The 288,358-nt window shown below is 45.7% G+C and overlaps 2 protein-coding genes, 1 non-coding gene and 1 pseudogene across 6 annotated transcripts; 3 read left to right on the forward strand and 1 right to left on the reverse strand.

Moving 5' to 3' along the window:
* The first annotated feature begins 29,858 nt into the window (after positions 1 to 29,858).
* Positions 29,859 to 30,017, forward strand: LOC147527360 (small Cajal body-specific RNA 16). Its single transcript, XR_015222754.1, has one exon.
* A 19,517-nt stretch (positions 30,018 to 49,534) lies between these two features.
* SEC14L1 (SEC14 like lipid binding 1) lies at positions 49,535 to 90,108 on the forward strand. The gene is given in 17 exon segments (XM_086624025.1): positions 49,535 to 49,597; positions 51,212 to 51,302; positions 74,185 to 74,334; positions 74,423 to 74,554; positions 76,350 to 76,401; positions 76,404 to 76,477; positions 76,731 to 76,965; positions 77,667 to 77,776; positions 78,535 to 78,724; positions 81,743 to 81,831; positions 82,785 to 82,855; positions 84,409 to 84,580; positions 84,901 to 85,035; positions 86,804 to 86,938; positions 87,399 to 87,650; positions 88,660 to 88,838; positions 89,380 to 90,108. Coding segments are annotated over 16 exon segments (2,145 nt in total). The 5' UTR covers positions 49,535 to 49,597; positions 51,212 to 51,239; the 3' UTR covers positions 89,486 to 90,108.
* A 20,373-nt stretch (positions 90,109 to 110,481) lies between these two features.
* LOC104384495 (GTP-binding protein Rhes pseudogene) lies at positions 110,482 to 111,108 on the forward strand (annotated as a pseudogene).
* A 14,682-nt stretch (positions 111,109 to 125,790) lies between these two features.
* TNRC6C (trinucleotide repeat containing adaptor 6C) lies at positions 125,791 to 234,013 on the reverse strand. Of its 4 annotated transcripts, XM_086623878.1 has the most exons (24): positions 233,064 to 234,013; positions 213,144 to 213,243; positions 212,210 to 212,231; positions 182,663 to 182,989; positions 162,370 to 164,961; positions 154,412 to 154,621; positions 153,051 to 153,217; positions 152,285 to 152,389; positions 151,756 to 151,836; positions 151,127 to 151,184; positions 150,770 to 150,915; positions 143,929 to 144,078; positions 142,746 to 142,892; positions 142,161 to 142,283; positions 140,708 to 140,791; positions 140,153 to 140,384; positions 137,701 to 137,868; positions 136,403 to 136,594; positions 136,112 to 136,255; positions 133,135 to 133,251; positions 130,598 to 130,792; positions 129,144 to 129,214; positions 128,231 to 128,370; positions 125,791 to 126,506 (listed from the first exon to the last, which is right to left on the reverse strand). In XM_086623878.1, the coding sequence occupies exons 2-24, from the start codon at positions 213,204 to 213,206 to the stop codon at positions 126,146 to 126,148; spliced, it is 5,895 nt and encodes a 1,964-aa protein (XP_086480004.1). In that variant the 5' UTR covers positions 213,207 to 213,243; positions 233,064 to 234,013; the 3' UTR covers positions 125,791 to 126,145. The 4 variants fall into 4 exon arrangements, with proteins under 4 accessions (XP_086480004.1, XP_086480007.1, XP_086480005.1 ...); XM_086623881.1 differs by lacking the exon at positions 152,285 to 152,389 and having other exon boundaries at positions 154,412 to 154,618; XM_086623879.1 differs by lacking the exon at positions 152,285 to 152,389.
* Positions 234,014 to 288,358: the final 54,345 nt, after the last annotated feature.

The following is a 288,358-nucleotide window of genomic DNA, read 5'->3' on the forward strand; positions in this document are numbered from 1 at the left end:
CAATGCTGCTCTAATAAAAAATAACGAATTCTTAGCGTCGTGCTAATAAAAATGTCCCCTAGGTGGGTAACCTTTAATCTTTTTGGAGAAGCTGGACCAGTTTTCAAGGCACATCCTGTAGCTTTGCCCTAAAGGGCAGCGATGCTGGAAGGGAGCTCCCGGTGCCACGTCCGCGTCGGGCACTTCGGGGCAAAAAAATTATTTGGCGTTTCCAGGGACCACGACTTCTATGAGCTCAGGGATGCCGGAGGACCAGCCCCAGTCCCCATCTCAACTTGGGGATGTTTTGGGAGATCCTTGTGGGTCTGGCTGCAGATGCACCATCTGCCTTCATCCCTGGGCATCGCTCACACTGCAAAAATTGAATAATAAATACAGGGAAAAGACAGAAAACACGAAAACAAGGCACTTCTGTGCCTTCAATTCTCCAGCAATTGGCAACAGTTTAATGTGTATATATCACTAACGCTGTTTTATGAGCTCCAGTCCCACTGGCATAATTTTTAAAAAATCTCTTTTCCAGTGTAATTGCTGTTTGTTTTGTCATTTCTCAGTGGACAATTACAGTTCAAAAACGAGAGTGCCTTTGAAGATCGCAAGCGGCGTACACAGGCTTCATTAATAAACTATTAATACACTATCGAAACGCACTTGAACTCTACCTGCCCGAGGCCTGAGGCATAAAAATCTGGCTTTGCAAAGCAATCGTTATTTGATCTATTTAAAATACTCCCAGTATTAGTCTGGTCTCCTGGATACATTTCAACGTCAGCAGTTGGGGAGGCTGATATGTCTCCCGTAGGTTTGTTCCATTACTTGGTCATTCAAAAAAAAACCCCTAATCCCAATCCTGCAAATATTAATCCTATTTTTTTCTGGAGGAGGGAAAGGGAGAGATAAACCTGATCGTGGTGTGGGACACCTTGTCTGGCTTGTCCCGGGATGGAGTGCTTTTCCTGCATCTGATTGTGGGAATAAAGTCATAGGAAGAACAGAAGGATATTTTGATTCAAACAAGAAGCTCTCAGGCCAAGAGCAGCAGGGGTCACCCCACTGAGCCCATCAGGCTTCGTGTTTGTACCAGGAGACTTTCCAAGCCCTGAAGGCACAGTGATGTCAAAAGTAAGAGCTGCTAGAACAAAGAGAAAAAAAAAAAAGTGAGTGTCCTAGCTAGCTCTGTTTTACCATTTCTCCTCTAAGACAGTGTTTCCTGTGGTAAATCAGGTGATTTGTGGTGCTCAGCACCCTCCCACCCATCCCTCCACCCATGCATCCATGCATCCATGCATCCATGCATCCATCCATCCATCCATCCACCTGTCCATCCATCCGTCCATCCATCCATCCATCCATCCATCCATCCATCCATCCATCCATCCATCCATCCATCCATCCACCCACCTGAGGCTTACTTAGGTGTTTTATTGCTCCTCAGGGAATGTTCTTCTTTAACGAACAGGAATTTGTCATTATGAATACACCTGTTTGCTGAGAGCTTGGGGCTGCTGCACGAGCTGGGCCCTGCTCCTGAGACAGCTCCCAGCAGGGCTGGGGAGGCACCTGCAGGCACTCGGCCTCTCTGCTGCACCATGGCTCGCTGCACCCTGTCCCCTGCATCCCATCCTGCTGCATCCCATCCCATTTCATCCTGTTCTGCTGTGTCATGTTCTGCTACATCCCATCCCACTGCGTCCCATCCCACTGTGTCCCATCCCTCTGACCCCATCCCACTGCATCCCACTCTGCTGTATCCCATCCTGCTGCACCTGTCCCATCCCACCACCCAGGCTGCTGGGGACTCGGCATGGAGCCTGGGTGCCCCGGGGCTGGGAGGAAGAGGAGGTGCTGGGAGCGAGGAGTGGGTGGCAGGACAGCCCCGGGGCACTCTGCTGTCTTTTTTTCCACTTCTGCAGGTTGAGACGTTTAAAAATGCATGAGATGCCCCAGGCACAGGGAACTCTGCATTAACAGCTTTAGCCCCAAGTTCTCTGCTTGTTGCTGCTGTGTTCTTTAATAAAAAAGAAACGCGTTTTTGGGGAGTAAATTTCTGGCAGTGTTTGCACAGGTTGGCAGGCAGAGGAGCTGCTGGTGCTCCTGAAAAGAGACGATGCTTCCAGGTACATTGTCTCCCCTTGGCCTCCAGCCCCTGAGGGAAGCAGCGTTACTGCCTGTGCTTGGGCGTGTTGGGAGCACAAGGGCTGGCTCAGCCTGTTGGCAAAATTTTGGTGCTTTTTCCTTCAGTTTTAGAGCACTCATTTCTCGCAACTGCAGCACTTCCCTCCAACCCGTGCCACCATCATGGCAGACAAGAGCTGGGCTCAACTCCAGCTCCATGCAAGCTCCAAGCTCTTCAAGCTTTGGCTTGAAGAATCATAGAATCATGGAATGGTTCGTGTTGCAAGGGACCTTCAAGACCATCTAGTTCTAACGCTCCTGCCATGGGCAGGGACACCTTCCACTCAAAGGTGGCAACCTTCCTTTGAGGTTGCTCAAAGCCTCATCCAACCTGGCCTTGAACACTTCCAGGGATGGGGCAGCCACAGCTTCTCTGGGCAACCTGTGCCAGTGCCTCACCACCGTCGGAGGGAAGAAGCACCTACTACTTTTGTATCTCATTAGGAGGGGAAAATGGGCATTTCTTGGGAACGTTTTGTTCAAACAGCTCCAAATGCAGTCCCAACATCACCCATTACTCCCTTGAGATCTAGAAAAGCTCAAGACATGCTGATACTCCCCCAAAAATGAAGTTTAAAGACAAAACCACTAGTCAAGCCTCCACTGCTGCCAGACCAAGCTCTGACCTCGACTAGGAGCTTGAAGCACAATAATCGCTTGTATTAAAGATGCAAACATGGCTTCAGACTTGTGTCCCAGGGCAAAGAGCTTTTCCCAATGGGAAGAGAGGACTTTTCTTCCTGCTTTGCAAATAGGGGAGACAGCCCTAGAGCAGGAAGGAGTTTGCCCGAGGCCATCGGAGCATGCAGTGATGGAGGTACCAAGCCGGCAAGGTGGGAGCAGGGACAGCAATGGGCTGCATCCTTGGGAGATGCTGGGCTGGGACACACACCAGCCCCCCAGGAGAGCTTGGGCATAACAGGGCAGCAGTGTCGTGGTTTAATGCAGGTATAAGTACAAGATTTTGGCCACTTTTATTTTCAATATAATCCTGTTGCAAGTGCGACCCTGGAGCCCGGACCCCCAGCAACCCCCTCCATCACCACCCGGCACTGCTGGGCAGGGCGAGGAAATTGCGGCGGGCGGCCGAGAAGGCTGGATGGAAAAGGAGAAGAAAAAAAAAGAGAGCTGCTCGAAACAGCTGCCATTAAGCCGTTCTTTTAAAACTAAAAAAGCTTCCTCCAGCCAACCTGACGAGGCTTAAGAGACTGTGTGTAGCAGGGAGGCGAGCAGCCCTGGAATTACGGCTTAGTAATTGCTCGGTACTTAAAGTCCAGGTCTAGAAGATCTCCAAGTAATAACTCATTGGAAAGATATCGAGCTCTCATCACAAAGAGGAAATATGGTCCCTAAACAGGCAGCTAATGGCATGCCATTTATCTGATGGCAAATCACCCACGTTCATTACTCTCTGCAGCACAGCCAGAAAGAGAAATACAAAATTAGCTGAAGGAGAGAGGGAAGGAGGGAAGGAGATGTTTCCTTCCAGTGCTCCTTCAAGGGTGGCTTCTGAAATCTGGGGAGCATCTATTTGCACCCAGGGCTGCTGCCAGCATGACCCAGCCAGGAACAACCACTTTATGTGCATCTTCCTCCCTGGAGACAACAGAAATGTTTTCTGTTATTATTTTCCCACTGGTCAGAGTTCTTGTTGAGACAATCCTTAATGTTCATCAAGGAAAACCTAGGACTGGTAGAAATTTTATTGTTCTTGCTCATCTTTGCTGGAGTCGTGGCTCCAGGGGTGAACAAAGACCAGATACTCTTTTATTCCTTTCCAGCTCCTCAGCGTCGCCGTACTGAGGTTTTGAATGCCTTACAGCTTCCTCTGCTTTATGGCTTCCTTTCTCCCCGCTTCTTTTGCTCTTTTCCAGGTATTTTTGGTAGAGGAAATGGCTTTCTGGCTGCCCAGCCTTTTTCTAAGTGATGGGCAGTGTTTTCCAAATAAAGAGTGAGCTGGTGGTACCAGTCTGCAGGAATGCTGGACTGAGCCCAGGCAAGGAACACCCCAGCTGAGCACCCCAAGAGAATTACCATGGTCTTTCTATCCATCATCCTTGATATAAACATAAATCTCATTTCCCACCTGCGTTTTATAGGAACTGTGGTTTTCCTTTGCAGTCCCGAGTCGTGGTGAGGTGTCCAAAGCAGATGAGGAGGATGGGGAACCTGCAGGGCGTTTAAAAGCCACCAGGGACGGGGACAGCAGGACTGACAGACCATGGACACATCTCCTGCTGCCTCAAGGTGATGCTTTGAGTTGAAACGCAGCTAAACTCTCTGGCTGAGACTGAAAAATCTTCGTTTGTGCCACCAGCTGCCGTTGAAACGCCTGCAGAGCTGACCCTGCTCAACGCCCAGGAACGATCCATCCTCCGGCGCAGCAGCCGCCCAGGACTGCTGAGCGTTTGCAGGTTGTGCGCGCTGAAAGAAGAAAACCCTGCTAATTATAGTCTGCATTTCTTTGCAAAGTAGAGTAAGTGCCTTCATAGAAAGAGGCTCCTTCATCAATTAATTATCCTTCATCTTGGAGTTAGGGAGGAAGACTGGAAAAAAGCAGTAGCATTTTTTAACACTTAATTTGCCTTTTCTAGGAGATCAGAGGGACACAGTGAGTTGGGGTATGTTCAGTTGAGGCTGCTGTTGATTTTGCCTCCTATTTTCTGATGGTCAACAGGAAGTTATAAAGCCTTGAAATAACCTCCATTTTTTGGGGGGAAATGCTTTGCTTCAAAGAGTACTGTTTCCTTTCAACATGACTACAAGAATGATCTAGAACCAATGTGAAACCTTATTTCCTGTTAGTCATGGACAAACCACATCCAAGTCATCATTTTGTGCTTGCCACAGGTTGGAAATTTGTCACTTTAATGTGACTGGAGATCCTGTCACAGTCCTGAGCCGTCGCAGAGCCAGGGCCAAATCCCCCGTGGGACATTTCCCCCGTGGTGGCTCAGCCCTGGGCCTCTCTGTGACCCCGTGATTCATTGAATTGTGTGCCTGGAAAAAACCCAAACAGCTCAAGGCAGGGAGGGGAGACACCTTTTTCTTCCTTTGCTTGGCCACCATCTATTTTTGGAAGGTGGCTCAGCCGCATTGCCAGTATTTTCTGCTTTTCATCACCTTTTCTCAGCTTCCTGAACAACTGCCACCTCCTTCCCCTGGGACAGATGCATTTTCGTGATGGACAAATGTCCTTGGAGTCCAGGGATGGGAATTAATGAATCAGGTTAAATTTGGGGGCAGTTTCAACAGTCTTGTTCTTGAGGACCTTCCTAACAGGGCTGGTCGCTGCCAGACTTGGGTCACCACCAAATGTGGCCACGAAGATCCACATGACACCAGCCAAGATGCCCCAAAGGTTTCATCAACCCACAGCAGAGACCTCCAAGTTTCATCCCAATGTTGATGCTTCCTGCAACAATTTTTAATCATCTAGAGCTGGCCATGGCTGGAGCTTAATAGAGATCAGCAAGGGGTGATGACCCAGCCCCGTACCTGGGCAGCAGGACAGCCCAGGTCCCTGGGGACCGCCAGGAAAGGCAGAGGGATGGTGGCACCTGCGGTGGCTGTGTCCCCTCCGCCCGGCTGTCGAGCCGGGCTGGATTCACAATGGGAGCAATAATTTGCAGTGTATGCCAAGCCAGGAACATCACGGATAAATCACTCATAACTGGGAAGATGATAATAACAGAAGCCTCCAGGGAAATCTGTACAGCTGAATAGTGGATTTTTATTTTTTTTTCTCTTTTTCACTTGAAGTCACTTAATGAACCCTCCTGTTGAAATCTTCAGAAAGATTCACCTTGGGGGGTATTGGGAAATATTGATAAATAGTGCTTGGCTCCTCTGAAGCTCTCGGCGGGTGGCACAAACATTGTCACACCAGTTGGACTGGATGCCTCCATGTTTCACACCCCCTCCCCACGGCTCTTCCAACCTGCAAGGTGCAGGCACGGTCCGGCAAGAAGTCAGCATCCCCCTGCCCAGCCCTCCGCTCCGCATCCCCCAGCACCCCTAACCAGAGCCCCATCCCTGGGGAAAAGGCTGTTAGCTCAGCAGAAAGACTCATTTAATCCAAAACTTTCCCAAGAAGCAATATATTAGCTGTAAAGCAGCTTCCACACTTTATTTGCTGGTAATTTACAGCCCACACTGCGAGACAGCGTAATATTTGCAAGCAATTAAACTGAGGATGACTCAACAGCAGCCACCTCGGGTCAGATTTTCAAGTGTTCATCGTTCATAATTAAGAAGGGATTTGGGAAGGCAGCGCCTGCCCCCCCGCTCCCCCGGCACCTCCGTGCCCCAGCGGCTCCTGCCGTCGGGCCGCGGGGGCTGCGCCCGCGCAGGCGGGTTTGCGGATGGAGGAAGAGGAGGTGTTTAGTCAAGAGAGGAGGAATAGTCCCAGGGAGCTGTAAGCACAGATGCTGCTCAGGAGCAGGGAGGTGTTCTGGGGCTCTCCGGGGCAGTTTGAGCCAAGCCCCGCACGCCGCAGCCCCTCGCGTTAGGGATAACAGCCCGTGCTGGGGCTGCCAAGGGGGTGGCTGGTGCAGAGGAAGGTTTTCCTGAAATCCTTCGGGCAGGTGACCTCTTCCAGCAGCCTGTCACCTCCGACTGTCCCCGATGACCCGGCCAGGCTTGGCTGCAGGCGATGCGGAGAAGCGAGGAGGTTTTTTTAAGCCCAATTAAGCACTGAGCAGACTCCCTCCATGAGAACCTCTGGCTTTTTCAAGCCCCACCGTGGATGAACCTGGGATGCTCCGGCACGAGGCAGGAGCGGGGAGCCGGCTCTGAGCAAGCAGCACCTGGCGCTTGCGAGCCGGACCGTGCTCCTGCCCTGCTGCCAGCTGGGGTCCTGCTGTCAGAGCTAATCCATGTCTGACCTCCCCAGGAGATATGAAGAAGTGTTTGACTTGGATTTACATCTCCCGGCAGAGATTCTCACTGTACTTTGGCCATGTGACGTGTCACTACCTACACTGCTGATAACTGAGCTTAGTCGCAGGGTGTGAGTCGGGAAACTGAGGCACAGTGCTTAAGTGGTCACTCAGCGTGATGGAGCAGAGCCCGCGGCAGTCGGGGCAGCACCCCTGGGTGTCACACGGGCTGGGGCCAGCCCAGACCTCCGGACACAACACCTTTGCCTGTCGGATGATCTCACGTTGGCCGGGGGGAGCGATCCCAGATCACTCTCCTGAGGGCATATTGCACCTTCCTTCCCTGCCCATCATGTCGCCCCCTGACTCCTTGATCTTTCAAACAGCTCCGTTCTATTCCCCCTCTGCCGCTTATTCTCCAGGTCGACCTTGCTTTGGAAAATGAGTCTATTTACCATCTGCTTTTTCTCATCACTGCTGGTAGCAGTCGAGCAATACCCTGGGTAGTGATGGGGGGCTGGAGAGGGAAGAAATGGGATGGAAATGGGATGGAACCAGCATGGAGGTGCCAGCCCTCTCCCCATGCCACCCACTTGCTGCCAGGCCTGGGGCGCAGCTGGGTTACAGCCAAGGGCCTGTGGGCAGGGAAGGGTTAACGGTCCAACCCTCAGGGTGCTATAAAAGGGAGGGAAGGAGATAAAGAGGGCTTGCATCTCCTTTCTAGCTTGAGGAGGTTAAAGACAGGTGCAGCTCCTTGACAGCATAGGGCTTCCTCTGTCCCACGGCTTCCCCCAACCCCACGCTGCAGAGGAGCTGCGATGCTGCTGGAGGTGTCCTGGTGCCTTCTGTCCAGAGCCACCGCTGTCCCCAGAGCTTGGAGGTATGTGGCACATGTCTGTATCTAGAAACGTGGGAAGATGGGAGGATCAGGGGTTACGTCCACTTCTTGGATCTGATGGAGCCACTTTCTCTCTTCTTGGCTGCTGAAACTGCCCTTTAGCACGGGCTGAGTCCAAGCCAGGCTGCCGGTGGCCAAAAGTGGAGCTGGTTTGGGAGCAGAGATGGGATGGTGTGAGCACCCTGTCACCTCTGCCATGGGGCGGGCAGGGGGGCTGTGTGGCAGGAGGTGTTTGCCAGCTGATGGCAACACCTAATGGGATTGCAGCAGCTGCAGCTGATGGCAGCCTTTGCCAATGTAGATAACAATAGGAGAGATGTGCCCAGCATCCTTGAGCTTTTAGGAGGGGGAAAGCCCTTCCCTGCTCTCCAGGGCAGGACTGGGATCCCCTCCCCTGGGTGGCAGGGGGTGGGGTATCCCAAGGGATGTGCGCCTCCGGATCCGGCAGAGCAGCCAGTGGTGCCGGGCAAGATGAGGCTCCTGCCTGTGGCTTGAGCTCTGCTGCCCTGTCCTGCACCGCACACGGGAGAAAGCAAACACACACCGAAATAAAATCACTTTGCTCTACCTTTGGGCCCCCATTGTAAATAAAGTGGTATTTCACAGCCAGGGATAAAATGCTGGAATAAATCACAACCAGCGGGTACAGCTCCCTGGCCACAGTGGCTGGGCAGGGACGTGGTGGCTGGCAAGGGTCGCTCAGGCTGTCACCCCTCGAGGTGACCTTGTGCCAGTCCCTTCCTGGGGACCCCTGCTTTCCAGCTAGCCCATGGTCCACGGCACCCTGCCCACCAGTTTCCAATGACTAAAGGAAACCACAGGGCCAGTCCATATAATAGCTGCTGAATTATCAGTTTTGCCATAAACCATTATTCATTATCTGTGTTTCGCTGGATAACCTGGACCCTGTTGAAAAAGTGCTATTTCTTCTGCAGTCAGCTGTATTTTAATAAGTTACATTACGGGTAAAATATCCCCAGAGAAAATCCAAGCATCGTTCCATTTATCAGCCATGCAAAGTTCAGAATAAAAATATTCCAAGGTGAGGTAATGTACTGTGACATTGTGTGAGTTAATTTATAAAAGAATTAACTGTGTTTAGAACAGTAGGAGAAAGGAAGAAACTGCTTTCTTCAGCCAGCTTTGGAGCAGCCCTGAAATAAAATGTACTGGCAGAAAAACATTTCTTCCTTAAAAGATGGTTTGTTAGTTGTTTGGTTTTTTTTACAGTTTCAGGTGCTAAAAGTGCAATGAGTAAAACCAGAGTCAAAGTGGAATTGCAGCTCCCTGGGCAGGTCAACCCAGGGAACTTTTGGTGATGGGTAATTCCCATCAGCTGGAGCACTGCCACACTGCCTGGGGTCCTTGTGACTGTTAAGTAATGTTAACGAGAGCTCTGGGATGATAGAGGCTACCAGAGGCTTGTCTGTGCCATGGCATCCCTGCGGGACTGCCCTGGGAGACTCGGAGCAGCCCCAGGGGCAGGAGGGGTCCCCAGCACCGTGATCTCTGGGGGTTTCGGGCTTCTTCCAGCCACAGCTCACAGCTCTGTGGCCACCATGAGCATCTCACCTGCTTCAGGATCCCCAAGAGGGGAGAGGACACGAGCACTGCTGTGTGTCCTCTGCTAGCGAAGGGGGGTGCAAGCTGTGGCTGCCAGCTGCAAAAGGCCTGGAATGCAATTATCCCGGGAGATTTCCGAGCCATTTTCTGTCCTGATGTTCCCCCCGTGCTTCAGGTCCGGCCCTGAGCTGCAGTGATGCATGGATCCTGCTCACCTGGGCTGCCACCGGCAACAACGGATGGAGCTGGGAGAGACCCTCCAGGGCTTTTATTCCAATGAATGTTTTGCAAATCATTTCTTTCCTTTATCTGGTGGCTTCCGCCTCTGCTGTGCAGAAGCAGAGAGGAGTCTCTATTTAGCAGCTATTTTTCAATATAATGATTTATAATAGAGCAAGAAAATGAAACTGCTGGAGGAAGAGAGGACCACTCTGGGCGCTCGGGTGGCCTAATGAAGTCCCATCCAAGTTCACGTTTGTTGTCAGCTATTAATTGTCTCTCCGATTCGGTCCCCAAATTACTTTTCCTAGAACTGAATCTAAATATGAAAATCAATTAAGAAGGGAACGAGTAGCTACATCTGGGAGAGGGGAGAGGAGGCAAATATAATGACAAATCATCCAGTTCCTTTCGAGCATGCAAATTAACATTTAGAGTGTATTTTGAGGAAGGGGAGCTTGGAAATGCTGCTTCACAGAAACCACTAGATCAATTTTCCGAGGCTGAGTGCTAGAGATTCTTCAAAGTTACCGAGGGCTCTGTCTTGGGATAAAAATATTGAAAAAGACAAGAAATCAATGCTGATAATTAATTTAACAGAATCTATTCGTCCTTTCTCCTTTCCAGTCAATGCAAAGAGAAAATCATGCAGTAGCTGAATTTTACATTTCCACAGAGATTGTGCTGGGACAAAATGAATAAATGCTCATAAGTTACTTCAAAAGCTCTGCTGCGTTGTTGGAGCGGGGCTTTTTAATTAACCGGAGGCATTTGTCATCACTTTCCCTGCTTGCAAGGGAAAGCGATTCCCGTCCAACGTGCTTGGGCAGCCCAGCCCTTCTGACACGATGCAACTACAGAGCAGAACGTGGAAGAAGTTTAAGCTGGAAAACATCAGTGCCTGTTTCCGAGCTCCTTCTTTAGGGATGTGTTTTTAAAGCACTGGTTTCACCTGGTGCCTGGTTTGACTGCAAAGCCCAGCTCCCGCACCTTTGTGGGGTTACTCTACTGGGAACAGGCTGTTCACATGGGCGTGTAGCTATAGGACAAGGGGTAAGGGTTTTAAACTGAAAGAGGGGAGATTCAGACGAGATATAAAGAAGAAATTTTTTATGATGAGGGTGGTGAAACACTGGCCCAGGCTGCCCAGAGAGGTGGTAGATGCCCTGTCCCTGGAAACATTCAAAGTCAGGTTGGATGGGGCTCTGAGCGACCTGATCTAGTTGAAGATGTCCCTGCGCGTGGCAGGGGGTTGGACTAGATGACCTTTAAAGGTCCCTTCCAACCCAAACCATTCTGTGATTCTATAAATAGGTTGAGGGTTTTGTAGGGTGAGTAAATAGCTTGAGGGTTTTGTAGGGTGAGTAAATAGTTTGAGGGTTTTGTAGGGTGAGTAAATAGTTTGAGGGTTTTGTAGGGTTAGTAAATAGTTTGGGGATTTGTAGGGTAACTAAATAGTTTGGGGGTTTGTAGGGTTAGTAAATAGTGCTGGGGTCAGATCCTGGAGCAGGGGCAAGCAGTCAGAGCAGAGGCACAACCTTTGCTCGGTCCAGTGGCAAGCAGGCAGAGAGGAGCTGGCTTTTAATTATTCAAAACTCATCTTCCCTCCCATTAGAAACAAATGGGAAGCGGATGGATTTTGGTAATGAATCCCCAGGAGGGTACTTAGGTTTAAAGCAAAACCTGTCCAGTTAAATGTATCCTGTGGAAATGGATTTGATTGCTCTAATCTTCCAGCTTCAATTTGGTGGCAGTGTTAGCATATCGCCAGGCAGAAGGGCTGCACAAAGAATATGAAAGATAAAAAACAAGAAAGAAAAATCGTCTCAGGCAGGTTGGTCTCGGCTTCAGCAGCGAGGTGGGGGCTGGGGGCATGTTTTTCCTATTGTTTGTATACCAACACAGGGATTTTTCCCCCCCAGGGCAAAACATTTTACTTCTCATTGCAGCCAGGGATGTGGGATTGTGCTTCTGGATCCTGGCTCATTGGTTACCTTGATAACATCAAGGAAGAATTAATGCACAACATCAAAACCTAAAGCATCTTGAGCCAAACCCAGGGAATGCCACTTGAAAACACACAAACCTTTCTAAATCCCCCAAAAAGAGTGATGGGAGCAGTTCATTCTAAGCCTTGATGGCCTCGTGAGGAGTGGCAGCCGTCTGCCCCTTGTGCTCACAAATCTCCATCTTTCATGAGGATCTGGCCCCTGAGATCAGACCCAGATGCTTTGCTCCAAGCTGGAAAAAAAAAACTCCCCCATGTCAGGCAGCCAAATCTGCTCCGTATTGAGAGGGAGAAGAAAATTCACCCGGCCCTTTAGAGTAAGGGATGGCCTCTGGAAGAGGAAGTGCAGCCAAGTTGCATTTGTTATGCTTGTCGTGTCTTTTATTACTAAAGTTATATTATGGGCATTTTTCTCTTTCTGTTTTCTCGTTGTTTCTCCTTAGGAGCAGCTGGGCTGTTCCCTGCTGGTCGGGTAAGGGGGTGCAGGGTGCGAACCCCTTTAATTAGAGCTGGAGGACAGGCACTGAGATACTGCCTTAACCGGCTTCTTATAAAACCTCAGTGCTCTGTGATCCCAGAACAAGCCTCCATCTCCAGTGCAGCAGGAGCCCAAGCCTTCCTGAGATGGGTTCAGGTGCCCCCGACTCCTTGGTGCAAACCCACGCGAGCTCCATCCGGGGCTGTGCTTTGCAGCAGCATCCAGCATCGCTCGGCGCAGAACTGAGCCTTGCACAGGGTTTTTTTTCCCCACACCTCTCATTAACAAATAAATCTCTTGGCGGATGAGGTTTATGTGACGGATATTGGCCATGATCCCAGTAGGGCAGCTGATCATGTTCAATTATTTTATTAGCAAGACAGGGCTCAGGGCCGTGACTCCATGCACCAGCTCTGGGCTGGGTGCAGCAGGTCGGCGCTGCCAGTGGTTTCAGATGCTGCCTGCTCCGATGGAGCATCCAGTCCGGTCCTGTCCTCTCTCCCCAGGGCTTCTGAACTGTATTTGCCCTGGCTATTGGCCTGAGCCATGTGGCAGCTGCTTAAAATGAAGGAATTTCTATTTTCTCTGTCTTTAAAAAAAAATTAATGATATATAAGAACAGAGGATTATCAAGGGTTAAATAGGTTTTTTTTGGATTGTTCAGTTGCTATATCTGTATTTGGAGGCTTTGTTGAGTTCCTGCCCCAGTTTTATTAGCATCAAACCCCAGCATGTTTGTCATGGGGCAGGAGAACATCAACTGACAGTTTCAGGCCAGGGCCAAATGCATCACTTGTCAGGCAGCTCCACAGCCGCCTCCGTGCGTTTGCTGGGGAGGATGGAGGGGATGCTCCCAACCCAGGTCTGCCTGTCCCCACGGCCAGTGAGGGTGGTGGGGAACACCTGCCAGGGTCCCCATCCCATCTGCCACCACCCTTTCATCCTGTTTAAGGGCATCTTGCCCAGATAAACCCCCAGCCAGAGCCCGCAGGAGCCATCACACCAGCTACTGAGCACAAATTTCTCCAACCAAGGGCAGATGTGGTCCATCCTTCGGGGGATGCTGCTGGACTCTGTGGGGACAAGGCACATGCCAAGGAGCTCAGAGGCTTTGCATGGTCTATACGGCCCCAGCAGTGATGGAAACGAGTGTCTGAAGATAAAGAGAGCTCATGCTTTGCTTTCTTTGCACACAAAGCCAAGGCAAAACCAAAACCCATGCAGGGCTGTGTCACTGGAGCTGGCTGGACCCACTGGGACATCTCGGAGGAGACAGGACTCCCCACCAGCCTTGGTTTGTCCTTTTTTCCTGCACTATCCATCCCAGAGAGCTCATTCAAAACAACTTTGGTCTATTGCCACCCTTGAATAAACCCAGATACCGCTGAGCCCCCTCGGAGGCCCTGCTACCCCTGTCTAGCAGCCAAGGAGAGGAAAAACATCTATGGAGTGTGTGGATTCAAGCAGGGAAGGGAGCATGCAAAGTCCTGAATATTGCTCAGAGGCAAGCGGCACGGAGTAAGGGAAGGCGGAAATGAAGCACTCCGTTAACGGTGTAAGTGTTACATGCCAGGCTGTGCAGCACCCGGAAAGCCGGAGAATTTAATCAAAAAGACATTGTCAGGCTGAATAGCATCAGCAGGAGAGGTACCCAGGCTTGGCATCTCCGTGGCAGCGAAGCCTTTCCAGCTGCTATTGTCCCAACTCGTGTTTTGGCGGGTGGGATCCCATGGATTTGGGGTCAGTCTGGGGTGTTTTATCCTGGGATGCTGGGGGGGGAAGCAAACCCTGCAGCCCAGCTGTGCCAGCTTCTTTCTCGTGCGGTAGAAGATGGCAGCTCTGGGATTTGTCCCCAAAGCGTGTGACGTGTCCACCCTCTGCGGTGACAGCATGGAGATGGGGAGCGTTATTTGCACGCAAGGCAGCAGCCATGTGGAGCAGAAGAAAGGTGGCCAGGCTTGGCCAGAGGTCAGCCATGGGCTGATGCTCCTGGGGCAGCCAGCCCTGGCCTGGGCTGGGCATGATCCTGTCCTGGGGCTGCCTGTGCTCCCCTCCCTGGGTGTTATCAGCAGCAATCACGGCATTTTTTGGTGCCAGGCATGCTCCAAGGGGGACCTGCCTCCCCCTTTGCTCTGCCACCCTTGCCCCTTGCCAGCCCTGAGGTTGAATTACTCATCCCTCCCCTCGCCTCCAGGCTCCATAGGAGGAAAATTGGTCGGTAGCTTTGCCCTCAGCTCGAGTAAGGTAGTGCTAATGGCGCAGACGGGTTTATTTGCCACCAGGACGTGGGGTTGGGGTGGGGAGCACTGACCCGTGTGGATCATTATCTGTGCATAAAGATGCTGCTTGTGTGACCTTTTTGGAGAGCGAGGCTCAGTGTCTCCCTCCTTTTCTGCTTCATTTGAGTTTTGCTCTTGACTCTTCCACTGTCCAATGTCCCATCATGGCCAGGAAAACCAGCAGCACTCCCATCTGCCAACCTCCAGGTGCTGGGAGGCATTCGGGCAGCACCAGCACCCAGCCCAGACCGCGCCACAGGGTGCTACCTGCCACACCAACCTTTCGCAGGGGCTGGTCTAAAAGCCCGCCCTGGTGTGCTTGAGCTCCCTGAGCTCCTTCTCCTCCCTTGGGAAGACCTGTCCTGCAGGGGATGAGGCAACAAGTCATCGCTCCGCTGGGACACTCAGGCATGTCGATGCTTCCCTGTTCTCCTTGTCCTGCTGCAACCCACCCCTTCGCCCCCATCCCCAACCTTAGTTTTGGCCCGAGATCCCCATTTGGGAGCGGGAAGCTGGCTATCAGCAGGGATCAGGTGATGGTTCCCATTTCAGGTAGGGGGTTTGGCTCTACGGAGAAGCTGGATTGGGACTAGAGATGGGTAAACCTGATGCCCCACCAGCACCGCAGCTTTACAAGCGCTGGGGGGGTTCAAGGCTCTGCTTAACGCTTCTAACTTCAGTAAAACCCCTCTCAAGGAAACCATAAAAATCCCAGCTAAAGTGGCCCCAGTTGGTGTCCAGCACTTTACTGCCTGTGCACGAGTGGCACAGAAATGCAGCATGTGTCAACATGCTGCAGAACATCTGCTCCCAGCCAACAGAAACGCCCTGGGATCCGCTGGACTCTGCTCGGATCCAACACTCGGCCTCCGCTCGAGCCACTTCGTCCTGCCTTCTGCTGGGGTTTAACTCGGGAAATGCAGCTGCAGGCTGTGACACTGTGACCCCCCAGGCATGTCCTGCAGGGATGGGGGGGATGCCCTGCATCTTAGCCAGAAATTCCTCTTTGTCTCACTATAAATAGTATATGTGCGTGTATATATATACGTATGCAAGTTGATATGCACCCATGCACTGTAGAAAAGAGAATTTACAATTGGGGAAACTGAGGCACAAACTAGCTGGCTTGTACCTGGAGTGACCGGGTGAAGAAACGAAGGTTCCCCACACTTATCCAATTACCCCCCTCCAGCCGCCTTCGTGCCAGTCCCTCCTGCTCCATCAGCCAGGCTGGGCTGTTCGCAAACATTTTCAGGTCCCACAGCCACACCAGGCACGGGATGGTGCCCAGGGGGTCACTCCTCTCTCGAGGTGTGTGTCGGTACCATCGGCCAAGGATTCGCTCGTTAAGCCCATCGAATCTTTACTTCCACATCCGTTCGCAGGCGGTGGTTATTCGATGGTTTATCCTCTGCCCGGGCTCATCTCTCTCGCCGGGTGCGGCGCGAGTTCAATGCACAGAGCAAAGCGCACGCAGGTGGGGAGAGCGTGGCTCTTTGTTTGCCAGGTGTGCGGCTTTATCCAATATTTTATGGTAAACGAGGTCTGCGTTGGGCTCTCGTGGGGATAAAAGGTACCAGTGTGAATTGGGATTAAGGTTTGGGTTCGTTGGGTTTTTTTTTTTGCTTCTTCCTTTATTTCCATGAGGAATGAAAGCAATAGCATCATGGCTGTGAAAGCAGAGCTCTCTTGGAGGAGATCTGGGCTGTTTGATGCTCTAGTGCCCTGAATGACAAGGATCGGGGAGAGAAAAAAAAAAAAAGGAAAAAATAAAAAAAGGAAATCCAGAAAGAAAGAGATTCCAGCAGCCACCGCTTCTGCTCCGGCATTGCTAATCCAACAGCTGAAGGTTTATTTGCACTGACTAAGCTGAAGTGAGCAACTTAATTCTCTTTTAATTCTCTTCAGAAAGCGTAATAGCTGTTTTCTTGCATGCAATTAACTGGGAGGCCGCCCCCCGCCTTCCCTGGCTCAGCGGGCTTTTACCACCCCATCCCAGTAACAGGCACGACTCGAGCCCAGGCACAGGACTGACGGAGCTGCTGAAGGTGAAGCTGTTATTCCGTGGGTGCTATATGTGTTATTCCGGCAGTGACAGCACGGTGGCTGCCCATGGTGGCCTTGTTCTGTCCCCCACAGGGCAGTGGTGTCACCCACCACATGCCACGGGGCCACCCTGAAATTTGTCAGCCAGAGCTTGGCCAAACGTGCCTCTTTGGAGCCTTCTCCAGCCCCTGTGGCTCCAAAAGGCATCTCAGGGGGGTTTAACATGCTTCAAATCCCACTTGGTATTTACAGCATCTCCATGAGCATCGCTGTGCTTGCCGTGAACGTGGCAAAGCTGCTCAGTGCTGATTTTTCCATGACAGCCAGGACTGCAGATGCACGGAGACCATCACATCCCCAAGCATGCTGGCTAAAATCTTGGGAAATCTGGCAGAGCATCTCAGCTCACACTGCCTTGGATCATTATGGATTATTCTAGCTCATCAAACCAATCTCCATCCCGCCCCAGTGCGTGCAAGGCAATGTTTTTCTACAAGAACGCCTTCAGCAAACAGACCAGTTAAAAATAACCCAAAAAAAACAAAGCAAAAGAAAAAAAAGCCAACCCCAAACCTCATACTATTTTCTAGTAAAACTCAAGTATCTTTTAATCTGTGTGGGCTTTCGGGTTGATTCCTGGGTGAGGACCCTGCAGAGCAGGGCCTGAGTCTTGCAAGACATTTGTAAAACTAGAAATGGGATTGGAAATTGCGCTCTTTGTATTTGAGGGATGGGGCACATAGTGTCTGAGTATTGGGACTGGAAACTGGGAAGACAAAGGGAGCCCCCAGATATGCACTGAGGAAGGTTGACAGGAGAATGGGGGTTTTACCCTTCAGTAGCATTTAGTATCTGTGAACCTCCAGCCCACAACTAGAGGTAGATGAGAATTTGATGTATAATGTTTTTTTTTTTTTTCTTTTTTACTAGAAAATGGTAATTCCAGGGGATATGTAAGGGGAAAAGGGTTGGTCTTGATGGGTTTTGGTGGGGGAAGCTGGGGAGTTATTTCAAACTCTGCCTAAATAATCTTCCATTGGTGGTGGGAAACCACTTCTCACTGGGAGGTTGAAGCCAACGTGTCATAATGCAAGAAGTACAAAATCAAATTGCTTGGCTTGGTAACATCACTATTCCTCACTTTCCACAGGAATAAGACATTTGTTATTTATTTGTTACATTTTGTTGCTGTAAGTGAGCCCAGCTTGCTGGAGAGGCCAGCTACTCCCATGTGGATGTTGCAGTTGAAGGGCAGCAGCAAAGCGCCTGGTCTGGACCTCTGGAGATGGAGGATACAGGTTCAGCTCTGTTGGAGGAGCTGGCTAGGGGCATGCAACAAGTTCAACAAAGCCAAGTGCAAGGTCCTGCACATGGGTCAGGGCAATTCCAAACACAACTACAGGCTGAGCAGAGAATGGATGGAGAGCAGCCCTGAGGAGAAGGACTTGGGGGTGTTGGTTGACGAGAAGCTCAACATAAGCCGGCACCGTGCACTGGCAGCCCAGAAAGCCAACCGTGTCCTGGGCTGCATCCAAAGCAGCGTGGGCAGCAGGTCGAGGGAGGTGATTCTGCCCAGAGAAGCTGTGGCTGCCCCATCCCTGGAAATGTTCAAGGCCAGGTTGGATGAGGCTTTGAGCAACCTGGTGTAGTGGAAAGTGTCCCTGCCCATGGCAGGGGGGTTGCAATTAGATGATACTAGCTGGATCCTCGGGAGATGCAGGGGAAACCTCCGAACGCATACCTGGATGTGGCAGGTCACACTGAGTGTCTCCAAGGGGGTACAATCCATACCCAAGGATCCCCAGCACTGTTACCAGAATCAGCCCTTCCCAAGCAAAGCCCCAGCTCCAGTCTTCACTGACATCTAGTGGCAATGGGGACACTTCGAACTGGCAGAGGGGCGGCTGCTTGAAGGCTGAAAAAAAAAATCGAGGTGCAACCTTCCCTGCAGGTCCCCATCCTTGGCGGGATGTCAATCCATGCCCTTGGGGAAAACCACCTCCTTGCTACACACACAAGGAAGGGACTGTGCTGGTAAGGCACTGGAACAGGTTACCCAGAGAAGCTGTGGCTGCCTCATCCCTGGAAGTGTTCAAGGCCAGGTTGGATGAGGCTTTGAGCAGCCTGATGTAGTGGAAGGTGTCCCTGCCCATGGCAGGGGGATTGGAACTAGATGGTCATGAAGGTCCCTTCCAACCTAAACCCTTCTATGATTCCATGAAATAGTGTCCCTGCCACTACCTTGGCTCTGCAGATGGGGACATTGAGGTGGGACAGGCCTTGAGCCCCTTGCCCCTCTGATTTGGTCCTTTTAACCTAAAACTATAGAGAGGAGTTGGGGGAAGCCTTTTCCTTCCTTGTGCTAAGGGAAAAATGAGCACATTTGCTAATCTGAGGTATATGGCAGGACTCATTAAATAGTCCAGGGTGAAAAGGCTTTTTAAAGATACAGTCCAGGGTGAAAAGGCTTGCTCCAGTGCTTTCTAAATATAACAGCAAACCTTCGCTGGCTGCAGGTTACCTGCTCCATCACCCTTCTTCCCGCTGCTCCATCACCCTTCGGCGTGGCTGCCCTCCCAAGCAAGGATGGGGTTTGAAACATGCTACTGGAGGCATTAGACATGAGGGTTTCTCACGTCTTTCCCATCTAAAGGAATGAAAGTTCTGGCAGGAGGGACTAGCCTGGGTCGGCCTCAGTCTGCTCAAATTGAGCTAAAAGCTGTGAAAGGGGAGAAAAAAAAAGAAGCAGCTGTGGAGAGTGGAGGGTGCTGATGCCAGAGGGGCTGGGATGTGCCCAGCTCCACAGGGATGTATTTCTCTTGATGGAGATGGGTGAGATGCCGCCTGGTCTTGTCACCCCACCGAGGACAACGGATGATGATGTTCTGCACCCACGAATCCGGTTTGCAAACCCTGAAGCGGTGCGGCCACCCAGCACTGCCCATCCCTCAGCACTGCCTGCCGGTGGAGCGGCTCTCGGGGCTGGAGCTGACCCGTGGTACCTGCACTAATTTTACCTCTTCCACCAAAAAACCCAAACCTGGTTCACTTTGTTGTAGGGCAAACACAGTTTTACGTCTTTTTTAACCTCCACAGTTCTGAACTTCCCTCTCAAAGCACCACAGAGCCCAACTCAGCCTCTACGCTGCTGAGAATCGCTTTTATGGGAAGGCATTATTTGATAGGAATCTGCCTGGGTGGTTTTTTTTTCCGATTGAACATCCTTATCGCTGCCCCGGTTGTGTGTGCGCACGCAGGAAAGCGGTTCCTTCCCATTCATCTGCCGGAGATTCGGTCGATTCACTGCCCTCGGAGGACTATCAGAGCACAATGGTCCAGCCATCCTTTTTCTGCAGAACTAGGATAGCAATTACCAGCTCGAAAGCCCCATTCCCAACTCCACAGCAGGAGGAGCAGAGCGAGGGGACCCTGACCTGATTCCAGAGGTGAAGATGAAGCCCTTGAAGAGCTGGGACCCTCCTCCGTGCCCTGAGCAGATCTAATTTGCTGATTTTCAAGCAATTTAAATCTTGGGCAGGTCTGACGCCAAGTGGTTCTGCTAAAAAAAATTCTGCACGAAGAGAAGAGGGAATGGTTTGCCAGGGAGGCAGGAGCCAACAGCAGCTGGCAGACATATATTCCCATTGCTCATCGCAGTCAGAGCCTGGCATCCTAAGGCCCAAGGTGCTCAAAGCTCGAAGCTAAATGCTTTTTTAATGGGATAATGTAGCTGTGGTATTTATTTGAGGCTCATGTTTTGCATGCAGGATGGGTTTTTTCCCTATTTCTCTTTTTTTTTTTTTCCCTTGCCCCTGGGAAGAAGAAAATAAAAGCCTGTAATCTTCAACTGGCAGGCACGGAGGAGATAAGCTCCAGGTGCCTCCCAATGCTCATGGAGGAGTTTTGTTCTCCCACCTTATCTCCACCTCCAGGTCAGACCATCTCAGGGCTTAGCGCAGCCCTGGGGGAGCGCAAAGTGCTGCCCCCATCCCCGCCCTGGGCAGGGGGTCCGAGGGCACGCTGCCTTCCCGAGCCACTCCGGCGGCAGTGTGCTTCCCAAGGATAACCCTTATCCCAGCCCGACGTGGCTCGGCCGCGCCGCGCAGACGCTGCCGGCGATGACGCAAGCACCTGGACCATAAACCCAGCCTGGCACAGGCATCCCTGGAAGGACTTGATGAGCACGAAGAAACCAGTTTTCCACATCTCTTCAGGTACTGTGGCTTTCAGTGCTAATTATTTCGTGTTTTAATTCATCCATAACTGATATTATCTTCAAAGCTTAAATGTCTTGCTCTAACGCTTCCAGATTTTTATTCCTTTTTTCCTTTGAACTCCTACGACGGAGCCCCTGGGACCCCAGAGCTCTTGCTTTATGTTTGCTTTTAATCAGCTTGCTTTTCTTCCCAAAACCAAAGACAAACAGTACTGCAACGGTTTCTCCTTGGAAATTTTTCCACATTGAGAAGAAGAGAGTGGGAAAGTGGGACTTGTTAAAGGCTGAATTTCCCGATGTCTTTCTTCGTTTTTATCTGGTTCACTGCAAGACAAACGACTCTCTTAATTTAGCTAAGAAATTGAAGAGCGCCAGTATAATTCAGCAGCGGTCCAGTCAGAGGCTGCCGGGAGAATGGTGGCGAGCGAGTACGGTGAAAATAAGGTGATGGGGTGTCGCATCCCGTCGGATGCCACAGGATCGCCAGGCTGGGGAGTTCGATTCTTGTGGCAGGACGTAGGGCAGTATCGCAGCAAGAGCAAAAGGTCCTGGCATGGTGACACCACGGTCGCTGGCGCGGTGAAACACTGCTGGTAGATGCTGGGAGGTTGGTTTGTGCTGCTCCAACGTGGAGATGGCCATGTGGGTTGAGGTGGTGGTTAGATAGGGGGCTGTAGTGCCCATAAGCGCCGTTCCCAGCCAGCAGCATTTCGGGTAGTGCTGAGTTTCCTGGGATTATTCCAGAAGACGGATTTGTTGGCCAAAAGCACTAATCCTGCCCTGGTGGAGGCCTCGGACATGAGGACTTGCTGTGCAGAAGCCTCGTTTTACTGCTGAGCATAAGGAGTGGGTGGTAAGTGCAGCCCTGCCGCCACCCAGACACGCCGCACAGCTCCCGGGGCACAGCCCCCATCCCCCCCCAGCTCAGGGGTGCAAAACCTCATACTCTGCAGCCCAGGTGGGCTCCAGAAGGACAGGCGGCTCATGTGGGCATGGACAAAGGCGATGTAGGAAGTGCTAGAGGCAGCGTGGTGGCTGTCCAGGCAGCTGCGGTTCAGGTGCGGTGCCTGTCGGCAGGGAGGGCTCAGAACCCCTGGCACAGCCCAGAACCCCTGGCACAGCCCGTCACCCATACGGGCCAGCCGGGACATCTGCAGGGCCCTTTCACTCTCCCCCTTCCAGAGAAGCCAAGTGGAAAGTTCAGGGTCGTTTTTCTGCTTTTCTCATCTTTGCTCCACGCTGGAGCTGATTTATCCCTGCGGCTTGCAGAGCTCCGTCCGAGAGGGACACGTTTTGCCTTTGTAACACGCACGATTGCTATAAATTATTAGCTGCTTTGTGTCAAACGGAGCCCGACACAGCCCATAAAACTTGCTGACCATGAACGTGGCACCAGGAGAGCTGGCCCAGACCCAAAGGGAGGGCTTGCTGGCTCAAAGGATGTATTTTTCTCCAAGGCCAGACACCCACCCTTGTTCCTAGTATCACCCATGGAATTCAGGAGTCTGTGGAGCCGCAGTGGGAAGAGCTCTGGCCCCGCTGTTGGTCACGTCTCCAGATACCCACCGCTTGCTCCAGCTCTGCGGGTACCGTGGGCACCTGTCCACCGCGAATGGGTGTGCAAAGCACCCCACAGTGTGTGTTTAAGAGGCTTGCAGCTGGAATTATTATTAATAATAATAATAATTGTGAACCCTGAGCATAGAACCAGTGAGATTAAAAATCAGTGGTCTCAAGGCAAGATCGCAGCATATTCAATATATTACCCGTAAGTGACGTGCGCGGGAGGGCAGAGTGGGAAGCAAAGGGGATCTCACGAGAGCCACAAAAAACTGGACTTTTAATTTAAACTATCCTTCACTGACTTGAGCGTCTTTCCTGCAAGTCCATTTTTTATTTCCCCCTGTGCAGCAGTAATCAGGAGGTAACAAGGGAGAAGGGGAAACGGATTGTCTCGCAGCTCTATCTGGGTGATTTCAGTGCTGTAAATTATAGATATATATGGTAGAAAGGAGTGCTGGGATATTAATTTCTGTTGTTGAAAATCACAGACCCTCTGCTTTAATTTACTGCTAAATAATAAATGACTTCGTAAGATACTCAGCAAAGATAAAGACGCCCTGGTAAATCAAACAGCTCATAAGCACTTATGGCTCAGTCTATCTTGTATGTGTACTTAAGTGGTTTATATTGTTCTCACAAAGCAGAAATAAGCAGGCGTTTAACTGATGCTATCTGCCAAAATAAAGGATGAACCCGTGAATCAAATGGTTTCCTGCAAATCCTCATTTGCATTTGCAGAATTAAGCGAAAAGTAGTGCTTTAGGGGTTCTGAAACGTTTAGATACAAGCCAGAAACGTGCCCCACAGGAGGCAACAGATGCAGTCAGTGGGGCTGTCACGGAGAGCAGCAGGTGGGTTTATATGGAGTTTATATAGGGTTTATATGGGGTTTATCCACAGCTCAGCAGGAAGAGGAAGGGAGCGCACAGATGAGTCTGGAAGAGACCAGGGTTTGGAGCCATCTCTTCTCACCCCTCCCCCTGCATCTGCAAAACCACCCTGAACGTGAGGGTTCTCGTGGCACTTCACAAGAAATTGTTCCCACCAAAGTAAGAGAAGGGTGGCACCGGGAACCCAGACCTGCAGCATGGATCTGCAATGAGCAGCCAGATCCCCAGCTGCTTCTGCCTCACTTTCCCGCTTGGCATGCAGAAGAGGCCATCTGCCTCCCCGGGCTGCCATGCAGGTCTGTCTCCTGGCTCAACATGTGTTTTTCTCTCCTCTCTGGGTCTATTTGTGCTGGGCAGCAGTCGCAGAGCCGCTAATTGCATCTGCAGGAAAGGCAGGAGCTCTCGGGCAGCTGTAAGTAAGATGGATGTTGGGCTCTCGGAGCACAGTCCCAGGGATCCGGGAAGGCGACGTCCCCGGCGTGCCAGGCTCCGGCTATTTGCAAAGGTAAGTTACAGTCAAAATGATGCAATTAGAGTCTGAAGTGAAAATAAGATATGGATGTGGTGGATTTTGACGTTTATACCGCGTGTTTGTTATGCAAATTGGCCAAACGCTACAGGAATGCAACAGAAGGAGATTGCAAAGGGCACCAACTCATCCGAGGCGCCTGCATTGGCTGCGTGTCTCCTGCATGGCTGCAGTCATGTAAAACAGCTTGAGGGGTGGTGGGGAGGCAGCCGGGGGCACAGGGGGCTCTGCGAGCGGTGGTGGTGCCCACCTGCGGATGGGGGATGTTTAGGGCTGTGGGATTTGCAGAGTAAGAGGGTGTCAGTGCTGGTCCCCAGAATGCAATATCGAGAAATATCCTTGGGATAATTTCAGCAACCGGAGCTCTGGCTCTGCCTCCGGCTGCATGTTTGCTGCCATGACCTGACCTCGCTCGCAAAGGTACAGGAAGCTCCCGAGTAGAAAAGGACCAAGTGCTCTGGAGTATTTCAAAGGCATTTGAGAGCACAGTGACCTGAGCACAGAATAAAAGGGACTGTCGCTGTCCTTGCAGGGCTGCCCCCGCCACCACCCTTCTCTGCGCTGCCCAGCCTTCCTCCTGCCTGGCTGGGCAGTTTGGGGAGGACTCACCGTCCCACCTTGGGGTCTATTTCAGCTCTGTGAAGAGGTCCAAGGATGCTGTTCCACAGGTGTTAATTCCCACACACAATGCTGAGCCACCAGGCAGCAGAGAGGAGCTCGGGGCTGGGCAGAGTTATTCTGTGCCTGAGAAGTTAGTCAAGCTCCATGACAAACTGCTTGGCAGCTTGATGCTGTCTGCTGGAGGATAAACAATACCTGGTCCAGCTAACAGGAGGGAAGCACAGCCATACGATACGATACCATCCCATCCCATCCCATCCCATCCCAATTTTGCCACAATGAGTTATTTTTCCAAAAAGCCCCCGGTAGGTGGTAGGCAGCAGCATGGATGCGCTGTGATCAGCAGCGTGCCTGGCCACCGCAGCGCTTCTCATCGGGTCGCCTGCTCTCAGATTTATCACCTTCAGTGTGGAGGACATCAGCCCAGCTGGCTCTGTCTGAATTGTGCACACAAACCATGCTGCTGGCAGCTTGATGGGAGAGAATCCTCCAGCTGGGACAGTGACAAGTGCCTGAGAGAGAAAACATCTTTCCCCAGCACAGCTGGATTGGGTCGAGGATGTTTCTCTACTAACAAGTGGGTTTGAATAGCAATTCATTAGACACACGAACCTCTGCAACCTTCTCTGCAGCAGGGGATCGGGAACAGAGGAGATGCTGATGGGAATAATTCTAGAAATGACTGAGCTCTGTGGAGCAGGAAATTTTCACTTTGCTTTTCAGGTTAAGCCAGAGACCCCCAAGCTTTCAGCTCAGAAGTACTGCAGCCCCGTGGCGGGATGGACATAAATGCTCCGAGCACCTCGGGCTCAGGCGTCCAGGTGACACAACCTGCCATGCCACCAGCCGTGACGCTCTCCATCCAAGGAGGACACACATTTTGATGTCTGCTGGCCGCATTGTCCAAGCACGAGATGGACCAGGGTAGCCCCGCTCACAGCCCGTTTCCAAGGTGGCACATCGATGGTCCTGCTCACAAGGGCAGAGGAAGTCCCTCAGTGTGAGCAGCCCCGGGAGTGGCAGGAGTTTGTGTGTGGCGGGTGCAGGCTGGGAGCACGTACAGAGCCAGGCTTTCACATCAGAGATACCCAAAGTACAAACCGAGGCACGGGACAAGGGTTCAGCTTTGTTTCAAACTCTCTGAGAAGCGCTTTTACCCATTTAACTCAATGCCTGGATGTGTAAGACCAACCTTCTGGCAAAACTGCCCACCAGCACCTGGCAGAGCTGGGTACCACCCTCAGCGTTTCTGATCTTGCCAACAGGAGAACACACGAGAGGCCAAAAGGGACTTTAAAGTACTCTCAGGACTTTGTGCACCGAAATGTTTTTCCCCTTTGCAGATAATTCGGAAAAGCTCTGGCAGCAGCAAACCCTCCGGTCTGCGCGTTCTCCCTGCGTGTTTGCTGACCCGAGCTGCAATCCCTCAAGCTGACGGCGCTTCCCACCCAAAAGAGGTGGAAAAGAGGCTCCCAAAGAGACAAAAAGCCCCGACTCCCTGCTCTGGGGTGCCATGTCCTCCCCACGGCGGAGCCACAGGACGTTCTGCACGGGGGCGATGGCCCCACCAAGAGGGATCACAGCACCGTGGTCTGCCGCGCTGCGCACCGCTGCAGCGCTGACTCCGAACGCAGCAGGATCCAACTCCGGCACAATCAGGCTCCTGAAGACACACACTATTTTGTTTCACTAAAGCTGTCGAAAGACGGGGCAGCTCCAATTTGCCCAGAGCTGCTCCATTATAACACGGCACCACGGGGAAGGGCTGTACAGAAAACCACATTTGACAGTGAAAGCATTTTGGTGGAGCGCAGCATGAGAAAAACAAATTACTACGGTCTAAATGAGCAAATCCATCATCAGAGGGAAGAGGAGGAGAGAATTGGTTTAAGGATCCACGTACGAGACTGTGACAGTAATCATATAACGGCCCTTTAAATGTCAAGGAGGATGAGCATGGTTTGATAGCAACAGAAATGCTGCCAAGCTGGGCGACGTGTAACAAAGCAGACGGATGGATGGATCTACCTATTATCTGCTCCCTGGAAAAAAAAAGGAGAGGGAGATAATTCAGGTTTATGCTTGATCTAGTGTGTAAATCTCAGACAGGTAATGTTTTATTCTCTCCAAAAGGAAAAAAAAAAGATAACCAAACCCAATTTATTTGTTTTCAGAGCTGTCCCTGCCATCAGCCAGACAGCACAGGTTCAGCTGTACAAATGAGATCCATAACATTTAAAGCCGGCTGCAGCCCTGGCAGTATGGCACCAACACAAAATGAAAGCACGGGGGGGGTTGGAAGTCGATCGGTCGGTGCTGGGAGGCTACGTGGTCCCGTGGCTCCTTTCAGCAGCGCCAAGATGAAGAGGAGAGACAAAAGAAAAGCAGGTGTGTGAGGGCAGGGGGCCACAGCAAAGGCGTGCAGCAGGTTACACTGTTTGCAGCATCGGTTGTGAAATGCTTTTGCTTCCAGGCTCCACACACGCATGCCCTCGTGCCACCCTGGTGCGCTGTCCTGGAGAGAAGGGGGTGTCTGTCCAGAGCGGGGTGTCCAGCTGCTTCCTGCATCTCCCTGCCAGGCTGGTGTTAAATAATATCGTGAGGGTGTCGGAACCCCTCTAACCTGTCTGGAAAAGCCCATCTCTTCTGTGAGGGTGCTCGGGGTGCCTGTGCAGCCTGACTGGCTCATCCTGCCCTGCAAGGAGCCTTGTGTGGCCACTGCACACGAGGTCCCAGGGTCCAGCCTTGGGCAGACTGGCTGCAGGGCGTTTCCACCATGCTCTGGGCACCTTCTGGCACCATTAAAGGACTTGACTCTAAGGAAAAAAACTACTGAGCATTACCACATCCAGCATTAAACCAGCAACACGTGAAAATCTGGGCTACGTTCGGAGAGAGGTGAATATCCTTCGGCTTGTGACCCCTGGTCAAGGGGCAGAAGGAAAAGGCTTTGTACCCTGAAAACCACAGAAGCAGGTTTTGCAAAGCAAGCTCCTCAAATCTCTGGGCGTTTGTGTTTTAATTCATCCTTTTGTATCACAACTCCGCGTGCGCAAAACGGGGATCACGACCTCCGATTTCACAGGGACTGGGAAGACGTTCCTCAGTATGTGTAAAACACTCTGCCTGTAGATTTACAAGCACCAGAAGAAAAATCACAAGAAAATGAACGGTTTAGTATTCCGAGCAGACTCCAAGCAGCGCACAGGCGGCACAGTGTGGGCTGCGCAGGGACTAATGGGAACCCAGAGTATTGAATTACCTGCTCAGCTGGCAGATCCAATCTGCCCTCGCACGGTGTGGGGCCGGGCTGGTGGGACAACTGAGGCACCGAGAAGCCACGTTAAGATTTTATGAGCAACCAGAAAGCGAGCTGTTGTTAGCAGTGCAGAGCGTGGCTTTAGAAGCTGCTTTTCCCATCCAGGTTTTGCATGTATGATTTAGATCTGGATGTGTATTTTATAAAAGGTCTGCTACAATGTGTGACTGCAGAAATAAAACTAAGTGCTTATTCCTTTTTAATGAGCCATCAAGGAGAAAGCATTGCATGTGTGTTGCAGCGTTTTTCTTCTGTTGGGCTATTTTGTAGAATCATAGAACGGTTTGGGTTGGAAGGGACCTCAATGATCATCTCATTCCAACCCCTCTGCCATGGGCAGGGACACCTTCCACTACACCAGGCTGCGCAAAGCCTCATTCAGCCTGGCCTTGAACACTTCCAGGGATGGGGCAGCCACAACTTCTCTGGGCAACCTGTCCCAGTGCTTCACCACCCTCAGAGGGAAGAGTTTCTTCTTTCTATCTCATCAAAATCTCCCCTCTTTCCGTTTAAAGCCATTGCCCCGTGTCCTGTCACCACCTGCCCTCGAAGAAAGTCCATCTCCAGCTTTGCTGCAGGCCCCCTTTAAGTATTGACGCCACACTGTCTTGGAGGGAAGTTCGTGGTTCAATTACACGACCGAGATCCCTTCGCTCACGCCGAGAAGCGCTTCCCGCTCCGCCAGCGCCGCTACCGCCACGCACAGCTCCGCGTCCGCGGGCGGCCTCGAAACCCAACGCAGGGAATGGGCCGAAATACCGATTCGCCCCCGGTCAGCGCGGGTGCGGCTGCAGCCCGGGGCAGGAGCGGCCCCTGCACGCTCCCCGCGCAGGGATTCTGTCTTTTGGGGACACGGCACCGAGCCGGGCGCGTGCCGGAGCCGGACGGGGTCACGTTTTCTGCCTCTCCCGAGAGCCCGCCCGGCCTCGGCTCTCGTCCCGGCACGTTCGCGGAGGAGCCCGCGCGGTGCCGCTGAGCCCCGGCCCCCCGTGCCGCCCCGGGCCCGGCCCCTGCGGAGCCACGGCCCGGCGCCCAGGCCGGCACTGCCCTGCCCTGCCCCCGGGGCACTCGCCATCCGGCTGCCGGCCCGCACCGCCGCCCTCGGGCCCGCCGTGTGCCCCGCCGGTTGCCGCAGCGACGCCGGTCACGCCTCCGCGGCACGTCGCTGGCCCTTTAAGGCAGTGCTTGGAGGACCGCGGAAGGCCGGAAGGGCCTTGCGAGGCGCTCTGGCCTTGGTTTCATCTCGGTGGGCTTCCGGCTCCTCTGCTTCCGGCCGCGCCGGGCCTCGTGGCGGGCGGTGGGCGGCAGGTCCGGGGGGGCTCGGGGAGGGGCTGGCGGGACTGGGGGCAGTGGAGGGGTGCGTTAGGGAGTGAGAGGCAGGATATGGGGCTCGGGGAGTGGCGGGGGCTTGTTGGAGGCTGAGGGGCAGTGGGGGCGGGGGGAGACAGGGTGTGGGGGAGTCAGGGTCTGGGGGGGACGGGGGCTGGAGCGCTGGGGGGTACGGGGGGCTGGGGATGCAGCATGGACGTGTAGTGAGGGCCTGAGGGGCACGATATGGGGTTCGGGGGGGGTTGCAGTGGAGGCTGGGGGGCAGCGGGGTATGGGGTGCTGTGGGGGGGCAGTGGGAGCTGGGGGAGAGACAGGGGCTGGGGGGCTGGAGCGCTGGGGTGGCAAGAGGGGGCTGGGGATGCAGCGTGGGCGTGTAGTGAGCGCCTGGGAGCAGGATATGGGGTTCGGGGGGGGGGGGGGGGGGAGTGTTGCCGTGGAGGGTGGGGGGCAGCGGGGGGGGGCGGCAGGAGCGCTGGGGTGCGGGGCAGGGAGTGAGCCCGACCGACGGTGTTTCGTGGGGAAGGTGTTGCAGCTCGCCCGGGGGGGTGTGGGGTGGGCAGTACTGGGGGGCAGGTGGCTGCTGGGGGTGGGGGGGGTAGGGGGAAGGTGAGTTGGGCCGCGGCAGGGAAGGGGCTGCGGGGCCGGGGCAGGTGGGTTTTCCTTGTGAGTTTTCCCAGAACTTGGTGTGTTGCAGGATTTCCTGCCAGGGCTCAGCCCCAGAGGAGCCCCAGCCCCGAGTGGTGCCTGCGGGTGGTTACATGGGGCCTCCGCTTCCTTTTGCCAGGTGAGAACCGGGTGAGCCCCGGGGTCAGGGGCACGAGGGGTCTGCGGGCACTGCCATGGCACAGGGCTGGGGAAGGGCTGCTGGTACCTCGTGCCAGCCAGCCTCACCCGTGCCCGAGATCAACGCCCCGGCGGGCTCCATGCGGGGCCCATCCTGTGCAGTAACAGGTGTGAGCATTCATGCAGCGTTTTGATGGTCATGTATGATACTGCACACACCAGGCCTCTCCCTGGGCTCTTAGGTTGGCTCCTTCAGCACTTACTGAATCCTCTTTTGGAAATGTTCTAGCAAAATTACACTGGCGTTGCACTTCCTTTGCAGCCAAGTGTCACAGACATGGAAAGCAGAACTTTAACACATGATAGAATCATAGAACGGTTGGGTTGGAAGGGACCTCAAAGATCATACGGTTCCAACCCCCCTGCTATGGGCAGGGACACCCTCCACTACACCAGGTTGCCCAAAGCCCCATCCAACCTGGCCTTGAACACTTCAGGGATGGGGCAATAATATGTCACTTGTATTATTTTTTCACTTGATTTATTTATCACTGGTGCTATCTGAATTCGAAAACTTTGTTCTCCATGTGGTAGGGAATACCGATAAGGTGGTTTCTTTACTTGAGCAAATGGGAAGGCCTTGTTGCAAGTCGTGTACTTTGCTCTCTCGTTACGTCTGTGATTTTCTTTACTGTTTGGTTTTTCTCCTGCAGTTGGGGAGTTCAGCTGGGGTCACAGCTCAGGCGAGCACGTGCTCTCACAAGCATGGGAATGGGAACAGGAGAGGCCTGTGCTGTGATCCTGGCTTCTGACAAAAATTCTTTGCCAAAAAAAAAAGGTGCTTTTCCTGTTTGTTGTTGGTGTCAGTTGGGTGATGTGGCTCACAGCAAGGTCACCCCAGATGGTTGCTCCTGTGCAACTGAGGAGCTGTCAGACAGTGGGAGGAAAAAGATGCTCCTTAAACCAGCTTTACCATCAGCCTGTGTTTTGTGTGTGGCTGCAGCTGAGCTGCTGGTGGCTGGCGAGCTCTCCCAGTGCAGTTTGGGATAAAATGAATTAATATTTCATTGCTTCTGAAATGGGAGACCCTCCCTGCCCCAGGTCTCTGCAAAATGCTTCCTTTGCTCACCTTGACCTGACACTGGGATTTGTGGGGCCCATCTGTGAGCCGATTTAACATAATAAAGCAGCAAAAACAAGCTGAGGAGAGAAAAATAATTAGCTTTCTAGTAAGTTAATGAAGTTATGGGAAAGCTAACAGTGTCAAAGGTTGGGAGGGAGAGGAAAGACCGTGTAGCCTGGGGGAGGGAAAAACACCTTTTCTGCTCTCCGTTGCTCCCCATCACAGTGGCTTTGGTTTGTGGGGAGCTCTGCTGGGCTGTAAAGACTGCAGCGCGCTTAGTGGCGGTGCAGAAGCTGCCAGGTGCTGTATTTCCAGTCAGACTGTAAAAACAGGGGCACTGCACACCAGCAGCACCTGAGCTAGAAGGATGTGATTGGTGTGGCTGTCTTAGGAGCTCTAATATGCTGTTGCTTTATCCAGTTTCATGCCATTTTAACCAGATGTGTGAACTGTCCCTGGTGATTTTAGTGGGGTGTTAAATTTGGGAGCCTGATGGTTTAACAAGCTCACGGTTAATTCTTTGTGTTGCACCTGCTCGTCCCTCAGGTGGTGAGTTTTTTCCACTGTAGCTTTTATCCAACCGGTTCTGCCAGGGTAACCGCAACAGGACAAAGTTTGAAGAAACACTGTTGGTACTGTGCCACTTCAGCAGAAATGAAGCAGTGTCTCTGGCTCGGGGCTTTCTAGTGCCAGACCCTGAGTGCTGCGTCCTTGTGACACAACACTGATCCAGTATTTGTCACTTTGCCGGCTGTGCTGGCAGGCTTTCCCCTGGCCACACATCTGACCTGCTGCTGTGAGCATCAACAACGTAAGCTCTGGGCCACGTGTTACGGCTGTTTCAGCAGAAATGCAGTCACGTTCCCATGCCTCGTATGATCAGGTGTGTGCTTGGGTTGATCTGGCAGCCGGATTTTACCGTGACACTGATGGCTTGACAGTGGCTTCCCCCCAGCTGGAAAGGAGATGGTGCCAAAAGTGGTGGTTGGCACTGGTGTGCTGTTGGAAATCTTCATGGTAGAAATGCTATTGGGAAGGATTTTAAGGAGAGCAGGGGGTGGGATGCTGCTTCTCTTAGATGCTTCAGTTGATGCTGATCTGGAGAAGATGGGTCAGTGTAGGACCGTGGTCTCTAGCTTTAGCTGGATTTCTGGCTAACATCCTGACTGGGTAATGTCTCCTGTGCAAAGTCACATGCTCTGAATTTGCAATTCTCCCTTTCTGCTTTGTCTCCTGATGTTGAACTGGCCTGGGCAGAGCTGTCTGACGGTCTCAGTTTAGAAGACATTTCACTTGTGTACTGCTGTAGACTGACATCATTTGTTCAGCTTATTATTCAAACAAGCATTTCCCTTTCCTTTCATTGATGTCACTCTTGCCTGGGTTACAAATTGGTATTTTCAGCCACATGGACTGTCAGAACAAAGTGTATGGAGCCCTAGATAGGGTGATTGCAAATATCCTGATCTTAGTTGCACCTGGAAAATAAGCTGTCTTTATCCTTTAAATCAAAAATTTGTAAATGTGGCTGTGTTTAAAACTTGTCAGGTTTCCAATAAAGGAGGGAAAAGTTGGATATAAGTCAGGGAGGTATCTTCTAAGACTGAAAAACTGTCATTTTAAAAACAAGATTATTTGTCTGACTGAGGATTTTCCTGTCAATTAACTTCTAAACAACAAAGTTTTTTCTCATTTCAGTTTACATGTAACCATTTGCAGGGGGACCCTGGATCACGAGCTGTTTGTGACTGCCTGTGGGGTCTGACTGCCTGGTGCACACGCAGAGCAGCTCTGACGCCTGTGCCCAGCTTTCCCTGCAGCGTGCTTGCTGTGGCTCAGCGTCCTGCTTGTTTCTTTTCAGGTGGTGGGACTGGAAGATCATTCTGCAGGATGGTGAGAGTGCTGCCTTTGCAGTTTGGTTATACCCGTGTGGTCTTTTTATGTTGTAGAAAGTAGTTTTGCCTAACTGGATGGTAAACGTGAATAAAATCTGGTTCTCAAAGTTGACTTCCTTCATGTCTTCATATTTAATACTTGCTGTTGCGCATGGACAAAGTAAAAGATTTTTAACATGCTGCAAGTGTGGATACGGGCAAGCAGGCATGTAAAACTACTTCTGCACTGACACTTGTGGCTTGCACCCGGGGCAGTCCCATGCTGGAGATGGGTGGTGCTCCGGGGATCTGTATGGGTAATTCCATCTTGAATTCAGCAGTGCTGTAGGATTTGAGAGCATCTCCTCAGCGTGCCAAGCTCCCATCTCCACTAGAGGGTGTGAAACTCCACGGAATGGTTGCATTTCACCGAGACTTTCTTGTTTAATCGGATGCGCGGGCAGCAAGGCTGCCACAGGATTACGTTCCCGTTGAAGATTCCCGGCTCTGCACGTTGGCGGCAGCCCACGTTGCTCACACGTTATATAACCGTCAGCTGGGCTCGCCGTGCGCTCCACGTGATGATCCTCGGCCCCGGACAGTGGAATTACTGGTCATCGATGTGCCCATGAGCCCGGGGGGAGGCAGCTCTGCCATAGGTTTGGTACAGTTGGTGACCACCTCCAGTGCTGGTACGTGGAAGAGGTTGCTTGGAGGGTTCACTTGCACGTGCCAAATTCCCTTTCCTTCCACCTGGGTAGTAAAATGTACCCTTGCTGACAACAAGTAGTAACTTTCCACTTGCACTGCAAAGAGCCTGGCTCCTAGATTTCCTTTCATAAGTAGAGAGAATTTCCACTCGATCCGCCACGCTCCCAGGCCGAGCCTGAGGCCAGTGTGCTGTGGAGCGCAGTGAACTCGCGCTGGTTGCTGGGCTCGCGCAGGCTGTGTCTGTGTCCGCTGTGCTTGGGGCTTGTAGGAGGTGCTGCACAAGCCGCTGAGCTCGGCGTGGCCACGTTGGCTTCTTGGCCGAGTACAGGATTTTTTCCTCGCTAAATTTTGCCTCCAAGTGTCACGTTGAGAATGAATTCCTGAGCAGAACTGAACCTGGCCCTGCTCCTGAGCAATGCTGGCTTTGCTCCAGCGCTCGCAGTGCTCGAGCAGGCGTATCCAAAGAAGAGATGGGCATCTTGGTGAGGACATGACTGCTGCAGCTGGAGACACGGGGGAGCATACGCTGCTCTGGCTGCTGTTACTGGGTGGGGACTGTGGACATACTGGAGCTCCATCTCTACATCTGAGAGGGAAGCAGTTGGCTGAAGGATGGTGTCTGCAAGTCACTGCTCCTACCGCAGCCGGTTGGGTGTTGGGGTGGAGGCTGGCTGGAGAGCAAAGGGGAGGCAGCCGAGATGGGGTGGTGCTCGTGGGGCTGAGGAGTGTGAGTGCTGAGGGTGGGGAGGCAGGCGGTGTCTGGGAAGGGCTGTCCTGCAACAGCTTTTCTGCCTTTGCTTTGTTTTTCAAGGAAATTTTACATCCTTTTGGCTTCTGCAGAAATAATGCCGATGTTCTCTTTGAAGGTTTTAATTCAGAATAGGTCAGCAAGGAGTTGGTCATTGTGTACGTTAAAAAACGCGCTTTTCCCCAGCCTCTCCTGGAGGATGCTGTCCCTTGCTACGGTCATATGCACATGACTGCCAAGCGTGGTCCCAGCCTGTCCCGGAGCCTCTCCTGGGGTCTTGCTGTGAAAACAGTCCAGCAGCTTAAGTCATTAGTTGCACTAGAAGTGCTGTTACAGTAAAAGCCTCTTTGGGCTGATGGATAGAGGCAGGACGCAGCCTCCGCCGGCTCGGCGTGCTGAGGTCTCTGCTTAAGCAACGTGCAAAGTGGATTAGAGATTGTAACCAGCCTCCGTTTGAGGAAAGCGCAGCTGATCTGCGGGAAATGGGTCAGTTGGATATTTGGGGCTGTGTAACTTGCAAATCATGCTTAAGGATCTTAATTGTTTATCAGCTGAAGTGACTCAGATGGCACTGTAGAAGAGGCTTGTGCCTGTCTGGAGCAGGGTGATGCATTCCCTTTCCCTGCTTGCTTGCTCCGGAGCTTCTTATGGCCCCAGGAAGGTGGATGCTCCTGGGTTTGCTTATCAGTTACCCATTTAGTTTTTCTACAACTCAGAGCTGCTGTGAGCCTCTTAAATAGCAACTGAGGATTTATTGCCAAGGCAAAGAGAGTAGGCAAACACCCTGGCCCGTGAGTGTTGGTATCACGTGGATATGTTTTCAATCCTGTGCTGTTCTACTAGTTTTGCTCACTAACGGGGCAAAATTAATCCCTATGGTGTTTATCTTCAGGCTCTCCCAGAAGGGAAATTGTTTTTAACCCTATGATCAACAAGGTGCTTGTCCCTCTCACCCTTGCTGCTCCCTCTTGCCTGTGGGAAAGTGGGTAGTGTCAAACAGCATGTCTTTTCCGAGGATTTTGTCCCACACGATCTTGTGTCCCCAACACAAGGACATGGAGCTGTTGGAGCGGGTCCAGAGGAGGCCATCAAGATAATCTGAGGGCTGGAACACCTCTGCTACAGAGACAGGCTGAGAGAGTTGGGTCTGTTCAGCCGGGAGAAGAGAAGGGTCCGGGGAGACCTTCTAGCTGCCTTCTAGTACCTAAGGGGGCTACAGGAAAGCTGGAGAGGGACTTTTGATAAGGGCGTGTAGTGATAGGACATGGGGCAATGTCTTTAAACTGAAAGAGGGCAGATTTCAATTAGATCTAAGGAATAAATTTTTCACTCAGAGAGTGGTGAGGCACTGGAACAGGTTGCCCAGAGAAGCTGTGGCTGCCCCATCCCTGGAAGTGTTCAAGGCCAGGTTGGATGAGGCTTTGAGCGACCTGATCTAGTGGAAGGTGTCCCTGCCCATGGCAGAGGGGTTGGAACTAGATGATCTTGAAGGTCCCTTCCAACCCAAACTATTCTATGATTCTGTGATTTCACATATCCCCAGCAGGCTGGTGCTGGGCAGGGCGCTGGGCAACATGAGGGTGGCTGAGCGCCCTGCGTGACTTGCAGAGGGACCCAGAATAGGTTCTGAGGATGCTGGTGGGGATGGTGGGCGTCCATGTGTGACCTGCACCCAAACGCAGCCTGACCCCTGAAGCAGTGCTTGCCTCAGCTGTCCAAGCATGTGCCGTTTACTTTCCTTCCCTGACTGTGGAGTAGGTTGGGTGCAAAGTGCTTCGCCCACCACTGTGGCTCCGTGTTTTTGCAAACACAACCCCACCATCAAAGCATGAGTAGTTGTTTGGAGAAGCCTCGTCCATCGTTTGCACCCTGCGTGCCATGATAAGGTCGAGCCATGCACTTGTTTGTGCTGTTTGCAAGCTGTTCCTGCCTGAGCGGGCAAGAATAGCTCATCTCACGAGTACATGAGTCTCCAGAGCAATGAGTTGTCTGCTTGGACGTGCTCCCTGTGCTGACGGCGAGCCGAGAGGAAGCGTGCTTTGTTGGAGCAAGGCCTCTGCTTGCTGGAGCCAGTCCTTTGCTTGCTGGAGGGAACGTTGCTCTTTGGCAGGTCACAGGGCTGGTGGCCCTCCAAGTGCTGCTTTACCCTGCCCTGGGGCAGCACAGTGCCTTTCCTCCCCACATGGCTTCTGGGTCTCTGCAGCTTCTGATCCGTCTCCAGCTCTATCAGCCTCCTTGAAAACAGCTCCGTGGATGGGAGCCGCTCTAATCCTCTGCACGGGTGGGTGGACAGTCCTGCTGCAGCATTGGACCTGTTCTTCCAGTCCCAGGCAGCTCAGCTCCCCTCTGCTCTTCCCTTATGCTCTTGGGTCCCTGTTTTCCAGCACGTGGGATTTCTCTGCTGGGTTTTACCTTGCACCCTAATGTGGTTCCTCTGCCCGCTCTGGGTTTGCAGGGGATGGGAGCTGCTCCAGCAGCCCAGCACCGCAGGCAGGGAGCTGCGGTGCTGATTGTGCCCAGCTTGGGTTGGCTCTTCTTACTCCTTGCAGGGAGCTGATGCGACTCACTCACTCGCCTGGCAGAAAAGCATTTTATTGTTGCTGGATTAAGGAGCTGAGCTGGCCCCCAGAAGGTCCCAGTGGATGCTGGGTGAGCCAGAACTCTGCCTTTTGGCAGCATCAAGCCCTTACATCAGCTCTGCGGGTCGGGGAGATACAGCCTCGCTGGCTCTGCTTGTCCCAGCCTGCTGCCCGTGCACAGCTTTCTCAATTCCTCCATTTCTGACTGGTGAGGTCATGTTCTGCACGCCCCGTGGCTTTTTGGAAAAAATTCTGCCCATTGTGTTTTTGTGGGGGAGATTGGGATCCATCCTCAGCTCTCCTGCAACGTAAACCCAGGGCACTGAGCACAGGCACTGCTTGTAATCATCTCTCCTGCTTCTAACCACAGAACTGGGTTTTTTAATGACTTCTCAGTAGTTGTTCTTACTGCAGGGGAAAATCCTGCTGGAGTGGAGGCCCTGGAGATCTCACTGCTGAAGGTGAGGCCAGCCCCAAGCTCGGCCGCCCAGCAGCATCTTGTCACTGCTGGAGCTGCCCAGGAGAGCAGGCAGCTCTGTGGTGACCCAGCCAGATCTTCATCACAAAAATGAGTATATATGCACTGAATTCCGGATGGTAGAGTCAGGGCACTTGGGTTTCTTTCCGACACGCAGCTGTTTCCTTTTCCGTGGCATGAAAGTGCCCATGCAGGGCTGCGATGCCATCGCTGTACGTGAGGGTGAGCCGTGGCACGGCAGCATCCATGGGCAATCTCTTGGCTTTTCAACTCATTTGGGTGTCAAACTTCTTTTGGGAGAAGTAAAACTCCAGATCAGGACTCCTGGACTAGAATGCAAATTTTCTACAATAACTTTTTTTCTTCCATAACAGAAACAGGGATAAAAATCCCTCTCAACTGGAAGGCTCTGGTTGCAGGTGCAGTAAAAGCAGTCCGTGCCTTCTCGGCTGTGCTCCAGACACTGGTGATAACAGATAGTGCCACACGCGGCTCTGCCACCCGCCAGCGTGGCCTGATAAGGAGGTTTGTGCTGGAGAAAGTCTGTATAACCTGCTGGGCTGGAGCAGCCACGTTTGTTGTCTTTTCAGACTAATCAGGATCTGCTCAATGGAGAAAGAGGACAATCGGTCTTGGAGAAGGTGCTGTGGGCTGTCAAGCTTCTCTCTGCAAAGCCGAGCCTGAAGCTGATGGCTTTTGTGTGGCTGGAGCGGGCGCTGCAGGTCCCCTGGGCTTTCCAAAAGCTGCCATTGGAAATGTCTTCCGAACTGGAGGCCCAGCTGGAATTAGAGGGCAAACCGCTCCCTCCTTGCTGGCCTCCAGCACAAGGCATGGAGGACAAGGCAGAGCCAGCCTCCTCCCCTCATTTTACACATCAAATTAGTCCTCCAGGCTGAATAATTATTCTCTCTCCAAGGCAGGGTTTAAGGGGGTTGTTTTTATTGATGGAATGAGAGTTCTCCTCTTGGATAATGAATCCTGGTCACAGAGCCCTGCTCTGGCCATCTTCTGTGTACCCCCAGGCTGGAGGCTGCTGCCTGGGTACAGAAAGGTTGGGACGTCGTGATGCTGTGATTGTTTCTTCTTACAGTCCTTGATCCCGAATCCAGTGCTCTAGGATTACAGATTCTTCCTTTTTCTTTAAAGTTTCTGGAAAAAAAAAAAAACCAACAAAACACAAACCCAACCAAAACTTTCTGAATTTGGCCTGATTTGGGTTTTTTGGTGTTGGAATTTCCTGTGGAATAGGAAACTTGGGACTGGCCAAGAAGTCATAAAAGATATGTGAAAGTAAAGCTTTCAGCGAGGCACCCTGCTCTGCTGGACAACCTTGATTTTGTCGGAATGTTTTGTGCTCTCAGCTGTTTTTTTTTGTATTTTAACTGGTCTGTACGTGATATTCTGGATTTGAAATATGTGCCCCGTTCCCCAAGCGAGAGGGCAGCCCCTTGGGACGGAGGGGAAGAAGGACCTGCTGCTTCCTGCAGCCAGTGGCACCGGAGAGGGGTGTGGAGCGTGAAACCCTGTGGGTGCCCAGGAATAGAGGATGGATGGAAGCACCCTTCCCTGGCCATGGGGTGGGATAGTGTCTGATCCCTCTCACAGGACGTCTGACACTGAGAGTTCTTCCTCCTCGCTGAAATGCAGAAGAGCAGTCGGTGCCTCTGGCCACTGCGGGAGCCTGGCTTACTCCCATTTTACAGATGGGAAAAGCGAGATTTGCGTGGCCCGGCGGTGAGTCCCTTTTGTGCAGACACAGAGCAACTGGCTGCCATTTCTGGTGCTCTCCCCTCCCGGATCTGCGGGCAGGAGGCCTGAGGCAGGGTGAGGGGAGGCAGCTCCGCAGGGTCATGCAAGGGACGGTCCCAGCTCTGGGCCAAGGAGGCTGGTGGGACACCAGTGCCCAGCTCCATCCAAGGGCATTGCTGCCAACACTGCGACCGGCTGAACGGGCTCCAGTTGGAATTAGTCAAGGGCAAACACACAAACACTTGCAGCCTGAGGGCTGAGCAGAGCCAGGGCTGCAGCTGAGCCATGCGGAGGAGGCTGGCACACAGCGCCAACGAGAGAGGAAAGGGAGGCCTGTGGAGCTGGGCAGGGATGGTATTTTCCTCTGCATCACTGGTACCTCCTCGTCCATCTTTGTGCACAGCCTTTGCCGTGCCCTGACAGCATCTCGCAGGGCAGCACGGAGGGAAAGGAGCGCCAGGTCCATGGTGGATGTATGTGTGCAGCAGTGATGCCCAGCAGCCACGTCCTGGTGTGCCTGTCCAAGCCCCAGAGGAACGATGGAAGATAGGTAAGAGACCGACTGGGTCCTGCAGTGCCGGATTCTGGTACAAAGCCAACTGCAGTGCAGCAGCCAGGTTCATAACCCAGCCGAGCAAATCCTCCATCAGCTGAGCATGAAATGGGTATTTATGTGCACAAGCACCAAATCAGTCAAAAAAAAATATTCAGTCAAGCAAATCAGTCAGCTGGGCTGGGAGGAAAGCCAGACCCCAGGGAAGGGGAGGAGGTCCCACATGGGAAGGGGAGATGTCCCAGCTGCAGCGGATGGAGGCAGGGCAAGTTGGTGAGCGACATGGAAAACTGCTTTGACCTCCAGAGCACGTCCCAGCAAGTGCCTTGCTGTGGAGGTGGCTTCTCCCCTAGCACTGAGCCCTCAGCCCCCATAGCCACTGGGTCAGTCCTCCGGAGCTGGCCAGGAACCGGCACACGGCAGGAGCCTGGCCGTGCTCCAAGGCCGCCTTCTGCTGTCCCCTCCTCTGCTCCTGCTTCGTGCTTAGGCTGGACAAGCTTTGAGGTCTGTGCGTGGCAGGCTGGACCTTGACCTGAGACAGGGACTGGTTCACGCTGTCAGCGCTTTATGCAAAGTGTTGAACTGTGCGTTATTGGAAGAGGAAATGTCTGTACTTTTGCTCTCATTTGTACAGGAATTGAGAGCATGGAAATTTGGGGCCGTAGCCACTTCTGCTGGGTAAACAACCAGAGAACTGCCTGGTTTTCACCTTTCCTCCCTCTCCACCACCCCTTGAAGAGGCTCTGACATCTGGGAACAGTGCTAGCAACCACCAGTCTAGCCCAGATCCTTCCACTTGGCATCACGCAGCCTTTCGTGAAGGCTCCCCTCTGCTGAGAGGCTGCTTTCAGCTGCTCCCTTAAGAGCCGTTTTCAGGTCTGGCTGTAGTATTGGTCTTCCTTCAGCAGCAGATAAAGTTCAGCGTTCACTGCTGGAGGCTGCAGGAAGGTCACGCCGGGGTGTCCCGGGGCTGAGTACAGCCTCAGCATCACTTGGGCTCTTAGTTCCCACCCACGCCTGGATTGTGTGGCAGGAGTTGATTTCAATCGCTGTGCTGTGATGATGAAGGGAGAAGGCAATCAAAGAAAGCTTAAAAATTGATATTTTTTTTAATCTGTAGCTAAAAAATCTGCAATGGCTCCAAGTTGGACCTTCCAGCCAGAGGTGAGCAGGCTTAATTTGACAGCTATTGCTTAAATATTTAAAAAGCTGCCTGGAATAAACTGAATGCTTCCGAGTAGTGACCTAAATTCCACTTGCTGTAAATTTCATTAGAAAGTGGATTTGTGTGCCTGCCAGGAGCAGGCCACTTTGCAGCTTCATTGATCTGCCCAAACCATGTGCTGTGCAAGTGCCTTCCTCAGCAGATTTTTAAAGAGCTTGCTACTGCATGCTACCATCCTAAAATGGGGCTTGCTTCCTTGCTTTTCTCCTCTCTTCCTCTCTTTTTTTTTTTTTTAATTCATGGTGCAAATGCATCATTTGTTTACTAATCACATCGCATCGTTAGCTGCACGGAGTCATCTCACCGGCTGTGTGGGCAAGGACTTAGCAGCTGGGAAGGAAAATGTCACTATCTTTCAGCTCGCTTGATGTGCTTTGCTTTCAAATCCCCATCCCGTGCTGTGGAGGCCAAAGACTTTTGCAACCCTGGGGGCTGCCCGCAGCCCTCTGCTCTCCAGGAAGGTCACCTGTGGTTCCGACACCCCTCGAAGAAGTTTTTCCCTCCTGCTGTCCCAAAGCACTGTTTATCCCTGTGCAACCACGACTTCGGATCTTGTGGAGAGCTGTGATGGCAGCACAGATGGCATGTACTGCATCTCACTAGGGAAAAAAGCCCGAGGAGATGCGGTACTGCCAGACCTCGGGATGCACGAGCAACATGCATCTCCCCGAGCCTGGGTAGGGTCCTGCAGCTGATGCTGAACTCCCTTCCCATGGCAGCGTGGTTGCAGCCCACCCGCCTGGGTTAAAGGTAGTGTAGTGGGTTCCGTGCAGCCACCATGGGGCCATAGGGCCTGTGCAAAACCACAGCAGCTCCCGTGGTGTCAGACATGGAGCAGTTGCCTGGTTGAGCTGGATTAATGGGTGAGGGGAAAGGCCATGTGTCCCTGTAGCCCCACAGTTGGTACCTGGCCCTGCCTTCCCCACGGGAACCGTGTTCTGGGGCTGGGGGGAGCATGACTCCCCCCTGCCACTTCCACCTTTGTCTCTGCATGAAGCCGATGGTCCCGTGGGGACCTCTGGCCTGCAGATAGGCCACATCACAGCACATAAACCTGACGTGCTTTGGAAGCCCCATGGCCTCGCCGCGGCTTGGGGAGGGTTGTGCACCCTGGGCGCTGCCAGGCTGGTGCAGAAAGCAGACAGTCCTGCAAGCAGCAGGGGTGGGCTTGGACTGATGGACGCACGCTTCTATTAAAGGTATGTCTAAGGGAATTGGTTGCACCTCAAAGAAGTGGTGTCCAAAGGGTGAGATTACAAAACATGGGTTTTCCCCAGCAGCCTCCAGAGACGGAGCCTGTGCAGTTGGGAGCACAGGGATTGAAAATACCCCAAACCCAAGCCGGAGGGGTGGCTAGCATCAGGGGTGGAGGCTGGAGAGAAATACCCGCCTCTTAAATACCTCCCTCTTCCAACCATTGTCTATGTGTCTTGCTTATGGCTCAATATTGGGAAAAGACATTTGGGAGGGCTCTGGTGCTCCTCTTGCTGTAAAGCTGACGAAAGCGTGACAAAATCCCCACGCTGGAGCTGCGGAACACCGGGCTGTCCTGCCTGCTGGTGAGCACTGCCGCAGAGGGGGCTTCCTTGGGCCGAGTTTTGGCACGGCGTTGGCAAGGTTAGTCCAAAGCAGCAACCGCCTTTCCGGTGCCTCTCCCTGCCCTTTGGCTGCCAGCACAGACGATGCCCAGGCATGGTGAACCCAGCTGTCCTCAACTCTGGGAGAGATGCTGCTTCGCCTCCACTGTATGTCTGTGATTTATTTTTGGAAGTTAAACCTAAGGCTTGAACGAAAAGGCTACAGCCTGGGCCAGCAATACGGGGACAGGGCTTTGCTGGCTGTCAGCAGCCAGACAAGGGCTAAATTCAATTCCCGTAAATCTGCAATGCTCTGCCGGTTTCCTGGCTTCTCAGCGTCTCTGCCGGAGTCGCTCATTATTTATTTGCCCGAGGTCTAAGGAAATGCGCCGTAGGTTTTGCCGAGGCAATGGTCTGGGTCCTGCTCCCTTCTGCTGCCAGCACCCTGAGCTTTTCCTTACTCTGGCCACTGATGCAGGGTTTCTCTCCTGTCTCCAAGCCTCGTCTGTCCCCCTGCCCGCTGCGGTGATGCTGCTCAGCAGCCCAGAGTCTGGCCTTGGTGGCCGGACCAAACGCAGCTGTGGTTGACAGTTCCAAGGAAAGGGGTGGTCAGGTGTAGCTGCCAGAGGAATCTGGTTTTAAGTGTCAGGAGTGTCACCAAAGCAGCAGTTTCTCTCTGCAGCCCATGAGGGGGTTAAGTGGAAAATGAAATTTCTCTCTATCTCCTTCCTTGTGCCTTCTCATCTCCGCCAACGGAGCTGAAGATGGGGGAGGATTTTTTTTTCTATATTTAGCTTTGGAGAAATTGCTATAACTAATCGGCTTTAGGATTCTGGGCTCTCTCTTTTATTTTATCTTTTTCTGTCGCTAAGACCTTGTCATGTGGCTGAGGACTGTGGCGCTCTCTGTTTGCTGGGCTTAGTTTTTTTCATGGAGTCAATTAATAACCCATAAAAATAACACCTCCAGCTGTTCCACTTGCAGCTGCTGGGCTGGAGTCTAATTACCGGGCCTTGGATCCCAAATCCTGCTTTGCATGTCAAAGTGCCAGTGAATAGGAGCAGGCGAGGAGATGGCAATGCAAAAAAGGAATGAGGTTTGGGGTGCTATTTTTAGCCTTTTCAAGTCAAATGCAAAAAGACCCTTAGGCTGCTTGTGTCCTGTTGAATCTGATCCTACACACAATATTGTTCCCATGGCACAGCACAGCAGCCAGGGTAGGCTGGGGTTTATTTTTGGCAGTGAGCTTGCCTACCTCTAAAACCTCCTTCTGGGTTAGTTGGAGCAGCGCTGTGTCGATGTGGCTCACATCCATGTACTAATGGCTTTTTTGCCATCACCTGTTGTTCTCTGTGCGTTGCTGAGTGTGGCAGGGCTGGATGTGGTCCCAGCAGTGACGGGGAGTGAAGGCACATGGTCGCTCACCCAGTGCAGAGCTTACATCTCACCGAGCAGTGGGAAAGGGGTGTCCGAGACCCCTCGAAAACTCCTTTCCTACTGATTGAGACACAAAATGAATTTAGCTGGAGCTCTGATGGATATGCAATGACCTTCCACTGCTCTCCCTTCTCTGTCATCCTGTCTGCACCCTCTTCTGCTTCCCAAGCTGGATGTTACCTCTGGGAGAACCTGCTGGGCAGACTTCTCCTCTTCTGCTCTGGAGGCCGGGGGTCCTGCCTCTGCTTGTCTGGTGCTGCCTCGACTCCCACCACTGCCATATTCATCTGACCTCTTGCTACCTCCTGGGGGCTCAAGCCCCCTCTCCTTTCTTGCTCCCCATAGAAGTGGTGCAGCAGCAGCAAAGGCCTGGGAAGTCCCAGGTGAACACGGTCTGTTGAGGATGGGGCACTAAGAAAACATCAGGCTTGTTTCTAGTCTCTGTCCAGAGAGTTGTACTGGGATATATTGGTTCTTCTCATCACTGGGCTCTTGTTTAATTCAGATTTGGGCTGGTTATGACCGAAAGCAAATAAAACCAACAGCTGTTAATTAGCTAATTTGAAATACTTAGTGGTCACACATTAGTCTGTAGCTGCCAGCTTGAAGCCACAACTGCAAATAGGCTTCCTGTGCTGAAGATCATCCCCTTCATTAAACCAAGTTATTTTGAGACTGCTATTTGGAAACTGTCCTCTGAAAAAAAACCCTACACATCCCACTTGCACTGGGGTTGCAGAGCCAGTGCTTGGCTCAAAAGGTAAGTCCACCTCTTCCTTCCCTGCTCAGGCTCCCCCTGCCCGATGCTGGCAGCTGCAAGAGCCACGAGATGTTAAATACATCATCTCTCATCCCTAGAGAGATGAAGCCAAATTCCCAGTGGGTATCACTTCAGCAGAGCTCCGCTACCAGTTCACTTACGCAGGGACAGAGGATGCTATCAATTTCTGTTCAATCTTATCTAGCAAAGAGATTGCAAACGTGGCTTTCCATCACACGGTACATTAGCCAAATTAATTCCAGGACAGAGGGTCAGCCAGTGGTTCCCGAGGCCGAGACAGATTAATACTGCAGCCATGTCAAAACCAGCAGAGCCGCTGCCCGCAGCGTGCCAGCTCCCTGGCTGCAGCCAGCCTTCTGCTCGGCAATGCCCTCTGTCTCACACTTTTTGGGAGCGTGGAACTCGCTGGAATCACTGACACAGACAATTCCATTGGAAGGAACATCTGTCTCTAAATTGCACTCCCCGTTCAGGCTGCTGCCGCTGCAAGTGGGTGACATTTTCTCCGTGCCTCGCTTGCTGCCTTTAATCTCCCAAACACAGGCACGCCTGCGGAGCACAGGAAGAGTCCTCCCCCATGACAAGGAAAAAGAAATTAGCAAGCAGATTGAGCGTGTAGAGCAAATAATGAGATTGCCTTGGATACAGGACTGGAATTCAGGCAAAGAATTCTGCTGATCAGAGAAGATAAGCAGCATTTCTATGGCCTGCAAGTAGTGTCGTGAGACTTATGTTTCTCAAGTGTTTCCTAAGAGATCCTTGGATGAAGGCTGCCAGCACAGGCTTGATCCACAGACAAGTGCGTTTAAAAAATAAACCCTGGAATAGCTATACTGGTAGTTATTTTGGTGTGCGAGTGTCTTGTAATGATACACCTCGTTTTCCTTCAGGATGGGAATAAACTATACAGATATCGGCAGTGTCATGCTGGCAGAGCAGCAGCCACAGAGAAGGCTTATCCCAACGGAGCCCCAGTGAAAGGGTGCAGTGTCCGTGCTCAGGGTGCAATCCCAGCACCAGTGGAGTCAGTGTGTACTTTAAAAAGAGCTGGATTTATGGGATACTTTTAATAAGTAGTTGTTTCTTATTACTCCTCTGGTATTAAAAAAAAAAGGAAAAATTATCAACATTTTACAGGCAAACAGGGACAAAATCTATACCTGGTGAGTGACCCAACAGTTCGATCCAACACCTGTTGAAGCAGGTGAGAGTATTTGTACTGTCAGACTCATTAAAAAGAGTGATAGTAAACAGCTTTCGTTTTTATTTTTATTGGAAATTTACTCATCCTTACATTTGCTGGGCTGAGACATATTTTTCTAAGGATTGAAAGGTGTTGTTAATGAACTGATCAGATGCAGGCAGTCCTTTAAGTCACTTAAAGAGACAACTGGTAAAAGTCTGCGCACTGTGAGGCAGGTACCAGGCAGTAGCACATGGGCAGGAGCAGTGTTTCCAAAGGCATTTAGGACACTTAGACATCCCCTAAGCCCAGTAAACCCTTTCTTGCTTCCAACTCCAGCTCGCTGTATTATGAGCATGACATCTTCAGCAGCAGTAAAATACCCCAGCAGATAAGTTATCATCCCAGTGGTTTTCCCTTTATACTGGAAAAAAAGTGGTGGTGGGAATTCCCTTTGATGTTTTGGCCACCTCTGTGCCACCTCCTGATGTCTGAAGGATAAAATAATCTTGTGGGAGCCCCAGAGGGTGTCTCCCACTCCTCACGCTCCCCCAGGAAGACTGTGCTATAAAGGGTATTACAAATGTCTTACACAGGTATTGGAACGAGTGTTGGATTTGATGCTTCATCCGGAATATGCACTCTGCCAGCTCCTCACGCTTTAATTATTTCTGTACCAGCAGGCCCCCTGCACCACCTGCTCCCTTTTGCTGCAGCATCGCACTGCTTACAAGCGGTGACACTGAATCCGACGCAGGAAGCCTCAGATGGTTACGGGCTTTGCAATGAGAGGATGTGAATAAGGGCTGGGATGCTTTCTGCATGCTCATCCTGATTCATCTATTTTATGAATCAGGACTTAGTCCTATTTGCTAATGTTCGTCTACGTAACCTTTGCTATGTCAATGGTGCCTGTGCTCTGATGTCAGCGGCTGGAGTCCAAGCACTGGCAGCTGGTGTCTCTGGCCAGCTCCCAGCCTACAATTCAATTTTCCTATCAGTCACTTGAGAAAAAGGAAAAAACATGTTTCTGACTGTTTGTGGCATCAAACCAGAAAGGGCTCCAGGGTACAAGGTCATTTAGGGCTTTTCTGCACCCTGACACATGGGAAAGTTCAGATAAATCAAATAATGGTATAAAGTTAATACACCTTCACTTACACTGCACTAAACTATGGCCAGTTTAATCCTGAATAAAAATCTCAGCTGAAGAGTTTAATGCTTTCTAGGTTTTGTACAGTAACATCGCTTCTCTGGAGATGGCCAGTCTCAAGATGTTTCACCCTGTTCCCAATCTTGCCAATGGTGGAGAACTACGGCAGTGCTAAAAGGCAGTGGTGTTTGGGAAAAAGGGGATCACCTTGGGAATGAAGAGCTTTCTCATACTGACTTACTGCGTGACTTTTCGTATAGCATTTTGTGAGCCTCAATATGTATATCTGCATATTGGGATTATTAATGTCTTCCCTGCCATTACGAAGGGCCCTAAGATTTCCAGAGATACGTGGAGAAATTTCTCCTCCTGTGTACCATTTCCCTGGCATGGGCTATACAGGGAGCTTACAAATACAGCTGTTGCAGATGAGCGCATCCAGGTGTCTGGAGGACTCAACTTGGCTGTCACATTTGCTTTAGTTTTAAGAATAAAGGAGTGAAAGAATTCACACCACCTCATACCAAGCACCACCAGGTACTGGCTCCCTGGGCTGACAAGGGAAAGAAAATACTGTGACAGCCAGTTATGTACTTATAATGCATTTAATAAGAACTCTGTGTAAATCAGAACGCCATGTCCCCAGGGCACAACTCTCTCCCAGTAGCTGTTTGTCAGTCATCATGTGTATTTTAGCTGGAAATGTTACCATTTGAGATCTTTTTTATGGTTTTAAAGGTTTAGGAAGCAGGCATTTGTTTCAATGTACCCGGCAGTACATAAAAAATTCCACTGACTCAGATGGAACTGATTTATTAGGGAATGGCTCTTGAAGAACTTCAGTGTATCTGAACTCAGTATCTCATCCCTCTTTCACGTACTTTTAATAAACATCCATCTCAGAAGCAAGACAAACGAATGCATGTTCTCTCTTGTTGAGAACTCCTGTCTCTTCTCTTTAGTACAAAAGCTGCACTAAAAGCTCTCCAGACCTGCTGGACAGAGAGAAGCCAGGACCACTTTGCTTTTATTCACTCTCTGGGATACAAACAAAAGGAACCAGAGCAAGTTCCTGCCTGCTGAAATTCCAGGCACTTGCACTGAATTACAGCAAGGCCTGGAGGTGTTTTGAATCTTTTTTTGTATACATCAGCCCTGCACTGCTCCCAGGCAAATGTACTTTAAATTCGTTGTTATTAATAATAAAGGATTGATTACCAATAGTTCTCATTAATTTCCATGGCAATATTGTCTGGAACAAGATAAATGACTGGGCTTTGAGTTGTGTAACCAAAGTTCGTAACGTGAAGGAATGCGATCAGGAAAAGTGTTCAGATGGTGGGGAGTGACCGACCTTGCATAACCTCCCCAAGGCCCAACTTCCCTTCATATCTAGCAAGCTGCATTCCTGATTTTCTGAAAAATGTCCCCTGGGCTTCAGTCTTCGGCACGCCTCACAGCTTTCCTTAAACATTTCACCTCCCCGTTTATTAATTTATATTCCTTCTAATGATGCACTGCTGGAGCTCCTGTAAGAGAAAATGTAACAGGAATATAAACAATAATAGAAAACATTTTAAACATATTATTTTTCTCTTCCGTGTCTTATCTTGTTAAGATTATTGTTTCTGCAGAAAACAGGCAAGTCATCTACCATGATTAATTTAGACATTAAATTATGGATTTTCACTTTAAAGATTTCACTCTATCAATAAACTCCAGATACATTTAAAAGTTCAGAATCTAAAGAGAGAAAGTTACGAGCCAACAGGAATCTGAGTGGGCGTGAATTCCTCGCCCTGTTATGCCGGTCAGATCGTATCTCAGGCTTTCAGAGCAGGAAAAGGATGTTACAGGCATAATCGCAGGGAATATCAATCAGATAACTAAATCTAATTACAGTTACTAGATTAACTAGTTAACTTCAGCTACATGAAGGCAACTGGCCAAGTGCCACAACAGAAACAAGATTTAGGGAACAATTTCTCGACGCATTATAAAGACTGGTTTCGTATCAGACAACGGACTATTCTTTACTGGCTTTAAAAGGCACATGGTTTGTGTAGGAAAGAATTGTAGCTGAATCTCTCAGTAATAGTGACCACAAATTCAGCCTTCTTAGAGAAAGTATCGCGCCAAAACGACAGGATAACGACCCTAAATTTAAGTAATTTATTTTCCGAGGGAGTAAGGCAGCAGTAAAACACGCTCTGGGTGAAAAAAACGCCTTAATAGAGTCATTGAAGGGAACCGTGTCGTTCACTCCCAATTTCCAAGTCCTTATTTCGGCGCAGTTCTACTACCCGCAGCGCAATTCCATCTTTCTCTCTCCGCCCCCCTCTCCCGCGCACGCGCCCCGCGCTGCCCCGCCCCGCGCCGCCGCCCGGCGCCAGCGCGCAGGCGCAGAGGCCGGAACGCGGCCGGCGCCCGCAGCCCGCCCCCGCCCCCCCGCCGCGCATGCGCAGCGCCTGGCCGGGGGCCAAGCCCCGCCCCTGCCCCGTCACTAGTAACAACAGGCGGCGGCGCCCGCCCGCCTGCTCCCCCCCCCCCGCCTTCCCCCGCCGGAACCGGCGGCGCTGCCCCGCGCCGGCATGAGGCCAGAGCGCGGCCGGCCGTTGTGACGGGAGGCGGTAAGGGTCGTCGCGCCGGTGCCTGCCCCCTGCGTTCCTCTCCCCGGACCCGCCGCTCGCGTTCCCCCGCGCCGCCCCCTCCCCTCAGCCCCGCCGTCGCTGTTCCCCCCCCGCGGCAAGTTTCCCGCCCCCCGCCCTCTCTCTGCCGGCTCCCCTCAGCGTTAGCGGCGGGTCGGGACGTCGCGGTGAGCCCCGAGGAGCGGTCGGCTCTCCCCGTGTGGTGGTGGGAGCGGGGCTGGGGGGTGGCGGGTCACGGCGGCGCCGCCGCCGTTGGGCTCTCGCCGCCCCGGGGCGGGCGGGCGAGCGGCCCCGTCCGGAGCCCCTCAGAGGCAGCGCGGGGCTGTCCCGGCGCGGAGCAGCTCGGGGGCGGCTGTCACAGGTGTCCGCCGGCGCTCGCCCCCTCCCCGGAGCGTCCCCGCGGTGGCCCAGCCCGGAGGGGGCACGGCGGGGCGAGGGCAGCGCTGTCCGGGCGAGCGGTGCGGAGAAACGTTGAGTTTCTTTGTTGTGTAACTCTTTTTGTCCGAGGCTTGGAGAGGGTTTGTGGCTTTTTTTGCTGATTCAGGTGGTTTGTGGGTTGTTTTTTTTTTAAATGCGGAGAAGTCATGGGTAAATTCCTCTCTTGAATAGGATGTCGCGTGAACTTTCTTGTGACTCTTGAATTTATTGCTGGCAGCTTCTCGTGTCTGAGACGCTGCCGTGCCCGTCTGCCCTGCTCCGGAGCTGGAGTCGGTAACGCTTTCCGGAAGCCCTGTAGATAACGTGAGAACACGTTGGGAAAGAAAACTTGAACTAACTTATTGTGAGAAAACCGTTTCTCGCTAAAACGAGCCTGGCTAGTAGCCCGTGGGTTCATCTGCAAATGCTGCTGCCAGTATTTTTCAATAAATGTGATTGCATTCAGGAGAGTTTGGCCAAACAGTTTGCTGGGGAAAGCAGAGACAAAGCTGTTGGAATAGCTCCTGTCTGTTTTGCTAGTGATTTTTTTTTTTTTTTTGCCTGTATATTGGAATGTTTGTAGTTTCTGTAAAGTTTGTTTTCTCCCCAGATATCTCTTTTAAGTTTCTCTCTCAAAAGTCGTAATTTGATTTGGAAATGATGAAGGAATGCCTTTCGTCAGTTTGGTGTAGTGGTCCATTTTTTTCTCTTTCTTTTTCTTTTAAAACGAGGGGTTTTAACACTTGCAATGTTTTTGAACCTTTTTTTTTTAACCCAGTCCCGATTCAGAATGACTTATAAGGACGGCAGCCCACTTACCATGCTGGGAGGCTGGGCGCTGGGCGATGTTTTTCTGCCTTTAGCTGGTATGTGTCAGTGTTTGGTTCCCAGCAGCAGCACAGGAAGTCTCACCACCCTGATGAAGAGTCATAAAGTGTGTTAAAGACTTGTTACTAAAACTGGAATGGAAACGTGCTAATTTTCTGTCACTTTTGGAAAAAAATAAGTCGTTTCTGACAAAAATAGATACAGCTTTTCAGGGCCCCATTGTGTCTTCCAAAAACTAAAGTCAGTCATCAAGGAATTGTGAAGAATTTCCTATAGAATTGCTGGCATGTAAGAGAGGATTGAAAATGGCTTCCTACATTTGACAGATGGTTTTTAAAATTTCTTTTTCAGGTTTGACTTGATCTTACTAACTGCAGCTATGGTGCAGAAGTATCAATCCCCCGTACGGGTGTATAAGCACCCTTTCGAGTTAATTATGGCTGTAAGTATTAATTTTTGCTGTAATTTTCTTCCTTGACAGTTCCTTGTGTTGCTAAGTAGTTACTGGGCTCTGTTTGTTAGGTACTGTGGAACATACAGATTTGAAACTGTATACAAAATGAGAAGTATGTGTTTTGATGGCTTCTTCTCTACCCAGAGTGGTTTTTACATACTATGTTCTCTTTTTTTCCTAATGTTTAGCTATAGTTCATAGATCTGTTTTGAAGCTAGAGCAAGAGTGGGCTTGAAGCGTACTTCGTAGTTGATTATTGGGAGCAATCTGTTCTAGCATGGGAGAAAGCATCAAGTACATTGATTAAAAGGTTGTTGTGGTTGCATCTTCATCAGTATAGAGTTTACAGGACTAGAGAGCACTGAGAAAGCTGTGAAACCAAGGATAAGCCTGGACGAAACAGGAGAAAGTGTTCTGAGTAATACTTTGGAGGGAGTTAAAAAAACGATTGCTACAGAGGCCAGAGGGATGAACAAAAAGTCTTTTGGGTGCATCGTTGCTAATTTGTGCACAAATTTTACAAATAGCAACCAGAAAAACAGAAAAAAAAATCCTAATTAGATTCCCTCTTCTTTCTCTTTCTCTCCTCCTCTCTCTCCCTTTTTTCGTTTAGAAAACAGAAAGGAAGTGTGTCTTTGACATTTTTAAGTATATTCAGCCAAAACCACAGCTGTGTGGCTCTCATGAGTTACAAAGAGCAGTTGAGGAGAGCAGTCAGGTCAGCTTCTATCTGATAAGAACAGTTAAAACTAAATAATAATCTCAATAGTAATTGTTTTGTTTCACTTGCTTAAAATACTATGTTTAATGGCTTCAGAGGAGAGTTTTAATAGTGTTCATAGTGTAAATATTTAGATGGATCACATGATTTGAAGTGCAGAGTTCCTTACAGAAGTGATCCTTCACAATCACAGAGCAAAAAAGAGTTAGATCACTCTAAGGAGAATACTTCAGTTTCTTTTTATCTTATTCATCAAACTGCCTCCAGTGTTACACATGCAGGTCTTGCTCTTGCAAACACTCCAAGGCAGAGAGTGGTTATTTTCATGAGGGGTGAAAAATCTGACTGTGATATGCTGAAGGTCTTTTAGGACCTTGCTACACTTACTGACAGGTAGGCTTCAGATGGTTTCTAATTTAAATTTGATTGTCTGTGTAACTTTGGCCTTCAGTGAAGTGTCCTGGTTCTTGTTCTTAGATCAGTCAACATAAATGAGTTTCCTAGTCAAAATTCTCTGGCTGTTTACTGAACTGACAAGTCTTTACTGTGCTGTTGAATTGAAGGCAAATATTCTTCTAAGTTGTTTCTTCAAGGATATTTTTAGTTAAAATGCTGACATCAGGATTTTTCACAATGCTCAATTAAGTGTAATAAACTTCTGACTATTAATGTTACCTTTGAGTTCTCAAGCTGTTCTGTAGCTTGGGGATAACATTTGAAGGATAATCTGTAACAAACATTAAGCCTTTTCTTACACAAAAGCTTTTTTTCTCCTGTGGAAAGAAAGAAGCTGTACTACATATGCAACTAGGAGAAAACAATAGTTGAAAAATTAAAACCTAGTGATAATACGTATGATTTATTTTGTCTATCAGGGCAGCAAGTTATCACTTGAACTTGTTCAGAAAGCAATCACTGAATGAACATCCTTCTCCTGCCATGTTGCTTCTGTTATGTTATTGTTTTTTAAAACGTGTAAAATTCCCAGTGGTGATCTATCAAAGCTGGTCATGCGTTTTCTGAATTATGTAGAGGACTGCCTCTGCGAGCCACATTCTTTAAAGAATATAAACAGTATATGGTAGCTTCACGCCTCTTCTTACTGTTCTCACTTGGTTGAGTAGTGATTGCATAAGTTGATGAAGTATTTCTGGAAGGAATATTCCTGTCAAATTTGTGCTTGCTAAAGTGGAATTACTATGTTGCATATTCTCGACAACAAAAAAATGCTGTAATGTTATTTTAACTGTATCAATGGCTCTTCTGAAACGAGGAACACATCCTGGTATGTACCAAGCTTGAATTTAAGGCACTCAGCAAGCAACTTTAACATCGTGGGTTTTATGTTTGAGTTTTTTCTGTTCCTCTCTTGCATAGGCGCCCGGCCTTTGAGAGAACATGTTCTCTCAGAGGTTTAAACCCACACACCAGAGACACTCAGCTGTCAGTAAAGCCTCTTGAAGAAACCTTTGGTCAGTGTGACAGCAGTGTTCTTTATGCTGAGTTGTCTAACAAAAATCACTGTTTCTATCTTGAGTCGTCTTGTGTGGGATCTCATCTTTGTCTTAAGGTGCTGAGTACTTCCAAAAATTTTGTTTGAAAATCATCCTCCATTTCCTGACGTTTTCATGGAACTGAAGAGATAATTTGTTCTATAGAGTAGTGATGAAGACCACCAGTGCCAATGGAGCCTGTATGGACTGTAAAGATTTCCTGGATTATATGTGTTCCAACTACAAATCAGAGCTCATTAAGTCAAACTAATGTTTAGGTTTCAGATAGAGAAATCAGCATCAAATTCTTTTCTACAAGCAACCAAGTGAATGCCACTTGCAGAATGGGTCATTTACACTACAAACTTCCTATTTGCCTGCTTTTCCTTTCCCGGGTTTCAAAGAGGTACTTGAGGGAGGATAAAGTACAATCAGCATTCCATTTATGCAGTTCTAGTGTGCTTTGTGAGAACTTTGTTCTCTCTATGAAAGGCGAGTGCAGCTATATTAAGACAAAAAAACTGAATTTAATTCCACTTTGATCTAAACCAAGATTGACAAGACAAGTGTTTTGCAGACAATTATGATATAAAGACTTTTAAAATAGATGCAGTGAAAATTATTTTTCTTCCTAAGTTGAACTGGTGTTGAAAGTAAGTTTCTCTCTTATGCTTCTCCACTGAAATCCAAAAATGATCTGTTGAACCCCAATGTATCTCTATGACAGTATACTTCAAGGCACAGCCCCTTATTTCTCAAGCCTGCAAGAGATTTGGTGAAGCAGGTTGCAGGTGGAAAGTTGGGAGATCCATTGCTGCATGCTTCTTGCCTGCCTTTATCATTAAAGGCAAGCTGTGTAAAATCCAATATAAGCTAGTTCCCCTGAAGACTTCCTTTTACTGGTGAATTTTGCGATTCCAGATAATGTCTAAGTTGCTTTGAAAACAGTAAGGACTAGATGCAAATCTTTTAATGAACTCTCTCCTGAACTTGAAAAGATTCAAGAATCATAGGCTGGAAATGATCACATTTAAGTCTGACACGCCTAGCATAGGCAGTATGATTTCCCCCAGTGGCTACTAATGCTGACATGATGGCTTTTGGCTGCCCTGTGGCATGTCTGTCATACTCTTGAAAACTCTGTATGTGTGTGTATATATATATGTGTATATATATATTTTTAAAGAAACCCAAGCAACCAACTTGTACAGCTGTTCATCAGACTGAATAGAACCTCTCCTCATTTTTCCTTCTGTTCATGTTGAAGTTTACGTAATGCTGGAAGCAGCCGAAACGTGGAAAAATGACTGTTTACTGAGACTCACTTGTCAAGTTACCAAGGTTAAATATATTGGAGAAAAACTGAGAAGCTGCTTTTATAAAACTTCTAAAGATTATAGGTTCAATTTTTTATATTAGCTTAATGAGGTTTACATTTAAAGTAACATAGGGACTTTGAATAAGTAGTTCTTAATGTTAAAAGGCAGTTAAGAACTTGAAGCTTTTTTAACACACACAAGGCTAAAATTAACCTTGGAGATTCACAGCTCATTTTCAGTCTGGCATGCATGAGATAATTCCCCTTGAGTTTTATTTCCAAAGTAAATTTAAATAATGAATAATTAGCTACTATGGGATTCCAATGGTGGAATTTATGCAAATGGAAAATAAGTAAGATTTTTGAAAGAACCACATTGAATTGAATGATTGACCAGAGAGTTGTGGGGTTTTTTTTTAGTTTCTAGAAGCTCTATGGAAAATGTATTGCTCTTCAGCCCATTTAGGAAATGTCCTAGTTCCTAGGCCATGGATTACTTAGTTTCAGAAATAAGTATGAATAGTAACATGACTGAAAACAGTAAGTGTGTTCTAAACCTGTCCTATTATGTTTAATCAAATTAATGTAGATTTAAGAACTTGTGGTGCTGTGAAAAATAAGATTTTAAAATCTGCCTGTGACAGGAGACAGACTTTCAAAGGTATTTTGCAGTCTTTTGAATGCCTAAAACACTGTTTTCACTTTGTTAAAGTTCCTGGCATTCGTCAGCTTCCACTGGTGCCAAACAATGAAGAGAAGTCTGTAGGTAAACTAGTCATTGATGTGAACTAGCTTGCAGTTGTGGAAATAATGCATTTAATTTTGATTTTAAAATAAAAATAGCAATTAATCTTGCACTGCCTTGAGGCTGAAAACTACTTCCTTCCAAACTACATATGCTCATCAAAATCTTAAAAAAAAAAAAGTCTTATGTTTTTCCTTTGTTCTGATAGAATATCTAAAGCAGGAATCTTTAAGTATAATGTGTAGTGCCTTTTGATTATATTGTAAATTTAATCATTCAAATTTGCTGCTTTTGGACAACAGGCTGACTGGCTTTCTTTGGTTTTACAGATCTGAAAAAAACCCCAGTGTTTAAGGTAAATCTCCATGAATTAAAAGTATCCCTAAATTACGGGAAAATAATAAAATTGTAGATGGCATTAATACACCTCAGTGATAGAGTAGATTAGAAAAAAATATCTATTTTTTTCAAGTTGACAAATCAAAGTGTAATCCCTTGATCTAGATTGTAGAGAGTTTCCTGATCAGGCAGTACATCATCTTTTCGTTTTAAAGGTTATTACTTTAAAGTGTCATTAAAAAAATCCCTACAAACTATATATCAAGTAAAGTGCCACACCTGCACATAAATTCCATCTAGCCTCATTTTCTTTTTCTTGGAAAATTACATTCCACGCATCATGCGGAATCTCCGGGGTGACCTTATAGCGGTCTTCCAGTACCTCAAGGGGGCCTACAAGAAAGATGGGGAGAGGCTGTTCAGGAGGGCCAGTTGTGATAGGACAAGGGGTAATGGTTTTAAAATAGAGGGAGGTAGATTCAGGTTGGATATTAGGAAAAAATTTTTTACCATGAGAGTTGTAGAACACTGGAACAGGTTGCCCAGAGAGGTGGTGGATGCTCCATCCCTGGAGACGTTCAAGGCCCGGTTGGATGAGGCCCTGAGCAACCTGATCTAGTTGGAGATATCCCTGTTCCTTGCAGGGGGGTTGGACTAGATGGCCTTTGAAGGTCCCTTCCAGCCCTAACGATTCTATGATTCTATGTGAAGAGGGACTTAGAGGCCGATGAGAAAAAGGAAGCAGCTCTCCAAGTGCTTTTGTAAGCAAAAAGTAGGCTTTAAATGCATAGAGAGTTAATGTATTCCCCTTGTGGGGTGAACCTTGCCGAGGATTTGTCTTGGATAGTTAAAACCTGGGGAAGGGAGAAACTGAGGGTCCAGTCCTGAAACTGCTCAGTGGTTTTTCCTGCTGTTGCACAACTCCCAGGCTGTCATCTATGTTGCGTCTTGGTTTTGTTGAAAATTCAGGCTTATTTGTTGTTGGAAATGCATCGGTAAAACTGTGATGGAACAGTGCCTTGTATGGATTTTCTTATTTTCCAAATAGTGTCTGCAGTTTAACTGCTGGTTGATGGTCTCTTGTGTTATTAGCACATGTAAGAACAAATGAGTTTTTGGTCACTTGGTCGGCTTGAGCCGTGGTGAACAAACATAAGGTTAAGTTGAGCACTAGGGAAAAATATTGACTTAGAAGCCTGCTTACTGCGCAATTTACATGTTATTTCATGGTGTGCTTAGATATTTCCATGGCTAGCTGTTTCCTGTTTTTTGTGGGCAAACACATGACCTGACTGTAGCTGACAGCTGCAGTTCTCTTGTTCACCAAATGCTTTGTCAGTTTTTTTAACAAGTCTTTTACATTTTAAAAGCTAAACCACCACTACTGTCAAGCTCTGAGAGGTGTCAATAGAAGAAAAATATGTATCAAAACAGTTCTTGTTGCTTTGTTCTGAAAGCACTCCAAGCTTTTCACACTTTGCAGGTGTTTTAGCTCCAAGACTGGTGTGAAGTGCTGTTCTAGGATCTGTTGATCAGCCAAGTGATGTTACCTTTGAGTTAAAAATCTCAAAGTTAAACGCGTGGGAACCTGGCAGAAAGGAAGTGGTTAACACATCCTGCAGAGTCCTGGACACCCACAATACTACAGTTATGATCTGGAAAAGGTGTAGCGTCATGCTTGTAATTTGACATGTGATTCATTAAGAAGCATGTGTAAAAACCTTCAAAACCTCATGGGGAAGAGAGATGGTGTGGTTTTTTTTTTAATTGTTAATTCTAAAAATGTGTCCAGTGAGGAGCCAGAGGTTGCTTAGAGATCAGAGACGTCGGCTGCAGACGTAGAATATGGTGTTCCTCTGTGGTATGGCCAGTTAGGTGCACCTCCAGCGCAAGCAATCTGTGCTTCCTGTTCCTGTGGAGCTCTTACTGCTGTCTTACAGCAGAACATAGCAGCTGCTGTGCTTTCAGGAAACAAGCACACCATGAAAGAGGGAGTAGGAGGAGAGCCTGAGGGATTGGAAGCAACCCCTGAGGGCTTTCCATAAAGCACATTCAATCAGAGCCCAGATATTGGAGCGGAGAATTGAGGGGTATTCATTGTGATTCTTGTAACTGAGATTGGTTTTGCTTTGCGCTTAATTTGAGTTCAGTTTCTGGAAGGAGGGCGGTGATGTGTTCTTAAAACTGTTGTGTTCTGAATATAGAATGAATCTCCTGAGAATTTGCAAGGAAATCTGTTAATTAGCTTAAGTTAAAATTAATTACAGGTTAGTCTTAAATAGTCTATTTTCTTTTCTCCCAAGTGAATTTGTCTTCAAATTTTTCATGTAGTTTAAAAGTACACTGCGTATGTATTCTAAATGAACTAGGCTGTTAAAGTGAATTATTAAGTCTTTTTATCTCATTTTTATGATGTAGTTAAGACAGGTCAAGTTAGCAGCTCAGGTAAAATGTGAAGTAGGGCCTATTACAGGCAATTTGATAATTTGGCTTTCTTACAGTCAGTTCGCATGCAGCTTGCTTCACCTATAATCAGTGATGTTTGAGGTGAGAGTCATGCTGGGAACTTATGCTGGTGGAAGATACGGTGGCAGCATGGCTGGAAGGGCTGTTCGGCATCATCTGGGCTCCGCTGCAGTGTGGGCAGCGTTGCCAAAAGAGTACAAGCAAGCAATGAGCCATCAAAATTTGAGATCGGGTCCCAGCATCCTGGCTTTACTCTGCTTTGCTTTTGCTCAAGCAATACTGGTTTCAGCGCGGTCCGCAGAGGCTTTCAACTTGTGGTTCGTGGGCTCCCTTTTCTAAGGGTCAGAGAGACATAACCGAGTGTGTGGTTTCCCATTATAGCTAAATTGATGTTCCAGCTTGCTCTTGTTGCTTCCTTGCAAAGACACGTTCATCAGCCAGCCAGTTTAAGGAGATAAGCTGGTCAAAAGCTGTCTTGGAAAAAAGGAAAATAAATACCTTGTCAGCCTGGTTTCCTCAACAGGCTCACTTAAGGCTGATGAGCACCCATGTGGGAGCAGGTGCTTGTCCCCTCCTGCACGGTTAGTGAGCTGATGGCAGCTGGCCACAAGAAAGAAAAAGCAAGTCAGCAGAGCATTTGTCAATACACGTTGTGCTGTGGGAGCCCTTGATTCCACGGCGAAATAATTAGGGATCTGCAGTTTGGAAAATGCTGGAGCCTGTTGCTGTTACAGTAAATGAAGAGGCCATTAGAAACTTGATTCAGCAGTCTTCAGGTCTGGTATTCTTTAGTGATGCAAAGTATTTGCAAATTGTGCTTAATGGCTTGGAGTTGTGGATTCTGTGAGTTGCTTTGGCAGAAAGGGGAATCTGTCTTTACCTTAGAAAAATGAAAATTTTTTAAAAAAGGGTATTTTGTATGATCTAATGGGGCAGCATGCAAGCTGACTGGTTGGCTTTCTTGCTTTGTATTCATGTATGAAACTTCAGATTTGAACATTTTCTGTCCTTGATTACTCTTTGGTTTTACTTCATGATAATTGAGTTTGGGGACTATATGTCAGTAAATTTGAAAATAAAAATATCACAGGGCTGTTGGAACCTAACAGCTTTAACTCTGGTGACAGCAGAGGGATTGTGGGAGGGAGCAAAGAGAAGCTACTCTTTCGTATTATAAATGCATTTTTATTTGAACTGTTTGAATTCTTAATTACCTATGTTTGGGTTCTTTTAAATTAGCATTTGAAGACTTCATCATAGTCGGGTTTATGAAGTAAATAAAAAATATCTAAACCTGTAGGGTCACATACACTTTGGATTACTTGTTGGATGATTGTGACTGTTTTCATCCTGATGTTATTCGTATTCTCAAAACTTGAGTATAGATGTTTTTTCTGTATTATCTATGCAGATCAATCTGTGTAACAGTTGAAAACTATGTTGCAAACCTCTTAATGTTTCAGCCTGTCTGTGACTGATAACCTTCTGCCTTGCCTACTGCTGCTGTAATGTTATATCATATTGCTTTGACAATAGTAGATCTCATTTTGTGAAAATGAATATTTCTGTGGTGATGGTGAGGATGGCAATGTGTCGTTTCTATTTGTTTATGCCACAACAGAAGGGGAACAGTTAGTTTCCTGATGAGAGCAGATCCTTTCTCGAGTGCATTGTGTCTCTTCATTTAGTGTAAAATATGAATGCCGTAGACATTAAATCCAGTTCAGGAACATCAGTCAGTGGAATCCTTTCCAGAGGACATTTTTCTGGCTATTTCATTCAGTGTGTAAATTATATTACTTAATTTGCAAAACTCTTTGCTGTGCAATTCATTGGCCTGTGGAGAAATTCTTCATTGCTGAATTCATGGTTCTATGAAATTACTTATTTCTATTGAAGTGTTTCATGGTCGGCATGGTGCAGCCACTGACATTGTAATGAACAGGATTTAAAGCAATTTCACTTAACTTGTTTGTTCTGTGTTGACTGAACCAATTCTTGCTTTTGTTTGTCTGCCTTCCTTTGCTGTAAAGAAGGGTGAAGAACAAAGAGATGGTCTATAATCTGATTTCAATTGATTTTTAGAAAAGAATCAAAGCAGTCTTGACTGCTGTTTTTTAATTGGCTTATCTTTTGAAGCAAGGTGGTATCTTTCTCTTTGAATTTTATTGGGGAGCAGATTCAGAGGTGCAGAAGTTGTACCACCTTAACCTGCCAGTGATGCATCTCGCAGTGGTGTTACCTGGTTATTGACATCTAAATGATGTGTTTGGGTGTGGGGAAAAGGATTGGGTTATGTTTCTTAATGAGAACCCAAGTACTGAGTTGCACCATAAGGCTTATCTCACTCGTGTGCTATCTATCTGGCAGTGGCCAAGGGCAGCATCTGCCTCTAGGGAAGAGGATAAGAACGAGCAAGACGTATGGTAACACTCTCTTGGGCTGTGCTTTCATCGTACAGCGATGTGTCTTGACAGCCCTTCTGGTCCAGAATGTGCCCGTTGTCTATAATAGCACTGCAGGTGGTTTCTTTCTTATGCCTGCCCAGTTCCTTTCTGGAGCCAAGCGAACTCTCTATTGTGACACCCTCCAGCAGGAGTTTGTGCTTTGTGACATGGTCTGTCAGGAGATGTATCCTTTATCTAGAGCCTGGCTCCTGCTTGCTAAGCTTCGCACCACCTGCTCCTTGTGTTGGAAGAGGCAGTAAAACCCTACTCACATTCTTCCTGCTGCCTGCCTTGTTAGGTCTGTAGGATCTCTCTCTCAATTTTTAAATTATTATTTTTCATGGAGATGAGTCTTAGTCTGTTTAATAGTTTGTGTTTTGATGTGAGGAACCACTGTTGTTCTGTACTGTTGATCTTCCACCATCAATTTCCAACTTTTTTGAGGCATCTCCTGATACATCAGACATGTATGTAAAGTTAAGGGTTTTTTTAAATATTATGTTTAACTTTATAGCTTAAAAGGTAAATTGTCTGCAGGCCCCAGATTCTATCATGCTGCATTTGGATGGCATTCCATTGACATTAGTGAATGGTTAAGATTTAAGTGATGTGCTTAATAAATTTTAATTGGTTTGCTTAATAGAGTACAGCTGCAGTCTACCTGGAAGCTGGTATTTTGCTGGTCCGAAAGCCAAACCAAGACCTTTACAGTTGAGCCATGGTGCCTATCTTGAATTCCGCCCTTTTGGCAAAGCTTTCTTTGCTGTACTGATTATACTCTTGCTAGAGTGAAATCACTCTTGTGGTGCTTAGAGGCCAGTTGCCTCTGGGCCAGATTAAAACCTGGTGGGTGCAGTTTGAGACAATGAAGTCAAACCTGTTTCACTGAACCTTCATGCGGTGGGGGGTTGATGTAGATGGCGATCAGAGACTTTGTGGTAGTACAAGTCTTTAACCTTCTAGACAATGGTTTAATGAGGAATTCTGAGCCTATACTGTAGCAATGCTGTAGTCATCCTTTCCTCCCCTGCTCATAAATTAGATTTTGTCTACACAGTAATAATTTCATTTAAAATCCCCTAACATATTCCAGATGCTAAACATGGTTTAACAGACCTGCTTATTGAAAGTGTCTGTGATTCTAAGGCCAAAAAAGTGTCAAATATCAATTGTAGGACTCAATAAAAGTGAGACTTAAGCATGGAACAATAGAGCAGTAAGGAATATTTGACTGTTCCAAAAATAGATCCTCAGTGGACACAGTAGGATTGCAGCTGAATTTGAAGGTAAAACTGATTGCAGAGGAACCAGACATGCAATTTTTAACTGGAAAGGAATGGGGAAGCTAAATACCAAATTCTGCTTTCAATGTGACAGTATTCCATGTGTTTGTGAGATGCCTGTTAGCAACGCAGAATATAGTTGTCCTTGTTCTGCTGTAAGACAAGTAATGGTTATTTACAAGCAGTGGTAAGACAAGCTTAATGGTTTACAGTCATTTTGATGTGTGTATCTTAAAAATTTCAAAGCAGGATATGTTTGTGTTGTGTAAAGGTTTACATATTGTCATTGTTTCAGAGAAATAGGAAGTGCTTGAGAATAGCTCACATTCCCCAGTAATCACATGTCAGTCTCCAAGCATTTAAGCTTTCACTGGCCTGTTGCCAGCCTTTACTGTGATGCTCTTTTGGAGGTCGACCTCTTCTCCATAGTACTTTAACCTTGAGCCAGAACAGTCATGTCCTGTGCAATTGGGGTCGGAAGCCAAGTTTCCTATCTTGGAAACTGGTGAAGTTGACTCTAATGACAGGGCACGTTCTGTCAAACTAAGCGTTGTTCTCAGAGCTATGTGGCTTCTGGGCCAGAACTGATTTCCATCTGTCTTGCTCAGAACGCGAGCAGAGCAAACACTCATTTGCTCTGTAGAATAGTTTTGCGCATGCATTTAATGTAAACAAGTTCAAGTGAAACTGCCAGTCAATCTGATATTGCTGTTGCCCCCACTAGGTCAGCGAAGGTCTGTGTATACTGAAGAGCAACTTACAGCAGCATGACTATAAAGTCTGTCCTTGATGTTCCACCTTCAACCCAGACCAGAGCAATGTCAGTTGTTTTTTTTTTCTAACCAGCAATTTGATATTGGCCTTCCAGTCACAAACCAGCCTAACCTGAGTGATCGGGCTTTCCCAGCTTACTCCAAAAAAAGGAATATTAAAATTATTTTATTTACACTCAGCATGTTTGAGTTTTCTGTCTTGAAGCTTTTTTTCTCTTGAGGAAGGAGTGGTGCTAGCCCAACTTCTCTATTATAGCTTCTCGTTTTAGAGATTTGTGTCTCAAGATCACGCAAAGGCTGCAATTAGCCTTGCTCACTCGTTGGAGTGGCACTATGCCTTGGACTCTTTTGGGCTCTCTGGACTTACCAAAGGGAGGAAAAGAGTTAGTGATCCTCTTGGGAGTGTCTGGGAGGCACGTAGGTGTAACTCTTAAGCTCTTACACTGACTATCCACTTTCTTCTCAAATCCCAGTTTGTTCTCTGAAGGTGGACATTCAGGCTCCTACACAGAGAATCAAGTATTACAGAGTTCCAGCTGTGTAAATTTATTTAAGCAAACCACAAATGACTTGTATCTGTTTTAAAGAAACCACTCTTCCAATTAAAGTACCGTTGAGGCCTGCCTGTGGTTATTAAAGATCATCTCTTACAGATAAAATATAGATGTTAGCCCTTGTCTTCAGGTCAGATTCTTTATCCCCGAACCGTTTTGCCGGCTGAATCAGTACACCTTTACCACCAAAAGCTTGAACAAAGTTGCATTAAATCATTGACGAGTTTACTTTTTATCTGGAAGAAGATTGTGTCTCTGCATGTAGCAAAATGGTTCCTAGGTGGTTAAGAGCCAGTCCCCTTCCAGTTTCAGTACATGCAGCTGCATGTGACAATCAGGCCACTATAATTTTGCTAGTAAAGCTTCTCTATGTGACCACTTTTCTGAAATGAAAATGCCCAGCTATTGAATCGTGTCTGTGCAGGAAGGGTGCACCGAGGGGGATAAAGCAGTGATCTGTATGGAAAGAGCCCGCGTGGGTGGCTTGACCGGTCACATCCCTCCTGCGAATAGGGGCCTCTGTGTCTGGCTGGTTCTTCCAGTGCAGGAAAGCAGAGGCTCTTTGCTCGGTCTGGTAAGTCAGTTACCACAGTTGCATAACTCAACAGTGAATTACCAGTAAAATTCCACTTATCTGGGAGATTGCTTCATAGCCTGTTTTGAATCTCCTGCTTTATTTATAAGGTCTAAATTATTTTAATGAAATATTAAAATATTAAAGTAACTTTATTCATGCTTGGAAACACTGGATGCCGAAGCCAAGATTCACTACCTCTGTAGCCTATGCATTTATGCTCCAGTACAGAGGAATTTTGCTTCAGACTTTCTTGTCTCCCAATAGCTCCTTGCTCTTGCTTTTTGCCTTTTCTTGTATCCCCTACCATGCTTTTGGGTTTGGGCAGTTGTAAGCAAATACGCAATGCTTTTTTTAGTATAACTCAAATCTCTCAGGAATGCTTAATGAATATATATTATCAAGTCTTTCCTTGGATAAGCTTAGATAGCACCTACAACTAAGTATCAATAAAACTCTAAATGGAGCGTCCTTTCAATAAAGCACTTGTGAAATCCTTTTGGTTTCTGGTTTGTATACTAGTAGAAAAAATGAGCACTTCCTTGCTTCACGTATATTTCACAGAGAATGTAAACTAAAACTGAAGTGTGTGTAAGCTTTTAAAATTGCTACAAGGAAAAGGTTGTATGTTTTTTTGCTGGAGTTGTTACTGTTGTCTTGAGGTTGAGTTTGATGTCTTCTGTAACTTTTGATAGCAGTAGAAGATAATCAGTTCGAAATCCTGTTAATGAAAGGGATACTAATATACATAATCCTATAAAGTCAATGCATACTTAGCGTGAATTTCTCCAAAACATTCTCTGCAACAGATACCTAAAGGTGTGCTTGTTGCAAAGAGTATATACTGCGATTGACAGCTAAGATAATATCCCAAGTGCACATGGTGTGCTGTGACGTTTTGTGCAGGAAGGATGTTTTGATTTCAGTAGGACTCTTGATGCTATCCCTGAATGGTGGCCTCAAATGAAAGAAGTTTAAGCACAAGCAAGGCAAACCTGTTTTTAGGATGGGTATCAAAGTTCTGGAATATGGTGCAGATGCTGTGATGAGATTGCTTGAAGATCTGTCCAGTTTCAGTGACTGCTTTTACCAACGACCTGAATGACATAACACGCAGCGAGCTTGCTGAGTTTGCAGGCGGCACGGTACCATGTTTGAGTGCCTTACACCTCAGGGGGACTCAGAACTAGCCCGCAGGGTAGTTATTAGGGCTGCTTAAAATGCCAGGCTGTGCGTTTGGTCTATATTTGGAATGTGCTTAAAGCCAATAGTGATCAACACTGTAACCATGGAAATGCTGCCTGAACTGAAGGGATGAGCAGAAATGCCAGTATTGGTGTGTTAGTGCTGTGACGTTCCCTTGGAAGTGCTTTGTCGCAGTGTTAACACATGAAGGGTCCTGTTGTCAGCAGCCTGGGGTGGTGTGTTGGATAAGCAGCACTATTGAGAATACAGTTTCGTTTATAATACCGTTTCAGTGGTGGTTCACGATTTTTGTGGTTAGTGTGTAAACTGTTACGACTGAAATTTAACATGAGGTTGTTCCTTTTACTCTGCTGAAGGCTTCAAAGAGATTAAATAGGTGTGAAGTAGCCTGGACTGCGTCTACAGAGCTGCATGGAGATAAGCATTGATAATTCCTGTGATGTGTAATAGGACTTTGTTCCTTGCCAAAAGCCACAGGGTCTCTATTCCGAAAGGTCGTTTTGCTTCCTCTGTGTGCATCCCGTGTGTTTTGGGTGACTGGTGTTAAGTGCTGCTTGGAATGATAGTGATCCAGAAGCAAACAAAAAACCTCTCTCTAAATTTTGATGTTCTCAGAGTAACTTATTTGAGCTAAAGCGCAGAAATAGCTCCTGTGCTGCTTCCTGACTCCATAATGATTTTTAATTCATTGAATCAAAGCTCTTCATGCAATAGCATGAAGTAGCTATTGAACTAGAGTTTCGTCTGTGTACTGTGTTACTTTGTAATGGTTGTGGGCAATGTCCTTGTTACTGTCAGATGCTTTCTGTTTCAGGAATTTGCAGACTGGATGTGAAGGTCAAAGCCTTCTCGCTGCGTTTCTAGGATTTGAGCAGCCTATTGCTGTGCCTGCTTTGCATGTGGCAGGCCTGTAAACCTGTTTGGTAGAACAAATGTGTATTTATTCTGTGGTGACATCCACCAGATTACTTAAAGATTTTCATTAGCTCTGTTCATACTGTCTAGGAGCAGGGCATATTTGAAATAGGCAAGAAACATAACTGGATACTTACTTAACTTCAAAGTACTACGGGCTTCTAATACAGCTAAATGTAAAAACAGACAGAACAGTCTTGTTCTCATCTTCATACGAAGTATTGAAACCTGAGGCTTTATATAGTTAAGCTAAGAGGTGAATTTAAATGCCTTGGAAGAAACATCTCTTCTCATCCTCCCTCTTTCTGTGTGGATGTTTGCAAGGTATAAGTGGGTCATTCATAGCAGTGTAGGGTCTGAAATCCTTTCCAATGAAACCTGATTAGATCAAAAGGACCCCTTTAAACAAGTATGAGTCAAAGGATGACAAGGAGGAGTAGGGATTATGGTCTTCTGTACACCTAGTAACTTTTCTTTCATGCAGAGCTCTTGAGTGACAGAGGGGCTGTCAGTGGCAAGAATTTAATGGCTTTGGTGAATACCAGGGAAAGAAATGTTTTCTTCTCCACCTCTGTGTATACTTGGTTTGATTTCCCTCAGCTCCTGATTTCCCGGAGGATTTCTCAGGAATTTCATTGCCATTCCACAAAAGGAAAGGCAATGAAAGCTCAATTTACTGGCTTGACTGGCTTCTAATGCTTTTCTAGAGACAAGAATACTGTAAACAGCAAGTCACCCTAGCACTTCGTACTCTAACAAGATCAAGTGAAGCCTTGGTGATGTTAATGAACTAGTGATGCAGTGATCTTCAGGGTTTGTAGGGTTGTATGGCCTGCTTAGAGCCGAGGTTGCTTAACACCTGTGGGTGTTCAAAGCGTAGGGAATGCTTTGAGCCTCGTGCAGGATCCAGTAATGTCTATGTGGTCATGGCTGATTCAGTGTGTTAGTCTCTCTTGAATCAGTTGAGTCCTTGATCTTCTGAATATGAGAGATGTAGACGTGGGCAATAAATTTGAGCACCACTTCAGTGCACTATCATAAATACAGCATTATAAAAATCCAAGTATCGTGCTGCAATAAGTTCTTGAACCCCTGACAATTTTTCTTCCCAGATACTCTGCCTGAAAGCTGTTCACTGTGTTGGAGAATGTCTGAGATTGGTTCTCAAGCTTGCATCTCTTGCTGAGAAATTAATTAGCCTTCAGTTAGAATTCATCAACAGAATCTGTGCAGAGTAGATGCTTGTTAGTACCTGTCTCATAATTTGTGTAATAATGTGTATTTGTGTGGTCTATATTTAAAAACCCACAAAAAATAAAACTCAAAAAACTAAAAAGCCATTGTAGTTCAAAGATTTGATGCATAATTATATAAAACTTTTAACAGCCCCCTTTGTGAAAATTTTAGACTAACTCCATCATTTTGAAACTTTAAAGCTGGGGTGTATTTCTGCAAAGTAGCAGCAGTTGGGCCATTTGGGGCAATTACTTGAGAATGGTTTGCTTTGGTAGACTGTATGTTAACAGTGCAGGCACTGCTTGTTCCCAGTGCTGTAAGCTTACACTCTAAATACACTAATGACCATTTAATCAGAAAGTCCTAGGTCAGTAAGGCTTTGTACACTTGTGTAGTAAACAAGAACTTTTTAGCCTCTAAAATGAAGCAGAATGCTTGTCTTATTGGTGTTGACTTGTCCTATTGATTTTTCTGTGTAACCTATAGAAGGGTTATTTATTTTGTCTTGGATATACTTAATAGTCATCATTAATATTTAAGAGGCCAAATTGCATCTTGTACCAGGGAATGGAGAGTGAAGACAGTGTATCCTGTTCCTGAGTGACTTGTGCTACAGCAGGGTAAAATGTTTTTGGGCTGTAATGGAGGGAGGATAGAAGAGGGACAAAGCGAAATAAGACCAGGATGTAGTTGCCAGTATAGTAAAGTGTGATGGGGAGAAAGAGTTGTTGTGCAATCTTTTCGCCTGTAGTTTAGGGTAAAGGACTACTCACACTTGCCAGGTGAATGTCAGTCAGCTTTCATTTTAAGGGATTCACCGGAATACATCCCACTGCACGATGCAGCTGTCCTCTCAGAGCCATCTGCACTGCTGTCAGATTGAATGTTCTGCCAGTTCTCTGCTATTCACACTCTTCTGAAGTATAGCTCCATTTGTAAAGGCTGGATTTTTCCTCTCTCCAGTGAAATTCTGCTCGTCGTAGAGTGGAAGAGTTTTTCCTGCTCCAAAATTAATATATTAAAATGAATGTATATTCAAATGTGGGGCATTGGGATTTGGTTTCTTTTTTTAACAAAGCAAGAGGGAACACAGAACCTTCCCTTTTAATGGATGCTTGCTGCCTGTGTAATTTGTCTTGGTTCTTAAAATCTTGGAAGAAGCTCTCATTCAGGTGAAGGATTATCAATTTTAATTCAGACAAAGGGCTTCCACACAAGGTATTTCCTGATGTACTTTCTCATTGCTTAAATCCAGTTCAGTGATAAGTTCATTATGCAAACATTTTGTTTGTTGATCTGGCTATGATAGCAAGCAGGTTAACCATTTGTGAATCTTGCTGGAAAAGCTTTGGAGGAGCTTATTGTGTTCTAGTTCTAATTTGATTTTTTTAATCATTCTTTAAGTTGAAACTGCAATGGAAAACTTAAGCCCTCATTTTTTCCCCTTTAAAAATAAAGTCATAGTGTTCTGTACACTGTTAAGAAAAGCAGCAGAGAAGGTCTCTTGCATCTAATACCCACTTTTACAAGTACCAGGTGTGCAGTGGGTCATCATCCACTTTGAAAATCTGTCTAGTCGTGTCTTGATGGTATAGACTCGGCCCAGTTTTAAAGACAAGTGAAAAAGAAGGTTGGTTACACTACAGTATTTGTCAAGGACTGGAAATGTGCGTGTAGAAAAATTTTGTGTTTCAGATAATATACAGCCATTCATTCATGGGTCTGACTGCCCCTTTTGTGCTGAGTGGATTGTCTGTAGTCCCCATGAGCCTCAGTTGTAGTCTTGTGTAACTAAAGCTGCCTTGGTCTTTTCCAGAGAGAGAGAGCTCTTAGTAGGGAGTCACTGCCAAGCAGCCTTTGTTTCCCAGCAATAAGAAAATAACTTCTCTCTTAAATGAGAACATTTAGTGATGTGAAAACAGTGGAAAGAAAAAAAAAAACAACCCCACACTTAAGCCTACTTTGAATGAGGGCTGCTGTGGAGAGCAGCCATACTGATGTGGGAATTTAAATGCAAAAAAACCCGAAAGTTTAGCTGTGCCTCTTGCATGGCGGCAGCAGTCTGGCTTGTAGCAGTGAAGGTATCCTTGCAGAGGGCTGCTCATCCTTCCAGAACTGGCTTCACAGAGGTGTTCCTTTCCAAAGAGCTGACTACCTGTATGTGAAAGATGTTTTTTCTTTCCCAAGCTGCAGTCCAGTTCGTGTTCCCTCTTCCTGGTGCCTGGGAATGCTACCTTACCGAAAATCTATTTCTAGAGCTTTTTGAGGTATATCCGCTCTAACCATCTGCTTTCTTCCACACACACGCCCCCGAGCTGGTTACTAACATGCCAGCTAGCATCCGTGAGATACACTGGCACTGATACACGCTTCTTTGTAGAAGTATAATGATTTTTAAGCATATACAGAGAATGGGAAAGAGCTATGAACAGCAGTACATGGGAGATAAGAAGATATTTGCTGATTTGCGAGAGTTAATCCAGAATTGTTTCTTTCCAAATGCAGCTGCCAAGAATTTGAAACCTCTTGGTTGGCCTCCCATGAGTCAATGTTTTTGCTATTGATCTACAGTGCTCTAATGCAGGAGGAGGAAGGGGATATGGTGATACACAGGAACGATCAAGCTGCTGGAATGCAGCCTGTCAAGCATCCTGCTTGAGCGACCCATTTCTTGTATGTTTATGAATAATTCAGAAATTCCACATACTCAGAGTGGATAGGAGAGCGTGGTGAATGTTGGGATGCATTTGCAGATTAGAACTCAAACATGGTCAGGTATTGCAGGCAGAAGTTAAAGGTTTTTGTGGCATGCACAAAACGCAGCAGACTAGATCCAATTGCCGGGATGAATCTCTTGAGGTGCCCTTGGAGAATGTTGTGCTGCTCTTAGAAGGTTACTGTTCTAGCAATTTTGAACAGAAAACATCAAAAAGAAATAAAAGATCTTAACAGCCTGTTTCATGCAGTTAAGTTATGAGGAAAGCTCTCAATATGCTTCATCTTCTGAATGGTGACTAGAATTCCTACTTATTTTGCTAGGTTAGAAGTTCATTTGGATGATTCAGCTACTAGAAGAATAACAGCACAGTGTAAGTAAGATTGCTTGCAAGTTTTGTCAGACCTTTTTTCTTCTTGTAAGCACAGAAGTTAGTTTTGAGTCATCTAATGGAAATACTGAAAAATCTCTAGTCTTTAAGGCATAAGACTGGGAATATTAATCTGGCCAGAAACACTGAGCAACTTATTTGCATAAATGACTGACTTTCTCCACTGAGGACTGAACACATGGTTATTATCACTAGCCCTAGGCATAGTTTGAGAAGGAAAAAACCAGAACAGAGTCTTTGGTCCTTCTGAAAATTGGTTTGGGGTCATACCTAAATGCTGTTCTAAAGATGGTATTTGGAAAGAATTCTGTTATTGCTGATATTAGAATCCCAAAATCTACGGGTAGCAGCAGCAGCAAGTATAATTCCCTTGGGTAGGAAAAATTACTGCAATGAGTTTAATATAGTCTCACTTTTGAATTGCTTTCATGTCTTTAAACACAGCTGAAATACTAGCAAAGATAAAAGTAAAATAAATCCTGTTATTTTGACTCTACTCTGAACATGAGCTGCTAAGGGAAGCAATTGGAAAAGAAGCTTTAATACAGTGCTATTTTGGTTGAAATTGTGCTTGTCAGTGTTCTTACTGTTAATGTGCATTAAGAAAGTTAAGGGTTTATATAATGAACCCATTAAATTTGAAGTTCAAGCTGCTTCACCATACTGTGTTTTTCTTGATGCACAGTGCCAGCTTCCAATACATCAGAGTACACAAGTGTTCCAGAGGCTGATGGGAAATTGTAAAAGTACATTATTAGGGAGCAACAGAATTGCAGGCTTAAAATAATTTTTTTGAAAGGTCTGTACGTAGATGTCTCTCTTAGCCAAAGAGGTGTTGTGACTTTTCATGTCAAGCCCAGCACCAGTTGTGGAAGTTTTGGGGATGAGCGCGCCTGTGCTTTTTAGTTGTTGCATGTTGGAATCTCCATGCACCGTATTTTTCAAAATGTGACAGAAGAAAATGGTAAAAAGTAACATTCTTGCAACATCCTTCTTAGATGCGTTTAGTACTACAGCAACAGCATTTCACTGTTGCGTTGAGTCCGTCAGGATTACTGCAGCAGCTTTGCTTTTGAGGAAATGATTGTCTTTTGTGATTGTATCTGTACAGTAGAATTGAAATCCTCAAAGATGTGTAATATCTGATTATTTTATTCGTAAAGAGAGACCTATCATACAGGAAAAACACGTAGCTTTCTGTAATGTACTCTGCTTTATCAGACTGCTAAGGAATATTGGATAATGCAGTTCCATTATTTCCTGTCTGCAAAGCTGGACTTGAGACAACATTTCTGGTTCAAAACACCTCAATAATGCAGCAAACTCCGTTCAATTCTATTATTAGAAAAGAAAAAGCAGTGTTTGATCTGTCTTTAATCTTCTCATGCTCTTTCAATAGCTCCAGTCTTGGTGAAGCATGTGCTGCCTTGACTCATGTGTCTCTTATTGTGTTGTACCACAAATTACAGGTTTTCTTCCTGTGCCTGGTTGGTCCATGGTGAAGTGAGATCTTTGTGTCCTGTAGTCTTTTAGCAGCTTTTTCCTGCCTACTCTGCAGGGTGAAAGAGAACTGTTTGCCACATGTGGAAGAGACAGCTATGCTTAAATCAGATGGAATATTTTGATGTGGCCACAGCTTACTATAGTCACTTCTTCAAATGAGGCTGTGCTGAGAAATGGTGCATTAGAAGAACGCACTGGCAACGGTGCATAAAGAAATAAACCCAGCCTTATTTAAGAGCCCAATAAAACTGACTGTGAACAGTTCTCAGTACTCTGTGTGCATGTTCTTTAGGGAGAAAGAATGCTGTGTTGCTGTTAATCTCTTTGAAACCTTCAAGTACTTTGTCACTGTAAGCATTGAGCTTGCCAACTTTTGGCAAGATAATTATTTTGTTCTCTTCCAGATTGAACATGTTTAGTTTTCTCATTCAGAACAAAAAATTCTTCTTGGGTGTTTTTTTGCTCACAGTTCAGTAAATGCTTCTGAGCAGGTAATGTGGTAATTTGCAAGTATTCACAGGGCAAACGGGAAGCATTTTAAGAACTAAGATGGGAAATGTGTCAATATGTGTGCAATGAAGGAGATGTGAAAAGGCTTGGTAGAGAGGAGGCTACTCTGATGGGGAAATTTCATTGTGATCCAGAAGTAAAAATACTTAGAACATAGTGAGAAAAATGTTACAGATATCGACTTCCCCTTCTTGTCTGTCTATATAATAATTGTTGTAACATGAGATTCTCAAAATAAAATAAATGAAGCAATCTGAAAACCAGAAGTACTTCTCCGTTCTGCTTCTTCTGGAAATCTTTTTTTCCTCTTAGGTCAGCATTTAACTACAGTCAATGCAGTTAAAACAGTGATCAGTTTAGAAAGAATGCTGAGACTTATTCACTGAGAGGGCTGAGGTAGTCTTGAACGACTGTGAAATGTGGAGTCTTCTGTCTGGAACAAGAAGAGCCTCGTAAAAGAAATAAGAAATTTCTTATACTGTACTAATAGGACCCATCCTCCCTTTCTCTTGGAGCTCTGAAAGGTTTTTCCCACTGCTTGCTATTGTGTTATAACACTAATGCTCTGTCACTTCTATTGTGCACACATCTCTGAACCCAGAAATTAATTCTGTTCTTAATTTAAACAAAAACAGCTGTGCAAAGACAAAGTCTGAAAAAAGGAGCACGTGTGCTCACTGGTTGTGCTCCTAGTACGTTACAGAGCAGCTTTATGAACTCAGGACAATTGTGCTGCAAAAATGATTTAAAAATATGCACAAGGGGAAAAAAGCTGACGCTGTTTTAGTGCGTTGCACCACTGTCACCATAGTAACTCTGCGTTCAAACTGTGTTTGAACACTGGTAACAAACTAAGTATTTTAATTCTTGTAAAGGGAGAATTGAGAGGCCTTTTCTCTTCCAGTTCCACCATTGCATACTTTATGCAGCTGCTGCTTATTTTCTTCCACACTCTCTCCCTGTTGGTGCTGTTACTGTGCTGCAACCCAGCTATATTCAGAGCAGTTAAAATGATGTAAAAGGACAGAATGGATGTCTTAGCTCTTTTAAATAATTATGTCATGTTCTGCTCTCAGATTTACTTTGTTGCTGAAGTTTTCTTCTGCACTGGGACACCTTGCAAATCCTGCCTTTTCACCAAAGGTTTTCACTAGGTTCCGATAAGAGCTTGAGAGCTCTGTTAGCTTAAGAAACAGGCTTTGAAGTGTTTTTCTTAAACCTTTGGGAACTGTATGAAAAACCCTCTAGACAGCTTGGTGAAACACCGATAATTAGCATGTGGGTTTTTTAATCCAACATATAATTGTTTTCTCTTGTGGTATTTTAGAACTAGAGGGTCTTATTTTCCTGTTATTGCTGTCAAGGGGATTGTCATTGTACATAATGAACAATCTCATTTTTGGAAGGAGGGGAGAAATGGGGTATTTTGTGTATTGTTTTAAAAATTGTTTTACCTGGGAAGGACTATATTGGAGAATGTATTAATAAATGGATTGTTCAGAAGGCACTGTGACTTCTTTCAGCTATAACACGGACTCCAGGAAGGCTCAGTCCCTTCTATGAAAGGTATGAAGGGCATCGTGCCTCCAAATGCTGGTGCTGTCAATGAAAGAACCTTACGCCCACCCTCAGGAATCAATTGTGATGATAATTTATTTTTTTCTCTTTCTGTCTTTATAGGCATATGAAAGAAGGTTTCCTACATGTCCTTTGATCCCTATGTTTGTAGCCAGTGACACTGTAAACGAATACAAGAGTGAGGATGAAGCTATCCATGTGATTGAACGGCGCTGTAAACTCGATATAGATGCCCCACGACTATTAAAAAAGGTGATTAGGTTTGAAGTGCCTGTTTTATACTTCTGGATATCCTTTCACATTAATATTGTACCTTAACAGAATCTGTCATCTTCCTCAGATTGCAGGGGTGGATTATGTCTACTTTGTTCAGAAGAACTCTTTGAACAGACGAGAAAGGACTTTGCATATAGAAGCCTACAATGAAACCTTCTCTAATAGAGTCATTATTAACGAACACTGCTCTTACACAGTGAGTAACAGGTCCTTGGTGGTGCTGCAGATGGAGTTAAGTCAGTGTTTAGATTTCAGGACTCATTAACAGAAGTTGGGTTGTTCTTGGCTGTTGCCTTGCAAGAAAAAATAACCAACATACCACTGTGAGTGATAATTGTTGTTAGTGTTAAATGTAACACACTTGCTTGAAGAACTGAAACGAGTTTGGCACCCTCTTGCTTGAGCATCTTCTCAGAGAGCAGAACACAACATAACTCGCTGTGTTTGACAGCTCTTTCCAGGCAAATCTGTGGTCTGTAATAGCAGTGTGGGGCTTGGTGAGGCTGGTACCCTGACAGAACTGTTAAAGGAAGGTTCAGCGTAGCTTATTTGCCTTCTGCTCAGCTCAGGCAAATGTTCATCACGTCAGCTGTTTTAACCTAATTCTTTCCGTCGTTCTTGGTCTTCAGTGCAGACGTTTTCTGATACAAAGGAATGTGGTGGCATGCTTACTGCTATGCTCTGGTCGTGTGTTTTCTGAACGGCTTAGCCAATACTCAGGCTCGTACAGCAATAAACCCTCCAATCAATGTTAAAGGTCAGATCAAAGCTAGCGAATGTAACTGATTTATTTATGTTGTAGTGTTCTTTTTTGTGCAGATGATAACATTCTCTTTGTATAGAACCATGGTTAAAAGGTCACTTGATGTCACTCATTTGACACTGTTATCCAATTATTTTTTCTTATTATTTTGCAATTATTTCCAATGCATATTGAAAAATACTTTTCCACCTGCAATTTTTCTGTGAAAGCTCTATTTAAACAGGGGAAATGTCATACAGAAAAGTGCATGTGATAAATATGTACAAAACACAACACTTGCCCTTGCCCTTGCCCTGCTCAATCAAGAAATCAGTGGGTAAATACAAATCCAGGATTTTAATTCAAGAATAAATTGTTTTTTAAAGTTCATTTTTTGTTGTGAAGGAGAGGGGAACCTTAAGACATCAGGACAACTGCATGCTCAGAAATCCAGCCTTCTGTGATGTTGGTATAACCACTAATGCAGAACTTAGACAAGTGTCTTTTTTAGCTGAAGAGAATTTAGAAAACAGCTTTCCTTCAGAGCAGTAACATCGCTGTTTCAGGACAATCTCTCAGCAAACTAAGGTATAAGCTAAGAAGGAAGTTGGGAGTGCTCTGAGCTTCTTCAGCTGTCAACTGAATGAGAAGTTTACACTGTTTTCTGTAGCACTATCATAGGAGAACAAAGTGAAGTACCTTTCAGTCTATAGAACACCATGGTACTCCATAGGTCAACGAGGGAACGATCTATTGAAGTATATTAAACATGTCTAGACTACAGTGCTTGGAAGTGCTCATGCTGTACTTGCTGCAGTCCTCAAGCTCTAGCTGACCTCGGTCTGTCAGCCTAACCTGCAGCAGCAGAAAGATCACTGGAGTGTTTTACCCTGTTCCACTGATACGCTACAGTCACAGCCGATATCTAGAATGAGATAGTGTTAATTATCTAGATGTGCTAGTCTTTTGGCTCTTGGCTGGTGCTCTAGTATTTCTCCACCCTCCCCTTTCTCGTTAAGAAAAAAAATGTGCTCTGCTAGCCATGGGACTGTAAGAGGGCTTCTCAGCATTGTGTTCTTTAGTGTTACCTTTTCTGAACTGTGTTTTTTAAATGAAGCAAAAGGCTGCAAGTTCCACTTGAGTGTTTTTTGAGTATGTGAATGTGTAAAACAGCAAACACTTTACATGTTGCGAGGAAAAGAAATACTAAATGGGTAGCTAAACTGTATGACCTCTTTTTAACTACTAGGTTCACCCTGACAATGAAGACTGGACCTGTTTTGAACAGTCAGCAAGTCTGGATATAAATCTTTTTTTGGTTTTGAAAGCACAGTGGAAAAGATTGCCATGAAGCAGTACACCAGCAATATTAAAAAGGTGAGCTTGCAGCCAGGAAGGAGGTGCCTGGCTCCAAGTTACCAAATGACAATGTAGCTGCTGCTAAGTAACAGGCTGCTCTGCTCAAAACGCTGGCCTGTTTGCTCTTTGGCCTGGGGCAGCATGGGTTGTAGATCCGTATTTTCAAGTGGAATCTTTAGAGAGGTCTGGCTGCTTAATGGGTTTCCAGCCCAACTCTTTCAGTGTCTAAATGGATGTTTTTAGTAGCTGAAGTAAATTTTCCTTTTTGAAGGGAAAAGAAATAATAGAATACTACCTAAAGCAGCTGGAGGAAGAAGGAATAACTTTTGTTCCTCGTTGGACCCCTCCTGTTGCATGTAAATTGGAGAGCAGTACATCCCACACAAGACGACCAGTTTCACCTGCTATTAATATACCAGACTCTGCCACAAAGGAGAGCTTGAACAATAAGGAGATCCTCAACACCTCAAGCAGCCCCTCGGAGCCCACAGCAGGAACACCTGATGGTATGTATGGTGGTCTGACTTGTTTTAGTGGGATTCTTTGTACTGTAGAGGCTCTTCGCACTGCGCTGCTTCTCCTGGGCAGCTGAAAATCTTCACGTTGGCTCTTTGTTTGGTAACACGCAATGTTAAAGTGCAGATTTGTGAAGTAGTAATATGTGGGATAGCTTGGATAGTTATGAGCTGATGGTTTTTAGTAAATGAAGATCAGAGATGATTGAAAAAACTCTTCATTTTCCTGTTCATTAGGTTGCAAATGCATATCCCTTTGGAAGGGGATAGCTGAAGCTTCCCTGGACATAGTCTTCTGTTGTATCTTTCTTCCCCTGTTAATAAGGGAATTAGGGAAAATTTATGCACTGGGAGATTGAGAACAAACTTTTTCTAAGTATTTTCAGAAGCAGCAAACTCTATGGTGCTGTGGATTGACAAATCTGAATATACTGGCAAAATGCTTTTTTAAGTGTCTGGTTTTGCTCCTTTTTTAGTTGCAGAAGGAGAATTAATCTTTTTGGTTTATCATTAAGATGACTGTGTATGTTGCCTTGCTCACCTTTTCATTGATTCAAAGAAACTATTCAATTCTGATTGCACGGAACGCCGAGCAGCCACTTCTCTGCCTCAGATATCAGCATATAAGATCATTTGCTACTTTGACCAGTTTGGTTCAGGACCACTCTAATCACATGTGCATCTCCTTGTAGATAAGCTGGACGCAGACTACATCAAGCGGTATCTGGGTGACCTAACCCCCATGCAGGAAAGCTGCCTCATTCGACTGAGGCAGTGGCTCCAGGAGACACACAAGGGCAAAGTAAGTTACTGTTGGTCTCTTATGGCTCTATCTCAGAATGTGTGAAATGCAAGGTAGACTGGATGAAACATCATGCCACTCCTCCTGTGACTAACTGTTCCTGTTAAGTAGCCCTCCGTGATCAAAACCTAAATTAAGTCTATACGGTGGCAATGGAAGTAGTTTTTTGTGAACATCTGGCTGACTTTGCCAGCTGAGACGCTTAAAAGATGAGCACGACTGCTTCTCAGAATGTCAATAAACCAGCACAGGGGAATAACATCAGTTTTATGAGTCTGTCTGGTTCTGCAATAACCTTATCTTTATGTTTGTTTGTTTTGGCCCAACATCGTGTTCACAAACCTGTGTCCCTAAGCACAGTACTGAAAGGGAAGATGTGGCCAGTTAAATCACTGATAGCAAGGCTAGGGGTTTTCCAGTGGCTTGTGATTTGCATGTATGTCTCAGCTTCCCTTTACTTGGTGATGAAGTACAGTCTGATTTATTTAAATTGGACTCAGTGAGTATGGTCACACAGGTGTATATGATCACATTACAGTTGATGAAATTTTTATATCCCTTATGTGAAGGTAGCTGCAGTACCTGACAGGGCTCACTTGTTTTTTATTGCAAACAAAGACTGATTTACTTGAGTAACTTCCATTGTTACATACCATCCTCTTGCACCGGTGCAGGGCTGCACATTTTTCAGGTTCTGTTTGTTTTTTCTTGTTTCAAACCTTGAATACAAAATTAGGTTTGGGTTGTTTTTTTAACAGATCCCAAAGGATGAGCACATTTTAAGATTCCTGCGTGCCCGGGACTTCAACATTGATAAAGCAAGAGAGATCCTTTGCCAGTCGCTGACATGGCGTAAGCAGCACCAGGTAGACTATATTCTAGACACCTGGAACCCTCCTCAAGTACTCCAAGATTACTACGCAGGAGGCTGGCATCATCATGACAAAGGTATGCCCTATAGGGTGGATACTGAACAGCCTTTTTATGTTCTGAATTTAAGGTGTTACGGTTGTCCCTCTATTAACTGGAGGTGACTGGAAAGATGGTTAGAACTTCTCAGTTACGTACTAAATGCATTTAAATTGATGTTGCCAGCTCCTTAGTTGGTGGAGACAGACTCCTAGGTCCTAATCTTTCTAATACTGACATATTTAACTCTCTAGAGAGCTCTGCTTTGCCACTAGCTTGAAAAAAAGTTATTAATTGCACTTCTGTAGTGCTTTGAGATGCTTAGAAGGGTGTTATGCAAATGCTGAGTATTCTGTTTCAGTGATTAAAAGATGTTTGTAAATAAATGTATCTTTTTAATCAACTTATTTCTGATGTTGGATAAGTCTGTTGATGGCATAAATGAATACTTATTTGGTATTACAATCAGCTTAATGATGAGAAGTGGGATGTTGCAAAAACATCAAGTAGAGCAGGTTTATTGAAGAAAGGAAGAAGCTTTGGCTGAATTCCCTTTGGATGGTGAGCCACAGCCAGATCTTTAAAACACAGACAACTATGCCTGACATGTTCCCCATTCCTTCTGCTTGCTTTATCATGCACTGATCTTACTGTTAATACAGACACAGAAATGAAACGTTTTGGAATTTGTTGCTTCAGGCAAGCTGGGCTCTTTAAATAAGGAAATGATCTCTTACTGTGAGCTGTGTTCTGATTTAGTCTTTTCCCCCAGTAGGCACCATTGTTTCTACTAACTCTTCCTGTTACCAGAAGCATGTGAAGCAGGACAGGAAGCAGTCAGCAGTAGTGGTCAGGAGACAGGGAGGACACGGCAGAAGTTTAATGGGTGTAAAGCTGAAGAACTTGAATGGTTCTCCCCTGCTGCTTTGGGTTTGACAGACCTCAAACTGAGAAAATAGCAAATGAGAATATGCTTGTAAAGATTGTAGGGAAAAAAACTTGAGAATAAGTTCTCCCTTTCTGTCAGTGCCTTGTCCTTTGTAAAGACTTCCTCTGTTCATAGCACATAACTGGGTCCTGCCAGTAGGAAAAAGTACAGAGTGCATCAAAGGGTTGTTTAATGTTTTTCCAAGTCCTTCAGTCTTGTGGTGAACTTCATGCTCCCCTCCTTTACCCCCCAGTGCCTTTGGTCTCTTTTGCAGCACGCCCCCAAGTAAAGCATAGGTTTGTCAATAATGGAAACAGAATTTCAAAACTGAGCAATTCTCTATAATTTAAAATTTTACAGTGGTAGGTTCTTTTTTTAAACCCTCTTTTCTAGTATTGCTCCTTTCCTCCTACATATGCTCAACATGCCCAACTTAGGCTAGCTGAATTCTGCATAGCTTTTAGTGCTAAAGCAAAGGCGGCAGTGGTTATGAAGTGTAGTGTAGAATGAACTTTAGTGCAAAACAGTAAAAGTTATTATTTTGGCTTGCAATTAGCACACTTTTCTATACATCTGAGTGGCTTTTGTTTTGACTGGAATGCTTCAATCAAATGTTTTTTTAAAATGCCAAGCTCTAATGGAATATAAAATATACAGTGATAATACAGCGTGGACAGCTGAGATTTTCTTTCCTGTGGTATTTGGGTGGACCAGGATTAGTAAGCTATTAGTTTGGTTTTGGATGCTTGTGCATCTGTGAGGGAGACCTGCTATGAAGCTTAATAGTACTTTTTGTTTAGCGTTTCAAAAGCTAAACAGTGCCTTCCAAGATAAGTGTGTACTGATGTTAAAATAATGTTTTCTTTTAGACCACCTGATAAAACACAAAATACTGTGAATTTTCATGGGGATAGTGTCTTCACCAGATAACTTACCTTGACCCTGCAGTTCTGGTTGTTTGTTGTGGTGTTTTCTTTTTAAATAGCATATCTTGACAATTTCTTTCCTGTGTCCCAGGGGCTTAATGATAATTTGATACCTCTCTTTGCAGTTGTTGGAGGGAAGTGAAGCTAAACAGACAACAGGACTTCAGGGACATTTTTCATAGAATGGTTTGGGTTGGAAGAGACCTTAAAGATCACCTAGGTCCAACCCCCCTGCCATGGGCAGGGACACCTTCTACTAGATCAGATTGCTCAAAGCTTTTTTTTGTGTGTGTGTATTAGCATATTCAGTTTCAGAAGCTTTTGATTATTTAGTTTGTGTAGTAGAATACATGGAGCAAAGGTTTAAAAAATGCATCACAGCTTTGGGAGGGAGGATGGAAGCTGTTTTGGACAACTAGCTCCTATTATGAAGAGCCAGAAATGCGAGCTTTGATTCTCAAATTTAGCCAATGCAGTTGTTAAGCTTAGTGCCTTGGTATCCTGGATGGTATCAGGATGCCCCAGTAGGCAGCAAGATGACCGTGAACAGGCGAGACTCTGAATGCAGAGGGTCCATCTGAAACTGATCTCTGGAACAGAGTCTGTTCTCACCAGGCTTAACCTGCATAAGTGAGGCTGCGTGCCAGTTCCGTGTAATGTGTAATGACACAGCTGAAAGGTGTGACTCCAGCAAATACTGCGGAAAGCAAGTCTCTGGGTTAACACTTTGTTTCATTAATTCCCGGAACTCAGTGCAGCTACTTTTCCAAAAAGGTTGCTGTAAGCTATTCAGAGCGGTGTTGCGTCGTGTGTGATGGAAGACTCACAGCCTTTATTGCAGCTCTTCACTTACACTAATGGACTAAAGTCCTGTGTCTTTAATTGTTCAAACCAGGATCTTGTGTGTACTGATGTGCTTGTTGAAGTCCTTTGAACTTTACTTGTCAGATAAGGGAGCTATTTTTGCATCAAAATGTTTCCTTTAGACTTTTACAGTTCATTTACAGGCAATCTTTTGGTGTAGCTGGACAGAGTAGAGTTTGTATTGCCATCTGCTCCAGGTTCTCCTTCTTCAGCTGTACAACAAAGTTTTAACTGGCTATGGCTTGCTTCCATTTGGATTTTTAGCATAAAACTAGCTCACTCAGTGTCTATTGCTGTAAAAGCAAGGACTATGTTGATGTATTTGTTCTCATTATTCAGATGGTCGCCCGCTGTATGTGCTGAGATTGGGACAGATGGATACCAAAGGTCTAGTGCGAGCTCTTGGGGAAGAGGCCTTGCTTCGATACGTAAGTATTTTTGGAGCCAGCAATTTGCTAACAATGTGATATTTTCATTTAGAAATTTCCTTCTCTGCCAGAACATTCATCACACTGGATATTTTGATGTACTCTCTGGCCGTCTGTTTTTGGTTTGAATACATCTGAAAGCTCCTGGTAGCTGATCTTCTGCATCCTTTCCAACTGCAACTGATGGCGGAAAGGCGTAGTTCTTGGCAACTCCTATAGTTCTTGGTTAGCATTTTCACAGATTCTGCTACAGTTTGTGCAGTGCTTCAAGTCTCTGCATTTGTACAGAAGAGAAAATGCCATGCTCAGATGCTGTCAAGCCTGTATTCCAAGGATAAGAATAGTTTATTTTTAAAGAAAAAGTACTTGCCTGTGGTTTTGCCTTCTCTAAAGGCATTGCTCAGACTATGTTGTTGTGGATCTGCCCAGATTGCAAGGAGAAAGCTGGTAGAATTCCAGATTTACAATTATTTTTTTTCTGACTCCTAGTATTGACAGTCAGTGGCCATAGTAACCACTAAAAGCAGGGGCTGGATTTTATTTTTTCTCTTCCAGTGGCATTTTCAACCACATACTAAACTTTGTTTATTTCCTCTAATTCTGTTTCAAGGTTACTTTCTTTGTCTTAAAAAGGGGCTTTAATTTCTGAGGAAATAGGAAATGAGTGCTTAAAGGGGCCAAAGTGTGGGGAGACTTCTTGTCTGTATCACTTCTGGGTCTCAGTTTTCCAGAGGATCTTGTTTATGTTTTATTGCTTTTGTGGAAAGGCATGTTTATTTTTCAACAAGATCAACCAGTGGGCTAAATGTAGTGATTTCTAGTTCATTCTTTGGGGAAAAAAAAGGTTTTGCTGGTCTGAGCTTGTAGTTCTAATTAGTTTTTGGATATAGACATTACTTTATCTCATCTAATGAGTGTAAGACTGCCCTCTCTAAACATGTTTTCTTGTACAGGTTCTTTCGATAAATGAAGAAGGACTGAGACGATGTGAGGAGAATACCAAAGTATTTGGCAGACCAATAAGGTAAAATACCAGTGGATCTGCTTTCTGGGAAATACCTGGTTTCACAGTGTGCGTGGGGCAACATCAGGTAATGTGAGGCTGCGGAGCAAAGTTTATTAAATGGAACAAGCAAAGGGTAGGCTGCGTGTCTCACATGCAGGTACAAGCATGGTTACAGTAACTGAGAGCCTCAGAAGGAATCTTCATGGCCAAGCCTGAGGGAGACACACCACCTGCTCCAGCAGACTCGGTGTCATACTCATAATGGTTCTACATGGAGGGTGTCATGCTTCAACTCTTTTCTACTGTTGGATGTCTGCAAAGCGACACAGCCGAACTTCCATTTCTGTTTCTGGGGGATTTTATAGACAGACGTTGGTACAGGCTGCCAAAAATCAGGCCATGATAATATCATGCAGTAGCTTCATGTATTGTTTTCATGTCGCTTGTTCATCCCTAGTCCATACCAAGGCTCATTGCACTCAGTTCTTGTTTGCATTCCCCATTTGTTATGTGTGGTTACTCAACTCTTGATCCAAGGTAAGGTCATGAGGCTGCTGTGAAACCTGGGGTCTAGTTTTCCAAGTACGATCATGTCTTCCTATGAAGCTCAGTCAAAAACGGCTTTCTATCCCATCTCTAAGTAATTGTAGGGGTCACTTATGGAAGTGTTAGCTGCAAAATGGATTTAAGGGTGAATGAATACAGGACTGGCCCTGAATCTTCAGTTTCTGACTCCTTCCCTTAATCTGTAAAGGTTCAGGGATGCATGATATCTCTGGTTATCTTTTCCCTTTTCAAGAACTTGCTGTCTCAGCTCTCAGTGGGAGGTCAAATCCAAGAGATGAGTTTCATGTGTGTAACTGCGAAATTGTGCTGCCTACTGGATTTTCATTCGTAGAAGTAATTCTAAAGGGCTACGTATGAAACATTTAAAGTGAAACGAAGAAGTGTGTGCTGTTTCAGAGAAGCCTTATGCATAATTTCATGGATGCTAGCTGGTGCAGCGCAGCTGTAAATCTTGAATTCATGCCCAGGGCGAGACCTGAACTTGGAAGGTAACTAAAGCATATGCTGAAGCTCAGAATTTAATATTAAGGATGTATCTCTTCCTATAGAAAAAGCTTCCTTCCCTGAGATCTGACAACAGAATTAGCTTTGATGGGTAATGACACTGTTAGTGTACTGTGTTAGTGGGAGATTTGCACCACGAATGTTAAGTTTACTCAAGGCAGCAGTGTGGCCACTTGATCGATTTCCCAGTAAATGCAGTGGTTTAACATTCAGGCTGGCTGTTGACTGGATCTTTTCTGGCTTCATAGTAACCTTCACTTGGAGTCTGAAATGTCTGTGCAAAGTGCTCATTGTGCACGCTCTGTAACCATGCTTGGCACGCTCTGACATTTCCCTTCTAAGGACCTCAAACTCTAATGTCTCCAGGTAGCACAGAGCGAGGAGGTGAAATAGAAGAAACCTAAACATGCGGTGGAGTCCACAAATTGGATACTTGTATAAGAAAGGAGAATTTTGATACTATTGATTTTTGTTTTTCTTTTTGTGTTTCTCAAATTCAGCTCTTGGACCTGTCTAGTAGATCTAGAAGGCTTGAACATGCGGCATTTATGGAGACCTGGTGTCAAAGCATTGCTGAGAATCATTGAGGTGGTTGAAGCTAATTACCCTGAGACTTTGGGTCGTCTTCTTATCCTAAGAGCACCTCGAGTGTTCCCAGTTCTTTGGACACTGGTATGTTTGTAATTCAAGGTATTCCTCTGCTCTCTCAGTACACTGCTACATGCTTGTAGTTTGTAGTTTGCAAAAGCACTTTAGAAATCAGACTTTATAAGCAGGAAATGTTACCGTTTGGAAACATCTCTTTTATAGGATTCCTGGAATAGATTAAAACTCACTACCCAAGAACTTGCTCACATAGACATTTAATTTAGCTTCTTTATACTGTGATCTTTGCATAACAAGGATGGTAACAGTAATGTGATCAAACCAATTCCTTCAAAATTGACTCAAGAAAAATGTGAGAGCCTAATCTATTCTGGTTTTCTTTGTAGGTTAGTCCATTCATTGATGACAACACTAGAAAGAAATTCCTTATTTATGCTGGAAATGACTACCAGGGTCCTGGGGGACTGCTGGATTACATCGATAAAGAAATTATCCCCGATTTTCTTGGTGGAGAGTGCATGGTATGAATATAAACTAGTGCATATAGCAACTTATTTGTGGGACTTTATTCCCTGCTCTTCTAAAGGAAGTCTAGAAGCACACAGAGTGATTCCTAGTGTAGTCTGGAGGGGAGGAGGCTATGCTGTAGGATTACAGGCTTAGTGTTTTCTTCTGGATCCACTTTAAAAAGAGAAGTACAATACTTACTTACAATGAATATCAAATAACTTATCAAAGTAGCCAGGCACAGTTAAAAGTCGTAGTCTGTTATCTATGAGGCTCAGGCAGACATGGTAGCACAGCACAGAGCAAGAGCTGTCAGAAGACTCTGTGTCACCTAAAAGAACTGATACTCCAAGGAGCCCAAGGAAATACGTGGCACATCTGCTAGCAGGGCTTAATAAACAGCCGGGTCTCCTAGTGCAATATACACATTGACCACAACAAACAAACAAAAAAATTGTTCTCCTATAGGCTACTGTGATTTCTCAGTCCCTTGTCATGTGCCTTAATAGGTGCTTCCTGCCTGGAGTATGGGTGTCAGTCAAATCTGTCATTTTAACATCTCAATAATGCTGTAGGTTTTGTTTTTTCTGTAATGTTTTTGACAACACTGTCTCACTGGCGTGACTGAGGTGTAGGAGTGCAACTCAGGCATTTTCTGGAGCCTCCATCACAGTAAGACTTAGATGGTTGGGTTTTTTTTATTTTCTGAACTCAGCTGTGTTAAAATATACTTTCAGGCTTGCTTTTGAAGCCCTTGTACACTTTCTAGACTCGTTTCTGTACCATTCTTGAAAATTCGTCTAGGTCTGTTCAAATACAGTCTCAAATAATAATGAAGTGCTGTGAAGTACTGTTGGACATGTCACAGTAGAGCATGTGTTTAATCTTCAGTGGGCTGCTTTTTGCTGCAGCAGTAGCTTTCAGTGGAGAGAGTTTGTACTATATAATTTGGAGCTTGAGAAGCTGGCAAAATCCACTGCTTAAGTAAGCAAAATGTTACCAGAAAGCAAACTGCTACAATACTTCCTGCTGGTCACAGACAATAATAGTCTCTCTCTTCTTTACTTCTGGCTATTTGAACAAAAATGACTTCTCAAAGATCCTTTCAGTTCTTTATTGTAATTCAGTTATTGAACACTTCTGCTGCCCCAGGCACTTCTATGGAACATATTTCTGATCGGATAATTGTCCAGCTTCATTGCTAGAGACTTCTTAAAGAAGATCGCTTAGGGAAGTTGCATAATCAGCTCCAGTACTGAGCTGTCAAGGCAGTTGTAACTCCAAAACTGTTACATTCCTGGCTGCAATATCCTTTTACCTGTTTGGAAACTTACTACATCTCCCCACCATCCTTCATCCTTAAATTTAGCTACCCCAGTTCTTTCAGGTCTCTAAGCTATATTTTTTTGACTGAATCACTATTGCCACTTGCCTCAGGATTCTTAAGTGGCTCACGTTGTTCTTCAGTATAGGACAGTATGAGCAATAACTGTAGTGTTTACACAGTCACTTTCTGTGGTGGTGGTGGCTGTTGTCTATATACCAGATCTGTTCCTCTGGTGTCTAGTTCTGCAAACGCACCTAAACCAGATCATTGTAAAATAATATATGTATGTATGATGTACAAGCTATAAAACTGCTTTCAAACTCTGTTCATATCTCATTCTTCGGAGTACTTGCTGAATGTGAGTTGTTGCTTCTGAAGCTAGCAGGCAGAGAGCATGACAGGGTTTGGATGTACAGAGGGGAGGCATACTTTTTAACAGTTGTTTATGCTTTTAGTGTGAAGTACCAGAGGGTGGGCTGGTTCCCAAGTCCCTCTACCGGACAGCAGAAGAGTTGGAAAATGAAGACATAAAGCTTTGGACTGAAACAATCTACCAGTCTGCAAGTGTCTTCAAAGGAGCTCCACATGAGGTATGTTTGCAGCCTACCCTTCTTTTCTTTCATCTCAACGCTTTTGCTCTGGACTCTGACTCTTAGACTGAAAACAGTTTGGAACTTGATTTGGTGGCCATAATTCCACCTTGTTCTTCTATAGTTCTGATGTGTAATGATGCTTTAGTAGCTGAAGTTAGTGACCATTCCTGGTATCATCTTGTTGCCATTTAGGGAATATCACTGGTTTTCAGTCTATTCAAAGCCATATCCTTTTAAGCAAAAACAAACAACATTCTCAGAAGCTACTTGAGAGCTTCTGAAAGTCATGTTTTAAAATAAAGACGCTCCATCAGGAGAGAATTTGTATCTACAGTGCCTTTTCAATAGTTGAAAATAAGCCCAGCAACAGAAAGCTTTGTTCTTTGTCATCTTCTCTGGTAGGAGTTTGTCTTTACTGAACAAATTGATATTGCCTAATATGGCTTTTCTGTCTCAGGTTCTCATTCAGATTGTGGATGCCTCATCTGTGATCACATGGGATTTTGATGTGTGCAAGGGCGACATTGTTTTTAACATCTTTCATTCCAAAAGAGCCCCACAGCCTCCTAAAAAGGAGTCTCTGGGAGCTCACAGTATTACATCTCCTGGGGGGAACAACGTCCAGTTGATAGACAAGGTCTGGCAACTGGGGCGCGATTACAGTATGGTGGAGTCTCCGCTTATCTGCAAAGAAGGGGAGAGTGTGCAGGTAAGACTGCGGAATCCTCGCGCAGGAGCAGATGGAGGCTAGCTCTGAAACTAGATGTTCTAGTTCACAATTGTTATTGATGACTGGTGATTCAGCTCTGGACTGTCTGCTTGGTTTTGGCTGACACTTCAGCTTATGTTCCTAGCTGCATGCTGCAGGGAACGGGGGCAGTATTTACATGGGATCTGCTGTAAGGGGGGTTGCATCAGTCCAACAGTGACCGAGATTGATCAGGTGAGGAATATAAGGAAGCCACCTAGAACGTAGTCCACATCGAGAAAGTGGCAAGACGTGCTTTGTGCTGTCATTTTGATCACTTTTTTCTGAAGCAAACAGTCTGTTTGAAGAATATCATAGTGTCTTGCCTCAGTAATGAGAAGTCTGGACGTTAAGACTGAGCTTCTGTGTGTTTGTCCCTCTAACAGGCATCGTAAGGAGGTCCCTATAGCCAAGGTTTCTGAAGTTTTTTTAAGGCATTTGCAACCAAGTTTGCCATTATGTGCAGCATGTTTACGATGACGCTTTGCCACTGCTATTCCTTTTGACTTGAAATAAGAGTTGAACAGCCTTTGAAAAAGGAGCTCCTTAAATTGTTTAATTGGAGGTGTTAAACTGGGAATATGGGCAATGACCTCTTGAACTGCACTTTCTGTCAGGCAAGAGCCTTGAGTGCTCTTTTCAGTCTGAAAGGACAGCAGTTAATGAAAATAAATGGAAAAAAATGATATTGTTTTAAATAAGAACTTTGTCCTTTCAGTATATTTAAATCCTAACCCCTTGATCCTGTCAAACAGCAGGAGGTTCTGCTGGCTTTCTAGCATAACTTCTGTAAGCATGCTGTGTGGGAAGGGTTGACTAGCACTGCCACTTGGCTGAGGAGCTGAAATATTGGCATTGGGAAAAAAACCTAGGCATGTAAGCAGTTTTTCTAAGCTTGGAAAAGAAATTTCAAGCCTACAAATCTGTGTTAACAAAGCTAATTTTCAGTTTTCGCTGTGGCTGCTTCCAGGGATCACATGTGACCAGGTGGCCTGGCTTCTATATTCTCCAGTGGAAATTTCACAGCATGCCTGCCTGTGCTACAACCAACCTGCCTCGTGTGGATGATGTACTAGCATCTCTACAGGTCTCCTCTCACAAATGTAAAGTGATGTACTATACAGAAGTCATAGGATCTGAAGATTTCAGGTATGTCTGGCCAAGGTTCATGGAGGTCAGTTGATGTCAAACCTTTTTTATACTTAGATAATCAAGCCAGTGTCAAGTTCACTTAAATGCATGTAAATTATGAGGACTTACATTTTCTTAGGCCTTAAAAAAAAATTCAACCAGTACTGGCACTGGGGGCAACTAGTGTATAAAAGGGATTAATTATAATGTCTTTGTAATCATCACTGGTTACTGTGCTCTGCTTTGAAAGCACTGTGTGAATTGTTGGGCCTGGTAGGCTGTAATGTAGAAATAGGTGCAACTCCAAATGGAATTGAGTCGGTTCAGTGGCCCGTCAGTTGATACACTTGGCTGAAACTGGTTCTCTTTGAACAGCATCTGTTTTCGCAAGGTGCTCAGTGTCTCTTACCTTTTGTGGTGAGGCAGAAAAGCTTTTGAGAATCTGCAGCAAAACTGCTACTCACTTTTTATTCAGCGTGCAAACAAATACAATAGTGATACATAGCAGGAATCAAAATCTTTGTTCTGAAGCTTAAAAGTATTTTGGTTTTTATTGCAGGGGATCTATGACCAGCCTTGAATCAAGCCACAGTGGGTTCTCCCAGCTCAGTGCTGCCACCACCTCTTCTAGCCAGTCCCATTCCAGCTCCATGATTTCCAGGTAGTGCCACAACAGATGAAAAGCAAATGGATGAGATGGCTGGACCCTCGCCTGTGGCAGCTGACTGCAATACAGCATATTCAACTGGCAATTTTGCAAAAAAAAACCCTACCCCACAAAAGCCTTTTATAGATAGTAAAGTAGCTGTTTGAATTTTAAACTTAGTGTTTTTGGTCCTTGTTATATCCAACAGCTTGTCTCTAAACTTTAACCCTTTTTCCGAACTCAGCCATAAATATTTTTGCAAGTGTGCTTGCACAAATCCTAACTGAACACAAGGGCTCTCATGAAAGGAAAAATAACCAGTGCATCAGTTGAGTGATTTTTTTTTTTTTTAAACTGTGTAAATGTTAAAAAGCAAAAAAAAGAAAAACCCTACCAAAAATGCTCTGTAGTGCATTAGAAATCAACTGCAAGTCTCCTGTCAGGACATTCTTTGTCATCTTAAGAAATCCCCTCTGATCTTCCAGTGCTGCAAACTGTTCTCCTATTGCCACTAAGTGATGTCCGAGACAAAGAAAAGCAGTTGCTGGATACTTGACTTTGTGAGTCCATTTTTTTCAAAGCATGCCCACAGAGCTGTGGCCAGGCTGTAAACACTAATACCTTTTGTATGAGCACATTTTTGGGGATTTGAGCTCTGGGTCTTGATGGGTTAAAGCAATTCATTCTTTCCTTGGATTTGCACTTGGAGTACTGCGGAGAGAGAGGCAGAGAGCAGGCTTTTCCTCACTGTGTCACACTGGGATGATCCAGAATTGGTCTGAGGATTTTTCTCAGCTCTGTGCTGGAGCTTCACTCCACTTCCTTAGTACACTCCGTGTGAATTGATTTTACTGAGACTCTGTTCTTATCAGGAGTTTATGCAAAGTTTAAGCTCGCTTCTTAAATCAGTCTGAAGGAGGTATGGCTTACATCCTTCCTGTGCACTGTTCAGTCCCTCTTGCCTCCTCTCCTTCCCTGTGCGTATCAGAAATAGAGAGCTTCAGTTCTGAGCAGCAGAAGCTTTAATGTAGGCAGGGAGCACAGGGATCTTCACGCAGCAATACAGCTGGAAAATGCTCCAAGCAGTGCCTGCTTTACCATTTTCACTATTGCTACTGCCAGTGGTGAATTGCCAGTTTGGATTTTGTCGCTATTCTTCCCAGACCCAAGTAATCCTACTTGAACTTTTTGTTAAAGTCTCTTCAGGTATTCTTCCACTTCGAGCCCTCTCTCCCATGTACAGCAAAAGGCATGAAAGATTGAAGTGCTGAGCAAAGGGCTGTCAGCAGACAACTGCAGACCATACCTGCCAGTGGAGCAGAGAAGATTTCAGCCTGAAATGCAACAGGATTTGCATAGTTAGACTCTGCTTGGTCTCTCCTCACCCTCTTAGAGCTAAACCACCCCTCCAGGCAAAAGGAGCTACTGTGCTGGCTGCAGTCCCTGCTAGAACTCTGGGTGGGCTCTGTTGAGTCCTGGGGAGGCAGCACTGTTGGGAGTAAGTGGTGGAGGAGCTTGCAGAGGTCTTGCACTTCCAAAGCAGAGCCCACTTAACATACTGCATGACCTGCCTGAGGAAGCTGGTCCTGAACTCCGTATAAATCTTTTTTATGATTGCAAAGCTTCTGAGAGGCCAGTTATGCTAACCTCTACCTAGGAGCACCTGCTCCTGTGGACCAATGCCAGCTGTGAAACATTGCAGACAGAGCTGACAAGGAAGTATTTTAGTAACATTTGAGAGGTGCTGAGAGGCCAGTCTCCTTAAACTGAACCAAGCTGGTCAATTCTGTCTTTTTTGGACTTAGAAATTGAAGATGAGAGGTTAGGCTGTCACTTAGGCTGCCAAAGTGTGCTGTTGTGCCAGGCAGGCCACCGCTTTGGTGTCAAGCAGCTCCCTACCCAGTACCTCCACAGCAGGCAGCCACGCGCTGTGGCTCACGGGCCGCTCATACGAGCTGGCTGCCTAGGAGGAGCCCAGCTTGCTGAAGAGGTGGTTTGGTTCTTGACATGCAGGAACCAGTATCACCAGGCACAGGGGACCTAGCGCAGCAGGAGGCACGGTGAGGTTAACTTCACGACACTCATGGCTCTTTGCAAATGCCACTTTCCATTTACCAGGCTGTGAGGGTTGAAGATGGTCCCCTTTCTTTCTCTCTCTCTTTCTCTCAGATGGCGATTTTGCTGACAACTGTAAAGAAACTGCTTCATTCAACACTCCACATCTGTCCAGAGGTGTCTGGCTTTGTAGACCTTTTTGAGTTGCAGTCACTTTTCAAGTCTGAAGATCTATATTTTGTTTTCACTTGAGCTGGCTCAAAAGTGGCACTTTGGGTTTTTCCTGCTGTCAATCTTAACACATCTTTTAGAGCTCAAAGCACATGACAGCACAAACCGCTGGGGAGATAAAATTCCAGAAAAACAATAGTTAATCCTCCTCTAAGCCAAGTGCTGTGGCAATATGACTTGATCACTGCAGTCTAATTAATTTCCCATAGCCTGGTCTTTTTGTGTGGTATTATTGCTCTTCTTCCTTCTCTTGACCAATAACTCTTCTGTTGGCTTTTTCCCTGTTATCAGTGTTCTTCTACACTTTCCTGTCTGTACTCATGAACTGCATATCAAATTCTGTAAATGTTTTGTATACATAATACCTCATTCTTGGTAATAAAATACAGATAGTCTTTAAAAGATTTTTTTATTGTTATCAATAAATGTGAACTGTTTGGAAAAAAGGATCAGCCTCTTTTTCATTCATCTGATGTAAAGCTTCCGGGTTATTTTCTCTGCTGAATTCAAGTCTGCCAGAGCTGCTCTGGGACATTGCTGTTACGGAGGATGCAGGAGGCACTTCAGTGCTCTGCCACTGTGGAGAAGGTTCAGCAATGCAGCCTGTCTTGGGGAGGAGAAGCCTGAGCAGGTACAAGGTATGAGGAAATGCGGCTTTAGAAAGCCAACAGCCTCTGCTGGGTGCTTCCCTGTCGCATAACAAAATCCTGGTTTCCCCACAGTACATGTACACAGGTTTTTTTTACTAGTCTGGAATATACACAAGGAACAAAATACTGTGCTAAAAAAGTCTTTGAGTAGCCCTAAAAATAAAATGGTAGCTTTTATGGATTATATGATGACTTGATACACTTGTATCACAGCTCCAAGGGGAGCTTCAACCGTGGCAGTTCAGCTGATGGCAGCAGCATCCCTTGTGGAGCGTATGATGTGTGTTAGCTAAAAGGCGTGCGCTGGCAAGCGTAGCGCAGTGTGGGTACAGATAAAAGTCTCTCACTTGCCCCTGTGCAACCTGAAAGGCTGCCCAGGGAGGTGGTTGAGTCCCCATCCCTGGATGTGTTTAAGAATAGGGTGGATGATCTACTTGAGGATATGGTTTAATGGGGATTAGGGATGGTTGGACTTGATGATCTCTAAGGTCTTTTCCAACCTAGAAATCTATGAATCTATGAAATGCATCTGGCCACCTGAACTAGCAAGTGCAATCACTGTTTTCTTTTTCCACCTGCTTGTTTCTCATTACCCAGTGGTCCTGCCATGGGTTTTCTGGCAGAATGAATGGGGCTGGCTGCAGCCCTAGGCTGAGCATGTACTGTCCTGGGAAAACCTGAGGGGTCTTAGTGTGGGCACAGCTACCTGAGCAATAAACCTGCCCCTAAATCCTGGTCCTTCCCATCACACTGAGCTCTGCAGGCCTGGCCTTGGGGAGAGCTGCCCTGTTCCCTGGTGTGGAGTGCGAGCTTGAGGAGAGGGACGATGTTCAGCTGCATGACTCTGTTCTTGTTCAGTGGATGCAGCTGCTGCTGGGATGGGAGGTTTTTCAGACTGAAGCTTAACAATGCAAAGGTGCTGTAATTTTCTCCCATTCCAGACTAAGCATGCTGCTCTACGGAGCATGGGGCTTTGATACCGCCCTCTTCCAGGGGGGAGTGAGCCATGTGGTGCAGAGGAAGAGGTGGGCTCCCCAGCTGCCCCCACCACTGGTGCATTCTTGGGTGGGAGGCTGAGACAGTCACATTTGGGAAATTAATATTTTTATTAGTAGTAGACAAAACTTCAGCTATTTTTAAACCAGGAGCCAATAAATGTCGGGCTGTGTTTTTTCCAACGCCTGGAGTTGGAGCGGTGGCTGAAACATCCATTTATGGTTGATCTTTCAGATTTTATCCAAGCTGTAAAGTTTCTAAAACGAGAATCTTCAGCTATGGTCGTGGAGGTCTGTCAGCAAGACCAGATGGCTGCCTGACCTACTTCAAGTTTTAACACGTGGCCAGTATTTTTGTGCCAGCGCATAATTCTAATGGACTGGCTTACTGCTGCTCTGGACGTTACTAAGCACAAAAGCCCTTGAAAAGACATTGTACAAGAAGGTGGCTTCGGCTGTTCTGCTGGGCTGTGCCCAGGGAAGCAGTGGGAAAGCTGCCTTTCCCAGCCAGTGCCCCTCTCTTGAAATGGCAATTAAAACTGAGTGCCTCAGACCTTATTTGAGCTGAGCAAGTGGCAACGGCGCAGGCAGGGGCTGCTCCACGGTGCAGCTTCCCTTGGAAAAGCATTAATCTTGTTGAACTGTGTATTTTGGTTTTGGGGTTTTTTGATGGAGTTTTTTTTAAGAGAAAGCAAAATTCCTGGAAGAAATTTCACCTGCTCTTTTTCACCTGCCAGCCCACCCTGCTCCCTGCGAAGCCAAAGGCTCCCTGTTCTCCAGGTGTGACACCTTGTTGCCCTTTCTCATTTCCAAATCCAGCTTGCCAATGAGCCTGTAAATTCTCTGTCACCCAAGGCGGAGGGTCCTGAACTGCCCTTTCCAAGTCTGTCCATACATCCATTGTGCTGGAGCAGGAGCTGGTCCTGGCTCACCATCCAGCATCGCTGCCCGAACAGCAGCATGTGGATTCCCTCTGGGAGCAGCCAGGACCACTAGTTCTTCCCAGTGCTAGTCCTGCTGCTTGGGGTAGGCAGACGAGTGAAAGTGATGATGGAAAAAAGACTTCTGTGATCCCTGCTAGCGCACAGATGGTGCAGGACGCACGCAGAGCCCTCGCCTTCGTGTCAGTGCTGTGCTGTGGGTACCCGGTGCGTGCCAGGGCCAGCCTGGCACCCTCCTGCACCCTGGCTGCTTTGCTCCAAGCTCCTTGGGGGCTGCGCAGCACCAGCAGCTTTGGAGGAAGGTGGAAGGCCGGCGCAGTGCGCAGCCGGGAAAGCTGCTTCCTGGGGCAGGGACTGCTTGATGCCTCCAGGAGAGAAAAACCCCAAGCCTGAAGTGTTCGATTTTGGCCGTCTTTCAAAACTCATTGACATCCAGGCTGAAATTGTCAATTCAAGCTCTAAAAAAAAAATTAAAAAATTGTAATCTTTCTTTTTTTGGGAAGAGGAGGAGCGAACTTGTTTTATTTCACTAACTCATGCTATTGTAAGGAGTTTCAAGGCTGGGAACTAAAAGGTCAGGGTTTTCTAACTTGTTATTTTTCTTTTATTCACGCCCCTACGACCAACACTGAATTCATCCCACATCATACTAGGCACTGGGCAGCTGCAAGCCTAGAGAGATCAGGGAAGGGATCCCAGTTTTGTGGCTGGTGTCGAGTCTGATCCAGTCCTTTCTCCTGTGCATGTGGGGGCTGCGGTGACCTGCTTCACAGACCAGAAAAGTCTCTGAGGACACTGCCCTGGTGCCAGCGCACATCCCTGGCCTAATAAACAAATAAATCTCAGGCTTTTCTCGGTGCTGACAGATCCTTCCCTTGCTGCCATGGGGTCACCTGAATAGGGCAGCTCCCCCCTGGGATGTGCAGCCCGAGGGGACTCCTGGCTCCCAGACCCCCCAGGCAGGTCAGGCTTGGGATGCTGCTGTGACCCAGCACTGCCCCACCCCTCAGGGTTGTGTTTTAAATTGTTTTTTAAAAAAAGGGAAAGGAAAAAGGAGTTAATGTTATGTACTCTTCATCCCGCCACTACCCAGCACCAAAAAAGTGCAGGGCAGCCCCAGTCAGCAGCTATTTCACCCACTGCCTCAGTTGGCACGCACATGCTTTTCCTAATTCCATTTTGGGCAGGAAACATCCCGCTGGTGGCTGAAGGGCAGGTGCAGGGGGGACCCTGCACAGCCCCACACGCCCCAAAGCCCCAGTCTGAGCTGCGCAGGGGAAGAGCCGCAGCCCAGCCGAGGGCAGGGAGCTCTCTCCTGCCTGATCTGACACCAGCACTGTACAGCACCCACGGGTGTCACCCACAGCCTGGGGTCCCACGCTGACCCCTTGGACCCCACACTGGGGTTACCCGTCCCCACGGCTGCCGGCCCTGAGGCTAACTGGGCCGGGTGATGCTGAGCTGGTGCCTGGGGGAGCCCAGCTTTGCCGGCAGCCTCTGTACCCCGAAATACACCATCCAGCACTGCTGGCACTCTTGGGGGGCACCCGCCGGGGGGGATTTAAGGCACGAATCCAACTAGCTAGAGCCCCGGTATAGAAAATCCACGTAGCGGGGGCGAAGGGCCGGGGGAGAAGCCCCCGAGAGGGGAGCCGGGTGGGGGCCGGGGCTGTGCTGCTGGCCCTGGGGACCGGGCACCGAGATCGGGGGGGCTGCAGCGGAGCGAGGCGCGGGCGCAGCGCCCACTAGATGGTGCCCGCAGCCCGCGCTCGGGCACCCGCGTCCCCGCTGCCAGGGGCGCGGAGCGGGGCTGGGGCTGCGCCCGTCCTCTCCGGGCTCTGCTGCTCCAGCAGCACCCCAAGGCACTGGTCCGTGCTGGGAGCCGAAAACAGGGCACGTGTCCCCCGTGTCCACCCCTCCAGCAAAGGGAAAGCGACTCGCAGGGCGCAGCCGCCTCCCCGGCCCCGGCCCCGGCCCCGCAGGGCAGCAGGGCCGGGTCGTGGCCCTGCGGCCACATCCTCACCCGGGGCCCTGTGCCCCGCGCAAGCCCCGAACACCTGGCTGGTGATGAGACGATGCTTGACTGTCCTTCAAGCATCAGCCTGCCTCTTGGTTTGCTCTCCTGTTACTAGGGATCTTCCAAAACTCCAAAATTCGTGAGACGCCCCCCCCCCCAGTATTGCATTCAGCTCTGGGGTCCCCAGCATAAGGACCTGGAGCAGTTGGAGCCGGTCCAGAGGAGGCCACGAAGATGATCCAAGGGCTGGAGCACCTCTGCTATGGAGACAGGCTGAGAGAGTCGGGGCTGTTCAGCCTGGAGAAGAGAAGGCTCCGGGGAGACCTTCTAGCACCTTCCAGTACCTAAAGGGGCTACAAGAAAGCTGGAGAGGGGCTTTTGACAAGGGTGTGTAGTGATAGGGCAAGGGTCAATGGCTTGAAACTGAAAGGGGAGATTTTGATTAGATACAAGAAAGAAATTTTTTACAATGAGGGTGGTGAGGCGCTGGAACAGGTTGCCCAGAGAAGTTGTGGCTGCTCCATTCCTGGAAGTGTTCAAGGCCAGGTTGGATGGGGCTTTGAGCAACCTGGTGTAGTGGAAGGTGTCCCTGCCCATGGCAGAGGGGTTGGAACTAGATAATCTTTAAAGTCCCTTCCAACCCAAATCATTCTGTGATTCTATGAAAACAGTCATCATTTCACAAGAGTACTGAGAAAGTTAATCAACACTGGAGATAATCCTTGAGGAGCTGGTGGGAGAAATCCTGTAGAAATGAAAAAATCTTCTGCTCATTGCTATGGCCCCAGTAGGAATTAGCCCATGAGCTGAAATGGGCTGTAACCAAACATTTAAGTTTAATTATGTGCAGGACTCCACCAGGGAAAGGGAGATGGAAAGAGGAGAAACAGCACAGTGAAGAGGATGGGAACTGAAAATGGAACATTGTTCCTCACAGGAGTATCATAAACCGACCCAGGATGGGTATTGGCCAGTGCCACCACGCTGTGTTTGTAGTAAAGCTTTGTCCCCCTCTTGCCCCATGGACCTGCAGGTGTGAGCATCGCCACAGGTCCCGCCCTGGGGTTTTGGGGACACAGACATCATAGACCTTCCGCAGCTCTCTGGGGCCACTCGGTCTGTCTCCAGCAGCGGTCACAAGTTGAAAAGGGCAAAACCAGGGTAAATGCAGAAAAATCCCTCCTCTGAGCTGGTCTGTGCTTGTGTGCATTCACATCTGCAGTGTGTCCCCCCACCAAGGTGCTGAGCCCTGCCCGGCCTCCTGGGACACCCCTCACCACCTTCTTCGGTCCCTTACCCGCCCCCACCCCCTCCATGGGAGCCAGCACCTCCAACGGGCTGGATTCTGGATAATCAGAATTTGGCGTGAATACGGAAATCCCAGCTTTTGCCCCTTCCTATGGCAAGGAAAACACAGAGAGAGACAAATGCATGAAGGGGTAGGTGAATGAACATCAGGAAGCCAAGGGTAGGACTGCGTTTGGCCAAGGCAGCTGAGGCCCAGGAGATGCTGCCAGCGGGGCTCTCTGGCATGTGCACAGTGACAGTCCCTATAACAACACGCCTGCATGGTCCTTGTCCCTCCTGGTCCTCCTTGGGCTGCACAGGCACCAGGGCTGATCCAAGAAGGGGCAGCTGGCAGAGACGGAAGAGGGAGGAGAGTCAGGCAGGGAAAGGCAGGTCCCAGGACACCCACTTTTTCCAGCATTAAAACAAATAACTGTACAGCCATCCTGGTCACTGGGCTTGCTGGAATGAGCCCTAAAGAGGTTAATTACCACTCTTTCCAAACAGACCGGGCTGTGGGGATGCTGCTGGGCTGCCAGCATCAGCCTGACCCTGTGCTGCTCACCCCGGGCTCAGCACCCCACCTGGAGCCAACCCAGCCGGGGTGGGTGGCCCTGCGGGACCGCAGCACCCATCACTCCCCAGAGCAGAGCCAGGCAAAGCAGCCAGCAGGCGTTTGTCTTACCAGACATGGGCTGCTTGGGGGGTGAAAGCTCCTGGGGCAGCTGCAGGTGGGGTCCCCACGGGGCAGCCTCCTCTGAGTGGTTCTCTAACAAACTCCTGTTTTCCTGAGCACGGGCAGAGCCCGTCTCTCCATCAGCCCACCTCACCAGCCCCTCCGCAGCTGACTCCCCAAGGAGTTGCCCATGTTCCCCCCCTTCCTTTCTGAAGAGCAGCCAGGACACGCTTGCATGACAACACTCTGCCTTGAGCCAGCTCTGGGCAGCCACGGATGCGTGTCTTCATTTGTCCTTCACAAGAGTTTAACAAGAAAAGCAGCAGGAAAGGCTCGTGTGAGCTGCCCCCGGGGAGGGCTGGAGCAGGGACAGCTGCCCGGCGCTGGCACGGACATCACCGCACTGCCGGCACCCACAGCCAGGCTCACCAGCCCCCCCAGGAATGCTCCCCCGATGACCCCACACCAACCCAGCAGGTCACAGGGGCCCGTCCCACCGCCCTGCTGCGACCACCCCAGGCCCCGTGGGACCCTCAGTACCCGAGGAGCGCAGGAGCGGGCAGGAGCCCCAGCTCTGCTTTGCACCATCCTCCTCCTCCTCCCCAGAGCTCAGGGTTTGGGGCCATGCAGAGCTCCCCGGAGCCGGCCAGCCTGCAGCAGATGAGATGAGCAATTCTCTTTGATGATATTTAACGCTTCGCTGCGCGGCAGAGAGGAGTCAGCCCATTCTCCACCCGCCTCTCTGGCTCTCCCCCAGGCCCTAGATGCTGCTGGGAGGAACTGCAAAGAACTGAGAAGGAGGAGGAATGGCAAATCCCATCCATGGGACAAGGAGACCTCTCCAGAGCCAAGCAGAAGCCTTCTTCCATGTCTTCCACATTCTTGCCAAGTGGTGCTGGTGCCAAGCGTGCCAATGGACCCGGTGTGGAGCTGCAGGAGGAGGAAGAGGAGGAGGAGGGTTAATTAGTGAGGGTCTGGGGCTGGGAGAGAGGGTGAGAAGTAGGTCAGTGGATGGGGTCCTTGGAAAGCTGCTGTGGCTTCATGGCACGTTGGGGACCTGGCAGTGCCAGGGCTCTCCATGGAGATGGGCCGGGAGACGCAGCCAGCCGCCCCTCCAGCCCAGCCAAACCGCAGCCCTGACACCCCCGAGGAGGAACTGCCAGGTTAGGAAACAGTTCAAGGAGCCCATAGGAGATGAGGAGAAAGACCATGGAGACCTGGAGCTGTGTCTGGCAAACACACACCCACCTCCCCCAGGAGAGCCAGGAGAGTGTGGAGATCCCGGGACAGGCAGGGATGGAGGTGGATGGAGCAGGCAGGGCCTAGGGCTCTGAGCCAGGCCACCAACATCCCAAGGTGCCAGCTCCTGTGGGCTGGGGGCCCCCGAGAGCCCCCGCGGCAGATGGGAGATGCTGCTGGGGTCGGTGCTCGGGGGGAGAGGCGCTTGCAAGCAGCGACCCGGAGAGCCCAGACCCGGCAGGTGAAGGCAGAGCAAACAGCAGAGCTGCTGCCTTCACCCCACGAGTTTCCGTCCCCTGGTTTGGGGAGGGCAAAGTCATAAATTTCAGCTGTCTGCAGTTTGCAGCTCCATGGAAAGTGCTGCCCAAAACCCTGTCTTTCCAGCCCTGGAGCAAGTGCCTGGCTGAGGGAGACCAACGCTGAACAAGTGCCAGGCTGCAGCAAGGGTGCTCGGTGGCAAATTCAAGCCCCCTGACAAGGTGAGTGCTTTTCTCAACCTCCTGCAGCCCCTCTTTGCAAGGAGCTTTGCACGGAGGCTTCTTACTGCCTTCCAAGCTGCTGGCTGCCAGGGGCTCATGCAGCAAAGCCCTGGCAGCATCCCTCCCTGGGCAGAGCTGTCCTCTCCAGCCCTGCAGCCCAAGCTACCTCGGCTGTGCTGGTTGGGAGAGGACAGAAGCCGTGTCTTCAAGCAGGAGCTTTACAAAGTGCCTGCATCATGCATCATATATAAAAATAAATATATGGGGGAAAAAAGAGAGGGAAAGGGGTTTAAACACGCCAGGACAGAACAGGCAGCAGCTAGAAGTGGCTGGAAGCTCGCAGGAGGCCATCCCTGCAGCCCCTTCTCCGCAGGGTGCTTTACCCTGCCCTGCTCAGCATTGGCTTTGCAAACTATGTTTTTTTTTGCAAATGCTACGCACAAACATGGCCGTGTGTGTGCAAACACTGTTCTCCACGTTCACAGGTGAACACAGCCCTGAGAGACCCTTTTATCTGATTCCACCTGAGGGTAGGAGCAGATGCCAGCACTTGTCAGAGGTTCACCATGCAACCGTGCCCCCGACACCGGGGCACATGTACCATGGCAGCTGGAGGTGGGAATGCTGCAGCAGCAAACTCAATTTATGAGGCAGCAGGGCCAGAGAAATGCCAAACACACCTGGCTGTGTCCGGTCGCCCCGCACCACTGGTGCCCGTCATACGGATCCAGGACAAACCGTTGCCTTTGTTTTCTCCTGTTTGGGCATCACGAGCGTCCTGAGCTTTGTAGGACGGCGGCTCAGGAACATGAACTCTCCGTAGGGTCATTTTGTCTTCATGCTAAACTCTTCCTGGAGATGTCAGCTGCCAGAACGTGTCATTCATGCTTCACGGCGCTGCCTTAGCATTTCACGGACGTGACAGAGCGACATGAACAGCATCCTCCAAGGAAGGGCTCAATCCGGATGGTTCTTCCCTAACAAACAAGCTGGGCTGGGCTGAGCCGGTCACTGCAGTGACACCTCTGTGGAGGTGGCCATGGTGGTGGGGACCTGCTGTGAACTGTCCTGAAACAGGCTCAGTCTCTGGGATGTGTTCCCGAGGCCAAAGGCAAGATGGGCCGTTATGGGCATCAGAGCCGGCATGTGCGGGGGTGCTGCTGCCCACCTCCGGGTTCTGGCGAGCCATGGCACGTGGCCCTGGCCAACCCGAGGTGATGGGAGTCACCTGGGCTGCTGCTCTCCTGGCAACGGGCAGGCAGGACTGGACCCAGGCTCATCGCTTTTAAAGCAAGTTTTAAAGCCCTGGTCAAGAGGGTCGCTCCCGTCCGGATACCCGGTCCTCTGGTAACGGCAAAGGCTCGTGCTTTGTCCAGCACGGAAGGAGATGCCACCGCAGAGCCCGGCCACGCTGCCGCCTGCACAGCGGCTCCGGTCCCGCACTGCTGCAGCCGCTCAGCTCCTCAGGACCCCCTTGTGCCCCCCTGGAGCTCGCTGGAGGGCAGGGAAGGGACGAGTTTGGTGGATAATTAATTGCACAGATCAACTCGTACCCGTCAGTGGCGGGTGTGCAAGATGGGTCTGAGTGCCCACGTGCCCGCGAGCAGCTCCCCGGGAGGACAAAGCGCTTTTGCAGGACCCCTCTGTGCACTCAGCGCGCGGCGTTCGGGAGCACCTCGGAGGCGTTTGGGTGCTTTTCTCTTGGTGTCCACAGCCCTGCTGGGCCTCAGGTAGGAGAAGGTGCCAAGCAGGGTGAGCAGCACCGTCCGAGGGAGCAGGTCCAGCCCTGCCTGGGGTCCAGCCCGGCTGGCAGCCCCCCACGGATGCTGCAGCCCAGGTGGACATGGCAATTTGCAGCTTTGCACTTTTATTTTTGCCTTTAAAGAAGCTGCTCTGTGAGTGGGGAACACAGAGGTGCTTCACCTTCCTTGACTCAGTTTACCTTGTAAAAAAAAATAAAATCTTACTTCTTTTCCCCTTGCAGCTGCTCCTGCAGAGGTTTTTAGCAACACCCTGCGGCGTTCAGCCAGGAACCGGAGCTGGAGATTGAAGGCCGGGACTTTTTTCCTTCCCATGACTCTGCTGTGAAACGAGAAGGAACTTGGCTAGCATCAGCACAACAGCCACATCCATCAGCTCCGGTTAAATATGGGCAATTGTTTCCAACGTTATTGGAAGGGAGTGGAGAGGAACACATGAGCACACATACAGGTCACTGCACAAGGAAAACAAAGCCGGCCGGCTGCTGCAGGAGGTCCTGCCTGACCCATGGGGCGAGCGTGGCTCTGTTTGGGAGATGTGAAGAGGTCTCCAAATCCTGGTTTTACATCAGCATCCCCTCCCTTCCCGCTGCCACCGGAGTTACACTGGCCTTGATAAAAATGAGACCTGATTTTGAGCATAAAGCAGCTGCACGGGGTATCTTACCACTGCCAGCTCATCTCTGCTTCACGCTGGTGCCGGAGGAGGCTGACGGAAGTGAAGTGCACGTCATTCCCATCTCCAAAGCCACCCAAGAGCCACAGAGCTCTGCTCTGGCACTCAGGAGCAGCTCTGATGCCAGGAGACACTGCAGCTTGCATCCATGACCTCCAGCCCTGCAGGGATGGGAGCCCCAAGACCCCCTTTCCCCACCAGATCCCCAGATCAGCTCGTGCCATGTCCCCTGCCCTCCCCTGCCCACTTGCAAATGTGTTTTTGGGTTCTTCATCTTTTGTTCCCAGCGCATCACTCCTCCCAGCTCAGCTGGCTGCCACTGTCCTGCTGGGGACAGTCCCCAGCACCTCTGCTCCCGCGGGGACGCAGCCGCCCCATTAACCCCCTGCCCCGAGAGGGACCTTTCCTTGTTGGCAACTGGTTTACAGGTGGCCAGAGACAAACCAGGTCCCTCGGGGCAGGGCCGAGTCCCATGGCAGCAGGCTCCAACAGTGGGCAGTGAGGGCAAGGTGCCATCTCCAACACCAGTTTGCTTCCTTCAAAAAAAAAAAAGGGGAAATCGAGAGAGCTGGAGTGGACGCTAGGAGTAGGGAGAGCAACACGGGGCCGGGATGCAGGAGCTCAGCGGGATGGTGCCCCCAGGCTGAGCAGGGACGGCTGCGGCTGATCCTCACCGACAGAAAATATGTTTTAAAAATGAAATGTCCTGACAGGCTGCGGTCGCGCCGGAGCCCCCGGCACCGTCTGCAGAGCGGAGACTGTCAGGAGCCCTTACGGTGACGTGAGCTCCGGCAAGAGGGCGGCCAGGCAGTGGGGACGGGGCGTGGGGAGAAGGGGCCAGTTTCCTCCTATGAACCCGAAAGGGTTTTGGGGGAAAATGGAGCAAAATGTTGGTTCTCAGCAGCTGAAGGTTGCAGGGGGAGGAGCTGCCGTCCCCGTCACCGCTCCCCCGGCTCGCAGGACAGGGGACATGCAGTCCACACTGTGGGACCTGGCACGTTCAGAGGGAACATCGAGCTCTCTTGTAAAATGAATGAGAAACCTCTTTTTGTTTGTTTGTTTTTGCTTTCAACCTTGCCCATTCTTTGCACTTGCCCTGAAAAAGAAGGAGCAGTTTGACCCTGACCATGGCTACGGCAAAAATCAGCTTGGATCTGGGACAACACCGAGGCCACTTTGCCCCATGATGTAAAGGTTTATTTTGTTATTTAAGGACAAAGGGTCACTGGGGAAAGGGTAGAGGACTGTGGCACAAAAACCCAAAAAGTCAAAGCCATATGGTCACTGGGGAATGGCCCTTCCTTGGCTGGGACAAGCAGCGTCCCACGGGCTGGCAGCATCGCTGGGGGTGTTTACAACATGACATTTTCATGCACTCGGAAGGAAAAAAAAAAAAGCAGCTGTTTTTTCAGGGCGAGAGCCTCCCGTCTGCCTGCTTGGGCACCGGGGCACGACGCGGAGCGCTGCTCGCATTAAGGCACGGGTCAGGGGCGGCGCGGCCGCAAACGCCGCTCGGGGACGGGAGCAGCAGTCCGGCTGCTCGGGGTCCAGGGCGAAACGTGACGATGGCTGCAGCGTCCCCGGCAGCCTCGGTGACAGCCCGGGAGAGAGGGGCCGAGGCCCCCGCCTGGCGGGAGCACCCTGGGTGGGTGAAGACAGGCAGGGGGCTGGTCCATGGCAAGCTGGCGGGGTGCCCGTGATGCCACCTCCGTGCTCCCATCTACCGAGTCCGGGGTGTCTGGCATCTCCTGCCAGTGTCAGATCCTGCTGCACCCGACCTCGTGCTAACGCTGTGCAAGATCCCATCTCCCTTCCGACACCGCCGCGAGAAGCCCTATATCCACTCCCAGCTCCCCAAAGCCCTCAGCCATCCCTCGGAGGTGCCAGGCTTTCTCTGAGCTTCAGAGCAGCTGTCTCTTCACGTTTAAGTTACTCGGATGATGGCAGGACCCCACGCTGTATTTCAGAGGTGTTCTTACTCAATTCTGCCGTGTTTCTCCTGGAAATACCTTGCCTGTGCGTGCTGGGCCATGTATCAGTCATCCCGAGACGCACTCCCAGGCATCCCCCAGCTCACCGCAGCAAGTCCTGCCCCGGTGAGCACTATTACACTTTGTACTGTTGCTTTTCCCCCCTCTTCTATGTTCAACCCCAGTGCTCTGTTGGCTCCTCTGCCCTTCCCCACCTGCACCTGAGCCCAGGACAGCAAGAGATTGATCCTGATTTGGGGTTTCCACGCCTACAGCAGCATCAGCTGCCTCCCACCGTGCCCGGACTGATTTATTTGCAGTGGTCGAGGGTGAAATGGAGGAGTGTGTGTGGGGAGGGTCACAGCACTGTCCCTGTCCCAGCCCACCCACCCACTGTGCTGTGGCCCTGCCTGGAGGAGGCTCAGCGCCGCTCCGCGCACCGGGGGGAACCACCCGCTCCATGTACCCGGTGACAGCCCATCAGGGGAGTGGCTGCCGGCTCCGTCGGCCCTCCAAGGGCGAAGCCATGTGCGTGTGTCTCGAGGTGAAGGCACGGGGCGGGACATGATGTGGCTGTGGTGGGCAGAGGTGGGCACCGGGACCAGCAGGACTGCAGAGACACGCACCTGAGATCCTGGCACTGCACCCCTCATCTCCTGACCACCCCGGAGCGCTGCCGCAGAGCGCGTCACCCTGTGTCACCCCTGGAAAAGCCGTGTCAGTGGCCCGACGAGAGGCGAGCTTTTCACTCCAGCTAATAATCCCGGGCAGCAGATAAGAGCTGCTTTAGGAACTCCTCCAAGCTGGAGAACAGCTGCGCTAAATCCCTTTAGTCCTCAGCGAGACATTTGTTTACAGGGAGAGTAGATTTTATTACCCGGGGTTGTCTAGTACAGGCTGTCCGTGGGCTCCCGGCCCCTCCCCGCAGCTCCGGTGGTGTTGTCGCGGGTCCCTCGGCCCCTCGGTGCAGGGCACGGGGGCTGCAGCAGGAAAGGGAGGCTTGGGTCAAGGTGGGTTTTCAAACCCGAGGTGACCTCTTCGCTTGCAAGAGGTCGGTCACCTGGAGGAGGGATAAGCTGGGGAGTGCCCGTGCCAGGGTCATCTTCCCTTTGCCCCCATGCCCGTGGCACCGGGGCTGAGCCCCCTCTCCCAGGGCTGCACGTGTGACATCGCTTTCCATGGGGCTGGCTGTGGGCTCGATCAGTCCCGTCCTTGGAGAGGGTCCTGTCCCCTTGGGCAGGACATGCCACAAGGATGTCCTCGGTCCCCCTGAACTGGTTGGTGATGCCAGCAGGGATCTCCTCCAGTCCCTCCTTCCACCAGCACCGGAGGACACCAAATCTAGCCCCGCTCTCCTCCCCTCACCCCACAACCAACCTCAACCCTCACCTCCTGCAACCACCTGCAGCCTCTTGCCACCCTGCAATTACAGCCTTTAATTAAGCCATTAACCCTGTCTGGCAGGAGCCAGGGTTGGTGTGACCCCCTCTGGGGCCGGTCACCCCCACGTGCCCCCCAGAATGGGGCCAAGCCGCAGGCTTTCCCCACTCTGGGTGGCACGTCCCCCGCGGTGGCCCCGCCAGCGCCGGGAACAGGATCCGTCCGGCGACACGCTGTTCCAGCCAGACGGCACGAAGCACCACGTATGGCTGATCCATCTATGCATCCGCGAGGGCCGCGGCTCCCCCCTAAAGTGGGGGCGGAAGCTCCAGCGGTTCAGATTTCTCCTCTCACCTGTTGCTAAACCAAAGGCCATTTGGATTTAATCTCCGGGAGAGGCAGGTTTAACCCTTTCCTGTGTGTGTCCCCACACTGGGGTGAGGACAAGGACATGCCTCGCCGACCCCGGACATAGGCGACAGGGGCAGAGAGGCAGCTCGCTGCCAGCCCTCTTCCCGCTCCTATTTTTGCCTGATCTCCCATCCAGGGCTCATTCCAGGTGTGAGAAGTGATGCTTCACACCACGAGGCTGTTGTCTCGGACATGGTGCTCGGCGGGGACACTCACTGGTGTTTCTTATTACTGACTGCTTCCTTCTCAGCTGAAACGCCAGGAAGCCCTGCTGAACATGCAGCTGCTCTCATGTACTGGGAATTCAACCATGGGCAGAAACAGGAGGCAGAGGCACAAGGAGGTGGCCGGGGGTGGAAGCATCCCGTGGGCACAGGCTGCCTTTGCTGCCTCCGTGCCCTGTTATGGGGTGCGAAGCCACGGGGTGCTGGGGCACTGGGCATCCCATCGCAGGAGTCAGCCCTGTATCATCTCCAGGTCCATAAAAACACATTGGGCTGGTGCTGAAGTTTGCAAATTGTCTTACTGAAGCACATCCGAGCACTGCAGCGGAGCCGTGTCCAGCAGCGGAGCTGGGGAGCACTCGGAAAGGTTCATGTGCTCTTTTGGGTCCCCCCTCACATCATCACTTCAAGGCATCAAAATCTTCCTCGTGAAATAAATATGAATGGTTGTAAAAGATGCTGCAAAACTTGGCAGAACATTAGGACCTTTTGTGGGGAGAGCTCAGCCAAGGAGCTCCATCCCTCCTGTGCATGGAGGGAGCAGCTGTGCGTGGCTCAGGAGCAAGAGGCACCAGTGTCCCACGTCCCAGGCTGTGACAGCAGCGGAAGGGGAGCGTGAGATATATGGAGTCCAGAGTTTCTCCTGTAAGCGCCGTTGGCTTTTTCCAGGAGCGGGGTCCATCTCCCTCCTCATCCCTGCATCTACTGCTGCTCCCCAGCTCTGCCCTGCCAGCGTGTGGTGGGAAGCAGCAGCGTACACGCCATTTTCCAGCGTTCTGCCCCAAACTTCCCGCGGGGGCTGTGCTCAGGCAGGGGCTGGCCCAGCGGATCAAGCTTGGCTCCCTGCTCTGCCCGAGCCCTGGCACTGGCTGGGACCTTGGGGACCATCCTTCACCTCCTCCCGGCCATCCCACCGCCCCGTGGCTGTTGGCCCTGCAGAGGGTTGGCTTTGGGGTAAGGATGACCGAGAACCCTCTTCTCACACGTCTCCAAGCACCCCTTGCTCCAGACCTGCCCATAAACGCCGGGTGTGGGACTCCACCTGCCCCAAACCCACCCCCCAGCTCGTTCGTGCCCCATCCCAGCTCCTGCCCATCGCTGCGGTCGTCCCTTTGTTCTTCCTCCCGCTGCCTGCGCTCCTCCCTGCCAGCAGCTCGGGGCTGTTCTCCCTCCCTGTTCCCTTGAGATGTTCCCTGGGGGAAACACAGGCTTTAATTATTATTTTTTTTTAAATAATATCTGACCCGAGCTGGCTGGCCAAGACCTCTTTGAAAAATGCAGTACTTAAGCCCATCATTCTGGACACAAAAGGCTGCAATGGAAAACAAGTCGCCACATCCGTCCTCCTGCGCTTTCTTCCCTTCCTTGCACGCAGTCCTCTGCCCTCCCTGCTGCCAGTGGGCATGAGCTACCACGGAACAAGATATTCATGCAAAAGGCCCTTGGAAATATTCATTGCTCATCTCTTAACAAGATTACCCCTGAAATCCTCCGTTGCTCTGAGGAAGATTTAAACCCTTCCAGGCTCTCGGTAACCATAGCAGCACAGATGTGACAACCAAGGGGAGACAACTGATGTGAAAAATCAGTGGGATGTACAGACGGGCTGTGCGAGGCGGCAGAGCCAGGGCAGGGGAGCTTCTCATCCGCAACACATCGCTCCATCCAGTGTGGCCAGGGCTGGCTCTTCACTCCAGCCAGACCACGCAGGGGACATTCCCTCTTTGCAGAAGTGACTCAAACCGTGGTCAGCCATCACAATGTGACCCGGTGCTGGCTCCCACAGCACCAGGGTCACCTTCCCAGCCACAATCTGGGAAACCTTCCAAGGCTGGCATTGCTACTCAGTGTCTCCCAGCATGTCTATCAGCTCCCGGCTCCCTCCTGGCAGGTGCTGGCGATAACGGGGAAGGTTTAGAGCCAGGACAGGTTGTATGGAGACCATGATCTCCATTCCCTCCTGCCACTGGTTCCTCCTTCACCTTGGGCAGGATTTCTGCACCTGTAAGAGAGATGCTGTCTGTTGTGAGGTTGAAAGATCCACGTTTTGAGGGGCTTTAGAATGAAGTACTGGAAAAGTGGGCACCGCACAGGACCCCGGCACCTCCCAGGAGCTGGCTGAACCCTGCCAAGCTTCACCACAGCAGCAGGGAGGAACCGCGGGAAACCCCTTTCATCTGCTCTCCTGAAATCCCCTGTCACTGTGTCTGTCTAAGCACAAAGAAGCATTAACTAAATTCTAATTAAAAAAATGGGTTTTGGCTTTAACAGCTTCCATAACCAGGGTGAGATCACTCGTCATGCCCTGTGTCCTCTCCATCTTCGGTTCTTCACTTCCACTGATGCCAACGGCACGCCAGGCACCAAAAAGCGATCACTGCTTTGTTCACGTGCCTATACCCAGCACCCTCTGCTCACCCACTCCTTCCCCTGGTTTTCGGCCCATCAAGGTCCTATGGCCATGCCACCACATCTTCTGCGTCCTCAGCTCCTTCTGACTCCTGTGCTCAGTCCTTGGCATCGCCTTTGGCACAGTCTCTCCAGAAAGAGCTTCATGTTGGCGAGTGAAGGTGAAAAACCCCACAGGTTGCCATGGTCTACTGGGTGTTTTTGGACACCAGTCCCATTGCCACTCAACATTCCCCTTCTCCCAGGGTGGGGACAGGACTCTGCTCACCCCGATGCAATCTCTTGGCTCTCCTGATAATAAGATCAGATAGGGAAAACTCTTAACATGGCTAAAATGTAACGAGAATTGGGGAATTAAGAGGCAGGAATAATTCTTGCGAAAAGGGCTTTTTAAATCAACAGAATAAATTCAGCCAGAACTAAACGCTGAAACTCGTACTTTGCTATGGAAAGAAAATTGACTGCATTAAAACTACCAGAACTAGTCCAAAGCTAGAAAAAACCACAAATGCACATATTTAGGATAAAAACTTAACTTTTGAGCAAGTTCCCTTTGTATTTGCACTTTGCATAAATCAGCTTCTGAAACAATTCTGGCATGAAATAGGGAAAGTGACTGCTGAGAAACACATCCAGACAGGACAACCTGTGCCTCTACGAGCAAACCCGCTTCCAGAAGCAATGCCCATCCACACGGAGACGGGGACCGACACACATCCCGCCTCCGCGCCCAATAACCCAGCCGACCGTTCTGGGTGACAGCTGGGTCACGGCCAGCGCTCCTGCCCGGCATCTGCTCGCGGAGATCCCTGTGCATCGTTTTCAGGGAGGTTTTGTTTTCCCCTCAAGCTAAATATTTCCTAAAACCACAGAATAACTGACAGCCGAGCACGGGGGTTATGACGCATGGGTTTCAGCAAGATCTTATTTTTCCCGTCAGGTCAAATATTTCATGGGCTCACAGAAGAGTTGGGCACGTTTGCAGCAACCCCGTCTGCAAACGAGCCCTAGATAAGTTCAAGAACCGCTGCGGGTGAGCGGCCAGCCCCTGCCATGTCCGGCCATGAGCCACCCAACGGGCAGGGGACCCCCACCCAGCTCCGCTGCTGCCAGCGAGCCCACACCAGAAGAATCTCCAGGGAGGACGAAAGGGCAGGACGGCTGGCGCAGCGCGACGCTGCGATGCTGTCGGCTCCCCGGCGCTACCGGCAGCGGCGGGCGATGCAAGTGCAATGTGCAATGTGCAACGTAGCGCGGTGCGCTCCAGGGCTGGAGTGGCTTTCCAGGACTGAGCTCTGCGGATTGGCCCAGAGCACCCCGCTCTCCTCCCTCCCTGCTCCCCCCTCCTTCAGCACCCTCAACCCACGGAGATTGGACAGTCCAGTGCCACATGGCACAGGGGAACCAGGATAAAAGATGAGCTGGACTTGGGGACTGCAGAGTCTGCAGCACAACAGCTGGGAGAAGTTTGCAGGGAGGTGGCACCAAACTTCCCTGGCTGCACCGAGCCGGCGCAGGGGAGGACAGACGGACGGACGGTGGGGCTGCAGCCACCCAGGGACACGCGTGGGGTGAGCGCCAGCTGTGGAGCATCCCCTCCCCTCTGTGCCCAGCCATGTCCCTGGTGGTGAAGGAGAAGAACCACGTGCGGTTGGTCTTCTTGGGCGCTGCCGGCGTGGGCAAGACAGCCCTCATCCGCCGCTTCCTGATGGACACCTTTGAGCCCAAGCACCGGCGCACGGTGGAGGAGCTGCACAGCAAGGAGTACGAGGTGAGTGGGGCCACGGTCAAGGTGGAAATCCTGGACACCAGTGGCAGCTACTCCTTCCCGGCCATGAGGAAGCTCTCGATCCAGAACAGCGATGCCTTTGCCCTGGTCTACGCCGTAGATGACGCCGAGTCCTTCGAGAGCATCAAGAGCTTGAGGGAGGAGATCCTGGAGGTGAAGGAGGACAAGTTCCCACCCATCGTGGTGGTCGGCAACAAGGCAGAGAGCGGTGGCGAGCGGCAGGTGCCGGCGGAAGACGCCCTGTCGCTGGTGGAGCTGGACTGGAACAGCCGCTTCGTGGAGACGTCAGCCAAGGAGAATGAGAATGTCCTGGAGGTCTTCAGGGAGCTGCTGCAGCAAGCCAACCTGCCCAGCCGTCTCAGCCCGGCGCTCTACAAGAGGAGGGAGACGTTGCCCAAAGAGCAGGTGCTGAGGCCTCCCATGAACAAGACCAACAGCTGCTCAGTGTGCTGAGCCGCTGCCCAGGGCCAGGAGGAAGGCACCGGCAGCAGCGGCACCGGCTGGAAACTCAGGTGGGCTGGGTGGGGAGAGGCGCTGCTTCGGCTGAAACCAACCTTGCTGCCTCCCACCCCTTTCCCTCCTCTTCCCCACCCAGCCTGCCGGGATCAGTGAGAGTTGGAGATGACAAAGAGGAGGGACCTGGAAGGGATGCTGGTGCCGAAAGGGCCCGGGGAGAGGGTGAATTCCCAGGAAGGCGGGAGGCGTACCCGGGGAACGGCCGTGGGTCAGTACCTGGGAACAGCTGCGGGTCAGCCGGCACGCTGCATCGGTGCCGTGGCGGGCAGCTCCTGGCTTGCTGGGAAAGGCGGACAAACACCGGGGCTTTGGCTGCCGGCATCAGAAGGCAGGTGCGGGCACCCGTGCAGCCACATGGCACCCGCCGGTGCCGCTCTCCCGGGTCTCATGCGGGTCCTGTGTCACCTCACCCCAAGCGCTTCCATGTACAACCTCCTGGTGCAGCCACGGGTGTGGCAACAGATCCAGTGTCCAAAGTAGTTTTGGGTTTGTACCTCGGGTAGGTGTGTAGAGCATGCGATAGGGCACGCCATGCAGCTCTTTGGTTTTCTCTTTTTGACTTTCTTTTTTTTAAGCATACCCAATAAACACGTTGTTGCAAAGCGGAGCTGGAAAACGCCTGGATGTCTTTCTCCTGTGCTTCAAACACCGCAGAGCCTGACACCAGTGTTTTATGCCCAGACCCCTTATCACTGCTTTTTTTTTGTTTCCCTCCTCCATGCTCCATCCTTGTCTAGAGCATCCCAGCACTGGTGGAGCCTCCCCAGATCTCCAGCCTACCCTGCCAGTGCCAGGACACTTGGTGCTACGATTTTCCTGACAATTTAACCACCGGAGTTTTTACCAAGCATGAGTAACTGAAAATAAAAGAGCTCATCTCGCGTCCAAGTACAGAAAAGAGCAACAGCCATTAAAGACAGCTGATGCACGGAAATAAAACCCACGGACACATTAAAAGGTGACAATAAAGGAGTGGGAGAAGAGCACAGCAGGGCAGTATTTACTGTGCTTTAGCACACGCTGCACTGATTTACTCTCCCCTCGTGCAGCCCATTGCTGCTGTAACGAGCATTTAACCTGCTCAGTAGCCGCACAAACACAATAAATAATGATATTAAAGTTTAGTGGATAAAAGAACCATCCGCCCCGCTCCAGACTCAAGGGAGCTGGGCAATGTGGAGCACCTAGCTTTTAGAAGCCCAGCCCTAAAATAAATGCCCCTGCCCAGCCCAGATGGGCAGGCTGGCACGGGATGGCATCCAGAGACCTCAGACCCTTCCCAGCCCGGGCGGGGGGGGGGCCAAGGTGCTGGCAGGGATAGCCCAGCCTCCCCATGGGCATCCCTCGCTGGGGTCCCCCACCGCCACGTCCCCCGTGGGCACTGGCACAATGACAGCAACCTCTGGGAAGGTAAAATCCTCCACCTGGAGCCCGGTGCAGGATGAGACTGGGGTGGGCAGCAGGGGTGGGGGTGGGCAGAGAAGAGGGGGCAGGCAGCAGGGGGGGATAGGCGGGGGGGGAAGGGGAGCAGGCAGCGGAGGGGGGTAGATAGGCTCCAGCAGGACCCACTGCTGCCAGCCAGGGCTGTCACGGGTTGGGTTGCCCTCACCGCTTTCTGGCTCGCAGCCCCGTGCCTGGTGCTGCCAGCGTGTTGCCCTGCCAAGGCGTGCAGCCGCTCCTCGCCCAGCGCCGCGGGAAAACAGGGAGCAGCTCAGGGTAAAGCCCTTTCCTGGGGAAAACTGGGCTCCTGCCTAGAGGGACCAAAACACGAAGGAAGTTCAGTTTCAGCAGCTAACCCAACGTGGTGGCATTCTGCTTGCGCAGGGATGGGTGTGTGGAGTTCAGCCACCGGTAACGCTGCACCTTGGCCATATCCATCGTCTGGGCCACCTGCCACGGCTGCATGGGGACAGGGCTGTCCCTGCCAGTGCTGCCCACGCTCGGCCCCAACCAGGCCACAGTGAGGCACCTCCCAGATGGTGCGGTGGGTCCTGCCTCAATGATCAAAACTCTTGCTAATTAGAATCATAGAATGGTTTGGGTTGGAAGGGACCTTCAAGATCATCCAGTTCCAACCCCCCCTGCCATGGGCAGGGACACCTTCCACTACACCACGTTGCCCAAAGCCTCATCCAACCTGGCCTTGAACACTTCCAGGGATGGGGCAGCCACAACTTCTCTGGGCAACCTGTGCCAGTGTCTCACCACCCTCATTGCAAAAAAAAAAAAATCTTCCTTATCTCTGTTCGAAATCTCCCCTCTTTCAGCTTAGAGCCAGCGCCCCTTGTCCTGTCACTTCAGTCCCAGCCCTGCAGGAGCTTCACAACTTGGAGCGAGGTTTCTTTCTGTGTCAGAGGAGGGTTATGCTAAAATCAGGAGCATCAGGCTTTTTAGTTTACAGTATTATGCTAAAAGCAGAAGAAACCCTCTTTGCAGAGTGAAATTCAGAAGCTGAGATGAGCAAGGCTGCCTGCTAGCTCCGTCCCTCTCCTCCCTCCCCCGCCCCCATAGCATGCCCCTGTGTGTTTTGATCCATGACACGTAGTGGAAACAGCCCCTGTGTCTGGGGCTCCCAGTGGTCTGCCCTGGCTCAGGCTGGCGGAGCCGCCCCAGCTCCCCCGTGCCCCATCGCTGGCTTCCCTGGGCAGATCAATAACCCCGGGGCGCTTCGGGACCCCCCCAATCCCAGGCAGCCTCTGCCTGAGACCCACAGGGTCCAGTAGCCACTGGTGCAGAGATGCTGACCGGGATGCTGGCGGTGCCAAAGCTGCAGGGAGCAGGATGCTGGAGGTGCAGGAACCACAGGGAGCGGGATCCTGGAGGTGTGGGAACCACAGGGAGTGGGATCCTGGAGGTGCAGCCGGAGACCCGGGAGGTGCAGGGACCCCTCGACGGTCCCACCGCCACGTGCCCTCGCAGTACCGGCCTCCAGCAACGAGTGGAGCCATTGGAGGAGCTCACCCAGCAGCTCATCCCACATGCCCAATGCCTGGCTGCGTTATACAGCCCCCCCACCCCCTGCCTCTACCAGTGGGAGGGGTATCATCCGTCCTCCCCCCACCCCGGGCCACCTGTAGCCCCGCTCCCCCTGGCCAGGCAGGGAAGGGGCTTGGGGCTGTGGGCAGGGATGCCGTTGGGATGGAGGGCAGCACTCCCCAGCCCTTCTGCCCCTCACCTGCAAAAAAACCCTTTTTTATTTTTGCAACATTCACGTGAAATCCCGGTGCAGGGGGCTGCTTAGCTGGGGAACACCCCCCCCAACACCACACCCCCTGGGGCAAACGTGCCGAGCAAGGTCAAAAGTAGGCAAGTCCTGTGTCTCATGCCCTGAGATGCGGATGAGCAACCTGTGTTTGACCTGTGTTTTGGCAGAAAAATTTAGAAAAACGTACTCACAGGGCAGGTGGGTCATGCAGTGGGGGTAAAGCCCTCCTGAGGGCTCCAGCTGGCTTGTACCTGTGTCTGTACCGTGATGTGGTGAAGAACTGAGCACCTGCAGCTCGTTTGCTTTCAACAAGGGGCAACGAGCAACATGGCTTTTCATCCCCAGACACCAATCCCAGCTGCCGAACACAGCACACCTGCAGCACGGGAAGCCGAGTCCGAGGGATGGCGGGTGAGCACGGATGGCACATGTGATGGACACAGAGGTTGGCTAGAGCTGGCCCTGCAAACATCCCGCAGGCACACGCCTAATGAGAGGAGCAAATTTGCCCTCCTTCTGCTTCCCTTCCCAGGAGGAAGGGGCAGCTGAGACAGGTCCTGCACACTGGGCACTTCTCTTTGGGTCAGGGGAAGAGCGAAGGAAGAGGCTCTGGTCTCCAGAGCCGCGCTTGAAGTCCTCCAGCACATGGGAGATCCAGCACATTGAGGGGAAGATCCCTGTGAATGAGACCCAGGAGAAACCAGGATCTGCTGAGGCCTGGAGGGACATGGTCTCTGTTCGTTGCATGCTGGAGGCTGCTAAACACCCCAAGGCACAAGATCCAGGAAAAAGCCTCCAGCAGCAGCACTTGCTCTCCCGATCCTGTCTCTGGACTGGAGAGGTTTCATCACACTGGTCCTTGCAGTTAATTAGCTGTGGTTTAAGTTTGGGTTGGTTTTTCATAGATGGGCTGTTCTGCCCATGTGTGGAGGGGCCCTGGTACCTGAGAAAGGAGATGTTCTGCTGAGCACGACAGCATGGGGGGACAGCAGGACAAGGACACGGGGGTGCCTGCCCCTGCGGGGTGATCAGGAGCAAGTCGCTCTCCCTTCACACAGCTGTTCTGTAAATCACAACCCCTCAGAAGCAGCAAGGTCTGTGCTGGGACACACCACTTCTCAGTACTGCCTTGCCTGGTGCTGAGGTTGCTGGTGCTCCTTTTTTACAAAAAAGCATTGCAGTGAACTTGACCCCATCCATGTGCAGAACCAAGGGCTGCTCTTTCGATCTCCAAAATATCAGAAAGATCCTGAACATCTTCCCATCGCAACTCTTTTCTTTCCTTTCCCTCCGCCTCCCCCTTCCCTCATTTAGACCATTTTACTCCAGACTTGCCTCCAGAGCAGCCACCAGCCCCATGCCCACATCACTCCCCCAGAGAAGAGCTCCGTGTGATCCCTCCTGTTCTGTTCCACATCATGTAGCACATCCCATCAAACCCCCGTGAGATGCTCCCGCTTAATTTGTGTACACAAACAATCAGGGAGAACCAAGACGCCGCCTGCGAGAGCTGCGCACCAGTGACAGCCGCGCTGGCCCGCGGCGGGGGCATCAGCTGCGAGACCGTGATGTGCCTAATTGGTGCTGGCTGCTGCAGTTTGCTCAGGTCTTGATTGATGTAAAGACGTGGCACAAGCACTTACACCAAGGACACCGAATGAGAAAGCGAAACATTTTAAAAGGAAAAGTGCCACTTACTCGTGGCGGATGTAATTAGCCCTATTTGTCTTTAGGGCCGTTCGCTGAGCGAGGCCCAGCACCAAGGAAAACAAACCGATGTGCTCAGTGCGCTGGAAAGAGCAAACCTGCTGCCCAACGGTCACATGAGCCCATTAGGGCTCTTCCAGCCGGGCCCGATCCCGGCAGCGTGGCCGGGATTCAGCTGGTCCCGCGCTGGGGGGGGCTGCAGGAGCAGCCTCAGAAGTGCACCCTGTGAGAGGCGCACCCAGGCGTGGGCTTCGGTCTGACGAACGCGTGTGCAGGACGTGGTGTCTGCTCTCCTTGCTCACCTCCGGCTCGCTCCGCGCTGGCAGCGAAGCCGGTGCCGCAGCGCGGCCCCTCGCCAACGCCGCTCGCTCTGCGGGTTTGGGCTGCAGCACCCGTCCAGCGAGGCAGAGCCCCTTCCGCCGCGGGTGACACGGACGGACTCTGGCATTGCTTCCGAGCAAGGAACTTTTCAAAATACGTGGATCAATTCCCGTGGATCAATTCCAATATATGATCGATTCCAATGTATGGATCAATTCCAATATATGGAGCTGCCCACGGCAGGGGGGTTGGAACTAGATGACCTTGAAGGTCCCTTCCAACCCGAACCGTTCTGTGATTCTATGAATTCAGGCCACTTCGGGGAGGACAGCCACCCCCCGCACACCTGCGTGACCCACGGCACCGGGTCCCCGGCACGCACCGCGTTACGGCCGCAAACAAGCGGCAGGAGCGTGCCCGAGCCCGTGGCGACCAGCCCCGCACTGCAGCAGCCCGAACGAACGGGAGTCGGGAGCGGCCGGGGCCGGGCGGGCAGCGGGCACCGGGCAGCGGGTACCGGGCAGCGGGCACCGGGCAGCGGGCACCGGGCAGCGGGCACCGGGCGCCTGGAGCCGGGGCCGCGGCCGCTGCCCCCGGGCGGTGCGTGCGGAGAGCGGTTCCCGGACCCCATCTCGTGGGGGAAACTGGGAATTACAGCCGAGGACATTTTGTGAAAGGAAAGGGCTTCCTCCCATTTCCTAGCGCGAGGGAGGCTGCGAGGTTTGAAAAGCGATTTCGGGTGCGCCCCACGTTTTTCATGAGATGGGGGGGGGGGGGGGGGGGGGGGCGGGAAGCGACGGGACGAGCATTTGCTTCTGCCCCTCAGGGCTGCCCAAATAACACGCTTTATTTAGTCCTGGGTGCACCACAAGCGCACGGAATGCAGCAGGAGCGGCCGATAGGGCTGCTGGGTGGTAGCCGGGCGACTGAATCGCTTCTACAAATGGTTCTGCAAAGGGGACCCGCCTGGGTTTTGAGCAGTGGCCACCTTCTTGTGAGAAGGAATGTCAGTATGGGGAATTGTGCATATGGGAGCCAAACCTTAGTCTGCAACACCTGGAAAGCACACAGTTGGTCAGCGTAAATATTACTCTTCCCACGAACTCCTTGCCCCTGGAATAACCGTGAACCCACCCTGCAGCTTTCTTTCCGAGACAGGAGAGACTGCGAGAGCTCAGGGATCTGGGTGCTGCAGGACTTGGAGCATTTGCAAAGAGGATTAACAGTATTTTGCCTTTTAATTGGCAGCTCAGCTGCCAGGGGATGAGCGTGCAGGGCTTTGCTCCATCCGAAGGCTTTTCAAAATCAAACCCCGCCAATGAGGAGCCTAAACTATTCTGTAAACACCTGAGTTGTGCCGTGCGTCTTTCCAGTGCCGAGTATCCAGGCAGCCTTCAGGCAGCACAATGTAAGCTCCCAAATGCTCAGGGCTGCTTGTCCAGACAGGCACAGAGAGGAAAAGGGGGGTTTGTTCCCCTGACACAGTCGTGCCATGAGCAGTGACACGGCCGTGCCTCTCCCCGAGCCTCGGAAAGGCAGATGTGCTCCTAGTGCCGAAGGAGGGCCAGCAGCATCTACAAAAAAGCAGGAATCTCCACTCTGCCCAGTGTCTTCCCAGCTTCCCATTACAGCTCTATTCACCCCTGTCAAGGCTCTGGCCCTTCGTCAAAGGGCAACCAAATCCCGCAGTGCCTGTGCTGCTGGAAGCCCCGATGTCCCATGTGTTACACCCTCGTAACTAGTGGGGAGAAACTGAGATGCTGATAAGGTGGTTTCCTTGTTTTGCAGACCATGAACTTCTGGCCTCTGCCATGACGCACCGTAAAAGTCTGGATAAATCCTCTAACTTGGTGTTTCTTCTCTCTCCGGTCCCATATAGCACAGGAGTTGGACACACAACTGATGCCTCTGTGGTCTGACTATGAAAACGGCACAGCATTTTTAGGAATGCATCAATCGCTTGTTATGCCAGGTGGAATACTGCAATTTAAATGCCCTGTATTGACAAGGACACCAAGAATAACCCCATTTGGTAAATGTGATATTTGGCCTCCTCGCCTTGTTGGAGGGTCAGGTGGAAAAGGAGACTTCTTCAACTGTTTCCTTCCAGGCTCACTTCAGAAGTTTCCTTTTCTTCTCAGCTAGAGATGGTGCCCACAGTGGTACATCTCCAATGTCTTAGAATACTTAGATTCTATAAAACAGATTTTAAAAATCAGTGTTTGAACTATAAGGTGGTTAAAGGTCGCTATCTATACTTCTAGGTGTCTATACCAGAAGAAGACTCCACCTCTCACCTATGCACTGGATCCTGTTATTTTTGGATACTTCCTCTGCCCTTCCCTCTTCCTCCTGCCTCCCCCCTCTAGGGGCACAAGCAAAACTTATTTACTTACACTATGTCTTAAATTTCATATTATGAGGGTTTAGTGCTTTGTGCTTAATCTCCACTAAACGATGAATAAATAGCTTTCTGCTGCAGACAAAGCATTAAGCTTTATTCTGCATCGACACCAGTTTCAGTCTCTAATGGTGTGTGCTTGAAAGCAACACCAAGGGGGGTCCGAGGCCCCGTGCTGGGCTGCAGCCACTGGTCAGCTTTGCTGGTCCCCAGTGCTCAACCCCCCTTCTTGCGGCTGTTTCAGAAAGGCCCCAGGAGAAGGCATTTTTCAAAGATGCTGAAGCACCCTGGGGAAACGATTTCAGAGTTGCTTCCAGCCACGCTCCCACCCAGGTTATTGTGCAATCCCCTAATTCACAAACTAACAGACAGCAAAAGCTTAAAAAAATCAGTTCAGGGAGATAGCACCAGAACACGTATTAACCAGGAATAAAGAAATAAAGGACGTTAGACGAACACAGTAAGTTGGACTTAGCTTTAGAACCACCTTACTACATGCTGATTTTTACATATTGTTAAGAAAACCATCACTGTGCCAGAGCTATTGGGGAAAAGTAATTTGTTTTGTTTTGTTTTGTTTTTTTTTATTTGAGCAATTTCTAGCTATTTTGGAAATGACACTCATCTACAAATCAACCAGCTCCTTGTATGCTTCCTCTGAGCCCTGTCCCTGGGCTCTCCGTCCTCACCACTTTGCCTTTTCACCTGCTGCATCCTACCTTTGATGCTGCACACACACTGCAGCTCTCCCCACCCTGGTGGGGTTGTGGAAGTTATTCAGCAATAAAATCATTACAAGGTAATCAGAGTTATTTGCCAATTACTATTCTTCCTACAAGCACACTTCTGAAAGTGTGATCATCCCAGAAAAGAGAGAGAAAAGAGCTGCTTAGCTATGGGAACTGATGTCTCTCTCCTCTTAGGTATTTCAGGTATTATAGGCTTGTGCTGAATCTCCCACTGAGCACGGGGATTATATTTCTAAGTGTATATGTATATATACACACACTATCTACTTCTCCCTGGTAGAACTTGTAGTTCTTTACCTGCAGAGTAATCATCTCCTCTGCCTTTATCAGAAGTTTTCTGTCATCTGTATGGAGAGAAGGAGTGGGAAGGAGAAGGCAGAAAAAGTGGGTCCCACTTGAAATCAGACAAAATAATGAAAAAAAAATCTGTTTTTTTCCTGCTCCTGTGGGGTACAGTCAGTAAAATATAATAATTATAAAACATGAATGCTGTAGCCAAAACAAGATCTACTGCAAAAACGGAAAGAGAATCTGCTCCTTTCCAATAGCATCAGTAAACAGGTCTTTAGACTGCTTGGATACATTTTTTTTCAGTATAAATTAAGAATAAATTAAGATAAATGGGAAAAGGATCCAGGAGATAAAACTACAGACAAATTAGAGAGGAATCTGACACAGTTTTGAATATCATCAAGTCCACTCCCCTGAACAAAACAAACATTTAAACCAATAAACTATTTAATTAACTCAGGACGGACCACAGGCAGATGGGGGGGGGGGATGATTTCTCATCAAGAGTCAGCAGCCTCACAGCTAGTTCAAGGCAAACCACCTTTACTAATAATAATATTTATTGAAAGCAAAGCAATCTTCCAGCTTATTGTGTTTGATAACATTTTAATAACCCTGAAATCATGACTGCACTGGGACCACGTTTTCATCAGAGAAAATTTACAAGCAACTCGTTTCCAATGCATCCGACAGTAAAAAACCCAAACACCGGGGGCACACACAGGACAAAGTGTCATATTCATTTCTAATGAAGCACTTTTCATTAGAGAGAAGAAAACGGTGGGAGCACGAGGGATTGCAAATGGTCAACTCGACTGTCTTTGCACAGGCTGGATGGGCCGTTAGAGGATGGAGTCTGGCAACTTGCAGCAAGCGATCGTTAACCTGAGAGATTGGGTGTATCCGCTGGAGGAAGACACCTAGACCCCACTAGAACATGGGCACGTTAGCAGTCTGTCCTCCCTCAGGAAAGCTACAATGTGGGTGAGTGTTGGAGGTGCCTCTCCCGAATTCCAAGAGCACACGTGTGTTACTGGAAGAGACCCCTTGGGAACGAGGGGGGAATGTGAGAGGACAGAAGTTGGGCTGCTCCCGTAGACGTTAAGGTTTCACGGGGACGTTACCGCCTTCGAAGCAACGCAAGGACCTGGGTGAAACAGTCCAAGAGACCTGCAGGGAGCTAAAATCGTCCTGTGCGGTCCGTGGACGGGCCCATGGTCTCCTTCAAATTCCCGCTAACATCGTCAATCACAGACATTTCCAGAGCTTTCCGGAGCTGCCGTTTACCTCGGGGCTCGGCGGGGAACGCGGGGAACGCCAGGCATCCGTACAGTCCCATACAGAGTTCGTCTGAGCTCCATATCCAGTTCTTCAGAACTCCCCTTCCCTGAAGCTGGCTGCGCAGGACGTGAGCGGAGGTCGTACATTCAGCATCAATACAGCGACACAATGAGGACACCCGTCATTTGTACAACGCGTGAACTCCAACAGACGTTTAGCAGCAGTTCATACACAACGGTCGGAGATGATCCGACAGGTCACCATGGCCATCTTTGATCTGGTGTCATAGGTTTGCTCCACACTATAGCTGCCCATAACCCAAATCCTAAAGGGTTTGTTCAATTCCATTTCCAGACTCTTCCAACTCTAATAATTCTTAACATATACAGATATCCATATACATTTTTTTTAATTAAAATGCTCCTTCACATACACAATCATATATTGAATTATTAAGAACAATAAGATATTTCTGGAGCAGAATAGCAAAATGATCTGCTCTGCCAGTGCCACCCACAAACTAGACAAGTAACTAAGAAGAAGTTTGACAGTTTCAGACCACTTAGGAAAGAGAAATTCTCTTGGCCTAAAGACGGGAGCCATGCAGTGAAAGTGCCATGGAGGATACAGTAAATGCAATGCACAGAAAAAACACAAATTGTTAAAAATGTTTTCTTGTAAAGATTCAGGAGCCATAAGGAGAATCCTTATCATCAGGAGCCATCTTTACAATTTTAGAAATATCAGGTAGCTTTAAAGCAGAAAAGAGGATGACATGGAAAATCAAAAGCGCTATGCAAACACTAAAAGATTAATTTTGGCCAAAAGCTTTTAATATAGCGGGGTGGATACTAAATTTTAAGAGTGCATCTGATTTACAAAAAGCCACTTCTGTCAACCTTATGGAAGACAAAAACTCTTGTTAGCTAAAAACATCTGACTCCGTAACGGACTTTGATGTCTAGGCAAACAAAACCGAGGGACACTGAAGCTGAAAGCCCTCCTTGCTAAGGAAAAAAAACCCCTCAAAAATACAAACCAACCAAAAAACCAAGGAAGGCAAAGAGAAGGTAACTGTCTTCCAAGAGTTTCATTACAAGCATCTGGAAGAGGGGAAAAAAAAAAAAGGAGACGGGAGAGGAAGCAGCTCACAGTAAAACACAACCGTGGCAACAGCTGTGCAATTTTGGGGCAGTATTGACAACGAAATTAAACAGGCTTCAGACTGGATATTTTAGCTATTCACATAACCAGAGTTACCCCCAAATCTGGATTTGATAGTTTTTAACTGTCTCATATCTGCCAGCCAATGGCAAACTCCCAAGAGTTGCCCGGGCTCCCCCGGCCCCATGGGTCTGTCTTACGAAATGAGGAGTTTATGGCAGGGTGGCCGATAATCCCAGTGATGGCAAACGGGCTACAGTCACAGCACGGGTGAGGCTGTTCAGGGCTGTGAACTGCTTTCTTATGAACCCAGTTCTTCACGTTCGCTTCTTCCCTTCTCAAATGAATGAGCAGGATGAGTTTTACTGGGAAAACTGCTCATAAGCGCTGGAGACCTGGGGCCAGACCTGCTATAAATCCCACTTTCAGTATGGATCACCTCGATGCCACTAAAAGGTAAAGAACTGGTTTGATGGAGGTGGGAGGAGAACATAAGTTCATCTTGAGACGAGGGAGACGGAGCAAGTTTGGGTCCCTCCACGAACTTTCTGCAATTTGCCCCCTCTGCCTAATGTTAGCCACTGTTAAGTATCTTCCTTAATTTCAAAACTTTGAAAGGCCAAACATTAAAATATTTTGGTGTTTCCACCCTATTTTATTTATGGGCTATTTGCCCACCTCAAAAAATTTAGTGGAACTGGCAGTTTAGAGCTAGAGACATCCAGGTCCAGAATATGGGAGGCGACGGGGTGACTGAACCTTAGAGCTAGAGAGGAGCCTTCAGCCTCGCAATATTCAAAGTGTTAACAATTCGCCTCCTGTATTACTAAAGACACGAATAAATGAGGAAAAACAGAATAGTAACAGCAAAAAATGATTCCTGCTTTTTACGCAGCACTTTTGGGTGCGATATGCAAAGCGTTGATGGCACAAGCTTAGGAGAATGCCACCACCAACATCACCAACCAGCACAGATTCCAAGTGTGCGACTACGCTTCCACCCCTGATTTGCCTGGCTGTACACTTCGTTCTCGTTAGTATTGAAAGAGTTAAACTTCTTCCATGAAACACTTTCAACAGATTTAACAATGTATTATTATTTTTTTTAATATCCCCTGCATAAAAGAAAAATACACATTATTTGAACAGCCAAGAAAAAACTGCAATTTATTAAGTTTCAAAGAATCTTCGTACTCTTGAAAGCAACTTTCGGTGCATGTTCTTTAACAATCACATTCTATGAGGAGAATAAACATTAAAAGCCACAATTGTTTTTTTTTTTTTTAATCTCAGAGTTACAGACATCTTTAATCCAAAAGGAAAGGCAAAAAAAAAAAAAACCAAAAACAAGCCCCAAAACAAAAACCCACCCCCCCAAACCCTTCAACAGAAAGTTTCATTCCCAATTTTAAAATATCAGGAGTTTTTCTACAACTCAATGCTAAACTTCAGCATGGAAAATTGTATGTAAACACGCACATACACACATACATATTTTATATAAGTGTGTGTGTATATATATATAAAATATATATGTAGGAGGCGTGTAATGGCAATGAGATGCAATTACTCTGAGGAAAGGTTATTCAGCTAAATACACTACTAAAACTTGAGAAAAAAAAAACACAAGTCTTGAACCCAGTTTGTGCATAGTTCATGATCCTCTATAAAACCAGCTTTTGTTAATTTGCAATCTTGCAGGACCCTTTAAATCTGATAAAACCATTAAAAAGCTAATCTTCAAAAAAAAAAAAAAAAAAGTAATGCACAAGTTTCCTGATCCAAGCAGGCAGGGAGCACAATGTTCATATAATTTTTAAAACATACTTGAAGTGTATGTTATTCCATTGTCTTTCTTCCTTTCAAAACAATCAAAAACATTGATCTTTTTTTAAACATAAAGCGATTTTTTAATATATAAAGCACTCTTCAAACATCTATTTCTTTTGAGTCCATTATTTGGTAAATATGTAACTGCTACACATTAGATTAGGTATTTTCTTCTTTCTTACTGTCTTTTTTTTTTATTTTGTTTTTTTAATAATATCTTCAGTGCTAGGAGTTGGGTTTTAAAAATACATGAAATGGTGTGGAGTTGCTCCTCGGGAAACCCGGCTTTCCTGAGACATCTTCCACCATGTGCAAGATAGTGATCACAAAGTTTTCGCCACTTTGACGAAGAGGAGGAAAACAACAACAAAAAATAGTACACAGCAATGGCCAAAGAAAAGAATAATACAACAACACTGTTCAATCCCAGAGCTCTGAAGTAGCATATCTTCATTCTGAAAATAGTTTTCTTTACGATGGAAGTCTCTTTTTTTTTTTGTCTTTTTTTTTTTTTTAAATTCCTTTTTTATTTTAAAGTTTGAAGGAGAAAAAAAGGTCTGTAAACAGGTGGGAGCCAAAACTCCTGGCTCCTCCAAAAGCAGTCAAAACCTATGTCCAAGTGCTTGTTTCTGTTCCTGCTTGCAAGGGAACTATCCGCTCTTTACAATTATCTATGGCCACAGTTCAACAAGAGTATTTTTTTTTTTAAACTTTATATTCCGAATGGAAAAATGGTGCAATACTCCGGTAATAATTTTCTTGCATTAGTCCACAATAAAAAGCCGCTAAAGGTAGATATACATATTATTCTCCAGAGATACACACTGTAATTTTTAAAATGCGATAAGAGTCCTTGAGTAAACATTTACACGTGAATTGTCGCCGGCCCCTTCTATCAGTTTCTTTTTTTTTTTTTTCTTTTTTTTTTTTTAACATTATAGGATTAGCTACAAGAAGGGCTGCGGACACTCAGTGCAAAGTTAGAAGCTAATAACAATTAAACATTTGACCAATGAGCAAATAAAAAGCATATACTGAATAAAAGGAAAAAATTCACACCACACATGGGCACACACATACACGCACACATACACACACACTCACATACATACATCTGTTCCAACAAAAACATATAGTCTGAACTTTAAAAAAAAATTCTTAGAGCCTGTTTTTTGTGTACTGATGCCGACCTGGAAGTGTAATAATTAGACTTAGAAAGTGTTCACATTTTGTTATTGGCCTGCTGGATTCAAGTATTTGCATGTTGATATGTTGGGGTTTTTTTGTTGTGTTTTTTTTTGTTTGTGGTTTTTTTTTGTTTTGTGTTTTTTTTTTTAACTTTTTATATTTTTGGGATTAAAAAAAATGACATGGAAAAGTAATGAAACAAGGGTAATGTGCATAGGCAGATCCATGGGAGTAGTGGACACAGAGATACCCCAGCCCTGCCCTCCCTCCCCCCGGCTCAACCTGTACAGTCAATAGTCACCATTCGGGTTTTCGTTCCTTTTCTGTACCAACGGTAAATATCACACTTCACCCCTTCTGATTATTGGGTCCGCCTCTGGTAATGTGCATAATAGTCACAGGCTCATTTTAAATAGGCTTTCATTTCCCCTTCCCCCCCCCCCCCCACCCCCAGCTGATAAAATAACCCTTTCCAGCCCAAATTCTGAAAAGTGCCCTTCATGATAGACCTATTCTAAGCAGCTTTTATACTTTGTTTTGAAATTCACCATACAAACATAAAAAGACAACATAAAACAAAAAGCCATGAAAAAAATAAAACCTGTCATTAGCATGTGACACTGACCAAAAGTAGCCCATACTGTTTCACGAACAGTTCACAAGGACTTCTGCAGTTTCATACTCGAGATTGGACAGAGGTACTAAAAAGGGCTGCCAGTCTCATCTGTTAAAGCTGGATTCTTCATCAAGCCCGGGACTGGAAAGGGTTACGATTTTTTATTTTTTATTTTCCTTTAGTGCTGATGATTGTTATTTCCGGTTTGTTTCTCTTGTTTCCTAGATGGACTCCCCACTGAGAAGATCACCCGGAAGAAGAGTATTCAAAGGTGTGGGGCTGCCGATGACTCTGCCGTCGTCGGCACTCGGGGGCCCCCAAAGGCTGCTGGAGTACTGAGGCACCCCGCCCCACAGCAGGTCGCTGCTCCCCTTGCCCCCCAGGCAGGGCGTGTTCCAGTGCCCGGCGTCGCTGCGCACCAAGGCGTGAGAGCTGCTGGAGGAGCCCAGGCGAGGCTGGTTGGTTCCAGTGTTGGACTGCCAGCTGGAGGTGGGCGGCAGCGCCTGGCCCTGGGCCAAGAAGCGGTTGACTTCTTCTTCACCAGCGAACTCGGCCAGGATGGTAGTGTTTCCCAGGACACACCTGGGGACAAAAAACAAAAGGTGCAGCGACATGAAACAAGGGGGGCGAGGGGCACTTTGGGAAATATCCAAGATGGATAGAAATCTGTTTTCCCCCAAGTTGAATTTGAGATGGAGATTTCTGACACTTCTGCTCGCTTTTAGCGGTCCCAGTCTCTTGAAGCAAGACTTCTCTGTCCTATTTTCTACTTCCCTTTCTACATCCACAGGCAAACACACACCAAGCCGGGTGTGGAGACCACCTCGCTTCACTGGCACGTATGACGGGAGGCTGTCCTCTATTGAGGCATAAAGACACAAGCACACCAGCATTACCAGTAACAATCGACGCCAAGAATCACAAATTTATTGTAACACTTTCAAAAACTATTCTCTTCACATTATTTTGTCATCCCAGAATATATTCTAGCATTGAAATCCTGCAACAGATTCAATCATTTGCTGTATATTTCAAAACCAATTAGCCAGGAAAAGAAAAGAAGTCTCTATCCTTTTTTTTTTTTTTTTAAATCTGCCAGATACATGAGCAGAATAAAATTCAGACACCTTGCACCTTGGGATGTCCACGGCCATCACACTCGATGGCAACGTTTCAGTTAGAGCAAAGGCTGAAACGCTGTGTCTAAGCCTGTGCTCAAGCACCTGGTAACACTGCCTCCCTTCCTCACCTCTCCTTTTTGCAGAAATGTTGTAGCGTTTATTATTTCTGAGCACTGGGACCTGTAGTAATTACAGCACTTTGCTTTACTAAAAAGATAAGATGCAAAACATAGATCCAATAATGCATCATATAATATAGCAAAGCACGCTCCAAACCATGAGGTGTGTCATTCCTCTTCCTTTTTTAAGTATCCTCAGAGGCCTTAGAGACTCAGAAAGATTAGAGAATCCTTCTTTTTCACGTGTAATGAACAAGCATGCTTTCGTATCTTTAAAGTCTTATCCCATCACAACGTTTAACTCTTCAATGTACAGTTCAACTCTTTCGTGTCTAATGCTTATTCCTACTTTTATTTAAAGACATACTAGAAACCCACTGGCTCTGTTGGGACACGTTTCCAACATCTGTACTCTGAAAATTGACTTGTACTTCAATGCAACTCACTGCTCTCCTGCAAAGTTGAAGGGTTTTGTCTTTCCCCTCCACCCCGTTTCCTGAAACCTCATTTTTCTTCTCTATATTCTTATTCCTCCCTAATGTCACCAATTTTATCACTCATATTCTCCAGCTCTGGCTTAGCATGCCAATTAGTCCCATGGATTTTAGAAGATCTAGAAAGCACATTTTGTTGTCATACATTTCTTTCCCTTTCTTTCATAACTCCTTTTAAAAAGGTGACCACCATGAACACATACTTTATCATTTTCTTGTCCTTTCTGTTGTTCTCTAAGCTAAAACCCTGTCTCATGCTCTCTTCTCTCTGAGCTTCCTTTGGAATTCTTACCACATCTTACAAATTCTTTGCAGTCTTACATGTGACAAATCCTTACTGAGGACATTATTAATGGTGAGTATCTATTACCAAGTTTTGTAATGACCTCTTATTCAGCAGTATATGAGTATCTCGTCCCCAGTTATTTTTTCTCTCTCTCATTAGGTAATTTCCAAAATCGGATTAAACTAACTAGTGATCAATTCCAAGTCCTAGTAAATAAATGCCTAAGAAAATAGTTTCTGAGATAAAACTGGCTTCATAACAAAGGAAAGAGAGAGCAGAAACGTACATATGCAGAGACTTCTGGGCCTTGGCTGCTTCTTCCTTGGAACTGTATCGGACCACAGCATTCCCTTGTGTCAGGTTCAAGTGGAATGTTATTAGAGGGCCATGTTGCAAACACAGTGTCCGCAGTGTGGAGCCATCAATCTGGTAAGCGGGAAGGGGGGAAAGGTTATCTGTATTTTTTTTTATTTTACTTTAAATGCTTGTTAACTAAACAAGTTTCAGAAGCTAAACAATTAAGTACAGGTGAAAGAAAAAAAAGTTTTTCTTCCATAAGAATAATTTAATTATAGACTTATCACGGTCTTCATTGAGTTTGCCTTTTTAAGACTTCTCTACAGTCCAGTGCACAAAATTTCCCAATTTAGGTGATACAAATCATACTTATCATTGGAAGTCCACAGAAGTCCAGAAATAAATCAAAAGAAAAACACGTTGTTTGTAAATACAACTAAAAATGAACAACACATTGTTCATAAATACAACTAAATTTTACCCAAGATTAATCTGGATGTCTACATTCATGGCTTTGTGGCTTACATTCTTCCTTAAGAACGACACTATGTGAAAGACAAGCATATTTGACAGACTTGAGAGAAAAAACAAACAAAAATAATAAAACAACCTATAGGAAAAGCATATTTTACATCTCTGTATCTGCTCTAAAACGTCGTTCACCTCCAAACTCACACATACATACAGGGTGCACACTTGATTACAGTCTTAAAAGTTCATACTTGATTTGACAGCACTTTGAAAACAAATTCCCTGTAGAAAACAGACACTTGTAATAAATGCATAATAATTATTTTCCCTTCAAACGAACCAAATGACCATGGTTGATAAATCTTCTTCTTAAGCATCTCTTAAATGTGACAAGTTTCTTTTCATAACAAGTTATGTGCAATTCCATCTACCTGGGGTGTGAGGTTTCGAAGAACCAGCCAGCTGCTTGTTCTCCCTGAGCTGTCAGTACTCCATGCAGAACCTACAATACAAATTCCACAACAAAACATTTTATCCTGATGTGGAGAGCATATTATAAGAAGAAAACTTATCTGGAATCACAATGTACTAGCAAGTCTTATTGCTACCGAAAACAAATCCTACAGCACTTTCCTCACATCTTGATTTATTGTCATCTTTGGAATGAAAGGCTGCTGAATGAAAACCTGCTTTGGTTACATTTAAAGGATCTGTGGCATTTTTCACGTTCCCACAATAACTATTGGAAAACTAGTGGATGCAGGTATGACACCGCAACAAACTGTATCTTCACGTTACATTAGAATTAATCTGGAAGACACATTTTAAAAGCAATTCAGATGTCCAAGCTCAGATTGCTGCTTGCTATTAAAGATTTTTACAGCACTGCAGCATTCTGCTTCCTTGCCACTGATAGATTAATGCACATGGCTTATTCAAAACAGATATTTTTCTGTGCTGACAATGTTCTGATTAAAGATACAAGGACATAACCAACAAAACCTGCTTTTCCAACTCCAGCCTGGTGTTTTACAATGAGAAACTGTACAAGCTTGATATTTATGAGTGGCATTTGAGAAACCGCAGTACTTCTGTAGTCACATACGTGACCACACTCAGGCTCCCGAGAGAATCCTGGCATCAGCAATGTCTGCCCACCAGGTGGGGTTTTGGTGAAGAAAACAGGCACGAAATAAATGGCAAGAAGAGGGAAGAACATTCAATTCTCAACTTAGTGAAAGCGGATTAATCAAACAGCTTTATAAAATAGGTGTAATACTTCTGAAGCTGATGAAACTTCACAAACACGAGATATAAATATATAAATATTTCTATAGTCACATCCACGGTGTCTCATATTTTTATTTAATCAAAACAACATCTAAAAAAAAAAAAAGAGTCCGCATGAAAAAAATCAAGACATTCCCTGAGGGCCCTGCAATGCCATCAGGTCCTAAATGCTTCACATCTGTGCTCCAAAAATGTGTTCCATATTAAATTCCATGGGCTGATTCACCCATCTTGAAGCCTCGTAGGCAGCCATAGATCATATGACAAAACAAGAAACATGTTTAAAAGATATTTTTAGAAATTGAGGAAATGGAAAAAAAAACCCTAGTTGGAGTGAAATAATTTGGCAATTCCTACGTAAAATTACTAGTATGACTACCTGAAAGATGACAGCTTCATTTACAACTTATCCTAACTCAAGTAAACAGCCATGAGCTTCATCCCCAGAACAGACACACTCTATTTGTATTAAATCTCAAGTTTTTGGAGCCTAACACACAGCTAGGAGGTGCCTCACTATTGTAACCCAGAGTGAAAGCAAACAATTATAAAAAGGCAGCACTGTGGTGTTACAAAACACAGGAGCCAAGAGTACCAGAGGAGTAAGAGCTGGTCCAACCCAGGGGACTGGCACCCCATGTAGATGATGGCTTGGTGTTTGTTAAGCCTGGAGGTGGTCTCGTAGGAGCAGTAGTGTTTCTGGGTACCTTCCATAGTTCATGGGATAGAGAGGCTTGTGTGTGAGAGATTGGGCCAGAGGACCACGTAGACTTGATGTCTGACAATTTACCTGCAACAGAAAAAAAAAATACATCTGTGTATTTTCAGTCAGCAACAACTGTTAAACCAAGTAGGATGGGTAATCGTCAAGCTTCTGCATGGACTGCGTTCTTCCAGCTCTTCAGGAGAGAAAAGAACAGCATTCTCTGTCATCCGGTGACATAAATCCTATATCCTTTGAACTTACTTACATTAGTATTTACAGCAAAAATTTTGTATTTAGTAACTCACATCTGCTATATATGCAGTTTCCTTTTTAAAATATCCTATTTCACTTTCGCGTAAAAGGTGATACGAGAAAAAGAGACAAGAAAATGGACTTAAGTATTTGAAATCTCATTTCATCAAAATTATAATGAAACACTTCAAGATTATCTCTCTTAAAGGTTTACTAGAACTTAACCACTTTTTCTTACACAACTCATTTTATCTAATAGAAAGTAACCAGTATATCCATATGTTCCTCTGATATATTATTAAAATTCCAAAGATCAAAGACCAACAAAAACTGTATTTCTGAATATTCAAAGTAACATATACTCTTTTTTCCAAGTGTCTTTGAGAAAAATGAAGTCTTCAGAAGATTAGAACATATCACAACCTGTCTACCGTTCAGTTTATTTCCCTAATCAGTTTTTAAACTATCTTACAACTGTTCCTGCCAAAGCAGAGTTTTATAAAATAATACAAAACCCAAGAATAACAAATACAGTTTAGCATTCAGAGTGGCAGATGAAATTGATTCAAATTACAGATACAAAACCAAAACCCTTTATTCACTTTTAGACTTACACATCCCTGTTTTTCTTCCTTGTGAAATTAGAGCCCAATTTCCTTATCATACCACAGTCCCACCGTTACCAACATCAGCAGCTTGTGTGTGACTGGAATGGACTGAAATGGTCACATCACTGCATCCTCTGCCAGAGCAAATGACACTGTGATCACGCTGCCTCAGTGCTTTAGCGTGGATTGCAGACAGGGGAAATACTTGGTCTCACAAAATCCAAGATGCAAAAATCTTACGATTTTTTTTAAAACTAGGTTTGAACTGGCAGATTAAGTTTATACTGAATCAGTGCTTTGCATCAGGCAGCCATTAAGAGTTTTTTATTAGTCTTAAAGCCAAATTTACCAGTCACCAAATCACAGCCTCATTATATAGACACACACTCTCCAAATTGCTTCTATTTATCTGTATCATTGAACTCCATGGTTTTATACGGAATCATAACAATTTAAGTGAAAGGGCAACCAGTCTCCTATCTTCTTGCAAACTGTATCAACAAAAATAATTTGACAATGATGATGAAGACATTAACAAGGGTAAAATGGTGGGGGAAAAGGGCGGAAGTCTTGAGTTTTAGAACTCAGAGCAGCTCAGCCTGCGATGTAGCACATGATACACGCACATTACCACAGATTAGATGTTGCTATGTCACTACTTCTCATAGGGGTTAACACAAAGATTAGATGACACTGCAAAAAATAAAAAGCAAATAAAGCAGAAATGCATGGCAGATAAAAGAAAAGCAAGCCATTCCCTTCTTTTCCTTTCACTGGAGTAAAATAGTTCAAACAACCCCGTTTTGTTTTGCATTCTGCAGTATGCCTGGACGTTGGCACCATCCTTTATTTAAAGAAGTGGAGGGTTTTCACTGATTAGATAAGAAAAGTGCTAATACGATTCACACAACAGCCCCAACACATTTTTATAATGGGACAAACTGGATATTTAGGTAGCCAGTTCACAAAGTTTCCATGATTTGCAGATAGATGCTCCAGAATTTATAGCTCATTAAAAACAATGTGGTAATTATTTAGAGCATCTATAAGCTCAGTCATACAGGGGAGCACCAGGCTTTGGACTGACTATTCAAAGACATTTAAGAGCCCCAAATCCAACCCCTCCAGAGACATGCAGAGCACCTCATCGAGGTACTACTAAACTTTTTCCTGAGCTGAAGATGGTTCACTTTTAACAGTGAGTTTATTAAAAATTTTCATATCAGCTCTTACTGAAGGGTCTAGTAGGGGTGTTTCTACTGAGGTCCTAGACAATATTCCTCCTCAAAGTTGCAATGGAAATAGTCATTAAGAGATCTCGATGCCAATACAGAGTGACAGCATGTGGCACCAAGTAGAATAAACACATTTTTCCTTAGCACAATTCCAGGCATACCATCCAACGCTCACCACTGAAGAGCTGCCAGGAGAGCTGCTTACCTAGCATAGTACTAAAAAATATGCTTCTGTCTATGGTAGCACTACTGTAACAACTGGGAAAGCACTTTCTAGGGCCTTTTCTCAGAACGCAGAAGGATGCAAAAGTAGAAAGGCCATGTTTCGTACCTGCAATGCTAGGTGCGGATGCAATGCTGCTGAAAGAGCTACTGTAGCCGGAGGCACTAAGCGGCCAGGCACTCGATGAAGGCAGCGTGGCATTCTGAGATGATGTTGGGGATGACCCTGCAGAACCAGCAGAGAAGCAACTAAGAAAGATGGGCATAATGATGTTTGGTGTGACATAAGCAAATCTATTACGTGCAAATACAAACCATGCAAGGCATTTTCCTTAATCAGCCTGGTCTCTGAAGTCTAGGAATGAAATGTTATAGAAAGCATGATAAAGTGAAGCAGAAGTCTTTAGTAGAAAAGAAAAGGAAGGTGGCACAAGTAGCAAATGTAATAGAACCTGTGCAGAAGATAAATTCTGTATTTCCTTTTAAGATATGTGACTCAAAAAAACAGTGCTAAACTGTTTAATCTCAAGAACAGGCTTCGTTTATAAAGGTGCTCTGCCAGCTGACTTAAGCAATGGCAACTGTAGATGAGCATAGATGCATATGATAAACTAACATCTCACCATGGGTGACTTGTCCTAAATTACTTGAGGTAAGCAGTTCTCCTACATCCTAATGCCTACAAACATCTTTAGATTTTTGCAGACTGCCAGTAAAGCAAGGATATATTTTAGCAATCTCTTCTCAAACTGATAACATTAAATGAAATAGCCTGAAACTATGTTGGTAAATCATTTACAATCTGAGGAGCTATCTAAGCATACATACAATTTCCTTCCTGGCAGAAAATGAAAGAAACTGAACATAAAATAAAATACTTTCATTATAAAGACTGGAAGAGCTGGAAGTATTCTCTCCAGCCACCAGCAAAATTAAGTGTGTATCCTAGGTGACTTATCATTCCTGACATACACAGATGAACTGTGATACTGAAACATCTTTAACTGACTAACAAAAATTGGTGTGTTCTTTGGAAAAAAGCGCCGTATTGAGGTAGAAAGGAGGAAGTAAAAGGGCAATATCCTTTCTCTCAGCTCAATAAAAAACAAAGGTCACATTTTCAACTGAAACAGCAACCAACCAAACTTTGCCTTATCCAGACTCGCTGTGCTCCACAAGACACACCAATACAGACATCAGTCTCAAGCAAAGTAACTCTATATCAAGGCCTTCTCTGGAAATGATCTATTCCCCAGGCAGGAGCGAGGGAATCATATCAGATTGAAAGGCTCATATGTCAACAGAGCTGAAACCATTTCTGCTTCCACATGGGTAAGACTTTCAGCTCATAGTAGCTGACCCTGCAAAGCCTCATTAGCAAACAGGGTAAACCAAAAATTAACCCAAAAGCTTAGGTTTTGCCTGTTTCTAAGTGAACAGTGCAAGGATGGCACAGACCACAGTCCAGCCCTCTGAATGGACTTCAGCTCTGTCAACACAATCCGTGTCCTTCAAGCTGCAGTATTCAAAGACAGACTCTTCCTGGCAGCATGTCATGAAAGCCCTAAACTCAAATGGAGAGCTACTGACAACAACAAATAATTTTACCTAGGAGCAAATGCCTAGGTTAGACGAGCATAAAGAAACAGATTCAGTAACCACATTTTTTATTAAAATTGTATTATTAACAAGCTAAAAAGCTAATGAGGAAAGGAAGCACACCTGGACCCCTACAGTCACTGCTTTTCAGAAAGTTTTGGCTCTTGAGGGCCTGTTTTGCAAGGATCATCTACACTGACCTTCTCTAAGTAGCGCAATTTCTTCATTCCACAGACAGATTACTCGCCAACGGAGCTAAAGTATACTTTCCTTCTATAAAGAAGGAAGACCTGTAGTAGGTATCACCTCACTTCCAGGTACAGCTCTGTAGGGCTAGGCTCTCAGCCTAAGGGGAGTGTTTCTTGGGTGCACCATACCTGAACTGTGGATGAATTATGTCTTTATACTTTTCTTTTTATAACTTCAAACCATCCAGGTTGCCTGCTCCTTGAAGTACAAGTGGGTCATTAAAAGTTAATTCAACATTACTCGTTACACAAATACTTGATGTTTCAGCTTAAATAAAGATTGCTTTCTGGTAAGAGACAACTGAAATCATTCAAGGCAACAAAAACCCGTGCCTCCTTTCCCTGACGCTTCCCATCCCTTCACCTCAGTTAACAAACCCAGAGCTGGAAACCCATTTCAAGGATAGTTCTGATTTACAATCTGTACAGATATCCGAGATGTAACTACTAAAATAAAATCCACATTTTTAATCCTGACAGGCTCTTCTTGACAACCTGATTATACTATTCCTGTGCATATCAGAGTGCTCTAACAGAGTGCAGATGACTGCACGCTGATCACAACCAAACCGAGCCACCTTTCCCTTGATCCACTTTCAGTACATCTAGTTAACAAGGAGCATAGTCCCAAAGGTTTATTGTTTTAGAGAATACTGTTTAAACTCTGGAGTAAGCACTACCAAGACAAAGGGAATGGAAATGACGCTGGGAAATACTAGTTTACTAGTCAATTCCCCATTTTGTCTTTTCTTTGATAGTTCTGGGGATAAAACAGCTCTAATTTATTTTGCTGGTTGGCCTTCTAATAAAGCTAGAATTAATTAGTGTGACAGAAGCCCGCTGCCTCAGCAACAACTGTGGAACTTCTGCATCATGTCTTCTGAGCATTTCACAAAGTGTATGTAGGACGTTGGTCAGTATGAAGAGCAAAATCTTGTTCAGAACAAAGTGTTATATATCACAAAAAACACAAACAAAACCAGAAGTTTATATTACACCTCACAGCCTTTTCCAATATAAAAGCATTTACATTCTCATGGAAAACCAGGAACTTCTTAGTTCCATATTTAAATCAGGTATTTCTGGATTTTCAGTGAAAGTTCAGAGCAGACACACTACTAGATTAGGATTACATGCAAAAATATACTATATCCATAATATATGAAGTCAATTTTGTCTGGAAGAAAAAAAAAAAAAAAAGGAAAATATAAACAGATGTACAGTAATATGTGTGTTTACCTCCACTTTTGAGAAGATAGCGATTAACATCCTGTATCGTGGTGTTTATGGTGGGCCCAGTTGGAACACTTCCAGGAGTAACATCGGGGTCATTTTCAGGATCAATATTCTGCAGTCCTTTCCATGGAACTCCTGGATGAAACTCTGTTTCAAATATAATAAAAAGAAGAGTATATAAAGTCAGAATTTTCCAAAGTTCCTGTGTATCAGAAGGCACGAGGATTCAATACATAAAACCAACAGTACGTTTTAAGGACATCAGTTTAACATGAATGCTTTAAATTTTGTTACCTGGAGGCCAGTTTATGCTGGAGCCATTGGAAATTTTATCACTATCGGTTTTGGCACGTGACCAGCTGTGAGGAACAGCCACGGGTGGACTGGCGGGCGATTCACTGTTCTGAATCAGATCATACCGGCCGTAAGAGTCATCAATGGAGGACTTTCCCGGAGGACCAATACTTAAACCTCCAGGTATAGCACCTGTAATGAATGAAATGGAAAGGCTTTGTTTAGGAGTGGGACTAATTTGAGGTATGAAATTTCATCAGTCCCTATATCTTGTTGTTTTCTTTTTTTCTTTCTGTTTTACAGAGATAAGAAAGAAAATTAAAATATAAACCAGCAAGCAAGGCTTAACAGCCTCTGAAGCCTTGCTAGGAATTACAGCTGTGAAATACACAGCTGGTACAACCCAGACACTCAAGTTAAAGAAATTTGGATTGCATTACTGCCAAAAAGAGACTAAAGAATTCAAATCATTACACTGATGGTAAACAGGAATTCGCTCAGACAGCATACTAAGGAATATCACTGCAGGCAAGCATCCTTCCTTGGTATTCATGGCTGACGGGATGGATGATTTGAAATGGCCTTTCTCATGTTCCTACAAACTGTCAAACAAACAATAATTTGGCATAAGCAGTACAGCTACTTGCAGAATAAAAAACTATTGTAAAAGAAATAATTCATGCTGCTCATAATAAAATCCAGGATACAATAAAGTTAACTGAGCACCATGTTCCAACAGAATAAACTTTGTACAGGAAATAAAGGAATAAACGACTCAGGATACTGGAGGCGTTAGGGATAAAGGTGTACAAACAGATTAGCAATCACTTCGGGAAAAATACGAAACTTGTGTTCCTAACTCCCAGGGTGGGTAATTAGGTAATCCATCGTGCCTTTGTACAAGACCGGCTGTGAAAGGTTGATGATACTTGAAAAATTGTGGGAAAAAGCCAATGTAAAGTTTTTTTGGATTGAAGGTATGCAGATCTAGAGTAAGGAGAAGCTTGTGGGACTTGTTTTGCCAACAATAATGGCTTGTTTTACTTGAACTCCATGTTCTGAGCAACAAAATTCAGCAAACGAAAAAAAACCATTCCCACATCGCATGCGGGAAGTGATACCTGCAGGAACTTCAATGCATTGCTAAATGTCACTGTAGAAATCATCTCAAAAACACCACAGTCTCAAAGGGCACTCTACCAACCATTTTACGAGCACATACCAAAAATAGTAACATAAGAAAAAAATTTCAATTGCAGTATGACTCAAGCCTGGCACCGAGATTAACCCCAACATACCGTGCTTGCTGGAGTTCTGGTCAAGCGAAGAAGCAGCACTAGACAGATTATCCATTGAGTTGGGGTGTGTCCACTGAGGAAGGCGAGATTGGGACTGAGAAGTGTCCTTCACTGACAAACCACCAGTAATGTCCATGTTATTTACATTCATGTTCGGGTTCAGTCCAGCTAAGGGAAAATGGCTCATTAGAAATCCGTAACATACCGGAGGATTAAAAGATGTGTTTAAAAATCCAGCTAAAGAAGTTCTTAAACATTGATCTTCAGACATCTGTACATACGTGTAGCAATTTACTATGCACATTTTCAACCTGCTGTCAAGAACTTTTGCTTTTATGGGAACACCAATATAACACCCAAGAATTCAGAAAATGTTAAAACTTTGCTAAAAGGAAAAAAAGAGAAAAGATGTAGGGATAGTATTTTAAAGCTGGCAGTATTTCTACTTGCAGTCTCTTCTCTCAGAAAGATTCTGGAAGAATGCACTGGAATGCTATGTCTAAACTAGTGAAGAATTTGCAGCATTCCATTGCTAAGCCAAAATATTCCTGGTTTCTCACCAGCACACCTCCATGATGTCTGCCATTTTATTTTGCTAACAACATTTTAAAAATCATAGAATCATAGAATGGTTTGGGTTGGAAAGGACCTTCAAGACCATTCAGTTCCAATCCCCTGCCATGGCCAGGGATGCCTTCCAATAGATCAGGTTGCTAAAAGCCTCATCCAGCCTGGCCTTGTACACTTCCAGGGACGGGGTAGCCACAACTTCTCTGGGCAGCCTGTTCCAGTGCCTCACCACCCTCAGAGGGAAGAATTTCTTCCTTAGATTTAATCTAAATCTCCCCTCTTTCAGTTTAAAGCCATTGTCCCTTGTCCTATCACTACACACCCTTGTCCAAAGCCCCTCTCCAGCTTTCTTGTAGCCCCTTTAGGTACTGGAAGGCTGCTAGAATGTTTCCCCGGAGCCTTCTCTTCTCCAGGCTCATCAGCCCCAACTCTCTCAGCCTGTCTCCATAGCAGAGGTGCTCCAGCCCTCACATCATCTTGGTGGCCCTTCTCTGGAAGGGCCTCTGTCTCTGCTCCAACAGCTCCATGTCCTTCTGATGTTGGGGGCCCCAGAGCTGAAAGCAGCACTGCAGGGGGGTCTCACGAGAGCAGCGGGGCAGAATCTCCTCCCTCGACCTGCTGGCCATGCTGCTTTTGCAACTAATTAAAAGGTCACACAAACAGATGCTATTCGTCAGAGCAGGTATTGTACTATTTGGGCGTATATTTTGCACGCACACAGAATAAAATCACTCGGGCTATATTTAAGGAATAATTTTGACATGCTTCTGTGACGTAAATCTGGGTCCTTTTTGATATATAATCCTGAATGTTAGCAAATCACAGGAAGCTGAGATATGATAAGAACATCTTAGACTTAGGCCTTTAATTTATAAATTCTTCTGTCTTCTGATGCTCCCTGCTAAAACAGCTCATCATAGCAGTTAAAATTACCTTCTTAACTGCTGCATGGTAGATAAAGCTTGGCAATTCTATTGTGCATAGCACAAAGAGTCACAAAGAGATTAAATTAATGCCTTTATGTCATAAATTAAGTCTGTAGCATACATCAAACAATCACAGAAAACAGGTCTGAAAGGTTGTTCTGTTCATCCTTTCTCAAGGCTGAACTGATTATTTTGACATCAATCATATTTGACAGATCTATGTCTAACCTACCACAAAATGACCAGTGAAGGCGCTTTCAGAAACTTCCCAGATAATTTATTCCAGTACTCTGCTTAAAGCAAATAAGTGAGCCTTAATGTTTAACTAGATCTGCTTTTATGCAACAAAAGTTTATTACCTCTCGCATTAGCCGCATGCAAGAAAACTGCTTCCAAGCTATCCTTTACATTTTTGAAGATTCCTGCATGTCTCTTAAGTCATCTCTTTAGACTGAAGTGAGCAGAGGATTTTATTTTTCCCTTAGCAGTCATGCTTTAGAAAGACCTAATCATCTGCATTCCTTCAAACTGATCTGTATCTTTCTTGAAATACATTGACCAAAACTGATGCCTTATCAGTGCGGATTACAGCGGAAAGATGACTTTGCATGACTTCCAGATGATATTCCTGTTTATCAATGTGACATATGCGTATTTTACAACATGATGCTGGTTTTATATATAGGTATAAAAACATCATAGATATTTAATTAAACAAATCTTCTGTTCCAATATTTGTAGGCAGAGCACAGGTAAGCAAATACAGCCCACCTGAGCACCCACCACACAGACATGTAGTACTATGATTTTGTTTGGCACTTCAACATTATTTAATAAACACACCTTTTGTATTTATGTATTTATTATATTGTAGACAAAATATTGAGTTGCTGAAATACTGAAATATACTCCCTCTGTCTTTTTCATACAGAACCGCTTTGATGAAGGCCACTTACCAAGAGGGTAAGGAGCAAAGGTGTTCGGTGAAGACTGTTGCTCTTTGGTCTGCAGGTCAGGTAGGCCGGGAGCCTGGGGATGGGGTGAAAAGCTATCCATGGCTGATTTGCCTGCAGAGGGGTGCAAAGATAGATGTGGAGGGGGAGGCTGCTGCTTCATAAGCAGGGCCTGGGCCAGCTGGCGCTGGTGCTGCTGGATCTGCTGCTGCATGTTATTGATTGTACGTGCAACCTGGAAAGAAAAAGAATCAATAAATGCTCAATTGAACAAAAAGACACTAGATTTCTTGTGCCTTTCTCTACAGTGAAATAACACAATAGATCTCTTTACAAATAAAAATTGACTGAATTAAGGGTTGAAGAGCTTTTCTCCAATAACTGAACGCTGTGAAATAGCTTTATTACTCTGGCACTCTTTCCTTTTCAATACTCAAGCCATGCACTCTATTATTGTTTCTAGGGATGCTTCAGCTGCTTTGGTATAAAGCAGTATAATCTCTTCAAGCTATCAAAACCAAAGTCTAACGGTGAGATTGAACCGGCAGGCAAACCTACTTGCTGCTCCTGTTGTCTCATGGGTCCGGAAACGTTACGCTGAGCCTGTAACATCTGCTGCTGGATTTGTAAACGTTGGTACGCCTACGCGACAGAAATGAGATGTCAGAGGTGCTAACGCACAATGAGCCCAACGAGCTTGCTTGAACTGCTCTAGCACATTACAAAACAGAAAAGACAGAAACATTAGAGATTTCTGAAAACAGCCAATGAAGCAAAAGTAACAATCTTGTTACAAATGTGTTATAAAATACAGTTGCTTAAGTCCAGTGTTCGTTGTTTTTTTTCAAACCAAACATGTCAATAAGAAACTGTTGACTAAGTTTGTGAGCAATAAGTGTTCATTAAAGATAGGAACCTATGTTTTTTTTCTGAAAAAACTGTAAGACAAAGCCAAAATTAAAATAGAAGTTTGTAATAGTATACAAATAGGATAAATATACCACTAGTTATTTTTGGTTTGGCCATTTTGAGTTCTGACAGTACCTTGCATTTAATAAGCTCTGCTACTTTATGCCAGAAAAATTTCACAATTTTCATGTGGTTAACTAGGCAGTAAATTGACTTTTTTTTCAAAGTGTTTCTCTGAAATACATGAATTTAAAATCAAAATAAGTTCTGTATAGACATTTTTTCAAGTAGCTGGGTACTGTTCAGTTATCACCATGGCATGAGATCAATGCTGTGCTCCTCAAAATTAGGAAACATAACCAGAAATGAACAATAGTATCAAACACTGTTACTAACAAGAGTTTGACTAGCACATCGAGATCAGCAACTAAGAGAGTCTGTCATCCTCAATTTAGTGTATAACCCTAGCAAATCCTGACTTACTGTTAGCAGTATATCTCTTTTTTAAATATTCATAAGATCCAATTAAATATTGTCACACACACATATATACATATATGTAAAATTTGCAAATATAGCAAAAGTGCACAACTTTTCAAAAACAAGTAGCTCTTATCACATGATGTGCTTAATTATATTCCATTAATTACAGGAAATTTACCCTAAACCTTATTATTTAGTGAGGCAACTGAAGGAAGCTCTCCAGGTAACTCAGGCGACCAGCACTGCCAGGATTTCTCTCTTGGTACATTATGACACAAATTTCCCAGTTGGTCGATCAGTTGCACACGTTGGCATGTAATACACAGATAAGTGCTCTTTGGGAATATGCTATGTTACCAATGCCAGTACGAAGACAACCAACTTTTTAGTTCCACTGATCAGCTGTAAAGGATAATTATTCCACAAATGACTATTTATAAAGCCTGAGGCAAAACCCACGATTTTGTTTCTTTGAAAAGAAATTCTACCAAAGAAATCAGTATCTGATTGTTTTAAAGATCTGTCAGGTCCATTAAAAAATTTAGTTAGCCATTCTTTTATTTTATCTTCATGCCTGCAATTCTGATTTAGACCTTATTTGCCATGTCTTTTAACTTACCAGCTGCAGCTGATAGAGCTGGTTCAACATCGTCATATGCTGAGGATTATTAATTGGCGAGGTTAACTGTGCAGGGCTGAGACCAATGTTTTTTGCTGCAAACTGCAAAAGCTGTGCTTGAACCTAAGAAAGAGCAGTGTATCAAACATTGTACCTTTACTTTTAACACTGGCAACTGTGTAAGCCATTAGTAAGAGTCACAAGACATCAGCTGGAAAATATTACTATTACCAGAAGTAGTACCTCGAACTATCAAAAAATTAACAAGAGAGTCTACTACAAATCTTAATAACCATACTCAAATGTCCATTTATAGAAAAAGAGCTGGGAACAAACTCCTTGGCTCTCTAGAAACACTACCTTTTGCAAAAAGGAACAAGAGAACGTGGCCACACAGATAACATACATGAGAACATCTTACCCATGTAACACGCTTCCTGGCTAGCAAATAAATCAACAGAGGCACAGCCAGACAACAGCAGTTGCAAAGCCTCAAGAGCATGGCAGAATGCATATGGAAAGGAGAGTACATAGGGAACAGTTCCAAGGAACAGGAAAGCTCAAGGAGTGGAAGCTCTGTCTAACCTGAGGGGATAGAAACTGAGGCACTTGAGCACGAAGACTAGGCTGGGATGAATTAAGAGGTTGCACTGGCGGTTGCTGCGGCTGTTGCATGGTCCTGGCTTGTGCTGCTCCGCTATTGCCAAACATACCCAGATTGCCACTCGGTATCTACAGCAGGACAAAGAAGACATTGGCATTTAAAGACATCACTCCACATAAACCTGGAAGTTTATCTGTGCAGGCTTTATCCCCAGTGATTACAACAGGCGCAGATACAGAAACCACTACATACAGACTGTATTCAGGTTTAGAATCAGGCACGGCAAAGATCCCAAACCTCCAAAACTTTGTACAGATGCTACTGATAATGGACACGCTACCAGCAGTCTCCGCTTCCGAAAGATATGCTTAATGGGCTCTAAGTGCTGGACAAGTATTGCCTTTAGAAAACTAACTTTAAAAGAATATACCTAATAAAAGCCACCATAAAATGATATATAGAGTTTTTCTGCGTTGTTATTTCTTATCTTTGCTGGAACTTCAATTTATATGGCAAAAATAGCATTTTCATAATCAACAGTAGTTTATGACCTCTCGGTCTTGTGGTGTTTATGAATCTTCCCCTCCACCTCCTTTCCCTTTCCTTCCTTTTCTTTTTCTTTCAGTGCGTTCTACCCAGAGGCCAAAACATCCCTCTTGCCACAATACTCTACATAACCAGAGGTGCCAGAAGCACAGTTTCTTTCTTACCACTTGTCAAAGCTATAAGCTGTCTTGACACTTACAGCAGGAATAAAAAAGCCCCCATCACTTCTCACCCATCTCATCACTGAATAATTATGCCAGCCAGGAAAGACAAATTGGAGCAATGTCTCTGCCTTAGAGTCTGCGACAATTAGCAACGCCTCAAAAAAAGAAACCTCACATCAATCAAGGCAGAGCTATACCAGGGTTCAGTGGTATAAACCCATAACACTACAGTCTCTTCTCAATAGATGTGTGTAATTATCAGAATAATTACAACCAAGCAGTTGTTTTATGTCCTATAACATGAAACATTTACATGGCAGGTAGTTTCTCGACTGATACTTCATGTGAACGAAGATCTTGCACACGCTTTCAGTATAAACCACCCTTTCCCTTGGGGAAGTGAGGAGTCCAAGAGAGCTGCAATTCAACTTGGGATCTCCCCCAACAGCCTTACCTGTCTAGAAGAATTCAAGTTTTGCATGCCCAGCCCTGAGGCAATCCCGCCCAGGGTCTGATTAGGGAGTGCACTGTTTGAAAGGGGGAGCTTCAGGCTTGGTGAAGGCAAAAATGGTGAAGTAGTGGGCTCTTCCACTAGGCCGCCATCCTGATTGGAGAAAGAAAGGGTGAGCTGCGTGCGGTGCCCAGGAGCAGACAGCGCACAAAACGGTGTCCCATGGATGAATGAAAATATTGGGGGGAAAAAAGAAAGATATGGATAACAGAATGAAAAGTATGGAGTGAAGGGAGAAGAAAGAGAAATAGGATTAAGGTTCTGTTTTTCTTTACTTTTTTTACACTTAATTCACAAATGTACAACCACCCTCACCCATCTCTCCAGAAGGAAAGGAGGGATTCTAGCAACTGATCACAGAGCTATCATGCGACCATCTCCTCCTCCCCCCTTAGATTTTCTCCTCTCTCCTCCACCAGATTGAAAAGTGGAAAGGGAAGAGACCCTGCACATTTCACAGAAGTCTTCTGTTAGTTTGGTAAGCTCTCAGCAGCGGAGCACAGACATACGACATCCCGCTTTCACTAACCCAGAACTTGGGAAAGGCCAGATCAGCTTATTCTGTATCAGTCTGCATTTCGTTCCACATCATAGCTCTGCTCTTAAAAAAGCATTTTTGCCTTAATCCCCTTTCCTAACTGAGACACAGAAGCCTCTTTTAATATTCTCATAGCACTGAGTTATTATTATCCACTATGAAACATTATACTCTAACGCACCCAACAAACACAAAAATACTTAAAAGCAATAATGCCAATGTTGTCTGCACAGCTTTCCTAGGAAAGCAATTAAGACACTGCCTGAACGTTCCCCAGGAGAAGGCAGATTTTAGCAAGACATAAGGAGCCCCCTCTGATAACCGGGCTGTAAGGAACCCTGGCTGAACATGGATACCATGCACAGAAGGCAGCCCCACGGGGGGCAAACAGCAAGTCAGAAAATAAAATAAATCGTATAATTCCCCAATCAAACAGGTAGGTGTGTAGCTAGTATTGCAGTGGGGTACCAAGTTCTGTCTCAAACTGTGCTTTGATGTCTGGGAAGCCTGCAGCAAGCATGATCAAATAACACTGTGTACAAAGTAGAGCTCCAAAAACAGGCAGAGTGAAAAATCTTTAATTTGCAATGTGCTCGACTGGTGTTTTTCAGGCAATGTATTCATGGCAAAGAAAGGCTTTAAATAGGTGAGGAACTAGGTTATTTCAACCAATAAATTCAAGGCCCTAGAAGATTGTGGGAAACTGATAAACCTCCTTTGTTAAAAAAGCAGCCCGGTCCGCTAACCAGCTACCCAAACAAATGACCTAATGCCGCAAGCATGCTCGGTAGATTTTATGTTCTAAGTTAATTCTGAAAAATGCATTTTCAACAACTCTCCTTTGATGCAAAGAAAAAGTTTCTTTACTATCAGGCAAAGTGACACCTGACATGCTATCTGACTATCCTGAGGGGGACACTGACATTTTCTAATGATATCCCCAAGGCCTTTCAGCTCAAGATATTTTACATTCTACTGGACATCAGTCACACTCCACAAACAACTGCAGCTTGCATGACAGTAACAGGTTCAAGGATTTCTCCTTAGATCACAGACATATGTTTACAATTCTACCCTTCCCCCTTTAAAGTGAAAATAATTTCAAGCTCCGTGCGTGCTCTCTCCTTCAGACGCCATTGTTTCCTATGTGAACAGACCTATTGACCATGAAAGACCGAAGCAATCCTTCCCTGCCTCCAAAATTTATTCAAGTCTTGTCTCATTGACATTATTTTTTCTCATTTTGGAAACAGGCAGTGCCAGGGACGGTGGAGGACAAACCGCACTGGAGACTTGGGCATCTCATTTCCAGAAGAGGCGGACTCTTGCTGCAAGGTCACTTCCCAACTGTGCTCCTTGGCTGAACTGCAGCAAACGTCTTTCGTAGCACGTTTCTAACACTGTTCACATTCACTCTGTTCTATTTTTTTAAATTTGAATTTATCATAAGGTGCTGACTGTGCTGCACTAATCTGTGCTCTATAAGTGAAGCTGAAATCAATTCATTTCACATAAACTATTTTAGTCAACATAAAGTACTCCTCAAGTCATTCTCAACCTAGACTAGGTGATACCTTTACTGCTGACAATGGTTTGTGACCCATCATTTTTCAGGCTCTTTATGTAAAATTGCTTCCTCAAGAATAATCTTTTCTACCAAACCTTTCCTCTTCAGTGATATTCTTACAAATTTATGTTACATTTTCCCCTCAGGCTAATCAATTAAACAAATCCCCTGCATCTGAATCACTGAAATCACGCTCAATCCTGCACTGCTTTAACTTTTTTGAAGGGACTTGACACAACTGTAAAATCCTACCAGCAGTATTTCATTCTAAGTTATCCAACACAAAGTACCACACTGGTGTTCAACAATACATTACTTTTAGTACTTTAGAAAGTCTCTCACAACAGTCTCATGTGCCAAATATGACAGAAGGCAAGCGACAGAAGACAAAGACTTTTTAGCCCTGTGAGATAGGGACGATTTAGCAGAGGATTCCTGGACACTTTGGCAGTCACCTACCAACAACTGCCACTTCATGAATCAAAACGTCCCAACAGACAGATGAGAGACTGATGAATTTGCCAGAGGTCTTTATCCTAAGTCAGTTACAGGAGTAGTTAGTAGAAAATATGTATTAATAACTTCTTAAAACAGAAAAAAAATCCTTTTCCAAAAGAGGAAGTTAAAGTAATAAAATCTCACCTCAAAAGAAGTTCTCTTCAAATTTGACAGGAGTTAGGTACAGACAAAAGAAACTTGCAGGAAATGCAATACTCCGAGAAGTATTCATCATTGGTATTTTTCATTTTGAAAACTCGGGAATATGAAAGAGGTTTCAAAATTGGAAGTTCAAAAAAGAAACAATCACTGATCATAGGAAGCCAAGATGAAGGAAAGAAGAATTATTTAAAAGTCAATCTTAAAATTCTAGCAATCATCATCTAATTGCAAGGCCTACAAAAGTGTTTCTGTATAACGATAAAACACTCCATTGTCCCAAAGACAAAAACCAGTCACGCTCACCAGAGACAACCAGGATCAGAATGTGAAGGACAAGGTTGAAAAAAACCAACAAACGTTATGTTTGAATTAGGAGTAAGGGAAAAGTCTAGTCAGAATATTTTTGGAAGAACACTATCGCAGCCAACAGGCATCAGAACTTGTAGACCTGGATTTCTCAATAGAGAAGAAGAGGAGCTGATCAATGCATAAGACAGTAGTGAAATTGAGACTTAATCTGTAATTAAGATTAAGAATTTTGCTGTCTCCTATATGCTCAAGAATTTGAGAGAAAGTTTGGAAGCAGCATTAGGGAAAAGGAAGACAGGAGACTCTGCTGGCAGTATGGGAGAAAGCATAAAAAAAAATCAAAACCAACAACAACAAAAACCAAAACACCCAACCAAACAAAAAACCAAACCCACAAAAAAAACCAAAGAGAAGAGCAGGAGGGAAAACGAGCCTGCCATGGAACTAACAGAAGCCTCGCAGAAGGCAAGCTGGGGCTAACGTCAAAGCAGGCTGACGTTACTTCTCTTCAGAGAGCTGACCTGACTTTTGATCACATCTATCTAATACAATAATCCAGAATTCAACACTTGCAACCTAAAACTTGTGCTGAAAAATTAAGTAATGTCCTCTGTAAGGTTCAAGATTTTCAATTCTGAGATGGTCAGTGCAGATCAGCAAACCACCACGTATTTCTTCTGAGCTTAGAAGAACACTCCATAGGTGCAGTGGGAATATGCACCAAACGAGCACCCCAGTACTCAGGAGCTGTACCCAAGCCTAATGCCTACACTTCAAGAAAAGATCTTTTGAAGCACTCTAGGCTTATTTCAGATCTTTTTCAAGATGCTTCCAGGAAGATTTTACATGTTTTTCTTACAAATTTTATGGCTTCAGAATACATCAGGTAACATCTTCAAGCAAACCTTATACCCAAGGTATGCTCGCCACCAAGTATAGGATAATGTAGTTGAGATCACATATCAGAATGCTGCTAAGCTAGACCTTTAGTTCCTCAAAGCCATTGGATTTTCTCCCTTCTCCTTTTATGGTGCTACAGGGCAAGATAACATCCTGAAAAAATAACACAATTAACAAAGCACTGAGTGCCAAGCATTGACTCAGTGTGACACAGAATAAAGAGTATCTGCAGCAAGTGTTGAGGAACAAGTGAAAGCAAACATTCAAAGGTGATGTTTAGTTGCAGACTAATCCAGAGAATATAGGGAGTTCAAAGGGTCCAGAGGCAACGTGAGGGTTGGAAATGCCCTCTCCTTAAATGCATAAGGTTTTTAAAAAAAAAAAAACAAACAAAAAAATAACACCTAAGTGCTGGCTTTCCCTGTCAGACAAAATGCAGGAGAAAAATCATGGCGACTACTCAGGTGAGCTGAGAGAATCAGTTGAGAAATAGTGGTAGCAATAAGCACACTAACCCAACTTAAAATTTCATGAAGAGGAACCTCGTGTGACTTACTGAAGACTCAGCAAAGCCAAGCAAAAGAATAATGACTTGGTAAGACAGTAAGTAAAATAAGGAATGCTGGCTGGAGTGCTTAGCACAGCTGTAAAGAGCTTGTTCACTGACCAAAGATGACCTGAGCAGGAAGCAAGACAGCTCCAGGCTCATGCTCTGAAATAGTACCTCAAAGGGCAAAAAGGTTTTGGAGAAGAGGAGCTGCTGTAGTAGTGCGAGCTGTAAATCTGGAAAGAACAACTTCAGAAAAATATTAGAGTAGAAACTGAATTTGTTTAATTCACTTAGCAAGTTGCTTAACACTCTGATAGCTAACAAATATAGTTTGGGATTATTTCCTTTGTTATAGTAATGTCAATGTGACAGATTATGGCTAGACTGACAGATTTTACTTGCTGTTTGAATATTAATGATTTTAGTACTCCTTTCTCAATAGTTGTGTTTAAATTATGTTTCCATGATGATGCATCATGTTGCACATAATGCATCTCTCTCTCTGGCAATAATTTTACTGCTCAAGATGTTGTTACCCTAGAAAAGAAAAGGTGAACTGGCATGCATTCATTAGTTTTGTGACCTTCATCAGGAGAGAGATCTTTTAATTAACACCCTCATTAAACACATAGATTTGCCACAGTTAAGAACGAACTTTACATGGCAGGAAAAGAAAAAGAAGGAAGAAGAGCCAAGTTAAGTCTTACATTGTAGGAAATACACAATCAGTTTAGTCTGGTTTTAGGAAAGAACAACACAATGGACTCCACATCATTCCAGTATTAGTAGGGAGCCCAGAAACAACAAACGTTATTACCCCCCCAAAAGCAGAAAAGCAGTTTTCTTTATATATAATCTTTGGAGTAAACTGCCATGACACTAGATTATGCAGCACTGTGGCAGCATTTGAACTATCACGAAAACTTTTCGTATCTAAGGACCCTCTAAATCAAATTTTATATAGATGCCAATTTTTCCTTATTAATACAAACAACCCACAATTATGTAAGATGCATTTGTGTTTAATCAAATTAACTTGTTTACAGTTTGCATCATACCAGCACTAAAACTCAGCAAACTGTTTAGACTGTGATGCCAGCAGAAACAGGAGCTGTTGTCATGAAGAGGTCAGTATTTATCAGATGTCCTAACATAGTGTCATGCTAATTTCCTTAGCGCAACACCTGGGAACCTGTCACAACACAAACCACAACTTTAAGGATAACGCTGCAGTCAAGACTGTAAGAAAACACAGGGCAGAGGATTGGAAAGATAATCGTTACTCAGGGTCGGAAATGTTTGGAATACAGGCTCTGTTAACGAGAGCAGATATTACTATCTCACATCCTGTGAACAGCTTATGTAAAATGAATTGGTTTCAGCACAGTTCGTGACGAGCACCGATTTCTGCACTCAGAAACCATCACCCTCCACCTTCGTGAACATTTCAAATAGCCTGTGAAATAAAGACTGGCACCAGAGACTGTTCATTCCCTATTAATAATTATGGGGGGGAGGTTCTGAGGTGATTTGGTGGGCCTCTTTTTAGGACATTCTGTCAGCTTGTAAATCTTATTTCCCACTGAAGATCTGGCTGCACTTTTCCCTACCTCCTTTTCTTTAGGCACTTTGAATTTTGGACACTATGAACTTCTGGAGTCTTCTGCTCAGTCATTAATGGTACTGAAAATTTGTCATATGTGACCCCAGAAAAGGAAGCTCATCGGAGAAGCTACTTATGACTGTGTGTGTCTGCTCTTTGACTTAACAAAAATACCTCAGCTCCTCATTCCTATTTAAGTACTGAACTTGCACTGAAATCTATAAAGAGCTCAAAAGTAAAACAGGAGTTAGAAGCCTAATTCCTGAAGATTTTGGCCTTGCTTCTGCCTGATTGTTACTCTAGGCAAGGGTCACGACTCTCTGGACTCTTACCGAGTGAAAGGCTTTCTGTGCTCTGTTTTTTTGGTTTTCCCCTTTCTAGTTTCATTGCATTACTGATTTCTTAATAGGTTTTCATGTTAAGTGTAACACTGGAATGACCATTGTTTATCTCTACGTGGGAATCAAATCATTGCTCCTTTCCACAAGGACTAAAGTCCCCACAAGGATTAAAAATGAGAAAAAAAAGAATAAAGCGATATGTAATTATCTATCACGTTTCTCTCTACAGCTTTCTAAACACACAGTGGAAATCATCAATATTTCTACACTGTGTACAGTTTTCACTTGTAAATCATATTCGTATTTCTGAACTTACCTTGTCAAGGAAGGTGGGGCGGTCCATGGAAGACTCTTTGGAGATTGGTGGTGGGCGGCAGCCAAGGGGTTTGGTGACCATTCCATTATAGTCGGTCACTCCCATTCCACGCTTGTCCATTTCCACCTTCTTTTCCAGCAGAGCACCTTCACAGAAAGGGGAAACACATTGGAAAAGGTGACACAAAGACAGTGAATTTGCCAGTAGTAGTTCAGAGAAGTATGTCTCGCTTACGAAAGTGAAAGCAAGAAAATAAATATTATCAAATTGATGTGGATAAGATCAAACTCTCAGAATCATGAATGGTTCCGGTGCTGCTTTAAAGGAAAAAAAAAAATTAGTTACACAGATACTTACTCATGGCCTGATCGAGATTCATATTGTTGCTCTTCAAGGCCTCTTCTGCTGGCTCTCTCTGTCAAAAATACAGATTATATTCAGAGAAAAAGCAATCATGCTTATATGATTTCAAAGCAAACAGGTAAAACAGATACATCTCAAACATTGGATTTAATATTTACTCAGCAGCACAAATAATGTCCGCGCACATTTTTTCCTGCTTTTACCAATTCCCACAACAATTCAGTTCGTTTCAGTTTGTTAAGTAAGTACCAGTTCTACGAGGTCAAATCACACTGTTCTATTCAAATTTCTCTGGACAACTTCAATATCACTATAATATGCTTTTCTCTTAAAGAACAGCCGTACTTTAATTTCGCCTGTTTAATAAGGAAAGGGGAACACGAGTGGAATTATTACTGAAGTTTAAAGTAATCACACAAAGTATATCATCAAGTAATCTCAGAGAGCCCTCTACTAGCTTACAGTAGATTCCTGGATTAGTCTAAATACAGGTTACAGAACTACTTCCTGGCCTGAAGAAGAGACTGAAGATCTTTCTGCAGCTACCATGTGAAACATCGGAAGTCAGAGGTACAAGCTACAACAGCTAAACTGCAGGTGTGCTGGCTGTGAACTCTACTCACAGGGAAGCCCATGTCTGTGAGCTGTTTAATCAGACGGTTCATGATCCAGGCCTCATCTTGCTTGCTAGATGTCTTCATGCCCTTAGTAAATAAATGGGAGATTCCATTAATGGTCTGGTTCCCATATTCATACCAGCGAGATGTATATAAAATATATGGTTAATTTTTCATATTAATAATACATGCTACTGAAAGATATATTAGTACATTAATTTAGAAAGTATCGAAGAACCCTCCGAACAACGTAACTACGATTTTCTTCCCCCACAAAGTGTACAAATTTTATCTCAGCTGAATAGGTGTTCAGTGTACTATTTAGTAAATGATTTGCTGACCACTGATTTAAAGCCACCTTTGAATTTACGTATTTCATTTTAATCCTCGACAGAAAAACATAATGAAATAAAAATTTCTGAAACAGTACACCACTTCCTGAAAAACATTCCCAAAAACCAGTTTGCAACCTTGAAGTTAAGAATGTTACTCAGTGTATTTTCTTAAAAACAAACAAGAGCGTCTAGATAAACACCTTTAAAAGATCTCTGTGCAGCTTTTCTATCACAAAATCCTTAAGAAGTCTCTTCCTTTCAGTTCTCCAGAAAGTACCAAGGGACAAGCGTGGATTTGTTTTGGGCTGCGGACAGTACAAGAAACAACCATACTTGATCAAATCACTGGCCTAACTGTTGGCTAATGGAATAACAAACAAACTGGCTAAATGCATTCCCAATTCCTTTAAGTTACAGCCTGGCCTTGTCCTGAAATAAAGACTGTGCAATGGAAAACTTAACACAATTGTCTATGTTCTTGGTTGAGTGCAGCATTAATACAAGTTTGCTTTGTTCTCATATCAGTACACATCTTACAATTAGCTATTTGTTGCTCACAAATAGGAAACAGATACTTTTTGTTGAACCATTTCATCACAAACTACTGTTTACTTTTCTGCCACCATGGAAAGTGCCTGAAAGCCCCCTTAACACTTTTTCTGTTTCTGTTAATGCATTATCATTTCTTTAGAATACATGGAAGCTTATAAAACTTTAGAGAAAACAAAAGCAACAACAAAACTCCCAAAGCATCTGGCGTGCTTAAAGCCAAAGATCTCCCACCTTCCCCTGCAAGCAGGTAGGCTGTACTTGAACCACGGTAGTGGCAAGCTGCGCTTGTGCTCGGGTGTCAGAGGTCTCATTTAAGAGTTCAGATGTAGGCAACAGAAAATATGCAACAACTTATTCTAGAAATGTTACACTAATTCCACTCTTTTCTAGAGAGTACCTTTATTTTTGTCTTACCTTTTGAAGTCCTTTCTTCGGGGCGTTCCCCCAGGAATTACAGGAGGAGCTGCTCTCTTGTGAAGCAGTATTATTCCACATATCTCCTTCTTCATCTTCCCACTGACTAGTACTGAGATTCACTTCATCCCCACCACTGCCCCAGCCTTCTTGCATAGATTTTGAAGCTGGGGGAAAAGGAAAGAGGGAGAAGAAAAATCAGATTCAATTTCCTGCAGATTTTACAGAAATATCCTTTCGTGTCATAGCCAGTATGCTAACATTTGTGTATTTTCATGAGATACTGAGGTTCATCAAGTAGCTTAATTCGCATTAAATGATAAGGATGCCTTCTTTGAAGCTAGCAAAAAAGAACTTTAACTACTTTATAGAAGAGTAAGTTCAGCATCAGCAAGTCTTGCTTTTTCCTGATCTGTGGTCATGGTCATTCCAGTCTCCTAGGAACAAGAAACCAAAAGTATGACCACACACTTGTTAAGTGCTATTTTGCTTTCAATGAATCTCACCATTTTAGCTGCCCCATTCTTCCGATGAACAAAGCCAAACTGCGAGGTCATTAACGGTCAGAAACTCATTCCCATGTCAGAAGAATGAGATCTGAAAGGAGCACATGGGCTGCAGGGAACACTTACACTCAGTGACACCTCGTCCTGTTTTATTCTGTTTACTCTGTTTAAAGCTGGGATTACTCATCTTAAAGCCTCTCACTCCTCTCTTTAGGTTTTCTGTGCCTTCTAACTAACTGTATAGTATTTTGTAAGAGTGAAACTTAAAGTTCCACAGTCAAAACAGAAGTCTAAAACAAGCACCATAGTTTTCAGAGCGTTTAGAAATGAAGGATTTTTAGCAAATAACATGAGTTAGGAATCGTGAAGCAGTAAGCAGTTCCTGGACCTATGAACAGTTTTAATAGCTGAACAAGATACTCACTCTCTCAGTTTAACAGAATAGTGAAGTTGTGACTAGTTCTCATGTCTTGCTTCTCCTACCAGAATCAATCCTATCTTGACTGATCTCAGTTGATTCTCATCCCAATACACGTTTCTTCCAAGCACATTCTTTGCAGTTTCAGAGCTTCCTGCGTCTCTACTATACTGCTTTCAAAGCACACGAAAATACTCTAAGGAATACCTTTAAATTTACTGGAGTGATGTACTATGTCCCTATTTTTGTATGAATTTGGTATCTGGAATATCAACATTTTGAGACCGCTAACGGAGTTTTGAGAATGAAATTATTAAGAAAGCCTCTGATTGAAATGCACAGAAAATCAGAAGTGCTGTTTAAAAATACTGATAGAAGTAAACACACTTTGCCTTTTTTTCCCCAATCTTTTCTGACAGTGATGTCCACACACGTACCTGGTTTGCACAGTGCTGGGGCAGCAGCTGGAGCATTTGTTCTTCCATATGTCCCTGCCGACTCGGCAGGATTATCTCCCCACCCTGTACCACTGCTGGGGGGCTTCCCCCATGCTGAAGTGCCATTATCAACTGCAGCAGAAGGGGACGACGGCTCTCCCCAAGAAGCTTCAGTCTTTGTGTGGACAGTAGGCATCTCTCCCCAGCCTGCTGAAGCAAGGGGAAGGAGAGAAGAACAGTGACGAGAGGAAAGGTTTCTTTTGACAATCATTTCAAGCATGGACATTGTATTAAAGTCTTTGTCTGGAAAGAGCATGAACCAGTAAGTAGACACAGTGACTCTAATTAAGCACATAAAAAAAAATTATCCCTTTGATTTGGCCTCAAAAGTCTTTTTCTTAATTGAATACTAATGGCAAGTTGTCAAGACAGAAAGAGCATCTTTTAACACAGCCAGGAGCAGTCAGGCTGCCACGTGAGCACCAGACCCGGTCCCAGGGGAGCAGGTTCCTTCCCGTGTGACTTCTCCAAGCAGATGGAACGGAGCTCGGGGAGCACACGCAGCAGTGCAAGCATTCAGGAGACCAGGACCCAGATCTGAGTAGGGCCTCGTTTCACTGGAAGATTTTAAACTATTTTAATTCTTTTTAACTATTTACAAATTATCAAATCTCTTTTCTCATGCCTTATGAGTGAGGTGATATTTGTTACTACTTTCAGTGCAGATCATGTATGTCGTATGCAATCCTTAAGGCTTTCATCACAGCCCATGTTTGACGGTGTTCCCTACGTGTCCCTTCATCATCGAGTCTCTGCATTATAACAAATATGATTTTTAAAGAGAACTAGACGAGACTGCAATTGGAATCTACGGTCAAAACATAAGGAATGGCAGGTAGAAGTCACTGTTTTCCTACAGAATATTACTGTAACTCACATAAAAACGTAAGCTACTATAAAGAAACTGTCTTAGTCTGGCTTGGCTTGAACATAATGCGCTTAAATCCCTATGACAGTGATTTTGGCACTGAGGCCAAACACGTCAGGAACAGTCATACAGCTTCGGAGTCCTAAAAGCAACACTGACTGACACAGCAAAAGTGTAAATTGAATTTAAAATGACCACTACCTCTTAAAAGCAGTTTTTTTCTCAAGTGACACACTTAGATCATAGATGGAGTTCAAGGTACTTTAAAAGTATACGAAAGAGTCAGACACATAACAGATAAGAAAACACATACCTGATATTAACTTGTTTTTCTGCAATTACCACAAAAAGTACTACATTACATGACATCTGAGATCTCAAAAAGTATTGCAGAATTCAGCGTGCTTAAAACTTCCACTGTTAATTAGGCTGCTAATTCAGGCACTTGCCCTCTTTTCAGGTATTTTATTCTGATCAACTATGGCCCTGCCAAATCTGTAACTTCTGGCAGTTCACGGCATGGAAACAGATCTGGCAAGAAAGAAACTTGGTTTTGCAACTACCCAAAAAAGTGTATCATTACTATTTTAAACAGATTTTCATAATTTAAGGACTAGATGCCTACTTTGCTGCAGCACTATTCCTTTTATGCTCTCCTGTGCCATCTGTAAAAATACCCTGGAATGGTTTCAAAGAGCAGAAACATAACATTTTCTGCACAAACTGACACCTAGAGTGTAGGTGGGAAATGGCAAGGAAGTTGCCTCAAAAGAACTTTATTTAAGAGTACATTGAAATACAATTAACTAACTAAGCAATAGTGTTACTCTGAGCAACAAGTCTAGGAGACTTATTGCTAGACACCTCTGCAGAACTTACTTATTTCAACAGAATTTTTATTACTAGAAACTGCAGTCAACATACATCACCAAACAGTAACTCAAACACTGGATAGCAATGAAATCAATTCCTTTCAAATAGACGGGCTCAAATCTGTCCACCACTCCACTGTTACCACATTATGTATTTATTTTAGGCTCTATTTCTTAAAGCAACTGCAGTTGTCTCAGATACTGATAAAAGAGTATATGACATAAAAAAATATCCAAACTAAGCCTACGTGTTCAGGATATGTAACTTAATAAAGCTCCTTCACTATCAGCAAGATCCATTGTGTTTTAAAACGTATGCCTGAAACGACCCCAAATTTCTGTTTCATTAATTTGATTTCCATTTGAAATAAAAATACTGTCTTCTATCAACATATCTTAAATTTCTGGTTATTCTAAAGTGCGTACAGAAGACAAACTCGCAGACATACACATGTATGTATAGAAGTTAAGCTCTACTTAACATGACAACTTCCTTGGTGTTGCACCTAAAATACCTATTTCAAGCTTTCTACTTGTATCTTTAAGCCAACTTTATTTAAGGAACACTTTATTTGAATTTCTGCCTCACTACTCAGGAGGCAACCTTGTCAGACAACTGCATGTATTTAATCATGTTGGTATCTGAAGATGACTAACTGCAGGCAAATGAAACAGAAAACAAAATATCTCTAAAGCACCAACTAGAACACAAATACAAATAGAGAGAGTGCAGAATACCAGTATTTCCCTAAGATCATGCAACCTATACTGGAAACTCAAAGTAATTCGATTTATGAAATCAACCTTAAAACACAATTCATACATTGAGAAGGGAAAGTGCACTAGGTTGTAGAATAAAAACTCAAAAGAACTGGTCCTGTTGCTCTTTACTATAAATTCAACAACATCTATAAAAGACCATAGATATGTAATGTCCAAGTTATTTTGAGTTAAGTGCTTTAAATGCGCTGAGCAGTAAATAACATGGGATTACAAATGATGAGGGAGCCAGCCTAGACTAAAAGATAACACTTGCAAGTACATAAAAGCAAACAAAATGCATCGACTTAAAGTTTTCAAAACTATCTTAACAGATCAAATTAAGTGCAGGAAATCAATAAATAAAACCTGAAGGCTGCTGGAGAAGTAAGTTATGCACTACAAAAATTAACCAGAACATAAATTCCAGAGTACTTCTCAATTACAAACCTGTTTTCCCCTCTGTGGTTAAGATCTAGTAACATTACAACCATAGTCCTAATGTTACTATCTCTGTGTTGTGCTACCTTTTTATGACTCTATATGACACTATTTTAGAAACCTAAAAAGATGAGTAAAGCTACATTTTTGAATGAATGATACAAAATTCTACAGGTGAATGGAAAAGAGAATACTTATTTTGTCTTTTCCAGAGAAGGCCCTTTTTTTAAACAAAGTTTTCCCTACATTTTTAAGATAACTCAGTATGCTTCATATTTGAAACAGACACAGGTGGAATATCAGTTCAAAGAGTTTGTGGTGCCAACAGGCTGCCTCCAGCGTGACACTTTCCAGTACTATCATACACCTCGCAATAAAGGCAGCTCACAAATGGTGTTAATGGGGTGAATGAACGCAAGAAGCGACTTTTAAGTTCCTTTACACAGCTCTTGGGAAGGAAAATACCTTCTTCACAGTGGCCTCAAAATCTGAACCTGCCTAAAGTTTTCAAAAATTCTGCTCAGAGAAAACTTACTGTTTTCTTCGTGAAAATAATATGCATACAGGCTTTCCTGAGAAAAGATCCATGACTTAAATGTAACACCCAGATCTGCACGAATGTTGTTTTGCAACGGAACAAGCTTCACTAAAGGGTTCTTTGGCAAGAGACTGAGGTTTTAATACTGAAGTTTTTAAACAGAATTGCAAGAAACAAAAAGATCACAGCGAGCAATAAACATGGACACATTGGCAGAGCTTTGTTTTATAGAAATAAAAACAATTAACATTGGGTCTCAGCCAACAGGAAATCCTCAAGGGAAAGTGAAATGTTAACTAAGCTGTGGCAGGATGCAGTTGTTTTCCCTCAAAATAACCCTATAGCCATTTGGATGGCAGAAATTGTTTTCCTTGAAGTTGTTTGGTCTTGAAGTGATAAATACCAGAGCCTATGACTACAACACAGGCAAACCAAAATATTAGAACCTGATGTAGATGAAAAAGGAAAAAATTAGGTAGAAAAATAAGATTGTTTACTAAATAGTCACTAATTAGTCTGTGAATAATAGGAAAGAAATAAGCTATAGGGCAGTGTGTGTGTGTAAAAGGGTTGGGTTTATACATACATTTTTACATACATATTTAAGAGTCACCTGTAACCCTTCACCTTTCAAGTCTTCATTTTCTAAAAGGTATTCCAGTTCGTGCAGTGGTGCTCCATGCTGTCTTATACTGCCCAGCATTAGGGAAGCTCTTATTTGGCTTTCAGCAATGAGATCAACCTTGTGTGAAAATAGAGGGCAGGTTTCTCAGTACCTCCTGGCTGTTCCCCACAACTTGGCTGTTGGAGGGCTGTTACACAGCAGGATTTTAGTTTTTCACATCAGCATCCTAAAGGAGCTCAAAACTGATCTGGTTTCAAATCCACCCTGATGAAAGTTCAAAGTAAGGAAAACACATCACTTGCGTTCTCTGTTTCACATCAACTACACACGACGAACGACACGTAAGTCGCGATCGAGACAATGGCACTGAATTGGAAAAGGAACAGAGAGATGTTCAGAGCTTTCAGAACTTAGAACTGGTTCACATTTTTAAAACTTAAGCTCCTTACTCTCTAGGAACCACAAAGACCTTAATTTTCAATCTAAAGTCTCCATAGAGAAGCCTACATTATCTTCTTTGTTCCTTTTCTCAGCTGGAGGATGGGTGGCTGGAACCTTGCCAGCCTCTAACTACCTCATGGGAATGGGAAAGCCTCAAGCCCACTTTCTCAACATTTTGAGGAAGGATCTGGTGCTGTTTGGGATCCAAAAAATTCTCTTTTAATCATCCTTGTTTGCAAAACCTTTTCTCACTTCTTATTCCTCTTGTATCAAAACATGTATTAAGTATCAGCAATTTAGATAAAAATTGAATCTAAATCAAAGCCACTAGCTTTCTGTTTGTCTTTCTAAATAACTCACCAGTGGTTTGGGAGCAAGCTCCTATAATCAAAAAGGACTATGTTTATCACATTATCTATCCTTTTCTTTTTTTTCTCCACAGAAAAAGAAACTCGTTAGAGCATTATGCATTTTCATCAAGTGTGTACCAACACCGGCTTCCCCTATCAATAGCTTTTAAATTCTATATTCAAATAATTTTGAGAACTTCTGGGGATGGGTGACAACTTGAATAACAAGACTGTAACTTGGCCTCCACTTCTAAACTAGTATAGTATAAACTTAAAACCCAAAAGGGTCTGCAGCTCCTTTGTGAACAGCCAACTAGTGCTGTACAGCAAAATTACAATCCATTTCTTTGCTTTCAGGATGTGTGACTGTGCCATCTTACAGCTACACCAGACTGCCCTGCTAATACAGGATCAGAATCCTTGGTTTCTTATTCATGATATTCCCTGAATAACAGGGAACCATAAAAATCATTGGCAAAGCACGTCATGACCCATGCAGAAGACAAAATGCCAATGGTAACCACCTGGTTCAAGTGTTGTAAGATTTTAGATGAGCATTGAACCGGAGCCCTATGCATGGAAATGTTGTACACGGAAAAGCACTGTTGTTGGATGAAATTTGGTTGTAGAAGTCTCCTGGCTACAGGATACCTGTCTCCCTTACTGTAGATGTTGGAAATGCATAGCCAACGGGACAGGGAACTGGAGTGGGAAAAAATAAGGTTAAACAACACGACAACAAACTACAAGCCCATGTCTGTGTCGCAGGGAAGCCGCTCGTTACTTGCTTCTCATCTTTTAGCCGTCCCAGCTGGGGCACGCTTTGTAGATGTTTTAAGTCTGTGTAAACTTCCCCAAAGACCGACAGGATATTGCTCTACAGCTGCTATGTGCGACACGCCGTGTTAAAAATAGGTCTCCTGCACTTGGAATGGGGAAGCTAGTAGGGTCATTTTAAATTACATTTTTTGCTCTCCCTGTGTTAGACAAGCACAAGAATTGCCCCTCCCAGTCGCAGCCCAAAGCAAAGATGGACATAACATGTAAAGACACATGGGCCTGCTCCCAGCTTCCATTTGCAGATTAGACAATAATGCTTCAAAATATTTCCATGTATGGCCTTTATATCCGTAACTATGTACACAACTGTAAGCATATGTAAGCAAAAATACACACCAAAAGGTCTAACTAATTCCCTCAACAGCTTCATCGAAATTTTAATATCAGAACCGTATTTTAAATTGTCTTCACTATTACTCAATTTATCCTCCTTCTTGCATGCTATCTTAAGTAAATTCTGAGAGTTGCTTTTGCTTTAGTATCTCAGGATCTTTCTAATGAACGTTTTTGCAAGATGCACAATACTGTCATTTTAACCTTGTCACGTGGTAGCTTGAGTAGATGGTTACAAATTAATAAGCAGTTCCCTGACTGCACAAATGTATTACTTCAAAGAAATCCTTCCTTTGCTACCATCTATTCTCCGGAGGAATCACTGTAGATTAACACCAGTTTTTAAATTCCATATTAAAAATCTGAAGGACTCAGAACAGTAAGTTTTCCTCTGCAAGGTGTTAGATTATTTGAACAGCATTAACAATACATTGCTGTACCTAAACAGTTTTACAAGCACTGATGTAGTCATCCAAAAACCATCTTAATGGAAAAAAACCAAAACAAACAAAAAAAACCACCAAAACAACGACAACAAAAAAAACCACCCACCCACACAAAACCAACCAAAACCCCACTTCCACGATTCAAATTCAGAAATTTGAATTGTCTGTTTCATGGGTAAAGTTTTAGATATGGATTAAATAAGTTTAAGGTAAACGAATTATAGATCACGTATGTTGGACTGACCAAGTACAAACCTATTTAAAGATTTCTCCTTCTGGAGCACATGTTATTTTACTAAAATAGATACCCTCAACTGTTAAAATATTTGACCAGAGTAGGGAACATGAGACTATTTTTACACAGACATTACAGTAAGTTTGAATTATTTCAAAACATCAAAGAGAAAAAATGATGGAAATAAGAGAAGTAGAACAAATCCCACTTGGAGAAAAACATAGTTAAAAAGTCAATATTTAGCCATGACCAAGACGAAACAAAAACTTGGAGACAAAAGTCAGATGAAGAATTTCAAAGAGCATTGCAAGATTAATTTTGAGAAGTCTGTGGTCATGATATAGAGCAGGGCTGCCCATAACTTTTATTTAAATACCTCTCCTCTAAGCGTTTTTCTCATTTTTCCCTCATTTTTATTCCTTGCTGCTTGTCTACAACAGTACCTCGTCTTTGACTAAAAAAATTCCTAGATGCCTAAAAACTTGTCTTTGGAACACAGCTGAAGTTAGAATAACTTTTCCCAGCCACTCTGAATATTAACATCTTTAACCAATTCAGCTTTACGAGAATCCCATAAAAGTCCAGGATACTAGCTGTGCTTGAGACCTGAAGTATGGAAGAGAATCATTTCTTCATAAAAGACAACAAACAGAAGACACGGAAACAGCAACAGCCTAGGTGCATGCAATGGTTAAAACCCATCTGTTGCCAAGAGATATAGTTTGCAGAAAAGAAACAGTGTCTGAACAAGAACAAAGACTGAGCAAAGAAGCAATAAGAGAAGAAAAGGTTAGCAAAAAGACCCCAAACTCTCAAATGGTTGAATTAAAAGAAGGTGCTACGTAACTGTGGAAGACCTGGAGAAATAAATACAGATCAGCAATCTAAGGATCTAGTGTGTTTTTGACCAGGTATCGTTTCCAGCCTTTCTTATATTCACTTGGACTATGGAAGTTTGTGTGTCAGGTTCTACGGGTTCTGTCCCCGAGATGAGAAGTTAACACTCTTCAGAATAAATGAATAAACTTATTCTACAACATAAATACAGGATTTCTATCTTTAATGTGTAGTGTAACTACACACTGATCAGGCCAGACAGCATTCAGTAACGGGTACTGGTACAAAGCATCTTATAAAACTGTTTTCATACCTGGACCAAGCAGCGGGGACCGGTTCGGCTGGGCACTTGACTGGTGCGACGGCTGAGGTTCAACCATATTTGTGTTGATAATGGTGCTAGTGGTGGTGGTGTTGGTTGTGGTACTGCTCTGAATTATAGGATTATTTCTATCCCACATGTTTACAGTCTTGTTGTTGTTGTAATTTGGGTCGCCCCAAGCTGAGGTACCATCATCGATTTCCATCTTGCGGCGAATGGACGGTGGAGATGGCTCTTCCCAGCCAGTTGCCTCACAGTTCTCTTTTTGTTTGGCTGGCACCGGCCCACCAACCCACCCTGACCCCGTCTGTTTTACAGAAGCAGCTCCTCCCCAGTTACTCACATTGTTGTCCTGGGGTTTATTAGCCCAATTTTGTTGGGGGCCTGACTTCAAAGACTCCCCCCAACTTGTACCTGTGTTAGCCTTGCTGTTTGTGCCATTTCCCCACCCACTGGTCCCAGACCTTGTGGAATCATTCCAACCAGACCCCGATCTATTGTCAGAATCCCATCCAGATCCATTCTTCTTCCCATCACCCAAGTGTCCAGGAACAGATGTTGAATCTGTCCAATCTCCACCTCCTGAAGTCCAGCTTGGATTTGATTTCTGTCCATCTCCCCAGTTTTGAGACTTGGGTTTCTGAGGTTCACCCCAGGTAGGTGATTTGTCCTCCTGATTTGCGGTCCCACTCCAAGCGTGGCCGCTTTTGGCAGCAGCAGCATTATTAACAGTAGTAGAGCTTGCTGACTCTCCCCATCCCCCTGGGCCGTTTGGTGCTTTGTTGTTACTGTCTCCCCAACCTGTATTTGTTGGAACAGCTGCCGGTGGAGAGTTGACCCACCCAGATACTGAAGAGGTATTTGTACTGTTCATGATGGACCCATCGTTCTTCCCCCCTGAGTTTGAAGATTGAGTAGCTGCACAACCCCAGGCCTCTGTTCCATTGTCATTCTTTCGTTCAGACCTTGGGGACTCTTCAAATTCCCAGGCAGTGTTTTGCTTTACAGGAGTCTGTCCCCACCCTGTATTGGACAGGACCCTGGGGTCAAGGTCATTTCTTGGCAACTGAACTTGCCCTTGGTCTATCATCCCTTTGTCTCTCCTCCTGCCCTCTCCAGCCCCCTCCCTCCCAGTACTGCCTTCGTTTTGACTGCCACCACTGTCGTTACTTCCTTCGCTAGCTGTGGTGCCCGATGCTGCAGCTTTGGCCCAAGAGTTCATTTGTTCGTTGCCCTGCTGCATGGCAGGATTCGGACTGGTAACACTAGAGCTATCCCACCCTGTTGATCCTTTCCCATTGATGTCACTATTGGAATGCTGGTTTGGGGGCTTGCCCCATTCACCGTTCACACCATTACTGGTGTTCCGGTTGGGGTGGCCCCAAGCTCCAGAATGCATACTGCCAACACCGCTGTTGCCACCGCCCCTGCCCCACGCTAGTACCCCAGGACCAGAAGGAGGCCCCGAATCCCACGCGCTCGCTCCATTTCCTTCCTTTTGCACAGCGCTGCTGGATCCATTTTGTTTAGCACTTAATGCTGAGTTCACAGTGTCTCCATTCCCCTGACTGAACCCAGAATTGCTGTTTCCTGTGGCAGGATTACCTGGGGACATCCCCCACACTGAACTGCCCATTCCTTCACCACTGCCCCCGCTGACTTGAGAAACCGATGTTCCGTTAGCACCAGGAAGGCCTTGCAGGTGGGGCGGGATGATGGCCCCCATACCAACAGCCATCCCCCAGTTCGGCAGTCCATTTGTCTGCATTGCATTGATAGGGTTTGGTGAAGAGTTCATGGGGTTAGTGTTATTTGGTCCATCAGTGTTAAGGTTCTGAGGTTGTACGCTGAAAGACACATTCTGAGAAGTGGACGTTTGTGGTTCTGTGCTCTCTTGCGGCAGCAAGTTTCCCCAAGCACCTAAGGTGCCTGTTGGGTTCCCATTCTGGTTGCCCATGTTCTGACCTATGGCACTGACTGGACTGCAAATACTGGAAGGGTTGCCTGCTCCCACAGTTCCTTCATGTCCAAGTACAGGCCAGGCAGCTGGATTGGCATTAGGGTTAAGGTTAAGATTAATGCCAGCATTCGAGTTGGAAGCACCCCAGCAGTTCTGACTTCTACCGTCTCCCATCATGTTGTCCATCTTTCCATCTCCACCACTGGCAGAGCAGTGAGCTAGGCCAGAGCTGGAGCCCGCAGCCACACCCCACACTCTGGCCGAGTTGCCGTTACCGTTCGCTCCACCAGCTCCAAGGGCACTCTGGTTAGAAGTGCTTTGGACGAGTGCTCCGTTGGCGCCATTATTGCCATTAGTTTTCTTTGTATGTCCAGTGAAGTTGCCTTGGGCACTCCCTGTAGCCATGCTACTGTTCTCTGAGCCACAGTTGGAGGCAGAGTCAGTGTCTGTAGTACATTCTGAGGCAGACTCAGTCTCAGCTCCGGTAATGGAAGGCCACGCTTCCTTGTCAGTCCTGTCTATTATCACTTTATCCCAGCTGCAGTTGCCTTCACTCCTGAAAGCGGGCTGCTGTCCCCAGTGGGAATTCTCATAATGGTCTCCCAATCCACTGTGGCTGAGATCTGGAAGGATGCAACAAGGTTAAAAATGAGTCCACTGTTCAAGCACTGCAAAAGCCCTCTATGAAGTACTATTTTACATTGCTAGTTACAACACTGTATTTCGCTAAAATTTAGAGTACATTCTCTAACATAATACAGCAATTTTCCTCGCTACAATAAAGCATGATGCTCATATTTAGGTTTGTTTTTTTTTTTTTAATCTCGAAAAACTCTCAATTAAAGTAATGGAACAATTCAGTTTTACAACAGAGAAACAAAAGTGGTTTTTATCCCTTAGTATACTAGTAAAAATAATAAGCAGGCAATAAATAAGGACAGTGAAAACAGTGTGAAAAATCTAAAAAGCAAATTTGGAAAAAATGCAGAAGATGATCTAGCTTATTCTTATCATTTATTTTGACTCAATTCTCATTCTTCAGGGACACAAAGAAAAGGTATCCAATAAAAACGTAAAATGTCTGCCTGCCATTAGACACTACATTACACCCACATCACACTCAACACATTAAATTCATGCTGCATTTAGGTTTTCAACACTTCCTGTAAATAAAGGAACAAATACAGACAGCCACCCTTACTATTCAGTGTGAATTATACATTTAAACACCACTACTGTAACTTACATTTTAGCAGAGAACTCGGGCATTTCTGAATAACAGTTTCATCAAGAAATTTATCTCTTAAAGGACTTACATGCAGTTTAAACATTCTTTTGCACTTGCACATACAGTCCAGTTTCCCCCCAAAACCAATGAAAAATCAGTGCTACGTGGTACAGATACTCAGCAGACAGCCTTTTCAGAGCACTTACCACATCCTCAAACACACACAAATTAAACAAAAGCTCTTGAGCATCTAATTGCTTGCTGGGGTACAAAGTCAAACTGGAAGACACTTCTCATGCTAACAACTCAGGCTTAGTTCGAGTTTTTGCATTTACTTTCCAACCCAATTGCTCTCTACAAGATTTGTAGTACAGATTTCTCCTTTTAGTTTCTTTTGATGGGAATTTTATGGCAAGTAATTCAGTCTGATCCTAGGGATACGTACTAGAGACAATATGCAGAACAGTTCCTCTTAACTGGTTGTCTAAATAAGGGAGAAAACTGCATACGCAGTTGAAAATTAAAAATTTTGGATGTCAATTATTTTTACTTGCTGTAAATCTGCAGAAATATGACTTATATTTTTTATTATAGGAATGGAAGAACATTTTTTGGAGAAGATGGATGTAACAAATCTCCCAAATAAGCTGTTAACAGTGGATACCTAACATGCATTAATTTAAATCACAAATATTTTGGCGTGATTAGCTCCTCTAACTGCCTCCAATCACAGGAATTCTAATGCTGCAAAAAAAATTGTTCCAAGCATAAAAAAAAAGCCCTTTCTTTTTGACAGTCTTCTTATTCACACACTTCACCTGTAGCTTTTCAAGAAAGGGGGGTGATTACTTGATTGCCTCATGAAGATTTATCAAGATGAAGAAAGAACACAGTAAACCAGGACAGACTGCTTTAAAAAAAAAAAAAAAATTAAATCAGTTGAATCAAAAGTACCAATGTTAGTGAAAGGAAGAGAAAACAGTCTTAGCTCATCACCTGTCTTCTCATGATGCCAGGAAAAGACTAGCATTTCACAGAAAGAGCTAAATAACTGACATGGCGTATGACATATCCAAAAGAGAACGTGAAAGGAGCCACTTGGATTTACCCCTACCTGCAATGGCTAGAAAGGAAGTAAGCATCATGTTATTCCTGGAAAAAGCCAACTGGTTACATTACAGCACTAAGGAAGAAGGTTGAAAATTTATCTGATAATCTAGGTTAGCTATACAGGTGTTAAATAGAGACCAGAATTCCAGATAAGACATGGAAGGGAAAGGAAGCCTGTGAAATGACTTTAAAAGGGTCAACAAGGTCAGAAAAAATGAGTCAAGCAGCATTCTTAGCAGAGTAGGAAAGAACAAAGGCAAAAAGCAGTGGCAGTCCAGGCCAGAAGATAAGAAGTTGAGGCAACCAAGGAATCAGATAAGAGGACTTATGTGAGATTTTTTTTCAACACTGTGGTTGGTAAGATTCAGCACTACCTTTCAGAAAAATGAAAGATTTTCATTAAATCAGAAAGATTCAAAAGTAGCTTGAAATAATTGTTCCAATAAAAAGGTCCTGTCAAAGCAGAAACCTAAGCTACGTGTGCAAGTGCCTGGGAGAACGATGGCGCTGGTGAAGAGTGTCTGTGCAGGGCAGGTTGTGAAGAAGGATCAAGAGCACCGTGCAAGGTGTCCCAACACTCACAACAATGGCACTGAGACCGACAAGACGAGATAAAAGGCAGCTGCACGTTTAATCATTTCTTTTTAGTTTCTTCTCTCCTCCAAAGAAGGTGGTTAAAGCAAAGCTCAAGTTTGAGAAAACTTAGGAGACAGAAAGAAAAGGGTGGGAATGGAAGAGGAAGATGACAGAACAGCTTAGAAAGATTTCTAAGAGTAAGGAACAAAATGGTTAGTAAGATACCAGGATTGTGAAGAGCAGTCAGAGAAACTAGAAGGGGGAAAAAAAATATGAGGAAGAAGAACTATAAAAACCAAGAGATGACCATATTAAAAGTAGAAAACAGCCAAGTGCTCCAGCTTGGATAAGCACAGCTACTCCAGAGAGTATCACATTATCACAGTATTGCAACAGGAATTGCAATAATTTTGTTAGGTGACACAAAATAAGGAAGCCCTCCCTTCAGCAGCCTATCTGTGCTGCGCCTTCCCTGCTCCGGAGGCAGCGGGGCCACGGTGGTACCTTTCACGAGTCATGGATTCAAAAGAAAGAGCAAAATCAGAGATGTGCAATAACTACATAGTCTCCAAATATTTACTGGAACCATTGCTGCTAACTATAAGGCTATAAAACTTGTAAGAAACAGGACAGATAAAACAAAGAGAGTAAAAAAAAAAAAAGACACAATACAGACAGCTGCAAAAACTCTGACTTTGCTGCTGGACAAACAAGGTAAGTACAAAATTGATCCTGAAGAGAGGGGCTTTGTATATTCTTGCCTCTAGAAGCAAATAACCAAAAGACATTTTTCTGTTTTCTCCAGCCGAAAAGCAGTTCATTCGTCCAAATTAAATAACTGGTAACATAGTCCTACTTAATCCATAAGGGCTTTAAAACATTTGGGGAAAATAATGAAAGCAAAATATTTTATGTGATTAAATCTAGATAATTTTTTGTTTTGAGGTTTTTTTTAACACGTAGATTTCCTCCAGCTTTTTAGGAAACCAACTCTTCGTAGAAATTGAGAATATTATCTTTTCTTTTCATTAAGACTGAAACGGGAAACCCATTTAAAAAATTCGTAAGAATTTATTTATGCAAAGATCAGAAATAAAAGCACTGCAGTCCTCCAGAAGCATTTCTATCCTTCCTCTGTGAACTCAGCAAGGATTTTAAACAAAGCATCAGGAACAGGAACCACAGGTATTTTATGTTAGTAAATCCTAGTGCTGGTACACTGCAAAGTGAAACTGATTTTTAAATTAATACTTTGTTTTTGAAAATCTTATTTATGAATATTCTATAAAATATGATTCCCTTGATTAACAGCATTACTTCAACAATCAGGAAGGAAAAATTAATGCAATACCAAGAATAACAGCTCAAATTTTTTAAAAATAAACATAACTTCTGTCAAATCACAATCATACACGCTACCTGGAAAACGCACAGCTTTGATCAAAAAGCTTTACCAATAAGCACGAGGGGTTTGTTTTGGTTTTAAATAATATCCTTAATGGGATAGGAGGAGATTGCTGGTGTTATTACATACTGTACCCAACACACTTTACCAACTTCAATTTAGTACTTATTAAAAATAGAAAACATTTTTGGCTGTGTTTGATAATGAATATGAATAATCAGTTGCAAAATCAGTTTAGTGTTTACATAGATTACAAATGTAAAGTATGAGTAGCGTGAAATGGGAGAAGCCGTTGCATGCATTTCTTAGAAAAGCAAAATACTTTGCCTGCAAAAGCAGCTTACCCAAAACTTCAATCCTCCTCTGAAAATGTCATTTACAATAATATTTCTTTTCATTTTTATTCAGCCAAGTTAAAAGTAACTGTATCTTCATAACTTCCATCGCAGCAATTAGTTCAAATGCTGCGCAGTAAAATTATGCATCCTAAACTATAATATAACAGTCAGCTGATTTAGGAACCGAAGTATGGAGAAGGTGCGGAATGGCAAAGCCTGGGATGAACTTTTAATGAGAACCACATTATTAATAAGATTTGCTCATCCAATTTTAAATCAGATCTAATAACGCCTCCCTCTCTTATTACTGGTTTTATTTTTCAGTTCATGTTAGCCAGCGTTACAACCACCAGATTCATTGGCTCGTCCTGTCCTGCCAAAGGACAGATTACAGACGACGACGTTTTTTGCTTTGACATGTAGAAAGAGAGAAAAGTCCCCAAAGGCCAGTGACAGTCCTACTGGGGATTTCACTTGTCACACCAAGATTAGTGATTCTGAGCAGGAAGTCAAGAAAAAAGGGCAAATTACTTTCTCTCCCCAGAATAAACAGTTTTCCATTCAACATGAGCAGATCTTTAAAAGACTGTACAGTATCTTTTTCTAAATCTGAATTAAATAGGAATTGCCAGAAACATTTTAAGTGCTAAATCAAATGTAGGCTAATTTCATAAGAGAAAAAGAAGAGACGAGACAAGCGTCTATTCTGAAGAACAAAATATAATAAATAAGAAAATCCAGGAATTGCAGTGCTACTATTTCAGGTTACCTGCTCCATCCATTGCTACGCATATGCTGTCTGAGGCTGAGGACAAATTTGAAAACTGTCATCTATTTGAAGCCACTTATGGAGCTAACTTACAACAAGACTCATAGATGTTAGGAAGCTGAAATCTGGAATAGCGTACATAATGTGGAAAGACATAAAAGAGATGGAAGCACTGAATAAAGCAGCTTTATTTATTTTAAAACTAAACCATAGTTAAGTATACGAGTGGGAAAGCCTGTTATCCTGTTTTAATTTTCTGCACTACGACATTAAAACGTAGCTCCTTCCCTCTGACGCTGAAAGCTTTTAATGCATTAACAAAACAAGCAAAAACAAACGACATTTTTCATTATTAGCAGAGACTCCACTAAACGCCACCTCTCCAAAACAAAAGCAGTAGTAGAAAACACCAAAGAATTGCATTTTTCTGCTCAGTGCAACACAGCTTTAGCAAGCAGCTCGCTGCGAAGACGCCATTTTATCAAACCTGAAACGCAGCCAAGAGCTTAGGACGCTGCGCTGCTGCTCGCTCTCTCAAATGTTATGTAATAAATTGATTTAACAGAAGCAGATGCTATTTTCTCAGGGTTAGGGTTACTTTCTCTCTTTTTTTGGCTCTAAAAAGGGCTGATGGGTAATCAAATACCTGAAGAAAGGAGCCGCCCAACCATCCTAGGAGACGCTACATTGTGTGCAGAGCTGTTTCTACTCCTGCATCTACGTTCTCCAGGGCTCTCGGCTTCAATATGTCGGCTGTGTACAGTGCGAGCCTCATCCTGTAGAGCTGCCAAGAAAATCTCTGTGTGCAAGCGTGCGCCCAGACAACCTGCGAGCGCGGCCGGGCCTCAGCCGCGCTGGCTATGGAAATGCCCTTTCCACGCACAGCCCTCCTCCCCCTTCCCCTCGCTCCGCTCCTCGGCTCTAGGTAAAGGTATCAACGGAGCAGGATTTTTAAGCTTTGATTATCTAATTGCAGCTGACACTAAACCGATCTTCCTTCCTCTTTAAATTCTTTCAACTGTCACAAAACATTTTCACTTCGGGACCCAGCTACAATTAGCACCCTGGCTGCTTTTCTCCCGCTTTTGAAAGTCAGCCAAGAGAAGATGTGGGCGCTGCAGACTGCCTGCACGGGCAGCAGCTCCTGCCTCCTGCCCTGGGTTCCTCCTGCCTGTCCCAATGGCAGCTCCTGCCTCCTGCCCCGGGTTCCTCCTGCCTGTCCCAACGGCAGCTCCTGCCCCGGGTTCCTCCTGCCTGTCCCAACAGCAGCTCCTGCCTCCTGCCCTGGGTTCCTCCTGCCTCCTGTCCCAACGGCGGCTCCTCCACAGCTCCCGCTGGGCGGGCAAGCAGCAGACCGAGTCCCAGATGTATACTGGCGCGCTGCCAAGCCCTTAATGACTTCCCTGCCTCTATCTAAAAAAAGATGGAAGCGGCAAACGCGAGAGCGTATTAATCAAAGGCGCTGTTGTTTATAAACGCAGGGAAGAGCCGCCCTGAACAAGGCAGTGCGGATCAGGGAGCGTTCTGCCTCCTGCGGAAGCAGGGACCGACCATCTTTTAAGAAGCGCGGGCTGGAGAGCACTAGTTCTCTTTAAGGCACACGAACACGGATTGTGAACAGAAGCGAGGGGCAGCTTAACATTTTCAGGACCTAAACATCATCCCAAATTCTGAGAAGCCATGTAGAGAACTTTTATCAATGCATATATACAAAGCTCAAAGGATAATTTACACGCAAACTTCCTGTATGTCTAATAGCTTCACAATTATTTCCCCTTCTCACTTCCTCACTCTTCCTCCTCCTCCTGTCTGCCCCAAATACATAATAATGGCACAGTAAAGGGAGCGTGTTCTAAATCTGCTGTTTCAGGTCTTGTCAGGTGTTCAGTGTGAGCAGCTTCGCCCTTCTGCGACAGATCGCACGCGGCTGACGCCTCTAAAGGGCTGGCTGCATGCTCAGAATTGCCGCTTCACTCCCAAAGCACAATCGCTGCTGCTATTCTCGGCTCAAGAACTGCTCCACTAAAGCGCCCCTGAAAACAGACAGTTTCCTTCTGAAGACATTTGTTCTCCGTTTCTTTGCAGTAGTCTCTGAATACTGGATGGGTTTAACCTCATTTTAAAAACAACAGATGAATGAAAATCAAATCTGTTTGGTTTTGTTTCCATTCAGAAAACTATTTCAAATGACACTAGAAACTAAGGTTGAGAGTGAATTTTACGCTACCTTTAAACTCAAAATATTGTTGTGGATTATTACAATCCTTTATATCAGTTATACATGATTGAAATTTCCATTAGTTAAAATGATATGTCAAAACTGGAAAAGAATCATAGAGTCATAGAATGGTTAGGGCTGGAAGGGACCTTCAAAGGTCATCTAGTCCAACCCCCCTGCAAGGAACAGGGATATCTCCAACTAGATCAGGTTGCTCAGGGCCTCATCCAACCTGGCCTTGAATGTCTCCAGGGATGGAGCATCCACCACCTCTCTAGGCAACCTGTTCCAGTGTTCTACAACTCTCATGGTAAAAAATTTTTTCCTTATATCCAATCTGAATCTACCTCCCTCTATTTTAAAACCATTACCCCTTGTCCTATCACAACAGGCCCTCCTGAACAGCCTCTCCCCATCTTTCTTGTAGGCCCCTTGAGGTACTGGAAGACCGCTATAAGGTCACCCCGGAGCCTCCTCTTCTCCAGGCTGAACAGCTCCAACTCTTTCAGCCTGTCCTCATAGGAAAGGTGCTCCAGTCCTCTTATGTTCTTAAAGAACATAAGGCACACTCCTGTGTTGCTTCTATTTTTCTTATTAATAGACTTGCTGAAATCTACTTCGATTTACAGAGGCAGGTACTTATAAAGGGCAGCAAATCAAGGGGACTGTGTTTACCAGACGGGTACATAGGAAGGCAATGCAGAACCCCAAGGAAGAGGCAGAGCCCACACCAAATTCTGGGGGCAAAATAAAGCACAGCTTCCACTCCAGCCCATGCTGTGCATCAGTGGCTGTTCCCTTCCCTGTGCTCCGTCTTGTAGCAACGACAACAGAGCACGTGTCCGATCATTTTGAAATCCTTATAATGCTTGAAGACTAAAAAAGGGGATTTGAGAGGTCATGCAGACGACTCACCTGATCTAAGGAACTATTCCTGATACACACCGACATTTGCCAAACCCAACAAGGAAGCCCTCCAGCAACGGAGACTGCACGTTCCCAAGTGCTCTATCTCACTTCTTAAGATAGCTTTCATACTGGCACGTTTTTCCTCATGTCTAACCTTAATCTTCCTTGTTGAAATGTAAGCCCATTATTTCTTATCTGATCCATCACAGGCATACGGAACATATCATCTTCTTCCTTGCAGCAGTCATTTAGGTATTTCTGCATTTCTAATTCCAGCCTTTCTTTGACTTAGCAGCTCCAATTCCTTCGGTCTTTGCAAGGCTTGTTTTCAAGATCTCCCCTCATTCCTGTTGCATTCCTCTGCTCCTCTTCCATCTGATTCACTTCCTTCCGAAGGCACAGTACCCCAAACTGCACCCAGTATTCAGAGGCTTTATCAGAAGTGCCTCATGGAAAGCAATATTCTTTATTTCCTTCAGTATGCTTGTCTTCTTTTTTCAACGGCATGACACCATTAATTTGGTTTACTCTGTCACAAATCCCAGATCCACTTTTGCAGCGTTATATTCGTGTAACCATATTTGTGTACAGAGCTGTTCTGGACAAAATAAAGTATCTTTCACTTTTCTTTATTTCTTATTCAATCACACAATTTTGTCACCACTATTCCATATTGTAATTTCCTCTTACAGTTGCCTTGTACTCTGCTCCAGTTTGGTATCATTCAAAACTGAAACTTCAAAATTGAAAACATTCAGAATGGAAACACTGGAACAGGTTGCCCAGAGAAGCTGTGGCTGCCCCATCCCTGGAGGTGTTCAAGGCCAGGTTGGATGAGGCTTTGAGCTTTAAGGTCCCTTCCAACCCTAAGCATTCTATGATTCTAAAAAATTAATTAAGGCTGTTGTTTATAGCTGAAAGATTTATGCAAATATCAAATAGTACCAATTTACACTCTCACTGAAAATGTTCTCATTTTGCCAATAAGGACTGATAGCTGCTCCCTGTCTACAGCTTCCTGAGCAGCTATGACACTTCTTGCCATAGTTTCATCTTCTACTTCTCAGTTATTTACACCACCACACATCCATCACAACAAAGTCTTCTGAGGCACTGTCAAAGGTTGTGCAAAGTCGACTTCTAGGACACGACTTCCCTTCCCATTCCGCAGTGCCTGCTGCACTGCTGACAGGGAACCACTCTCCTTTGGTGTGACTTGCTCTCCACAAACCCACCTTGGCTCTGTTCTCTCTTGCACAGTTCTAAATGCACAGAAATAGTGGCTTTGGTTATTTTTTCCAACATCATTCTAGCGGATTACAATCTCTGATCTGTAATTCCCTGGTTTCTCCTTTCTCACCTTTTAACACTGGTGGTTTTATTTTCTGTTTCCTAGTTCTAACACTCTGAAGGAACACCGGCAGGCCAGATTGCTCTAATCCATTCTCAATGTAGTCTACTGCGATCTTCATCACTTCTAGACAACTTGAAATGTTTTACTTCTTTAAGTACTCAGACTCACTTTCTCATGATTTCCACGTGACATTACTCTCTTTCTGCTCTTCCGGAGGACTAAACTCTTATTTCCCAGTCACTTTGACCTTAGTTAGTTTTCTACCCTTGTCTTCCACACCATCAGAGACAAGTCCTGCTACTCTGTCTTTTCACATGCTTTGCCAGAAAACTGCCATCTGCACATTTTAACAACGTGCCAGACTCTTTGTCTCCTGACCTTTTTTCTCCCCAAAACTCCTGGGCAGCTCATGTATCAGGCTATCACTAAAGCACATCCATCTACAGTGAAGTAGGATGCAGGTCTACTGATTCCAGAGCAAAAGCAGTGGCCTGTCAGACATCATGCTTTTGCACAGCCCCACTCCTTGAAAGTGAGGACAGCAAAACTATAAAGGTATCTCCGTTATTCATCCTTTTTACAGATTTCTATTCTTTCTTCTCCTGGTGAAAAATTCTAATCGCTGTCAAATAGATTTGAAGCAGTAGATTTACTTTTCACGCTTTGCTGCCTGATGTCAGATAACATACACAATACAGAAAAATTTATTCCAAAGATTAGTTTAGTGATGAGTTTTTACCATCGTTTTTCATTCATAATGCCAGTATTTGTGCTACACAGTAGTTGCTACTTTTCTATCTATAGCCAAAGCACTATATGGAATTTTTGGAAATTTACATGGGAGACAAAACCCTTTACTTGCTGAGACTCACTTCTCACAGACTTTCCCATTACTGCATTTCAGAAATTGCCCATCACTCAGGAGTACATCCAGACAGTACCTACTGCCTGATGCCATCTCTATGTTAACTGCTACATTTTCATCCTTGTCCTATGTGGTTTTTTTTAAACTTCCTTTTGTCTAAAGGTGTACCTGTCTCTAGTGACCTTTGGTGACACTGCCCGATTGCCAGGGACATGTACCAGACAACGAGCACTATAAGGAAGGAAGGAAAAGGAAGGAAGGAAGGAAAAGGAAGGAAGGAAAAGGAAGGAAGGAAAAGGAAGGAAGGAAAAGGAAGGAAGGAAGGAAGGAAGGAAGGAAGGAAGGAAGGAAGGAAGGAAGGAAGGAAGGAAGGAAGGAAGGAAGGAAGGAAGGAAGGAAGGAAGGAAGGAAGGAAGGAAGGAAGGAAGGAAGGAAGGAAGGAAGGAAGGAAGGAAGGAAGGAGAAGGAAGGAAGGAAGGAAAAGGAAGGAAGGAAAAGGAAGGAAGGAAAAGGAAGGAAGGAAAAGGGAAGAAGGAAAAGGGAGGAAGGAAAAGGAAGGAAGGAAAAGGAAGGAAGAAGGAAAAGGGAGGAAGGAAAAGGGAGGAAGGAAAAGGAAGGAAGGAAAAGGAAGGAAGGAAAAGGAAGGAAGGAAAAGGAAGGAAGGAAAAGGAAGGAAGGAAAAGGAAGGAAGGAAAAGGAAGGAAGGAAAAGGAAGGAAGGAAAAGGAAGGAAGGAAAAGGAAAAGGGAGGGAAGGAAGGAAAAGGGAGGGAAGGAAGGAAAAGGGAGGGAAGAAGGAAAAGGGAGGAAGGAAAAGGGAGGGAGGAAAAGGGAGGGAGGAAAAGGGAGGAAGGAAAAGGAAGGAAGGAAAAGGAAGGAAGGAAAAGGAAGGAAGGAAAAGGAAGGAGGAAAAGGAAGGAAGGAAAGGAAGGAAGGAAAAGGAAGGAAGGAAAAAGGAAGGAAGGAAAAGGAAGGAAGGAAAAGAAGGCAGGCAAGGAAGAAGGAAAGGACAGGAAGGAAAAGGAAGGAAGGAAAAGGAAGGATAGGTAGGAAGGAAGGAAGGAAGGAAAGGAAGGAAGGAAAAGGAAGGAAGAAAAGGCAGGAAGGAAAAGGAAGGAAGGAAAAGACGGAACGGAAAGAAGGAAGAAAAGGAAGGAAGGAAACGGGCGAAGGAAAAGGGAGGAGGAAAAGGGAGGAGGAAAAGGGAGGAGGAAAAGGGAGGAAGAAAAGGGAGGAGGAAAAGGGAAGTAGGAAAAGGGAGGGAGGAAAGGGAGGGAGGAAAAGGGAGGGAGGAAAAGGGAGGGAGGAAAAGGGAGGGAGGGAGGGAGGGAGGGAGGGAGTCATCACTTATGCAACCTCTGGTGGTCCTCAACATCCCTTTAAAATGCTAATTTGATGAGACTATTGGCAAAAGATGTAATCAAAACAAATGCTGGTAATTTCCATGATTTTTTTTAATAAATGGCATAACATCAAATGTGATCCCACTAGTAGGAAAACTTTTACATAGCCACATTGCAGAAACCTTGTGTGTAGTGATGAGCTGTACAGCGAACTGCTCTGCAAGTTATGGCCAACACCTCGTCAAGAGATGTAAAAGTCAAAAGCTGCTGGGAGTTTTATTGCAGATAAGCATTATGTGTTTGCTATATACAGTCACCTTCCACTGAAGTAGTAGAAACAGACAATTCTTGTGTTTACCAAGAAACATTACTATGCTAGTTCCTTCATGCAAGATCAATGATCGTGATACAACCACCCACATCTTCCAGGTATTATGTAGTACACTTCAACAAAAAAGTGTATTGGCTACAGAAAGTGTGAAATTATATATGGAAAATGTACAGATGAATAAATATACTATCTAATCCCTGATTTCTATTTTACAATGCTTAGTGTTTTAACTATTACATATGATGTTTACAGAAGATCCAGAATAAATCAATTTCAAAGTTTTTTGGTTTAGCTCTGTAACTAACTAAAACCAAAAACACAGTAATGTTTTGCCGACAAACATACTCTGCTAGTGGAATTACAGAATATGGGCCCAAAGAGATCAAGTTCAGCAAATTATTTCCATAAAGGCAGTTTTCACATGTGCTTTATTCATTAAAAATCAGCCGGTGTGACATGCCTCCAGGAAATCAAGCTAAATCTTATTTCCAATTTTTGAAACGAGACTTTATTGATATGCCTCAGAACTACTTTTGCAATATATATGCTTTACCTACAGTCAACAAAAAGCATAATAAGCCAAACTGGGCAATTATTCAAACACGCATTTGTCTTGAAGGTCACCACTGCTTTGCTAGATCTGATGAAACAACTGTATGTCAAAGCTTATGTTTTCCAACTATATTGACTAGTTTTAGAAGAGATATTATCTCTCCCTAAAACTCTGCTCCAAATTTGACTTTACAACTGTATAAAATCACCCTATTAGAAGGAATGCTCAAGTTATCCACAGATAAAGGACTGGATGTTTGAAATGTGTATTGTCGGGCATGATTTCAAGAGCAAGCAATTTTTTTTAATCTTGTTTCCTAAAAAACCTGATCAAAACAAAAGTTAATACAAATAGCTTTATAAGAAGAGTTAACCTGCCACACAACAGCACGCAGCAACTTCCAGCTGCCCACAACACTTCCTTCAACATGCACATACCATGCCACAAGCATGAATGTGCAAATTGCAGCTAAAGAAATCCTGAAACATGAAATAAAACTACCAGCTACATAGAAGAGGAAGGTTCAGCACAGAATCTGGCATCAGCCTGCAGTAGGAAAATAAATCTCTGTAACTGCTGTCAAATTCTCACTTCCCAGAAAACAACAGATAGAACAAATTAGAAGTGTAACTCTTCGGTTTCCACAACGCTTGTGTCTTCTCTCATTTTTACTACTGCATGAACTACTTGCTTTCATTTCTTTTTAGACTTCAGAAACATATGTTACAGATTTGTTCCACAAAACCTTCTACTCGCCAATACAAATGAAGCGCAGAAGTTCCATCATGACTCCTGCAGGACACGGTGTATTTCTTTTGAGTTGCTGGATGTTGGTTTCACATTGCTGAATTGCAGAAAAGTGAAAAGCATCTTCAAGAAAAAAACTGATTACTTCCTTTGATCTTTTTTCTTATAATCATCAAACACACAGTGGTTGCCTGGAGATTCCTATACAAACTTCTTAATTTGTAAAGAAACAAAGAAGAATATATTACTTGTTATTTTTAATCTCCCATGGTAGTTTCCAGAAATTACCTTAATGCTTTTAGATCACATGGCAAAAGGACCATTCCATTAATGCCTCACACCTTACTGAGGGAAGTTAACTATTCACCGCACTTACTGGAGTCAGTTGACACAGTGGGGAGGGAAGGGATAAAAAGCTCCATCTTTAAGTCAAAATAACAAACTAGACTAGATATTAGAACACTGCTCATAAATTACAGATACACCTTTCCTTCAGTGCAGTCCTGAAAATGATTACAGACGGGGCATGTCAAGAGCAAGCTTTGAGGCTCAAGATAAAAAATTCCAGACAAATAACTATTCTACAACAAATGCTCTAAAGTACTACAGAAAATAGTTTCATAATAGTTAACAATACATAAGAGACTGTTTTCAGGGGACAAGATTTCTAAAATATTCTGTGCAATTTGAACTGTTTTAATTTCTTCTCTTAACGGTTTATCTAGTTAATGTTTTATAGATTACCTTAAAAGAGAAACAAAAAATCACTGCTCTCATCCACTTCACTGATCTTTCCAAATGATAAACCTGACAAAGAATATATTGGTGGTCATTAATTCCCACTTGCCTTACATTGGCAGAACATCCTTTTTAATTAATGACATTGCAGTTAAGAGTTCTGATAAGTGTTTTGGATAGGCCAAGGCAGTAGATAACAGACACTTCTGATAAGAGAATAAAGAGATAATATAGCGCGATTTTTCCAGTGAAGAGCCTGGCAATGCCTCTCTAACAGCCTTCCTTGTATCCAAGTAGTTATAAATAGGGCCGGGAAGGAATGTGGTTGCATAATTTCGAGTTAACTATGAGGGAATATGACCCTACAAAAAGAAAAGCTACAGACATGAATTTACATTAAGCATCCTCTGGATCCAAGACGCTAGCTTAGCACGATCCCGGCTCTTTGATTAGTAGCAGGTCATCCATCAAAGGAAGTTACTATTGTTCATCACAAGCACAAAGAAGCCTCCTATGGAGACCTGCTTGGGCAGAATCCAGCACAGGTCTAACAAGCTCTGGTTAGGCAGTGAGGTTACCGGAGCGGGAGGAAGCCCTGAGCACTGATGCATTATTGACTGCCTCTAGACTTTGAAGATGTCTATTAATGTTCATGAAGTGATCACTCCTCTACAATGCATGTGCCGTTCAGACCGACAAAATTCCAGTTTATATGTCCATCAGGTACCTACACCGATCCTTCCGGACAACTTTGATTATTTTGTTCCTTCCCTTCACTTTCTCAGAGAACTTTCACTTACAAAGACTCTTAAGTAAATGAAATATCCAGGGAACCAGAGATAGACATTTAAAGGAATACAGTTCCCACTCATGATAAGAGGAAGGCGAGAAGTTTCCTTCAGACAATGTATTGCTCAGTCGGAATTCTTATGTTTAAAGTTCTTTATTTTCATATTCACAGAAATATGACCCAGTTCAAATAAAAAATCATGGAAAATTCCTAACTTAAGTGCTGGAGCTTTTCAAGATACAGAATCTCAAAATGTTTTCTAAAGCTAATAGTTACTCAGTTCCTAACAGCTATGATGGAAAGGTTTTGGCCTTCCCTGGATACTCTTCTCACTGCGTTGGTCTTTATGCTCATCAAGGTAAAGACAAAGCCAGTATGAGAGCCTGAATAAGACTGTCAATATAAGTACTCATGGCTACAGAGGTCTCAGGAGTGAGATATGCCATACTCCTCTCTCGGCCTCACAAAGCAGCCAGGCATACAGCTGCCATCATTATAAACTGAGCTAGACAGATTCCACCCCCCATAGCTGTTTGTAGTTAGTAAATGAACTGATGCTCCACCTGCTGGAAAGAGATCTAAAGGAGTATTCAGCAAGTTGAGGAAGAGGCAACCATTTCAGTCTCAAAACACAACCTCTTGCTGCCAGCAGACAAAGCAGCAGCCAAGCATTTAGCTTGCCTAAGACTCTCCTCCCTGCTCCAAGAACTGTGCACAGATTTTCTGGTGCCTTTGAAAGCTTTTGTTTTAACTTTACATCGTAAACAACAACCTGATAATCTTGAGTCTGTGCACTAATTGCTTTCAAGTAATACTTTCGCTAAGAATGTGATACAGATTAACTTGTTTTGTGCAATATGGAATATAATATGAAGCTGAAAAGCTGCTGCATTCCTCTTCCTCTCACTTGTACTAGCTTTTACTGCATTCTGAATTCTTCCAACAGTGACAGAAAAGTGGCGAAACAGTTAAGAAAGTAAACTATTTCAACGGTGTAAAACATCTGCTGATAGCTGCCAGGCTGACAAACTACAGAAACAAGTGCTTATTTTATACAGCAAGTTAAAACAGGAATCAGAAAAAGAAGTCTAAAACCTCAAGGCACGAATGCATCTGGCAAGATCAAAGTCAGACAGCTAGTAGTGTACTCTTACAAGCTAAGTTCTTTTATGGATTATGTTATGATTTACGGTGGACTTTGTTTCATGATTTACACTATGTTTCTTAAAGATCAAACAAAGATGTTTCAGATATGTCTATAATGATGCTTGGAAGAAGTCTAATACTGACCCTCAGCCAGCCTGAGCTGCTCGAGTTGGTCAATCTGTCTCAACCATATAAATAATTACTAGATTTCTGAAAATAAAATAATAAACACCTAAATACATTTATTTATTTATTTATTTATTGAACACAGATCATTAGCCTGAGAGTTAACAAACATCTTCAAACCAAAAAGAAGCCATAAATGTCAGCCACCATCCGTGCTGAACTGGGATTTGCAAAGAAGGTGGGAATGCTGCTCTAACTGGAGGGAACTCCTTACTTTCCATCTCACTGAAGCCAAACACTCAAGAATACAGAAGTATAACCTCTTCTCTTCCCTAAAAACCAACATTTAAGTAAATAAACAATTATTTTATTTTACTTTTTCAGATTTGCATTTCTGGGGAGTAGCTGAATAATATTTTCAAAGTCATTTTGATAACCATAAAAGTTATAATTTCTGAGAGAGATTATTTTCTTATTTAACTAGAACTTCTAAGAACAACACCAGATAATTTTCTCTGCTGCAGCTCAGTATCTCAGCAGCAAGTACAGCAAAAACAGTTAAAGATTCACTAATGTCCAAAGGGAAAATCTGCACACAGTTCAGATCCAAATTTTGTGATGTCTGACAGCATTAATGCGCCATAATGAGCAACACTTGAGATCATAAGGAAGAAGTTCTTCCCTCTGAGGGTGGTGAGGCACTGGAACTGGTTGCCCAGAGAAGTTGTGGCTGCCCCATCCCTGGAAGTGTTCAAGGCCAGGTGGGATGAGGCTTTGGGCAACCTGGTGTAGTGGAAGGTGTCCCTGCCCATGGCAGGGGGGTTGGAACTGGATGGTCTTTGAGGTCCCTTCCAACCCAACCCATTCTATGATTCCATGATTCTATCATACGGAAATGACTAATACACGAGATCTCAAAATCCCCCTTTGTGACTTTTCTAAGCCATAGAAAATTGTACCTTAGAACACTCCCTGCTTCGCCTAACGTGATACACGCATATACAGCAGTGACGAAAAAGGTGATTTATACCAATTACTGAATAAGCTCATCTCCACTGCAAAAGTTACATGATCTCAAACACACAAGGGCAAACAAGAGAGCTGCTTCTTAATTTTCTCATTAGTGGCTTCAGGGGAGAAAAGGTAGCTAAGAGACTCACTCCTCAACATGCTATTTCCAATAGCAAAAGAAAGTCAGTGTGTCTATGTGCAAAGGATGGAATGAAGTGGTAGAAAGGCCTAAGACATCAACCTACTTTTCCCAAAATACTGTTTTCCTAATGTGAAAATAACAATTGAGAGCGTAAGAAAGTAAAGGTATAAAAAGTGTCACAATACAACGTAGGCAAAGTTCCTATTTTTTATTTACGTACAGTTATATGCAAAGCTGTCTTTAAAGAACATTAAATTTTCCAAAATGATAGTCAAGAACTTGGAAATACCCAAATTAACAATGCTTCTGTAAGAATAATCACTAAAGAAATATCTGAATGTCCTGAAGATTATATCCATCCCAACTGTCAAATAAACAGAAAAAAACTGGAAAAAGACTCCACAGGTCTGAGCATCTAAACAAATAAGAAAACCTTTTAGAACTGGATCCTAGAAACGATGTAAGGTATCCAGTAAGAAAAAGAGCAACAGCATAAACTTCACTTTAAATCCTGATATTTTAAGACAGTTCTTAACATTCCTTAAGTTTTTGCAACACCCGTGCTGACAGCGGAGGGCGTAACTACATGAAGAACAAGTCGATATCCCACTGGGTTTCGATTCTTACCTGTTTGGGTCTTACTGGGATGATGCTGTCCACCTGCTCCTTGCTGCGGAGGAGGACTCGCCCCTGCTGGTCCAGTACCTTGCGCTGGGCTGGTGCCGGTCAGAGTCCCAGTAGGCAGTGGCTGACCCCGCTTTAGGAGCTGCTTCTGTTCTTGCTGGCGGAAGCGTGGAGGCACCTCCCGGGGCAGGTAACGGGACGCAGCAGGCTGCTGCCCATTAGCAGCCGCACGCTTGCCATTGCTGCTGTTGGTGATAGTGCTGGTGGAAGTACTGGTACCGGTACCGGCAGGTTGGGGCTGGCTTAAACTGGTCTTAATAGGTTCTGGCACTACATTAAAAAACAAAACAAACAAAAAAGTTGCTTTAATATCAGAAAAGCTGTGGGTTGTGGGTTTTTTTTTTTTCTGTAACTGGGCAAATAGATACTGGTTTTCAGTGTCCCAAACAACAGCTGGCAAAACATGGATCATAAAACATATTCTAAATAAAAAAGCATTATGACCAGAACTGAGGGCTAGTTTGCTATGTACATAGCCTCCTGAAACATTTTATATAACAATTTTGAAACCTACATCTAAAAAACCTGATTTTGTACAGCTGTAAAATTTACGTACCAGGATACAGCTGATAAAGGCTTCAGCATCAACTCTCTGTAAGAGTCCACGCATCTGTTTTCAACTGTACAACCCTTATCTCACACTCCTCTCGCTTCCCAGGCTGCATCAGAAGGCACACAACAGAGAAGTTGGCTACTGTAAACATCTGGCACCCACTGCACGAGGAGAGCAGAGAGCACACAGGCTGAAGACTGAACAATTTGTACCTGCACAACCAAGTTCACAGCAATACCCACATGGCTCCCACCTACACAAACGGCTATGTCCATGGATGTGTCTGGGTGCTTACACCAAATACGATTTAGGAAAGTACAAGACTAAGAAGAAAAACACTGATTTCCTATTAACTCTACAACAGAGCAAGTGAGAAAACTTCTTAGATGTTTCCACTTCTAGTGTTTCTAAGACATCTTGAATTGTTGTCAAAACAAGATGTCTAAGAACATTTACCCTAAATAAAAGCACAATAAATAAAAGGATGGCTAGAAATAATTGTTGTTATGCTCAAATAATGTGCAGAAAAAAATAATTCTTAAATAAAAAATAGCGGCACAGAGATTATTTTTTTTTTTTAACTGGAAGAGTTATTAGGACACAGAAAGTAGCATCCTGTGAAATGTGAATTTCAGAGAATTAATTCCATTGAAAAGAAGCGTATATCAGAGGGGGGGGGAAAGTTTCCAGATAATGAAAAGACCTAAGAAAAGTTTTCAAGTAAAGATTAATTTGTGTTACTCCCGCTTTACCCAATCTGTAGACACATCTGCAAATCCTTTGTACCTACAATGATGTGTAAACACGTTCTATGTATTGGGATTTAAAAAAAAATAACAACTATGCTTGTAGGCAATATATTCAATAGATAATTTTTAAGGACTTCAATATGGGGCTTACATTTTCAAAATTATTATTAAAACTCTGATCATACCTAGTTTCTTTCATTGGAAAGAGTGGATGACTTACACAACTCTTTTGCCATAACAAGTCGGGGGCGGGGGCTATTTTTTTAATCCAGTGTGCCACAAAACCCCAAGGTTTTCATATCCCACTGAGGAGCACGAGAACCATTGCTGCTCTTTGCAAAGTTACACAAAAACGTTTCTCTGCAGAGCACCTCTCATTTCTAAACTGACACGGAAGGTAGTGACTGAAAGCAGCAAACCACGTTTCAGTTTTATATCAAAGCTCCACGTTTGCAAGAACACAATTAACGAGCACGAGGACAAACGAGCCTACCCCGTTCTTTTTCCACGTATCACAAGTGACTGAAGGATCATTTTCTCAGCTGCACTAAGTTCAGCTGCAAAATGGATTCTGATGTGTAAAGCATGAACATTATTTTAATCAACACTTAATCAACATCAGCGCTACTTTCAATGATAAAAAGGTTTTGTCTTTCACAGAAAGATGCTGATCCCCCAGTATGCGCAGAGCACATCCACTACAGGTACCAAACCAGTCAACCAGTTCACGCTAGGACAGAAAGAACACCTCAACATATCTGATCTTCCCTTCGATTTAATACATGTATTGACCAGTGTACAGGATAGGCTGACGACATAAATTTGTGACTGAAGTTTACCTTCCAGAAAAAATTTTATATGGTTATCTGTACATCTGTATTTCTGCACAAGAGTAACACAAGCTTTTCTTGAATCTTTCAAGTCTAAAACCTTTAAACATAGTAAGCAGTGTCTGAACTATTCCTTTTCCATAGTTTTAGCCTCTTCTTTGCTACCAGGACAAAATACCATGTCCTATAAACACTACTGGCATTAAAATAGCATTAAGTTTTAAAAATAAGGATAAATTCTGGTTATTCTCTACTTAGGCAAAACGCATTGCCTCTCACAGTGTTTGAACCTTTTATTCCTTACTGTAACAAATCTTCTATATGGTTTAAAACAGGAGAGAGGAGAAGAGGGAGGAGAAGTGACAATTTAGAACCAAACAGAATGCTCATTTAAACTGCACAGTAAGCTGCTGCACCCATCTGGAGCACCCACTGCCTTTGCAGTTCAGCAGTTTTTCCATTTTGGATGCGAGACTGTTAATATTAACATCAAATCACGCTGTCTGTAGCCATGAAGGCATACATTTTCAGGCTTCTAAAGATGTCCAAAAAAAAAAAACCAAAAACCAAGTTAAAAGACCTGATCCACCAGCTTATTCAGCGCTCACACAAAGCTTTTGTTTTCTGGTGGTCTTTACCTAAAGCTTTGTAACAAGCATTTCAGGACACCCTGGTCTCCTGCATTTGCACTCCAGGCATACATGTGACATGTCCCATAATAACTTTGCCTGAAATAAGCGGGCCAGACCCACTCTGGTCTGTGGCAGAATTTGCCTGCACCGCTTGGCACGGAGAGGTCAGCGGTGCTGGGTGTCTTTGGGAAGAGCCATGAGGGAGTCAGGGCAGGGGTACCGGGAGCGGAGCGGCATGGGGCCAGCCAGGGATGGCAGTGCGTGGTGGGAAATTTGTTCAACTCACTTGGCAGCATCTACCAGAGCCACTTGGCCTCCCGGAAGAAACCTTTTGTGCTTCCTAGAAGGACAGAAACGAGTATTCCTCCAGCTCATCACAAGCATGTCCAATGAGTCCAAAATTGCATCTCATGTTATTATACATACACTACAAAACCAGCACTGAGCCTCTCTCCAGGCTTTTACACACCCAAAAAGCTGATTGACTCAGCAGCAGCAGTGAACAGGCATCAAGGTAGTGTCGAAGGTGGTTTCAGAGCAAGCAGAGACTTGGACAAGCAAAAATATGTCAAGTTTGACAGCAACCATCAGTACTTTGCTTCTCCAAGACTTTTATTTTGGAAGTCTAAACAATTTTACCTATGCTTATTTCTATAACAAAAAAGGAAATTTTAATATGAAAAAAATAAAAAGTACCAGTAATATCTGAAGAGCAGAGAATAAAACCTCCTTTGCCTTTTCAAAATACACCACCAGCTTTGGAAATGAACAGTTTATCCTAACTCTGGCAATTAAAAAAGTAGATGAAAAATGTCACAAAATGCAGAATAATTAATTTCAAATATCAAATTTGCATAATCAACATGTATGTGAAAACTATTTTGTTTCCACAATATAAATAAATGTCATCCACATGATACAAAACATGACTTAAAGCTAACAGATCGTTTTTTAAGTCCTGTTGACTTTACCATTCCACCTGGCCTTTAAAAAAAAATGTAGTATAACCTATGAATTAAGCAGGAGTCCCTCCAGCTCTCTGGACAGCCTGCCACGGGGCAGGCAGAGCTTTGGCAGGTCACCACCACCACCCGCCCGCCAGGTACCAAACCTGCTGCACGGGAAACACAGGCTCAGGCTCTCACCACCCGTCATCCTGGGCCTGGGAAGGCTGCACCACCTCCGGTGCACATCTAAGTGCCTGTTGTCCAAAGCTGAAATTGTTTGAAAAACCAACTCCTGCTTAGTTTTCCTTGCTTGGACAAATTGAAAGGATAATTAAAACAGTATCATTGTTGTTTTGTTTTTGTTTTTTTTTTTGAACAAAGTGTGTATTTCCATTTCATTTGGGAGATGGAGAGCGGAAGTGGGAAAATTACGAGATCTTGGCGTATTATTATTGTTAGTACTACTACTACTATTATTATTCCTGCCACTACTATTACAGAGATGTAAGCATTTACTTACTACTACGGCTATTGTTACTACAGAGATACAAGCATGTACAACATTGAAATGTGAAGCACTCAGCACTTTGCGAAGGATGAAGCCGTATGTGATTTGACCACAGCCACAAGGCTCAAAGAGCACGCCAGACCTAGTCTGATCTACCACAAACACTAAACCAGTTCAGCCAGGAAAAGGGGACGGGCTGCTCCCCTCATTGGCACTCAACGTCTCTCACCAAGCCAGCTCAGCTCTGCCCATCGAACGCTGAAGTACTCCAGGGTCCTGATGAGCTGGGAAAAAAGGTTGGAAAGGAAAACCGCACGGCAAAGTGAGAAACAAGAGCTTTCTCTGATTTGCTTATTTTTTAAACTAAGAAATGATTTTTCCATGGAATTAAAAAAGTGTACAATAGAATTAAAACCACTGACTGGCACAATGACGGAGCAGTCGGTATTTGTCTGGCCCTGAGATTTTCTTAAGGAATATTAATTAATTGGAAACATATTTCAGAGAGCAAGGCAGGCTGCTTTTTTAAAAGGCATTACATTATCCGTACGGTATCTGTATAAATCGCATCTGATACTTTAAAATAGGTGCACACACACAATATATATATATCAAACCATCACTAATGTAAGTCATAGAATACACAACGCTTTTGGCTTTAATGTAAATCAACAAAGCTGTTTCATCGCAAAGGTGTGGCCAGAGAAACCCAATTTCAGTGTTAGAAACAACGTTTCCCTCTACATTTGTGAACCGTAGATGAGAGAAAAGAACAAAGAAAAATAAAAATATCAGACTGTACTTCAGCATAAAAATATTTCTGCATATTCATATTACTGGTTTTTGTCTAATCAACACAGCAAAGTGGTTTTTATTTGGTACATCAAAATCTCTTTAAGACTCGTTAAATGGAACCTCTTGCAAGAATACTATGTATACAAACCACCGTAGCTGGAAAATAACCGTTTAATTACACCACTGACAGGAAACAAAGCAAAAAGATTGAACGACATCATACAAATGGGCTCGATTCCCAAATTCCAGCTTCATATCAGGCTAGAATGCAGCCTTCAAATTTAGACTTCACATACAGCAATAGTGTTTAGAGACTATATGTTACAAAGACAGTATGACTGCATTCTTTGTGAAAACTCAACACCTATTTATTCATCTTCAGCGATGTTTAACGAGCAATTTTCATTTGATATGCACCGTGAGAAACACCTACCGTTCCAAGTGCCTACATCAGATTTCCTAATTATTAACTGTCACACGATATTCATTCCAAAACCACCTTTATAAACCATTTAGACATTCTCCTTCCTACAAGGGATGTATTTTGAGATGACGGCTATCCCTTGCAGAACACAGGATGCACAAAGACATCGTATTTTAGCAAACTGCAGGCTAAAAAAAGGCAAAGCAGACAGCAACCTTGTGCGTACGGCACGGCAGTGCCTGTGGTCAGCAGGGGCTGCCTGCACCGCTGGTGCTCTGTGCCTATACATTTAATCAGCCCCAAGGGCCACCCTGCCAATCTATAGAGAGACCCTGCCAGCCCCCGGAGGAGCAGCCTGTCTGCCCTTTCACCTGAAAGTAATACACTGTCACGGCTAATGTCGTGTGGGCAGCTGTTTGAAACTAGGGCTGAAAATGCAGTCTTTCTGGCTAAATTCGCTTTAATGCTACAAATATTATTTAAAATGTATGGGGGGAAAGGATTTAATACCGTGATTTTCATAACTAGCATATGATTAAAGAGCTAAAGCAAAAACATTTAAGCAGAAAGCTTCTTGCAAAAACACAATTAAAGGCGTAAAATAAAGGCCTTGAGATTGCTTGCTCTTAAGATGTTTGTGATGGGTATCTGCTTATTCTCATTCTGAGAGCTGTACATATGCTAAACAATGAGCTTGCTTGTAATAATTATCAGTACTTAATGGTATCTAAACTTCTTAATCCAATTTTACCCAAACAAATCCAATAATTACTCCATATACTTTTTGATGATTACAATCTCGGGAATCCCAACTGCATAAAAAAGTGTTAGGAGCAATTGTAGGTGGATTTTATTAAAATAATGAATAGGATCAGTCTAACAGATTTCAATTACAACAATAGCTTTTAAGTACATTTCTGCGACATAAGGAAAGAACATGCATAAATGAAAGAAACTGGTTAAGCCACATAATACTGATTTATAGCAGCTTTTTCCTTTCATTCACCTCATTAACATTTCTCCATATTTCAGAATCCCCCACTCTCTATAAAACTTGCTTTTCTAAAGCCTTCAAGGACCAGACATTCCAGAAGAGAAACAGTTAAACCCAGAAACGCATTCTTGGCTGCTACTGTGACAGGATTTATTTACAGCTTCTATTAAACACAGCAGCTCCATTACAAAGTGCTGGATGTGAGAAGAATTTTTGATTATACAATGCCAATGCCTCACTGCGTTAAACATATCATGCCAGTGTATTATTTTTTTCCTTCAGCAATTCGTTCAGGTCATTGTTTGATGGGTTTATGAATTCATTACAGGAAACAGATGGATCCCATAATTCAGAGCTATTCTCCCAGCCAATCATATGGGCAATTTTTTTTTTCTCTCATCTTGCTCCCCCCTCCAAATCAACCTTAATGAAGCCACTTCCTCCATGTCCAATTCCTCGCACATACACACCGTAGCAACGACTGGTGCTTATTAAAGCAACCTCTGAACACTAAACGCTTTCAAAATAAAGCTGAGCAGGAGCTCGGACACAGACATCCCCTTGGAAGCCAGAGAGAAAACCAGGAACTTACCCAAGTCGGGTGAAGGAAACTAAAAAATACAGGATTGTAGCAGGCAAAAATAGATGTCCTGATTAGTAAGAAATCCATTTTTATACACTGGAGAAAGGCTTTCTTTAGGCAAAAATTGTTGCCCCCCCCATCTACTATCAAAGGATGAATTTTTATTTAGCAAATTACCTCCTTTGTCTACTAAGCACTGGTATTTTTTATCCGCAGTGACATCTACTGGCAGAAGTAAAGGTACTTCAGTAAACTATCGCATAAAAACCTACTTCCTAATGTTTCTATACAAAAGTGAGTAATTTTCTGCCTGGATCTTCCCTTCCCCCAAGCACACAAACTCCTTCTGAAAAAAAAACTGCAGAAAAGTTACAGTCTACAGCCAAGAGAAACCCCCAAATTAGTTTCCAATAGGATTCATAATGGCTTTAAAAACATAACCAGAAGCTGCAGGCTGACATCAAAGCCCACATTCAGGGTTAAAAGTAAAAAAATATGCATTATTATGGCCTTAGATCTTTAACACCATTTATTTAAAGAAATACTTCAATTTTGTACCAATTCCTGAACATATAATTTATTTAATACTAAGAACAAATAAAGTCTTTTCCTGGTTTAACTTTATTTCCCTCCGCCATTTGACCTCCTAACTGACCACAGAGCATCTTCTCCTGCTTCCTCTTCCAGATGTTTCCACCTCCTTCAGTGTTTCCTGCCTCCTTCCTTAACTCTTTCAACATCCCACTTCTGAAACCTCTCACCATAACCTACCCTTCCCAACAGTCTCTACAGACTCCTCTCACTTCTACCAATGTGGACCTTCTATATAGAACTTGAATTTTTTGTCAGAAAATTTGAAGTCAGGCTAGGAATTAACAGGAAGCTGCAAAGTTCACGGAAAACCTCTAAGTTAACTCAATTTTGTATAATTTAGTGGTGGGAGAAGACCAAGGAAGTTCCCCAAAAGATGTACTATCTAATCCCTCATCCCTGCTCCAGTCTTCTCTCTGCTTTAGGAGGAGTGATGATATATAGCGTGGTCATATAGCCAGTCTCAGCCTCACACCTCCAGAAATCAGCTTTAGTTCTTAATAATTGCTGTTGCTTATATATTACCTGAAAAGCAACTGATTAATATCAGTATTTTGATGCGTTGTTATACACTGCATAATTAATTAGAACAGCCAAAGCTTACGACTCCAGAAAAGAAAAAGAAATCAAAGCTCTGAATACACATCCACCCATTTAGAGCTCCACCAGCTTAGACCCAGACATTTGAAAAGTCTTTTTACAACAACAGGTTTTAAAAATTGATTCTGCGAAAGCCAGATATTTTGTTCAGGACATACCCACAGGTGAGAGCCTTCCTGCTTGCTTTGGAGTAGTTTTAAAGTCATGTTTGCCAATACGTTCATTGGCTGATGGAGCTCTCCAACCCTAAATAAACAGTTCTGGTTTCACGTAAGAAGGGATCTATGCTAGGATGAATTCAAATCCCACTCTGCAGCTCCCAGTCTGATCTGCTCATCTGAACACATTTCGCAGGCTTCATCAAGATACGAGCATAATTTATTCTAAAGCTGTATTCAGACATACGATCATTGCATGGAGTTAGCAGATAACTACCCACCATAAATTGATATATATTAAACGCTGAAATCTATTTGTTATCTATTCAGTGGATTGCAGTTCAGTCAAAAATTAATTCCTAATTTTGATGCTGCGAAACCTCCTTTGAAAATATGTCACCCAGAAATATTTTACAACCATCTGTGGGAAACCAGTATTTTATGAGGAAATCATGATAACTTACAGGGCCCCCAGTGACAAGCCAGTCGCAAATCATCTTCCCAAGAGTGAGACTTCCATATTGCCTCTTAGAAATTAAAGGTTTTATTTTAATCTTCATTCCTGGATCTGCCAGAACTATATAAATATTAAAGTAGGCTGGAAAGTGTATTCCATTTGGTTGCATTTCACCATTTTTGAAGTACTAAACATTCTTTTTTCTAAGCAGACATTGGTGTTAACAGTACTGTGGCTTGTCCAAAGCTCCCCACTGGTTGACTGGCCAGCTGGCAGACTAAACAGAACTGATAACCATTAAATTGACATTAAAGACTTTCCTTAAGACCTCAGCAGACAGGTGGGAAAGGCAAGTAATGACACTAAGGTGTTGTCTTGCACCCAGCTGCACATCTCAAGGAACCTCTGTGGACCTCCGACTAAATTTGGACAGAATCACCCAGGAATTTCTAAAGTTAAATGGAGAGACCGAGAGAGGAATACAAATCATAAGCCTAATTTCCTTAGAAAAATATGCCAAAAACGTACCCAGAAAATTTATTTACTAGAGCACTTTTCCATAGTTTCATATAGTGTCTCTAAAACCAAGTTCGCACTATTTTTGTGGAAGTTAATATTGACAAATTCTGTATCAACAAAGAAAAGAGAGTAGAAATCTTTTAGGGAAAATTAACAAGAAAAATTAATCAAATTATAGCTTCCTAAATCATGGAATAATGGAGGAATTTAAATAGATTTTAATTACACTTAATACATTTTAAACAGATACCACGTCAGTTACTGATGGAATTAACACCCACTATCCCGACAAGGTAAGGGCCCCCCATCTTTCTGCATGCATCAGGAGGCCACGCAAACCAAACTTCTCCAAATCACTCGCACAAAAGTTTGTAACTGGCTTTCTGTTAGTCCTTGTGCCTTCTCAGGTAATTCCACAATTCTTCCCACGTACTACCCTACCCACGGTCACACTGTTTACTCTCTTACCCTTCTTCTTCTCTGGTCCCTGCGTCGTAGGGACCTGACAGCACATGTTTCAAGCTTGTCTTAATAAACCCACCGTTACCCCAACGTGTCTTCATAACTCTGCTCCTCTCCACAGCATCTCCCAAGCTAATCTGTCTCTGAATGGAGCTGTAAGAACTTCTGAGGTTTCTAAGGGTATTTCCTTAGCTAGAACTTGGTGTCTTAACACATCCACTTTATCAGAAACGTTTGAGACAGCCAAGCCTTCCTTGAATCCGTCCCTTGTTAGTTCTTATGATCTTTTTCTCATCTTCTGTTTTTCTTCCTAATCCATTTAATTACAGGTGTTACCTTCTTAACTGTTGGCTTTACGCAAAGGTCTGAAACAGAGAAACATTCAGGATTTCATCCATCACCCACCTCTCTTTATTTCATTTCTAAAGCAGTAGATCCACAAATCCAGCTGACCCCTAACTCCTACCCTGACACTCGTTTGTTCTTCCCTCCACTCAGACCCAGTCATCTGCTTCAGTTCAAACAAATTCTATCAGTTTTCTCACTTTTTCCATCAGTGTCCCACTATCCAAAACTCCTTCTATACATCTTAACTTTGTAAGATTTTCATGTCAGAAACCATTACCTGATATTGTCATAAGCGAATTGGAGAAATGTGAACTAAATTTAAAAATTGGTTGAAATATTCTCTGGGAGAATCAATGGTTTGCTGTCAAAACAGAAGTATGTTTCAAATAGATTCCACGGGGACTTGATCCGAGCTTAGGTGGTTCAATATTTTCATTAACAACTGGATGATGGACTACAGAATATCCTTATTAAATCTGCAAATGACACCAAGCTAGGGAGAAAGAAAATGGGATGATCAGATTGCTGCATTATAGGATCAGAACTCAGCAATGATAAACTGGAGAAGCAGCGTGAAAAAAGCAACTGCAATTTGATAAGGGAAGTCATGTTATTAGGCAGGAAGAATTAAATGCAGAACGGTCATCAACTCACCTCATAGCAGTTCTGCAGAAAAAAAAAAAAATACAATGTCTTAGCAGATCAGAAACCAAGGAGAAGTAAAAAGATCGCACTGTTGTAAGAAGACAAGTGTTGTAATGGAATAAATAACCAGCTATGGGGCTCAGAAGTAACCCTTCTCCTTCAGTCTGGCATCTTAAAGCCTTCACTAAAGGACTGCCCATACCCATGGTTGACCATCTCTCTTTGAGAAAGAGCTGGACCACCTGGAAAGAGTACAAAGAAAAAGGAAATCTGGAAACATGAACTACCACAGCAGACAGAAGGCAAAGATGTAGTTCAGTCTACAAAACACGGGGTAAACAAAGCTAAAAAAGAAAAAAATACAAGAGGAGGAGGAAATAATTTGCTCCATCCCACAGTAAGACAAGACTTGCTGGGTTTAAATAGCAGCCACGGAGATTAAGATTTACATTTCTAACAATAAAGATGACTAAGGATTATTTGCAGACATGATACAGGTTTGGTGATTTGGTCTCAGGGCAAGAGGATGGAATAGATGACCTCTCAAGAGCCTTTCTAGCATTATTTTCTACAATCCTACATGCAAAACAGAGCTCAAAATCCATCTTACTCAGTTCTCCCGCTTCCCTCAGCCATGACAAAGAAATAATTTTTCTCTCAGGTTGATAGTCACAGCACTCTCTACAGCTTCTGCTATTTTTTAAATAGGTTTAAGATGTGGCCTTTCTTCACCAGCCCCTCTTGTCCAGACGCTCCATTTTGTTCTTGATTAACTTTAATTTGAAATTGTATGAATACTGAGGGACATTTTACCCCTCCACCACGAATGGGTTTGCGTTCTCTTTGTAAGCCCATCACAGCCCTGCTGCAGAACGTCTGTGCAGCAAACAGTCCTCGCCCAACTCTACTGATACAACAATATCTATATTCACAAATTTTACTTTTCTCTTAAGAATGGAGAAGCTCCTAATAAAAACATACATCCTTGCACACTTCAGAGCTCAGATAATAGATTTTATTTCCCTTTCCTGAACTGCATCGACATTTTTCTCTTTCAGATCTGTCAGCAGAGAGGGTGCCAAGTAGTTCTTTTGAGAAAGACACAAAACCTGTTTTGTGGGATTCAACATTTATTTTTAAAAGTTTTCTTCAATCCCATTTTACATTATCCAGGTTGGTTTCATGTGCAGTAGTCTGTGAAGAATATTTATACTTTTAACAGCTTCTAATATTTTCCTCACTGCTTTCTTCCATGTTAGCACTGATTATAATTTTAAATTCACAATTAATTAGCCGTGCCATTAAAAATGGTACAGCTAATTAGGTTGATAGGTTGTCATCAACAATAGATTGATAATCCAAAGCAAATATGATGCTCTTTCACTGCAAGTCAAACTCTCTCAAGTTTATTGAAGGCTCTGAGTGCACACACGTGGTTCACCACGGCTTGATTGATGACTAGAAATTGGACCATATACATTGGACCTCAAACTTAAAAGTCCAAGCCACAAACGGAGATTCTGGGTAATGGAACAGTTAAATTACCATAGCAGCATTCCTTCAGGACGTGAACTGATAACAGATGGTAACTTTCAAGACTTAACAATTCGTCTGTTTTCTTTCAAGTGATAGCTCTCCAATTTACAGGCGAGGTGAAGCCGCGTTTGTGAATTCATGTAATTCAAGTACCAGTATTCATCATGTGCATCACTCTGCACGCAGACTTGTCCAAATATGCACCCATTGGAAAGCAACAACAAACAAATAAATAAATAAATACATCTTGCTAGAAGCTGGTCTCCAGACTACATTTGTCCTGACATCTCTGACATTTCAGCACAGGCCTATTTCATTTAACATGTCGTCACGGATCTAACTTTGAATTCAGACTCCTGTGAACTCAATCCCACCTCCAGAGCAGGACAATCCGCTAACATTAGAAAGCCAACTTGCCTATTAAAAAAGCAAAATAATGAAGCTCTTAAGAAGTTTTTAATCACTCGTATTAATAACATTAAGGAACAACTGCATTAAGAACTGTCTGAAAAGGACAAAAGGGAGAGAATAGTCATTGCTGAGATGAATTAGCTTGTGCAAGAAACTACTACTCTACAACCAAGCGAGAGGGCAGCTCTGAATGAAGCGAGGGATTGCTCAGCTAGCGTTTAGAAACCTCTGCGGAGTTTCTTCAGGTTTCTGATACAAGACTTTCCTATGAAGTGAGTTCAGCCCTCTTCACAGCTAGAGAATTCCCATCGTGTATTCCTTCCCAGAATATTTAGAAACATCTAAATCCCACCAACTAATTTTGAAAAGGCCTGGCAGGGAAACACATGGTCTGTTCTAGCCCACCAAAAGGATACGAGAGCCTCACAAACACACAGTCTCAACCATTGGGTAACACAGTACAGGATTACACCATTTTACAGATGAGGACCGAGTCACAGGCATGACTTCTTGGAAGGCTCCATCCTTCTCCTCTGCTCTCATCCTCCAAACCCTTCTTAAGAGTTGCTCCAGGCAATACAACTCTATCAGTTGTATTGTATCTATACAATAAAAGAGTCAGAGAAGACAGGAAACATCTTAAATTCCACAATGCTAACACTATCATCACTGTAAGTACCAATGGGAAAATCCAAGCACATAGTAACAGATTAAATAACTTCATACAGAGACGCATAAGAAGTCTGGGCAGTATCAGGAATTGAACCCTTTAATTTTAAACTGACTGCGTGCATTTAATCTCATTAGACAATGTTTTACATGCAATTTTCATATTTAAATAATTTTTTTTTTTTTACAACAAATTTACAAACAGTGCTAAGTCAACACACTGGCAACCTTCTTTTTTCTTAATTCAACAGGTCACTTCCAGGCACAGACTGAACAGTAAATACTCTCTACAGTAGAAATCCACTCATTGTCGAACCATTCACACAAACAGATAAACATGAAAATTTACAATAATTTGTATGTTCATAAGTAATTGACAATTAGGATAATCTCAGTGTTGATCGGTTTACAATATACAAGAGCCTAAAAATTCATTTGCACCTTTAACAGTGATGCATCTACAGGTTACAGTTCACATGAAGTGAGACTTGTTTAAAATACAGAAAGCAGGGCAATCCGATGGATCACCATCTTACAGATTAATGCATGGGTTTTTTATTTAAGTAAGCAGAGGCAAAAATCCCACTGTAAACAAACTTGTGCCTTAGGAAGTGATTAATGCCTATACTGTGTCAAACAACTGCTGTTAGCATCAGCCCTCTTGCAACAGGATCTGTTGAGAGCCCGGAGGACCCACCTCATCCCATACGGCTGCTGAGGTTTGAAGAGATGCTGAAGGCAGCTCTTCAGTTGGGGCTTGAAGAGAGTGAATCAGAGCGTAAATGCTTCCAGTTTCAAATCTGTAAGTGGCTGGGTACTGTAAAGAGAGAACTCACATACCCATTTCTATCTTGGATTGCTTCTACAGAAACCTATGGTACGTAGTGCGCAGATCATATCACACCTAGAACGTATGTGCTGCACCCGTGGTCTGTGCATGCCACAGAGATGTTCCCAGACTTTCAGGGTGTCCCAGAGTACGGCCAGTGCCAGCATCCCACCCAGGACAACTGGAAATACTAAGCATTCATGCAATGTCAGGTACAACCTCTTTTACCACTTTGAAACTTGAGCAGGGAAGAAGGTAAGGACTTGGGCTATTTTTCTAGAATGTCTGGAATTTGCCAATGTGTATTTATGGATCAATATCAACATGTGGGCAGTGAGATCAATGTGTCGAGGACACATCAGACCTGCTGGATGCCTAAGATCAATACCCTCGGGATGCCTATGGCCTGTGAAGCATGGATACACAACAATTTGTATCAATCCATGCTGGGTCTAACACAGCCTGGACATGTCAGATTCACTATACATAACACACACATTTTCATTCTAGAAACCAGAAATACAGCTTCTCCAATTATTTCATTTACGTTTTGGGGGGCGGATGCAGGGGGAACAGGTTGCATTGCTATTTAACTCCTTTTAGACATTTCTGTGAAAGCACGGTGTCGACTGCTTGCAGATTACAAGTTTGCTGGTGAAATATTAACTGTAATTTTTACTGACACTGTCTGTGCTGTTGAAATCACGGGACTCCGCATACATGTCACATTGACTAGAGGCCTGTGTAAACACAAAGCCCTGGCTCTACTGTCATGTACATTTATGGTACCAAATGAATATTTTATGTGCAATACTAAAATAGCAACAATTTTGTGGGCGACCAGTAAAAGGCCTCTGGAATTTTGGCATAACTCTTCTAGCTCACATTCTATCTCAAGAGAAGGCTTAAGAGTATGTTTATACTACAGTCCTAAAGATAGTGTAGAGATATCTGAGCTATCATTTTAAATCAGTCAGCATGAATAAATGAAGTAGTGCCAATGGAGTTCAGCATGGACCAGCTTCCCCTCCTCCCCAGCAGTGTGGATATATTCCAAGTCTCAGGTAGCATCACCCAGAACTGTGTGTGTAGCCAACTCAATGAAAGGTAAACCTGAAATATTTTGGCCTTGAATTTGAAAGCCCGAATCCTTAATAGACTAACTGAATATGTGTTCATTTTTATTTAACAAAATTATTTTGAGAATCAATGCTTTGAGCAAGTAGGTTCTTAAAAACATACACAAACCATACAGACATTGTTACCACTTTAAGAGACTGTACCTACAAAATTTCACATATTTTATATCTAGCAAAATGTTTGAGGTTTCAAATCCTATTTTGGATGCAATTCCTAGCACTGGAAAGAGAAGCAGTCCTATGGAAATGTCACTCTCTTGCCTTCAGAAATCAGCAGCTGAGAAAAATTTGGAGCCCAAAATAAGAATGTTCTCTTATTCAGATAAAGTCAATTTAATTGAAAGTCATGCTCCAGAGAAAAAAACAAACAATTGCTTAAGTCTGCATACTGATCTAGAAAGGGAAAAAAGAAAATATACTGAACTTTAAAATTTTATTTCAGTTCTTTTGATACTCCCTCTTTAAACATGACATTTAATATTCCAGACAGTGTTTTGCTGAACGAGTTTCCCAAAAATGGCCTCTTCACTGGAAGTTTTTTGTTTTTAACTAAGATTTCTCTACCTGGAGAATCTGAAGCAAACTCTTCATTTCAGATTCAACACAAAATCTGAAGCAAACTCTTCATTAATTCAGTTTAAGCTGAACAGATTTTTTTTTTCATGACTCCAGTGCCATTGTGCATTAATGCCACATACGATAAACAGGATTTAAATTATTCAGAAACATGAACAAAGCAGTTCTAGCAGATTTCAGACCTCCTCCTTTTCAGATTCTTCAGGAAAATTTCCTAAATAAAAGCCAACTAAAATCTGACTGGGATTCTGCAATCGTTTCACTGCAGCTAAGATGAAGCCAAGAGAAAAATCTCAGTTTGATTCGCTGAACACAGTCTGACAGAAGACGCCTTTTGTGCGATGGGTACAGTTCCAGCAGGTCTATTAAGGACCGAGCGTTCCATGGGAAGCTTTTCACTACTCCTGCAACACAACCTCGCCATCGCTGAAGATTTAAGTAACCAAGTTCACTAAAAAGACCACGACCAGAAAAAAAAGCAGAGAGGACCCATCTGTCCGTGTTTGCAGCCCGGTCGCTGCACGAAGCCGGGCTGGTGTATTTGTTGGTTTGGATGACAGCTCTGGTTGATCGAGCTGTCACCATAGCAACTTTCACTAAGAACTCACAATGCACCCAAACGAACTCTGAGCTAAATTAACTTATTGCATGTCACCAGTGAGAAATGACTGTTCAGAGGTAATTTTCTGTACTAATATGTAATAGAGTTAACTCTCTAAATTGAATTAAATTAATTAAATGCCACTCCCAGTAAATCAGATTCTATTACATGAATGTTAAAAGAAATTAAAGATGTTTTAATAAAGATTACTAATAATAACTTAATATTATTACTTCATTTTAATTCAAAAATCCTGCTCAGTTTATTTTAGACACATGTCTTCCCCTTACTAGGAAGGAATACCTAATTACCCCACATACGTTAGACACGTTTATTTCATACAGATGTGCTTAGGCTTATCCAAAAGAAATCACACCAGCATTTTAGGGACTGATCACCTGTGAAATACAGCTTGGTTTAATGTGTGACACCCTAAGATTCACACACACACTGCCATCCCAATCCCTTACGCTTTCGGTAAATTCTCAAACCTTCAATGATTGTGTCCAGTTTCCAAAGCGGTTTATTTCTACTTTTAGCAGAAAAAAAGAAAACATCTTGCAATAAGTCCAAGTGCAAATAAAGAGGAAAATACCATGCCTGACTAGGCAGGCTACAAAAATAACAGCTCTTTAATGGCTTTACAGATCCACTTAACAATATATTATTAACTTTGGTTTTTTAAAGTAGTTGCTTGCACATTAGAGTAGGATAGTCAGCTGGGAGGCAAATCTAAGATGCCTCCAGTTTCCAGCATAAATAAAGGGCAAGTTACAATTGTCAACTGATGGTATTAACTCTGTCCCGATGACCCTGACTTTATCTTTAACTCATATTAAAGATTCACTAAAATACTTCAGGCAAAAATGGGCCCTATCTAACATTAATCACCTTTTCAGAATTACAAAGCACATTATTACATCTACTTTTCAAAAAGAAACTCCGTGTACGCGTGAGAAGGCAGCTATTAACAGCAGGGGGAGCACACGGTATTGGCACATCTGCCACTGGCCCCGCTGATGCCAGCCCAAGCACAAGGTTCAGTCCGAGTTCTGTTAAACACTCACAACAAAGTCAATACTTCCATTAAAAGAACGTGGTGAAAAGTAGTTTAAAACATTTTCTGAATCTCAGTTGAAAAACAGGCGTAAAAAATGTGAAAAGCAAAGGTGCATTGATGCAGCGACAATCCAACGGAGTGGAACAAGGTAGGCTTTACAACGTCCCACCTACATTCCAAGTATCAGTAAAACAGGATTATGGATTTAAGGGTTCATTGTTATTATGTATCTAAGTTATTATCCAGAAATTTTAAATTAGAATTAGATTTTTTTTGTGAAGTCTTAGTAGCCACAATAGGGCACCAAATCACCAAGTGTTCATATTCAAAAATGTACTTCAGTATTTAGCAACCAAACCAGAGAAACATTCTACATTCTCATGGAACTGACTTAGTTATCCTAACACTGCACAAAAATATACCCGAATGGACAGGACACTATAAACCATCAAGAGGTAGTGAGAATACCTTCTGTAATACATAAGAAAGTAATTTAGTATTCTGGAATCTTTAAAGCATTTTCAAAATGAACTTTCACTTTGATAAAGGTATCATCACTACACCTTCAAAACTCTCAATAGTTTTAGTTCTGTGTCAACAAACACAGCCATCTTTACTCTTCACTCACCTTCTCTTTATTGCTTTTGTTTTTAGAAGAACACAAGCAAGCTGTACACCTAAAGGTGAAATTCTGACGCGATTTCACTTTTGTTTGATGCTCGTGCCCTCACCATAGCCAACCATCACAGAGGTTCTTCTTCAAGCTGGAGTGACTTCGTGGCAGAAGTCTCTTTCGTGAAGTGAGAATGACTTAAAGAGCTTCCCAGTGAGATCTATGCAGTTATCAACACAGTCTCAACTACCCAAATAGAAAAAGGTAATGATCACAGACTCCACAATGGAGTTTAGGAAGGATCTTTTCCCAGATGCCAAGAAAAGGCACCTGAAGCTTTTCAAAAATCTATCCTGAATAAGTCAGAAAGTGATCCCAAATGACCACAGTGAGACAAGATGTTTTCTTTACAAGCCTCATTCACCTACAGTAAAAAAGCACAAATCTGACCCGACTGAGACATCAACTGTCTTTTGTACTGGAAAGCTGGAGGCTACCGCCGCAAGGAGCAGTCAGGCACTAAAGGGTCTAAATTTGGCAAATTTAGTGGGTTTGTATCTTTATTGTACAATACACAGGAAATTTCACATAGAGAAATATTGAGGGCTACATGAAGGGTCTCTACAGTAAGCAGCATATTGTAACAACGAGGCAAAACAGGTTTCTGAGAAGTACGCTGAAGGAAAGGTGAGGCAGAGACGTGGGTTCTAGAGTTTGCTAGTTGGCGAGGGAGAAAAAAAGTGAAGAACATGGACCTAGTGATCCTTTCTGGGAAGGAAGAGTGAAACAACTGAGGTGGCTAAAGACCTTAAATTTGGTTTCCCACAGTGACTATTGGACAGGATTAGAAATAACTATTTGACAAAGAAAAAAAACTAAATCATTACTCTTGGAAGATAGTAGATAGCAAGATATGAATTATGATGGAGCCTATGTCAGAAACATAGCACTGAATACATTATTTTCTTCCTATTTTACTCTAAAGTCTTCCTCGTGTTGAGGAGAGAGTCACTACCCAGACGGCGGAGGGAACGGAAGGGAAGAGCCTCCCTCATACGTACGTCAGAAAAGATTTGAAAAGGCAGCAAGACAGCCTACCACCTCCGGCACTGTCAGGAAGTTTTCTCATTTGCCAATTACAGATATTGCATTTAAAAAAAAAAATCTGGACTAACCGAAGGGACTTCCAAAGAAGAGAAACATAAATGATTATGGTTTGAAAAGTAGCTTGAAAACACCAGCACAACTGCAGTCGAAACAGTTGGGGAACAAAAGCAAATAATACATTTAAATGTATACTTCAGAGGACTACTTGCAGAGAGAAAATGGTTAGTGATCAAAAAGCAGAAAGGGAGAGCTGGAAGAAGAAACTCCACATTATCAATTCAAGAACCTGACAGAATTAGAGAAGAGGGCATCTGAAATCTCGCAGCTTCTTAAAGCAAGCTGAGTTCAGGGACAGATAACTGAGCGTGAAGAGCTGGTGGCAGCAGCACTGCTATGAAATGGCTTGGATTACAGAGCTGTACAACAGAGTGAGCCTGAAAGGCACAAAAAATAAGCCTTAGATTTTACTTGTAAACAGCAGTAGTAAGGTTATAGTTACACAGGTTAACTCAAAGGTTACTTAATAATCTTCCAATTACAGATATTGCATTTAAAAAAAAAATCTGGACTAACCAAAGAGACTTCCAAAGAAGAGAAACATAAATGATTATGGTTTGAAAAATAGCTTGAAAACACTAGCACAAGGAAAAACTGAATGGGCTGTTAAGTAAAAAAGAGGATACACAAAAAGGCCCCTGCAGAGGAGGGGAAAGATCTGCTGTCCACACGCTGGGCGAATCAGCCAAGAAAGAATGGGTTTAAGTTACAGGAAAGACTGTTGAGGCTGAATACAAAGACAACTTTCCAACAGCAAACAAAACAAGAACATCCGTTGGGCCTGTCTGACAGTGGGGAGATAGATAAAAAAATCCCTTCTTGCTCATCTAAAGGGATACATTTAGTCCTACGATTCGAAGACTTCAGTGTGGCATTTGAACTTTTAATGGGAGTTGAGGACTCATCAGTTCTGGAGCATAGTAACTGATGTGCCTCAAAAAACAAGTTCATCAGAACCTGTCTGGCCTTGCAAAGGTGAAACATCCAGCTCCATAAAGACTGCTGAAAACAGAGAGAGCGCAGAAACAGCCAAATCAGAAGTTATGTCAGAAATGTTAAGGGCATCCCGAAAACAGGAGGCTAGATCTCCAGGAAACTCTCTGGTAAGACAGAGGAGAATTACTTTTGCTAACATGGGAAGAGGCAGTCAAGAGCTTGAATCATAGCCCAAGTTCAGCTGTTCCCCTTGGGCGAACGGTAATAACAGTTGCTGACATGCTCAGGGCAGCTGAGGAGCGTCCAAAGCATTTGGTGGTGCTATTGAACGCAGGTCCCACAAGGCTGCTTAGTATGAGCCACTGCTGCCGTGCCACAAAGCCAGGGCAGGATGCTTAAAAAGAAAATCACCTCCTCTGATGATCTTGGACCTACAATCAACCTCATGAGTAACCACCTCTTAAGATGCTAATGCACACTACGCTGCCTAAACCAGTTCAGGAATAACCTGAATGATCAGATGCATGATGCAAACCCGAACAGAATGCTTCAGAGCATTTACCAGAGCGTGAGCTGGTTAAACAGACATTTTAAGTAGTCTTGTAGGATTTGTAAAGTATGGGCTACCACCTTTAACAACTCAGGAAAAGCATTAAAATAATCTAACAAAACACAGGGAAGTCAGGAGGCAACCTAGGGTCTCAGAGTAGAGGAATGTCAACAGGAGAACACAAGATCCCTCAGGCCAAAGGCTTCACACACAGTGTAAAAGAATCAAAACACATTTTCATTTCCTTCATTTTCCCAAGAGAACCCTCTTCAGCACTTGTAGAGAAATTACCCCAAGAGCGTCTACTAGTGTTACAGTTCAAAGCTGGTTTCATCCTTCCCAAGGAAGGGATCAAGAAACATCAGAAAACTGGCATATATCTCAAAAAAACAGTGTCAAACTGAGCTAATACATTTCCTGATGAATCTCTCTTCAAGCTTACAGTATGCAGATCTTATAGATATTATATTTATATGTGACACAAATATCTTCCAGGTGTTAAGATAAGAATCTAACAACAGAAAGTGGTCAGCACACTGCAGGTAAGTCAAAACTGATAGGTTTTCATGGAGAAGGCATCACAGCAGCCAACAGAGTTTCCCATGGAAGAATGATCTAAGCGAAATAGTCCTCAATGCAGGTAAGGAACTGCCTTCATGTACGTGCTTCTTTCAAAGAAGGGTAAAAGCAAACGACAGACTTTAGTTCAGAAAGTAAAGGAGGACCACACTGATAAAATAGGTGAGCTGTGCTATAAAGCCACTTCCAAGAAAACAAATCTCAGACTCTGCTGGGAGTCTAAAGAAAGCTAAGAGATGCAGGGTGGGCACTCCCTGTCTGTTGTTGTCAGTAGATACAGAACATAGTGGTGGCATGTTAAAATGGGAAAATGCATCTGGTCTCTAGTACTGGGGCATAGATGCTCTGATGAACAGCAAGATCAGACAACGTTCTACTGATAATTGGAAAATATTTATTTGATAAGCAGATAGAAGAATAGAATATATGCTATTGTCTGAACTGTTGTGATGCCACAAAGTGTAGCAGTTTGCTTAAATATACGGCATTAGGCAATGCCCATTGCTGAAAAAGCGGTCTGTCGCCGAGTATGAAAGCACACACTGTGGGCAGATAAATAACCATAAACCAGCATGCAGTTGGATCATAACGACCACTATTATCATTGTGCAGCTCTGTTAAAATTTATATTCTAGAATATACAGTTGTCAACAACTGTATTGGCAGTTTTGTTTTTCAGAAAGCAAGCCAGGGATTTATCTGAGAGGCATTATCACCAAGGGGCACCCTGACAATTAGGTCTAGATGAGAAAAGCCAAACTGGTGTTAATCTGTTCTTATTCTCTCTTCACAGAGTCCTCTTGTAGAGAAAAGGTCTCAGGCTTGAAACGACAAAGGACAATGTAAACAGAAACCTGATGAAAGCATGTAGTCCTACTGCCTTCAAGCAGGGTATCAAGCCTTACAACATTTGGAGCATTTGAAAAATACTTTCAATCAACTGTATCTAGAGTTTTAAAGTTCCCATTTTCACGCAGTTTTAAAACTAAATATAAACAGGTCACGCTGTTGCCATCCTCAATCTAAGCCCAGATCACTTCCTAATTGAGGAAACTGAGAAAAGGAAACCTCATGGAAGACTAGAGCAATATTCTGTCTGTCTATATATATATTACAAGCACATGCCTAAACCTGCATGATGGCAACTACAACAGACTATCACCAAGAATAAAAACTACCTCCGAGTAACACTAAGATCACCAAGGATCTCTGACTTGAGCTCTCACCTACTTTTCTATTCCCAGCTGAGGAACCTGCAAAGCTTACAAGGCAAACACTGAACAGGACTGGAGGTGCTTACTTGAGTGGTAAGAACAAGAAGCAGCAACTCCAGGCAAAGACCTAAAAGTGCTCTTGCATCCCTTCAGTGGGCAGCCTTCCTGTAAACCCAGCTCAGGACAGGAGCACATTAGGAAGAATATAACTCATGGCTTCTGTTTAATTTTCAAATAACCCTGGGGTTGTGTTTGTTTTTCTTTAAGAGATAAATGCTTTCACCAAAAACCTGTACTAATTGCTTTGGTGCCCCATTGTCTGAAAAGAGTGTTTCTTTGAAAGACGAAGAGTCTACAGCTTCACAAGAGCTACAGAAGACTTAAACCCTCAGAACTGTCAATCCTTGGTTGCAGGCTCAGCCTGTCCAGCCTTGACAAACCCTCTCTCCTGCAAAAAACCCACCAATTCTCAATTCTATGCCTAACCTCTAGTTGGACACCTTCGACCAGCAAACTAGAAGACCAACACAGAATGTGCTCACAAAGCCAAAGACAGCTTGCAGTGCAGTAAAGATTATCCACACACTTACTTGTTACCTTAAATCCTTCTCCTTCACTTCATAACGGCAATGTTAACTGGAAGAAAGACAATCATAATGTTGCTTACACTTGTGAGAGCAAAAAGCATATAAAGTAGCACTGAACTACTACCACCAGAAACTCCAGATGGCTTGTCACGGCCATCCCACCTGAAATAATAAGCAGGAAAGCAAAGTTTTTTTTCTGTATTAGTTACCTTCAAGCCTCCCAGCCCATTTTTCTTGCTTTGTCTGCTTGAATCTGCAAATTTCTCCTCCTGTCTTCTCTAATCCTTTTGTATTTTCCACTCAGTATTATGGCAGGGACTCTACGAATTATCTCTATACTCTACTCTTTGCAGATTGTAAAATCGTAATTACTTCTCTATCAGAGGAGCGATATCTCAGTCAGTTATAAGAAGAACAAATTCCTGTTTGTTTGAAGCTATTTATAACAGCAAAAGAACACCATGATAACATTTATCAAAAAGAAAACATTTTTGTGTTATAAAGCCTCAAGTTATGGCAATAGGCTATCATTAGGTTATCAAATGACTGCATATTAATATCTAATTGAAGAACTTATTACAGTGCTCCCCCTCCTCCTGCAACGATGATTTATGGCACATTTTGTCACTACAATGTTCAGCAGTTCAGTACAAACACAGCACCTAACTAACAAGATGGCAGAGGCAGATATTCAAGCATAAGCTATAAATACTCAAATGAGTCAGAGGTTGTAAGTCTGTTGTAAATCATATCTGATTTGTAGGCCGAAACACACTTCCTAATCTTAGGTAAAAAAACTGCTAGTTCCTACAATAATATGGCACAAACTAGAAAGACCCCAAACTGCCATAATTCTACTTAAAATACTGATGAGATTCTCTAAAAAAATTTAGATTTCCTTATTTCCTATGGAGCTACCATTAAACACCAGTAACATCCACCACAGCCTGAAAGAGCACGTTATCAGTGTACACAAAACTGCATTTCTGTATGAGCAGAATTGAGTGTAGGTTACAGGAAGGTAATTCACATCCAAACAAGTACAAGCAGAGAACATGATAACATCCCATTTGGGCAGGGTAAGTAAAGAATCAATTCAAAACTATGCAACCATCTACATGGCTGATTTGGAAATGAAAATACCTCGTTTTGAAGACAGGTACACCACTACTTCTGTCACCCAAACAGAAATGCCAGAGCAGGGAACAGCATCTCAGATCTTTCAATCCACTCTTTACTTTTAACTCCCATTTATAGTACAGTTGACCATGTTCCTCCAGAAAAAATACACAGTAGTGCTTGGAGCATAAAAAAAGCTATGCAAATTTTTAAAAGAATCTGAAGAAAGCCTGTCAACATTCGTGACACAACAAATGGTTTATCGAGCAACCACACACTGTTAAATGCTTTCTGTTATTTTAAGTCTCCCAAAATAAAATGTATTAAAGTCTCTACCTTGGTAGAATAATCTCTCAGTCTGCAGACAACCTTCCTGACTCTGCAAGTTGCATATTAAAATCATCATACGGTGAAGACTCCCAAGACACCTGGCACAGACAGACTGGGGGTGGGGAAAGCTCCAGAAACAGACCACAAGCGGAAGGGAATGATGCTCAGCTCAGGATACGTTGTATCACTTTAGCAGAGGATGGGCAGGGCTGGACCAGCTGCTGAATCCCAGGATTATCGCAGCTATTCCAGCTTCTGCAATCCTGCTTCATCCTGTAAACAGTGAGCTGAAGTTCCCATCTTCCCCTTGGAAAGCCCACATCTCTCTTCCTGATCCCATGCCATTAGCATGGCTACAGACAGACCTACAAGGATCACGAAGTTCAAAGAGGCAGAGATTGGCCATCTCTGCTTTAGAGTAAAGGGGAAAAAGTATTTTCCAGACTAACATTTCTAGTCAAATATTTACCAAAATATTTTCTATGTTAGACTAAAACCAGTATATACTTAACTCTTTTTAGTTCTATGTTTGCACGTTTAATACTTACCTTCATTACAGATAATGCTGGAGAACTGGACAGATACTTCGCCCTTCAGTTACCATGGTGGATGTTTGAGCAACCAACCACTTAAGCCATTTTATATCAGCACTTAGACAAAGTGCATGGAATTCAGCTGGGATGGGGGTAAAGCAGTCAAGGAATTGATCACCTGCGTGCTGACTAAACCTGCAGCAGGATGGCTAGAAGGAAAGCAGGCAGCAAAATGCGTTGACTTCATAGTATTTATCACAAGCATAGCTCTCCTAAAAGTGCCCTGTAGTTATTAACAGCCATTTACCAGACTAGTGACTATTTACCATACTGTACAAAACTCGTTTACTGGTAGTTACAGCTGAATGTTTTCATTACAAAAGCCCTTATACTCAAAGTTTGTTTGTCAAGTGCATATAAACTGGCAAGAGTTTACACATTTAAAATAAACACTAATAGGCTGTGCTCAATAGTCCTGCTCTCAAAAAAATTACCATAAAAGAACAGTAACGTGGATGAACAATGCACAGCACGCAATAAAAACGTGCATTTCCCATCTCATCTAATTCTGCAGCTCCTCTCCAGCTGAACAGGAAGACTACTTTCATTTGTTTTCAAGTAATTGAGAAACATTTCAGCTACTTATCAGCTCTTCGAATCTTTTTTCCTTTCACACATTCCCTACAATTGTTGCCAACAGTGTATTTATAAAAGATTCAGCCTAACAGAAACACTCTGGCAAACAATGTTGCAGAAAAAAAATTAGAAACTGAAGAAGCTGTTATGTAGAGAAGATTTAAAGAGCTGGATCCTTGTTTAAACAGCAAAAATCATTTAAGTTGTTTAAATAGATGCAAGAGCTGTGTAAGGGAGCACTTCCTACCACTGGACCAGTCACTCCAGAAGCAGCCACATACCTTTCCTCTATTGGTGGAAATGCGTGTTTATTTTGGAAGGGTTTTGTGCTCCACATCACAAATGGAAACATTCAGCTCGGTCTGAGGCCTCAGAGCAATATTTAACTGACAACACACCCACAGGAAACCTCTTTCCTCCTCACTAGTTTCTCTTTCCTGAGGCCTCACCAGCGACCGAACATGCCCCAGCCAGGATCGTCTTGCAGCGAATTATAACCACGTATACAAAGCACACGAGTTAATTACTAGATAGGACAGTATCTCCACATTTTCCGTTGTGCTAGAGAAATAAATCAAAATCTTAATATTACACAGTACAGAATAAGCCAACCAAAAGGGCTAATCTTTCCTACTGCTTATCAAGTCCCGTTTGCCCCATCCCAGCTATTTCAAATGCCTCCTTCAAAAATACAGCTGAGAGCAAATAAGAGCAGTTTAAACAGATTGTCTCCAACCAGCTGAAAACCAGACACTGAAAACTCCTTCCATACCCCATTTCCAGTTGTGCAATTTATTTTTCTCCAACATGACCCAAATGGTGTGAGCATCTCTTATCACTATAGCAACCCAGTTGCAGAACTGAATGACACAAATAAAATGAAGGGATTTTTTTGTTCTAAGTTACCAACAAGCAACTACATTAAGTCACATTTATAAAGATCTTACCTACCAAAATCTGGATATAGTAACGTTCTGCAAAAGGTTCAGTTCCAGCTTGGCTTTGATCTTTGATTTAATACACACTGTACATTGGCATGCAGTACCTGCTGCAGTCAATTCACCCAGTTTTACCGTCATCCTGTCCTTACAATGAATGTTAATTGCTGTGTCCCAGATACGACATAAATTAACTAAATTCAACAATAGTCCCTGTGCTGCCTTTTGGTTCCAGCAGCATTTGTCACTCAATCTTGAAAACATATCGAAATAAAATACTTGGTGCAGTACTGCATTAAATTTTGAAGTCAACTTTGAATATTCTATGAGAAAAGTTCAGTCAATTTTTTCCTCTCATTAATTTAGAAACAATATTTTCTATATTTTAAGAAATTCCTGCTACCTATCACAAACTTGTGTACATTCCTCCTAAAGATAAAAGTAAGAGAACAGTATCATTAAGTGGAAATAAAACATTTCCACAGACCAACCTTAAAAGCAACTAGCAGTTTCCCACCAAAGGAAATTAAAAGAAGGGTCATCCATATGACTGAGTAACCACTGACTCTTGCTCTGAGCATGAACAGGAGAGGTTTGGTTTCTCTACAGGCCAGGCCAACTCTTTCCAATGAAGCCTAACTACAAAAAGGTGCATTATTGCTTCTTGACAGATGAAACAGTAAAAGCCAGAACTATTTAATCATAGAATCACAGAATGGTTTGGGTTGGAAGGGACCTTTCAAGATCATCTAGTTCCAACCCCCCCTGCCATGGGCAGGGGCACCTTCCACTACACCAGGTTGCTCAAAGCCCCATCCAACCTGACCTTGAACACTGCCAGGGATGGGGCAGCCACAGCTTCTCTGGGCAACCTGTTCCAGTGCCTCACCACCCTCAGAGGAAAGAATTTCTTCCTTAGATCTAATCCAAAGCTCCCTTCTTTCAGTTTAAAGCCATTGCCCTCAATCTTTAACACAACTACCTTTATTTACTGTTGTCTTCTTTCCAATTAGTATTTTATAGCAGTAACATAGGACGCTTAAATACAAAAATAGTAGACAAAAAAAAAAATCAAACAGATGGAGAAACGCAGTCCCTAAATTTGAAAATAACGAACTCACAAGCGTACCTGAAGAAATGATCATGCTACTTTTAAAAACATAAACTTGACATTTTCAAGCAATTAAAAACAAAGCTGTCACAGCAAAGAAAGAAATGATAATATCCCCCACATGAAAGCAGAAGACACTGTGTTTCAATATTAACAGAAACGAAGAGCCACTGTATTGTCACATGAAAACGAACTTAGTTACTTTGACAGCAAAAACATCTGCCATTGAATTACTGAATTCTGGTATTGAGAAGTCATTATAATACATTATAGAACAGTTAAACCTTTTCACACAGAAATGAGCTGATACAGAGAACAAAACATGTAATACTGTGGAAACAGAAATATTCCCTTTATATAGAAATCGCTCTGATGTATCCTATTTCCAAATTTTTTCATGTATTTAAAATTTTGAGGGGTTTAGCTACCTTCCTCTGAAAAGCAAATCCACTGTTACAAACTACATGAAATCTTACAGGGAAGATAGAACAGAATTCAGACTAAAATTTTCTCATTTCACACTTTCTGCGTAAGAAAAATTTGGAAAGGAAAGCACAGAATTTCACTAAATCACTTGCTACAGTTTCTTCATCCTGTAGTTAGACTTTATTTTTCTGAATTCGTTATTACCGAAGCAATACTTAATTTCTGCTGTACGAATACATAAAAAGCATTTGAAACATAAGTTGTTTTGTCAACCCCATATGTTAGGTTTGGCTCTTTTCTAATTCCCAGTCTTCAGGAATCTGGGAAGCTCTACTTGCCTGTCTGTCACCTAATTACCCAGCAATAAATAACAGTGCATATTAACTCCTTCCGAACTGTTCCACAGCCCTGAGTTCTGCATGGTGCCATGTAAATCAAAGGACAGACCAGATAAAATAACTGTACACCAACAGTTGCAGAAGAGAGGCATTTATCTTGACTCTCTCCCTCACCTTCTGAAGGCCATAGCTTCATTAACATTTCTCCTAGGGCACCTAGGAGTTCACTGCCCCTAAAAGAAGAATGCCTTGCGTGTCTCTGCTGCTTCCTGGACCACGCTGCAAACCAGTTCAATTCACTTATCAAGCAGAAAACTCAGATGGAAAGAAAAAAACATGGGGGAAAATATGGAAATGGGGGAAACAGCTTTCTCCTAAGTCCAATGAATTGAGTTTACTCACTAAATTGAGTTGAATCGTGCATGCAGGGGGAGAGATTTACCCTTTTTGGTGGCAATTGTCTTTGAAATAAATCAATAACTACTAACAACTAAATGGAAAACTGCATCTGTCTTGACGTTAAGACAAAATGAGGACATATCATGTTATGTTTCACAGAAATTTAATCCATATATTCTTGTCAAAAAGGTGCCATGCGCCACCCAAAATGATAAACAAAGAACAGGCTTATGCTGAGAATCCCTGCAGTTAGGTGCTTCAACAAAATTTGAAACCAGAACTATCCTTGTAAGATATACTCTCCCCATTAAAAAGACATAAAGAATAAAAAGTACAAGCATGTTTTTTAAACAAACTTACAAAACTATCAAATGGTTCACAAAGAATAAACTTGAATTTACCTTTGGTTTTTTGTTCAGCAGCCTGAAAGAAGAAAAGAACAAAACAAATCAACTACTCGTCAATACTCAAAATTATACCTAATAATTATAGGGCTGCAGGCCTAGCTTTTTGCAGAACCTGCGTCCATAAATCAGGCATTAGTTCCAAACAAGGACTGGAGAATGCTAGTTTAACTCTGCGTGTTCAGAACACAAGCAAGCCTCCCTCGCCTGACTAAAGCCACAAGCAGATGTTGAAGAGACGGTATAAACCATGGCAAGCAGTAGGACAGCCCACCCAGCCTTCTGTCGCTTGAGGTTCCGCAGCTCCCTGAACTCAACACTGCATTTAGGAGCTTTTTAACACTCAAGAGAATTAACTTTGGTGAATTTGTCCAGTATCCCTTTGAATCCATGCATACTATTGGCTTACACGGATTAACGGCACATTTTGCAAAGATCTGTCTTTTTTTTTAATCTGTTTGGAATCTACCCACTTTTATTTTTTTATGATGCTTAATTTTTATTCTGGAGAAGACAGTGAGCAATTCCTACTCATATCCTAAGGGTCATTTCAGATGAAAATTAACTCTGCAATCCAGAAAACGAGGCAGGAGAACGCACACCGCAGAAAACGCACAACGGCCTTGGGATCTACAGTCACTTCAGCACCAGTTGAGACTAGTCCCGTAACTTTGCGTGATGATGATGAGGAACGTTCATGTGACACAGCTGTGGGAGCAGCAGCTTAACATCAGGGGTTGGCAGGCAGCTTGGGGAGTGCTAATGAACTGTCACAACTGCTTTTGCAGAGATTTTCTGACCACAGCCTCACTCAGAGTTGGCAGGACTGCTCACTTGTGTCAGAATTACTCACAGAAGTAAAGGCTGCAGAGTCAGGATCTATACGTTACGCATAAAAGGGAATATATTTAAAACTGTAACATGAACCAACCTTCTTCTGAGCACCTTCCTTCTTTTTCTTTTCTTCCTGCTTTTTCTTTTTCTTTTCTTCCATCAAATGTTCCTCTTCTTGTGTTTCTTGTTCTTTCTCCCTGATAAGAATAGAGGTTGAGAAGACCTTTTCAATAAGATAAAGTTTATCTAAGAAGGTAAATAATCCATACTTATATTGCTAACATTCCACATTTCGTGCCTAAATAAGGTTGCTTTTAACGCCGTAATAAAAACATTTAAAATAGTTGGCAATGAAAATTCAGAATGAATAGATTTTATTTGGAACCTCTTTCCACAATCACTCACAATTACTACTTAATATTACCACATTCTAGGAAAAGAATGTTGAAAACTCAGCAAAAAAGGAAAAAAACCTCAGGTAATTAACACAAGTTCTGCTGGCTTTCAGCAGCTGTGATTCACAAAATACCTTAAAGGTCATGAGCAAGTACATCATTTTCCAACTATTTTTCTTTTTTTGATCAAATACTTACTGTATCAATTTCTCATATGCATCAATTTTTTCTCAAGGAGTTGTAAACTAAGGTCCAGATGAATTCAGATCATCGCAATTTGTGCTCACCCTATAAATTCTAGCTGAAGAATTTGCATGAACACAAAACAAGCCTGTTCCAGTAGGATCTTGGTGACAATTTAACCTAAGCTGTCCCTAATCAAGAAGGAAATCTGTTTGAAACCTCACCATCTATGCTTTCTTTGTCCATCACTGTAATAAAGGTTATAACAATGAACCTCCCAACACCCTTCCAAATAAATCCCAATGAAAATAATTCGTTTACTTCTCTGTAACTATTTCATCTTCCTTGACAGCTCTTTAGCTCCTGATCACTTACCAGCCTTACAGATCTTCTGAGAATACTCTGGTTCTGATGGGCTGAAACCATTACTATTATTATTATTAGATTTGATGTCCTCAGTTATCAGTCAAGATCACTTTCAGCCTAACTTATTATTTCTTTACATTTAACGTGCTAAAGCCTACAGGCCTCTCTCTTTTTTATTGTTGTAGTTTGGATTTTTTATGTTGTTGTTAAAAAAAAGGTCTTTTTAGTTGTTATATTCTTTGCTCAATTGGTTTGTGACAGCAGGTCTGCCGGGGGGGCGGCGGGAGGTGTAGGCTGCTCTGTACCTTAAGGAGAAAGGTGACTCTTCAGACTTTGCACATTGTATCTTCAAACACTCCCCATGAAACATTTTGCTTTTTGTTTCTTTTATTTTCCTTTTAACACGTTTGCATATTCTTACATAGTTCCCTTTTTATAAAAAAGGAATATTACAGTCAATTTCTTGAGATTTTGGCTGTTGAAGAGTGTTCTGGTTTCTGTCTTTTTCACTTGCCTGAAAATGCTGATTTTGGCCAATGCAGATGCTTTAAGGCTTACAGAGATCCTGCACAGTGCTGCAGACTAAACCAAACGCAGTTTCTCTTGTGTTACCCAAAACAATAAATATTACAGTAAGCAATTCAGAGGCTAACCATAGGTGCCAGTGCCCTTTTAGACACTTCACAGCACTCAAACTATTCACAGAAGTGACAAAGGTGGCAAGACCCAGAGTCTGGAACAGCAGCTGAACATCAGGCACATCTGGAAGTGCTTGGTGCACAACTGGAGTTGAGGACATCTAAAGCGGCATTAGATCCCTGTATTTTAAATACTTGAATCACTTTTTGACATGACCAAAAATTCACCACCTGCATGACTGCTTAACTTTACGCCAATTTCAAAGGGGCACCTTTCAAATACTGTTCGGTAAATCAAGCTGTGAGAAACACATTTGCTCCAAAGAGTTGCAGGTGGGTATTTGCATCATGTACTTAACGTTGCACTTAAGGAAAGGGTACTCAAAGCTGCAGTTTGAAATCAATTGTGATGACTTGCATCACCAAAAGAAACTGAGTGGAAGCCATAATGGATTACTTTGCTCCTGTAAGCTCCAGAGAAGAACAGAAGTCCCCAGGATTTCAATAGCAACATCCAGCCCTTCATTTCCGCCCTGCCTGCCCCAGTCGCAGCACTCTACAAAGCCCAAGTCTTCAAGTGAACTCTCCCAAACTGTCGGACTATTGCCCAGAGAAACTCTAGTCTGGGTTGTTTCTTTTTTTTTTTTTTTTTTTTTTTTTTTAAAGCAGGTGAATGAAACAAGTCAGCGCAAAATGAGAAACTTTTTGGTTTCCTTTTGCTAGTACTTACGAAAACCCACAATGTTACAGCAATTCCAGAACACCACAATTACATTTAAATCCCTTTTAATAGTCAGTGCAGTATTTAAAAAAAAAAAAAGACAACAACAAAAGAAAAACACCAAATCACACCACCACCACTGCTCAGCTTAATTTGCAGAGTTTTGTTTAATCTGTGATGATACATAATTGCCAATTTTCTTGTTAGGCCTTTTTTTTTTCCTGTATCAAGTTCCGTTCCCCACTGCCAAAGTCTCCTTACTTAGACTGGACTCCATGATTTGCTTCTCTATTTCCAGTCTTTGTCCTCTAAAGCTGGTTGTTTTGACGTTTCCCCAAGCACTGTTCCGTGTTATTCCCTCCCTTACACAGGCAATACACCAAGTCAGAGGATTTTTCCAAACCAAAGAGCAAATATTTTGCTCCATTAAAAATACAATGTATTTTATTACCATATCATTATATCAATTACAACATAAGAGGTAGAAGTGCCACTCCTAGCGGAAACCTGTTTGGTTTTGGGTGGGATTTTTTTTTTCATTTCTGAGATTAAAATGGCCTCAGATTAACTCAGAAAATGATACTATAATTTTTAATGGAGTTCAATTTTCAAAACTGATTTACATAATGACACTTCTGAATACATGTGCTTTAAATATGCTTAAAATAGAAATAAAGCTCCAAGTGGCCTCTCAGATGGCAACTCTTGCTGTCATTTCTAGGCAGAAATTAGTCATCTAAGAGCAAAACAAAAGGAAAACAATAAAAACATTGCTATATAAAGTTTGATTATGTTGTCAAAGGCATGTGCTGCAATTTTATTTCCTGAGCGACAATTTAATCTTTATTACAGGAAATAGACTAAAAAAAATTATTAATACAAAGCTCGCATGATTTAAACCAGGAGTGTCTTAGAATACACTTGTAGGAGTTCGCCTTCTTCATATATGTGGATCTGATGTATCAAAATCACGGGGGACTTTTATGAGCAGAGAGCAAAGAGTTTTAGCACAGCAACAAGTGTTGTTTTTAAAGATTGCAATTAGCTTACTAAATCCAAACCTAAACCAAGGTTATCTTTAAAGTACACGTGCTTTAGAGCTCCCTCTAAACAGGAAAGCAAGATAAAATGCAGGTCATGGTCAGAACAACCTGAGAACTACAGCTACGTTCTGTCAGTGCCTGTTGCAGAAACGCTTATTAATCCCTTCAAAAAATTTTTTAAAAAAATCAAGGCTGGTTTTATTTTTTAAGCTAAGTGGGAACTTGAGTTTTCTAGCTGGTGTCAGACATTGGATTGCTTTCACATCTGAAGCCACAGCTGGTATTTTAAATTAGCACTGATGTGACATTCTAACAGGATTTTGCAATACACCTTTTGGGAATATCGTATTCTTTAACAAACTCCAAGTAGAGTCTACTTGTGTTATTACATGCAAGGTTATTACCCACACAGTGCTTTATAGTTCTGAAGTTTCTGCAATAGCTGAGGACTATATAGAGACCTCTCTCCCTTGTCCCTCCACATGACACAGCTCCAAACCTAGCAGCCGGATAAATTTTGTTTGCATATATTTAAGATGCTGAAGGTTTATTTACAGAGGAAAACTGCCTGGAATACCTCTTCAGAAGAGCAATTCTTAATCTTGGTCTACAGATGCCTTTGCCTGGTTTAGCCCAATGAGAGACTAGCTCCTGTACCTTAATTCTGGGATACCTCTTGTACCTTAAATTCACACCCTACTTCGTGCTGGAAAAACCTCCCTTGATGGCTGTAAAAGTTGCTGTTACTGACAGAAATCCTACAAATTGCATACAAGTTCTTAAATATTGCACTGGTTTTGACTCCCCACTATACAACAGGGCATCGTGCATTTCTGAAGCACACACATTTTTCTTCACAATGATGATGAGAGAGGAAAAAAAAAAATCTTTAAACTCGAATTGTAAGGAACTGACAAATAATCGCCCAGAGGCGGGTCACCAAAGCATGCTGAGCAGGCTTTCTGGAAGGAACTAACAGAGCCATGCATCCTCACAAGTGGTAACAGAGGGTCTGGACAGCACAGGCATGAAACACAAAGTAACCCTCTACCAAGTTCTCAAAATCTAGTATCATACCATTTCAAATAGAAATGAAGAAAACTACTAGTTAGGAAGTCCTTCAAGATCTGATTCCAAATGGTAAGAAAGAGGCCGCTGAGATCATGAAGGCAGAAAGCAGCTTGAAGGGTGGCAATGAACTGGAATGAAAAAATATCAAAATAAAGAGCAGTGAATTCTGTAAAGACAGGCTTCAATTAATTCAGGACGACTGAAAAATACTGTCACATAGGAAGAGGCAGTCGTTGCTTCTTAGAAGCCACCAGGAATCCAAAAGACAATGCGGATAACCTGATGCATAGGAGGAATACTACATAAAGCAGCAGGTCACCCCACCATCAGTAGTCCTTGTTTTTATGTCTACTAGAACAGATAAACTAAAACTCCACATCTGCCTATTGCTAATTTTATTTCCTGCTTCATCTTTATCCAGTCCAGCTCTCTATGACCTTTCTAGAGTGAATACCGGTGAAGGCAAGGAGCTGGTGTGGCTTTAAAAGTGTCAGCTTTTTTCCCTTGATATCTAGGCTCGGTCATTAATCAAGAAGTCAAGCTGGTCCATAATTACAGGCTCCTCAAAAAAGGAAGCAGCACTCAGAACTAGGTCAAATAAATAAGAAGGAATATGAAAAAAGAGCACAAACACATGGGGACAAAAACGAGTAAGGCCAAAGTAGGAGCATTGTGCAGACAAACAGTAACAATAAATCGACTTTCATTAATAAGCAAGAAGAAACATTCGTTTTGATACTCAGTGGGAAAGGAGGACTATTGACAGATGACCCTACGAGGGCTAAAGTGACAGTACTTTTCCTTCTGCTTTAGCCTCCACTAAAGAGGTCAGCTGGGAACAGATGGCCAGCAGCAATCGGAACTGGTGCTGAGCCCGCAGCTGACGACAGCTTCACAGGGGGATTTCGTAGCGCTCTTCCCTACCGAGGGAGGTTTTGCTCCAAGCTGGTGGCAGGGGCAGCAAAAGCCAGCAACCAAGCAGCTCCTGCACCAGAATCTCTGCCAGCACCACTGCAACATTTCATTCTGCCTTCCTTGCCCAAAAAGGCTGGTGAACACAGCAAGAATCTCAAGATGTGTTTCTTAAGGGCCTTTTCCCCAAATCTGGGAAGAAGGAATGACCCAACTTCTGAGGAAAACTTCCATAAACTGATGGGGGTGGGGGGAAGAAGATCAAACTAAATATTTTGCTACCATTCCAAATAAGAAATCAGGCCAGCAAAAGTAAGAACAGCTTAAAAAGTTTCTAGAGAAACTGGATGTTTTTCCACTGGCTGGGCCTGATGTAATTTGCCATAAGAACAACTGTGTCTAAATCATTGCAGATTACCTTAAAGAATCAGCAGAAGATGGATGGCTCTCCAGAACACTAGCAAAGGGCAAAGCTTGTGCATATAACTTAAAAGGGGAAGGGATAAAAACACCAGTAACAGCTAACAAGGATTCATGGGCAAAAAAAGCAGTTGGATTTTTTTCCTATGGCATAGTTGCAGGTATTTTTGGAAAGGACAAAAGAGAGGCAACTAAACTAATTTATTGGCTTTGCAAGCAACATGCAAAGTTTTGTCAGTAAGAACATGGTTGCTTTATTACTTTTTTTTTTTCCTAAGAATAAGGTAAGGAATAGAAGCTAAATGAAATCACAATACAATGCCTGCAAAACAAGTAACCTCAGCACCTCCCCTTCCAACAAGGCAGAGAACCAACAGATTTTTATTGTAGTATTCCATACATCCAGCAGCAAAATTTTTTTTAATCACTTTGCTGCTAGAAAAACATGTGCACTTACTAAGTTTCCAGAAAACATCAAGTCATAGGGCTGCAAGGATGGACAGTATTCAGAACAACCTGATAAACTCGAGATGTACAAAAAAAGCAGAGCGCTATTCAGCAAGAAAGTGCAGGGTACCATGTTTGGCAGAAGTAATCACACATATCAAACCAGCATAGGGGACACCTGGCCAAACACCAGTTTTGGGGTGTTAACAGTAGATCTCAATACAAAGGCAAAGCAACGATGTCACAAATCAGAAAATCATCAGCGGCTGTACTGTGTCCAGTCTGGGACAGATCAGCTGAAGAAACAGAAACAAGAAGGATCAGAGATCAAAAAAGGACAGGCCATTGGAAAAAACTTGAGACTTGAATTCACTTAATCTAAAGGCAATCCCTTTTTTCAAACAGATGTTAGAGGTAGAGAAGAATGAAGTAAAATCTTTCTACTTCAGCTGTGGTAAGTAGCATTGAATTTCAATTGCAACAAAGGAGATTTGCATTAGGTACAAAGACACATCTTCCACACTCTAGCAGTTAAAAAAAACCCTCAATGTTAAAAAACATTCCAGACCTTTATAAATATACATTTGGGGGACAGAGGAAGAAAAATAACTAAAGAAAGGAAGACTTGTTTTTATTAAAAAAGTAACACTGATACAAGGCCCCATCGACTCCTGGACACAAAGACAATCACAGTGGAAGCAGGAGGCCTCTACCTATTCACAAAGTAAATTCCTAGAATATCTTTTCAAGGGAATTAATGAGGGAAAAAGCCCTCAGCTACACCACTGCGGGCGAGATAAGTTTATGGACAGGTTACACACTTAGGTGTGATCACGCAGCTTGAAACTAAACCCTGAAATTTCAAAGTCTGAGTGCAAAATTTGTTCCTACAGGGAGTTATAAATGAACCTCGATGAATAGTTTTGTTTGACCTCAATTTATAATTTATTAATCCCATGCTTTGAGGTTTCTAGCCATCAAATTATGTCCCTGTCCTGCACTTGTCACTCCTTAATACGTTATTTTCCTTGATAGGGGATTCCTCCCTTCTGAAACATCAAAATGTCACCCACTGCTAACAACAATGGGCCATGTACTTTGATGCTCCCAGCATCTGGTCAACTTATCTTGAAGCATGCAAGACTAAACCGATCACCTATAAGAACACCAGGCTGACTTCTGAAGTCACCTAGAAATTCCACCAACGCTCCTGCCCAGAAACAGACCACTAACACTGCCCTTGATCTTTCCTTTTACCAAACAATATAGTTTTGCCTTTAAGTCTTCTTTGTGTGTTTTTATTTGTTGATTTGATTTGTTACAGAGTAGTGGTAGGTACCTTCGGGTCCCTGCTGCTGTGGACTCTTCTCCACTGCTGCCTGTAACTGAGGGATTAGACTTGATCCGTATGTACTCCCTTCCAGGCTTTCTTTAAACCACAGAACACTTGACTAAGGTGCAAGACTTGCACAGACAACTTTATTCACTACTGAAATTTGTGCAGAAGCAGAACGTAGCTGCCATTTAAAGACACCCAAGAACACTACAGCATTACTTGAGAACGGGATGTGAAAAGCACCACATTCAATTAAAATATCTTACTGAAACTACAAGAACATTTTAGGTTGCCCAAGAGAGTAAGTTAATAATCCTTCTCTGACAATCTGCAAACCAGAAATTCCATGACCAGAAGAAAAAAGAGCACCTGTGTTACACATCTTGTCTCAAGGCTGCACTGTTTCTAACATGCCATTTTGGATTATTGGTTAAAGAGCAACAAAATACTGGCAACATCTCGAGGAGAGTGCCAACTGCTAATTACTGCAGGACCCAGACTCTTGCTAATTCACCCACTGTTAAGTTATTGTGACCCTACTTTATATACACATCAGGTAAACAACCACTGAAGTAAATTAGATTAGAACAAAAATAAAGCAAGACTAGATAGTTACTATCATTCAAGTGAAGATGTTTTTAAAAAGCACATCGACCTGGCCTTGTCTAAGCCTCTACTAGCTGATTACCAGTCACTAAAAGCGGGGGAAAATCACAGAGGAAAAAAAAGCCTTTATAAATTAAGGATACGTATTAACTGTAAGTGGTAGGTATCAGAAGTTTGAAGAGCCCGTATTTGAGCAGTGCCCAAGTCCCAGTGCATGTTTGTAAAGTTTTCAGGTTTTTGTTTTTCATCTACAGACTCCCTTTTATTCACTTTCTCCTGGACTGTCACCAGAGACAGCTGGCATACTAGTGAGTACTGCAGTACTAATGAGAATGTTTCAGATGGATGCTATATCTTCATTGCTAAGGAGTGCAAATCAGTAGGAGGGGATCTGCAGAGCAAAACTGCCTGTGCAGAGGACTTCACAGGACACCCCACTGTCCCCGCTCCAGGTGACTTTATCGCTTGAGACTATCTCCAGTCCACTCCCATGTGCTCACTATGGAGCAGGAAAGCATTAACTGCACCCTTGGAGCACATCATTCAGTGAAGCTTTATTTAAAAGGAATACAACTGCTGCTCTCCAAGACCACTCCATGTTGTGAATAAAAGTACAGTAACTTGGGACAATCAGGTTTGCCTAAACGTGAAACTCCTGATCCAAATTAACACACTAGCATAGATGATCCTATAAGGCATAAAGCTGCTGTCACACAGGTGAAGGTGGTGCTCTCTACAGTGCAGGCCTATCAATGTATACACAAGCTCCACTCCAGTGCAACTTAAATCGCTGGTAGGGAAATCCAGGCATGGGCCAGAGCACACAAAACGTCACCCTTATATGTTTCAGGCACAAAGCATACCAGAATTTGCTCCCTCAGCCTGTTAAGGGAAAAAAACAAAAAATAAAACCACCAAATCCAAAACTAAACCCAACAAACAACCCCCGCCCCCCGCCAAAGACTTGCATTACATTTGCCACTTGAAGCCGGCTACAAACGAGAAACACACTATGAATAACATGTCTCCTCCCCAGCAAACATGGACAGACTCCTCTCTTGGAAAAAAATCAAGCTACACACTGTGAACAGTGCAGACTAGATCTACTTTTACAGTGCTGCCTCCCTCCCAGGCCTGACGATATTTACCAGCAGTTGATGTAGCATTTGGTCCAGAGTTCTTCCCCAGTCTTCCTGGGACATAACACACAGAGGAAAACAGCTCTGGAATTGAGTAGCTCAGCGAGAATGCAGCATGTTTGTCTCTCTCCAGATAGGAGGTTTGCTATTTTGCTTTCTGCAAATAATTTAGAAGAGCCCTGTGCCAACAGAGGCGAAGCCCCAAACTGACAAATTGTTCAACTATCACTGACGAACCAACCTAGAAGCAGAAGCAACATATGGACAAGTCTCTGGCTCAAATTATTTAGCTGGACTTGAAGAACATGTCAGAGGAGAACTGCTTCCTGGGGCAGCTGCGCAGGGATATTGCAAAGCAGGCGGCCAGGAAACAGGAACAGGAAGAACAGCTCCACAGGATGTTTTGCTGCACACCACAGCCCCTGGGCTCTCTGAGAGCAGATGGCTCCCAGGGATAGAGGCTGGAGGAGCTGGTCAGCACATCACCTGTCCAACAGTAACAGGGTGAGAAGGGACAACACGTGCTGCAGGACAGACAGCTAGGAATACTCCTTCTGCACAGCACACCTTCACATTCTTCAAGAAAGCACAGCTAAACCTTTATGCTCCTTTGTTAAAAAATTGAAAAGCAAGTTTGCATAACTAAAACGATGTACTGTTTTGCCTGCAGGGATTTCCAACACCTCTAGTCCTCCTTTACCCCCTTCCATCACAGCCACATGCGAGTACTCAACTATTTCTGAGCCAAATCACGTTGTTACCAGCAGGTGAAAGCACAATCGCTTGCATACTGTAGGAGCTGAAGACCAGGCTGGTACTCTCCTCACATAGGTCAAGCTAGACGACACAACCCACAGGATCAAAAAGCAGGCAGCAGAATTTATGCTGAAGACAAGTATGTTTATGATGCTGCTCTTGTGCTTATTCTGGTGAAAAGGTGGTGCCAACACACCTGCAGCAAAAGATACTCAGCTTACAGCAGCCACAGTCACATGTGTCCATCACCACATTCGTGAGCGGCTCCAGTATGATTAAGGCAGCCCAGGAAGGTGAGGTCTAGAAGAAATATCTCTCCTTTAGGTAGAGTTCCTGCCACAGGCACAGTACAAAACACATGTGCACTTCCCTCCCTCCTACCCACAGGCAGCAAAACTGCACCAGACAAGTCTAAGAATAACACCCAACACATACCAGCAACAGTGAGTAGCAGCAGATGTTACCAGACACGTGTCGCTCGACTCACATACAGGCCTGCCCATCTGAGATGGCTCCTGAGGTCCCTTCCAGCCTGAGTTTTCCTCTGATATTAAAATTGTTTCACAGATATGTGGCAGAAACCTACAGAAATCAGCCTCTAGGCAGATGGTGCATTATACAGTGAACGGGCCTCTGCCATCTCACTGCCGAGGTCTCCGGATAAAACCATCGTGTGTCACTCCAGAAGGCACAAGGGGCAGGGAGGTGCAGGACACTGCTGCAGCCCCGACTCCCCGAGACAGACCTGGATGGCAGAGTAAAAGGACAGTGCCCTCGGGGAGGATGCACCTCAAGATCCAAAACCAGAAAAAAACCCTACACTATCCCTCACGCTGCAGAGCTCAGAACAGTACCCCATGGTACAAGCCCTGCCAGCATCACCAGCAACAGTAAGGGGATGCACAGTAAAAGCAGATGAATGGCATAAGGTATCTACAAGGTGCACATAAGCTAGGCCAGGGTATACTGGGTGCAGAGAACAAGATGCTCTCCACGACACACATGTGCTGCCTTGGAAAGCTGAAGTTCCACCGTATGGGCGTATAACACCTTATTACAGGGGCTCCCAGACACGGACATGAGTTAGGGGAATGCATGACTCCTGACATAACGAGGCAAGCTAAGATGAAAAGGGAAAACAGATGTCAACAGAACTCCTTGTTGTAGAAACCAGAAGGGAAATAAATTTAAAGGGAATATGAAGACAGAGACTTCTGTCTTTGTAAAATGTTTATTCTTTTAGAAGATTTCAGAACACACAAACCTGTAACTTCCTTCTGCATTTTTAAATTTGCTGGGTGAGCTCATTGAACATTCAAGTTGTTGTCTTTAAGTTTTCCAAATACCATTCTATTTAAAGGCACTGTGAATAGGGAATTCAATTTATCAAATGAATGAAAAAAGAATTCTTAGCAGGAACCCTGGTGAGCTAATCAAGAGTCACAATAAAATGTCAGGGGTCCTGGAATTCTCTGCAGGAGGTTAACACCAAATTTGATCCGAGTCAAGGAAGACAAAACATACTATAGACTAATAAACTGCACTAAAAAATTATGCACTGCAAATACGTGACAGTTTAAACACAAATGAAGAAAATCTACTTGTTTTGTGCACTTTTTATACATTCTTAGTGTTTAACTACAAAAATCAAAATGCTGCTCTCAATGATCGTTTCATTCAACTTAAAGATAACACATTTTGAAGCAATTTAGGTTTAGTTCCACTGCATCTTCAGTTGCAATGCTAAACTGAAAATTAATATAGCAACATAACCCAAGCGAGATAAGAAACCCTTACATTATTACTCTGTACCTATCCTTAGGCTGGAAACTGAATCCACAAAATTCAGAAAAAGACTTATTCTGTCTTCCAAAACTAAGGAAAGAGAAAGGTCCAAGCTAGCACCTTTCCTTCCACAAATCTACCAGAGTTTAAAAGATGAACTCTGTATTGCTGAAAAGATAATCCTTATTTCCATTAAATTTATCAAGTTTCAAAGTTCTCTGCTCTTCCACTTCACGTTCCATAGTAAAAGCATCTGGACCCCCAATTCCTGTCAATAGTAAATTAGAATATCAGAGCCACCATCAGAATGGGCCATCACCCATTTGTCAACTTTGCAAATGAATAGTGTCTCCATGGGGGGAGGAGAGACAGAGTAGGGGGAGAGATGGGGAAGGAAACCGCCATAAATGATCTTCCGGGACAGGGAAACCAGTTGCAGTAAATACTACTTTGGAAATCAATTTATGGACAATTATGATGTCAGTAATAACTATTTTATGCTTTCAGTTAGTCCATGAAATGCCCAGGGGAGCAAACGTTCTCAGAAATAAATCCAAAATATCTCCAAGTATGCTATCTGATCAGGAGATGCAGACAGAATTCCAGAAAGATCAGCTCTCTCTGGATGCCGATACAGGGACAGGGAGGGGTGAGGAAATCACAATTTCAGTGCAGTTGGACTATCGGAGTGTTGCAATATCATGCAGATAAAATAGATGGTATCTATCAGTCAGGGTTATTTGCTTCAAAAGCATGGAGTTTTGTTGTCACCTTAGTATTTCACCTAGAAATTTGTGAAGAACATTTTATCTTCACAAATGCAAGGCAAAAAATAAAGTTGAGGGTCTTTTTAAAGCAAATCATTATGCAAGCATCCATCCAATAACACAACCATTGATTTATTCAATTATTACACTTAAGCGTGATAGCACAGTATAAACACTGACATCACATACTACACTGTTGGTGCTCAATGACACTCACTTGTTCTTTTCAAAGGCAAAGGACTTTAAAACTTTGACTAGAAGAATAGAAACAGTAAAAGTCACACAATTCACCAAACTCCAGCAAGTTCCATATAATAACATCTCTCACCTAAACCAGTGCCATTTATACAGACTCTCCTCAACAGCAGCAATTCCGTTACTGCGACGGACTAAATTTAGTTCCGCACCTGGATCACACAGCTGTATTTTATGATGATCATACTAGAAAACATTAAATAGCATTTAGATCGCTACCACCAAGCTCTTCTCCTATATCAGAAGATGCTTCATTTTCCATATTAATTTATTTTTACAAGGCTTAAAAAGATAAACATATACCTCTTTATAATTTAGGTCAGCTAACATTATACAAAGAGAAATGGAACAGTTTCACATGCAGGAAAACAAAGAGGTATGTTATCAACAGATGCGACTGGTTATTTTTAACTAACAGCAATTTCTTGCAACATCACAAAACGAGTCGCAATACCAGCATCTGCAGCCTTACAGCCCTGACACCATAAAGAGCCAAGAAGCATTAGATGCGCAAAGATGTAACATCTTTTGTTACATAGCCAGGAAGCAAGAGACAAAGGTTCAAGCGGAGCATCCATTTCAAAGCCGAAAACGCAGGAAAAATTCAGACAACACAAACATTGGAAGCAATTCTCCTATGCTAAAATTCTCCTGTGTTAAGTAAGCTTGTGTGACTGATTAAAAAGATGGAGAGAAGAGGAACGTCAAGACCTACAGACAGAAAGAATGATGTTTGCAGAGGGATAACGAGGAATCCTACTTTAGGCTGGTGTTGGTAACACACTGTAAAGTCTTACGCGATTTACGTACACTCCATTAGGCTATGCTTGCGGTGCCAGTCAAGTTTTTAACTTCACATTTCATATGAAATAACATCTTCAAGGCTATTGCAAACACACAGTGAGTTCGAGCAAAAACATTAGAGGCGATGCCAAAGACCACCTCCTGTGGTCTGCCATGAGTGACTGAGAAAATACAGTAAAACACGGTCAGCATGTTATGCATCTGCACAGTGCATTTTTTTTTTTTGTATTCTCACTGAACTGCTTCTTTTTTCTAGAATGGTTCGTGGTAAAGCACTGGGTTGATGCTCTTTTGTTTACCAGTAACCAGCCACTGTTTAAAAACAAGCATCTCCATTGTCAGCATCAGTGACGTTCGCATCAGTCATGAAAACATTTTGGAATTCTGAGAGTCCCAGACTACAGTACAACTGAAAAGCAAACTGACACAACACAGAGCTTAAAATAGCCTTGGCAGATTGTTGAACCAACAATCGATACGGGTATGCACTGACCACCCGGAATGGTATCCAAGCCACTGCAAGTACTCTGCATCCCTCAAAAACAAAAAGCTCTTCCACTTCTCTCCGGGAAGTCTTGCAAATGCAGCACTAGAGAGAAAGCTATAAACTTCAAGCAGACAACACACAGATGGAACACGAGAAGGGAAAAAGGAATAGGAAGGAAAACAGCACAGCTAAGAAAAAACAGATCCGCCATTCTAGAAGATTGCTCTTCACTCAGATCACAACAAAGGCACTGCCCACTACCCCTTCAGAAAGTCATCATGGGAAAACAGGCATACACCCCATTAACAGGTTAGGGGGAAAAAAAGGAATGGATCTGCCTCGGGAAGATGCCCGTGGGCAGACAGTAAACACTTCACAGCCCACGGTGCTTTGATTTTGGTTGGGTTTTTTTTTATTATTTTATTTTGGTTTGGTTCAGGATTTTTTTGTTTGTTTGGGATTTTTTGTTTGTTTGTTTGTTTTTTACTTTCGGTGGAGGGAGTGGTGGTGTTATCTTTTCCTAAATGAGTCTATAGTTAGTAATTGTATGATAACTGTTTTGAAACCTATAAGTATATTTTTCTCTGGGCCTTAATTACCATGAAGGATGTCAATTGATTTGACAAGTCAATCTTTCTCCCAAATTAAAAAAAACCTCTCATTCTCTAGCAATTCAGAGCTTCCTGCTAAAAAAGCCCAAACAGCCATGGAATAAATATATCAGTTTTTAATACAAAGCAATAAGCAATTGTTACCATTTCTCATAAGCAACTTCTAAAACACAGAACCTCCTGACTGAACTCTTAAGTAAACGTGCACCTAGCTTGCGATTTTTTAAATGGATGCACGTTTCAAAACAGAGGAAAAGCAAGCTGCGGATAGCTGCTTATTATAAATGACTTCCACCTCCGTAGCCCTCAAAGGCAAACTCCAAAGCTGTGTGCAAAGCCAGACAATCTGGGCACCCAGCCATGAACCAGCCCTGCTGCAGCACAGATAACTGCTCCCACTCCCAAGCCATCCTTGGCCGTAAACCCGCAGGGAAGAGCTCCGGAAAGCAGACCTCGCCGCCGTCAGAGCTTCTAATATTTTATGAGCTTGAATTACAATCACATTCAAGAGCTCAGCACTGAAAAATTACAGTGCTGATTCACAGCCAGGATTAAGACCCAAACTAAGTCAGATTTTGATGCTTGGTATCTTGAACCATGAGACTTAAGAACAGTTATTTCACAGACCTCTTCAGTGAAAGAAGCCTTTTCATTGGGATGAAAAGAGAGAAATGTTATGGTTTGGGTTTTTTTTTGTTTTTTTAAAAAAGAATCAGCTGCGTATTTTAAAGTACCGATGTATTTTTCCCCAAGTGATACAATCTTAAAGAGCACTATAACTATTCGGTGCAAGGATGGATACTTTGTTGTTATGAGCAGACATTTTTATCTTGTGCAGGAGATTTTAAAACATATTAATGCCAAAGGAGGAAGCTGCAAAAAGAAAGTTTCAGAAAACACAGTTATAACTGTGTACGGGAATTCACACTGAAGCTAATCATGATTGAGTAATGAAAAAATAAGTGTAAGTACGTCTACATCTGGTCATTAAGATGGAAAACTAAGTCATGCTTTTGGTGGATGATATTCATAAATAGCTCAGATTCCTAAAGGAAGACGAAGTAATACTTTGATCCCTCAGCTTTCATACATTAAGATTAACCATCTTTCATTTTACCACTTGCATTTACCAGTGACAAGACTGTGCAGAGTGCATAGATCATCTAGTAGTGCAATTTACTGTCACTTCTGGACCATCTCCCCATTCAATAAAGCACACTTCTCTTCTAAACACTATTTGCCCTGGCTGATATCTTCATAATACAGCTGAAACCCTCAAGCCATTATCACTAGAAGGCATCAGCTGATCCTAAATTGGCTAGACTGCAGCGTCACAGGCATTCAAGAGGTTTCCTTATCATTCATCTTTAATACTGAGGGATCGACTAGCTCCTACCTGCAGCTTCCAGGCCAAAGGGAAACCCTTCTAATGGTATTACCATTATCTTGTAATCTGAATTTTAAACAATTAAAACAATAGCACTTTTGCGTTGCACATCGCTACAGTAACCAAAGATGATAAATTTTTCATCAGTTCTCATGTTCAAAGTCTTCCAAAAAGCACTGATTTTTTACAAAGCAGCAATATGCATTCTACATTTAAGTTGCTGTACCTTCAAAGAAAAACAGCACAGTAACGCACACTGAGATACAAGTAATCAGAGACTATTTGTTTACTTAGGAAAGGTTTGGCTATTTTATTTTTAAATCTCCATTCTCGTGGTCAATGCTATCTAGCAATTCTTTCCAAATGAAAGCCTCTTTTTACTAAAGCAAAGGATGGCTCCACCCCTGACCTCCTCCTTCAGCTTGTTTTGGAAAGGGGCCAGATGACAGCATTTGGAAAAGCGCATGTTTATCTCGGCAAGGCCAGCTGCTAAGTTAACATGTTAGCCGTTCCCACATACACCAGTCTTGGTTAAGTCTTAGAGCAGCTAAAACTGAAACTAAACACTGCTATTGGGCTTTTAATAACAAACTGAACGCTACAGAGAAAAGGTGTCTACATCGCATAAAGTAGCTGAATGGATTGTAAAACCGTAGGTCATTTTGAGTTAACAGCAGGCAGTAAATCCCTGAGGTGCATAAAATTCCCTGGCCTTTCTGAATGGAGTGAACGAAAACCAGAAAAATAAGAGGCTTTATTTCTGGACTAGTTTAAAGCTACACTTTGTATAAAAGTTGCCATTCAGCAACAGTTTGCTTCAAGACACAAAGAGATTATAGCCTCTGCTTGACAAAACCTTTAACTTTACCCTGTTTCATTGTTACTCCAGCTCGGCAAGGTATGGAACTTGGAAGCCCTGAGAACTTCAACGAAGAATCTTCAGGTCAAAAGTGCTCTTATAACTAATTATGTTATTTCTCATGTCAAGGAAGTTTCATCCTATCGTTTTTTTTTTAAGTCTTAAAAAGCTCCTTCAAACAAAAAAGGATATAATCACCTTCCTTCCCCTTAAACATTAGCAAAAGATCACAAAAGCCATCAAAAATATTGCTTGTTATTTTAACAGAAAAGACAAGACTCCTCAAAAAAACAAACAAATACTGAAGCCAGAGAGGTGGATGTTTCACTCACTCCAGCACTCTTCAGCAGGCTTCGCAACAGCACCCCAGGAAAACCTCATCCCATTCACATGGGACCAGAGGCAGGTGTTGAAAGGTGCAAAGACGTCCCTGCCAGGTCACGAGGGTGAACCTTTAGGTGACCAAACGCTTCTTCACACCGAATCGAGACCCACGGGCAGCAGCCCAGAGCACATTCCACTATGCTTTGTGCTGGCACAGAAATGGCACAGAGCAAGGCTCCCCACAAGTACACTCCTAACAAGCGGGACTAACACCCTGCACCAGTGACAGCCCAGTTACAAAATAATCCATGTGCTGTCGCAGAGGTCAGAGCACACATAACCCCGCCGTATAGCACACGCTACTCCCTTCGGGTCAGCTGTTAATACAGATACTTCAGTTTGGCCATATGAGAATCCACACGTACGGAGAAAAGAAACATTAACTAATCCAAAGCATTTTATACTGCAGTCCTGAAGCGTTCTAAACAAAGAGGCTAGCTTGCCCTGTTTGGTTTGTTTTGTTTTTTTTTTTCATTAATAGAAAGGTAAAGTACAGAATATTGCCTCAAATACAGCCCCCATTCATTCGCGTGACCCTTGCCCTGAAGCCAGCCCTGCTCCCAGGCTCCAGCAGTTTTTCCCATGGCAGCACCTGGTCACCAAGGGCTGAACCGAGACCTTTTTCATTCCACAAGCCAGGAGCCAGCCAGACAACAAGTCAGAAACGATACCTTCTCCTTTGAAGACAAGGACGAAGCGACGCAGGGCACTATTACACTCCTACTAGTCCCCCGCAACGGTTACCTGCGCTAAAAATAAAGTTGAAATTAATCTGATTTACTACAGCTTTCTTCATAGTCTCAGTACTCACAGATTCACAAGCAACGAGGTTAGGCAACACCCGTGCATAACAGCCTCTGTCATCTCACCCCCAAAAAGCAACATCACAAACGAAAGAACAAGCCTCCCACAGGCTAAAGCACTTTTTCTCACTAGTTGTGCACAAGTTTGACGTCCTGGAAATAATTCCAGAAGCCGGAGCAGAAACAACAGCGCATCCGGGGGGCAGGTTCCCCTGCACACCATTTTGAGTTCACAAATAACACACCGAAGGAGCCAGACAGGTATCTGAGCGCTTCCTGAATTTGAGGAATCGCAATTATGGAAAAACTATGTGCTTTGCTAAGCACAGGTTGCGCCCACTACAAATCACCTACTACTTCCTTGGAAAACAGATGGGGGAAGCACTGAGAAGCAGTGCGTAGTTTTCCACCACCTTCTTGAAAGGATGAAAAGTAACATCCGATAGGAAACTACATCTGCATTCTCAGTCTTCAGTGAATCCAAAAAACCCACCCACCGTATTTAACCAGGAAAAGATTTTTAAGGATGGGACTTCTCTTCTGAAGGAATACTAAACAGCAGTGCAGCTCTTCTCCTGCTCCTCTACACCAGCATTGTCCTCAGGTCCACAGAGCACCACCACCATCCACCCGATTTAAGGCTCTGCATCATCAAGCAGCCCACTAACAGCGGAATTTATTGGATTTTTAATTACCTTAACTGGTCTAATGTCCAGAGCAAATTTCAGTATATAAATTAGCGTAAATTCGGCAGACACACACATATGCATACGAGAGGAAAAACGTGCAACAGACATGGGTGTAACGTACTAAAGATTACTTCTAAATTTAAACTGACTGTTTTAATTGAACAAATACCTTCCTACAGACATACTCAAGTTCTAGCAGAAAATAAAACAGCCACAAAGTATGACTGGCAGTATAATATTTAACGGAAAAAAGAGGGGAAAAAAGCCCAACTGAGTTCAATAAATCCCATAATTGGACCTTCAACTAATTACATATTAAGAAGATTAACCTTTGACACAAACTTGTGATACAAACAAAGAAGATTCAAACAATTAATAAACTTCCAGTGTTTCAAGATTTCTTAGGTTAACAACTGAACCCTCCCTCCCCATTTTCTTCCCTTTCAGCGCCGCAGTTAAAAGCCCAAGTTCTGTTTAATATTCTCACTCCCACCGGGCGACATTTCAGGTTTAGACGAAGATCTCTCTCTGAATACTCAGGAGAAAATTACGGTAGTTCCCCATAATCTCATTACGTGGGGGAAGAGAGGAAAAAAAAAAAAAAAAAACAAACCCACGGACCTAGAGATCGTAACTTTTAACAGAAAGCAGCCATAAAGGACAAAGCTGGAGCCTCATCTGCTCACCTACCAGAGCAGCACTGCTGCCCATACCCACACCGCTCATTTTCCAGACTCGGGATCATCTCCAACACGCTCTGCGATAATTTGCACACGTGTGAGTTACACAGCAAGTGCACACGGTCATGTCTGCACCACAAGCGGACCCAACACGCTCACAAACGACACTTCCGTTCGCTATTTCGCGTACAACAGCTATTTGAACCGGGAAAAGCTACTTAGAAAAATGCTGAATTAATTCTAGCATGTAAAAAAAAATTTATTTCCGCAAGTTGTTTAAAGAAAAAAAAAACTGATAAAAATAAATGGATTTTGAAATGTTTTGGGGCGTTACTTGCTTCAATGACTAATAAGCAGTTAAAAAAAAAATCTAGTTTAGAGAGGTGAGAAAAGGAGGTATGCACTGGCTTAGCAGGTCTCTTCCGCTGCTAACTTCTACCATGCTCAGATTAAGGGAGGCTGTTACCCCTTACCTTTTAGTCTTTTCTTTATGGGGCTCTTTGGCAGCTTTCGATTCAGTCTTGCTGTAAGGAAACAAGTAAGTATTTTGTCTACCGTGTAGGGGTCTTTCTGATGCGTTCCTTTCTTGTTTTTATGCTTTTTTTTTTTGTAAGTGTACCCGTAATTTCACGAATCTGAATAAGAAAAAAATCTCACACGGCCAAAAAAATGCAAGTTTTTTTTTGTTGTCGTTTGCTTACCCCCCTCAAAAAGAAAAAAAAAAATCTGCCACACGGGAGAAGGAAAAAAACAACAGATCAACAGGAAAACACTATCCAAGTAGAAAAGCAAAGAGCTTCAGTGTTATCCAGCCCAGAGGAGAAGTGCAGCAAAGGCAGGTCCAATCCCAAAACAAGCTTTTGACTTCCAGTGAAGCAAAAAAAAAAAAAAACAAACCAGAAACCAAGACAAAATACACCTTAAAGTCCCCAGCTAAATTTTTGCACGAGTGTGTCTTAAATACAAGTTGCTTTTATGTGTTGCAGCAAAACCCACGAAAGCCAGGATTTGGAGTTGATCGGGATGAGTTCTCGTGTGTGTGTCTTGATGGGTTCTCAGTCCACATGGAGGAACATCTGAGGGTTTTTTAAAAAGTGCAAATTAAAAAGAGAAACTGGGACCCAGAAAACAGTTTTTAAGATGGATCCTCCCTTAAAAAAAAAAAAAGAAAAAAAAAAAAAAAAAAAAACAAAAGCCACCGCGGAGCCACGGGGGGATCCGGAGTCTCACATGGGGCTCCGGGCAGGAGAGGATCCCGCCGAGTCTCTCGCTCCAGGGAGATCCGAGGAGGGGCGGAGGATCCGCAGCAGTCTCTCACGGGAGGAGGATCCGCGTCTCTGGCGGGGGCCCCAGCGGAGCGATCCAGCAGTCTCTCCGGCGGGAGGAGGATCCAGCAGCCTCTCTCGCAGGAAGGAGCGAGCGCGGGGAGGGGATCCGAGTAGGAGGATCCAGCCAAGTCTTTCACGGAGTGGGGGGGGGGGGGGGGGGGGGAGGACGCGACGCGGGGAGTGGGGAAACCCAACAGTCTGTCTGCCTCGCTCGCACGGGGAACCCGAGGGCAGGAGGAGAGAGATCCCGCGGGCTCTCTCCGTCTCCTCCGGAAGGATCCGGCAGCGTCTCCGGGCGGGGGCGGCGGGAGGCTGCGGCAGCGGAGCCCCTCGCCGGGGGGCAGGGACGCGGGCGCCCGTGCCCCCAGGGGGCGGCGGGGAGCAGGGCAGGCCGGGGGGCCGAGGCAGCAGCGTCTCCCCAGGGGGCTGCAGCAGCGCCTCGGGCAGTCGGTCAGTCAGCCGCGCTCGCCGGCGGAGGCTGGGGGGCCGCAGCGCCTCTCTCCGTCTCTCCCGCTCGCTCTCGCCTCGTCCGCTCGCAGGCAGGCGGTGCCAGGCTCAGTGCTGCCGGGCCGGTCCCCCGCTCCTCCGCGCCGCCGCTGCCGCCGCCGCTGCTGCCGCCACCGCCACGGACGCCGCCGCCGCCGCCGTCCTCAGGAGCAGAGCTGCTGCCACCGCGGCCATTTTGTTGCTAACTGACAAGAGCCCCGCCAGGCAGCGCGAGACCGCGGGCAGGCTCCGGCGCGCGCTCCCCCTCCCCTCCCCGCGCTGACCTCAAACAGGAAGTCTGCGCCTCCGCCCCCTCCCCTCCGGCCCGCGCGCGGCCACGTGACCAGGGGAGCCCCCGCCACATGCAAATGAGCGCGGCGGCCGCAGCCAACGAGCGGCGAGGCCGCGCGCTCCGGGCCCCGCCCCCTCCCCGCGGCGGCGCGCGCCCTCCCGGCTGCCGCGCTCAGCCCGCGCCCCGCGCTGGGGGGGGCGGGGGGGGGGGCGGGAGAGCTGATCCCCCCGCAAAGGGGTGCAGGGGTGCATCACCCCCCCCCCCGCAAACGGGTGTCGGTGCATCACACCCTTCCGTGCAAATAAATGCCCGTGCGTTCATACCTCCCCCCGTGCAAACGGCGGTCAGCGCGCTCCCCCCCTCCCTTGCAAACAAGCACCACGCTGCAAAAACGCCGGCGGGCTGGGGGGGCCGCTCCGCGGGGGCGGGCACGGAGCAGCGAGAAGAGGCCGGCTCCGGGGCGGGGGGAGCGGTAGGGGAATGTGGAACACGGTTGTGCTGCACCCCGAGGTGCTGCTGCCCCCCCGCCCTGACAGCTCCGTTACCCTTAGAAATACGTCCGGCTGGCGTTAGGGTGCCCTGGCACGTACAGTGGCACACGCATGCACAGCTACACCCATCCGTACGTATCTACACATACACGTATGTGCGTATATACCCTTGGTTTAGACTACAGGTAACTGTAAATATGGCCCTGCCCTCCACGACACGCTCCTGGATCACTCTGGGAGCGCCTTGGGCCGGGATGGCCCCAGGGTCAGGCTGGCCCCAGGCAGCAGCGGTCAGAGGGGATGCCCTACACACCTACCAAAACCAATTGCCATCTTTTATATGAATTTCTGCCTAACCAAACCGCAGGAACCGCTTGGAACTGTGTACAGGGGAGATGGAAACGCAGCGTTTCGGAGGGTCTGGTTTACCCCCCGCAATAACCACATGAACTGTTTGTGGGTTTGAGGAGAAAGTCAGGATCTCTTCTCAAAGTACCACGGGGAAGAATGGAATGCAAAAAATGAGTCATTTTTTTGCTAAAAATTGTTGCGTCTAGGTCTTCCAGCGGATCCTCTCCAGTTCTCTCTCCTCTCCTGCTTCCTCTCCCCCTTCTGCAGCGAACGTCTTGGGAACCGCGAGGAAATCTAAAGCCTGAATCTTTATTTGCGCAGCCCGTTCCGCTTAGATATTAATTGAATGTGGGTTACAGGGCGTTTACTATTGCAAGTGGGATGACACACACAGCAAGAGATGGGGGAAAATAAGAACACGATACGATTTCTATTCAGATTTGCGATGCCAAAGCCACCCTGCCAGCTCCAGTGCCTGGGCGAGCAGCAGCAGGAGCCCGGAGTCCCTTGTCCACTGGAGGGAGCCCATATTGTGCCAGAATGCAACAGAAATACTGTGTGGAAGACAAAAAATAATAAAATATGAAATATCAGATCAGTGTAGTCAGAACAAAGTGTCTTCTCCAGGTCAGACCATGATCTATATATATGTAAAATGTTATAAAAATCAGATTTAAATGTCCCATTGTACTTCATCGGCATAAAGAGAGGAATAAATTATTAAGAACATGGATTTTTTTTCCCCCCACATTCTGAATGTCAGTCTGGCACCTTTCACCAGGAATGAATTCACACATCACGATGGTGGCAGACCTGGACTAGAGTGAAAATGCCCTTGTGCTCCCCTTGGCTTGTGCAATCCCGCGAGCGGCACCCGTGCCGCTGCAGCAGTCAGTGCAGCTCCTCGCTTGCTCTTCTTACTTAAATGTAGGTCAGCACCTATAGACTCCTTCCCACAAAGACCGCCCCAGAGCAGCAGGAGGTTGCCACACTGCTTCTTTCGAAAGAGATTTTTCTCTGCTGATAAGCCAACAACCCCAAAGAAGCAGAACAGCTAAAGCCACGTGCCCTTTTCGCCTGGGTATGGGACAAACATCCTCAAACTCATAACGCACCTACAGGAGGCCGCCCTAGACCAAAAACTCTGCTTGGCAATTGAACAGAGGAATGTTCCTGGTCAAATGTGGCCCTAAATTATGTGTTGTGAATGTGCAAATATTTGTAATTCAAAACACGCTTCTAACACACAAATATTTCCAAGAATGGCTGGCTCCGCGGAGGGATGCCAAGTTGCTGGAGACCCTGAAATGTCAAAATGGAATAAAACTGAAAGTGATTTGTGTACTAATATGTTTTCTTCGCCCTGGCAAAATTACCATGAAAAACATGATGTAACCTCAGCGGCACAGACACAGAGACCCTGTTGTGTTTGATACCCATTTTCTAAAATACTATCTGTAATGGGTAAAAACACATTCTAGCAAACCATTCCTTTCTTACCCGAGCTCTTTCACTGTTAAATACAGGGCTTTATCCAATGCAAATTTGATTTTTTTCCCCCTACTTTGGTCTCCCTCTAGGGTTTTGCCCTCCCCGCTTCCTTGGCTGTGCTCCCTGGGAGCTTGCAGAGGTCTCGGGCACGTTTGCAGCCCCAGCACCATGGGCTGGAGCTTGGCAGCGGCTGGTGCACCACGTACAGTACTTCTGTCCCCTAATGGTCCTGAGCTGGACCTGAGTGGAGTGTAGGCTTCTCCTCGCACTTTGTTTTCCAGAGCTGCTCCGACATGGGAGCCATTGCTGCAGGCATCCGCTGCTGTCTTTAAGCTCTCTCCTTTCCCCCAGCTCTCAGGTAGTCTTTTTTGGTCACACATGAATAAGAACAGATGTGATGTGGTGTGAAGGGAAGGAAAAGGGACATATGATGCCAGCGGTAAGAACCACTGGCATCATATGTCCCTTTTCCTTGGCAGAGGAGAAAGAATTCCTGCACTTGCACTGCTGCCTTGCAAACCTCAAATTTCCCAATACGCTGTGTCTCGGGGAAAGGGCTGTGACCAAAGTGTTCACAGGGGGCTGGACACATCGAATGGATGGATGTGAGCATGAGGAACCACACAGATAAGGTGTTATCTTTGCTGAGAGCGACTAAGCTAAGCTAAGCAGAGGTCTTCATCCAAAGTGTTCCTCCACTGTAGACTTTACACCTCTTGCTTATTTTGCTGGGATCCAACCAAGTACAAAAGTGGGTCAAAATAGTCACCAAGCACTTCTTCCCAAGCAATAACAAGCACACACAAAATTCATCTCAAAGCCTGACACCAGCACTGGCCATGCTTCAGTGGAAAACGTAACCTTCTGCCTTAAGGAGAGTCTGGTCTCTGATGCTGAACGAGATTTCCTAGAGCCTGCACAAGGTGAAGCTACACCTCAAAAGCTTCCCCTTGTCTGAGCTGATGCTCAGAGGCAAGGCAGGATCCAGGACATAACTTCTCAGGTTTCCAAGGAAGTTACGGACATGCGAGACACTTGCATGGAGTCCGGTCCCTCTGAAGGATGCAAACACATCCCTCCTGGCCATCCTACCAACAAACTGCATCTTTATGGTGAATGTTTAAATGAACTTACAGGTCATTCTTTCCATGGAAAAACTCATTTTAATAACTTATGTTTCTTTCCCCACATTTTCATGCAAAAAGAATAACTGTTCTTTGCCCACTTGGGGGGACCATGCCCCGATGTGAGACAACCAGCACCTGAGTGGTTGTATCCAACTATGAAATGTCCTCTCTGTGGCACTGGCCCAAAGCAGAAAGGACTCCTGAAAACATGGTATCCTGGGTTCCTCCCAGTCTCTGGCACAGACGTTTAACATCAGCAAACCCACTGCAGCGAGCATCATCGCAGGAGTCTGAAAGCCCATCTCTTACCCCTGGGTTGGATGAGCTGGTTCCCTTTTTTTGTATGATAACCGAATACTTCAAACGCTTGCCCGGAAAAGGTAACATCTGGATTCAATTCCCTCCCCAACCTGAGAGTCTCTAACCTGTATTTCCCACGAGAGAGATGTAGCATGATGCTAAACAGCAATCTGGTAAGGGGAAAAAACAAGGTATTTTTTATTCTTGCTCTCCGAGCAGAACTATTGTATAAACAAGAACACAAGTGTCCTGAGGCCAAAAAGCAAGCAAGAAGCACATGACTGTCTAACCTACTTGCCACGGCACACAGCAGCTGCGATAACATGTTCTGCTTATTATCGATAGCAGTTTAACATTAAATACATAATCTGCCCTGAACAGAGCGGGCAGAGCCCAGGACTTGACCCTATAGCCTACCCTATAGCTTACTTTGGGGGAGAGGAAGCAACGTTTCAGAGGCTGTAATACGTGAATGCAGAACCCTGAGTTAAGTCTAGAGGCTGGAAAAATGTGCAGAAAACGCACTGTGCTCCTGATAGTAAAAGTGTTTCCAAGAATAGATTTCTCTTGCTCTGGTTTTTGCCTTCATGGACATCATTTATTGGTACAAGGGAGCTGGAACAAGCAGAGGGAGGACACAGCCTATTCTGGTGGCACAGAGACTGCTCGTCATCCAGGCATGGCTGCAGATGTCGCAGAAACCCCACCACCGAGTGTGCAAAACCCCAGTGAAATACCAAAGTTCTTACATCTGGCACTGGCAGGCTGACGGGGGGACGCCAAGCCAAGTGTCAGTAATAAAAATCCTGCAGCAGAAAGGGGAAAAAAACGATTACTCAACCTTTCAATGAACTGGGAGGAAGGTGCCAGCGCTCCTTTGCTGAAAAGGCCTTTCAGAAAAAGGTTTTCCAGAGTCTCCTTCAGGTTGTTGATTTTTATCTTCATCCCACACAGAGCCTCATGCATGTATGGAAAACACTGGAGCTCTTTTCCTGGTGTGCTCAAAACTCAAGGTGTTTATGGTTTTCCTACCTATTTGCAAGTCTCTTATCCTGATGGAAATAAAGCAGAGTTGGAGGCAGTCCACAAAAAGGTTAATTTGCTGCATATACCAGTCTGACCTTTTTTGACATGGATATCTCAAACAGCTAGACCAGAACGGAAAAGCCAAGGGATGAAAATTCTTCTGAAACAAGTCGTAGGGAGACGAATATCTTTTAGCACCCCACCAGCTATCGAAATAGTGGTTAAAAGACTTGGAAATACTTAAAAAGAAAAGCCAGGTCCTCAGGCCAGGCACTGTCCCCTTACCACCTCGGCAACGCCAGTGGCAGCTGAACACTGGTTCCTGAGCACAAACAACAGCCTTTGGTGGGGGTTTGCAGCGAGACTCTATAAATGACACATCTGACCTCAAGTACGAGCAAGGAAACAAGTCAACACATCTGACTTGGGTCTCCTGTGCTTCTGGTAGAGGACCTGTTTATACCACGTGCACGGGGAAGTGCAGGCATCGCCCTCGCTCCAACACCTCCTGTTCCTCTTCAGGGCAGAGGATGGCAGAACGGCAGATGCTTACGGCTGCAGCTTGTTTCTAAGCAATTGCTGGGCCCTCTACTTCGATGTCCAAGGTAAAAATGAGTTATTATGGCCCAAGAACCTGGATGAGACAAAAATAAGATTCTTGAGAAGTTTTCATGAGACCAGGGGATGGATCCGATGGTGAAAGAGTTTTTCCTGATGTCCTGGCTAATCATCATAGGAATAATTTGAGCTCTCTAAAATCTCCCCATATTTTCAGAGGGCTATAACACCCCCTTCTATTCTTTATTTGATTAAGCTGGGGATAGTGGCTGCTGCCTTCCATCCTGTTGGTGGCAGAGAACGTTTTGAAGGGGGTTGGTGGCAACATAAGGTACATTTATTCTTTGGGTGAAAAGGCTCTGAGGTGATGACTATTATTCTGCACAGACTTACCAGGTATCAACACTTGGGGTTGGATTGTACCTGGGGCAGCTTCTGTATTCCTGACGGAGCTGATACGATTTATCCCTGGGGTGAGGACTTGGAAGAGAAAGAATTGCTTGTGACAGATAATAGTCTGCTGCTTAACGAAGTTTTGCAAGTTGCTCAGAGACAGGAGAGTGGGGTCAAACCAGGGAAGGCCACGCTGCTGGAAGCTGCGGTCCTGAGTCAAGACCTGGCTTCTCCTGAGGGCCTGTCACTCTGCTCCCTACCCGGCTGGCGGAGTCGCTTGGACTGCAAAGAATTTATTGACACCCACCCACCATCCCTAAAGTTTTATGGCAATATAGATCCATTAGAAATCCATTTTACAGAGGTATTAAAATAATGAAGGTGAGAATTAAGAGAGCAGCATGCTCCTTGGAAAACCCACTGATGATAATATACTGCTTTAAAGAAAGTTATCATGCAGTCCCCTTAAAGAAAGTTATCAATTAGTCACTGTATCAGACATGGGAGAATTGTTCCCTGAAGAGGATTTTAGGAGGAAAGCCATTGACTAAGTGATGAATTTATCACTAGGGGTTGCATGGCCTCGTGGATTCAGATGACGTGGCACAGAGGAATCGGAGAGCAGACCGAGAGCCTGGTGACTCCAGAGAGGTTTGGGAAGGCTCTTTGTGCCACGCAGGTGAGATGGCCACACTGCTCCCAGGCAGGGTGGCAGCATGGTCAGGGAGGAGACGTGACACCGGTGGGGTGGTTCAGAGCTCCCACACGTCCAGTCAGCTTGGGGCAACGGGCAGCAGCCCCAGAGTACCTGCCTGCGAAGAGCCACGGTGTTGACTTGGGAATGCTGCCTCATGTTTTCCTTCCTCCACATCCTTCCAGACCACCATAACATGCTGTGCAAGAGGAAAGCACTGTGGATTTTCTGATACAGATGCCCTGCTGAAAGCAGGGCACATCACAGCTGATGTCAAACACGCGTCGGTCGGCGTGTGTGTAGGGAAGATTTGTCCATCCCTGCTGCTGAGCTGTGAAACGCCCTGGGGCGAACCAGTGGACAACAAAAGCTGAAGTCAAAGTATGAGAATCTGGCATCCGCTGAGGCCAGTGGGAAGACTTTAAAACTACATTTTTACACCCTGCCAGTGCTCTTGCTTTCTGCTCTGTTTGGCTCTCCTTTGGCTCCCCAGCACGCGTGGTGCATGGATCGATGTGCCAATAGACTCCCCCGTCTCAGCTAAAATCTTCATTCCAAATTGTCTACAAGGATTAATTTTTTTACCTGAGTTTTTTCATCGTTTCTCCTGCAGGCACTGGAAGAATACAGTATTGCTCTACAGGAATCATAGAATGGTTTGGGTTGGAAGGCACCTTAAAGATCATCTAGTTCCAATCCTCCTGCCATGGGCAGGGACACCCTCCACTACATCAGGTTGCTCAAAGCCTCATCCAACCTGGCCTTGAACACTGCCAGGGATGGGGCACCCTGTTCCAGTGCCTCACCACCCTCGGAAGAATTTCTTCTGTGAAGCTGCTGTGTCCATGCTGGTCCTCTCTCGGTGAAGGAACCAAGTGATCTGGCCACTGGAGGATGTCCCTCTCCACTACAGACATCCCCTCCACAACGTGCTGGAGGATGCTGCGTCCTCAAGGATGCCTGTCCTACTGTCCTCCTGCAGCTCAGCTGTGCAGTTCAGGCAACTGAACATGGGCAGAGGAAAGAGCCACTGGAAAATGGCTTTTCTTGGTGGACAAACATCACCTGGTGACGTCGCATCTAGACATGACGAGCACACGTAAGCCTTTTCCCATCCCAGCAGTCTGGGACAGGCAATGCATTAGAAAGAGGGTTGTAGTATGAAAAGGTTGTGAATGTTTTCTGAACTTGAGGGAAATCACAGTATTTCCATGAAATTGGAATAAACTTGCAAAATATCTTGCTGCATGGCTGAAACGGCTCCTGGGGTGACCCTGGGTGGTCACTGCTGCCCACACCTCCCTCCACTCAGCTGAGAAGCTCAGCAAAGCCCTGACAAATTGCTAAGCTCTCCTGAGATAAATAATCGCAAACAAAAATATTTGTGTTTACTGTGGGGATTTGTCTGTGCATAATTATGCATTAGTCATTAGGAGGACTACAGGAGAGTTTTACACATGTAAATATGTTCAGTTAATTAGACAAGGCTGCTTTTGGTTTGTTTCTTCTCTGCAGTCTGATCCTGAAGTCATCAAACACTCCTGGATCATGGTGGAATGAGACACGTGGGGGAAACAGTTCTCTCCTTGCCCGTAACGCAGCTCTGGTTAGCGACATACATTCCTTTAAAATACTTCTTGTAGCTTTTCTGTTGAAAGCTCGAGGTGCTTCGTGCACCGCGCGACGCAACGCGACCTGCTCGCCCTGCTCTCATGTCCGTGCCTTCGAGGGGAGAGGCAGATGTATTTCTCAGGTAATGCAACAGAAGACATTATTTTCTCCTGAAACATTTTTAAGTGCAGCAGCTTTTAGCAATCTTCCAGCATCTTCTCCTATGTATGACAGAGTCTATTAATGTCATTTGCATGAGAAGTACACAATAAATCATTCATGCACAGTTTAGTACAGGTTAAGTGTAACAGTCTAACGGTGATTCTCTATAAGAAAATCAGAGCAGCTCGTCAACTGGTGTAAATCAGCGTTGCTCCATCAAAGCTACTGAGTCACGCAAACTAATCGCTTGGCCCAGGGGAAAGCTTTAGGCAAAAAAGCAGGAGGGGAACAGCACGATTCGTGCCACACTTGAAGGACTTTTTAGGAGAGCTTCTCTCCTAGAAACCTCTTCAAATCAAGACGCACAAGTGAACACAGCCCGGCTGCTCCAGGGCCGACGGCTCCATGGAAGGCCCTTGGCTGTGCCGTGGGCAGGCTCCCTTAGGCTGAGCAGCGTTTTCGGGCAGCCAGCCGGGGAGCTCTGCGGGGAACCTTTGGCTTGTCCTGGCTGCCGGGTGGGAGAAAGATCCAGCTCCCCAAGAACCTGCAGCAGACGTTTAGGCGAAAGCCTTAAACAGCAAAATGGGATTTTAAGAGAGTCTGGTGTCCAACCATTTATTGATCTCTGTCTCACTGGTTAGTTATCCTCCACAGCTGGGCCACTGACCTCGTTTGCTCACGGGAGGAGGCTGTTACCTGCCCCTGGGGCAACATGGCACAACCCCTATTGCAGGAGATGCCAGCCGGGGACGCGGGAGACAACCAGCCCCACTGCGCCCAGCGTGGTCCCTCATCTCTGGAAGCAAAAGGAAATTCCTTTGTGGTGATGTGGAATTTGTCACCGGCTCTGGAAACAGGCCATATGGGCATGAGACGAGGCTGAGGGGTCCCGGAGGGGGGTGGTTAAGGCTTTGTGCTGGGAAAAAAACCCACATTGTCCTTCCCCAGCACTGGTAACTTATTGTCCGTCTGCGGGTGTAGAGACGGAGCGTTTCGGCTTTGCTAAGGCAGGAGGTGAAAACGAGCGCAGCTTTGCTGAAAGATGAAGATCTTTCTCCTCCCCCTCTTCTTTCTTTTTTTTTCTCCTCCCTCCTCTTTTTTTTTTTCGGTCTGGTTCTTGTTCTCTCTGCAGCGGCATGCGGGACAGAGGCTCATTGTTCGGGCTGCTCAGGAAACATGCTGCAGGACTGATCTGATTAGAGCTCGGGCCATGCCCGGGCCAGCCAGGGAGAGGCCGCCGGCACATCCGTGGGGGCTTGGAAGAGGCAGCCCGTGTTCCCAACTGCCTCTGGTCAATTTGGACGCTGGGCACCACTCGCCTGGGGCCTGATATGTTGGCTGCAGATTCAGGGCTTTGCTTGTGCTCGGTGCTTTTGAATCGAGTGCCGGGAAGTTCAAGTTGAACAGCAAAATTTAACGTGAATGTAGAGTGCTGGGTCCAAGACCTCTGCTTTAGGAGCAGGGAGTGAACTGGTAGGAGCAGCAATACTGTGATGGCAAGGAATAAGGATGAACAACTTGGTTGGTTTTAACCTGATGTGCTGAAGAAATGGAGCTCATGCAGCCACGCTGCCGGTTTCTTCCCACTGTGCCCTGTTCCTTTTGGAAAATAACATTACCAGGCTTGACAGAGAAGTCAGGGAGATGTTAAGATCCTACAGCTTTTGCATGTAGAGGGAAAAAAACCTAGAGGAAGGTCTCCACTGAGATGCAGAGTGACTCGTTGGCTGTGCTTGTGGTTTGGCTGACAGCCGGGCAGGTGACACTGGGCTGCTCCACACAGTCCCATCCCGGCCATGCCACCACTGGCCCAGAGGATGGCAAGAGGAGTTGTGGGTGCTGAAGCTCTTTCAGCAGGCAAGAGATAGTGGCTTATCTCAGATTTGGAGGCCAGGCTAATTTATCCTGCTGGTTCTGCAATAACTCTGAAGTTAACTGAAAGCTCAGAAAAATCAAGCTGATGTCACCCGTGTGGATGGCATCATCCCATTCCCCACCAAAGAGCTGGCACAGGCAACGTCATCCGCGAGCCTTTCCCATCCAGCCCAGCCGTGGGTTTCAGCCCCAAACTGGAAAAGTCGCATCCTCCAAGGGCGCCCTGGTCGCGGTGCCTGCTCGCTCCTTTCTGGCTTTGCTGCCTTTGAGCACTGTGGGAGCACCTTCTGCCCGAGTCCTGCCTGGCAGCAACGAGCACGGAGGTACCAAAGAGGTGGCAGCACTGCCTGGTGCTCTGCTCAGGACATCGTCAGCATCAGGAATATTTCAGTCACGGAGATTTTGCTATTAAACATGATTTTCATCAGGCAGTAAGGGCAGACAATACTGATTCTTCAGTACATGTGCTCTTTTTGGATGCTACATCTCCTGTTCCTCCAAAGACCTGGCTCGTCCATGGGCTGCAAAGAAGGACTGTCTCTTATAGACTCATTTTTAACACGACAGCTGAAATCTGTCCGAGTTGCTCAGCTCTGCCTGATCTCAGCAGAGATGAGTCTTCTAAACGCTCGGGTACCAGGAAGAAGTTGCACATTCCCAGGCTGTTTATTTGTTACTTATAAAGAACATCATTTTGTATGTACTGGCTAAATACGTATTAATCATGTTAAAAATTCAGGTTAACCAATGCTGTAAGAAATTGTCTTGAGGGAAATAAAAGGGGAAAAAAAACTCAGGCACTAACGATTAGAGCAAAACCCTGATGTTAGGAGGACTTTGTCTCTGTGGAAGCAGGTTACTCATCTTTTCCAGAAGATACATGCATGCATTGCAAAATGTTTATTTTGTACTCTCTGAAGTGGTTAATCTACATGCAGAGCAATGAAAAGGTGCCTTATTAGGCTAATTGCTAATAAAAAAAAAAAAAAGAAGAAAAAAATCCAGAACTACTGTGAGCAAATATTTAAAAACAGATGCAGAAGGCTGTGAAAACAAACAGAATCTCGTTTTTTTTCCATGAAGTTTTCCCACCAGAAATCACGTAGTTCAAAGAGACGTCCGGTTAATACGGTACCTCCAGGCTCCTGGCGCTGGAGCTGTTCATTAGCCGCTTCGTAATTCTGTGATGCAGAACTGGATTAATGGAAAGGTGACTGGGAAGCCACCGAGGGACCTGCTAATGATACCGCTCCGTCCTTAGAGAAGTCCTCTCTAGCCTTGCCCACGTGCGGCAAAACACACACCATCAGGATACGATGCCACATTATCACAAGAAAACACTTTTGAGAGGGGAAGAAGATGTCATCGTGGAGCGGTGCTGGGAACTGGCGAAACCCAAGATGGAAAAATAATTGCATGCATGTTTTTTAATACAACAGGATTCCCCCAAGCTCATTAAAACAGATGGAAGTTTTAAAACCTGTATTACTTTAAAAATTAATTTACAGCTGTGGGGCTTGATGGCCCAGAGAACATTAAAATGATAAATCCGGAAAGGTGATGAGAGCAGAAAGGAGGATTACTCCGGTCACAACATGGCCTCTGAAGCCGGGAAGGGGAGGACGGTACGGTTTGGTTGGTGGCACAACGGCTACCTCCTCTGTATCGTTTCTGGGCTTAACCCAGATTTTAAAATATTGCCAGAAATTATTAAAAAAATTCCTCCCAAATGATGTTTGATCCAGAAATGAATTCGGTGCCTCTCTGCTTTGTCAGATGCCAGTTTATATGGCAAGGAAGCTGATGTGACCAAACATCTGCTCGCTGCACTGCAGCAAAGCCCCTGCAGAAGCCAGACCCTCCGCACCGGCCCCTTCGAGGGGCTGAGCTCCGCTGCCGCTGCCGTGCTCTCCTGCTCCAGCACCCTGCGGCGAGCCGCACGGACTCAGAAATGCCCTAATTTCCCCTGCTTGGCAGCAGCTGCCAAAGACAAGCCATGACTGTCTGAAACCACGGCAGCATGGCACCATGCCCAGGGCCGGGACAGAGGGGACAGGCGCTTGCAAGGCTCCCGGCACGCCGGGTCGCTGCCAGGCAGGGAATCCTTCACCCTGCACAACACAACCACCACCCTGGGCTGGAGCATCCTGGGCTGTGGGAAGGGCCATGGACAGCGGTGGGACAAAGCCAGGCAGCTCCACCGAACCCCGCGGGGGGACGAACCCTCTTTTTTTCTGTTGTATGTTTGTACGATGCCAAGCACTGAGTAACGGGATGTGTTAGGTACCGCAGAACAAAGGCTGGAGGCAGGTTGTATTCAGCTCACACCAGCCACCTCTGTTTGCTGGGAAGAAAGGAGCCCTTTGTTTGGGAACAGCAGCTTCTCCCACAAAAACTCGCACGGGGCATCTGTGTGTGTGAAAGCCCCCGTTATGTACGAAGGTGATTTTGCACAAAACGGTGCCTGTGCCCCCCTGGTGATAGCTTAAGGGGGGTGGGGGCACAGGGAGCATTTGCCAGTTCTCCGCAGGTTTGGGTGTTGCGGCGGGGGATGAAATCGCAGCCCAGGAATGTGCTGCTTGGCACGGCCCTGCCAAGCCCAGCGCTGGCTGGTGTTCGGCATGCCCACTCCGACCGAAGGTGGGCTACCGGCCTGCGGTCCGGCTACCAAAACACAAGCAGGCTGCAGGGTCAGCTCACGCTAACTCACATCCATCGCTCCAACAGCCGGCTCGGTGCTGGCCCTGGGAGGGCACAGGTGCGGATGCGGCTGGGCTCACGCATCCCCAGCGCCAGCATCACACTGCTGCCCTACCAGGGATTTCCTATGTAAAGGTGGTTTCTCCCTGCAAGAAGTATTACAGGGATCCCTGGGCTGTGCCTGGTGCTGGGACCGCAGGTATAATGAACCCACTTATTAGCAGGGTGAGGGCCAGCCCCTTCCCGCAGGCCAGCCTCTCTGCTGCTGCATTTATTATAACATGCTTCTCATTTCCTTCTCTTACCCAACAAATTAACTTTAACAGTAAATTAACTTTATTCTTTTGCTGGTTAGCCTGTCAAACGAGAGCAAGGCAGATTTTTCCACTGGCCCATGAAGGGAGGCCCCGCGCCTGGGCAGCAGCACGCGGTGACTCACAGGGTTTCAGGCTGCCTATTGAAGGCACCAGAGCCCAAACAAAGCCCCCATTCACTCTGGGGCTCTGCTAGTTTTTCTTTGAGCCCTCACTGCTTTATTTTTATTCTTTCCCAAACATTGTTGGCTAATTTCATTGACAAAATTCATAACTTGGGGTTGAAGAGCTTGCTCCTATTCAGCTACGAGCTCTGGGGGGTTTTGCTTTTCTTTTCCACGCTGTCCATCTCGCCTCGTTGTCTGCATCCTCCCGAAGCCAGTTTACAGCCTGTGTCATGCCGAGGGACAGAGCCGAGGGACACAGCCCTGCACACGGCGTTTAGGTGGTTCTCAGCTTTTGGATGGGGAAGAAAAAACACCACAGCAAGATCTGAACCCGAAGCAGGAGGGCGATGCTGGGGGCAGCGCGGACGGGACTGAAATCATGTGCTACAGAATTGAGTGACCCCTTGAAATACATAGCAATCATTTAAAAACCAAAGCCTATTTAGCTTTTATATCTGCAATGCTCTGCATCCAGTCCAGTTAATTACAGCTATTTAAAAACATCTGCGTTTCATAAAGAACTAACTTTCCTTCCCCTCGGGCTGCCCCTCCTGAGACATCTCTCTCCAGGCTGCCGGGTTACACAGTATTTGTAATCCCCGAGTACCTGACATCACCTCCAAGTGCATTATGGTTTCGAAAGCAAGAGAAACAATATTACTCAAGATGGGTCTGAGCCAAAATCCCAGCTCCAAACATCAGCATTTTTTTGGCAAAGTTCAGAGCCGGAGCCCAACGCAGCAGCCGGGGCCCCTGTGTAAACGTTACAGACGCAGAACGGAGGAGTCGTTTTGTGCTTTGGTAAAAAAGAGGATGTTTCCCCCGCCTGCCGAGCCGAAGGGTTTTAAATACATGCAAGCAGAGAGCAGGGCACGACTGCAAGCCACAGCAGGGTCACCACGTGATCAGCAAAGAACACGCATAAAAACTGCGCTGGAGGTTAGAAACAGCCTTAGTGAGGGCCAGCCTGTGCCCCCGAAACCACCTCTGCCCTTCTGCTCTCCCACAGCATCGCTGGGACACTCGCAACCCCCTGTGCCCCTTGTCCCATCCAGCCCAGTGCACACAAGGCACCCGGTGCCAGAATTTGCCAGACCATCGTTTTGGAAAGGAAGGCAGGCTGGACCAAAAGCAGCCTCGGGCAAGGAGAGCAGGCAGGGGCTACCCCGGGCACCAGCCTGCTACCAGCCCTGCACCAGCCCAGCGAACACTCCAGAAAGTCTGGTCCTGGGGAAGGCACTAATGCAGGATGTTGCGGGCTTTCACCCTTCCAGCTGGAAGGAGGCACGATCTGCCTCTAAAGAACCTGCAACAGGCTTGTGAATGTTTTATGTATATATATACACACACACACATACAAATGTACACACATAACACATACACATCATTTGATTTACGGCCACCAAAGTGTACTCAGCTGGTACCTAAACCAAAGTCCTTAATGGCACTTTATGCAGCAAATCCCTTTTCTCCTCCTCTCCGGGGCAGAGGCTGGTCCCAGGGTGAGAGCACGGCTGCAGCATCAGCTGCGCCAACCTGCAGCAACACCCCCCACGAGCCGCTGCCTCTTTGCTTTGCTAAGCTCTCGAGGCCGGGTCTCTTTTCTTGTTCATTTATTGGCTTGTTTCCCTGCAGAGAGGCAGCAGTTAGAGGAAAAAGCGTGTGTTTTTCGGTCCACAGAGCAAGCAATTTCTTTTTGAGGTTGTTTGCCAAAACCACATTCCTGCTTCAGCTTCCAGTCCGAGCCGAGGGGAGGCTGAGATCAGAAACGAGAGTCCTGGGCTGATTTTACTCCACCAGCTGAGCTGGCTTTGCCTTGTGCGAGAGCTGAGCTCGCTCAAGGGTTGAGACGTCCTCTGCACCTTCACATCTGAACAACAAGCAGGGAAAGAAAAAAACCACAAGATTTCCTCTGCAGTCAGCAATACCCAATGAATTCACAGCAAGAGCAAGCCTTTAAAAGAAAAATAAATTGAAAAGTCCCCCAAACCAAACAATTTATCCTCTCCTGGTCTAATTGGGGAATAAACTGAACAGTTGATTTTAAGGATGAAGTGAAAAGGGATAAAAGCAAGTCAAGCCAAGTGCTGCACCCTGCCGTGATCACAAGCAGCGGGCTGGATTTGTGTCTCGGAAGGAGCCGGTAGCTGTTTGCTGGGTTCTGGGTCCGCGTGGTTGCAGTGGGAGCCAGGCCCTTCGCTCTCCTACACAGCTGGTGGGAACTGGGTACCTGCCACCATGAGAAACCTCCAAAACCAGGCACTTGGAGAACGTTGAGCAGCTGCGACTTGGAGCCACATGCTGGGAAGGGGTCGGAGGATGGTGGGTGCTGGGTGTGGGGCTGGGCTCCATCTCCCTTAGCTCGGGTGCAGCTCCAGTCTGCTTAATGGGATGATTCCTGGGTGATAACGGCATACGCTGTCTCTTGGCCCCAAAATAGCCTTAATAGGGCCTCAGACAGCCATCAGATGTATGAAAGGATGCTCTGGTAATGCAGAGACACTATAAGTGCCGCTGCCTTGCACCCGTGCAGAGCCAGGCTGGGAGCGGAGAGCTGGGCTGGGGGGGTAAGGCCTGACCCTTCTCTTCCCCCTGCCCGTGCCGTGGCTGCCTGCTCAGCTGCCTCCGCTTCTCTGCTGCCTTAGGGCCGTCTCTCTGGCTGGATGTGCCCAGCCCCTGATGCGGGAGTGCCCCTCTCTGTGGCCACTCAGCACAGCCAAAAAGGCTGGAAGTGGGACTATTGCACATCCGGCTTTCCCTCAGCATCCTCACGTCTTCCCAGAGCCCCACTGTGTCTCCGAGCATCACAAAGCTCTCCTGACCAGAGCAGGTTGGGAAATGCCTAGCGCCCATAAGAGAGATGGTGTGATCAAGGTGATGCTCCTGGGGTACCTTGGAATCGCTGCGGCTGGGCAGGTCACCCGCGGTGCTTCCCAGGGCTGTGCAGGTGCCCTGCTCTGCTTCCCAGGTCCTGCAGATTCCGTGCCACTGAGGAAGACCCTAGGGAAAAGTGGCACAGTCCAAGGGCACAGGGACCTTCCTGGCAGCGAACCGTCCCCTTGCAGCTACCCCTCAACTTTGCAAACCTCCCAAAGGCAGTTGGTCATTCCCCAAACGGGAATGATTCCTCAAGAAAAGATGAGAAGTCTGTGCTTGCTTATCTTTAAAGAGTGGTTTACCAAAAAAAAAAAAACCCAACCAAACCTACTTTTGAGACCTGCTTCTGCTTTCCTTGTTTCCACTTCCACAAACCACCCTCCCACCTCTGCCGCCTCCGGAGCAGCCGGACCATACGCCTGAGCCGCGCTCCCCTCCCAGGGTGCTGCCTACCCTCTTGCTGTCAGCTGTTACATCACATCAAGGACAATTAAACATACATTGGATGCTGCTCCTAGATGGGATTTTCATGTACATGGTAGCGCTGGATCCTGCAAGGAGGCGATGCAAAGTCCCGTGGATGGGATGAACAGGACCCCAGCACTGTGGTCCATCCTCTTAAAGAGCTGGTGGCCCCTTTCACCAGCAGTGCTGGGGATTATTCTTAAATTAAGTCTCTTTGCTGATTTTTTTTCTCTCTTTGCCGCCCTTCCCTTCTCCCATCTGTGATCCTTTCATCCTGTGCCTTTGGTTTGGTGCCAGGACCCCCAGGCACCTGCCCTCGCCCACTGCCCGGGATGCTCAGGCACCCATGGGTCACACCAGCTCATGTCCAACTTGGAGCATCCCAGAAAAGCCCGTTGCTGCAAGGGAAAAGCCGCAGTGCTCCTCGCTACCTCTCCAGAAACCCAATTGCCATCCTTCCCAGGGGCTTTAAATCACCAGCAGCCGCACGCTCGGTGCTTAACACGCAGCTTCCAGCACCCAGGCGGGTGTTTTCCCCTCCATTCCCGCAGTGGCACAGGGACAGGGAGGCACAGCCCGGCCTGCCAGGCGGCAGTCTGCTGTCTTTAGGGCAAATATATCCTTCCAAGGGAAGGGAAAGGATTTATCTTTCTACATGCAGAGAAGATATATTAAAAAAAAAAGCTTATTATATACCAGAATACCTTCCTCCCTCACCAAAGGTCAAACTTAGATCCAATTTCAGTCAGGAGGGAGACGTCTGTCAGACAAGCACTAATCACTATTTAGTATTCATATTCACCTATTAGAAGCTCCATGCTGTAAACATGTCTATGAATTAACAAGGCATCTGGCCTCTCTTATACAATATGAGCAGCTTGGATCATGAAGTGTCTGCAGAAAATAAAAAGTGCCTTCCATCTGTCTCCCCCAAATATCACCGCTATCACCAAAGCAAACAGACCCGCTCTTCCAAAGCACGGCGCGGCCTCCTCCCCCAGAACGTGTTAGTCAAACAAAAACACGCGTTTCACGGGGAGAGCTTGACAGATCTGAAACGGCTCCGAGGAGCCAGGCGCAAATTAAGGAACGGGGGGGAAATTAGATGAAAAAATAACTGGGAAAAAAAAGCTTCCTCATAACAAAGTCTCTTCTTAGTGCTCTGAGATATTATTATTATTATTATTATTATTATTATTATTATTATTATTATTATTATTATTATTATTATAATTATTTATTTATTTATTTATTATTATTACTACTACTATAGCACTGGCACTGCCAGATCAGCACATCGGGACCCGCTCCAGGGCAGAGCCACCCGTGGGAAACGCTGTCCCCCAGCATCCACACCTCCACGGAGAGGGTTGCTGCAGGATCATGGTGACCCTTGGGAGGACCCGAAACTCACCTTCGTCCTGCAGCGTGACAAAGGCAAAGCCCAGCGCTGGGTGCCTGACTGCTGGGGACAGCTCGGCTTCAGCCCTGTCCACGAGTTTGTTTTTTTCCCTCTAAATCAGAGCACTTCAGCTCATGGCTCTGCTTCCTGGTTGTCTATGAGGAATGCACGAAAGCTAAAGATGGATAATTTGTGCCTCTTCCCGATCTGCAGGGAGAAGGGCCGGTTCCAGAGGAGCTGTGTCGGTGCAGGACATCAAGGTGTGCTGCTGCCATTAGCTAAGAATTGTGGCCATCAGCTGGGAACTGCAGCCTTTGGCTGGGAATTGCAGCTGCCCTATGGCTGCGGGAGGGAAGTGCTGGTGCAGCCCCTGCGATGGTCACCATTGGGTTCCGGAGCACAGTGGGACCAGCCAGAGGCTGTTGTTCATGGGACAGCAGGATCAGCATTAGAGCTGGGGCGAGAGACCTCCCATACCCACAATATCCAGCTGCTCGCTTGTCTCCGTGTTCCCCCCATCTCACTGCCTTTCCTCCCCTGGTTTCCCAGCCCATTCCAGTTTTCAGCTCCGGTGCTTCCCAGGGAAACCTGGCTGCTGGCAAACGGGGTGGCTTTCTGCTGGCTTGGCTCTTGCCAGGGTCTGGGTGGGCGTCAGGGCAAAGGCAGGACCTGGGGCAGGGAAATGGTCACTTTTGGTGGCAGCTGCTCACCCGAGAGGCTGCCGGGTCCCCAGGACACTGCTTGTGCTCTTGCTAAAGCCGGTGGCCTTAAACCAGCTCAGGCTCCTCGGTCTCAAGGGAAGGGAGGGTCTAGTCTAAAGCCTGGCTTTGTTTTCAGAAGATAAATTTAAACCAAGGGGAAGGAAGAATGAGGTTCATAAATCAGGCAGGCCTGAAAATGAGGCATGAAAAATGAATGAATAGAGCGCGGGCGCGAGCGCTGCCGCCCCGACCTGCTCCGCTGACACAGCCCACCCGCGGCGGGCAGCCCCAAGCCAACCCTCCCCGCGGCACCGAACTCGCCTCCGCTGCTGGAGACAGACCTGTCGGCTCCCTGAGAATTCTTCTCTTACCCAATTTGCACCCACACAGAAAACACCCTACTTGGCTTCAAGCCGGAGCTGCCAGGGGTATGACGGGCTGGGTGGGCTCCGATCCATGTGCTCAGCAATGCCAGGCTCTGCCTCCCTCCTTTTCCCAATCCAGGTTTAAATAATTTTTTAAAATAAAAGGCGGACCCTTTGGATTGCTTGAGATGCTAAAGCACAAAATCAGGGAAGCAGAGGGAAGTAATGGCTTTCTAGAAGTGGTTCTCACATCCCCAACACACACGGATGACAGAAAAAAGAAAACCAGGAGGTTTCCAGACCCTCCAGCTGCAGCCAGCTAAGGAGCTGGCTACGTCAGATTAGCCTAGCTCAGCTTCCTCCCTGGGCAACCAGCTGCTCCTGTACCAGCGATGCAGGGAAGCTCCTCCAAATCACCCTCTGGGAGAGCATCTCCCTGGGAACGGGGCTGAAGCAGCCTGGCTTGGCAACGTGCTAAGGCCACCCTGATATTGGGAGTTGGGTCTGCACCTCTGCCCTAAGGCTTTGGTGTGTTGAATCCACGACACGCAGACCTGGTTGAGATCGATGAGAAACCCTCACAACTTGGCAGCCTCCAAAATCAGGTCTAAATGCATTGGTAATCACGTCCACAAATATTTGTGCTTTGCAAAGCAAAAAGGTCCTGACCAAACAAACCCAACTTGGCTGCAGCTGCTGTGCTGGGACCTAAAAATGCAGGTTCTGAAAATACCTGCCTGTGTCATTTGACATGCAAATATTTCAAAGAAATTATTCAACCCAGGGCTTAGGAAGAAATGGTGGGAGAGTGGCTGGAGACTGAGAGCAGCCCAAAGCAACTGGTGTTGAGCTGGAGAAGGTTGGAAGGAGGAAGAAAGAAGAATAAAGATGGGGAAGTTTGGGTTTAGCTTCCTGTAAGATGATCTGAAGTGGCCCCAACTGGGGAGCCTGGTGACTGAGCGTCACCATTCAGAACATCACCAGGATCCTTCATTACATCCTTCCACTGGGGAAAAGCTTCTGAAAAATAAGTGTTTTCTTTGCCATAAGGATTAACCTGCCTCTGTTACACCATGTTAAGTACTTGCACTGCTGCAAAAATCTGACATAGAAGCTTCACAGTGGCCAAACCTGCACGGCTGGCTCCAGGGCTGGAATGTCACCTACGTGGTCCTACAGGACTTACGCAGTCCTACAGGACCTCCAGACAGCAGCCGGTGGCTTTTCCCAGCTCCAGGATGGCAGCAAGCCCCAGGGCTGCCCTCCAGCCATGTTGCTGCCTGACCCCAGTCCTGGGCCACCAAAATCAATACAGAATTTGTCACTGGCCTCAGTGGGGACAGCATCGGACTCTGCACACACAAGGAAACCCTTCGAGCATGAAAGCTAATTTAAAAGGAGCTCATCTTCTTGTGTTCAGAGACACAGAGCAAGGAAAAAGCATGACAGATTTTGGTGTATTTTAACTGAATTATTGTCCACTGGGGATTGAGCTAAGACCACAAACATTATTTCGCTTTCTAGCGAGGCTGCAGTGATGAATATGGGTTTCAAAGGAGAAAAGCTGGGTGGTTCTTGCTCCTAATCTTGAGATGTTCCTCCTCCTTTGGAGGTTAAGTGTGAAAACCACAGTACAGGAACACTGAAACAAAGACTCTCATCCCTTAGTAACGCATACAGGTCAGCAGGTAAATGCAGCAAAGCTTAAGCCACACATATCAAAATGCAACAGAATTTCATGCTAGGCTCTGTTAAAAATACTCTGTTTAATTGATTTTTTTAAAAAAAAGTCTATTATGCTGCTCTAGGCACAGCTATTGATCCACAGTGCTGGAGAAGTAATGAAGAAGCCTTCAAATCAATAAGGCCAAAGTATATCTCAAACTGTATCTGCTCTACCAGCACAACAGGGATGTGGCCAGAGAAATTCCCTAGACGGGCCGGGAGTACGAACAAGCCTGTTCTGATGACTGCGAAGATTTATTTCTATTGGCATAAACATAACTAATGAAACCCCGACGACTCTTCACTTCCGTGAAAGCTGATAATATATCGTGGTGCTCGCAACGAAATGAGCAAGAACACATTTGCAAAGGAAGAAAAAAAACCCAACTCCCTCAACCGTGAGCTGTATTTTCTTCTTGGTGCCCTTGATTCTCCTCCACTCCCTTCCCCCAGCCAGGATAATATTTCTTCTTGGAGCTCTCGTACGGGTTTTAACATGGCTTTTGTAAGTCTCCAAGGCTGGGGTTTTAGGTTTTCTTTTATCCTTCGCTGTCAGGATGGAGTAGGTAGGCAGCTAAAATCACAGGCTGATAATATTGTTTGGGGCTAACAGCCTTATCTTATCTTGTTCGTATTATTCATATTACCTTAGATAAGCCACCTGGGGCCGCACACAAGCAAGATTCGAGGAAGTGACCTCATTAAAGTTCAGACGCCTATTTACTGTAATAAGAACAGCTGGACTGACACAGCCACACTTTGAACTTGGCTGGCACTTTCCATCTGAGGCTTTGGCTTGATCCCTTTCACACTTCACAGCGCAGAGGAACGGAGGAGCCGGAGTTAATCAGCGCCGTGACTTTTCCTCCCAAAGACCTGGGATTACAAAAGGGCTTTTGCCCATCGGACACAGAAGGATTTTGCAAGCAGGGCTGCGGGGCGAGCACCCAGCCGAGCCCCCAGGCACGGTCTGCACCCCAAGCGCCCGTGATGCTTTTGCTAAAGATGCCCTGTTGATGGAGAAGAGCTGCTCAAAATGCAATTGGCACTTCATTTCCCAACCAAAGCCAATGTTGGGACAGATCCTTTGGTTCTGCTTTTCTAACCCAAATAGCCAAAGCAGCAGGTCTAGCAGAGGGGCAGGGTTGCCTCTGCGCGAGGATTTACTTCTGTTTGGCTCTGGCACTGAGGTTGGCAGGAATAAGCTTCAGGCAGGTTTAAATCAGCGCAGCCATGGCCAGGGCAGAGGGATGGATCGCGCAGCGTTAATTCCGCAGGACTGGGAGGGACGGGCGGTGGTGGCACCGCGGGGTGCAGCCCCAGGAGCACACCCGCTGCTGGGTGCTGCGCTGGCTCCAAATGAGGACTGTGACAGTCGCCAAACGCTGCCGTTGGTTCCAACCAGCAAATTAATCTAATTTTTTATTATTTTTTTTTGTTTTGGAAAAAAACTGAGCCTCCGAAGTTTAAAAATATGGTAATGCAATTAGTGGCTTTGGCAGGCTAATGAAGGCACTTTAAACCCTTGCAAAAATACCATTAAAAGAGAATGCTTAAGAGCCTCTTCAAACTTTCCAAAATGAGAAGTACGTTCGTATTCAGAAGATGCCAATCTAGTCTCCTTTCTCCAAGGTTCAAGATTAATTAGGGACTTGTTTAGTGCATGAATGAGGAAACAAATGAACTCTTGGATCACAGAGCACTGGAACCAATTTTTTAATCATTTTTTTTTTCTTTACAATTACATTCCTATCAAGAAAGTCTTCATTAGACTTTCTGTCACGGGGCCACATCATGTCAGGTAACTATTACAAGTGCTTGGCTTTCACCCAGAGATTGAACAATATGAATTTTCTCAGAAATAAATACATGAAATATATATTTAACACAGTATTTTCTCATTAAAATGCTATTGCGTTTTCTTAATAAATACATATAACCCATCCTCCAAGACTCCCTCAAAACAAAGGATTTAGAAAAGGCCAACAATATCTTCCCCTTTCCAAAACCAGCCTGGGTATTTAAAGACTACCTTTGAGAAATATATTATAAGAAGCACCATACAATAGAATGACATTACTAAGGTAAGCAATAGTAGATAGGAAGAGCGTGAATATGTTTGAGACTAATTGTTAGAAGAATGGGGTCTGCATCTTTAGTGAAGGATAAAGGAAACAGGAAACTGCTCCGTTTTCTTCAATGAGTCACAATCCACCCTGAAGGCTGGAGGGACTGGTTTGGCTAATCCCATCCAAAATAAGACTCAGATTTGGATCAAAACTGTACCAAAATTCGGACATTTTCCACTCCAGCCCTACTTCTGCTCACGGGGTGGATCAGCGCTGAGAGAACTCAGTCCTCATCACACCCTTACCCCCACACTAGGTTTGTTTTGATGCTGAGAATTGCACCAGGAAAAAATAAAGCATTAAAATAGAATAATTTTCAAAAAGAGGAAGGCAAAAAAAAAAAAAAAAGCCTTGTGCCCTGTCATGCTGGGGTAAAGCTAATTGCTGTAGTCACACTAAGAAAGGGGAGCAAAACTCAAACAAGGTTGTGTTGCAAAGCAAAGACTCACACATCCCAGTGAGAGCAAATGCCCAAGACACTGTTTCTGCGCTGCTGGTTATGAGCTTTTACTTATTAAAAAGTTTAACTGCAGTGAGGCGAGCTGTATCCAAAATGCAGCCCCATGCTACGGTGTCAGGAGCTCCCTGGGGAGGAGAGGTGGCCTTTGCTCAAATGGCTCTTCAGGAGGACTCAGGTATGCCCAGATTGGCCTCTCGCTTTTTTTCTATGAGTGATGAAGAGCGTGAAGATTCAACCCATAACCCAACGCTCATGATGCAGGCTGGGTAAGAAATGGGCAATACATAACGATGACTGGCAGATCTACTTACTCCTTTCCATTAGTACTCATTTATCATTATCTGGACCTCTACCAGGGTGAACAGATAATGTTTTCCTAAGTGGAAAGGCAAGGGTGTAATTTTCATAGCTGATTTGTTCATTTCTACCTCTCTTATGTCCTTTGAGCAATTGCAGATCAGATCTACGCTTCCCAGGACACCCTTCTATAGGCATTTATAAATAAAGTAGCGCATCACCTCTTGACCGCTCTCCCTAACCTCGTTTCTGTCAGGCAGCCTAATAAAGTCCATGCAATAGATAGTCCTGATGGAAGGGGCAGGCTGCAACACTGATTTCACTCCTTACTTCCTTAGCACAAGCAAAATTTTGAGATATATGGGAAGGAGAGGATTTTGCTTAAAGAACATAAGCACTTGCAGGATCTTTTCATAGTAACCACAGACAGACACAGAAATACAGATTTTTTTCTTACAGGGTCCACAGCACATCTCTAAGAAACCAGCAGCACTGAGAAGAAAGTGCTAAGAAACCAAATTAGGCATCTGGGCAGTGGAGAAGGTGCCCTTTTGTAAGTGTTCTACCACCACCAAACCTCCAGCTCAAGCCCTTTGCACAAGCTGCAGGGAAAGCCTGAGCTGGCTGGACACCTCAAGTCTTTGTTTCAAGATCTCTCCTTATCTTATCTCTGGAGATCCGCATCCCAATGGCTCTTAAGTCACTAGAGGAACTTGTTTGTTGGACTTAAACCATTTCCTGGGGGTTGGATTGTCTCCATTGTAAAATCTAGCAGGTTGCAGTCTCTGCCCAAGAAATCTCAGGCATTAATATCTATTATTTTCCAGAACTGACTAGTAAAGGCTGTACAAGGAAATCTCCTACCTACCACCCTTAGCCAGTGTTATTGGCTGTAGCAAAGACCAGGTTCACTTTTGCATGTCTTAACCACTGATTAGTTGCTCTCTAAGTCTCTCTCTTTAGTTAGAGACCAGGTATTGCATTTCCACTTGTGTTTCAACCTGTCTGAAACCATGTCTTAATGAGGATGAGGAGAGGGTGAAACTATGTCTTAATGTCAGAGAGGGCAAAATTCGCCCCAAATTGCCAATGTGCCCAATATCTCCACAAAAAGGGTGCTGCAGCTTTCACCTTTCACAGAGTGCCGCGAGTCTAGTACCACTAAGTGATGCTGACGCTAGAGTAGGGCCATTTAATTTTTAAGGAGAGTCAAAGTTTTCAAGAAGAAAGGATCTGGGATGTTGGTGGAAGAGTCATGGGATAACAAAAGACTGCCAGCTGACAGCGAGGTGCACAGAGCACTTGCACAGATCTCAGCAAGCCCCACTCCAGAGGCCTCACTGCCATGGGTCACTTATTTGCATCAAAATGACGAAAGATTTGATTGAAAGAAAAGAAGGGGCATGCAAATCTACCATTCTTCTTGTCCCATTATAATCCTGGGAGCCCTGAGCCAAATTCAGTGCAACTCTGGGGATGTTTTGCTTTCACACAAATCCAAATTTCGCAGCTGAGATCCCTGCTTGTCATAAAATACCTGCTTGAATTAAGTAACTGTTTACCTTGTCCCAACAATAATATCGTAAGCCAGAAAAGGATCTAAGAAAAGCTGATATTCCTAGCATGGACAAGACTGTTTGAATGCAGGAGTTTGGAGATCAGGCTAACTCTAAAGACCAGGCACACGTGTTTTTTTTCAATCCAGACGCATTTTCTTCAACGCTTTGTGACCATTGCTTTATGCTAAGTTGCCTGGATGGGCAGAGTCAGCGCACGCCCCGAGCGTGCCTTGCTGAGAGGGAAAGACCGTGTTGTAGAAAACAACACCCAGTGAAGAGGAACTGTGCATCGAAGGTGTCAGGCATCAACCACCAAAGGGCATGTGCCCAGAATAACCTTAAAGGAGACATCTCTGTTTTGTGCACATCGGCTATTGTCGGTCTCGTGGCACCTTCCAGCACGGCCTTTTCGCAGCGGAGCCTGGACTGCCTGGCTTGGTCTTTAAAACGTTGGCTCCTGCCTGCTTAAGTGGAAATATTGCGTATCTGCTTCTACATTTTGCTGGGTCTCACAGCATCTGATCGCACCAAGTACTGGCAGACCTACAGCAGGTTTCATGAACAGGTCCCTGAGCAGCGGCCAGAGAACAGCAAACCCTGGAAGTGGAGCATGGAAGGAGAATTTGCAAACTGCTGTGGCTTTGACTCTTTGCAGTACAAGAAGGCAGAGGAACGTCTACAGCTGGACTCTAAATAACCAGGTTAACTACCCTGTGCAAATACACAAAACCTGCTGCCCTGAACCCTGCTGCTCTCATAGAGTTTTAATAGCTTTTGCAATAAAAAACAGTGAGTCCCAAAGGAGAGCTCTCCGTTTATTCAGAAAGATGTTGCTAAATTCCTATACAAAACACATTCTGCTGCTGGAATATGCACCTCTTCCCCAGCAGCTCTCCTTCCTGCCAGCCAGATAAAGGCAAGGCATATAATCATGTGTGTAATCTGATTTGCAAGGTTAACTGCCCTGGATCATAAATACGCAGGGATTTATGACCATGAAGGTGCGCTACCTAAGGCTTCAAGAGAAAAGTACCATGCTCACATCTCCCTTCTCCCGACTTCTAAAAAAAGGAAAGAAGGGTGTCGAGATCCAGAAATTACCATGCCGTAATGGAAGATCCTCAGATAGACTTGGTTTAATTATACAGTTCTATCATTTCCTGAGCGTTGCCCATCCCATTAGGAAATGACGGCAGTAACTCCGCTAATAGATTCGCACTGTGCAAACAGCCGCCGGGGCTGCGCGCGCTTCAGCGGGGGCGCTCGGCCGGTGGGGACCAGCGGGTCCTCTGCTGCCGCGCGGAGGGGGTCTTCTTGCTCAGAGGAACATCTGATCTCACTGGATGGAGAGGCAAGGCCGTTTTTTGTGCACAAAGGAAACGCCAAGGCTCATGCTGGAGGGAGCACTGCAGTGTGGGCTCTCCAGCGAGAAACACCCTGGGGCTGCAGGGCCCTGAGAGCAGAACTAGATGCAAGGAGATTTGTTGCAGGGGGACAGGAGATAAAGGCTGTTCAAGTAAAATATCACACACACACATAAAAAAATTAAAAAATCATTTTTTGCATGTTTCTTTTCCCGGGCAAGGTACAAACCCGCACGGCTGGAACGCAGAGGCAGAGGCCATGGCTCTGTTCCAGTGCACATCGTGTGCGATACAATAGGACGGGAACTACAGAGCGAAGGACGGCATTAAATCAGGCACCAAATCTCTTCAAACACCATGTTTTCTGTTCAGCCTTTCAGCGCTTCACTCATCCTTGGCAGTGGAGCTGACCTGGTCATTTTTCCCTTTTACTTCTCACTGCCACTTTCCATGGCATTTCCATGAATTAACACAGCAGTGCGGTTTTGTGCTTTACAGACGAAAAAAAAAAAAATCAACCCCTTTCCTATTTGAATAGAGCCATGTGGCAGCTGACATTTCTTGAAAACACTTTGACTCATATCAGGCTTTGTAAGTCCTTTTATTATCTTTAAAGACTACTTAAAAGCATGTCTATGAGGGCAGGCAAAATGGAGGCAGGCAGCCTACCTGGGGGAAGCAGAGGCGGACCGAGATGTTTAGGGGTCCAGGCTCCAGCCCCAGCCAGCTACAGAGCTCCTGCTGGGACACCCATCACCTCCTCCTGCCCGGAGCAAAGCCGAGGGTTCATAGGCACAGCGGCTCTGAAAGCAACAGGTCTCACCATCCCCTTTCTGTTTAACTAAAGAGGCTGGGGGAAGCGGAGCAGCACGACCAGGAGAGCGAGGGAGGAAGCGGAGGCAGTCAACCGTGCAAAGGATTTCTGTTTGTTTGCTGCCTTTCTTTGGCTGCTCTTCCCCCCTTGGCTCGAAGTTGCCACCTGCACGAGGACCCGCTCCCTGCACAGCTGGGGGACCTGCTGCTTGGAGGGGCTGGAGATGCTCTGCTCCCCGTTGCCACCTCTCCAGAACAGCCCCGGTGGCAGCAGCAGGCGCTGAGCCCCTGCCCTTGACTCCCGTTTAATTCCCGAGCTGCCGAGCGGGGTTGCACGGCTCAGCCCGGATGCACCGACAGAGCCGGCACCGCTGCAACCCACCAAAACACACCGTGACGAGCAGCACCTGCGACTTCCCTGCATGCTGACTGAACTCCAAAAAGCCACAAAATAAATTATTTTGAGAAACAAGGAGGATCGAACAGTTTCCAGAGGTGGCACCAGCACTAGTGCCCCAGCGCAGGTCAGGGTGGGCTCAGCCCTGCCGTGGGGGTGCAGGTCCGTGTGCCCCCAGCCTCGCCGCTGTCCTGGGCAGCCGCTGCACGCTCGTGGTGCCGGTGCCGGAAGGAGCCAAACCACCGCTGCTGTGAACGGCCTCGCGGCAGCTGCTCGCGCTCACCCCGGGCACGCCAGCGGTTTGCCGTGAAGCCCAGCGGGACGCGGGACGGCAGCTTTGCTCTGCCTCTGCTGCGCCGTGCTCGGGCAGCACCGCCCGTTACCCTCCGCCAGACTGCTCCTGACCCTCGACGTGGTTTTATCAAGTTTCTTCCGAAACCCTAAAGCTGCCCTTCACTTCTAAGCCCTTACAGCTGTGCTACTCGGGGTAGGACTGTAGTGAGCCCCGGGAATCTGTCCGGCCCAAGAAATAGGAAGGGCTGCAAAGGGTTGGAGGTTAAACGAGAGGAAGAGCCTTAGTGGCACGTGCCAAGCGAAGGGGAAGCAGCGAGGGGAAGGAGATGACCAAGCGATGCCGAGATGGGCTCCACAGCTCTTACGGGTGCGTTTCACAAAAAGGTGATAGTGGACGTGCCGGAGGGTGGGTAACCCACCTGCTCCTGTAATGAAAACATCCCTACTAATCCAAACATTGTACTCACCCGACCACAAGTGAAAGAAATAGGGCATTTTGCACATCACTGTTTTCTAAAAATAACAATAATAAAAACCAAATTTCTATCCCTCTGTATCTGTTTTCCCTCCCTCCTTTTGCGCTGGACTCCTGCAGCTCTCACAGGTGACACTGCTGCATGGCAGGGGACAGGCAGCAGACCCCTCCTTCCCTTGCAGTGCCTGAGAGCGGGCCACCCTTTGCCCAGGGATCACAAACTGGGGATCATGGCAATGAGAAGCCAAAGGGAAGGTGTTTTACGGAGCCCATCTGAGCAAGTCCAAGGTTTCCTTTGGAGGCGTCGCTGCGACCAGTCCTGCTTTTCTCTAACCGACTCCCGAGGTCATGCAAACGCTAGGAAGGAGCTGCCCACGCTTGCTGCAGACCATGGCAGGAGGAGTACGTAATTTAGTCTTTTAGGAGAACGTTTTTCCTTGCCAAGGGTCTATGGCTTGAAAAGTAATCAAACCCAGCATAATATATGGGCTGTGAAGTACAGAGCGTGGCAGAGAAGCATGTGTGCGGTGGGTGCCAGGATCTGCCTTTAGAAGGGCTGTTGCCAAAATCACCCCTTCCCTGGCTGTACTCTGTGGCCCCGCGGTCACAAATAAGGTTGGTGGGGCCGGTGGCAGATTCCAGAGCAGGGCCGTGGTGGTGGGAGCCAGGAGCAGGATGGCAGGCAGCCCGATGGGCAGCGGCCAGGTCTCACCCCGGCTCTGGGAGGATGGTGCACGCAGAGACTTTCCAGCCCTGCTGCAACAAGGGCCGCATCCAGCATGGAGCCCAGATTCACCCTCCACAGGGATTTGGCTGTATAACAAGAGACCTGACAACACAACCCCCAAAATGCTGCTCGTGGGCTTTCCCTGGGCTGGAGGGTCCATGCTAGGGGTGGCAGGAGGGAGGTGCTGCCATCTCAGCCCCAGCACCCACGTCAGGGCAGCTCCATCCTCATGTGACCCAGCAGCCAAAGGCTGGCAGTTTTTCACTTTCCTCTTCCCCACCATGCAGCAGACCTGCTTGGGCATGGCAAGTCAGGCTTTGGTCCAGGGAAACGGCTGCAGACCCCCCATGACCCTGCACCACCTCTCCCAGAGGCAAGGGATGCTGCTCAGGCTATGGAAAACCTTTCCATGATGCTCTTCGAGGGGACAAAACCAACCCTTCCCATGGCAATAAGATGTCAGCACCAGACCTACTGCCAGCTAAAACCTCTCCATCAAACGCTGGCCTAGTTTACGGGCAGGAGACTCCAGCTCCTCCGTACAGTGCCGAGCACACTGCTGGCATCGACGGCGGCACAAAAATGATGAAAGGACACAGATTTCAGCACGAGTTTTCCAAGGGGAACCAATTAAAAATAAAAGAATCGGCAAAACTGTTCAAAGGGTTGTGAAAAATCACTGGGCAATGTCTTTTTAAGCAAAGATCTCACCTTTCTCGTGTGCTAGATCCTCGGGCAGCCTGCCCAGCCCATTTAAGTGGGCATCAGGGAGAAAAGGACAATTAAAATTTAACTTGGACCAGGCTGTTAATAAAGCAGGCGGCACCGGGGCTGCCCCAGCACCGGGGCTGCAGCATCACCAGGGCTGGTTGGCGATGTCCATCCTGGCTGTGCTGCTCCGGTGGAGCTCCCTTCTCCCGGAGGTTTGCCCCAGCGAGCAGTGCCTGGGGAAAAGAGTCGGAATCTCAGCATCTCCTCCCTGTGTTAAGAGGGCAAGGCTTAATGCAAATCCAGGGACAGCACACGGGGATTTTTCCACCACGGGTTTTGTCTCTGGTGTCCTGCCTGCCCTTCCTCCAGCTCTGCCTGCTCGACAGGAGCAGAAACATCAATCGGTGCATGTGCGTTCACCAGACCTATAGTGGTCATGTTTCTGCAGCGTTAAACATATACAGGGTGTCTGCCATGGAGACAAGATCAAGCTGAAGTGGTGCAGAAGTTCTCCCTGATACATTTTGTGCTGTGACCTTGCCCGGCCCACGCCGTGCACCCCCAGCATGGCAGCTCCTGCTGTAGGGATGGGGGGTGCCTCAGACCTGGAGCTGGAGGGTCAGCCCCATCCATAGCTTGGGAAAAACAGGGTGTGATTTACACCAGGAAAGACAGTTTTCCATACCTTCTGCAGGAGCTGCCAGGAAGGGCCAGAAAGCCAGCCTCCCCCATGGACCCACAACGGACCCAGACCTCAGCAGAGACAGACCCGGACGCAGCCACTGCGTTGGTCCCCCCAGCACCAGCTCCCGGGACGGCTCATCGGGGTGCGGCGTCACACCCAGCACCCCCTGAGCTTGCAGAGTGAGATGCCACCCACGGTGGTGGAGGGAATGGTGCACACCAGGGACCCCAGCACCAAACCCTACAGGTTTTTAGGGTAAGAAGCAGCTGGAGCTCCTCCTGTCCCCTGACCTTCCACTAAATCACCAAATCCTCCATTCAAGTATCTCACTGACATTTCCTTATCACTAAGAGAACCCAGTACTGCTCCTCTTTCCTCTGGAAAATTTGTTCATCGCTCCCCAGGGTTACAAACAAGTGGGCAATGCCTTGAGTTTCTCAGCTGGGGCTCAGGACAGCCCGACCTGAAGAGACAAAAGCAAATATCTGCAGGGAAATTGTGATTGTAACCTCTCCCAGCAGCAGCCCTTTCCAGAGAGGCCCTGGCTGCCTGCAGTGCTCTGCCGTTTGGCTTTACGGAGGCTGTACGCATCCTCTGAAAAAAAATGTGAGCCTCAAAAGCTGCAGGAACCTGTGGCTTAGGATCTGTGCCAGGGAACAGCCATAAAATAGGCTGGGGTAGTTAGAAAGGAAAACTAGAGCTTGGCTTTTATGTCCTTCTAAGCCATTAGCCATAGGAAAAGGGGTTAAGAAATTATTTTATGCAGCCACTTCGATTAAAAAATAAAAGCAGCTCAGTTTTTTTTTTTTTTTTAATTATTATTTTTACGTGGAGCTGGAAGAGGGACACCTGACCTGAGGGGTCTGTGGGGGCTGCACTTGCCTTTAGGGACCACCCTTCAGCCAGCAAAGCCTGGGAGGTCCTTGTGGCCAAGCACAGCTGTGGCTCAGGATCCACCGATAATGGGCCAGGCTGGGAGCAGGATCCGTGCAGGCACCGGGTGCCGGCCGTGGGGTGGGGGCTGCGGCTCCAGGGGGGGAAGCCAGGTTGTGTCGGCACATGGAGGCACGAGGCTTATCATCAGAGTCATCTGCATGTCCTGTCCCCCCAAACCGTCACAGAGGGGAAAATACAGTGAGGGCGAGACCAGGAGCCTCGAGGGATGGTGGGAGCTTTGCTGGCACGAAGGGGAGCTCAGGATACCCCTTCCCATGGGAAAAGTTGGTACCCGGCAGCTTCCAGATCCCAGATTTAAACCTCGACCTCAAGACTTCTCCGACGCCTGATGCAGCAGCCTGGCTGGGCTGGGCTGCAGGACCGAGCCATGGTGCATGAGGCTCGAGCAAAACGTAAAAGCCCCCAGATCTCTCCCTTGCTGCACCACAAACATCTGCAGCGGGGGGAGCTGCCAAGCCTTGGGGGGGGTGGGTTTGTAGCCCGTTGCTTAGAGGTGAACACCAGAAGTCAAAGGCTTTTGTCATAAATCTCAGGTTTTGGTTAATTTAGTGAAGCTGACAGTTCCTGCTCTTGGTTTCTGCCTTAGCGGGGAGAGGGGGAATTGTTTTGAAATTTGGAACAAAAATAACACAAGAGCTCTCAAGGCGGCCACCGATGAAGGAGAGGTCATTTTAACAACACTAAAACACTTCCAGCCCTTTAAAATGAAATACTTCTTGCACGCTTGTGGCTTGGCAGAGCAACAGGCGGCTGCACGGGCACCTCCACGCAGCACGTGCGGTACAGACCGTGTCCGTCCCCGTCCCCCCCCCCCCATCTTCTGTGTAAAATCAGATCTGACAAATCTAAAGCAAGAGAAAATCAAGACATGACTATGAAGGACAATATCAGGCCAAGCCTGTTAAATTATCTTCCCCCTTTCTGTCATGTCTCATTTGCCACCTAGCTGTCAGCTCCCACCCCTCATCAGCCACCTTCCATCACCCTCTCCGTAAATTTTCAGTACCTCCTGGTTTTTCTCTAGCCAAAGCTGAAGCGCTCCCCTTAAACACCCTCTGGATTCATCTCTGCCACCCCCCCAGGCTGGGGACACCGGCGCCGCCACCGTACACCTCCCCGGGCATTAATCAAAGGGCACATGAAGATTTTGATTTATGGCATGCCCCCACCTCTGGCAGTGACCATTGGCACAAGGCACGGTGGGGAGCGTGGGAGAACCCAGGCAGCCAGCGCCGGGGAGGACAGCGAGGGGATACATGGCAACGCCAGGCATGTCTTCCTCACCTTCCTCCTCTGCCGATGCTCTGCACCCCAGGGCCCGGTCCTGACCCCACACCAGCTCCCTCGCTCCCCTTTCCTCTCCTCCCAGCACAAGTGCAGAGCTGGGTGGCAGCTCTGGAGGAGCAAGGATGCGGGGGGCAAAGGAATCACACAGCAAAAATATCCTGTGCTGCCCTCGGGAGAGGGGACAGCTCTGCCACTGGTGAAACTCCACCGCTGTGCACAGATGCTGCTGAGCTCCTCAGCAGGGAAAATGGAATAAAAGCCTCATACGGCTCAGTTTTAATTTGACCTGAGCAGGAGCACAAGCATGTAACATCTGCACGTCCCTCGTGCCCTCCTGCCCCTCTTCCCGCCGTTCCAGCTGGTCCCATTGGAGCTGCAGGGTGGGTGTCACACGGACTTGCACGGGCAGTACCCAGCAAAGCAAAAGCCTGTGGTGTTTTCACACCCCGCGGCTTCAAATCAACAAGAGCCACAGCTTGTTCAAAATGTAAATGTGCCAGAAAACAAGTTTCAGAAGCAAAACCTCTGCGTACGATAGCGATCGCGTTTCTCAATGTTAATTTCTTATCTCACGTCTCCAAAGTCCTTTGCGAGGGTTTTATCCTGTTAGAGGAAATCCATCCCCCTGATTTTCCCGGGCTTATAGAAAAGCAAAGCAAAGTATTGATCCTAATGAGATAACACTGACAGGAAAAGGGCAAGAGCCCGTCCTATCTGTTTAAAACTTACTCTGGTTTTGACTGGTGGGAAAAACAGATGATTATCTGTTATCCATGCAAATGGGAGATGTCCAGCCTAGATAACGGCTCTGATTTTCACGGTAGTCTCCAAATTCCATCTACCTCTGCATTTTTGTCTGGTTCTCTCAGTGTGTTTTGTTCTTTAAAAAAAATAAATAAAAGACCAAAAAAGAAAACGGTCTCTTACACAAACCAAATCCCAGAACCACCAGCACTTTCATATTAAAAGAACATTCAGTGGCATTTTAATCTCTGAAGGTAATGTAGATATTTGTCATTTCTGATCTCGCCTTTCTGCGACTGTCCACAGATGACGAGATCCGTGAAATTGCTGCTGCCAGGGAGTGAAATGGGAATTAACCCCATGCCCATCGCCTGCCTCGGCACCACCCTTTCCATGCCAGCCTTGACCATCGCCAGCAGCAGAGGCAGATTTCGGGGCCGTGCTGCCGTCCACCCCGCACCGTCTGACGCACCACGGCCCCGTGTTAGCGGGTAATAACCTTCCCCGTGTTAACAGATCGCTTTAAATCCAACATTTTCTTTCCCGTTCTCATTTGCTTTGCCTTTCATGCTGCTTTCTCATGTATAAAAGGGGAACCGGGGAAAAAAAAAAAGAAAGAAAAGACACACGAACACCTGAAAATCTTTTTCATATACCTGCTGCTGCTACCACTCGGTGCTGAATCTGAATAGAAACGGATGGGAGGGAGATGGGGAAGGATGAATAACATTTCATGCCCTGTAGTCAAACATAATTTCAGGCGGGAGACGAGCAGGGGCTGGTAAGACGGCTCACCCCAGCAGACAGCTAATGTGCACTTCAGAGCCCGCTCTTTGAAGACTGGGCTCTAATTTCCAGCCTGCAATTATTGCACTGGAAATAATTTCTCAGAAAATGGGGTCACTTTCTGGGGGTGGGGTAGGGTTAGGTAAGGGGGGGGTCAGAGTCCCAGCGGCAGAAGGTCTTCAGGGCTCAGGGCTTGGTAGATGCGGCTGCGTGGGCATCCCTGGGGCTGCCACTGCTCTCCTGGAGAAGAGTTTCAAGGGACTTAGGAGCTGGGACACAGCACCGCTGCGTGCGCTGGCTCCTCATGCTCTCACTTGGAGCATCCGCCTCTGCTCGGTGACAGTGACTACTCGGGGTTGTCCTCGGTGTCCTACAGCCAAGGCTTTCACATAGGTCTATATTTCAATCTCAAAACCTGTGGCCTGACTTCCCAAAGCACAAAAAACCCCCACGTTTCTTAGTCCATCAGCAGCACTGGCCGGGAGCTCGGTGCTTTGCACAACGACTCCATGGATGGTTTCTGAATTTCAACGGCACTGCAAGGACAGAAGCATTGACATTACAGGGAGAGCTGCTCTGATCATGTTTCAACACCACAACACCCTTGCTTGGAGGCTTTGCCTTCGCTCTTCCTGACTTGGAGCTCTGGTTCCATAAAGCCATGGTTGTTATGGGCCACATTCGCCAAAAAAGCACAGCACAGCAAGTGCTTTTGAAAAGGTGGGTCACTTCTTGTGATATCTAACAGAGCTGATGATCTCCTGGGCAAGGGAGGTATTTTCCTGCCTTTCTGCCTTCCCCATAGTAAGTCTGCAAAAAGTAAAGCAAAACGGTCTGATGACAAATGACATATGGTGTCCCTTAGCGGGGCTGGGGACTGCACTGGGTGCCTGGCTCAGATTTAAGCCCAAGTAACTGTCTCCAGATGGGATTTGCTGCAATTCTGCTCTGACCCAAACTGACCACTCTCTACAGCTCAGACTTGCAAAGGTTTTAGAGCACCTAAACATGCAAACAGGCACCTGGCAAAGATTTTCAAAAGCAGCTAAGAAGATTAGACGTCCAAGTCCCATTGGGCTCTGAGAATTAGGCATGTAACCTGCTTAGGCGCTTTCGGAAATTCCTTCGGGGATTTAATTGTTTGAGTTGAAACTTTCTGCAGCAAGTGTGCGCCTCTCTGAACCATTCCACCACCATCTTCAGCCCTTGCAGCCTAGCCATTTTTTGGGGGAGAATGGGGAGAAATATGTTGGTAAGAAATTTTTTGACAGTTTTTCACGCTTTGGAGGAGGACCTTGAAATGCAGAGAGCAGTGGCCAAGGCCTTACATCAGACGTAAGGCAGGAGGCCAGGCTGGACAAAGCCTGGATGCTTGGACAAAGCCAAGGCAGGAGGCAGGGCTGCCTGCCCTGCACTCGAGCAGCTGCCTCTGCGGAGAGTTGGGGTCAGAGGAGGGGAGGACTGGGGCTGGCAGGGTGGTTGGGGAACAGGAGGGAGGTCAGGGGAGGGAGGACCTGGGCTGAGACGCCCAAGGGTCAGTGACTGGATGGGACAGGAGATGCAGTGAATGGGACAAGTTGGGAAGATGACAAGCTCGTACCAGGCTGATGGGATTGAGATGGAAAGGGTCAAGAGAGCAGGGAAGTGGCACCATAGCTTATGCCTGCTAAATCCTATAAAACCTCCTTGGCCTGGAAAGGATCCCAGGGTTTCTGATGGCAGCCAGCACTCAGCTGCCAGCAAAGCTGTGCAGCAAAGCCCCTGGACAGCCCCCTGTAAGCCTGCACCACTCCTGGTGCCACCTTTTCATCCCAGCTTCTCAGCTCTGCCACCCATGGGAACCCTAAGAATGTGCAACAGGATAGCCCAGACAATTTAAAATCATAAAGCACCACAAAAAAATAAAAGAAGAGCCTGCCCTTACAAATCAGCAACCTGCAAAACAAATCGCTCTCCTTTCCGCCCCGTGTTTTCAGGAGCTGCCAGTGGGCGGGATGTGTGTGCCAGGAGCTGGGGCTCCAGATCAGGTCTAGGCTGAGTCCCTGCTAATTTGCAGACTCACTCCATGCTTTGGACAAGTTGCTTGGCCCCCCCTCTGCCTGTCAGAAGGATAAATACCTCTTCCCACCTGAGAGACGCGCTGCAAATTAGATGGGCTCGTAGGTGTGCAGACAGTACAGCAAGTACATGAAAAGAACAATGCCTCGAACGCTTTATCAAAATCAGATAAGGCTGCAGCCAGCGCAGCAGAGGGCGATGGCAGAGGCTGCGAGTGGCTCCCAGGGGTCCGGGCTGGTGTGCGGGTCGTAGCGGCCGGCTGCTGTGCACGTGCGAAACAAAGTGCCTGGGCTTTGGGGTGAACCTGCAGCGCTGCTATTCTGGGATGTGCTGAGATGCGGTGGGCTTTATAGTCGCCACTTCGGAGCAGTGCTGGCAGTTAGGAACTTGGCTCAACTTGGGATAACACCTTGGCTTCACGTCCCTTTTCCAGTCTGTCTCAGAAGACTGCAAACAGCAAACACCAATGGGCTCAGCTGAGCCTGCACTTGGTGATCTTGGGTGATCGTGGGTGTGCCCCTCCATCGACTGTGCACAATGGGCAGGTGATGCTGCGCCTCCATCAAGTGTGAACGATGGGCAGGTGATGCTGCGCCTCCATCGAGTGTGAACGATGGGCAGGTGATGCTGTGCCTCCATCGAATGTGAACCTCCACTGCTATACCTCCATTGAGACATCTTTGTGAGCACTGCGGTGTTGCTGGGGTAGGGGAGGGCACGTGGGAGCTCCCCTGCACATCCCTGTTTGCCCATGCAGGGCCCTGGGGAGAGGGAACCCCATGCTTCTGCATTTTTTATTTCCCTTCTTCTCTTTGGCATCTGGACAGGGTTCACCCTGGGCTCTCCTTGCCCTCCAGCCCGGTCCAAATGAAACCCAGCACTTTCCTCTTGCCTTTCTGCAGAGCCTCGTTTCACTGTCACACCCGCAGCGAATTTATCCTTCTCCACTCTGAGAGCTCCCTGCAGTTCACTAAATATCTTAAAGGTGTTAATGACTTTTAGAAAAAAAGACCCAAACTGTCTCATGTTTTTCCAGCTCATTTCCTGCTGCTATCACCCCAAATTCGGTGGGCAGTAATGACATGTCTGAGGCAGAAAATAGGATTATGATGAACAGAGTGAACACTGCTGATATGTGGACAACATTAAACATTCGCAGCCTCTTTTCTTTAACTTTCCCTTCTGCAGGTATCTGTATCAGCTCATCCTCCTCGCTCTCAGCTGAGCTGTGGCCTCCCAAAGAGAAGGCAGAGGAGAGACAAGGCAAAGCTTTACGTAAGCAGGAATTTTGCCAGGGAATCACTATTTATCTGACCAGAAGCAACGTGTTGGATAAAGTCACACTTTTTTTTTTTTTTTCCCCCTCTGTAAAAACGCTGCCAGGATGCTCATGGCTTGTCCTCCCACAGACAGGCACTGTGAATGCGCACGGGAGAGAAGAACCATCCAGGACTGCACCTTCCAGACCCACAGGGTTTTGTATTTTAATACACAAAAGCAGGGGGTGGGGGAAGAAAAGGAAAAGTCCTGGCTCTGTTTGGCTGGGGAGAAACCAAGAGGTTGGGCGACTTGCCCAGAGTCACCCAGCAGAAAGGGAGATTCAACACGAATCTCCCAAGTTGTTGGAATTAAATTTCAAGCTGTGCAACTTTTGCTCCAAAGACACTTCTGAAAGAAAACCAATACTTTTCAGAGGGGAAAATTAGGGGAAAAAACCCTCATTTAGTGAGCCTGTATTTTTGTGTGTTTTGCAGACCCTGGAGGTAAGCATCTTCCTGCCGATGACAACCGACAGTGACGGAGGAAGAGGATTTTTCTGGAGTTGTGCTTTCCCCTATGGAATGTGTATTTGAGTGAGGAGAGTAGAAAACAGCTGGCAGATAGATGAAAAAAATGCACTATGCTAAGCTTGTGATTATCCAAGTTTCCTACCTCAGCCAAATCAAACTCACTTTCTTTCAGAACAATGAGAAGTGCTTCCCAATGACGGCTCTTCCCAGGCCAAATCTCACCTTTTGGAAATAACACCCTGCAAGTACTTCTCACATAACAATAAAAAAAAAGGGTTTCTCATACCACCTTCGGTAAGGCCAGGCTATTGCAGCCAGCCAAACTGATTTTGCCCAAATATTCCAACTATTCAGCTTTTTACAGCCATCCAGACCTGGAAAAATTCAGCTTGCCCAAGAGATGAAGGTGTAGAAAAGTTATGTGGAAATTCAGACACAGGGCTAGAGGGGAGCCCCGTCCCCCTTCCAGCCTGTCCCAGCTCTCGGCAGCCTCATGCACTTTTTCAGCTTCTGATTTTGACTTCCAGCTCTTTAGAGAGACAACTATAAAACATCCACTATAAATCCCATCAGTGCTGAGCACGCCTGAATCGTGACACGTTTGTCTTCTATGTACCGGTGCAACAAGCAGTAACAAAGGGAGAAACTGGGTAATAAACAGAGAAACGGAGTCCCTGCAGAGCTGAGGGCTGCCGGCTCTGCCCGGCAGCACGCAACGGCCCCGCGGGGAACTGGCAGCTCCCTGGCTCCTGCCATCCACCTCTTCTCTGGAGCAAGAAAAAGGTCTTGGAAAATTGGCATGGACATCCCTCCCTGGGGCTAGGTCTTCCCCACCACCACACACCCACGCTGCCCATCCGGGTTATTTTCCCTGCCCTCCTCCTATCCTTGAGTTGTGCCGGAGTCCGGAGGCACATGGGGCTCAGCTCCAGGCCAGCCCGGGAGCCGCTGCCAGCCTTAGGCAGGAGCTGGGGGCCAGGATCACCTGCCAGGAGCAGCAGCAGCTTCACCCCTTTTTTTTAGTGGCAATTCCCAGGTCTGGGATCATGGGCAGGGACCTAAAATCACACTAAAGCTGGTGAAAACACAGACATGATCCCTAACAAGGAAGAACCACCAGATTTCCCATCGCTCCAACAGCCAAGGTCCTTTTAAATACATTAACCACAGGCTTGCACTGGGAAGGATGCAACACGCAACATGCCTGGAAAATCACACCCGTGCTGCCACGACAAGGACCACGAAGGGAAATAAAGACTCGGAGAGCTCAGCCTAGTCACCCAGGGGACGAGCACAAGGGATTGCTGCTGCTGCCCAAGCTGGTACGTGCTACACCCTCCATGGGCAGGTGAGACCCCATCCTGCAGTGAGACCCAGGCGGGTTGCAGCCCTTAACACGCTGCTTCAGCCGAGCCATTCCTGGGAGAAAAATTAAGCAAATACTCCAAGGGGTGCCACATCAGGCTAAATGACTCACTGAAGTTAAACAAAAATAAAAGATGTTTCTCCCTGCTTTCTCCATCTTCCCCTCTCCCCCTCCCAACAAATCCTACCAAGATTACGGTTTTAAAAAGCACTTTCTCTTAAATGTGGGAGGAAGATTGCCTGAGCTTTCATGCGTTCACTGCTATATTGTATTGTTGCTGCTTTTAACATGTTTCGCTCAGTTAAATAGTAACTGATGACAGCTACACACTTAAATCCTTTGGTGTTTTTATCATGGATTTTATATATATATCTTATAAAGAACAGCACACTGCAAGGCCTCTTACCATATCAAAAACAACAAAAAGCACCCTATTTTTGTGTAAGGTATCAAAGCAATAACGTGTGCCAGTGCAGCAGAGCCAGCCTATCAGAGGTTTATCGGGTTTTATTGGCCTTGGGCAACTCTGCACACGACAGTCTTTAGAGTGACATGGAATTTATTAAACTTTTCCACAGCCTGACAGTCTTCTCCCAGCTCGTCCCCACCCCCAAGCTCTTTTCTTTTGAAAAATGATTTCTGCCAATCTTGTGCTTTTAACATTTTTTTCCTCTTCCTCTTTTTTTTTTTTTTTTTTTAATCGCTGGTCGCTGGAGTACGACTCCTCAAGCATCTGTTTAAAGAACCCCATTAAGGTCCCACTGCAACAACAACAACAACAAAAAACACAGTGAGAGAAGCAAAAAAGCAGCGGCGCAGCCCATTACTGCCTAGTTCAGCCTTATTGCACTACATTACTCGACATGACAAGCTCTGCATACATATAACACACACCAAGGGTTTTTTTTTCCCTTTTCCTGGCTAGCCTAATTTAGGCTTTGTACGGTGCCCTGTAATAAATTTCATCTTTCAGACAATAGCCTGTCTCCTTCAGCTGCCTGCCCCTTCCATAATCCAGCGCCGCTAAAAGCATCGCCTTTGCTTGCCACTTCCCATCAACCAAACGCATTGTCAGGGTGATGCCAGCCCGGGCTGACGGGGTTAAGGTGCTGTCGGGGTTTCCATCAGGCTGCAGTGCTCTCCCTCTTTTCCCTGTCTCCCCAAATTCCCATCTTTTTAGCTATTTGCTTGGCTGCAAAAATCTCCAGCAGCGAAAGGCTCTGGCTGTGAGCACCACGTGCCCCAGGGGTGCGTGCGGGCTGCAGCACCGTCTGTCCATACCTGGTTAGATGCATCTATTTATTTACAAACTCGTTTGTGCCCGTCTCGGGAAGTGCACCCGGCAGAAGGAAGGGAGCACAGTCAGACTTTGGCTGCAGGTTGGAAAAGAGCTGCGGATGGTTTGTGGGCTCTGCTCAGCCGATGGGTTGGTGCTTCTCCTGCTCTCCTGTGCCCAGGAGCAAGGACTTCTGCTTCTGACCTGGTGCCGCAGCCTCATTTACCTCCCGGCCACAAGTCGTGAGTGGTTCAACACCAGTTTCTTAGACAGCAGAGTGGGACATTATTTTTTGCAACTTTCATCGTATTTCCTTGTGTGTGAACTTTCCGCTGTGGAGCACTGGTAGCTCAGCACGGTGGGTGCCACCGTGTCTTACTGGACCCACCAACGACCCACACTTGGCTCCGGTACATCATGCAGCAGCTTCTGGACATGTGCCCCGTGCAGGCAAACACCGCCTCAACATGGTCACTGGTGGGGAGGACTCCCATGGAAAATACTGCCATTACATCCTACACGAAATCTCCAGCATTATCATCATGTCTCAAGGTTATTTATCACCCCTTACGCCCAATGAGATGATAACAGTTGCACAGCAAGGGCTGGATCCTGCCCTAATCAGATGGCAATCTGATTTCTAAATATTTATCACGAAAAATTAGTAAATCCCCTCAGCAGCGTGTACGGCACGCACTGCCCTTTCACCTTATGTCTCCAACTGCTGGGAAGCGACCACACAGAGCTGCATTTTAATGCTAAAAGCTGCCCCACCTCTTCTCTCTTCAGGGCATTCCCATGCAGCAGGTTCAGCCCTGAGCCCCCCAGCACCGCCCTTGCAACAAGCCCACTTGTTGGCTGGGGGAGAGCAGGGTGCAAGGTGATGCTTTCAGCTCCTACTTACATCTCTCTGAAAGACAGTGAAAAAATAGTTGGCTCATCCTGGAGAGAAGAGCAACAGGAGCCATAACCCATGCTCAGGCTCAATGCTCAGGCACCAGGACCAAGTTGCTCCCACCACTTGCCTTTGCAGGAATTTGCTCTTAACTGTTTCTCTGCAGTTTGCCAAAGCACGGTTTTGTCGTTGGGCCCCAAACTCAGGGAATGCCGGGGACACAGGTCAGCGTGGCAGGCTCTACACCCCATCAGCTCAATGTGCTGGCAATGCCCTGTTGCTGATTTTCTTCACCCAGCGTGCCAAGACGCTGCATATCGGGGATATGGGTGTGGGAGACTGATGCTGCCTTGGGGAAGCAGCAGGAATTATATCAGCATCCTCTTCCACATGACAATGCTGCTGGTTTCCAAGGGCGGATTCTGCCTCTCCCTACTCCAGACACACAGAAGTATCTGCATCTGAGCTCGTCAGCACAACTGCCTTTAGGAAAACGAGCACTTTTAAAGCATGATCCATCTGACCTATTTTCTGACACGCACCTTAGGATGAGATGAATCGTGCACTAGCGCTGCCTTTCAGCTACATGGGGAATCGGGATGAATAGCTCAGCTGAAGCTGTCTAAATCTGGATAGAGGAGCCCAGCTCCGGGTGCCATAACCTGGGAGTCCGTGTCAGCTTACACAGAAGTAACTGACAAAATTTTATTTACTTCATTTGTGCTCCTCCACTACAATGCAGCTTTCTCGCCTCACAACACTTCACTCGCCTGCTTCCCACATGAGATGAAAGTGATGCTTAAAGACAAAGCATCCCTTAAGGGTGGCTGGCTGAGATGAAACAGAGAGAGCCGAGAGGGGGAATAGATGATGGTGTGCAAGACTGGCACTGCAGCGGTAATCAGCCCGTATGATGTCATCCCTGTGTGCTTGTAACATCAGCTGTGATGTCATAGGTGGGTGTCGCAAGTCCAGAATGTGAATCCAAAAAGCAACGCAACCCTTTAGCTGATCTAAGGCAGTTGTTCCCAAATACACACTCCAGGTATGGAGAGCGATTCTCTTTGATACGAAAAGCAAATGCGTAAGTGACAGTAAGTGACAACCCAAAGCTGCAGAATCTGCACAAAGCCATAAAGCAGAAGATACTCCCGAGAGCTCATCTTCCTGCAGAAGAAAACGTATGGCACTCGACTGGGTAGCTAAGCAAAAAAAAAAAGAAACAAATAAAGCAGCATCATTAGGATATAAATAAGCCAAAGGGGCCCGCTCGGAGCTGTCTAGCAGCAGCTTCAAATGAAGATCTCACATTTTTCACCAGGCTCCAAACCAAAATTGATAAGAAAGAAAATATCCCCCCCACATTTGTGCCATTTCCAGACATCCAGTAGTTTGACAGTTGCAAGCAGAGAAATATCCCTTCCCGGCAGGAAAATGAGCACGGTTCCCTGGCCGGCCATAACAACACGTTTGCTGTGACTATGTCACACGGATACTTTCCAGCCCAGGCCAGGCTCTGTCTATAGAGGGGTCAGATTTTTCTCCCATTGTTACAACTTTTCCATGATTAAAATAGGCACTAATTAAAAGATCATCCATTTAGCACAGCAGGTTATTGTCTGAAAGGCATTTATTGAACAGAAAGGAGACTAAGGAAACTGAGGATCCCCACAAGATCCTCAAGATAGTCTCAGCCCAAACTGCTGACAAGATCTCCTGTCCCGGGTTTCCCCACCTCCTGCCTGCAGCCACACTGCGTGGGGCTGGGAGCCCCTTGCTCCTATCGACCCCTCTGCAACGTCCCCTTCCACCCCCCTACCAGAAGCCAGAGTATCAGAGACTGAACTACCTTGATACTTAACAGATCTTTCTCTGCTATGTGTTTCCTTTATTAAATAAAGAAATAAACCAGCATCTCTTTGCCCTAGAGAAGCTTTCAATAAGATGGATAAATATATATAATTAGCCAAGGAGAGAGCAAACTCCAGTGAATACAATACACCCGGTGAGACAACCCTCCATTAAAAGCCTCCTTGTTTAAACTTCAATATTTTAGCAATAGTGACAAAGAAATATAGAGAAAAGCATTTATTTTTCATTTCTTATTTAATCCCATCAAGTGGGTTCATCAGATAATTCCCTGACAATTTCTCATGCCTTGGATATCCCATGCTCTCTCCAAAAATTCATGTTTTCCCAGTTTTTCTTTCTAAACTAGAGCCCCCAAAAAATCTTTAATAACGATTTCCCACTTGTGTGATCCGCAGTGTCTCTCCTTGACCTTCTTGTTTTACTGGGCTTCCATGGAGAATGCACGGCAGAGGACAACACACACTTGAGAGGCAACGGGGCTGCATCCCTAAGGCACAGCATCCTACAAAGAGTCGCGACACGAGGACAATGACATGAACACAACGGAACATGATGTTCGCAGGAGGGATCTGGCCAACTACCTACACGGGCTGAAGAAGTCCATACATAAATTTATGTGCCCCCTTTTGCTGATCTTCTTTTCCAGCTTGGCGAGCTGCCACTGAAACAGCCATGTTAAGCAGAGCAGGGAAAAAAAAAATCTCACTCCAGTAGTCATCTGGGTGCTGTATTTTGTATGTGTGTGGCTGTACCCACACTGGCACAGGAGCAGGTCTGAGAAGGGGAGCTGGGGCCATGCTGTTCAACATGCTCTTTAAACGCTCTATTTTCCGACCCAGAAAATGGGAACAGCCCGATGCAAAAGAGAAATCAAGGGGTGAGAGTCGGAGAGAGGTTTGGCTTTTTGCATTGTTTTCTTCGGAGATGAGATTTGGACTGACTGCAAACATCAGCGTGCCGTGCTCCCGGGGGAATTAGACGCTGAGCTTATTCCTCCTGCCCTGGTAAACACCGCTGAGCCGCTGATGCAACCTCCAGCCTTCGTGTGCTGCAGAGGCCCCAGCTAAGGTTGGTTGTGTTATTACCAGCAGCAGCCTGGTTTTCAGGGCTGTTGTACTGAGCAGATCCGGAATATTTCCCTAGGGAAGAGCCATTCATTCATTTCCACTGTCTGCTAATTTAGGAATGTGAATATCCGTTCGATCCTGCGTGCCAGAACTGAGCCTTCGATATTTAGACTGGTATGAAATTTAAATAAAGATGATAGCAATGTTCTCAGAGCACAGCGAGGGCATCAGTTGGTGGAAATGATGCTGCAAAGCCCTGGGTAAAGGAAGGGGACAGGCGAAGAGCTCACTCGGTCTGAATAGAACGTGCTGATATCTTTGGCCTAAGTCTCGGATTGCATGAGATCCAAATCAGACAAAAAGATCCTGGGCCCTTCTAGAGGAAAAGGAGGATGAAAACCAGGGATTCAAAGCTCCAGGGACTCTAGATAAAAAAAAAAATAAATGTTTTTTGGGGTCTGACACGACAGTGCTACCGCTTTTGTAGAGAACAGGTCACAGGTAGGGCTCACGTCTGTGAAGTCTCAACACACTCAGTCCTCATCAACCCCTTCTTGCCCACTTCTGGGTCTCTTGTACAAAGAAAAAGGCAATTTCTGACATTTTAAGATCTCTGTACAATCTCAAAGTAAATTATAATAACCTCAATGAAACAGAAGGATGAGGCCAAATACTGAGATCGGCCGCAATCCAGAATCAGCACCTCCCCTCTTTTATCTTAGCCTTTATCGAGTAAAAAGTGAACTAAATATGGCATAAAAAATGAAGCCCATATTAGCTGGTTTTCTGGTTTAATTTAGTTTACATTCTGAAGGATTTTCACCAAGTTGCACTGAAAATACTGCTATTTCCACAACGGTTTATCATTGTTATACTATTGCCACAATTACCTGTCATTACAATCAAATTTATATCAGGACAAGAAAATGGTTCCTCAGAAATTAAACAGCACTCCCTGGTGGGATAATTCCTTCTCCTGAACTTTCCAATAATGAAAACTGTAAGTAAATTTGCTGTAATTCAGACCACACAAGACCCTCTACTGTTAAACCAAATTCTAACGTTTTTACTAGGACAATGACTTGACGTTCAGCAGAAAATTCCCAAAGGTACCTAAAGCTGTAAGCAGGTTCCTACACAAGATTACAACATCCCAAAGTGAGTTAGGCTCCAAAATCAGACAGCTGAGGTACTTCTGCAAATTTCCCCTCAAGCTTAAGCAATGAAAGGCCTTTTGCAGCTTTAGGCAAATAAATACCCTTGAAAATCTGACCGTGCGTGTCATCAGCTGTAACTGAAATCCTGGGCGTGGGGTTTTCCTGGACACATCTCCAGGGCTGACTTTCAGGTGCAGATGGGATACGCAGACAGCCTGGTCTGAGGCTGCTCCTCAGTTGAGGACATCATGGTGCCAAGCACCCTCTGGTCCCACTCGGTCAAATAAGACACAACCCATGAGACTCTGAATGTTTCAGCGAGAAACATCCTTTGTAGCCTTGCTAGCAGCTTATGAGCTCCGTCAACTTTCCCCTACTGAAAGGAATCCAATGCCTGTTTCTCTAAGCCATTTTCCTGCAGGGATTTTACAGCGAACTGCACGCTGGATAAACACCTCAGTGGTGTTCACCTTCACAGTGAGATTCATGTCACCAGCTTTAAAAGTTAGATGCTTAATTTCAACCTGGACTTGAATGCTCCCTTTAAAATCAAGGGAAATGAGAATCCCTCCAGAGTAACCATTCTGGTTTATCTCAGACTGGGATGAACTGCCCTGCTCCTCCCAGCGACTACGAGGCAGTCTGCAATAACCAGCTCACCCTTAATGGCCGAGTTGCTCAGCCAAGGCGGTTGGATGCAGGCTAAGGAGTCAAAAAGGGGCATTAGCCCCAGCCTGGAATGAGTCTACGAAGAGCGTTTTCAGTGCCACCACGTTCTGGACAAGGAGCCTGTATGGGAATCCTCTTAGGAGCCTATAGTTTTTTGCTCTTTGGGTGGACCACAGCAGCTCTACTGAACTATTCTACCTGAGCCCCAGAGCTCTGGCAGGTTTTCGTTATCTTTACATGTTGTTATATGAAACGCTATTTATTAGATGCCTGAATATGCAGCTGTGGGAACACAACCTCTCTGGCCAGACACCTCACTGGTTGGCCAGATCCCTGCCTCATCCTTTCCACGGCTTCACCCGGCACTGGGGGACATCACTGGAGGGCAGCAGGTCACGCACAAAGTGCAGAGACCGGCAGTTTTCCCATGGGATCACACTGCTGCTGCCCAAATGCCTCTGTGTTTGCATGAGCTGGGGATGAAGAACGGGTGAACCGACCTCCAGCGAGACAGAGCAAAGTGTTCTCAGCTCTAAGCATCGAGGCATTTCCAAGGACTGAAGGTCTCACCCCAGTTCAGGGCACTGGACTGATCTGGGCTCTTTGCTGAGACTTGTTTTCAAGGAGCACCGCCCTCTGGCAGCCTCTCCTGCCGGCCCCAGGTTGGGGTGTTCTCCCCTTTGGTTCAGACCCTGACATCATTGTGGTTACCAAGACTTTGCCACATCTCCTTCGCTCCACAGCACCATGATAGAGGTGTGCAAAGAAGCTTCAGAGAGCACAGTCCCGCATCTCCATCATCAGTCCTCCCATCCCTACACCGCCACTTCCCACACCACTGTTGCATACAGCTGTGAGATGGACTCGGTCGTGGCCCTTACTGACCGGGGCCTCCTAGGAAGAAAATTCAAAGATTGCTCAGTGTTTGATGATTTTTTTTCCGCTGAAATAGCACCCCTCACACTGAAAACAGAGCTCATCTGTGTGGGAAACAACCTGGGGGAGGCCAAACCTAGAGCAAACCAGAAACAGGCTTGCTGCAAAACCCACCACTTCTGCTTCAGATGCTCGGCATGCACCCCTGACCCGGCTTTCTCTGGCAGAAACAAATCGCAAACAGCATATTTAAAACACGTTGGGTTTTTTTTTAAGAAACCTAACCCCTACCGAAACAGGACACTCCGCTGCACACGCTTCTGCCCCTGGGGAGACAACAAAATCCAAACAAACCCATGTGCGAGCTGCTTGGCGTGCTGCTCAGGGTGCTGCAGGATGGGGCCCCGATGCCCCATGATGAACGATCCCACCGAGCAGAGAGGGGCAGCCCCCACTGTGAGCCGACACGTCAGGACCGTGTACCGCGTGTGCACACGTGTGTATTTGCACACACACACGTGTGTGTTTGCACACGCACACACGTACAGCCGTAGTGCAGCCTGGTTACACGCATGGCTGTGCCCTGGGTCAGCTGCTCCAGTTCCACGAGCCGGGTCTAACCCCGCAGGGGGACAGGGAACCGGGGAGCGCTGCACCCGCTCAGCACCCCGCTGATTCCGGCACGCCTGGGCAGGAGCCGGCCCTTATCTGACGGAGCAAAATTGCACCAAACGTCATAATCCCAGGCACAGAAAAGAAGGTCACAGCCAAGCGTTTTGATCCGGACCAGTTCACGCCCGGCCTTTGAACCTCCGCCGCAGCGGGGTGGGGTGGGAGTGTGGGTGCGCGGCTGAGTCACATCAGCGCGTCCCCCAGGGCAGCCCCGAAAGAGAGCCAGGGAGAGCTGTCAGGACAGAGAGGAGATGAGATAACCCCAGCGACGCGTTCCATCAGCCCCAGCACCCCTCTGGGAGCGTGCAGCTGCCTGCTGCTGCACTGGCACAGAGCCTCCATCCCTCCTCATCCTCAAGCAGAGACCGGCCCAGTGGGTGTCACAGCCACATCATTCACCAGCCGGCGTGGCGGGCACTCGGGTGCCGTGTGGCTTCATGGGTGTTGGAGATGCAGCACCCCTAGGTATGTGCATCCCTGTCCCGCCATGTCTCCACCACCGCCAACAGTGAGCACCTCCTCCAGCCCCACCAAGCTCTTCTGCAGCAGCAGTGCACCCAAAACAACACCAGCACTCCGGGCAGATGCCCCTCACCCCAGAGAGGTGGCAGTTCCCTGGGGAGGGGGGGTGCCTTTGTGCCTCCCTTGATGTAGCTACAGCTCCGGGGTACCAGAATAACAAGGGAAGTGCTGTGAAACCCTGCTGGGGCAGATGGGCTGAGGTGTTTGTGTCCCCAGTGGGGGCTTATCTCCTCTCATGGAGCTGTGATGCTCTGGGTACCCACATCTCCTTTGAGGGCTCCCTGAGTTCTGTTAAGGCTGCGCTCACCCCAGTGCTGCAGGCTAGTCCTGGCAGTTAATAGCACAGAAAATGTGTCCTGTGGACAATGTTCAACTCGCCACCATTCAGTCCCATCAGGTGCTCCCTGGTTTCTGTCTCACAAGAGAGGGTAACCACCAGCGCCTGATTTACCTTCTCTGTGCCATTTCCTCCCTCCTTTTTTATGTGCATGGATCATATCCCCTCATGTTTATCTCATCTTCAAAATAAATGTTCGCCCTCATCCTTCAGTCTCTCCTCATCTGGAAGTCTTTCAGTGTCTCCAATAATTTTTGTTGCCTATCTCTTGACCTCTTACATTCCTGCTGTATCTTTTTGAGACAGATTGACTAGAAATGAACACACTATCCCAGGCAAGCCCACAGCACTGATTTATGTGCTGGCATTATAATACTCTCAGCAATATTTTTAATCCCATTCTTCCTCAAATTTTCTTTGCTTATCTGGTGGTGGCTGTACACGGAGAGTAGAGATTTGCACACGGATGTCTCTGTTGACGCTGCTCTCCTATTCCTGAAGGGTTACAGCTAATTTAGACCTCACCATGCTCCCAGTGCTCCTTCCCATGTGCAGCTCGCTTTGTGCATTAGCCTCTCTGCTCACCGGCACACTGCCCAGCCCTCCAGCTTTCTCAGGAGAAAACCCTTGCAAGGTCTTCCACCTCTTTTCTTGACTAACCCAAAGATATCTCAAGCACTTTCAAATTTTGCTATTCATCTGTTCACTGTTTTTTTTCCCAGCTCATGAACAAATACACTACGTAGTATCAGGTCCTGTACACATCCCTATTGCATCCTGCTGTTAAAACTTCAGCATGATTTTTTCTCCTTTTGGCTCTCAGATGGTTCCTCACCCACAGCAGCATCCTACCCTTCACCCACCCTTCCCGTCACCTCCCCTTCAGCCCACAAAGGGCAGTAATATTTCCCCACTATTGACTGACTCGCAATGCCCTGGGGTGAGGGATCACCCATCTCACAGTCCACGAAGCAGAGGCTGAAGACTTTTCCTTCCTCCCTGGGATGAAATATTTGACACAAAACAAAGGCAAGGGATGGCAAAGAGGTTCGGAAACGCTAACCAGGGACCCTGAACTTGGGCTCCATCTTCCCTGGAGAAGACCACCATGGCAATAAAGCACAGTGGTGCAAACAGCCGGGAAAGGATCACAACCATCTGGGGCTAAATAAATCCACTCTCCAAGGAGATCCCTTCAATGCAATCAGCTAACTCATCTCCTAGCCCAAGTATGGGCAGCAGACGTGTGCCCACGCTACCAGGCCTTATCCTGCCCAGTGAGGGGGTTCCCGTTCCTGTCGGGCAAAGCACTGGGTGCGGAACTGGCTGCTGGAGACACATCTCCAAGCCAAGCCCTCTGCATTTCTCCAACAACTGAAAATGCGTTTCCTTCCTCACCGGGCGTGTTGCTATTCAAATCAGTATCAGCCATTCTGCAAGATATTTGCCTTCCTGCATTTATTTTCCAATAACAAAGCTGTCCTCAGCTCCTAAGAGCTGGTATTTTTATTTTATTTAGTTAATATTTTTAAACATTACTACTGCTATAATAAATGTTAACTATTTGTGCAGAGTTCTCAGCGCCTTGGCAGGGGCCTTTATATGTGCAAAATAACAGCAAATCATAATAAATAATAATAATAAATTATTATGGTTGATTACAAGGGAATGCGCTACATTTTTATAAGCTCTAGACCACCTGCAGCTCACAAAATATAATGGGAAACATTAAGCCTTTAACTGGTTTTATACATTCCCTTCCCCCGCTTCCACTCCCCATGTTCTGTAATAGATTTACAAACAGTGTAAGGGAGGGGGGGTGGTGGAAATAATCTTCCCTTATAAGAAAAGCATCAAAATTCTCCTCAGCTTTCCAGCTGCTGAGTGTTTCTGAAGCCTTCAGTGAAATGCAATTAGTATCTTTTACCGCCTGCCTTCTGGGGATACTGACATTATTATCTTATTGCAGTTTCACCTTGACATGCAGATCACAAGGCAGCGAGCTGGATTCTGTCTCGAGACGCCTTGAATTGTGGCATTGCCCCAGCTGGCTCCGCAGCCGAGCAAAGGAGAAGGAGGAAAAAAGGCGAGAAGAGCCATTTTTCTCATCCTGTGGATCTCGGCTTTAAAAAAATCACACAAATAAATACAGGGAAACAGGAGAGGGGAGAAAAAAAGGGTGCTCCTCCTGTGGAGGATGGGCATGGCAGAGGGGGATTTGCCAGTTGGCGAGCGGGCATTGCTCAGTGCCAGCGCAGGTTTGGCCTTTGAGCAGGACCCGCTCCCCTCCGAACCCCAGCACGTTTCAATTCCCTATGGATGCGGTCCCAGGTCTCTGGGTTTCACTGCAAAAGGGAAAAGAGGAAAAAAAACAAAAGGGAAAGAGAGGAGGAAAGGAGGGACAACCCACGGTCAGAATCACTTTACATCTTCTCAGAAATGATCAAAGGGACCCAACGCGCCTCTCTGTAGCTGCACTAATCAGTTTGGCCCTACGCGACGCTGAGCCATCCGATGGGGAATGTTTGCAGCCGTTCCAAGCCTCTCCTCTGAGGCTTTTAAGTGCGACAGCCCGAAAGAACAAGCTTTTCCTATCTCTGCCAGGCAGCATTTCCCAGCCCTCAGAGCAGTTCTGGGGAAGCCCTGAGCCCGTGTCACCCTGTCCCCGCAGCGTTCGGGGTGGGGAGCTCCAGGAAACCTGCCTCGGAGACAATGGAACAGGTGAGGATGAGGGGCATTTTGAAGCCTGTCACCCAAAACCTGAAGCCAAAGCATGCCAGTGACTTCCAAGATCCTTGAATCTGAACCAGTAACCATGCTAATTAAAAGAAAGTGTTGCTTAATCTTATTTAACACTGATGCATCCATTATCACAGTTGGGAAGCAATATTTAGCTGGAATGCATAAAATGGATGGAGGGAACCTGGTTGGCTTCACCTTCCACAGGTCTGACCAGGGCAGATATGATGACCCTTACGTTTGTCAGCTGAGCCACAGCTGGAGATGCGGTTCAGGTGCAAGACTGACGTCGGAGCTGCAGAAATTGTGTTGCTACATATGGAGTCGGCCGAAAATCCAACCTGTTCCCTGCCTTTCTTCAGCCCATTCTTCTCTCTTACTACTCTTTATTAATACTAATTCTCTGCATTCAACTCTAATGGTCTCATATTCCTATGATATGATAACTTTCATGTATTCAAATCTCTCTATCCCTAAGGGGGATCAGATAGGAAGCCTTGAAGGATTCACACCCAGGGAGATCCCTCCAGAACCACCTCTCTTGTCTGAGTTCTGGTATTTTTAATTCCAGTGGGAAATGGGAAGAGATGCTTTCCTCATACTTGGTTACTTCCAGTTCTCTACTCATCAAAAATCACTGTACCCAGAGAGGTGCAAAAATGGGACTGACAAATATTTAGAACATTTCCAACCATCCGCTGTCTCACATGCACCACCCCTGCTCCCAACTGCTGACTTCAGGTTGGTGTTGTGAAACCCAACGTGCAGTATGTCTACTCAATGCAGCAGCATGCACATTTATTTCAAAATGACACCTCTTCTTCAGGATATACAATTAAAACCACAAAACCCAAGTCATATAAATTTCCCCCAAACCGAAATGAAACTTCCTAACGCTGCTGGAGTCCAGTGTCTCTCTGGAGAGAAGCAGAGAAGGCCCAGGTACCAGGCAGATTATTTGGTGTCCTAAAGCACTGTTTCAGAAAGGCTATCAAGAGCACGTTTGTAAGAACCCAAACATCACTCCAGCTCCCTTGTCTTGTACCGTGATGGTTGCTGTCAAATAATCACGACAGCCCAAGATCTAACTCTTATTTTTCTATACAGGCGGGTTTGGGGTTGTAAAAGAGGTGCCATGCAAGGAATCTTGCTGTCTCTTGAAATTGTCAGAAAAGTTTTTCATTTAAAAATACTTGGAAATAAAGGACAGTTAAATAAAGAAACAAATCCCAAATGAACCTGATTCTGTTCTTCTGATGCGAGCCTGGCACGGGCAGCTTGTAAGAATTAGTGATTCCAGAGAGCAACTGGCTAATTTCCAAGGGAACAGTGAGAGGGGGGAGTGAGGAACAGCAGTAATTTACAGCTTAACCCATTTGTATTTTCTCTTTACAGCTCTCATCTGGATTACCAAATGCAAATTATTTATGGTATTTTATTGGCAAACCCTTTCAGTGCACTGGTATGTGAAATTCCTGATACCTCTGAGAGCCCTGTTTTGCAGCTAAGAGGCTGCATCCCTTGTGCGTCCTTCCTTCAAAAGGTGAATGTCCCTTCAAAATCAGGATGGGCATCCTCACCGTTACACCGTCACGACACATGGCCACCAGCATCCTAGCACAGACCCCGTCTCTCACAGACAGCACCAGACAGATCTTCCTGAACTATTGTTTTCTGCCGTTGTTGTGATCATCACGTGAATGCAACACAAGTGTAAAAGGACCCAGCTGGTATTAGAGCCTGTTACTTTCAAGATTCTAGGAGAGGATCAAATGAAGGAGAAAATTAAATTAAACAAGCAGCACTTAATTATGTAGGCTGCTTTTGTACTCTCCCCTTCCTCTATATAGTAGTTTCCACCTGAAAATCTTGAAGTGCTTTAGAGC

Source organism: Tauraco erythrolophus, chromosome 20, assembly GCF_009769465.1.
Source record: "Tauraco erythrolophus isolate bTauEry1 chromosome 20, bTauEry1.pri, whole genome shotgun sequence".
In the NCBI taxonomy this organism is placed as follows: domain Eukaryota; kingdom Metazoa; phylum Chordata; class Aves; order Musophagiformes; family Musophagidae; genus Tauraco; species Tauraco erythrolophus.

Coding starts and splice junctions, on each gene's coding strand:
- TNRC6C (XM_086623878.1), bottom strand. CDS start 213,206: ATGGAAGAAAAGAAAAAGAAAAAGCAGGAAGAAAAGAAAAAGAAGGAA. Junction 142,893..143,928: donor ACTTGAATTCTTCTAGACAG/GTAAGGCTGTTG, acceptor GTCCTGCTGTAG/ATACCGAGTGGCAATCTGGG. Junction 136,595..137,700: donor CCAGAACTCCAGCAAGCACG/GTATGTTGGGGT, acceptor CATTCATTACAG/GTGCTATACCTGGAGGTTTA.